Below are 288,358 nucleotides of genomic sequence, written 5' to 3' on the forward strand. Positions count from 1 at the left end.
ACAACTGGTAATGCAGGTTACCGGGCTGATCTGCATGGGTATCTGCAGAAACAATAGTTCACATACATAAATTTTATAATAACAAGGACCCTAAGGAAAATGCAAAAGCTTATGGCCACAGAAAGTGCTGACAGTCATTCCCAGAGTGCCTTCATGTACTGGCAGACCAGCTGGACCCTTCCTCTGTGCTGCTTTGCAAGACCATGCTCCATTCATGTTATTACAAAATTCCACATACGATCAAAGAAACAAAACTTGCCTGTGATACTGCAAGGCAAGCCATGAGAAACTCAATCAAATCCTGTTAGTGCAATTCAGACAAAATTTCTGCTGAAATCTGGATGATAAATGGCTAAGGAAGGGCTATGTGCAAAAAGTAGTAGATTCTTCTGATACACAAATCATAATTTGGATTTTCTTATCGATGTTAATTCATATTCCTTGCAGTAAAGTCAACATCTGAAGCCTTTAGTCAGGTATAAAGACAGAAGTGATAAGAACTGTGCAAATCTTGTTTTCTTTTAAATGGGTTAAAGGTATCATTCACTTCCAGTTATTAAATGTACTTTGCCTGAGTAAAAATTAATATTGCAGGTTGTGGTGCTAACTATTGTATAATAGAAATGACGAGTAACAGTGTGCTTCGTTATTACACTTTTAAATTCAGTAACAAGAAAATTTACCAGCTGTGCTCTTCTGCTGTGGTCCTTACACTGTAATTAATCTATGCATTAGAGATCAGACCAGACCTCTTGCCCTTTAATTTTGAAATCTTGGAGTTCTGTTCAGGTAACTAATACCTCACTGGGCCAGCTACTGAAATTTCATCCATAGGCATACAGGAAGAAAAAAATCCATTTTTGCAGCCTATCCAACAGCACAGGTCTGTGGGGCACAGATTTGACCTCTTTTACTCTTACAGTAGAGAGAATTATTCTTCTGAAAAAGATTAGGTGAATGTTATTGAGCTCTAGAGTTCATGCTTCAGCTAATGACTATTTTTCAGAAAGCCATCTGTGGGAAATTTCAAGACTTTTTCCGTTCCCTGTGTGAGTGTGCTGCCTTATGTATGAAACAACTGCAGCCCAACATAGCATATCAGCGGGGTTTCATGTTATATTCTTATCCGTTCTTACATGGTCAAAGTCCTACAGCCTTTGCTTCAGCAAAACTCCCAAAAATAGCTGTAAAAATTTTTTTAGGATAATGACAGTGAAGCTGGTGAGCTATGGCACTGCACAGCAGACACTGAACTAGAACTTGAACAAAAATCGGAATTCCTTTTCCACCAACCAGTTCTGACACTTTCTTCCCTTTTAAATCAGGTCAAAAAGTTGAAAGGGGAGAACAAGCTCTGAAAACAGATCTGAAAACTCTTTTTTTTTTTTTTTTAATACATAGAAATGAAAGGTTCTGCTATTCCCAAATTGAAAGGTTTTATTTAAACTTAAGGTGACATTGAAGTACAACTGCCCAAGGAGCCATGCCATACATTACAATTGCAATTGCAATGCCTGAGGTCCTCATTCTCCCTTTGAATGAGGTTACTTGGCGGATTATGAGAGCCCTATGTACTAAGATGAGACATAGAGCTCAGTCAAAAAGATTTACACTGTGTTTTAACTTCAAAAAGCTCACACCAAAACATTTCAGTGGATAACTGGTTTGTAGGTTTTTTTGGAGTATAATCAGTTTTGACTACATCATAGAATGGTTTGGGTTGGAAAGGATCTTAAAAATCACCTAGCTCCAGCCCCCCTGCCATGGGCAGGGACACCTTCCACCAGACCAGGTTGCTCAAAGCCCCATCCAGCCTGGCCCTGAGCACTGCCAGGGATGGGGCAGCCACAGCTTCTCTGGGAAACCCATGCCACCCTCACCACCCTCACAGTGAAGAATTCCTTCCTTCTATCTAATAAAAATCTACCCTTTTCAGTTTAAAACTGTTCCCCCTCGTCCTATCACTACCTGCCCTTGTAAAAATTCCCTCTCCAGCTTTCTTACAGACCCTTTTTAAGTACTGGGAGGTTGCTATAAGGTCTCCCTGGAGCTTTGTCTTCCCCAGGCTGAGCAACCCCACCTATCTTCATAGGAGAGGTGCTCCAGCCCTCTGATCATCTTTGTGGCCCTCCTCTGGACTCACTCCAACAGTAAGTCCTTTTAATGTCCTTCTAAGGTCCAGGTCTTTCTCATATTGGGGGCCCCAGAGCTGAACATGGTACTCCCGGTGGAGTCTCATGGCAGCACAGTAGAGGGGAAAAATCACCTCCCTCTAGCTGCTGGTCACACTTCTTTTGATGCGTCCCAGGATTCAGTTGTCTGTCTGGGCTGCAGGCACACATGTACAGGTCATGTTGAGCTTCTCGTCCACCAACATCTCCAAGCCTCTTTCCTCAGAGCTGGTCTCGATACATTCTCCACCCAGACTGTATTGGTGTTTGGGATTCCCGTGACCATGCAGGACCTTGCACTTGGCCTTGTTGGACTTCATGGACTTCATGCACTGGCCCACCTCTCAAGCCTGTCAGGGTCCCTCTGGATGGCATCCCTTCCCTCCAGGGTGTTGACTGCACCACACAGCTTGGTGTTGTGACCATACTTACTGAGCCTGCACTTGATCCCACTGTGCATGTCACTGACAAAGGTGTTGAACAACACTGGTCACAACACTGACTGCTGAGGAAATCCACGCATCACTCATCTCTGCTTGGACAGCGAGCTGTTGACTTCAATTCTTTGAGTGTGACCATCCAGCCAATTCCTTATCCACCAAGTGTTCATTCTATCAAATCCATGTCTCTCCAATTTAGAGACAAGAATGTTGTGTGGGACAATGTCAAAAGTTTTGCACAAGTCCAAGTAGATGATGTCAGTTGCTCTTCCCCCATTTGTCAGTCCTGTAACCCCATCATAGAAGGCCACCAAATTTGTCTGGCATAATTTGCCCTTAGTGAAGCCATGTTGGCTGTCACCAATCACCTCCTTATTTTCTATATGCCTTAGCATAGTTTTGAGAGGATCTGCTCTATGATCTTACTGGGCACAGAGCTGAGATAGACTGGCCTGTAGTTCCCCAGGACTTCCTTTTTTCTCTTTTTACAAATGGGGGGTTACTTTTCCCCTTTTCTAGTCAGTGGGAACTTCACCAGACTGCCATGACTTCTTAAATATGATGGATAAATATGATGGATAGTGGCCTAGCCACTTCATCTGCCAGTTGCCTCAGAACCTGCAGATATATCTCATCAAGATCCATGGACTTGTGCACATTCAGGTTCCTTAGATGGTCTCAAACCATCAGTGGGTGGTTCTTCATTCTCCCAATCCCTGCCTTTGCCTTCTGTGGCTTGGGCAGTGTGGCTGGAGCACTTGTGGGTGAAGGTTGAGGTGAAAAAGTCACTGAGTACCTCAGCCTTCTCCATGTCCTGGGTAACCAGGTCTCCTGTTTCCTTCTGGAGAGGGGCCCACGTTTTTGCTAGTCTTCCTTTTATCACCGATGCACCTATAGAAGCTTTTCTGGTTGCCCTTGATGTCCCTGGCCAGATGTAATTCTATCAGATCTTTAGCTTTCCTAACCTGACCCCTGGCTGCTCGAACAGTTTCTTTGTATTCCTCCTAGGCTACCTGTCCTTGTTTCCACCCTCTGTAGGCTTCATTTTTGTGTTTGAGTCTATCCAGGAGCTCCTTGTTCATCCATGCAGGCCTCCTGATGCTTTTGCCTGACTGTCTCTTTGTTGGTATGCATCACTCCTGAGCTTGAGGGAGGTGATCCTTGAATATTAACCAGCTTTCTTGGGCCCCTGTTCCCTCCAGGGCTTCATCCCGTGGTACTCTTCCAAGTAGATCCCTGAAAAAGCCAAAGTCTGCTCTCCTGAAGTCAAGGGTAGTGATCTTGAGATCCGGTGTATTTAGGATGGTTTGGGTTTGGGTTTGGGTTTTTTTTTTTCAGAAGGAAATTAGGAAAACAGAAGGGTGTAACAAGGAACGGCAGACTTCCTTAGGAAATTATTTTGCTGAAACAGCATTACCTCTAGAAAAATAATGTCAATGGAAAATTCACAATATTCAGAATGACATAGATTTTTTTTATGCTCGTTTTCCACAAAGAAATGAGATACTTATTCATTCCCAAGAGATCTGGAGGGATTTGTTGTTTGTTTTGTTTTTAAAGGAGGATGTATATTCAGTCCCATTGGAATTGAAAGAACGTCTCAGACCTGAATAACGACGCATTCCAAAAGATGTCAAGAGGAAAGCTTTTGCAGAGCCAGCCTCTTCAAGAGCTTGTTACAGCCAGTGCTTTCAACCATTAGCTTTAATAAGAGCTGAATTTATACACAAACATTTAGAAAGCAAATAAATAGATAAGCGGGGGGAGAAGAGAACTTCACAGCATTCGGTATAATACGAGCACAGCATTAGAGAAAACCATGCATCTGCTTTATAGTTGGTTTATATTCTTCTCTTGTGTGTGCATTTTATGCACATAAAAATTAACAACCTTTGACTATTCATTTGTATTTATAACATCTGCAGTACCAATGGGTGCAGTAATAGTGTCTCTGTCCCAGGCTTGCTAAGCATCCTAATTTGGAAAGAAAATGCCAGATAACTCCACAGGGGAATATTCACAACGTCAACATCTCTTGATTCCTAGACATCCTGATGTCACCAATGGAAATCTATAATGAAGGAAAGCCCACTGGCTGTGAAACAGGGTACAAATAGAAATGCCAATCTTTGCTTTTTCTGTTTGAGCCAATCAAGGTATAACTAATTGTAGCCTGAGATTGGAGTGGTCTTTCTGCTCTGGGGTAAAGAACATATTTCAACTATGCAAATGAAAAGAGTCATTGAAGAAGTTAAGCTCAGGGTATTCACGCTACGACTGCTCCCTCAATGGTCCTCATCAGAGCTGACTGGATTCTTCCAGAGACCTGTTGTTCATGAGTACCTGGACAGTATGGACTGTCTGCACCAGTATCTTCTCTGAGAACACCGGAGTTCACCACTGCCTTACAGAAAAAAACCACACCCACACAGCAAAAACCCAAGGCCTCCAGAGAATCACTGGTACAAATCCCTGAATTCAGCTAGTGGGACTATTATTGTGATATTTTTAAATGAGAGAAGAAAAAGATAATTTTCTCCTCTGCTATAAATTGCTGCAGTGAAAATGTTCCAGGTGGTGTGCAGCTGGTTCAGTTCAACTATTTCCATAGCTGTGAGGAAGTTGTTAGTTTTTTTGCTGATAAATTCAAGATTTCTTTTGAAATCTGTGGTGCTGTGGGGGAGCAGGGGAGTATCTCCAGAGGGAAAATGAAAAGTTTCTGATGAGCTGCATCCAGTAACGCAGTGAAACTGCATCTGCTTGGGATTGCCAGCATGTGCTTTTGATGTTAGCCCTTCCTCACCAAGAACAGGCAGAAGTGAGACAGTGGATTATGGTGGAAAGCTGTTCTCAGAGAAGTATTGGTGAGGAAAAGGCCATGTCACAAACTTCAGGTGAACACTGAGTCAGCTGAGCTGGGAAATTCTCTGCCCGGTCTGTGGGGAAAAGTCCCATATACCCCAAAAGTGCATTATACAAACCAGAACATTTGATAAGGTTGCCTGAGAGGGCTGTTGAGGCCAGCCGTGCCTGAGCCCTGCACCTGTACCCAGGCTGTCCGCAGAGCACAGAAGGTCTCAGAGCACTCCTGAGGAAAAGCCAGCCTGAAGGCAGACTTTCACAAACAACAAGGAAATAACCAAGGTGTTCATGTGATGGAGAAATATTAATTTGGGCAGAATTTCCTTCACTTTAGTCCTTGTCAGCCGTGAAAACCCTGCAGGCCTACTTAGCTCTTACAGAAGCCATCCTCCACAACATCAATGGCTCCTTTGCAGATTTTACATTAGAGAAATAAGAACCATATTTCAGCTTGATAATGCTTGCCAAGCAGGGGTTTCTGTTTGTTTATTTGTTTGTTTCAGCAAGATGAATAGCACTCAAAAAAAAAAAAAGTCATAAACTTCATATATTTATTTTGTTCGCGTTCATTGTGCTGTGGGGTGAGTTTACCCTGGCTAACACATGCTCACAGGAAATGAAATAAAAACTGGATGGAGAGGGATATCTCCAACATGAGCAAAGCAATAGAGATGGTTCTTAGCGATCAATACAGGTTGTGTGCAACAGTGGGAAGCAGGGCTCAGTGCTACTGTACTGCTTCTTTTCTTGGTCTGACTTACAGTTAGTAAGTTACAGGAAAAAAATACTAAAGGAAAAAAAGTAAAGGAAAGGCATTTCTTTCAGGAAGAATGGAAATGGCTTTTTCTGTAGAGGTCAAATCTCCCCTATTATTAAAAAGCAAAGAGCAATGGCTACCAAAGAGGCAGAGCCAACAGGTGATGTAAATTGCTAGTGGCTGAAGTCAGAGCTCACACATGTTTTCTGTGGCCGCAGTCACTAGAAGCTGCAGTCTCATCTCACCTGCCAAGTCTCTATTCCCCTCCCTGCAGTTCCTTGAACCAAATTAATATTTTTTTTTTTCCTTTCCTTTTTGCCATGTTAATTTTAAGTTGGAGCAGGGCCACCCACCCGCCTTGGGCCCAGGCTCTGGAAGGGGTGGAGGAGCTGCGGGGCTGGGAATGAGCAGCGAGGGACTGGTGAGAGCAGAAGGCTGCTTTTTGGGCTGGACCCATCTACAAGGGATTGAAGCATTTGCCAAGCACAGCTTTGCTTCCAAATTCTTGTGGGCTTGGACTCTGACTCTTGATTAGCCTGTGTTCCCTTCAGACCTCTCTGGCAGTACAGGGCTCCTTTGCAGAGGCAGAAAGTTACAAAGGGCAGTTCATCCTGTGATGGAGACATAGAAATACATATTTTCCACCCACCCCACCCCCCCACTATTGGAGAATTCAGTTTTTCATTATAATAGTGTTTTCCAGGTAACATTAGTGCAGAGATTTGTGTGCACTGGAGCACTACTTTCTAGCTAGGCCTTAGAGAATACTAAATGTGTTACTTTGCAATAATCTTCAGGAAGCAAAGAACTGTTGCTAAGGTACTACTTCGTATTTTATGATGATCTTAGCAGGTAGCAAAATGTATAAATTGTAGCAAAAAGTATACATTGTATACATATACAATGTATATATTGTATCAAAATGTGTGCAATGTGCACAGTGTGTATACATTGTACCAAAAAATGTATACATTGTATCAAAATGTATACATTGTATACATATATGTCTACATTGTATCAAAATGTGTGCCATGTGCACAGTGTATACATTGCCTCAAAAATGAATACATTGTATACATTGTAGCAAACTGAATACATTGTATTGAAATGTGTGCCAGGTGCATGGTGTATACATTGTATCAAAAAATGAATACATTGTATGTGTTGTAGCAAACTAAATACATTGTATACATACATACACAATGTCTACAATGTATCAAAATGTGTGCCAGGTGCACAATGCATACATTGTATCAATAATGTGTACATTGTATACATTGTATCAAAATGTATACATTGTATTCATCTATACAAGGAGAGCAATTATCAGGAAAAAATCTTCTCTGTGTTACAAAGTACATCTTTGGAGGGTGCTGTTTAAATAACCTGAGAGAAATTCCACGGTCATTTTTCTATTGAAGTAAATGAAACCAGGCTGTACCTGGCGTGATTTGTGTTGCAGAATTGTAGGAGTCCCCTTGAGAAAACCTTTCCCACTCTACAGAAGTATTACACACAATTACATGGCTAACTCTGCTTTTGCATTTACTGCATTTCTGAAACTGGCTGTTCTAGAACTGCAAAGTTACATTAACTAATGAGGAAGTTCAGTCACACGCATGCAGCTATTTCACTGTAATTTTCATCTGTTGCCTTCAAGAAGTTTTCTTAGATTGAAAGGTGCTGTACTCAGGTCACCAGTTCATCCAGACAGCCAGAGTCTGCTTTCAGCCTCAAATCTTTAATGACTGAGCTCTTTTTCCTGGCCCTTTGACATCGACTTTAGCTTCCTGACAACAAATTTGGAAAGACTAAAAGAAGTTACTCTCTTTCAGAGAAGAATCTGACTTTTTACAACCACCTGTCCTTTGCATGCTAAGCCAGGGGTTGGGGGCTGTAGTCAGCAAAGCATAAAAGTACCTGCAGGGCAATCCAGCACCACTAAAATGTGTTTCTTGATTTCAGGGTATTTTGGAAATTACTTGCCATTCATATACAACAGACTATGAAAACCTGATAGCTCTGTATCGCTCTTTCAGATCCCAATAGCCTGACTTCATTTGACTTAATGAATGCTCCAGTAGCCTGGTATGAATAGTAAAAGCAATGACCAAAAGTTCCTGAAGGCAGACTCTAGCCTGTAATTGAAAAGAATTCCTACTAAAAAAGCTTCAGAAATGCATTTTTTGAAAACAAGAACTTCTCCTAGGCTTTCTGATATATACATCCATGCTTTTGAAAATTCATGCTGTCAGATTTTCTCGCTCTGATGCAAAGTTGGTTAACTTTGCCAGAGTGGGGTTGGCAGCTCCAGCAATTTTCTCCATCCAGCAAAGCCAGGAAGTTTGAAAGCCAGGGAATTGTTTCTCCCTAAAGTACGTTTTTGACAATTCACATATGTAGTGTTCAAGACAAGGGCAGAAGCCTGCTGTGCATAGCTGAATATCAGAACTGGGCCTTCCGCTATCATCATGTCCTCGTAAACAGGTTTGGCTCAAGTTTTAGCACTGCTAAACTGGAGGGAAACAAACTCACTTTTTTTATGTCTTGAGAATCTGTACCTGACCCTGTGTCTGGACTGTACCACCCTAAGCTGTACAGTCTAATCTGTTTAGAGCATAAAGAAAAGACATAAAAACTAGAATTCCTTGATGGTAATTCTAATATGGCATATTCGTCTTCATTTGTCTGCAGGCAATAAGTCCAGTAAATGTCTTGAAAAGCAAGGTTTTACCAGTTCTACCACATGCTTCTTACATTTTTGATGACTGTACCATACACATGTGTCAGAAATAACCACAAGGCATGTGAGTACCTCAGGCAATACAAGTTCTCAAGTAGATCTAGAGTAGCTTTTGGAACAGAACCGTGCTTCTAGCTGTGTGCCAGATAGCAAAAATCAGTCTTCCCCTCTCCCAAACAAGGTTTTTAATTACACTGCACTGCAGTAGATTCAGCTGAAATCTTTGAGAAGACAGCTCTCATGCTTCAAATAACAGAGGATCAGCCCAGAGGCTGAAGCCTTATGGGAGCTGATGCCGTGTAGACTGCGATCCTGATTCCATGCAACTTGGAAGAAACTTCTGACATGATTTTTCAAAGCTCTCCTCTGTTCTGGCAGCATGTCAGAAAAGAGAGCTCATTAAATTGAGGGTGCAGTGCTATGCATGTTCTGCAGTGGGGGCTTACTGTAGAGTTAGTTTTTGGTATACAAAGAAAGATTTAAAATAGTCATTAAAAATGTATTGAATCTAATTCCTTTCAGTACTGAATTCCAGAGAAACCACATTTTTCTAGAGGAATGAAAAATAAAAACTCAGCCCAAACAAAAAACAAACCAAACAACAACACCCCACACCCCCACCTCCCCCAAAAAAACCACAACAAACAAATAAAAAAACAACAACAACAACAACAACAAAAAATGAAAAAAACCCCAAAAACTAGGGGCTAGCATGACAGGGTGGGATGTGGCACAGATGGATATATCAGCTCTGAGGGCTGCTCTTGCACTTTCCAGCGCTCCAAGGCTCTCCTATGCCTTACCCACAGCAGACCCAGTAAACTAATCTTTCCTTAACATGGCCCTGGCTGTGTTTTCAGCCCCCACTGCCTGAGAAATGTACCTGCTTTGTCTGCTCTAATTATAATAATAATTTTGACCTAAATTCAAGTGTGGACACAAACTAGGTTCCAACTTCCTTTCCGTCTGCCTTCTAGGCCCCTCTTCACTTTGGTTCTCCTAGAGTTCTGGTAGTTTTTCTGCAGTATCCTTCCTGTTGTTGATTCAGCTTCAGCTTCATTTCTCTAGGACTTTCAGATCCTTCTGCAAGGACAGCTGCCTGATGTTCCTGTTCCACAATTTACCCTTTTTATTGCTTGAGTGTAGCTTGTCCTTATTGCAATCCATTCATTCTATTTATTTTATCTCTTTAAACCCATTTGTCAAGATTTTTTGAATGTTAATCTCTCCCAAAAATTTTGCAGCCCTTCTCAGCTCATCTACAAAATGTCACAGTCCTGTTTTATAGTCCATTATACAGGTCACCAGTGAAACCTTTGAGCAGATCCTGAGATGGTTCACTGCACAGCCCTGATCATCCTTCCTGGCAGCAAAGCAATAGAAATGCTGCCCACAGTTCATTGTACAGCTTGGCTCCCAACCTGTAGGAGGATCTCCTAAGCCATATTCATTAGCTTTTCTTTTAGGGTTGAGAACAGGGAGCTCTGATATCCCAGTTCTTTTTTTTTTTTTTTTTTTTTTCTTTCCCCCCTGATCTTCTGGCCATGATAAAGCCTTTACCTATATCTGTCTCCCCCATTGTCAGAGAAATGTGGATGACGCTGTTTTCTCCTATGCCTCACAGTTGTGCTGCAGAGCTTCATCACCTGAATGTGAGATGCTCTGAAGAGAACTTTGGCAGTAAGTGCTCAAAATTGATATGGCTCCTAGCAGAGAGCATCCATCTACACAGAGGGAAAGAACATGATTCAACTTTCATCTCCTGTGAAAGCCAAACTATTTAATTTGGTTACTTCAGGGAATACCAGCAAGAAAACAAACAATAAAAAAATTCTTAAATCAAGGCAATATTCATCCTCTCTTTACCAGCCACAACTCAGTTCAATTGCTGAGTTTGCAGGAACTCTAAATGCTTTCTTTTGCCTCAAAACACTACTTCTTTATCAATTTTATCTCTCAGAATTTTAAGATACTCCCCCTTGGTGCACTTGCAAACACCTTGCACTGGACTTCCTTGGCCACCCTCTGCCTCTGATTTAGAGCATAATTTCATGAATGACAAGAGATGACCTCTCTCTAGCTTCCTGTGTGGGCTGTTCTCATCTGGCTTGTTCAGTGCAGTTCTGGTCTTTATTGCATAGTGCTTCATCTTTATAGCTGTTTTCAGACATTTATATCACGTTCCTCGTATTCTGGGTATTACTGGCAGAGGGTCCATTGTACAATGCATCAAACATAGACTGGGAAATTACTTTTGGCAATAATTCTGGATTTTTTTTTAATTTTTATTTTTTAAATTCAGCAATCAGGCTGCAGCGCACATGATTTGTACTTGTTGCTTTGCATGGGCTTGGGACTAAAAATGTAGAAAGATAACCATGCTTTTAATAACTGAAATCTGGAATTACTCCCCAGTACTCCAGCCTTAGATGGGTATGACTCAGAACAGGATTGGATGTGTCATATAAAGGTCTGTTACCCCCAAAAATATCTGCTCTATAGATTACAGTTTTCATACACATAAGGAAATGTTCTTTAAGTATAAGTTCTCACCTTCTTGTAAATCAAGAATAAAACCACTGAAATTATACCTGCTCCTTCAGCACAGCCATTACCTGCACAAAAGAACTTGCCATCCTGTTCCTTCCTGCTCCCTTTGCCCCACTGACAATGAAGAGGACATGTTCTACATAACATCGCTCTGAATACCCTGGGGCACTTCAGAACAGTTTCAGTACAGATTGGACACCTTCTTCTCAAACCCAGCTCTTCTCCTCTCCTCTCCTCTCCTCTCCTCTCCTCTCCTCTCCTCTCCTCTCCTCTCCTCTCCTCTCCTCTCCTCTCCTCTCCTCTCCTCTCCTCTCCTCTCCTCTCCTCTCCTCTCCTCTCCTGCAGAAAACCTTACCAGAGCCTTAGGCTGTGAGGTTGGAATAGTAGATGATGTGGCTAAACATTCTGAATAAGGCACAGGTTGTCCCCTGCTTCCCTCCGATGTGAAGTCTACCACACAGTCTTACTAAGGCTTGCTTTAGGCTGAAATACCCTTGATGAAGCCACAGGGAGATGTCCTCATGTTAGTTTGCTCTGGAGTTAATCATCTTTGCTGCTGAAAATTCATGTTTTACTCCTAACTTGAATTTGATTTATATTAACAGCCTTACATTGGTTTTTAATATTGCTTTCTCTGACAGGTTAAGAAAAATATTAGTAACTTGAATATTTTCCTATCATATTAGACTGTAGATCACCTCTTCGTTTTGCATGCAATGAGCAAAGGGATGTACTTGCATCTTTCATTAGAAGGCATTTCTCTGTTCCTCAAAAGTTGTTGTCACTATTCCCTGTATTGTTTTCAAGTTCTCACAGCTTCTTTAACATATGAGCTACTTATATGGCTGTTTGTTTTTGAGAATCATTGTTCGCAACTCAAGCCATATTTCACATTCATTGTCATCACCACCATCCTCATTGTCGATTGAAGACAATATTAATTACTAAGGAGTAGGACATAAATTAAAGTAGTTTGGAGACTTCATGCATCTAGGCTTTATGTACTGCCCAGAAGCATTAGGAGGGACAAGGAGGTCCTTCCATAGGTCTCTGTCATATTCCTGTTCCAACAGGCCGGGCATATAGGAAGACATGAGCCACTGATGCGTTTCCCCCCTACTCTCTGCCCTTTCCCTATGAAGGAAAGAACTTTGGAACCCTGCCCCAGCTGGGAAGGAGATTAGCTGCTATGCCTAGATGGCAGAGAGTCACAAACCACCATCAGGAAAGACCAGTATCCACCTAGATCAGGAAATCACAGACAATAATGCCTGTTTCCCAGGTACTGCACTTTACAAAAGGTGGATTGTATCAGCACAGTTTGGCTTCATACATTATATCACAGAAAGTGAATAAAGGCAATGAATTTAAAATATTCTCCTAAGTGGTGTCTCAGGCTGCTCGCTATTTTTTCCCTGTCTTTCCCCTGCTCCTTCCATTACTTTACCTGCTCTAAATTCTGGTTGCAAAATCTCTGGGAGAGGTGTTTTTTATGTCTCTGTAGAGTCGCTGGCACAATAGATCTGTCTGATCTAAACAAGGCCTTTGAGTGATACTGCAAGGCTCATGAATAGTGATTATTGCTTCCAACCACTAGAGAACTCAGCAGTTTTTTTGGAGAAGTTGACCTACTTAAATTGTATATCCAGGTAGTGCTTGCAACATTTTATTAAATTGCTCTAACAGTCAGAGAGAGAGAAATGTTGAGGATACCCAACTACCCTGCACGTCAAGATGTGTACCAAGAAATGAGATCCTGCAATTACAGCACGGGTTTTGTACTGAGACACATTACTGAGAGCTTGAGACTATCCTTACAGGAGCTGAAGGATCAGATGTGAAGTATTAAGACTGGATCTTGTGCACAAGGCAGTGACTGGTTTGATGGATTAAAGTAGCTGGGAAATTAACTATTCAGAGCATGTCTAGCTGGTCAAACTATGTTAATGTGATCTAGATCTAACACAGACCCACATAGTTTGACAAGGATTTGCCTTCAGCTCAGTATTTCTCTGACCCCCTGTCATTCATTCCAAGGATTTCAGACTCTCAGTTCATCTTCCAGGCCCTGGAAGGAGCTTCTGAGATTTTTGGAAAAATTATACAGTGGTCCAGATCTAGAGTTTTAAAATGCTGATAGGCAGCAAATCTACTTACAGTCTCTCAATCTGCTTTTCTGTTGCTGAATTATATCAGAAGACATGGAAAAAAGGGATAATAGCAATCAATAAGAAGTGAGATGTTAAAGAACTCCCTTTTATGAATGAGTAAATTTTCAGAAAGGTAGAGGTAAAAAATAAGTAAGAAAAAGAATAGTCAAACGCTTGCTTTCCCTCAAAACATAGAATATAGATTAATCATTCTTGTGCATAAGTTATATAAATTCAATGAATAAAGAAAAGAGACAGATGTCATACTGAAAAATAAACCACTAGTATGCTTATCAAAACTGACAATACTCCTACAGAAAAATATTGTTGCCTTACTGCAACAGACATTAGACAACGTTCCATAAGCCAAAATAATTGTCTTGATATTTAATGTCAACAATTTACCACCTCCTATGGAGATGTCAGCAAATATATACCTAATGCAAAACATTTGACATATGAAAACAAAAAGCAAATTTAGGAAAAGAAGTATTTAGCCAGAAAAAATGTAATGGATAAAACACTCTGTTAAAAAAGAGCTGTTGTTGAACCAAATAGTTATATTTGCACTTACAGAATTAGACGCATGGGCTACATCTATGCTAGCAAATAAAATAGGGCAGGAGGACATGGTCATGGGGACAAAGGGGATGACGACCTTAGTATTCCTATCACTACAATCTCTTCCTCTCCCAAACCAGAAGGTCTCATTCACTCCACCTGCTGGGAACAACCCTTGGCTTGGCCTCCTGAGACGTGCCTCAACACTGTTTTGTGAAAGTATGGGTTGGTAGGGCCAAAGATGGGCAAGGGAGCGATGTCCATGTGCAGATGTTCCTGACCTGTTAAACTTAATATTGAAGGCATAAACAAGACCAGATCTGCCCACTGATGTTTGCATTGCTATCTAGTAAAAGCTGTGGGTGCAAAAGACCTACAAGAGTAAAAGTGAAGAGAAGGTCACGTGAGAGCTGTCTCACCAGTCTGCAGAGGTATAACACAGATGTCTACCTCTGTGCTGGTCCTTCAGTGTTCCCTTAGTTGTCAAAGAGGAACAGACATGCTGTGGCTAGGTGGTCAGATAAATAATGGTCTTGATGGCCCCATTTCTCTCTACAAATTATACAGGGACTCCCAACAGCTAGTTCATATATGTATGTGATAGGTAGGTGATATGACTCAGACCCCAAGAGGTCAAAAATTAAAAAATGAGAATGATAGCTTGTTTCCAAAATACAGAAAAATCACAATTATGGAAAATTTTCTCTTTAGAGCTTTAACCTGTAGTAAACATTATTCTGTATTTCACCAAAGCAAGAAACCACACACTATATTAAGCAAACTTGTTCTAAAATAACCTAGTGTTCCAAAGATATTGAGCCCTCTCCCTACCAAAAAGAGAACCACAGCAGGCCATGAATGGTTTGAAAGTAATCTTTTTACAAGGTAATATCCATTTCCTAAGTCATCAGGATAAAAAAACAAGAGTATCTGCATGATAGATACGGAGCACGAGTTTATGTGGGTCATACTTCTGTCCAGGGAGCTTCTGCAGCTAGCTGTAAAGCAAGGTCAGGTCAGGGTCTGGCGGTAACTGGGGCTACTGGTAAAAAATACATGGTACTACATGCTCAGCTGCAGATCTGAGTACATGTTGCTAATAAAAAGGGTAAAAGCAGGCCTACAAGAAATCGGGCTAGATATCTGCAATAATGATTTTGATTCCCTCACTTCTTTAGTGTCCAATTTTTGATTTTACAGGAGTGGGAATTTAAAAGAGTTTTTGCTTATTGGCAAAAACCTGAGAGATGGAACATGGAAAAATCATTGCTTGTTTCTGAAAATCTTACTTCAAAGCTGTAAGTGAAATGCCTTTCTTGTGTATAACAGGACTCCTGTGTTTCCATAATGTGATAAAATGTCAGACTTATCTTTCTATTTACAATAATTTGGCTGTATTAAACATGTGATGATATGTCTGAGCATTTTTTGGTCTCTATTTCTTTACAGAAAAATGGAAAATCGTAATCAACAGCAGGAGATGGAAAATATTAATGTCAGCAAGAGTACAAGCTCAGCAGAAGGTGAATTTTCTACCTGCTATATATGCGGCTAACATATTAATCACAAGGCTAAGTAACCTTTGGCCAGGATCCAAGGATGGAAGATGCATTACTTTAGCCAATAGGAGACCGTCCACCTCCCCTGGCAGTGAATGCTACAAAAAGATGCTGAGGGTGGTTCTAAAAGTATTAAAGGCATAGATTTAACATACAAACATGACCATCTGTGGTGCATACCAAGTCTTAACAGTAAATATTATGGTTTACTTTCAAAAAGTGATTAAAGTCTTTAATTATGTGCAGGGCATCCTTACAAAACAAAAAATAACTGTTGGGAATACAGTGATCTATTTTGCACACAGACAATAAAAGATATGGAAAATTTCCAATAACACTATAGCTTTCAGTGGAGTTTGAATTTGCTTTGACTGCAAACAGTTTAAACACTGGGGCTAGAAGGTGGGGCTCTGCTCCTCTTTTAAAGAAATCAATCAGAATTAATGGAATTGTTCTGGATTTGACCCAGATTCTGTTAAAGCAGGGTCTGGTCCATGAAGTTCATTATGATCAGTTATACAACTTAAAATGAAGCTCCAGGAATATCTCTGCATTTTCTTCTATTTGATTATAAAATTATATGAGATTGAAAAAAGATACAGCTAAGTTTTCATTAGAGACTACAGATTTCAAGGGAAAGGCTGTTTATTTGTATGTTTTAGAGAATCCCATGTTCAACTTCAATCAATTTTAATTTAATTGTAATTGCTTTTTAGATTTCATTAAGCAACAAAGCAATATCAACAGTGGTTTAAAAGCTCTCCAGACTTATCCTTCTACTCAGGTCAATATCCAATTTCCTCCAGAGACAAGGACAGTGGGAGAAAGCCAAACCTGTGTCTCTGCAGCCCTAGAACTTCTCAGCATTTAGCTTCTGATTAAAGTCCCCTGGGTCCACTTTTAGGCCTTGTTTGAAGAAGCTGAAGGATGCAAAGCTACTTATTGCCAGTCAGTGACTTTCCTAAGCTCTTTCTGCTTCTGTGCAGTGAGAAGCTCAGGCAGGCTCTGGCTTCCTTATCAGCAGACTTTCTCCTGTTCAGAAAACCAGACTCTTAGAGGATACACTCTTGAATCGCTCAAGAGGGTGGAGGGAAGATGAGAAGACTTTCCTTCTCAGGTACAGACACTAGTCTCTCCTGTTCTGCTTATTTGTGATGACTGCCACCCAGACCTGGAGGAAGGGAGGGAAGGCGGGATCCTGCCGAGCCCTTGGCCTGTTGCTTCAGCTGAGGATAATTGTTATGCATACCCTGTTAACTGTGGCATCTATCCTAGGAACTGCCTACTGGAGCGTTACAGAAAATTTAGAGACAAACGTTTTAAATATATTGATCAGATTTGGCTCTAAAACTCTTTTGAAATGGATCTGGATGGCAATGTGATGTGAAACCATCTGGATTTTTCTCCTGTTTGGACATAGAGTAGGTGGATGCTTTGGCACTGACAAAATAAGAATGTTATTGGAGGAGTCTCTGTTGACACTTCCACAGTGAAGCTGATGCCAAATCTCATTGGGTGAAATCCTGGCCTTCTTGACATCAACAGGAACTTTGCCATCAACTTCAGGATGGCACACATTTTCCTTCTATCTTGAGTTAGCATAAGGTCAAGCCTCATATCTGGAATAATCTCAGAGGACAGAAGCAGTGAGGAATGGATCATGATACAGCTTTTTACATGATCTTCTGGCACAGAAGCACTATTCTCTAAAAACACATAAGTGTAAAACCTTTACTTGAAAAAAACTTACTGTATCATTTTTCTGCCAAACAGTTCATTGTGTGCACTACCTTGAAAACAATAGAAAATGGCCATAACTGGCTGAAATGTAAATATTTGCATTAAAGTTATTTAAAACATTGGGACTGGTTAGCCAACAAAACAAAAGCAGAAAGGAACAAAATGCCCTTGCTTGGTATGACTGCTGACAGAGTAGTCTCCAAAAAAGCTGAAACCAACAAATGCTACAGTGTGGTCTGCTCCTCCAGTTACATGTTCTATTTACTTTGGCTATAGTCACTTAGCACCAATGAACTTGTGACAGAGAAACAGTCATGACTAATGGATGCTATGGCAGGTGGTATACATTTGAACTTTCCAGACATCAGGCAATAATTGCTCACATAGAGCTGTGGAAAATAGGATTAAAAAAAAATCTGGAAGGTCCAAAGGTTTTATATTAGAAGAGAAACAACAAAAAACACCAAAAAATGAAGATTCATGTAGCTTTCATTCTGGTAATAAAGCTGCAGATGTGGACTCTGAATACATCAACAGCTAATTAGCTACATCACGGCAGTGCAAATCATGTGCTGCAAAGTAATGAATGAGAAATCTCTTGCTGTATCATGGGAGTTATTAAAAGTATATATAGCTTGAGAAAGGAATACGAGATTTGTGTTTCTTAGTGTCTTAGTGTCATTAAGAATGCACCATTAATGCAGGCACAAAAGCAAGGAAAAAAAGACTTTAAAATGTTTAGAGGAGCATATTCTTAGAACATCAAACCTTAGGCAGATTATTTAATTGAAATCTTTACATACCACACTTCATTTTACACAGCACTTTTCATCTTGGAGGATGCAAAGTGCTTTCCACATGAGAGTTGTAGCTTCAACACAAACCCAACAAAAATCCTTGAAAATGTACAGATCTAATCCCAATAAAGCCCACAAACAGAAGCATAAATTAGAGTGCGAGATCCAAAGTGGTGTTCAAAGGACTAACACCTTGTAATGGCAAAGAGTAAACATCAATAGGAGACAAAACAAGTGTAAGTAAAGCATGAAGCCCATGTCAAATCCATGAGTCTAGTGGCTAGAAAGGTGCAACTAATTAAAAATGGGAGATTGATGAGAATCTGGGTGGTTGTCTGCCTCAATTCTAACCAACAGAACAGTGAGCAGTTCCCTGTCTGTCCTCCCTGATAGCCATGATGAAGGAGATGACAGAAGAACTGGTGCTGGAAATAACTCAATATTTACATGCCTTACACCATCAGGTCCTGGTGATTCATCCCTTATTCCCTTCCACAGATGTCATGTATGGAGGAGCTGAGCTGCTGACTGTCACAAAAGGAGCAGCCACTTTTCCAGAGGACTGGAAAGTAGTAGACATTGCATACATTTTAAAACTGATTCTGGAAGTGATCCATGGAACTATGGTTAACATGTTTAGATGTGGGAAACTGGTCAAGCTGATCATGAAGCACAGAAGGCCATAAGCTTTGGACTTGGCCCACAATCCCTCAGTGGCATTGCAAAAGGCGGCAGCAGCAGATCATGGTTTGCAGCTCTTGTTGACCCCAAAATGGTGTCCCAGCACTGGATAAAAGAGGCATAATATAATGAATAACACAGTGCCAGAACTTATATTACTACTGCCTCATGAGGTAAGATGAGAGGGTCAAGGAAATTAATGGGTGAGAAATTCATGTGTGCTACTTTACACACCTTAGAAAAGACTGCCCAGTGAATTTGTTGAGGCCAGGGCTCCTGAGAGGATCCAGAGAGCAAGAACCAGCAAAGCAGTCCAAATCAACACCACTGCAGCATTTGTAAGGTGTGTTGAGTGTCATCCTTCAGGACTGAATCTGATGGCTGCTCCTGAGAGACAAATGTAAATGGGACTTATGGAGGCAGACAGTGCCCATTTGCCTGTTTCAAGGATTTAATGACATCTGCTGCAGGCATCAAATTGTTGCCATCTCAAAGCTAGGGCTGGGGACTGACCAGGGGAGGGCAATGGTCAGTGGATCTGACATGCTGCTTCTGTGTGCCATAAACACTCAGCACAGTCGTGGGATGCTATCTGGCAGCATCTGTACCACACATCACTAAGGTGATGGGGAGTTCAGGAAAAAATGGTGGGTCACCCATTTTCTTGAACAACTATGTGGCATGGTCTGAAAGATCCACAGGGAAGTAGAGTTCAGGATATCAAACCCAGTCAGATGGAGGGCTGCTACAATTTTAGCTGTGCTTTCAAGAAATCCAAGCACACAGAAAGCCAGTTCTAGGCTTATAAGTGAAACTGGCCAGAAATAAACCCAAGTCCAAGTGGCCTGGTATGCTTGTGTCCATGCAGGTACACATTCTTTGATTCACCTCTTATCACCATTTCAGTCCTCCCAGCGACAACATCCTTGTGCCCACGTCAGTCCCAAAATCATGCCTGGGCAAAGTCCGGGAGATTGCAGGCTTGCACAGACCAAAACCATGCCAAAGACCCTGCTTGGGCAACCACATGTCAGCACCTAGGGACATGGCCTGGGCTAGGTCTTTTCACATGTGTAGATGAGGGACTGTGGCCAGGTACAGGGTTAATCTGATAAAACCAGTCAATATTTTTTAGAAACATGCAACCCCAAGGGCCATAGATCAGGGATCATTTAAGCCTACAATAAGGGCATAAATTAGGATCAAGCCCTTGAAAAGCCTATTTGTCTTCACTTGCATCAAAGAAAATTAGTTAAGGAGTAAATATCTATTGCTCAGACACTTACTATTAAGTGCCATGAATCTTACTATGAAGCTTCTCAATCTGACTGTGTGAATCAAAAGCTTGTAAATTCCAGAATTCACTCTAATGCTGATCACTGTGCATTTCTTCCTCAGTTTACCTACCTGCAGCTATAGTTAGGAATGATTCCTCCCTTCTGTAGCATTGAACTGTGATAAAGATGAGTTAGAGCGTGTAGCTAATACAGTTATGCAGAGAAAAGGGATTATTAATCAAGTCCAGTACTTAAACAATGTCTCTCTACTGTGCTTTAACTATAGGAAAGCACATCAAGCAACAAAAAGTAGGAGAGCTGCAGACATGCAATCAGCAACTACCAGCACACATTTGCTCAACATGCCATGGCAACCACTTTATTGTGGCCATCTCTACCCTTAATATGTGCCCTTGTTTTAGAGGTTTACATTGTCACCAGTATTTGATCACCAAGCTTCAGGGTCTGGCCTCTAAATGAAGGCACCCACTCTTTTTAACCTGACCTCTCCCATCCAAGTACTTGTTGGCTCTTCCTAATGAACCCATCCATCTTTGCTTGGTGACAATTCAAACATGTCAGTTTTTTGAATGGGAGGAAAGATCTTTAAAACATTTAGGAGTGATTTCAAAGCACTAGGACGTCTTTGATGAGCTAATAGATACCCAGCTAATTTTACAAAAGAACCAGAGGAAAAGGAAATGTACATATGCAGTCAGTGATGTCTCCAATTTTTTATATTTTTTGAGTAAAAACGGTATTTTACATTCTTATTTTAGTTGGGGAAGTAGAAGAAGTGAATACATCTTGACAGAAAATTATGTAATATTTCTGTTTGGGAGGAGGTAGGAGATGGTCCCTGTGTGCCGTTTGCCACAAGTGGCCTGCAAGCATGAAAAACATGGTAACTGTTGGGAAGAGTGGCAGAGACATTGCATTTTTCAAGTCCTCTGAAAGGTCCAGTTGCTTGGATTTGGGAGGGTGTTCACTCGCGACTATTTGCAGAATGCTGCCACCTGCCCCGTGAGGATCTCAGAAAAGTCTCAGTCAGAAAACAGGAGAAGTGGGCCTGGTGTAAACTGAATAAAATTTTTGGAAAAGCTTCACTGGGGAAAGGCAGAAGAAAGACAGACAGCTGCTGTTTTAGAGTCAATACAGGAAGAACACTGCACATGAAATAATTTGTAAAAGTTTTTTAGCAGCACTGGCTAAAGAGGTTGGATAAACAAGATTCGGTGTTTTGTTTTGAGCATATCAGGCACAACTCTCCAGGGGATTCATCTTTTCCAGAAAAAGGGTAGCCCTCACTATAGTCACCACAGTACGGAGATGTACTTCCACAGGTTGCTTAGACTGCCAGTAAAACTTCTGTGCTGAAAATTTCCTCCCAAGAGACCTCTAATACACTGCGTTACTAAAAAGAGAGGTTTTCCTCTGCAGGATGATGTGTTAATGTACAGAACCTTCCATAAAATTAAAACACAAATCTAAGTACCTCTCTTCATATAAAAGCAATCTGATGGCTCAGAAAAGAAAATTATTTTTCTGTGTCTTAAAGTACTGTAGGACTCTGTAAACCTGACTCATACTTCTGAAGCCATAAAGAATAAAGACAATATTATAATAAATAATTTGCAGGCTAAAAATACTTTTCTATTATCAAGTACTTGCATAGAGGAGTAGCATTAATGGATATATCCTTTTATCAATTCATTATTATTATTGCTGTTGTTGTTTTTATTGCTGTTACTGCTGTATTGCAGTCTATTTTAAACCACAGTCAGGACTGAGGTTTCACTGTAATTTGTATAAGTGATCCATAAAATCTACATAATAGATTACTGTTTTTTACTACATAATAGGTGACTGCAATATGTCAGAGTTTGCATGAAGGGGGAGGCTTTTCACAGTGAATGTTTTCTCCAAGGATTGTGGAAGAGGTCCCAGGAATAAAGTGTGAGCAAGCCTCCTGCTCCCACGGCACAGCTCTGTGGCTGCAAAGGGGCCATGTGGGACAGCTTGTCAGGCAACACTTTCTTCCAAGGTTTTTCAGTCATTAAAAAGGTTGTGTTTATTGTACACTTGTACTAAGGTGGAAAAATAGAAATCTTTGTCTGTCTGAGCACACATCAAGATATGAGTGCCTGGGGTTTCAGCCAGAGCAGGGTCTTCCCAAGGACTTAACTCTGTTTTGTGCTGGCTGTGAAATCCCCTTTCATCAAGATATGTCTTCCAACACGAGCTGCTGCGACACTGTCATGGGAAGAGGTAAGAGGCTGAGCAGTGGCTGGGGGTGGGGGAGGACAGCCCTCCCACTGAGCCATGAAGTGCAGAAAGGGTCCCCTTGCCTTCTAAACTCCTTCTCAGAGAGGAGCCTAGGTGCGGCTAGATCCAATCCTAGTCTCAGACTGGGTCAACGGGTTTAAATCTAAAGGATTATATATATATATGAACAGCCACTCATCAGAGTTAACGTTTGCCTGTCAGAGTCCCGTTCAAGGACTTTCCCTGAAACAGTTTCGCCAAGTTGATAAAAATAGCTGAATTATTAACGTGACAGATATAACAAATTCAAAATCACCATTGATAAATACACTTACTGCAACAATCCAGCTCGAGTTCAGGGTTCAGTGCTTTAGTTAACGATACTTCCCTGGGTAACGTCCAACGTAGCTGGAGTCACAAGTCTTACCAAAGAATCATCCCTGCTTGGAGAGGAGAGAGGTTCAGGTCTGTCAACCCGTCCAGGGTTTGTGTTCCGTCCTCAAAACAGAGTACTCTAAATGCCAGTTTTATACTCATGGTGCGGTGGGACTAAGTCCGTTATTGTGGCCCTTAGAGGTCAGTGGGCCTGACGGTTCAGCACGGGGCAGGGGATTTGGTACCGATGTGCGGGGGTCTTTCTGGCTTTTGCTGAAGCCACACCGGGCTGTGCGGCCCCTGCCTCACCCCAGGAGTCACTGGGCTGGGTGGATTGCTAGACCTCATCCTTTATCTGTGTTGTGAGATCTCGGGTCAAACCCCCAGAGCCACTTGGAGTCAAATACTGCCAGCAGGGACCAGAGGCATTCATTACCACCACCACTGGTGGTTTGTTGTTAAGGAAATAAAGGACGGGATGGGGGGTAGCACACCCCCACAAGCAGCCCCCCGAGTCCTGCTGTCTCACTCTAGGCTGGCACCGACCGGCGTGTGCTGTGGCTCCTGTTTGAAGGTGGTGTGTGAGTTCATTTGGTGTTCATTAAAATGCATTGGAGGAGTGAAAAGGGAGGAATGAGCCTGTCCTTGCTGGTCCCAGTATGGGATCAAGACACAGCCTGGACATCTATGTGAAAGGGAAGAAGCTTCCAGACACTGCAGTGTAGGCATCTACTTCAGTGTTAATTATTCACCCAAAAGCATTACAATAGAGAACTTCTTCCTCAAATCCGTTTCTCTTTGTGAGAGTCAGACCAGAGAGCAAAGCAAAGCTAATCAGACCAAACCAAGCCAAGCCACGGCTCTTACCTTGCTGCCAGACCTTTGATGCCAGTGCACTGAGCATGTTGTGTTCTCTGGTGGGAGGCTACACAACAGTGAAATTCCTTTCGCTCAGGGGTAGGCCAGGGCCATGGCAGTGTTACAGCCCCTCAGTCTCCATGGCAAGCAAAACAAGGAGGGAAAGAAACAACTTGGTTCCAAACCATCATGGCTCTGATGCCAGTATTTCAGATGGGAACATATAGTATAGCCCATTTTATTTCGTGTATCGCTCAGCCTTAGGTCACATAAAAAGCCTTACATCTAGGTCATATAAAAACCCCAAATCCCTGTTAATCCTCATGAACACTTCTCTGAGACAGGTGAATAACATTTATATTCCTAGGTGGAAAAGCTATAGTATGGAAGTTAATCCCTAACCATGCAAACAGAGTGAGGAGAGATTAAAACTGCAGGGACTTTGCCAGCCTACCCATCTCTTTGAAGTCCGGAATCCCTGGGTTACCTACTGCCACAAATCTGAATATCTGCAGTGTTGGTTTAGCTCTTAAGGGTGGCAAATGAATCTCCACTTCCTGTATGATGAGAATCTGTGTCTGTTTTATCTCCAAGCTGGTACAGAGGTCTCAATGGCACTTTCTACAGTTACCTGCTTCACCCAGATTTCCCTCCATTCTGTGTGCATCAAAGGGCTGGCAGAAAAACCTGAGGCAAACTGAAAGGCCCTTGCTAACTTGCCAAGGCTGGAGAGCAGCCTGTCTTGGAGGTGAATCCCACCTGCAGCTGCAGAGCTGCGCACAAAGGCAGAATGTGCCCTGCCATGGCCACGCAGACCTGGTCTCACCTTAGTTTATGGCAGAGAGCATGCAGTCCATCCTCACCAAGCACAAACCCATGCGTGATCATCACAAAAGGAGCTGTTGCTGCTTTCTTGGAAGGAAACAAAAAAAAAAAAAAAAAAAAGGAGAAATGACAAGAATTGTCCATAGGAGTTTTTTAACAACATGTTCCTCAAACAGCTTCAGAAAATTCATGTTGAAGCTGGGGACACAGACATGTTTCCCAACAAATACAGAGAAAATATTTAGACCACAGACCAGTGTCCAGCTGGTATATTGGAAATGTTTGACAGACATCACTGTCATGTTCTTCTTGTTTCATTGTGAAGCCTTGGCAATGCTATCCTTGTCTGAAATACTGCCTGTGTCCTAAAATACAAAACCCGAAGGAATGACAGTCCTTACTCTAGCCATTGTTAGAGCTTTTTTCAGTCCCTTGGACACTACCCCCAGAACAGACACCAAAAACTTTCTTTTTGCAGCTACAACGCCTGCTCTTTTCAAGTCCTCAGCTCACGTCTCTGTTTCCTTCTCCTCACCAGGCCTCTACCAGTATCTTCCATCACTCCTGGTTGCCCAGGCAGTTTCTGACAGTGAAGAAATACCGAGAGATCCAGTCTGACAATGAAACTCTGCTGACCTGGGAGCACTCACTTCAAACAGAGACACAGAAAATATTCAGGAAAATACCTGTGAATCCATTGCTGGCGGTCTGGGTCACATTACAGGCATAGCATTCACTCTTCACAAAGACGGTATGTTGGCTCTGATCCTTACTGGACCCAGAGGCAAAGAAGCACGATCAACAATGATGAAACAGAGTTAATTAAACATATCAGCTGAAGGTTGATCATAAAAACTTGTCTTCACTTGGAGACCAGTCACCAGGAGCCAGAACTCCATGGACCTGTCTCTTACCCTCCCTTTTTCTCCCATATAACATTCAGCAATAAAGTTTTGCTCTGTTTGAAACCTGGCTAGACCAGATGTGGGAAATAGTTGCCAGTGACACCTGAATTGCAGTGAATTCTGAGCAAAAACATGATCCAAGAAAAATCTGGCGGTGGATGGAGGGAAGGGCAAAGAATCCCAATCCTTGTACTTGCTGGCAGCTGAAAAGGCAGCAGACGTCTTCATAAAACAGCTTTCCCCCTCCTGGGTTGACACAGTGCTGTCGGATCCAAAGGGCACAAATGCCGGCTGCACTGGCTGACATGCTTCAGCAGGGAGAAATGTTGCAGCCTGCGTTAGGCAGCATGATTTGCTATCAGAGAATTTCATAGCCTTGGGGTGCAATTAGCAAACGCTCTGGCGCCCGCCGCATTCAATCTTGTTTAGGTACAGTCGATAGGCGGGTACCCCGTGAGAGGCAGAAGGGTGAGAGCATGTGGTGACCATCCTGCCCCACGCGGTGGGAGAGAAGATCAGCATTGGGATGTGGATGTAGTCCTGGGGCCATGGAGCAGGCAGGGGAAGTGGTGGGTCAGGTTTGGCCCAGGTGGCTGCCAAGCCTCACCATCTGCATGCAGTGCTGGGAGAGAGGGGCTGAACAATAAACACATGCAAAAAGGCCAGCCTGAAGGCAAAAGAGGAATGGGAGAGAAGAATGGGGGGCTGGCGACCTTCCAAGGGAAGGGGTTTTAATCTGGGGCTTTTGTTTTATTCAAAGGGCTTTGATCCTCTGGTGGGAAACAGATAAGGGGACTGCAAGGTTTCCCATGGGTGCTATGCATGTGGAGCAGGTTGTCAGCCCATCCGTCCCAGCTTTTGGACTTGGCAGCCTCCATCCCCACCAATGGAGTGCAGAGGCTTTGAAGCGAGAGCTGGTGCTGTGCTTGCCCTGCACTAGGATAATACTGGGTTGTAACCATGTGAGGCTTGTCAAAGTGTCTCTTGTTCTAAGCTGGTGGATACAGCTGATCCACTGCGGTCCTATCAGCTACCTTGGCCTTTTACAGGTCTAAGGAATCCCAGGAAGACATGAAGACAGTGCAGTTTACTATGCTGTAAAACTACAATAAGACTCGTCTTTCTTTACACCCTGTAAGGGGGTCTCAGGATAAAGCTAATTCCACTCTGTCCTGTGTTCAAGTTCCCAGTTCCACTGCACGCAATCCTCATTTAGGCTCATTTAAAAGCACTCAGCAAGTAACATATCAGAATATGTGCCAGATATTTTTTTAATCTGAGAGTCTGGAAAATGTATGCAAAATCAAAACGAAAAAATCAGGTAGTGCAGTTCGCTTGCTTATGAAACCTCAGTAGAATATTTTTCTCTGCAGTCTTCGCAGAGAAAAAACATAGGAACAGCTGATGATCTTTTTTTTAGACTTCCTTTACTGAAAAAATCCTGCACTGATGAGTGATGTTACTAAATATAAAAGCAGATCTCTACAGTGGCCACATTAACAGATTGCTAAGTATTATGAGGCAAAAGTGTCTGTGCAGAGCTGCAAAGAGCAGAAGATAATGAAAACTTTGGAAACCGATAGAGGTGACCAGCAGGACCATGAGTCAGTAGTCACAGTACACAGAGTCAGAGCCAGCACAATCTGGAGGAACAAAAACAAACACTGCAGTATTTTTGGAAGGGGAAGGCTGGCAAGCATAGCTTTACCTGGGCAAGATGAAATGCAGCAGATGGGAAGATCCTGAGGGGGAGAGAAACTCAAAGGTGGGAAATTAAGCCTCAAGTTCTTTGGCAGTCAACCAGGAAGTTGAGAAAACTCAATTGAAACTGTACAACAGCAGCAGCTTTTCCCCACACATGCACGCTCTGAAGTTGTGCCCCGAGCTGATGCAGCAGTGTGCAGGGATACAAGGGACCAGGCTCAATGGACCAGTAGCTGTGTGCTGCTCACAGAACTTGCTGGGGGCTGCGGCAGGCAGCCATCCCTCTCCTCCTTGTCACTGGAAAGCTGCTTTCTATAAGGAAGTCAGAGTATAAAAATGGAGAATCATGGAAAAGACTTTTGCTTTTTCCACAGCTTAAGACCATCCACCCAAGTTGCCAGCAGTTGGGCAGAATGATCCTTGCCCAGCTGCCTGGTTGCTTGCAGGGCAAAGCTGTTGGTTTAGAGGAGCCAGTTTTGTCTTAAGGTTTCTGGAAAGTTTAGAAGTGGGTGAATGGCTATTATTTCTACTGTTGACCATTATCTCAGCTGGCTTCATCAGTAAAGATTAGCTGAGATCTACCCTGAAAGCTGACCTCTGTTAAGAATGGGGAGAGGAGAGTTACAGAACGGGGGAGCCATAAGACTTTAGGGATGAGAAAACATAAGTAAACAAGGAAATTATCAGAGTTAGATTCCAAAAACAGGGATCTAGGAAGGGAAGATGAGCAGAACAGTGTCCATTGCACCCTGGTAGGCATCCAAAGCATCCAAGGAGACAATCAGCTTTGCCCAGCATGGCTTTGCCTAGAGAAATGGCAATGGTAGTGAAAGCAAAAGAGTCTCAAGGATGGAATCCCTGCTCCCCTGCATTCACTTTGCATCAGTTTCCTTCCCTTGCTGTGAGTTGAGGGCAAGGATCCCAGTCAAAATTACTGTGGAGAGCAAATCAAGCAGAGGGTAGAACAAACTGACTGAGGGAAGGAAAGCTATTAACATGCAAATCAGTGTAGATAAGTCAGGGGGCAAGGGGAATCTGAGTTCAGTTCATTTAACAGAGTGGAGATGTGAGGACCAGATCTGACAAGAATTTTAACAGAGAGATAATGCGTATGTGAGTGTAATGTGTGTTTGCTTCAAAATGGCAGGGGACAGTGAAAGAATATATATCCCTGTGGGCTGTAACATTTGCTAAAATGACTTTTTCCAACACCTTTGAGTGCCCACTCCTGCACACACATGCACTCTCCCAGTCCATCCAGCATCACAGTTCACAGCATCAGAAAATCGCCCAGATTTTTTAGGAGGAAGGTTTACTGTAAGTACTTCCAGTTAAGAGCACTTAAGATGCATTTATTTGCCAAGTAGTGTTGACTTCCTGATTTTTATGTGAAAGAGCTTTATTTCAAAGGCAAGCCATAAAAGTAGATTCCTCACTCTCTCTTCTCAGCAGCCCAAGCAATACAGCACTCCAAATCTGTCATAGACTGAGGTGAGGATATTTTTTCTGAAAACCTGTTGTTAAAATATTGGCAGCACAAGGCTGTTTTAACATCACTGATTCCAAACAAAAGGAGACACAGACATGAGAAGATTAAAAGACTAAAAACAGAAGCATATTTTGATTTCCTAGAGAATACAAGATATGCAAGAGTTGTGTTTGCAGAGGATTGGCAGGATGAGGATTTGCTGAACTGGGAGCAGCTGTCATAGCAACCACATCCAGGCAGAGAAATGGTGTCAAGACAGACATCACCTGGAAGGAAATCTTCAGAGGAACATTGTTATAGAAGGAAAACTATGGAAGCTGTTGATTAAGGCATCTTCAAAAACCTGGAGAATGTAGGTGAAGTCCCTACCAGAAGGCAGTGATGCTTCATGGCAAGGACAATGGTTTGAGACAAAGACCTAGCTCATAGGCCTGCTTTTGCCTTGGGCTTGCGCAAGCAGTCCTCAGCAAGACTACATAAATGTCTGCCTCATTTTCCCTGTCGCTCAGATGGGAAGAGCCATCAGTTACCTTTGCAAAGTCCATTGAGAACTGTCAATGTAAAAATGTTGTATATGCTGACATAAGCACCTGGAAAGATGCTCAAGCTTCATTAATGACTTCTGGTTTTCTAGAAGATGCATAAACAGACATATATTCAGCAGGCTCCTTTGCCTCCCTTGCGGGGTGGCTTTTGCATGGTCCCGTAGTGTGGTGATGCTAAGAGCTGCTCAGCAGTGCTTGTGAAGTAGGTTGCCTTGCTGCACGTCCTCTGTTCTCTGCTCAATGGCATAGGACATTTCTAGAGCCCTAGAAGATCTGCTTTCAGCATGAACTGCCTAGGCTAAGTGAGACAGGAGAGCCACGGGCTGGACAGAACTTCCCAGCACCCGTCTGTACCAAATCTACCAAAGTCCCTTGCCCTGGAAGGGAGCAGGAAACAAGCTGAGTCGCTCTGGTGACACATGCTGTAGTGAAGCTTTCCTCATGGCAAGAGAGGCTGGCGTTGTCCTTACCAGGTAGGGGACAGCACCCGCTGGGCATGCCTGGCTACCCTGGGTACAAAGCCACCCCTAAATCAGCCTGCCTTTCTAGCTCCAGCATGCAAGATCTCACATTTGTGCACACTGCCATGGCTGTTGTGGCGGTGTGTAGATCCTGATACCACTGTGAGTTGTAGCAGCCTGTGCTCACTTTCAGTTTGCATGCTCTGGTCTTCTCGCAATGCCAAACAAGAAATACGTATCTGAATGGTGCTTTGTCCAGGCTAGTTATCACTTCTCAGAGAGCACATGCCCAAGGCCGTGAGTCTCTGTTCAGATATTTCTCAGCATTGTTCATTTACTGCCTTTAATTTAGCATAGCTGAGTGTATAAGATATATCCTTATGAGAAATCTGGCTGCTTCCCTTTAAGTTCAGCCCTTTCATATTGAGAACAAAAATGTTGTCATTGTGCTGAACTGTAGGATGCTACGAATAAGTGGGTACTTTGTCACCAGCAGTAACACTGCGGAAGGCAGTCCAATTTTCTTCTTGCCTCCCTCAGGTTGCTCCTCCAATGCTAAAGCTCACCAGCGTGTGCCTTCATCATGTTCAGCTATTTTTAGATGCCCCTTCTCCACAGGCAGTTGATCCACAAATCAAATAAAGCTATGGACTCTCTCAGTGTTATGGAGATTTTTGGAGGTTTAGTGTTGAACTGAGATCAGATGACAGTTGAGAATTCCTTGACTTTTTCTCATTAGGCATGGCTCACAAGATGGAGCCCATGCTGTGCCTGTAATGCAAAGCCTCCTTAAGAAACCTCAAGTTCTGTCAGGTCCCAGGAAAGAAACATCCTCAGACCTAAGAAATAATGATGCAATGGGGCCCATCATCCTAAATCCAGCTCTCTCATTCTGTACAAAAATTGTAGATTTCTACTGGATTCTGGTTTTAATATTGGTAAAGTCAACAGTAACATGTTTAACATGTTTGTGGCAATTTTTTGTTTCCCTTGTACTATTTTTTGATACAGCAGTGTACTAAGAAGTGAAGAGATACAATGGAACATTGACAATGTGGGAAAGTCATTACAATATCCTTCAGCTACCTGAGATGACATATTTTTTCTACAAAACAAATTGCTTATCACAGACTCCATTACTCAGGAGACAGTAAATAGTTTCCACAATGCATGCCACTTAGGCATTAAAAGGATATTCAGGACATTTGTCAGCCTCACTTGATATTTTTGGGGAACTTTTTTAATGCAAGTAAGTCTAACTTTATGGAATATACTGAGCAACACATATGAGTTTCTTTTTCCTTTTTTAACCCATTAAGAAAACATAGGTGCCTGTAGATACTGCTGTGGATTCAGGCAATTGAATTAGTAAGGTTGGTGAGGGGTAAACAGGTGCAAAGCTAGAGGTAAGTAGACTGGAAAAAAATAGTGCTAATTTGGAAAGTGTTACCTCCTTACTTGAAGGATGACCTCTTTTTGCTGTATTGTGAAGATCAACTGGTACACAGGGCAGTTGGGGTGGCAATCAGGGTCCAAGTCTGTTGCCTTAGCGGCTTAGCTGCTGGCACTGTCAGAAATGCTGTCCGAGATGTGCAGAAAAGTTCTCAATCACCTCTTTTTATTTGCTTGTCTCATACGTGCCATGGTTCGATGGCCTACAGTCAGCAGGTGCCAGGTACTTGGCCTCTCTTCAAGCCCATGATGTAAAGGAGAAAAAGATCTGTATTTTACCACTGTTCCTGAGATCTCTCCCCATCCAGTGTCACAGCTGGCTAAAGCATCATCACAAGGTCAGCATGAGGGAGCAATATCTGTGCTAACTAAAACACTGGGCACCTTAAATCCACCTGCCCCAGAAGTGTGTTATGAATTGCTGTGTATCTTGAGCGATGCGTTTAAGGACTGTCAGCGCCTTCACTCTGCATTGCTATGAAAGGAAATAAATGTTCAGATTGACTGAAATGGCTCCAAGCAGCTCAGAACATTTTATAATTGTGTTGAGGCAGCTCTGAATGGTCCTGCTGTCTTAGCGGCAATGAAAAAGGAACAGCATGCTTTGCTGCTAAGTACATTTACTTCTTGACTGTTGAAATCATCTGTCTGAACGAGGCTTAGGCAGTAATGTTTCCTAATTATGAAGGCCAGTGAAGTACCCTGCACTGAGCGCTGCATTCATGGGGGTTTTACCGTGGCTGCCAAAGGAAACTGCATATGAACTAGACTGCTGAGTCTTTTGTGAAAAGCATTTGCCTATTTCAAAAATTCAGTCCTGAAATGTCCATGTATGGGGTAAGAGTATTTATACTAGTGAATACAGTGGCTCCCACCAGGAACATCAATGGCTTGCAGGAGTAGAATTAGGGGAGGAGGGAAGAAGGGAGAAGTGTGAGGCATAATACACATTTAATTAGACCTCTATCTTGCTAACATTGGAAAGCTGGAGACAAAACTAGCTCCATCGCTTGGATCAGAAGTTACTGAACAACTGAGCAGCAACCATCTTCTGGTTATGCAGTGTTGGGAATTTCAATACCAATTATCTTCATGAAAGTATATTATCAATATTACTTTAAAATGAATTTTCAGCTTATCTTATTTGCAGACCCCTAACATTTTTCAGCAGTTTCTATCTAGTCATCTTTTAGATCTCTCTGATGGTTTGGTAGTTGCAAGTTTAGTGTAGCTACACTGCGGCCCACAGGTCACACAAAATCAGCTCCTGAAAAGGTATGCTTCAGTGATCTGACACCATTAGCTAAAATCTCTTTCAGATTCCCCTTGAGAGACAGACTGGCCCAGAAAGCTTCCCTATAATTCACATTCCTTGATGACAGTATGTGGAGGTATAACAACCTATAGACTGAGGAGCTGCCAAACTGCTCACCAATAAATGGTGAAACCAGAGTCACTCTTCAGAGAGAGGTGAATACTACTTCTACACATTGACAACAAATGGAGATTGCTTAATATTTAATTGGAGATCTAAACATTTAATGCGCTTCCTCTTTGAAATGTCACTACACATTTGGTCATGGCTGGTACTGTTGCCCCCAGGACCAGGAAAAAAAAAGAAGTATTAATTATGACTACTCCTACATTAATGTTGTTGAATGATCTGCAAGAGAGTGGGATGTAACAACAACTTTGGAAATGAACACTTAATTTTCTGCAATGTACCTTGACATCTTCCAGTAATGGATTATGCTGAAACAACGTACTCTGATCAGTTAGTGAGAAACAGCTTGAAATCTTCCAGAAGTGACAGCAATACTCTGCAGCTGCAAGTTGTAGCAAAGGGCTGGATAGTGCAATTTGGAGAACAGTAGCAGATATCCCACTTACAACAGGACTTTGAGAAGAGGCAGGCTCTTGGGGTGGCTACAATGCACACAGACTTGCTGAAGTCAACATGCGGGAGCAGGGAGAGACAGTTTCTGTGAAAAGGAGTTCTAACTTTAGGCAGAGAGAGAGGTAGATATAGTAATGCACTCAGTCTTTTTACTCCCTGTGTGCACAATAATTAGATATTAATCCTAGAAATGTAGAAAACATACTGCGTTGACAGCTACTTCAAAACAACTATCTCACACTGCAATTCTTAATATGGCCACTAAGCTCCAGGCAAGAAGTATTTAATCATTTCAAATGTATTGTCCTAATTCTAGAATGTGTTTTAACTGACATTTACTCTATTTCCCTACCAAAAGATGCTACCATTCAGTAAAAGAAAGTCCTTTACTAACCTTTACTCTTGCTGTGAAGTGAAGTTACTTTAGGATAGGATGCAGGGGCCCTACTAATGGACTGGGAAATATTTGTCCTCAGTGCTGTACAAACAAAATTCTTACTGATACTTTCAGAGGTATAATATGGAGGGGATTAACCCAAATGCTTCATATGGAGAGTTCATAGACTCCTAAAATGGTTTGGGTTGGAAAGGATCTTAAAGATCACCTAGTTACAATCCCCCTGCCGTGGGCAGGGTCACCTACCACTAGACCAGGTTGCTCAAAGCCCCATCCAGAAATCCACAATTTCTCTGGGCAACCCATGCCAGTGCCTCACCACCCTCACAGTGAAGAATTTCTTCCTAATATATAATCTAGCAGAGGTAGCGGGCCACAGTGAGTTATAGGTGTGGAGCATCTACCACCACCCTGTAGTCAGGTCCTCAGTAAACCCCCTAGTATATGGCTATGTTTATACTTTCTGTTCTTTGTCGTTTCCATTTGGCAGCAGAAAGAGTCCCTTCAGACCCACCCAGTCTGGTAATATCAGCTAAGAACTGCAGCCTTACATCATATAACAGATTTTACTTTATATCCTTTGAAATGTTCATTATGTTAATTAATCCACTTTTCATTTTCTTCCTCTGGAACAGGCAAGATAAGGAGGCACAGCTGGCTTGCTTCATAAAAAAGGTGCTTTATTATCCAAATCCACCAGTTTGTTTGTCTGCAAAATCAATACAAAATTTTATTTTTTAAAAAGTTTGTGACCTTTGAAGGTGTAAGTCCTAAACAAATACTAACTGCCAATATTACATTCCACATAGATTTTGCATTTGTAGGATCTTGTTTTAGTAAATTCTCAGTTGACAAGGAACATTTATGTAAGTACAAAACCAATAAAGTTATAGGGATTTTTTTGTTTATAAAATGTGTGTGTATGCATGTGCGTGTATTTTTTCCAAAGGAAGAAAAGATGGACAGTTTACTAGAACATAATAGAAAGCCAGATATAGAATAGTTGCAGCATTTTGCCCATTGGATCTGTGCCTGAGTTAAGCCAGTGGACTATTTGCCATTGGCTCCTATAGCTTTTGGATCACGGTGATGGAGTTTGGTCCAAGTCCATTGAAATGACTGGAATCCTTAATAGAAAACAAAGTATTCACACAAACTGCTTTCTTTCCCTTTAGCAGCTACCAGCTTTCAATAGCCCAAGTTTCTGAAAAGCCATCACATCTGGCAGAGGTTTAGGGAACAAGACAAAATTATTGGGCTAAGGGGCAGAGGAATTTGTAGAAAACCACCCACTCAGTAGTCTTGTGTAGGAAGCTGCCATCCATTATTTGATGAAACACTCAGTCCTTTGGAGACAAGCTGGAGCAAAAGTGCTTTGCAGCGTGACTCTGCCTACAAAGTCCAGCAATCTTTGTTTATTAAGTGTGCTTAAATATTCATTCTGCTGGCTGGTGTGAAGAGTCAAAGTTACCTATAGCTCCTGGAGAATGAAAAGAAGATGAAGACTTCCATGTATGCAGAGCAGGGCTGCATGCAGTATTCAAAAGCACATGGAGCATCTTGGCCGCTGCTGTTGCCTTTGCTCTCCAGTCCTGGAGTTAAGGCATAGTGCAGGGGTCTCACACACCAAGGTTGCCACAGGAGCTGTATACAAGCATTTTCCTCTGTCCCAGGTGGGACTGCATCTGAGGGGGACAAGCAGGATGGCAGCACTCTTTGGTTTTAATGTGTTCTCTTGGGAACTCAGGCAGTGGCATCCATGTGTGTCCTATGAGAAAAGTGTCCAGTAAGTTACCTCAGTGGTTATGGACTCACTCCTTGGGCTGCTAAGTCTTGCCACAGACAGGACCTAACAGATCTATAATAAACAGAGATATCTATAAATGATCTAAAACAGATAAACTGCTTTATAAATACTGGTGTGATAATCATGGTTGAGACATGTTTGGAGATGATCATATTTCCAGTGATGCTCAGTATAGTCCACAGGGCCATCTGAGGAGATATTTGAGGGCCACAAGTTACCCATATGTGATGGAGGATGCTTAAAGCAGAGTAACATGTAGTTCATCTGCCTTTAGGCAGCCAGTAAAGCAGGCAACAATGCACTGGGCCCAGGTGATGTAGGTAAGTATAATGAAGTTGTGCCATATGTTCCTTTCAGATTATCATTTTCCTTGTGATGGCTTAATTTAATACGCTCAGCATAACATGGACTATCCCTAACATACAGACATTCTTAGCAGATACTTCTAGAAGACTAAAAGGTCATAAAATTGTCCATGAAAGGAGTCAGAGTCTATCTTTACTCAGCTAAAATATCCATATACATTTCAATGAATGCTTTGTTTCTTGGTGAGGAACGTGAAAAAAGGCCACCCATTTATATTTAATCTAATAACCATCTCTCCTGCCACTAAGAGAATGGAACTTGATGCTACTTCAAAATTTTCCTCGTTTTCTTTGATCCATCATTATTTAAATAATAATAATAATTAAAACAGTTAATACTCGAAAGCATATATTTAAAATCCTGTCTGCTTAAGGAATTACACTAAATGTCACTTCTAAAAAAAGATGTATCTAATTTCACCATTGTCTCTCTGAAAGGTGAAGCATGTAGAGTAGAATTAATGCTTATGTTGATGTACAGATTATCTGTCTTGTCATTCAGTTTTTTTCATAGACTTATTTCAAACCTTAGAACGACAGATAAATTGCAGTTGCAACTGATTTCTGTATTTTCTATCAAGAAGAAGGAAACAAAGGGGTTAACCTCGGGAGCTATCTAACTCTCATTTGAAAACATTTTTGAAGTTTGTTTTCTTTTTTCATAGACATATATTTGTATTTTGGGGAGGGAGCAAAATCTACAGCATATAGTGAAAATCTGAGTCATTTGTTAATATGTAAGTCCTGAAAGTAATGGCTTTTTATTACAGAAAAAGTGTAAAGCCCTCCAGACAGGGTCTTCACATGCTTCATACTTATACAGAAAAGCTTCTCCCTGGCTTAATGCTTGAATGACAGAATTTGCATTTTCCGTCTCAGGAAATACTGTATTAGTGCTCAGGACAAGAGTCTTGGCACTGCATGCTATGCTGCACAGGCAAAGAAAGTCCCAAGATCTTTGGGATTTGGGTGGGAGAATTTCCTACTCAACATGTGTTCTCCTGAAGTCATTCCCAATGACCAAACTTAGGTAAATAAAGCATTGCATCAAATTCTGCCACCTCCACTTGCCTCACTCAAACTTACATGTGAAGTAAATTTACAACTTCCAGAGCTCGATTTTTTCCTACCCTTCATATTTCTAGATCTGTTGATGACTGGCCATGCAAAGCTAAAGTTAAGCACACAAAGGCAACAGGATCCCAACACCTTATTTCCACTGGTAGCCCCATACGACGTCATTTCAATGACTGGGAGCAGTCAGCATGCATTTATCAAGAACAAACAGTGCCTGACCTACCCAGTGGCCTTCCATGGTGAAAGGACAGGATTTGTGATTGAGGGAAGAGCAGTGATTGTCATTTCCAGGGATTTTAGCAAGGCTTTTGACACAGGCTCCCAGAGATATTTTTTTTTGTGCTCGGGATGGGATGTTGTTGTCTGGATGGGTAGGCAATCAGATGAGTAAAAGCCTGGTTGGATCACAAGGATCAGAGGGTCATGGCTCCTGGTCAGACCCTACCTGGATGCCTGTAGTGAGTGGTGTATCACAGGTCTATCCTGGAACCTGTCCTGTTCAACAGCTTTATCAGTGACCTGGAAGAGCTGGAGGAGTGTGCTCTCATCAAGTCTGCAGTTGACACAAGTTGAGGGGACCAGTCAATATACTGAGGGGTAGGGCTGCCATTCAGAAGGACTGAGACAGGCTGGAGGAATGGGACAACAGGAACCGTATGAAGTACAAGGACAAATGCCAAGTCCTGCACCTGTGAAGGAAGAAACCCCTGCAGCAATGTAGGCCAGGGGCTGCCTAGCTGGGGAACAGCTCTGTGGAGTGGACCTGGGGACCTGAGGACTGGAGTGCTTGTCCTGTGCAGGGAGGCCAAGAGTCTGGGTTATTCAGTCTGGTGAAAAGATGGCTTGGGGAGGGGGAATGATAACCCAATAGCAGCCACCCAGTACCTATGGGGAGGCGACTGAAGGTGGAGATGAGCTGTTCTCAGTGCTTCTTAGTGGGAGGGTGAGCAACAGTGGTCATAAGTTGAAAGAAGAGATCAATTATAAGGAAAACTGGTTCCCCATGAGGACAGTCAGACAGTGGGACTGGCTGGCCAGAGACATTGTGTATCTCCACCTTTGGAGGTTTCCAAGAACAGAGGAGAAAAAAACCCTGAGCAACCTGTTGTGGCCTCATGACTGACACTGCCTTGGGCAGGAGGCTGAACTACAGTGCTCCAGAGGTCACTTCCCATGTGAATTATGCTGTGCTCCTAAGGTAACTTCTGACACAAAACAATTTATTTCTATACAGCTCCTGTATTACTTAGGAGTGACAGATGAAACTTGCTGCTCCCAGAGTATTGGTTGGAAGTGGACTGTGACCTCTGATATCTGTGTTGACAGTGAGCTCCAGAATGCAGGGCTGTCTGGAACTTAGGAAGTGTCTAATCACCCAACGAGTGAGATTTGGGAATATATTTCCCAATATAGTTGTTGGGGGGAAAATGCTTCAATAGTTTTAAAATACAGCTTGATAAATCTATGAACAGGATTATGGGATAAAGATTGCCAGCAATGGCAAGGACAGAATTCAGTGACACAGGAGCCTGTGCAAGCTTATGTCTTTTGTTTTGACAAAGGCAAGGCCAAGCTCCTCATCTTCAAGAATAAATAAATGGAAAATTAAACATGGTAAATATTGTAAATATTTCATTGACACTTCATACTCTGAAATTGAAAGCAATCTTTTGTCCAGTTCGAAGTTATTAGTTTGTAGCTGTGAAGCTTGATAACCATGATAATAAATGGTATTTATATTCTAGTGAAAAATGGATATCAGAACCAAAATGCACAAATATGGACAAACCTAATTAAGCTGTGATCAGTTTATTCATATCACAGCAGCTGAAGGCTATATGATAAACAGCTACAAAGCAGGTGCAGCATATATCATTGCCTTATTAAAATTGGCATTTTATTCAAGCCCAAATTAAAAAAAGGAGATTGTATAGAAAATCAGAGAAAGTCAGTCTATTGTATTGCATTGTAACAAAAACCTAATTTTCTTCATGAAGTAATTGCATAGTTCCAGATCACGATAAATCAAGCCTGAACCTGAGCAGAGGAAGATCTAAAAGAAGTCAAAATGTTCTCCGTGATGCATGGTCCAGAATATAAACAGCAGAGGGTCAAATTTAGAATAATAACACTTATATTTTTATAGCCAAGTCATCACTGAAACTTTATATAGCAAACCGCAGTTTCAGTGGAAGGAAAGGCATGCTTCTACAGTAGCACACTGTACAAAACCAGCATTTCTCTAGTGAGATACCTGCCAAAGGTCTTTCTGGAGCCAGGAGAACCACAGCCAAAGTTGTGTTTATATCTCCTTGGGTTTTAATAAAGCAACAATACACAACCCTAACAGGCATATCTGTACTTACTGTGAACAGTATGTATATGGAACACCACTGACCTCCCACAGCAGGTCTGGGTATGGTCCTGAGCACTCACGAGAAGGGACAAGCAGGAGGGAGGAGCTTCATGTCCTGCTGCTGCTGGTGCCACTGGGAGAGCATGCCGGGAGGCAAGCCCCCGCAGCATGGTTGGCGTGCTTCTCAGGCAGAAGCAGCAGTCACATGTGATAGGGCTTTTATGGGCTAATTTAGGAGCGGTAAGGTACAATTTTGTTTTCACTGTACAGCACCATAAAGCAAATAAATAGTGCTTAAGCTATAATGAAACTCGATAGAATTCAGTTCAGTAATATCAGGATTGATCACTCTAAGCTGACATTGCTATTTCCACCTACCTCCAAAAAGCTGCCCAGCATAATGTACAAAGCAACTGCATGATCTCAGAGTTGCAACAGCTGCAAGTGTTACTAACCAGCATGAACCGCAACTAGAACATAGACAGTAATGTAGAAATACACCACAGAAATATCATATTGGGAAAACAAGAGCAGAGAAACAAATTTTAAAGGGAGTAACATATGTTAAGGGCATGATTGAAAACCCCTTACAAGTTCCCATGATTTAAGTTCACATTGTTTTTCTTAAAGAAAATAAGATTGGTTTTGAGTTTTGTATGTACACTGCCAGTGTTTTGCACAGGGAATACTGCCTGGTAGGTATTTGGTCAGTGTCAATGATATTAAGAAAAGAAAGTAAGGGCTTGTTTCAGTTGCCTAAACAGGGATTTGCAGTACTGTGTGAAATGCTGATCCTGCAGCGGCCAGGGCAAAATGGGGAAGGTCTCACTGAAGTCCTGCAGGGACACCCGACTGCATCAGGTAAAAATGTGGGATATGCAAGAATGCCTCCAGTGGCAATAGATGTTTAGCCTCCAGCAATGTAACTGAACCCTAAATGTATGTATTTTACAGGGAAAGAGGATACAGCATGGTTATAAAAGTCATGATTATTTCTGAGGATTTTTCCAATGGGGATCTGGGAAGGAACTTTCTCATCTATTGACATGACCATGCATTGCAAGTATTGATTAAGGAAAAATTTATTTACAGAGATTTTTCAAATACAAACATAAAATAGCACATATTATATATATTTTTTTTACAAAAATGAATATTGAAATAATAAACATGGTACAGCACAATACGACATCAATGAGCTAAACATAACAGAAACAGAAATCTATGTCTGGAAGAAGTTTCCTGTTAGTTGTACATAACCAACAGAGCTCTACAGTACCGTGAGTGGAATTTCCAATGGACAGAAAAACGTCCATTTACTGCACTTCATAAAAGTACTATAGGGAAAGGCTACATATGCCATGTAATTATGTTGCATCTTCGTAATAATGCTGAAAACACAGAGGCTTAATAAAAGTTATATAGGGCTGAATAAGCAGTGGCTAAATGTCTGAGGAAGAAAAATGTGTAGAGAATATACAAAATACTGATAAAGTGGCTTATTGGTCCTTTTATTAAGTTTAATGTATAGATTAAAAAGTGTTGCAACACTGAATTTTAAACCACCAGAGAGAAGTAAAAAAAAAAACCAAAACCAAAAACCAAAGGGAAAAAAAAAAAAAGGAAAAGCAGAAAGAATCGCACCAAAAAAAGTTTCCTCTTTACTCATTTTGTGCCATGGTCAACATCTGTGCATGCGTGTGTGCTTTCGGGAGCGCCGCGCTGAGGGGCTGCCGCGCGCTGCCCCAGCCTCTGGGCACCGCCGGCCCCTCACCAACCTCTCCATTAACTGGCACACGCAGAATTTCACCATTTGCCAAAGAGTAGTTTTCCTTGCTTAAAGTTTTGTGGAGCAGGCTCAGGTGAGAAAACCTGTCCCTTTGGGTGGCTTTGCACTGCTGTTCACCTCCCTGCCCACCTTCGGTCCACCAGCCATCCCACCTCACGCCCACTCCAGAGAGAAAGCACTTAAAAATTTGTCGTTCATCGTCCTTATCCAGAAGACGTCGGGGAGCCCGTGGTGTGTGGCAGCGCCCGTGTCCCGGGCCCGGCTCAGTAGGGGTACTGCTTCTGCTTCTTGCCCGAGAAGCAGGCCAGCCAGGTGCACACCAGCATGGCGGCCGCCGCGCCCCCGCCTGTGCAGTAGTAGGCCCAGCCGATGTGGCAGGTCCCTGCAAGGGAAATAGAGCGACAAGGCACAGTGTTAGCTGGGGGAGGAAGCACTGCCACCATCCTTTCTGCCCATCCAGGAAAAAGCACCTTGCGAGGTTTCTGCCCACTTGCACATCCACCTCAGACAGGGAACACGGGGTGTAATTCAAGCAATTAGAAGAGCCAGGCTTTTAAATGGCTCCCCTCTAAAGTGCTGGATTGCAGCAGACAGCCCTCTGAGCTCATTTGCTTGGCCAGTTGCTGTTTTCCACGCAGAGGGGACGCCACGTGAGGGCCGAAGCTGAGGCTGCCAGCTCCCTGAGCACGCCAAGGTGGGACGGGCGTCCCTCAATCCGCCTGGCCAGGGACTGCCTGCCGCACCGCTCCCCACAGCACCTACAGCTGGAAGAGGATTTTTTCCCACCCTCCTCTTTCTTCTCCTCCCCCAGGCAGCATTTGAGGATCTTTTGATTATTTTTGACTGACATTTTGAGAATTTGCAGGTAACTCACTCCCTACAGAAAGAGCGGAGTGGGTCCAGCTCCAAGTTCACAGGGACAGGGCTCAAAACCCAGCAAGCTTCTGGGCGACACTAACCCAGGATGTGACTGTGGGGAACCTGTTCACATTGCCCTTCTACAGGCATTGATCCTGACCATCCACAAAGCAGCATGGTGTCTGGGGACCTCTTGCCTGGGGGCTGCTGTGGGGATGGAGTCCAGAAATACAGAAATTTCCCTCTCCCCACCCAAGGTCACAGCTCATTGCTGAAAACTTCACTGATCTTTTGTCCAATGTGTTTAACAGTGCCACAATATGGACTTGAATACATTTAATGGCCTCAGTATCTTTATACAGCCAAACTCATCACTAGCAAATGGTGCTGGGGAATGCCATGGTGGACCATGAAGTGGTTGCTCCCCTTCCAGGCACCACTGTGCCTACGGTAGAGGAGGTCAGGAATACAGCAGCTGCAGCAAGGAGGAAGCCTCCTCACAGAGATCTCCAAAAGGAGATGGCTGCTGTTACTCCTCAGGATTGCAGCCTTTCTGAAGAGTAATTTTCACTTGGGCTGCATCATCTTGTTCATTTTGATCTTGAGTGCTTGGAGCTCATTACAATTGAGGTTCTCCCTGTGTTGCCATCTTGGGTGATACCACCCTGCTTTGAGCAGTGAGTGCTCTCGGTAAGGCACAAGCAGCAATACAACACTTCCTTCCCACTCTCTGGAAAAAGCAGGAGAAACCATTCTTCCCTCCAGAGAACAGAAGGTAAAGACAGAGCTGAAACAGGTGGCATGTCCATACTCTGTCCCAATGGCATCCTTGAAGGCCAGGCTTTGGGTTCAGGCAATTATCAACTCAGCTAATCCTGGTTTAAGCACAAGACACAAAAGATGTCTGTACATCTCAATGTGTCCAAAACATTAGCATGCCTCAAGGCAAACAGCACATGCATCAATTGTCCACAGGATATTGTGAGGCCAGCTTTGTGAGGAGACATTAGTGGGAGGCAACACTCCTGCTCCTGGCTACTCTGAAGATCACAGGCTGACACCACAGCAGGAAGCATAGTACTTTTTTCTTTTTTCCTTCATAACCCGCAAAATTTTTTATGTGACCAGAGAACTTGAGGAGCTGTTCCCTTGGCTTGAGCTCATTAGCTTCTCTCCTTAATGTGCTGGAGCAGAAAGAGAGATTCACTTGGTTTTGTAATTTGGTTATGCTCTGTAGATCAACACCATTCTTGGCTTCCTTACAGAAGACCACACAAAGAGTCTGACTTCCTAAAGAGAACACCATCAGAAACCATGGAGACCTGCCAAGTGCCTGGCAACATCATTGATGCCAATCCTTGCCCAATTGCACAGCAGTCCCTGCAGAGACCTGTCTCTGGACCTCCTATTGCTTTGTCTGCGTATACACACTACTTATAGTTTCTGCTGGGAATTTAAAAATCAGATTAAGCATTCACCAGATGTCTAAATCTATTGGATTGTTCTGGAAATGATCATATTTATACCAGGGTGGTGTGTGCTAAAGTATTTCTTATGATAAGATGGACTTCATCTGATAGGTCTTTTTAAATTGCTAAATATTCCTAAAACTACTAGACAATTGTAGTTGCAGCTTGAAAAAGTAAATCTTTCTCATTGTGATGCTTCCAGGTAGAGAAAATAAATGTCAAAATGTTACTTTAAAAAGAGTTTAAAGATTCACCTGGGAGCACTGCCCAAAGCTGTGACCTAAGTGGGATAGAATGAAGTAAATTTGAACTTTTGCATGGTGTGATTTCAAATTTTGTCCTTTGGCAGTGGGAGAGGGGAAGAGTATACGTGATGCATATTAAGAAGAAAGAACTATTAAATCAGTGTCAGAGATGTGCTCAACAGATACAACATCCATATTCAGTCTCGACTGAAGAGAATAACATTTATTTCTCCATGCCATGCTCCATTTACCCTAAGGACCACTGCCCTACTTAATGCTCTGAGGCATGGCAGGCTGCCTCTTCATCTAAAAAATGCAATGCAGTTCACAAGTGTGAGTTGGGTCAAGATGAACAAATGAAAGAAAGGGGGAGTGCAGAAGAACGGATGAAAGAGCTGGGAGCCTGACCTTAGAGCAATAATAACACAGCAATAAACCCGGCCATTATTTCCAGCCTGTGTCAGGAGCAATGGGAGGCCTCAGATAAAATAGCTTGATCTGTACTCAGATGATGCTGAGCAGAACAGCGTTTCAAGCTATTGTGCTGAAGAAGAGCCTGCAGTGGGGAAGGTGTCTGAGAGTATAGGACTTACCTATACTATCCATTATAAGCACAGGTAAGTCCTAGGTCCATATCTAAGTATAGCTATAAGAGCAGAGGTAATCCATCTCAAAGGTACCTTCTGCAATGGATGATTGCCTACACTGCATAGCCATGTGTCAAAATGAAACAATGCTACCCTATTTATAATCCTGTATTGCACAAGGAGAAAAAATGCTTTGGAGTTGAGGTTTCTGCTCTAGTGTTCTCATTTTACTACATCTATGACCTATTTTAATCCACTGCATCCTAAAGAAAGATTGTTGGCTGTCAATAATGAAGTAATGTAGTTCCAGTTTAAATTGTAAAATGACTTCTGCTTCACTTTAAAATTTTAAATTTTATTTATTTATTTTAAATGGAACAGGAAGCTTTACAAAAAGCAGGGTTGATGAATAATTAAATGTAACATCAAATGAAAAGAAATACACCTGTAGAAATGTTATGCCTTAGAGAAGATAGATTTTGCTTTCTAGCTTTAATTTTTTATATTATAACAATGGATACCATAGAAGGACCCTTCTTCATGTTGAAATGCTATTGCACTGACATCAGTGGGACTAGTCATATATTCAGAGGTAAGCAAATGGTTAAGAGCTTTGCAGAACTGGGGCTTAAATTCAACCATTGAGTGGAGCAGTTTGCCTTCATGGAGCCCATCATATTAAAGATTAGAAATGCTGCATTGCAGTTTCCCATTTTTTAACGTCAAAACTCTAAAAGAGCAAGACCACCTAATTAATTGATAGAATTTAAACAATTATTGAAACATCAATTTTCACACACACACACAGACACAAAAGCTGCTGTTTTCCTTAAGGATGCATAGGAATACATATATACAGGTAGAAATGTGCCAGTCCATTGAGGGTGTGGAGATGTGTGCAAGAACGTGTACATATTCTTGCTCATAAGATGGGCCGGATCTGGTTTCATGCCAAAGTAAATTCTCCAGCAGCTGACACTCTTCTAGCTGATAGATATGATATGTATCACAGCAGCTTCCTTTTCTATACAAAAGTGGTGTTGCTTTTAACAAATCAGTCTTTATCTGACAGGTCAGTATGGAGGGAGAAGCTGTGGGTTCAGCATTTTGTTGGTTCTGGATCCTTTTTTTTTTTTTTTTTTTTTTTTGTAAAGTAAAGTATAAATAATCGGCTTTCTTGGTTGCTCAGTGAAGCGAGACCATCCAAGTTGGCTCAGGTAAATTTGTAGCCAGCCATTAAGAACTCTGTTTTCACATTTGTTTTACTGGGATTGGCAGCAAGAGAGTGTCAGGATGAACACGGAAATCATAGAATAACAGACTTTGCAGCTATAGGGATGTACGGCCATTTTCCAATCAAATACAAGAAGGAAAGATGGAAATACTACACTCCTCTCTTTTGTAAAAGGAGTGAAAGAAATTGCGGTCGCCGAGGATGAAGGGCAAACACAAGTTGAGTGAGGAGACTATCAAAAGAAGATTCAGCAGAGGAAAGTTCCATAGAACATAAGACAATATTTGCTAAATTGAAAGAAATCAAAGAATGTGGAAAGGTAGTTCTGAAGTGATCGATGGGCTTATTAAAAAATAGTCCCATGCCTTTTCTTGATTTCTAATGTGATCTTCAAGGCCATGATATGTGTCCCCTAGGTTTCCCTCTCCTCTTCAATATAACAGGCAAATAAAGATTAAGACAAATTTGGGAGTGCGTGAAAACTGGCAACAGAAAATCTGTGAATATTTGATCTACTGTGGAGCTGTGCCAGAATCCAGTTGCCAAAACAGAATTTTACCAGGATCTCTACTCATGATGTCTTATAAATAATTATCACATATAGTTATCAAGGTCCTGGAAATAGCATATGATTTTCATCTAAAATAACCAATAATTGACACTTCTGAAAAAATTTCCAGAATATGGAAGTGTCTTGGATGCAAACCTGTTAATTGCCAGACTTAGTATCTTAAATATTTGTACCGTCTTTGCTGTTAATGTTAAGATTATCCTGGGCTTGCAGCCTGGAGTATTTGGAAAACTCTAACCATTTAACCTTAAACACAGTCTACATTCCAAGATGAAGGAAAAAAGGTTTCAGAACTAGCCGGGCTGAAGAATACAAATTACATACTTTCAAAAATAAAACCTACAGTTCTTACTTGAAAAAAGTTGTGCAGGAAGTCTAATTAGCAGCTTCATATGAGAGTCCAGTACTACAGAGAACGTGAATTCATGTAATCAATCAGGGTGTTGGCAAAGTAGAACAAAGTAAGGAGTGTGATGTTAAGGGATGTACAGGAATTTGGAGAAATGAAAGCCACAAATCAATGTAAAAGATAATAAACTAATTAATAAGAAGGCATAATCATTTTGAAACAAAGCCAAGATAAATGAAATAGCTGATGGGTTTTTGTTTGTTGACACAGTTACAATGAAAAACCGTCATGTGAAATCAGCTACAAAAGCAGGAAAGGAAGTTACAATTTGGAATGCATCCAGAAAGGATTAAAGTAGTTATGCGAAACAAAGAAGGAACACTATACAAGGTGTTCTTGCAGCCAAACAAAGAGCTTGATGTAAAATAATGCATTTAGTAAGCTGGTTTCTTTGCCTGTTGTGTGGATTTCTCTTTGTTAAAAACATATGATTTCTCGTGCATGCACAGATCAAGCTATTTTGGTTACTTATAATTGGTCAAAGAAATGGCATGGATTTTTGGTCTGTAATTCAATGCATAAAATCTCATAAAGTCCAGAAGTGTAAAAAACTGGAAAAAGAAGTGCCAGCTTGAATTTCTTCACTTCTGCTGTATGCAGACACTCACTCATATGACCAAATCTTCCTTTCTTTGGAGGATCACACAATTTTGTTTAATAAAACCTTGAATTTGCTGTAGGTGTGCATTTATCATGGAACAATGAAGGAGAAGAAACACCTTGGGTCAATTACAATGCTCAAATTCTCAAGTGCATATAGCTTATGTCCTGCTAATGAGGAGCAATCCCTGCCTCCTGGAAGAAGTCAGCAGAAAGCTCATCTATTGCGGGAAGTGAAAATAATTTCACCTCTCTTTGGACATTCACAGTACAGAGATTCACACTGGACTAGTCAACCAGACTCCCTCTGGAAAAAACAAGGAGAAAAAGTCACTTATAAAAGTGTGTTGCATTTCATCTTAAGGTAGACATCTAAAGTACAACAGGTGAACCCTGCTCTAGTAGCACCTATTTTTCTCCCTTTAGCTATGAAGGGATTCCAATCAACCAGTTTAGCAGCTTTTTTTTAAGTAAGAAAGAGCACCAGGTACTTGCCCCTAGGTGGTCTGAGTCCCTTTCTGGATGGTCCTGCTTACTTCTATTGACTGCAGAGGGTCCTTGTGTGACCACATTCTAACTTTGGCAACAAAGGTAAGTCCCTTATGTTAGAAAGAATATATGTAGACCTTGATATAGTCACCAAAGGCTTACAAATATTTAAGAATGGAAGTTATCCAGGTAGCACTAAAGAGGAAATGTTTCTTGATGAAACACTTCCTTTACTAGCACATAGGCTGACTCATTCATTTATTTAAGAACTCAGCAGCTGTCGCTCAGGTACACTTGTAAAGACTGTCTCAGCCCCAGTCAAAAAACCTGAACTGGTAGGATCTCTGAGCTGTTTGCAGAGGATCTGCGAACAAGAAAACTCGCTTTTTCAGATAGATTGCTCGTAGAAAAATACAGCTTTGGAGCCTTTGCCTTTAATAGGTTTCTAATAAATTGTCCTACCCTCTAAATCCTTTTCTTGATCGTTTTGGCACTGTATGTCAACACTCAGCCAGATGCTGAAATGATGCCACCTAAGGCAAATCAACTCGTTGACAAAGCTTTTTTTTTTATATTCACTGCTTTCTGTGGGGGTTTTATGTTGTTTTAGCAACTGCACTGTTTGCTTTTAAAGTGCTTTAAAGATTGTTTACTCTAATATTTCTACAGCAAAAGTAATTATCAGGTCAACACTTCTCTTTAAGATGTTTCAAGCCCTCTAAAAGTAGCAAGGGGGTGGCCTAATAATAATGATCTTTGGAAACAAATGTCCCTCAGAAGAGAAGCTTTTGAGAGCTTTTGAGGGCAATCCAGCTGCTTGTTTCATTCAGGATGGGAGCCAGTCTTTTAAGTTGATCTCCAGACAGCTACTTCAGCCTGGAGTGCCCTTTCACAGCAGTTCACAGATGGATGGACTGGCACAGTGGGCAAGCAAAGGTGCGTGTTTGGAGCCAACCACTTTGATGGCTGCTGCAGCTGAGCCCCCAGACCTAGGATGTCTCTCTTCATGACAGGTAGCGATAAAGTGTGATAGCCAGAGAACATGAAACAACTGGAGAGGACCTAGATCTTCCAGAAGAAATAGGGCAGGGGACTGTTCCCAGCCTCATAAGGATGGCATGAACTCAAACAAGCATAATGATGCATTTTGGGCAGGCTGCGGCAGCAGCTGCTGGGTGGGTAAGCAGGGCATGGTGTGCCAATGGCCACACCTGAACTGTGCGAGCCCTTGCTGCCAGACCTGTGATTTTCACTGCCTTTAGTAGCAAAGAAAAGCATGATGAAACTCAAAGATGGGGTCTGAAGGTAGTTCCACACAGCAAACACATAGCCATGTTTGTAGGATGCTTCTTAGCACAAGTGATCAACCAGCAGAATGAAAAAGAAGGTCCTAGGTAAGAAATGTATGACATAAAAAAGTAATTTCTTACAAAAAGGGGTAGGACATAAAAAATTCTGGAGCACTGATCATGTAGGCTGTGTCCTGACTGCCCAAACACACCACATTTCCTAAAGGAAGACAAACATTTATTCCAAGTATTTCAACTTAAAAATCAGAGTTTATCTTAAATTAGTGCCTTCATTCTTTCAGTTAATAAGGTAAGTACATAATACTATTTCATACATCTGGTGGTAGGGAAGTGTCAGCTGGAGGCCAGAAGAATTTTCCTAGGGTACCTACAACGGCATGAGCCATCTACATTTAGATAAATGAATCTTACTCTAGATATCCATTTTGCTGTTCAGGATCTTACGTATGGGTCTTGTACTGCTGTTTCACCAGTGCCCAGCTGAGGTTCAATTTTGTGAGTTAAACGGATCATGCCCTGTCTTTTCTGGGACCTTCTGTGGGATTTAGCTGCCTCTGCACCCAGCACAACAGAAATAAGCATTCAGCAACTGAGCAGTCTCCACATGCACATCTAGGGAAATCAACAGTCTAAAATGAAGATTTTAGACACTCAAGACCAATACTAATGTATTCATTATTATTATTATATTATACATGTATACACTCACATTTCCCTTTAAAAAAGGCATGTACGTTCAAAAGATTTCTTCACACAGTTTTTTCGCAGCATCTATCACAGAATCATAGAATGTGGAAGTTTTTGCAAATGTCTGGTGCAGTCTTTACTTTAATGCATGCTCTCACCTTAACACAAGGTCCCTCACTTTAATGAATTCCTGCTAAACCCCTCATTTTTCAGCTGTTATTCTTGTGTGGTACATTTAGAAATGAAAACAAAATGGTATTAGTGCCTCTAGCTCAGCAAAACTGAACGTGTGCTATATGATATGCTATAAAGATGCTTGCATTTGGGAAATTGCCTGCTTTTTGCAGACCATGGAATTGTGTAGATCTGACTCACTTTCACACGCTTCAGTCAGCTGCTCCGTACTGCTGTGCCATGTCAGTGCTGTACTGAATGGGCCCACAGGCAACTCCAGGGTGTAAATAATGCAGCATAACAATAGCAGCTTGTGCAGCTACAAGAGATTAAGATGACTTTGATCCATCCTCAGACATTTGGTGAAAGTGAAAGGCAGTCCCTTGGAGCACTGCCAGTTTATACTTCCAGTCTCAGGCATTAGCCTGTGGCCAGATTAGACTAAGAACTTTGACTCGGTCACTGAGCAAACAACTGTGCTGGTTTAAAACATAAACATCTCTTTTCTCTTGTTCCCATTTATTTATATTGCTCTATTTCTAGGAGTTACCACCCTAAAAACAGCAGCAAAAGATTGCTCCAGTTCATAGTCTGGTGTTTTGATGGGAACTCTGCTCAGTTTGTGATCTGAGATGGGATGCTGCAATATGGAGCAGGACCACCAAGACCTCCATACAGGTCTTTCTGGCGGCTAGGGAGCTGGGAAACACAAGGAGAGGAACGTGACAGGGACCTCTCATGGCCTTAGCATCCCAACAAGATTTGCCGCAGGTCATTTGTCAAAGCCCTAATCTAGCACTGTGCTTTTTTTCATGATGGCAAAACCAGATTGCTAGAGAAGAGCAGAGAGCAGGCACCTCTACAGGTACACTAGTCTCTGTCTATTTGTGGAAGTTACTTCCCATCCTCATTAGCAAAAGAGCTCAGCTATTGAATGTAACTTAATCAACAAATGGGGTTGTCTTTGGCAGGTTACCTTCAGTCAAACAATGACTTCTCTTTGTAGAGATGGAGTTATACAACCACTTTCATTTGATTACAAAAATAAGCCCAATTAAATATATAAATGTTTAAGTAAACCATTTGGACATTGTTCACTTATTAAAAACCAAATAACTACCCAATTTTCAAAAGAGCAGCAAACTGCTGGGCATTTCACAACGTTGGCTCAGTTTTTTTTGAAAAGAATACCCAAATCCACTTATAAATAAATGAAAGGCATGGTTATTTTTCCTGCAGCCTTTTTAAATATTGCTTTGGAATGTGCACAGAAATGTGTGTGTTTGGTGGGGGCGGATAGAGGAGGTCCCCTCTTCACAATATGGGCTATCTCAGCATTATTTGCAGTGCCTATTAGTCTAATGCCTTTTCAGAAAGCCTGAAGACATGGAGAAGTACTTCTTATCTAGCACACCCACTAAGGATTAGGGTTTTTTATGGGTTCTTAGCATTGCATCTTATTTATTCTATCTAGTTACAGAATCATAGAATCATCTGGGTTGGTAAAGACCTTTAAGATCAAGTCCAACCATAACCCAGGACTGCCAAATCCATCACTAAACCACGTCCCTAAGCACCGCACCTACACATTTTCTAAACACCTCCAGGGATGGTGATTTCACTACCTCCCTGGGCAGCTTGTTCCAATGCTTGACCACCCTTTCAGTGAAGACATTTTTCCTAACACCAAACCTAAACTTCCCCTGGCACAACTTGAGGCTGTTTCCTCTTCTGTTGCTTGTTATCTTGGAGAAGGGACCTACCCCCAGCTTGCTACAACCTCCTTTCAGACAGTTGTACGGAGCGGTAAGGTGCCCCCTTGAATGAGCATGTTATGGCAGGTGCGGGTTTGTCTTGTTTAGGTAAAACAAAAATTTTCATTTAATTGTTAAGTCTGGAATATTTCTGGTTAACATTACATTTCACAGTGCACAATTCAGCTGCTTCTCAAGAGAGTTCTTGCAGTCCCTCCTCTGTACCTGCCTCTTCTCGTCATCCTCCTGTAGTGTAAATATCCGCTCCTAGCTTATCTTTTTTACCTCCAACCTCAACCATTTTTTCCACCTCACCTTTTGAAAGTCCAGAACAAATCTCAGTGCTGAACCTCCACCTTTACTGGCTCTGTGGTCAAACCTTTTGTGCTTTGACACTCCTTTCCTAACCGCATGCATGTCCCCTGTTGCCCAAGCTGCGGCAGTTGCTCTGCCATCCTTGAAGAGGAGGCTGAATGCTGTCTGCTGATCAGCATCCCTTTGAACACTCTGTTCCTTGAGAGTAACCACGTGCTGAATTACGTTCTCAGTGTCATCCTTGCTAGTACCCACAGCAGGAGGAGGTGCAGGACCAGCACTCCCATCACCACCATTTCTCCCATCAGCAAACCAGTGCAGGGCTCAAGGCAGCTCAGCTTTTCTGGTGGCAGATTTTGAATGCAGCGAGTATATACGTGGCTGTGGAGACAACTAATTTCACAGACTCAGGAATGGAAGGCATATCGTTGTGGCTTAATCAAATTAAATATTCAAATGAAAGCAATAATTACTTAAATTTGTCTTGAGACTTAGTGAGATTAAGTCTTTGAAACATCATTTTTGGCCTGTAGGCTATAATGAGTAAGACAGTCTCTAATGATTCAGAAAAGACTAGAGGGTTTGGGTTATCACCAACCAAGAAGTATTTATGAAAGATGATGAGCAGCGTGGTTATTAAACGGCCCTTGGACCATACCTCTTCTTTACAGATGACTTCGCTAACACAGCATCAGTCAGGCACTGACATTAAGTAAAAAGACATCCTAGCCAAGCATTTAAATTCAGTGCTAAAGTATGTGGAAGAGAGATGTTCAGTGGCAGAGCTGCCTGGTGGAAACCACTACAGCAAATTTCAGCTCTCATAATTGGTTAATTAATGTGTTAACATACGATTGCAGCAGATTGGTGACAGCAGCAGTCCCGTCAAGTCTAGGCATGCATAACACATGCCCTGCATGCTCTGGGCCCAGAAAATACAGTAAGAGTACACACCTTCACAGCTAATGTAATATATCTCATGGTCCTTATGTGTACCTGGAAGGAAAGCTGTCAGCTGAAATTTTTCACGTGGGTTTCTTCACTGACTTTAGTGGCAGAGTGATTCAATATATGCAAATATCTGATTCATGAGTCAATGCTGAGATGGTGAAGGTGGTTTTGGAGACTCTGCTCTCTGATTGTGGGCATGACTGCGTTTAAGGTCATAGGCTGTAACTGCCTAAGTGCTGTCTTCAAGGAGCTCAGACTGGCACACCACCTGCCTTTGTGTGATTTGCAGAGAAATGACCTGGAAAGGTAACACTTTTCTGCACTCTGGGAAGAGCAAAGACTGAAGCCTGGGAACAAGCAGGCTGTTGGGAGACACAAGCAGGAATCAGAGAGGCAGAGCTGCTCACATGCTTGGGGTGGAAGAGCCGGCATCAGCGTGAACCAGCGAGGGGCTAGCCAGCCTTTCAAACGGGGGTGCTGCTCGGTGGGCTGGCTAGGAACTGCGTCAGGCTTCTGCACAGGATTGACCATGGGCAGCAATGAACTCAACTGTTCCCTGCAACAGTAACTGCAGTGTTTTGCTGACTCTTTCTACTACACCCTTTGAGACACCTTCCCACAAGCCCAGGAATCTTAGTTCAGCGACATTTTTTTCTGCTAGTTAACTATTTCTGTTCTCATTGCTATCTCTCCTTTGTGCTCGTATCTGTCAATTTTTAGGTGAATAATAAAGTTGCAGGAACTATTTATACTTCACTGAAAAGAAAATTTAGTATCAGTAGCACAGAAGGACATTAGAGTTCAGAATAACAAGGTAAAGCTTCTAGAGCATGTTAAACATCCCTTGGGCAACACTGTTAATGTCTGCTGATAACATCAGTGGCAGTGGTAGAGATGGGTGCTGATACTGGTAATGAGAATTTCTGATCCCATGCCAGATCATATGCACTCCAAAACACCACAGGAATGGTGTAAGGGAGGGTGACCCAGAGCATCTCTCCCAAAGTAATATTTTTTTTACCTTTCAACCTCAATTCATTTGCATATCTTCACAAGACACATCTCTGAGATGGAAGCAAAACTCCTTACTCCTGAAGCCTGACAGAAATACCAGTGTAAAATTAAAAGGTAATGCAGTAGGTTTGTGTTTAACACTAGGAGACCATTTTTGTCCACTGTTCTTTGCACTGACCTTACTGCCAGGCTGCCACAAGCCCTGCACACACAGCTACGGAAAGAATTTCTAACACTCGCCATAATGTTTGGCTCACAGGGTCTGGAAATGGGGAACTGTGTGTGTCCATGTTTGGGAATGGCAGCAGCTTTCAAGTCTTCAGAAGGTCAGAGTGGTCAGTCTCTCCTGCTCCTTCAGGATGATTACAGATCCCCCTCTTCCCCAAGTGATACAGGATCAGAGAATGCTTACAGAGTAGGGTTTCAGCAGCTGCATCAATCCTTGTAGCTAACCAAGGACCTGCATGCACATTCAAATATCAGATCCTGATCACCCACATTGCTTAATCCTTAGGTTGCTGCTGGGCCCTTGTTTTCTAGAGCCCTCTCTAGAGGCGGCTCACCCCATAACGGGTGCGAGCCCAGCTGGGCCGTGTCCTTGGCTCAGTGCAGTTACCAACAGTAGGACCAGTGGCTTGTCTGGCAGAAGGCTGACACAGGGAGCAAGTGTTATTTATCAGCTTCCCAGGGATGCAAGTAACCAAACCCGTACTCTTTAGACTTGGATTAGAAGGCCATAAACATGCCAGACTTCAAAGACCGCTAATTCCACTGACTGTGAATTACCCTGACCTGTGCTGTGACATGACAGTAGACTCAGCCTACCCTGTCAATTGTCCAGGAGTGTTAGCTCCCGTATTGCAAGGCTACTACATCTGATGTCTTAAATATATACGTACATACATGCCTTCATTTTCTTTTATAATGTTCTTCTTGAAAATATTTCCAACAAATCTATCTGAAATCCCCTGCCTTAGCACCATACCAGAACAATGCAATTTGAATACCCTACCACGCTGGGTTTCTTCTCTATGCCTGTGCTCTTGTCTTTGTTTGCTTTTGTGGACAACACATACAAGAGTCTAATGTGGCTGAGATACTCTGATGATGACTCACCCAATTCAAACTGGTTGGAAAGGTTACCACAGGTTTGTCTGACTTCTTCACTGTCCCAGCCAAGAGGATAGAGGGCACAACCAGAGCCGATCAACAGACCTATGGAGAGAAAAGAAAACTGAGGTTTCTACAAGCAATTGCCATTAGCTTAAACACAGGATGCCACCAAGGAATCAAAGTGTCAAATTGTTGTTTGGGAATCTCCAAGGAAAAAAAAAATTCTCCTAAAAACAGTAGAAAATCTTTCGGACTTCTACTCCTGCATTCTGCTACACTGTTTTACAGCTGATCTGTGGGCTGCAGGCAGCCTTGGTGGTTCAGCACCAGAAGCCATCCTCAGCCTCTGAAGCTTCTGTGTGAGAGCTTTTACACTCCCCTTCTACTCTGCAGAACCTGTACATGTACTACTCGGAAAACTCAACGTAGGGTTAAATAGAAGCTCTGCTAGTCACAACATTTACAAGCTGATTGCTTCTGATTAATTAAAAGAACAATCAATCAGGGTCTGTCAAGGTTCTAGCAGGAAAATTAAGCTGACAGTTGTGCTAATCCGTTGTAATTTTCCTTTGTTTTTCACCCTTTCAAAAGCCAGGGAAGCATGGTTTCATGTCACCTGATCAATTCACACCACAGGTACACACTCCACAAATTTTTCTCAAATTATTTCAGCTAAAACAACTGAGTTCTTGAGCCATTTACCTATTATCATGCTTGGCTTAACGTTCACAACATGCTTTGCTTTCTCCAGCCCTCATGCTGCCCTGAACAGATGTGTTTTGGCTAAGCCTTTTCCTTCACAAGATCTTGCTGGGACTCACCCAATGGGCTATGATTATTTTGCAGAAGTGGCATTTTTTATCATATTGCATTCTCAGCTGTCACTGCAGCAGCTGCCAAAAATTGGGTGTAGCTGGCAAAGCTTCTTACACAGACAGCCTAGCAAGAACATTTCAATGTATGGTACAGCATTTAAATGTTACCTCCTTTGTGTCAGATCTTATTTGTAAGATTGGAAATAAATCACTAGGTAGATAATAGGCTGGGTATGCCTGGCACTTTGCAGACTGTAAAGGCAAGCAAGTGCCCAAAAAGTTTGCAGTGTGGGTTTGTAGTTGTCCCTTTTAGCTGTTAGGTAGAGCACAGGACTGAGACAAGGTCTGAAGCCTTATAACTTTCACTGGCTGACTTTGGACAAGTCCCTTGGCCTCACACCATCTTGCTTTTCTTATCTTGACAGTGAGAATAAGGACAATGTGCTCCCTGCAAAGCAATTCTGCTGGCATACTCCTAGTGCAGAAAAGCCCTGGGTGTGGTGTCAGAGGCACGGTGGACACCACACCAGTCTACCAGGAGTCCCTGAGAGTGATTCTGGCTTAGGGCTTGGAGCTAGCTATGGATTTCTGCTGTCTCCATCCTCAAGATGTCTAAGGTTCTCATATTTTTTATGGTCCTGTAAGATACAGAAATCACTTCAAAATGTTCTTGCCTCCTCAAAGACATGCTTGAACAAGGCACTGAAGTCCAGAAGTGGTATCTCATCCTTCGCTCTTAGCATCTTAGCTGTTAGCAGTGCAGCTCAGAAACTCTTTTGCTGCTTCCCCAAGCACACCTTCCCCTGTTTAGGGTCAGTATTAGCTCCTTAGACCTTCCTCCACAAAGTTCAAATTTGGTTTTGCTGCTCAAGTTTAGTTCTTCCTTTCCTTGTTGAGCAGTCATTGCCTGCTCCTCTCTCCATATCTATACTGGAAAAGAAATCCCTGAGGCAGCCCCCTCTCAGATGGTGGTTCACCCAACAGCTGTAAAGGGAGAAAAGCAATTAAGGATACATGAATGCTAGGTATTTTCAGAACTTTTCCTGACCTGAATATGGTTGCTTCTAATGTCCTTGCTAATAGCTTTCACAGTATCATCTGTTTTTTTTCCCCCAGGGCCTCAGAGCCTACAGCAGCTGATAGAAACCATGTAAATGAGAGTCGCTTCAAATTAAATTCTCAGAAAGGATGTTCCTCAGACAAGAGAACTTCGGCCAAAACTCGGTCTACAGCTTAAGACTGAAAAAACCCGACGGATTCTCACTAAGGATTGTTAAAGCAAGAAGGGTATTTTGCTACAATGCATACAGCTGATGTGCTAAGAATAGGCAGGACCCAACGGGGCAAGGAGGAACATCACCACTGATAATGAGAATGGCTGAGGAAGGGAGGAAGAGCACCTAGATGCCAGAGATAGTTGCACAGACTGGTGGACCATGGCAGCCCTCGCCAGCCTTGCTGTGGTTCTGACCCCTTCCCACACTGCCCATGATGCCGGCGACGTGCCTAGTGCCAGCCCAGGCAGACCACAGCTCAGAAGCTGCTCTGGCCAAAAGTGAACTACCCTGGCTCTGCTGGTTTCAATAAACACGTGTCCTTGAACAGACTCTCTGGGAGACCTCCCAAATACCCAGAGGGCTCTGTTGCAAGGAGCACAGAGATGTATGCAGGGGGTAAGAGGGAAGGCAGGCTTGCAGCTGCCTGCATTGGACCAGATGAAACAGCAGCTAGACCTTCTTCACAAATAGGTCCTGGGAAAGCCTCCTGCCCAATTCTTCCAGGAGAACACAACAGCAGCACTGCAGGCAAGTGAAAGGACTATTAGCATAACAATGCTGCCCCTCCAAACCCAGAAAAAGCTCTTAGCACTTGCCAATTACTCTCCTCAGGTGGCAAGAGTGTCTAGCGCCCATGGCATTCACAGAGGACTCTCTGTTCAGCCCTGTTTAGGTTTTGTTGCAGTAACAGGTTGTTGTTCGGGGTTTTTCCCACGAATATTGCTCACAGCACTTTCCACTGCCACCCTCCAAACACAGCTCATCCTATTCCAAAGTGTACCTGTTTGCTCTTTCTGCCTCTGATGCTACACTGCATAGAGTGACTGCAAGCCTTGGCAATTTATTCCCTTCCCTAGCCAGACCTCTACACCCCCACATCACACCCTCTTTCCTACTTCTGTACGTCCATCTCTGTAAGTACAAAGCTCAGTTTCAGTGAAAAATATTCTGGGTTCAATCAAAAATTCATTAGCAATGCGATATACTGTCATGTTAAATTGCTCTAAAGGAGCAGATGCCTCACTCGTATGTGGGTACTTGCCCTTAAAGCCAGTCCACATTGTCTAATGACCAGATCTCAGCATCCACCGCTGGGCCCCACCATTAGCTGTGCCCCTAGAAATAAATAAATCAAATAAGGGAAAATTAGTGTGCTATGACAGAACCTCCCTGCCCCAGCAACAGCTGGCTCTCCATTTGGGTATGGGCTTTAGCAGTGCTGAGTTTCATTTGTGGCGTACCAGCCATCAAGCACTGCAGCTTCTTTTCTGCTCGCACCCCGCACTGGCTGTTATGATGAGATAAATGGGAAACCGCCACCTAACACCAGTGCTGCCGCATGGCCCCGGCACATGAGCAGCAGCATGTTTATGTGTGAAGGACAAGGTATAAAGCCATCAGCAAACTCACAAGCTTCATTTAGCAAACATAAAACCTGCCAGAGACCAAAGGTGCTGCCAGGAGCACATTACTGTCTGGCGAAAAGGCCTATGCCTATAAATACCAATTTTGTCACAGGTACCAACTGGCCAAAAGCCTTTAAGCTGTTGTTTTGACATCTCCTTTGATATCACTGGTTTTCAGCTGGTTTTGATTCACCTTCAAATGTTTCCCTGTAGTGGTGCGTATGCAACAGTTGTGAATGCAGGTCTATTGACAACACAGTTGTGTTCCCCAGTACTTCTTGCAAACAAGGTGCAGGCCAAACTCAGGGATCTACCTTCAGTGTAAGACTTCCACAAAGACTTAGAGCCTGCTAGTCAGTAAGACAAAATTTCACAAGTTTTGCTTTATGTCCTGAGGTATATATCTATGTGTGAGTGTGTGTGTGCAATGTCCTATTGCTTTCAGAGGATTCTGCATGACTTCAGCAGGGCCGATACTGGCTTGGTCTACATGGGCAGTGAAGCTGGAAACTGGCATTTCAGCTCCCTTATTTTATGCACTAAAAGTGTGGAGTGTCTCAAAGCCCATGGTGTTAACAGGACTTGGATAAATGTCCCTCAGCCCCTTCCTTCCTTTCTAATCAAACCACCACTGTTTGTAAGCAACTAAATGTGTAGATCAGACCTCACAAAAGCAAAAAGACTGCATACTATTACTGGTAATAATTCATACATGCACACAGCCAGTTTGTTTAATCACAGAGAATGTAGATCCTGCTGACCAGCTGCAACCTCCATTTAAAGATCTATGTTAAATACAAGGGCTGCAAACCCCACAGAAATCCTTAAGCTAATTTTGCAGCTTCAGTAGACAGCAGTTACTGGTTTAGCTCAAGTCACATCCTGGTCTGCCCTACAGTTACTGTATTTAGACAGCTATGCTACCCAGGACACCACACCCATCTTTACAGCTGCTTTAAATGCTTAGGATGCCTATAACATTTCTTCAGAAAGTAGAAAAAAACCTAACCACCAACAACCCACAGTGCTGCAATTACCATTCTGTCATCTTCCATTATCCACTAAAGTCGTTAAGAGAAATAGAAAGGGGAAGGAAATGTGCAGGTCTGTAAACAGCACCTTCACAAAAGGGGCTGCAGCTTCGAGGTGCGGGTGAGCCAGACAGTGGGATGGGGCTAGCCACCGGTGGAGGTGCTGGTGGCACTTGGCTGCTGTTTTAGATGACATGCCATGCACCCATGGAGGTGCTGGCAGTGGAGGTGTCAGAGACCAGCTCTTCTGGAGCAGTTCTGCATTCAGGAGTGAAACAGGGTCCTTGCCTTGATCCATGAAACATTGCTATTGCAGGTGCTGTGGCTGGCTCAATGTGCTACTGAGGCATGTGGGAGAGAGCCACAGGGCTGATTTAATGCAGCCAGCTTCAGCAGTGCAAAGCTGGAATTACGTGCCTAGCTTCAATATTTAACAGGGTCTTATTTAGCCCATAGGCTCTTTGTGTAGTCCTTGCAGAGAGATGAATACCTTCAAAAAGTGAGTTAAAACACCGATATGTGCTAAGTGAGGAGCTGTCCAGACCTACAGGTTGCAAAACTACAAACCAGGGGGTCAGAGGGTGGACGCCTTAACAGTAAACTACCTAGAGTGATCCTTGTCCATCCCAGACTGCCTTCCCTGTTACTTTTGCTGTGGGTATAATGTGGAGTCATATTTTATACCACTTAGCACCTGAAGGATGATCTTGTCTGTCTGGAGTGGAACTTGCGATTGAAAATAATTGCATGTAACAGGTTCTGCATACGGTGGATGTGGCAGGGAAGGAGCAGTAATTACATTAGTGGCTTGGCACAGATATAGGTTTCATCTTTGAAGTGATAAAGAAATGATTTGTGGCATGCAGTGATCAGCTTACTCCAAGAGGTAAAATATTAACCACTATTAATATCTCCAAGAATAGCTCAGATGCAGGCAGGTCTCAAACAATAAATACAGAAGGATTAATAAACCAAGAGGCATTAACCAGATTTTGCCGTGGGCAAAAAGACTGCACTCAGAGAGACCAAGACCTATCAGCAAAAGTCAACGCACAAAAAAGGAAGCTGCTGTGGCTTCAATGGGATCCTCTACCCAAAGATCTGACATGCCTTAAATAACCCATGTAGACATCACACCATACATTCCTTGTTTGTAACTGTCCTGACAGTTTATAGCTAGCAAGTCCTGTTTTACAGACTCAGCTCTTCCTCTCACTTGTTGAGGTCACAGCATGCCACTGATTACTATATGGATCTTTCTTGTTTTGTCATCAGCCCATTTGACCATTCCATCCTCAAAAGCCTGTTAAATAAAGCCAAACTTTCACCAGTGTCCTTCCTTCTCTCTTGCACAGGGTAAACCTAAGCACATGGTTCAGGTAAATCTGATGGAGAAAAGCACCAGTCTGATCAATGAAGAGAGGTAGTGATGGCAGTAAATAAGGCACTTAGCTTTGGATTCAGTCTCAGAGTCTTGCTGCTGGAAAATGCATTTTCAAGTGGGAGCTAAACTCCTGGTGTCTTTCCTTGATTACAGGCTTATTAAGAGGTTTCTACATGGGCACTGGAAATTGTATTCCTTTTTTCCATATCCTCAGCTCCAGTCACAGCTATGCCCTATAGATGCAGTGAAAGGGACTGCCCGGGCACCATAAAGGGCCTCCTTAGCCAGCAGGTAGCGGGGGTCTGCACTGCTGTAGCAGAGGGGCCTGGGAAGCCTTTCCAGGAGCCCAGTGTCATTGCAAAAACCCAATCTCTATTTCCACCTAGAAAGATAAAAGGAATGGGTCAGGCCTGATGTACGTACTGCAGAGAGAAAATAAATCCAGAACCAAAAGCTGCCTTTTTTACAGTCACTTTTTAGTGAGAAAGGTCTTCTTCAAATTATCTCCCTCCCTTCTTTCCCCTCATCTTCTACTTTTTCCCCTTTCGTTTTCAGACCTCACTAAAAAGAAACCTTGCCTTTTTTTTTTTTTTTTTTTTGCTAGGCATTTCTAATGAATACTGCTCATCTGACAGATATTCAGGCCATCTGGAGAAGCTGACAGACAATAATTTGGAAGTCATCCCTTTCAAGACCATTTTAATGACGATTTTTCCTTTCACGTTTTTTCTCTATTAGCCTGTCTGAATCTTCAAGGATGATAGAAAGTTTTCACTTTCCCATCTGTCACTTGAAGGTACAGTAATCTCTACAAGCAAAACAAAACTGATTTTTAGATGCAGCATGGATTTTGACTCTCCAGTTCCTGTGACTTAAAACACTCGCATTGCTGTAATGGTTTTAAAGCATTTACCTGCTATAAAAGTGAGCCTGTGAAAGTAAAAGTGAGCTGGCACATGAAGTTGTCTGCTGCTTTCAGATGTACCTTAGCCATCAGACAATGGGGTCAAAGAAGAATTGGTTAAAAACCATGATGTGAAATGCTTCATCAGACACAGCTTCTGAAGCCCCTGGTCAAGAAGCTCTCCAGAAGCTGCAATCAAGTAGCAATGGCAGAGTGACAGAAGTGGGACAGAGCAGGTTCAGACAAACCCCAGAGCCTGGGCAAAACCAGGCTTAAGCGTGAGACCAAATTGTGGGCAACAGTTCTCTCTTGTAGTCATTGAGCATGAGGCATTTGACTGTTACTTACTGAACCTGAACTGAAAGTGCATAGTTTGAGAGAGGGTACCATTGCCTACAATGAATGAATGCAGTAAGGGACTCCCTTGTCCCAGTGTCCAAGCAGAGGTCCCCAGGGACACACAGGTAGAAATTACACTTACGCTGTGCCAAATTTCCTCCCACTCCTCCTCACAAGGGTCACAGCATGGGAGACAGCAAGTCAGTTCAGAGCTTCACTCAAGGTCAGGGTGTTTCTGCCACAGATTTTGCTGTAGCGGGACATTAGAGGGACTCTAGGCACAAAGCAAAATGAAACATAACAACAACAAACAGAGAGAAGAAAAGGCTACAACCTTCAGCTTTGCAGATCCTGCCTCCGATAACACCGTTTCATCTTGAGCAGGATAGAAATAGTACTCACAGGTTCTCAGCCAAAGGCAAAACCCCACCACCCTTTCCCTTCTGGTTCTGATCTCCAGGTTTTAATTTAATGCATTTGGCTTTGCTTAGCTCCCTTCCTTCTGACTGTCAAGCCCCACCCCTCGAATGAGACTTTTTCTGTTATTTCGGGTTGCTCCACACCATGAGCACTCACTCCCTGGCAGCTGCTGGCTCTGAACCTCAGCAAACAGCCACAGTCAAGAGCTGCCACCTGCCTGCTGCCGCTTCCCAGAGCTCTCGGAAAGCAGGGCCAGAGGCAAAGGAAGCCTAAAAAAGGCACGATGAACGCCTGCCAACATCCAGCACAGCAAAGTGCTGTGTTATGGGAGAGTCACAGCCCTCGTTTTCTCCCTGACTGTGGGCATGGGGCAGTGGAGGGTGCAGATAGGACTTTTCTGACAGATGAAGCATCACTTCACTTTGATTTTCATTTGATCAAAGGTGGTGTGCTCATTACTACAGACATGCTCCACGCTCAGAGGGGGAAATCTCCCCACCCAGAGATGCTACATTGCTACCCAAAAGCTAATGGCTTTGTCTGCTCTATTTGGCCCCGGGCGTTTTTAAAGCGATGCTGAAGGCTTCATAAAATGGAGCTGGGGGCTGGGAGAAACCCCAAAGAAACAGTGAAGTAAGAAGAGTGGAAAAATTAAACACAGAGCTGCTACTAAATGGTAGTGAATTAACAAGAGCTATTTGGTAAAAGGACAAGTGACAGGGCTGTGGCAGCTGCTGCCATGGAAAGGAAAGATCCAGCACCAATTTCAAAGCCCTGCAGAATAGGTGCTGGTGCAGGGGGTTCCAGAATGCTGCAGCTCCCAACAGTTCTAACCCCCCAAAAAATCAGCCCTGGAAGTACTTCTACTAACTAGATTTTATAAAGCAGCAGTAAATAGGCTCCACTCTGCACAGGTTGGTACTAGATACTAAGAAATCCAAAAGTTTAATCCTAATTTACGTTTGTAGTGGTAGAGTGTGTAGCTGCATATTTAATTGAAAACTCCATTATTACCATTTTTATACATCACCATTCACATGCAGGGAGCTTTAGAGAGATCCAAGGAAACAGGTACCTGCCTGTGCAATTTTTATCTTATTGGTTATGGTTAATTGAGGCTAAGGCTGGTCACAGAGTCAAGGTGGAAGGTACCTGCAGGACATACCAATTGATTAAAGACTGAATATTCACTGAAGCAGAGACTCCGGGCTGATTCCCTTACCACCAGATCACACAGTCCCTCTTACATTTTCATTCTCTCAGCCAATGATACACGTATTTGGTACCAAGTAGAACATCCTTCAGACAGAAGCTCCACAGTTCCCATAGGATGAGAGATCAAGGTTCAAATCAGGAAAAAAAAAAAGGGGGTGGGTGTGGGGGGATAGACAGCTTTCACCACAGCTATTTCTCCCAACCATGAGTGTTGGGTGCAGATGATTCAATATGAGAGATTCCAGCATCACGAGGTTTTCTCCTTTGGGCTTCCTGCAATATGTACTGGTGATGTGCCCCTGGATGAGGTAAGTGGCGGAGGATCAAGGCTGTGAATCCTCCAGTATTTAGACAGAAGGCACAACACTAAGTAGTCTGGATAAGCCCAACTTGCTTGCTTTTGTTTGTCTAAGGGGATACTTGGGAGGCACAAAAGTAATTATTGTAGATGTGATTCAGCGTTGGTCCTGCTTTAAGCAGAAGGTTGAACTATATGACCTCTTGACACCCCTTCCAACATGAATCACTCTAGGAATCTGTTTTTCCATCGTTCAGGCACCTCAGCTTAAGGCAGCTGGGGCTCAAGTCATGTGTGTGTACATAGGACTACTTGCATTTCAGCCATGTAGCCCGCCTGGAGACCAGCTCCTGCTCCAGAACAGCATGGGTCTTCCTTTCTAGGTGCCTCGGATGGCACAGAGCATATGAAAATTATGGAGACACCTCTGCAGTGGCAAATGAATTGAGATCCTCGTCAATCATTGGAGTCAAGAAGGTATTTTTCTCATCCTAAAGAATACACAAACATTGGTCTATGACTGGGACACATCTCAGTTCACCTAACTTGTAAGACAGCAAAGACATTTGTGTGGGACTGACAGACATGACATAGGGCCAAACAGGGAAAGCCAGATGCTCCTGGATCAGCAGCTGGAGGTGGGATAGCCAAGGGCATCTCGAATGGCACTAGACACTTGTAGGTCAATGACTGAATTGTGCTCCACTGTCAGTACCGGCTTAGAGTGGGATTTAGCCACCCAAATATTAGTCATATTAGGCATATTAGTCACCTTCTGTCAGTTTAAGTGCTGTTCAGTACCTTGCTTGGCCTCCATCTCCCTCTGCAGAGCAGTGCAAGATTCCTCTAAGCCCCCTGTCACACCTACCAGCCCACGCAGAGGTCTTGCAGACCCCAGAGTATCTCTTACAGTGCAAAGCTTCTAGATTTAGCCTAACGAATTTCACCCTAGATATCTCTTGATCTTAATAGGAACTTAGAAACCTAGCTCAAGGGAAAATACCTGTATTGTAAACACCTTTAAAAAAGTGTATGAACCCATAATTGAATCCGACCCAAAGTTAACAACACTTTATTTTATCCTTTATTTTCTATACTTCTGCCCTCATTCTGTCCTTAAGATGCAAATGTCTCGATTCCTGTCATGAATTTTGCCTTCCTTTATGGAAATAACCTCAATGTTAGGGAAGCAGAGAAGATTAAAGGAAAAATTGTCTTGCTTCTGAGTTCTGAGTGTAAACCTGTATGTTCCGCCTTGAAAGGAAGTTATTTCTATGGAAACACGTTGCTGCTTCAGAATGGTCTTGGTCTGCCTCAATTGCTGCCACAGAGCCAGACCACTCAGGTCCAGCTCTGGTGAGTCTCTGTGTCATTCCTATCAGTGTGTCACACAACGAAATGATTGACACCACTTGTTCTGAAAAGGATGTGATATGGTCCAGTTAAAGGCAGAGTGAATCTGCAGAGTGGAACTGAAATGCTTGAAGAACTCCAGAAAACACCCTGGAGTTTGACTGTCAGCTCATTTTTGTTTGGCAAGCCATGATCACTGCTTGTATGTTATAAGCTTTATAGGGGGAAAAAAACCAAAACCTACCAACAACCTGAGTGTTACCACATGCCATCAGACTTCTTTATGTGACAACCCATCTGTGTGCTCACCCCATCGTTTTGTGGCTCAGAATCAAACGCTTGACAGTTCAAAGAGTCTAGAGCAGCATATGGCATATGACATAGTGTATTTAAATAGAAATCACTCTATTAGAAACACAAGGGTGCCTACTGTAATTAATAAGAGGTAGTTTAATAACTAGCTTCCCAAAATACGTAATACTCCATGTAGTCATAGTAGATAAGGCATACTCCTTTGCATTAATATGCATTTCAATAGCAACTGGAGACCGGACTACACTAGCCAGAGCCTTTGTAGAAGCCGCATGCTTGAAGGATTTCCCATTATGTGAACTGATCTCATGAAGGACCGTGAGGAGGGAATGAAGGAAATATACCCTGTGTCGGTGAAGATGCCTAAGCAGAAAAATGGGTAAATGGTCAGGCACTGCCAGATCTTTTCAGTACCAACTGGGCAGACTAAGGTCATTATAAGCATTAAGGAAAAGTGTGCAGACACCCAACTCCTGAGCACGACTCCACTGATTTTGCCTTTAGGGTGTCCCAGCCTTTGCAAACATTCATACACAGATTAAACACCAAAGAATTGCTTTTCCATGTCTATTGGTTCCCTGATCTGTGAAAAAGAATAGTTTGTAGATGCTGGATAAAGCAACAAATATGTCCAACCAATTCCTTCACCTTGGTAGCATATCCCCAAAGTAACAAGGGGAAGCGGAACTGATGCAAAGCATACATCCACTGGGGCAATACTGCATACCATGCTTTTGCCCTTTTTTTTTTTTTTTTTTTTTTTTTTTTTTTAATGTTTAGCTTATTTCAGTTGAGCTGTCCAAGGATTAATGGAAAACCAACCACTGCACATCTCAGTAAACTACAGCCATACTCAAGACTTCAAAGTAGCATTTTCAGCACACGGTCTGCAGACCCTCTGGCAAAACAGGGAGCACACTGAAGCGAGTTCATACATGCTGTTAGGCAATCCATACCTGGAAAAAAGATTGAACAGGTCCACATTTCTACTGAAGAGTTTGTAAGACCCCTCAAAGCAAATGAGTTTGGAGACCACTTTTCTAGATAGGAAATATAGTAAGATAAACTGCTACAATGCTGTAAAAGACAGTGACAGACAGTAAACACAGCTGAGAATTACTTTCCCCTTTATATTATCTTCACTGGTGCCTCACAGGTTTAACCCTTCCTCTTGCTCTGCAGAAATGCACACACCAGCTTAGCTGATACACAGGCCTGCAGCCATCAAACAAATTTCTCCCCGTACAGTGTAGGGTGCTCAGATGGATAAGTCATAGACAGCAAAGTGTTGTGAAATACATGGAAACTGGTGAGGGAGAGGTCAGTTTAATTTATTGTTTGCTGCTGTAGCTGCAGCACTTTTTAGCAGCTTTTAAAATACCCTTTGCATCCACAAGGCTTCTTGCAGAGCATACAGCTAAGCACATGAATCAATCTATGTATGAACAAGGGTATACACAGTGCAGTTTTCCTTTGTGCTGAACTGCGGTGCAAAATCAAAAGAAATGAAGTCAAATCCAAGCAATAATGGACTCCATGTGAAATCAATTGTGCATACAGCTTCCTCAATTAAACTAAAACCAAATATTGCCCCATTCCCAGCTACTTTGTTTTCAATAAGAGAGATTATAAGGTTCAGCACAGCTCCAGTGAGAACTTCATGAGATTCAAAATACTGTTTCCATACTGTCAGACTGTGTTTTATTTTACATGATGTTTACATGCTCTAAAGTTTGCTTCATGTAAGATACCCAAAATAAGGATATTTTTAATATTTTAAAAACAAATGAAAAATATGGAATTTTCTGTGCTTTCTATCCGAAGGCATTCAAACTCAATAACTGATCCAATATGCAGAAGAAAAAAACACTATCAAGTCAATTTCCCTCAAATAGGTCCCATTTTTCAGGTTGCCACAAAATGTGTTAAATCATAATTTTGGATAGGAGCTGCAGTTTGATACAAATATATTGCACATCTGCAGCTCAGAAAAAATTGGCACTGCTGCTTTATCCTCTCCAGAGAGAATCCATATGGACAACCTTACCAACATCTCAAACGCGCTTCTCTTTCTGGTAACAAAGATCAGAGCGTGAGAGAGAACTGAGTAGAAGGGTATGCTTCTCCCACAATGAACTCATGAGTCCACCTTTAAACTCATTTTGAAATCCTCTTCTCATCACCCACCTATCCCAAGGCAATAGAGTAATGCCTCAGCACTGTCCAGCTCTTTATGTTGAGAGTCTTTTGCTTCCCATCTTCCTCTTGTATCATTTAGTAAATTCTTTTATGCAGACAGCATACTTAAAACAAGAAAATCTTAGAAACTTGGGTTGGAAAGAACATCAAGAAGTCACCTAATCCATCCTTCAGCTGTGCATCCTTCATCCTTCATCCTTAAAGTCAGGATGAACTCTCTTGGAACTTGCACATTCCAAAAGAAATATTTGTTTACTCTGTTCTTAAAAAGCCTCTTACAATGGAGATCCCAGCACCTTCTAAGACAGTCTATTCATGTGGCTCTGTGTCTGCAAGAGAAGCTTTTCATGTTGTTTAACCTACATCTTCCTTGTGGTAATTCAAGTTCAATCCTTAAACCATGGACTTTGCTAAGCCCCTACCAGGGCTCTGAGAGAGAAGTTTATTTTCTTCTCCCTTTGCAGCACCCTCCTCCCCAGCAGATTAAGCAGTCAGTCCCAATTTATCCAGTTTTTCCTGCTAAAACTGGCCATTCCATACGGCCTTCTCTACCCAGAGGATTTCCCTTCAAACCTCAAAAAGCAATGCCAGAATACTATCAGTGCCTCTGAATAAAGAATCAAACTTGTTGCTTTCAACCGAGGAAAACCAAAAGGAGACTTAAATCAAGACCTTGAAGGTGTGGCAATGCTAACAAAAAAAAAAAAAAAAAAAAAAAAAAAAAGAAGTTAAAATGAATTGTATGATTCTTGGAGCTCATTGCTGTTCTCTCCTCCAAAAAACTTTTCAGAAGTGATGCTTTATGAGCAGCAGAAGACTCTTCAAGTACATCTTTGCTATAAAGACTGTCCTTGATAAAAGCGTATCAGCGCCTTTGATGCCACCCCCAGCACTTAATACTTCTGCTCCAGTTTACAAGCTCATTGCCTTGATGGATTAATACTCAGTGACTAGATCAGGGGTCCTCAAACTACGGCCCGCGGGCTGGATACGGCCCCCCAGGGTCCTCAGTCCGGCCCCCGGTAATTACAGACCCCCCTGCCCCCCCCCCCCCCCCCCCCCCCCGCCGGGGGTTGGGGGGGGAAACCAAGCAGCCGCAGATGACTGCCTGCCACTGCATCCGCGCGCCGGCCCCCTGGTTAAAAAGTGTGAAGACCCCTGGAATGCATTCTCATTCAGACCTAGGAGTAGTAAGAGCTTAGGTGCAATAGTAGCATGGGCTGGGTCTCCTACAAGGACTGCGAGAGGATGTAAGAAAAAAATGGAAATAAACAGGGGTAAATGAACAAGCCATGAGATGAATGTTAGATGGCTGCAGAAACAACTAACAACGGCATTTACACAATTTATAAACTCTTCAGAGAGGAAAAGTCCCTTACTTTCAGCTAACTAACCATACACTAACCATAATTTGCATTCTTCACTAAGAACCAGCTGACTCCTGTGACGCATCCAGCTCCTCAGTGGTCACTTTTCCCACAGATGCTTGCTTGAACCCCCTCAACTTACACTTCAGATATGAAATGAGTGACCTGTGTTTGTTGTGATGCAAATAAAACCACCTGCAAGTGTTCCTGGGCCAAAGCTGTTTGACGGTGTTACGCGTTCAGCGAACAGCTGAAGGCTGGAGCTGGGGTGAGGTCCCTGGTGTGCCAGCTGGCTCCAGCTACTTACAGAGGCCGCAGTCCCTCCGCTGCTCTTTGTTGGCTCCCCATTTCTACAGTTTTCACACAACTCTGTTCATACAAAATGCTGTTTTACTGATATATTCCAAAACACGAGGTCACTTTATGGCTTGGACAGGGGCTGGTGGGACTATGGCACAGTAAGGGCTATGGGATAGATTTCTAGACTTGCAAAAGTGCTACATTTAACATAGAAAAGCACATGCGACCTTGCAGGCCCAGTCTTGTAACCTTACCCATTCAAGTAGATCTAATGGGGGACAACTGGCCTGTGAGAAATCAATCAGTTTTGCCACTGACTTCAACGAAGCCAGCGCTTTAGCCACAGTCTTTAGCTCGGTATTTTCTACAGGTAATTTCCACTGCTGGAAATTGTTCAAAACCAAGTATACTGTACCATGAAAGAAACTCTGTCCTTCCTTAGCTTTCTATTTAAAACTAGAATAATACCCAGTAACTACTTTAAAGGAAGGGATATTCCCTCCCTCCTGGATCTGACAAGACTTTTCCTTGTCTGACCTACGTACTCCAGGGGCACCTCCACTGCAGCGCAAATCACACCCAGAAACCTCAGAAGAGCCCTATAACTAAGTCAGAAACCTGGAGATGCTTTGCGTCCTGGCTTTTCTGAAATGTAAATGTTCATTTTAAAATTATACTATCACAGCTCCAGGACCAGCTGTTCATCCTTTTTTCCTTTGTAATTTACTGCCACTGAATCCTTGTTCTGAATTATCAGAACAATAATTAGATTCGGGAAAGGGTGGGGGCAGGCATTCATATCCCCCTGAGAAGAAGAGATAAAAGCCTCATTTCTGAAAGCTGATGTGCCAATGGTGGATAGTGGGGAATTGGGATTCTTTCTTAACTGCATGGGAGAGTTCAGTAAAGTTTATTAATAAAACAATTTAGATAAACTCCATTTATGCATTATTTGTACAAGTATCTTGGCAACTGCTTATTTAGCATCTTGAACATATCAGGAATTTTAAGCAGGAGGACTGAAATCTTGCCTCAAACTGTAAAAGCTTTGACAGAAGTGGGTCTGGGAAGTAATGAGGGTTTTTTCTTTTTTTGCTTGTCCTTATTTTTCTTCCTCCAACTAAAAACAATTTTCTAATATCCTTGCCATAACTACTATAATGAAGCATAATTTATTTGATCCTTACACAGCCCCCTTAGGATTACTTCTTGCAGATAGCCAATTATAAACTCTTACATACTTTATAGCCCTCATTATGTGTGACAGAGGCACACTAATAAATAATGCAAAACCCCTTTTATACCCAGTCTACCTTGTGAGAATACAGGGGTCTGGTATGGAGGGGGAAAGCACATTGGAATGCATTCTTATTTCCAAATGGACTGAAAAACTTTCTAGCTTCAGCGTGCTTCCTCGGGACACTTCCTTTTTTCCCCAGACTGGACTCCCATGGCTTGATTCATTACTAGATAAAAATCAAGTTCAAATAGAAGTGGACCATGACACACAAACTGTCACCACCCTGTCACTTCCTCATGACATCCTGTCAGCGGCAGACAAGAAAGGAGGTCTGGAAGCAGAACGGCCAGGTTGAATACAAATGAATTGATATTCAGTTGTAGGCTTTTCACGGTAATGAAGCAGAAAGGGCCAAGGCCCAAAGAGCACATTTCACCCTGCCCGTCCTGCCTTCCTGGTGCAACTTGCAGACACAGTTTCTGCTAAGGTCAAGGCTCTGGAGGAAAGCAAAGCAGCTCTGACTGTCCCTCAGCTGGTAGGATTCAAAGAGCAGAGCGAGCAACTCAGGAAAGACATGGGGTTGAATATACACATATAAGGTCCTGGTGGTCTGCTTTATTTTTGTCTTTAATTGACATGCTGCTGCTTTTTGAAGCAAAAAACCTGCAAGTATCACGACAGAGGAATGTTACCAAGATCACTACAGAGACCTGGGGAGTCATGAAGGCTGCAGCCGACTCCTGTCTCCACCAGGAAAATCTGTGCAACCATGAAGTTACTTATACTGTCCCTTGAAGCCTTCTTTTCCCCACATGAAGAAGGGGGGATAATAGTTCCAAAAAGCACAGCCATTTCTTGCCTCTGTGTGGTGCTTGGAGACCTTGAGGGCAGAAGGTAAGAGGGGGGAAGGTGTTCACACAAGGTTTGAACTATTGCAACCTGGAACAAAAGTAAAACAAACTGGGTGAATCGTGCAGTTTTATCAGCAGACTTAAGCCGGACTCATTCAGCTCTTTTCTCCTAGCCTTTATTTAAACAGGGAAGGGAAACAATTTAAAAAATCCAACCAACAAGCAAATAAACAAGCCCAACTCTTCCAAGGGCAGAGCCCACCACAGCCCTTGCTCCAGGAGGAGCTGGCACAGCTACTTACACAGCCTGTGATATGATCTGCAGAAGCCTGAATGTACAACTCTTGGCACCAAAACTAAGCATTATTCACTAAAAGACACATCTCTCCAACTCGTTCCTAGTTGGCTACAGCTAATTACACAGTCTGAGATTCTAGCAGGCCTCCAGGTCTACAGCATCTTCCAATATCCCCATGTGGCTTAACACAGATATGGAACAACTGCATAGAAGAAGGTAGAAGAAAGAGTGTCTGTATAACACAAATACCTTAGATATGGTTAAGTCAAAGTCCTGCCACTGAGTCCTGCTAGATTATGCAATTAAATCATCATCCCTTCATAGCTGGCTGAGGGGTTGGCAATGAATAAAAGGAACAGAGACATTGGCCTTTGTGTGCAGCTACAAAGAAATTATCTGCCATTTTAGCTACAGGGTTTGACTAATGTACACTGAAGCACTCACGTTCAATTAGCCATTTAACCCAGCAGATCAAGCTGTGATCTGAAGAGGCTGAGATACAGGTAAGTGTTCCTCTTGCAGAAGCCATGGGGACTAGCCAGAGGATACAATAAACAGGTATAACCCAGCAGGCTGAACAGTCCTACATTTCCAGGAATGAACAAAATCCATAGTGTCTTTTCCATTTTGTACATTACTCCACTTACGATAATCTCAGCAGCTACCCATCTCAATTGGGAACAACGTGTCCCTGCGAAACAATGCAGAAGTGTCAGTCAAAGATATGATATTCTACCTCATGGTTTATGAATACATCTTTTATTTGCTTTTAAATAAGTGAAATAAGCGTAAATTAAATGAGATGGTTTGGGCAGTTTGCAGGAAGCAACAACAACAAAACTTGGTAGTGTAAACATCTGATATTTTTGTTAAAATGCCCCTGTAAATCAGTTTTTACATAAAAACTAATCACGACAAGATTTTGGTGGCTACAGTATGGGAAATCTGCCCCTGGAAACCACGATATCAGTAACTTCAATAAGGTCAGCAACAGGAACCAGAATAAGGCTATCTTCTCGTCTGGCTGTCACCAAGTGGTGGTTTGAACAGCTTCCTTCTCCCTGCCTGCACCCTTCTACTCAAGCTCTCCCACCATCACTTCTTCCTCAACTGCCCCAGCAGGATATTGCCACAAGCATTCATGTGGCTTCCTGGGAACTGATACAGTAGAAATTAAGTATTTTTTTCTTCCTGAGGACAAGGGGCAACACAGAGTCATGAATGAGAGGTTGGCAAGTGATAGTTACACCAGCTTAAGCTATAAAAAAAAAAGAAATAAAAAAATTGTGGCACTGTACCCTGCAGCAAATCACTGTGTTCCAGGTCTTTGAGTCTAACAGATCGAGCAGAGCTGCACAAATTGGAGATGGAAAAGGACAATTTGCATCTAGCCCCCCTCCATGAGGGGCATTTCACTCCCTGAGGTAGTCTGTTGTGCTTTGCTCCCTGAAGCACATTGCTTTAAACTGTACTGAACACTATGGTGTGTCCAGTCCAATTTCAAAGGTCTCCAAGCAACATAGGTTTAGGGCTTTCCTGGGGCAGCTGTTCCACAGCCAAATGGATCGCTCTGGTCTGGCTTCAGGGAAGCAGTTAAATGGAGGCTTATATCTGTGTCTCACCAGGAAAAAACATCTGTACTTAAGAGCTCTCCTAGAACAAAATTTTGCATATACATACACGAAGACATCACCTTCCAATGCCACATGACAGTCTTCCACCCCATCACATTAACCTTTCATTCCCATTAAGGTGACAAAGTCTCAGCTTGCCTCCATGCAAACACCAACACCAACTGTGAGGACTAGCAGCACCAAACACCACCGATGGCATCCCCAGGCACGGCAGCCTCCTCTGGAGCACAACTTGTCACTGCCTTTGGGAAACGTTCTGTGCCACTTGCCATGGCCACGTAGAGAGCTGAGCAATGGGACCTCTCTTTCCCTCGGATTGACTTCCAGGTGCTCCAGCTCACCACAGGCAGCGTGTGATCAGCTGCACTAGCAGGCAAAGGCGGCAATACGAGGGGCATCCCACAGGACCGATCCCCCTCAAGGCAGCCTGCTCTTAGGCTGGTTAATGGGCCACAAAATACATCACAGCTGAGCAGACCTAATGCTGTGCCATCTCTGAAAGGGGCAGTCAGATGCTCTACACATTCCCAGCTACGTCTTCTTACCCCCCCCTTGCCCCTTCCCTTGTGCAATTTCAGGCTGATGTGAGCCAGTTCATGGAGCTACACTGCCAAAAAAAATATTTTTTTATAGGGTTATTATTCTGCTGGCGTTAATTCTCTGAAATGCATACTGATGCGTAACATAAGTGCCATGCCAAGGGCAGAGGGCCACCTCCTCCCAAGGAGCCAGTAAATCATCTTGGGCAATTTATCACGCTGTAGTCCAGGTCAGTTTGCTTTGAGCTCTCCATGCAACAACCCAAACAGGTCAGGAGTGTAGTCTAGATACATCAAGGGAACAAGGGGCATCCAAACAGTGGTCTGGCACCTGACCAAGTCCCAGAGAGGTGGGCACAGTTGAGGGGACCTGCAGTGCTGCCCATGGCTGAGAACAGGTGTGGAGCACTGCAGTAAGTGGGGCTGAGGAAAAAGCCTTGGAGACAGCTGCACAGAAATGAGACAAAGAGGGAACTCAGCACTGCAAATGTGACATTGAGGGATATTCAGAGACATAGGAAATAGGAGCAGGATGAAAACTGAAAGCTGAAGGAGCACAAACTTTCAAGGAGATGGGAATAGCTTCTATATTAAAGGCAGTTAAAAGGCCAAGAAGGAAAAGATTGCGATAGGAGCCATAAACTTAGATTACTTGCATCAATAAGGGAGAATAAACTGTTGTGTAATACGAAGGGGCCCTGCAGTCAAAAGGCAATTGGTGTTGGAAAGAGGTTTCTTAAGAGATAATCCCTTCTCAGTTCCCTGATATACAGCCTTGCTACTGTACTTCTCGCGTTCGTTCGTTACAATGATCTGCCTAAATACCTAATAAGCATCGTTCCGTCTGTCATTGGAAAAGGAGTTCATGACTGCAATAAAAAGCTTGGATGCAATTCAGCAATCCAAAATGCCACAGCTCTAATTTATTCATTCATTTAGTTTTCAGTGGTGCAATGACACTGGCCACAACAGTATTACATGAGGCTGGTTTAAGTATCCCAGAGAGCTCAGGGAGCGGAAAATTCAATTCCCATTGCCATGGTGAGCGATGTATACCACTGAAGAAAGCTTAGCTCCCGGGGTGAGAAGGGTGGTCTCCCTGCAATATTCCTTTTGAGCACAGGCACTGTACTCACAAAGAGTATTATCAAAACTCAGAACTCATTACACCATCCGGGGGTGAAGATCCCTCCACACCTCATCTGGGTGGAAGCTCCTCCCAGCAAGTGGCAGTACTGAAAATATGCTGCTGGCAATCATCAAGCAGATTTACTGTATCACGCATTTAAAAAGTCCTCTGCAAAGCTGTGAAAGCGCAACATTTTCTAATTCCTTATGAGTTGTCACAAGACAAGCCTTCTGAGGACTCCCTGTCACTACCGGGCCACTCACCTGCCACTAATTCAGCTGGTTTGGGATATTTCCCAAAGGAAGAATGGTGCAGGAACATAAACAACTTACTTTATTGACTCTTCACAACATAAAAAGGAGTTGGGTGGACAGTTTGTGACATAAAGCCCCTGCGGTGGGTATAGCTCCTCTCTCCTCTGTGCAACAATGGTAAAAGGTGTTTTTCACACCCACCTTCCAGTGCTCGCCATGACGTGGTGCCTCAAAGCAGGGGTGCATGGAGCACCACACAACGCCGGTACTCACTGCATGCGCAGAGCCTGTGGTGCGATGAATTATGAGGCACCTGCCTTGCACCCAGCTTTATATAGCTCGACAGGCCTATGACCACAAGTCAAGACCATGTTATTCATGTAATTGTAAAAATAACAGAGGCTTGCAAATGTTTACATGTTCAGTTATATATATGAGCCTTCCCCAGTGAGTACCTCTGTCTCTTTTTGCTTTTCTCTGTCAGTCAAAATGCCTCTTGAATGCAGAAGGTGAATGCTTCAAATGAATGATGAAGATGAATGTCAGTAAAATTCTCTCCTGCCAGCAGGGTCCATGAAAAGTGAGGACAGAGAAATTTGGATTTGTGTTCTCTTCTGAAGGGTTCTCTGAGCTGGAATTGCCTTGGTTTGCAGCTTGCCATTTTTAAGAAGTGGTTTTGCTTTGATGAATACTACGCAATGATTTTTTTTTTCCTCCAGCATTTGAAATCAGGGACAACCCTTGGTCTGTTATCACTACCTAAAGCAGATCCCCCAGCCAGACCTCTTTCCTCAGACAGATTTTACAGGCAGAGCCATAATACTGATGCTTTTTGATGCGAGTGGAAAGAGAGAAAGGTGGCATGATATTTTTCTAAAATACCAGTTTGACTCAGAAGGTAGAAGTGAGCTGCCTGCAGGAACAATCTGCCTCATACCAACAGGAGAGACAACGAGAAAAGATCAAGGTAAGTCAAAGTGGTTTGCATTTGTGGCAGGTGAAGTGTGGCTGAAGGTGGCCATGGGGCTGCAGCAGCTCAGTTGATATGGGGCAGCTAAAGCCCTATGTATTTAATGGTCAATGTGATTCTTGCGTTTCATGGGTACTTCCAGCGAGTCCATTCTGCAGCCTCTAGGGTCACTACAAAGGGGCTGACTACATGCAGATACTGTGGAAGACAAGAGCAATTTCTATGTACCCCTTGTACCTACTCAGTTTTCACTCATCCTCCCCAGCTATTAAAGGGGAGATGGGAAACTGGATGATCTATATAACATCATTTTTCAGATGAAATTTCAGTCCTTGCATGGGGTGGAGGGGTGTTATCGGGCACTGGTGGCTGCTGCTCATGCAATGTTTGAGACATCTGCTTAGCAGAGAGTCATGAAAAACTCCCATTTTGCCCGCAGTAGAAGTAAAAGAAAAACATCACAAGTTTTCTTGCCTTAAGCTGTCATTTTTATTTTAATAAGACTAGTTTTTCCTGATTTTCAGTGAAAGAAGATCTTAGCTGACACATTTCAAGTTAGCCAATGCAACTGATTTAATACAGATGGAAGAAGCTATAGATGAAGAGTAGAAAAAATAAGACATTAATATACAGTAAATCCTATTTCAGCTCCTAGGAAGAATATTGCTTTTTCCAGGGAGGAAATGAAATGCTTATGTCTGAAAAAAAAAATATCCAAAGACTTTATTTGTGGGTCTCCTTCCTCACCTCACCAGTGAAAAAAGAGTTAAAGCTGCTGCTTGGCATCAACTTTATAGTCAAGGAGATTATCATGATCCTCTTATGGATGTGGAGCACAGCAGCACCTTTCGTAAAAGGCAGCAGTCTGCAGGCAGTGCCAGGGATGGGACAGGCTTGGTGGGCAGCCCTGCTCTCTGCCTTGTAAAACTGTGGGTAACCGTTTGGCAGACAGAGCTCATTTAGGTCAAATCACTGCATCAAAGCCAGGCAAGAAAAAACAGTGCAGATGACAGGCAATAGTCGTGTGACCAATTTTAGGGGACGCTGCAGTGTATGCGGGGGTTGGGTTAGATTTTTGCCTAAACTCTTGAGAGAAATTATTTATTGGCGTTATTTTGCCAAATATTTTAATGCAATATTTATTACTGCATTAAACAATAAGCCTAAGTTCTTTTTAATGGAAGACGTTTGCTTGGTCTCAGGCAGAACACCCAAAACAGCCAGGTCCCGCTTGTCCTCCCCAAGAAGTTCATTAGTGAATTAATTGCTCCCGACAGCTCACTCTCTCTTTCTTCCCTGCCCTCCCCCTTTCCCATCTTGGACTTCCAGCAGGGAACTGAGCCTTTGTTATCACTCAGGCCATTGATGACGCCCCTCCAGCAGCCTCATGTGCCCCCATGGACCACGCTCCAGTCCAGCAGTGGATGAAAACAGCCCCCCTCCAACCCACCAGCAGGATCAGGACCCAGCGCTGGCCTGTGTTTGTGTCTGGATATGTTTCAGGGCTCTTCAGCACAGAAACAGGCTGGGCATTTGCAGCCATTGAGATGGCATCATCAAAGGATGTAAAGAATTGCTAGGAGGAAGAATGGGTTTAATGGATGTTCCTTCATTTATAGTCTTTCTCTCCATTGCATGCAGCCCAGTCTAGGTGATAACACTGGCAACAAAAATGTGGTCAGTAGAAGCAGCCTGGATAACACTGAAGCATCTCCTTAATGGAGTTTATTTTTTCCCTCTGATCTTCCTAAGGACATTAAAAAATTGCATTGGATGCTAATTTCTCTTTCTAGATGTGAAAAATGCTGTGAGGGGTACCTGCTATGCAACCCAATTACACTGCTAATGCATCTGTGAAGTGTAATTTATAGGCACATTTTCAGATACAAGTCAGAAGGATCAAAATATAGTTTTTTAAAGCTGTAAGGGGAACATACTGTGGGGCCAGTTTTTATGCTGTGGTAGCTTCAAGGGTTCGGGAGCAATGAGCTGGACTAGAAGGATGGCAAAGCTTTTTTCAAATTTCAATGTACTTTGGATCACGCTTGCATTAAGAAAGAGATCACAATGGTTCTCATCAATGGTTGTGGAAACCAGATGCCACTGTTTGGTTATTGAGGTTTTATTTCCAGGAAGTGTGTAAATCCTCTATTTTATCAATGCATCTCCTTTTTATAATATGAGTGACAGATGGAGTAAGTGGAGATTGCATAATAAAATGAGCAGAAGATTGAATTTGTTCGCACACTGATGATTATCTCGTGCTTTGAATAACAGACATCTGCATGCCTCTCATTAAAGCAGAAGCCTTTGAGCTACCATGTCACAGCTGTGAGTTTTCCTAAGTTTTCCAAATAAAACAACTGGTTTCACCACCAAAACCTCAGTGTTGTGGTATCTCAATAAAACTAAAGAGCCTTGACTTTTCAGGACTCACTGGCTCCTTTGCATTAACATCAAAGTTCCATAAAGGCAAAACCCACTGTGGGATTTATAGTATGTAAACAGTCAGATTAATCCAGAGCTCAGTGAGAGATTAACACAGAAGAGCAGAAAGGTGCAAAGCAGTTTAATTAGATCATTATATTCCACAATGACCAGCACAGGGATTATGAAGTTTCAGCTTTATTACAGTCTTGGACTATGCTTATTTTGGTAGAGAGCTGATATTCCCATGTAATATCAAGTTCACTGAGTAATAATAATAACTATTATTACATGGCCCAGATCCAGTTTGATCACCTTATGCAGGGAAGCACCCGTGTTTTATACTTCCAGCACTCAAAAGCACTGAGTAAAAATAATATAGCTAAAGTAAAAGCTAGTGTTTTGAGACAGTAGAGAGAGAGAAACACACCTGAACATCACAAGAGCCATCGAGTCCTAAATCAGATCTGCTTACGCTGGATCTGGGCTTAAGTTATCATTATCTATGAAGTCCAGCTGGGGCTGTGAGCAGTGGCTGATAGGCAATGAGCTTAATCTTACTTTCTCCATCTCTTGAGGGCTGTAGGCAGTTGGGGCTGGTCAGTCTGTCAGGCTAGCCTGCAAGCTAGGTGGGCGTCCTGGGCAATTTTGAGAAGCAAGCTGTTTGTCAGAATAGCCTTAACCAAATGTATCAGAAGTCAAAAAAAACCAGATGTAGTTTGAGAATGGGTGATGTGGTCAAAAGCCAAAAGGATGGCAGAAATAGGAATGCTTGTAAACTGGGAAATGTGACTTTTGTGAGCTGAATAGCAATAAGATGTGAGATAACTGGCATGTGCTACAAGGACATGGAGTGATGGACAGGAGAGTTCCTATGGGAACTTGCAGTGGATACATAGGAACAAGGGATGAACACCAAGTGTCTATTCAGAAGATTAATGAAGAGTCAAGAAAGCAAAAGGCAAATATGGCTTTCTTTCACAGAGGAATAAATAAAATGCACTTGTCCCATGGGAGTATTCACAGGCTTAATTATACTGCCTAATAAACCCCACGTCAGGATGCAGGGGCACTGCATGGTGGGTACCTGCACTGCCCACCACTCTGAAGCTTTAAACCTTTCCACCTGGGTCATGTTGCTTCCCCTGAGCACCAACTCTGCAGTCCTGAGGGGAACCATCTACACAGAAGGCTGACCAACTTCTTACGAACCCGTTGGTTCAGTACTTTTAACTGATCATAGAGAACCTTTATGCCTAACTGACTGCTCCTTAACTCCATCAAAATGGAGCAAAATATTTCTAATGCATGTAAAATTCAGGCCCTGAGCTTCTTCAAAGACCCCAACAGCTTAGTTGCTATGAATCACCCTGTTATGAATCACTATGAAATTTGTAAGGCTGCTTTTTGTTTATCTAAGAACAATCAAAACCTTCATCACAGGATTCTCTTTGTGCAAGATCAGTTGGTGTATTGATCAGTTGCATATTGTGATAGGAAAACCATTTCTGAGAACGCTTTTTTCTTGTACTAGAGTATTAATTGCATTTGTACAATACAGAAACGCATCGTTTTCTACATGGTTTTGTTTCCAGCCCCATTATCAGGCAGAAAAATTACTTGTCATTCACAAATGTCAGTTCTGAAAAATAATTCTAAGGCACAATAAATCATACAACAAAAATGCTCTAAGAAAGCACCTTACTGCTTCATTCATGCCCTGGAGCTTGCTGATCATTACATATAAAACACATGCTTATTCTAATAAAGCGCATTAAGATTTTATGGCACAGTGTCTTGGAATCACTCAGAAACAACCCAGAAATGTCATTAGTAAGTGACTGTACAATATGAAATATAGCTCTTGCCCAGTATATTATTTCATACTCTGAAAAATTTGATCTACTCAAATCATAATTATTTTTGTTTGCATCTGAACATTAGCCCTGCTCCATCTGTGGGTGAGGACTAACCTGGCTCCAAGTTCATTCCCCTTGGAGAGCAGAGCGCAAGCTAGCACGTTAGGAAAACAAAGAGCCAGTCTCTGTTTTGTGTTAAGCTGAAAACATCTGGTAAAATAGTTCTTGTTATATTTGGTGCACCCTGAACAACTGCTTCGAGATAGCAGGGCAAGCACCAGTATTTCAGAGGAAAAAGGGTAATAACGTGTTATTTTCTCACTTGGCAAAGAAGATGCTAAATAAATCATGCGAATTATTCAGTGCTGAGGGACACATTTTATTTTCTATTTCTGCTCTCTGCTCAGTTTGACATGACTTTAGTACATGCAGAGGTGAGAAAAAAAAGGCCTCTCTTAAACTCTGAAGTACGGCTTCCTGGGTATTGATTATAATCTGTTTTTTCTAAGTGAATGGGCAGAATCTGGGGCAGCTGGAGCGACTGCGAGGAACGACAACACAAGGTTAGATCAACACCCCCATCATTCTGAAGCTTCCTCGACAGCTGGGCAGGTCTTCCCCATTTTCGTTCTCTTCCTTCCTGCATCTTTCTGAATGGTGTGCTGAGATGAACACTTGGGTTGGCAAATGTCTCTGCATCCTTATGTCCAGAAGTCCCAGCAAGGAGGATGCTCACCAGTGCTACACATACGTGCAGCCAAATCCCGCTGAAGAGACTGCGTGCAGTGTGAGCAGCCTTCCCCTGGATATTTATGACTCCCTGCTCGGAGCTCAGGTCTGACAAAAGTTATGATACCTGGAAGTACTCTATCAGAACAGCAATAAACATTCACTAATGCAACAGAGTGCCCAACTTTCACGAAGCCTTTCTTCACAGGCACTTTAAACAGTGGATTACAGTCCCCTTGATGTAGCATAAATCCTGGGTGGCACGCTGGATGCCATGAATCAAATGAAACACTCCAAGGGTGCCACCAGACAGCAGCTGGCTCCTGAAGGCAAGGAGAGAGGAGCGCAGGAGGAACACACCTTCCCTGCCTCGCTGTGCTTATTCAGCAGGAGAGCTAAGAGGCCATTGAGCTAATCAGCATCGTAAAAACATGATTTCCGTGTCTTTAATATGTGACAGTAATCGTTGCTACTTTGCCCTGCTAATTTGTCTTAGCTGTCTTCTTCAGTCTTCCACACTGTGAGAGATGTTACATCAGTGCTCAGCATCTCAGGTAAATCAAACTTGCCAGGCACCTGCCTTTTGTCCTGGGACACCTGTCCATCACCAGTCAAACAAACCCAGTGGCTCCATTCACATCTGGCTGCAGATCCATACTTTGACCACTGGATTGCAAGGACCTTCCAGCTTTCCCCTCCCCTGTGTATGACTTTTGCTGTGTCCTGACTCTATGCTGGGATGAGGACAGGTATGAGCATCCCCTGGCTTAACGCAGGGGCACAAGCTGGGAGGGTTAGCTGTGGGACCAGAACCCTACAGTGCCTTGGAAACACTGGGGGTCTGCTCACCAGAGGGGCTAATCCCAAAGAACTGGGGGGCACTGGGAGAGAAAGGGGAGATTTTTATCCTTTCACCGGCCTTTATAATTTTCTAAAATTTTCCCAAACACGTTCATAAATGCATACAAGCTTGCCTTTGGGGAAGGGGAAGGACTCAGTCCCCTTCTCAAAGGTAAGAATTTAGACTTATATGCAGTATGCACTTTGAAATGGATGGTTTTTTGAATGACAAAGTTAGATCAGATGTAAACTTGGACCAAGGATTGTAGCTTCAGCTGAGAAACACATGCTTTTCAGATGTTCTCACTACACCTGATTTGACTAGCTGGACACTGCTTCTCTGGCAATGATTGCAAAGCCAAGTTTTGTAATAGACGAATGGGAATAACTCTGTATTACACAAATACAAATCAACCAAGTTTAAACAGATGTAATCAATAGATCAAGTATAAACAGATGTAATAATTATAATAGATTGCATTTTGAGGAAGACTGCTTCTCTTTGTAAGACATCGGTTACAGTATCAGACAGATTAGTATTTCTTCCTTGAAATCTAATTGACAACAAATTAAATAATGGCTCAAAATAAAGCTAAATGTTACAGAATTATAGAATCATAGAATGGTTTGGGTTGGAAGGGACCTAAAGGTCATCTAGTTCAACCCCTCCTGCAATGAACATCTTCAACTAGATCAGGTTGCTTAGAACCCCGTCCAACCTGACTTTGCACTGACATTGGATGTTTTCAGGCACAGGGCATCTATAGCTTCTCTGAGCAACCTGTTCCAGTGTCTCACCATTGTCATCAAAGAATTTCTTCCCTATATCTAGTCTGAATCTGCCCTCTTTTAGATTAAAACCATTACCCCTTGTCCTATCACTACAGGCCCTACCAAAAAGTCTGTTCCCATCTTTCTTATAAAACCCCTTTAAGTATTGAAAGGCTGCAATAAAGTCTCCCCAGAGCCTTCTCTTCTCCAGGCTGAACAACCACAAATCTCTCAGCTTTTCCCCACAGAAGAGGTGTTCCATCCCTCTGATCATTTTTGTGGCCCTCCTCCAGACTTGTTCCAACAGGTCCATGTCTTCCCTGTACTGAGGACTCCAGAGCTGAACACAGTACTGCAGGTGGGGTCTCACTTCAACCTGATGGCCACACTCTGATGCAGCCCAGGGCATAGTTGGCTTTCTGGGCTGCAAGTGTACATTGCTGGTTTGTGTTCAGATTTTCATCCAGCAGTACTCCCAAGTCCCTCTCAGCAGGGCTGCTCTCAATCCCTTCTTCTCGCAGCCTGTACTGATACTGGGGGTTGCCCCAACCCATGTGCAGGACCTTGCACTTGGCCTTGTTGGACCTCATGAAGTTCACATGGGCCCATGACTTGAGCTTGTCTAGAACCCTCTGGATGGCACCCTTTCCCTCTGCAAACTTGCTGAGGGTGCCTTCAATCCCACTGTCTATGTCACTGAGGAAGATATTAAACAGTACTGGTCCCAGTACAGACCCCTGAGGGACACTACTTGTCACCAGTCTCCAACTGGACACTGAGCCGTTTACCCTCTGGAGGCAACCATCCAACAATTTCTCATGTACTGAACAGTCCACCCATCAAATCCTATCTCCCCAATTTGGAGAGACGGATATTGTGGGGGACTGTGTCTGAGGCCTTACCAAAGTCCAGACAGATGACATCCATAGCTCTTCCCTTGATCGCTGATGTAGTCACTTCATCATAGATGGTCACTAGATTGGTCAGGTAGGACTTGCCCTTGGTGAAGCCACACTGACTGTCTTGAATCACCTCCTGGTCCTCCACGTGCCTTAATACAGCTATGAGGAGGATCTGTTCCATGAGCTTCCCAGGTACAGGGGTGAGGCTGACAGGTCGGCAGTTCCCAGGGTCCTCCCTTCTACCCTTTTTACAAATGGGTGCAGCATTTCCCTTTTTCCACTCATTGGGGACTTCACCTGACTGCCATGACTTTTCACATATCATGCACAGTAGCTTGGCAACTGCATCAGCCAATTCCCTCAGGACTCTGGGATGCATCTTGTCAGGTCCCACAGACTTATGTATGTTCAGGTTCTTCAGGTGATCACAAACCTCATCTTCTCTACAGTGAGAGGGACTTTGCTCCTCTGGTCCCCTAGGCCCGACCTCCAGTCCATCCACTTGAGAGGTGTGGGAAGAGAGGTTGCCAGTGAAGACTGAGGCAAAAAAGTTCTTGAGTACCTCAGCCGCCTTCTCATCTGTTGTTACCAGTTTGCCAGTTGTGTCCATCAGCAGGGTACACTTACTTTGACCTTCCTTTTCTGCCTGACATACCTGTAGAAGCCATTATTACTATTATTCTTTGCATCCCTTGTCAAGTTCAGTTCCAGCTGTGCCTTGGCTTTCCCAACCCCATCCCTACACAACTGGGCAGCATCTCCATACTCTTCCCAGGTACCTCTCTGCTTCCTCTGCCTGTGCATTTCCTGCTCACATTGTTTCCCTGTAAATGATGAGCTTGAAAATTTGAGACAACGGAAGAGCCATATACCATATACTTCTGGTGTGAAACCAGAAAACTTGTTTAGTTAATGTGGATATTTGTAATGCATTGTTTTGTATTTCAGAGGTATCTAGCCTTCCCTCTACATGATGTTACAAAGTCATATAAAAACCCAAGTGTATTATAAACTAAAAAAAAAAAAGAAAGATTCTAAAGAAAAATGTAAACGGATGAAATTATTCAAAGACTCGGAAGGAAATAAGTAATCTAAACAGCTGTAGTATCACAAATGCAAAAAATAATTTCAGACATAAGAGAAACATGGTCCACAGTGATAGCTATATAGCTGTGTAGGTAGGAGGATACAGAGGTATGGAATTCATATAATTTCCTTTCCACTTGGAAAGATGCAGTCAACTTCTGTCATATTTCTTTCTTTAGAATAATGGAAGTGAAAATCCAAAAAACATGTCTCTAAGGAAAAGTAGTACTTAAGTATTATCATCTTAGGTGAAAAGTAAATAAGGAAAAGGTGGAAAGAAGTGATGGGAAAGGACAGAAAAGATGCTAGAAGAGCAAACTACGTTTAGTTCAACAATATCAGAAGATTCATATTGCTCTGGAAATAAGAAATCTGTCATCCATTTCTTCTGTGGTGATGGTACTCTTGTTGCCACAATAACCTTGGAGCAACCAAGATGTGAAACTAAGTTGTAGGTGGTAGAATAAAATAGACTGAATGAAATGGTTTTATATTGGAATCTATCATTTGTCAAAGAATAAACTTCCCCCCCCCCCCCTTCATTTAAAAACGTTTCTTAAACTGAAGATGGAACCACTGCCCTAAAATGAGGGTGAAAGGACTTCCTCTGCAAGGTCATGCCCCATGGTAAATTTGTAGGATGTATGAACTCCTGCATTTCATAACAAAAGTTTAAATTTTCCTTTCCAGGGATAAGTGTCCCATCACTCTGATTAGGGACTCTTACCAGACTGATTCCTCTCTTTTCAGCATGGTTTGATCTTTCTGATCTACAGTGTAAAACTCTCATACCACCACCCAATGCTCACAACTCAGCCACCTTTCATATAACCCATGGTCTTTTTGTTTTTGCAAAATCTTGAAAAATCCTTATCATTCAAAGTATGAGAATTATTTTGAATTCTCAGAAATGAAAATGAGAAAACCACGTTGCAAAATAGGAAGCTTTTTTCCTTAAACGCTTCCGCACAGCAACACATAAGACTAAGTCCCGAGACTAAAGTCAATTTAAACATCTTTTACATTTTTTATCAGACATTTCTTTCTGGGCTTTTTAAAGAAGATGTTGCTTAATGTGCCTAGTTTTTCCTTCCAAGCTGACACAGGGGCTAATGTGCTAAAAGTCTGTGGATTCCTCACTATTAGGTAGAAAAGGCTCATTTTTCTCTTTATTGAATTAGCTACATAAAAGACAGAAGATCTTTTACACTTAACAATCTATAGTGAAATGCAGTGATATAGTTGCAGTTTTATAGAGCATCCTTCACTAAATGAAATCCTAACAAATGAAAGTTCAACACTTAGAAATACTCATCTGCTCAAACTGTCATGTAAAATCTTTTGCCTTTAACTTCTGTTATATCAAAGTTTCCACTTATATCTAGAGCTACAAAGTCAGATTGATTGCCAGTGTTGGAAATGGACAAGTCCTTTTTAAAAGCTTTTCCTTTAAAATCATTTTATGCAGTCTTCAAAGCAATAACATCAGATATTGACAGCCCCAGAGGCTTTATTTTAAGGACCACATAGAAAAAAGGAAATACTTTAATATTAAAAAGACTTTTATATAACCCCCCTAGTCAGAGAGTCGGGGGAGAATCTCTACTAAACCTTTTCAGAGTATGTGAGCCAGCTTTTGCTACAGATCTTGGAGTGTCTCAGGCTGGGTATCAAATTGTATTAGCTACCCTTCCATTGCTCTATCCACGAGAAGAGAAGCTGAAGGTGTTACTACTGATGGCATATGGACTGTGACAGCATCAGTATAGGACGGTGTATCTTGGAAAGTGCAGCAGTCAATATGCAAAATACAAATTGATTACATTTCTTTGCAGCTTTAATAGCTGTTGCCTGCCAGACTGAAGCTGTTCAGACTTGGTTACACATTCCTGATAGCGCTTGGATGATGTAGTAGGACTTACTTTCAATATACATTACCTATCTTCTGTCAAATCTTTCTTAACCTGTCTGTGAAGCTATTCACACAGCTTCACTTCCAGTAGCCACAAGCCTTTGTGAGGAAGTACACTACCTTGTTGCAGGCTAAATTCCAACAAGAAATATTTCTCCATGACAAAACATTTATGTAGTACCCAATGCAATGTCAACAACTGAGAACAATGAAAGTTTCCCAGAATGCTCCCTAGACCTCTCACACATCTGATGACTCACTGTTGGGTAAGGCTTTCTTTTTTGTTTGTTTGTTTGTTTGTGTATTGCAAATGTTCAAGGCCCTCAGACCCTGAATCTGAAGTAAGCTTTAACTCAGCCACAGTGGGACCTGTAATGTGTTGGGAGTTGCTTCGACATTCAAATATTTTCAGGGAAAAGCTAGTGAACTAGTAAGAATCAAAGCAAAAAGTAATTTCCATCATTATGATTGGCCTGAAAAAATTAAAAGGAAGGTTAAGGTGGTTTCCCAACCAAATTCTACCAATCCTTAGTTTTTAGTACATACACGTTTCTAAGATACCCTCAGCAAGCTTTCTGGCTGATGCCAATAGATGTTATTATGTACAAGCAAGAACGCAGTATGAGATATAAGGATATTGCCCTTAACACTTTTTCCTCCAAAAGCCGAAGTAGAGTTCATCATGTTGTTAAGAAAACAACTGTCAGAAGTAGTGGATTTCAACTCATGCTCACTGATCTCAGTCTGTGTCCTTACCTGACACAGATATCCATCTGCTGTAACATGCAGAGACCCCTTCAGAATCCACATTGAGGTGCCCCCTCACATGCTGAGCAATTACATGGAAACTAGCTCACTGCTGGTTTGTAGCCCCCTAATCTCATACTAGGTATCTCAAAGACACAGCAATTGAAAAAGTCATCACGGGTCCACTTTACTGCAATGCTCCAGTACTTCCATCCTGCAGTTCCTGACTGAAGCCACCCATGCACAGATTTATTTCTCCTGTCCTTATTTATTGTTGCTTCACCTTGCCTGAAAAATGGCCACTTCCCTTCTTTGAAAGGTGCCTAGTGTCTTCTAATAAAATCTAATGGAAGTTCTTATCAACTGCTGTAATATATTTGGCATCTCTACAAAGCAGCACACCTTGCTGGACCACAAGAGGAAACTACAAACCTATAAATCTCCCTGTCTTCTTGCCACTCTGCTCTCCAAGAATGCATCTCAGAGGGGCAGCAAAGGCAAGAAGCTTGCCAAGGGCTGGACCAGTGTTGGGAGGTAGGGCAAGGAACAGGGAAAACCCACTGTGTGACCTCAGGGGACTTCTTGTCAGAGCTGTCATACAAGCAACCCCCAATTTCAAGAGCACACTCGAGAGACAAATGTGAATGCTTAGTTATGTTCCTTAAGCAAGCCACGTGCTACACGTTTGCTTTGAATTGGAAGAGAAAAATAGGCTACTAGCCATCTGACACTTTCCAACCGATACAGCAATCCATCACCTGGATCTTTCCTTGATTCTTTCTATTTTAATTCTGCTGCAAAATCTGAAAGAAAAGTTCCAGTGTATTTCTGACAATCCAGCTGCATCAAAAAGGCACCCAGTTCTATCACCTGACCATCAGGCACTTCAAAACTAAGCTTCTTTCTATTTTCTTCTCCTTTCCAAGGTTTTATTTGTGCCACAGAATGACAGAAAACACCTCCAAATCAGACACGGCAAATAAATTTGGTGAAATGCTCAGATAAAAGTTCTCTAGCAGGTTCACAGGTTACTGCTGAAGGAAGAAAGAAAGCACCTCCTCTCCTCCAGTGATTAACAGATGTATAGTGCATGTGCTGGGAGCAGATGTCACAAAAATGGCAGGAGCTGTGGCCAGGGTGAGTAAAATGCTTTGTCGTGGATGTTCCCAAAAAAGAGGGAAAATACGGTTCACAGTTACCTCACAGGCAACTTGCAGACTGTCCCAGCCTCTTAAACTTTGTTCCAGATGCAAACGGTACTCTAAACAATCATACTCAAAAAAGAAGGACTTGAAATATAATAAGCTTCTATGAACATCCTTAAACTTAGGATCAACATTTATGATACTTGAAATACAACAGATGGATCCAGATAATTAGCATAGTATCTGCATATACGTGTAGATAAAAGAATACTCTTAATGAGCAAGTGGGGAGCCTATATTTTCCTAATACTCTGAATACTCTTTAGGCCACAGCTCTATCTTTGCACCAAATATAAAATTTCTACTGGCATCACAAGGAGCAGCGCAGGTGGAGGATGCCTTAATACCTTAAAAATGAAGGAGGCTTTTAGACGTCCTTCCTCCCCACCCCCACAATTTCTATAAATCAAAATGTGAAAGGAAGAGCAAGAACAACTTTAGGAAAGAGCTAACCTTACTTCAAACACTGTTAGACTGTCTAGACTTAACTTTTTAAAATCTCCACTAATTACATGGAGCCTGGCAGAGCTCCTGCTATGAACCTGACATACTCTGGCTTCTATCTATTGTAGCCAGTAGTTTTCAGAAAAGACAAAGCATTTTTGCTTGTATGTCATGATGGATACTTCAGGTACAAGAAATACCAATGACAAGATCCTCTTCTTTCAGAGATCAAAATTAAACTTATCAAAAAAAGGAAGAGAAGTCAAGAGATTATATGGGCTTATAAAAAATGTATAAAGGAGAACTTATCCTTGATTTTTGAGCATTCAACCTTTTGCGTTTCAAACCAAGCAGAGTTTGGGCTCCAATATTACCAGCATTTGTATTCTGACTAAAATGAGTGTATAGTTCATTGACTTTCATTTACCCTGCCTTGAACTATTCAAGCAACTGAATGAAAATTCATACATCAATAAACAACAATCCAGTGGAGAGGTAAGGAAATAGTTATAAAGTTGTCTAACTCTTATTCAGGTAGGAAGAATACCCACCTGAAATGATGTTTTAGGTCACTGTTGCTGAACTACCTCCCCATGAGCGCTGTGAAACAAGTAAGTGAGGAGACATGGGAGGAGACAAGAGCTGTGGACTGGTGAGCAACTTCATGGGTGAAAGATGTGAAGGAAACACTCCCAGTAGCTGGGAAAAGATTTGGGAAGAAACAAGTGGAACCAATTAAGAAATGAGACCTATCACTCTTGTAAATCCTTTTAAGTGTTGGGGTTTTTTCTGTATTGGCCCTTTATACAGCAAAAAACCACTCTGAACACTTTTCATATTTTAACTTGGAAAACTGACCAGTCTTTTTAATTGAAGTTTTAGAAAAAAATAATTTATACCTGCAATGGTGAATTTTATAATTTCTGACAAACTTCAGAAAGAAAGTCAGATGTAAAGTTCAGATTTGAATAATGCAAGTACTGAGCAGCAGGGGCAAGCAGTTACAGACATAATGTGTCGAAGACGAATAAAGTCAGAAAGATGTGTCTGCAACTTCAGCACAGCAATTCTTCTGCCATTTCTTTAATTTGAAGAAAATTAAAGTAGGCACTGTATGCCAGCAAGATGAACTGCAACAGATCTATGGCTAGAACCTATAAAAAATTTTTTTCCCTTCTTACTTTCTTGTTCTTTCTCTCTTTCTCTTTCTTCCTCTCTTTTCTTCCTCTCTTTCTCTTTCTCTTTCTCTTTCTTTCTCTTTCTCTTTGTTTTTCTCTCTCCCTTTTTCTTTTTCTTCCTTTCTCTCTTTCTTCCTTTATTCCTTCCTTTCTCTCTTTCTTTCTTGCTCTTTCTTTTTTCTCTTTCTTTTTATTTCTTTCTTTTCTTTCTTTCTTCCTTCCTTTTCTTTCTTTTCGTTCCTCTCTCCCCCGCTTATTGTCTTTCTTTTTCTCCTGCCTCCCTCCCTCCTCCTCTCCTGTTCTCTGTCTCTCTCTGTCTCTCCCCCCCGTTTTTCTCAAAAATCCCTTCTGCTAAGGAGCAACTGAACAAAAGAAACTACCATGCCAGAACTATATCAATAACAAGTTTGATAGTTTTTGTTATTGATTCAGCAGAATTTGAATCTATTAAAAATCTGTGAGTTTCAGTGCATTCAAATTTTATAGGATTAAAAACTCTGAAAACCCTGTAAGAGCCTGAATGACCAAAATGGGGTGACTGGTGCAGAGAGGGGGTCTGTGTGGAGTGCTTTGCCCGGACAGGAGCTCTGCACCGTGCTGCACAACTCGGCACCCCCAGCATCTCACAGCACACAACAATATTTATGCTATTGCCTTTCTCTTCATAGTGTTGCGCCCAAGAAATAGCACCTGAAGTAATACTTTGCAGAGTCTGAGTGCCTTTCTTATCAGGGTCATAATGAACCAGCACCTCCCAGCACAACACAAGTGCCTATGTCTATGCCACTGAACCAAGGCCGTTCCCCCAGGCCTACTGCCTTTAAAAAGTGGGTTTGAATGAAGTTATAGTGGGCCAGTACCAAAGAGTGGAAAGGACAAAACTATTCAGTGTTCTTCTACACACATGGATGCTGTTAATGGTACAAACCCTATTTCAAAGTGACTTGCAGCTAGTGAAAAGATCACATTTGCCATTTCACCCTCTGCTCTAAATTCCTATGAGCTTTTTTTATCTTTTCACAAACAAGAGAAAAAAAAATGTGATGAAAACCAATGTAAAGAAAATAAAGAGAAAATGTCCCTTTTCAGAAAAAATAGCAGAGATCAAGCTGCTGCAAAAAAACATCTGCTGCTGGGTTTCATGTTGATATTTCTTCCCACGGGAAAAGTTAAACTCTTTCTGCCAGGGCTCGGTGAGACACAAATAACTGTTAGAGGAAAGCAGAGTTCACTGTGTTATTTCATTTGGCAGTCAGAGTGGTGTTACCCTCCCCAGTGACAGTGAGACACCTGGACGGAGGTTTGCAGCAGCAGAACAACCTGAGCTGAGCCAGGCTGCAGCTGCATGAGTGTGTTCTTAGGGTTCCGGAGGGGGGGATTTGGTGGTAATTCCTCAGGATTGGGTTACAGCCTCTGCAGCTTCACTCACCTCTGGGGATCTCGGATCAATAAACATCCATGGCATAAGCGGAGGGCTGACCCTCCTGGCTGATTTCACTGGCAGGCTTGCCAGGGGAGGTAAATAAACATTACAAACCCTTCTAAGGTGGCTTATTCTGCTGGCGGATATTCAAGTAGGACTCCAGAGCAGACACCTTAAGCCCATGGCACAAGTTGCTGTCCCACAGCTGCCTTGGGTGCTCTAAGCCTTGAGACCTCATTTTTGACCCCAGATATCCCCATTCTCTTGAGCACGGACAGGATATAACACAGAAGGCAGAATAACATCTTGTGGAATTCCCAGCTGATGGCTGCCTGCTTGAACTAGGTCTCCCTGTGACTCTGCACAGCTTGAGGCTTCCCAGTCTACTGCCATGCAAAAGTGAGCTGATTATTTGGGGGCAGTTTCAGCAGAGTCCAGTCCCAGCAATGCCAAATGCCACTGAGGATATTCGGATCCTCACGAGGGACACTGACACCTTCAGACATTGTCAATTTCATTAAAGAAGTGACATAATTAACCAGGCTCAAAATCACCTATACTTAAAGTTCTTCTAGACCTTCCCTTCGCTTCGCTGACAACTCTCTGCCCTCATAGTGACTAAATGACACTACAGCAGTCACACAAAATCTCCATCATTCATGAAAAATCTAACGGAAAAAAGTTTGCCATTAAAACAGGAAAGATATTAGAATCACCTGCTATTTCATCTACAACACAGATGAACTGCATTTATGAAGGAGCTCTCAAATGAGACACAGTACGGAGTTTCCATTCTTCATTCAATTTTCCAGCTGGTCCAAGTCAAGTTCAAAAGGCACATATGACTTGTCAAAAGGGATCAGACATGAAGGCAATCAGTAATCCAGGCAAGGCTGAGAACCAGCTCCTGGAGAATCAGAGTATTTTACTCAGTAACGCAGAACTGGCTAGTGAAATATTGATGTGAGATTCATGAAAAAGAGGAGTTGCTACATGAAATACTCATAATAAAGATTTTCCAGGCTATAAAGAGTATTGTCCAGAATATTTAGCATGTATAAACCCCCAAAAGACAGAGATGCTGACAATGATATTGTAACGAGTACAGATTTTTAGCGTTCCCTTGCTGACTGATGTATTTTCCTTTCAGCATTCAGTTTCAACACAGGCTGGAGAGTCATTAAATGTCAGAAGAGATCCTGTTTTGGAAATGAAGATGTCTGTGTGGGCGTAAGATTAAATGTTCCCCCATCTTTCACATGACTCAATGTCTGAAAGACCCAAATGCAATATTTTAGTTGAAATGCTGCTTAATCCAAGCCTAGCCATAACTTTAACCATTCATAAAGACCTGCAAAAGGGCAAAGTATGCTGTCATTATACTGAATTAGAAGATTTTACATCCCTTCTGCTCAGTGCTTGGTTCTCTTGGCTGTGTTGTCAAGATTAAGCAAAACAGCACAGACAGTAGGATTCTATAATATCCTTGACATGGCTGCTACAACCTCCAGTTATTATTGGAAAGCTATTTGTCTGAAGCTACAATCTGTTTAGCAAATGACAAAACCATGAAGTTGGGAGAGAGGAGAGCAGGAGGGAGTTTTCAACAGAGAGCATGAATTGTGGTTAGGGGGTGCAACTTGTATATTCAAAATTTGAAGTACTCTGTGGGATTAAATGTGGGCACCGGTCCACAAGACTTTGCATCCAGTTTTAGCGTGACTTGTATCAGAGCAAAAACTGCAACAGCCACATGATATAAAGTACTGAACAGGTAAAAATTCACTACAGCTATTCAAACTTGATAAAAATTTAGAAAGCATTACTTTTTCCTTGATGACTTTGTCTTAGAGGACCTAAAGCACTCTAATTCCAGGCTGGACCACATGTCATCTGTCACCCAACAGCCAGAACAAAATTCAGCATGCACCTTGGCACGTTCAATAGGAATATGCCGTGGCATAGTGCCTGTCCTGGATCCCCCTGGAACAGCCAGGTGATTTTGCAGTGCAAAGATCCAGAATTAATGAACATGGAACGATGGCCTGATTTCTGTCCAGATAACTAATAGGGGACAAGCAGAGCTGTTTCTGCAGAGCACATCGGGAAACGCATGCTGCAGGAGGCATCACTAGCAAAATGAGGAGGGCTTAATGCACTTCAGCTGAATCTATCCCTGGCATTAAGTGCTCAGCCTCTGAAATTCAGCCTTCTGTAAGAAGATCCCCACCAGCAGTGAGGCAGCATAATCACTGGTTACTTTTGAAATTATTTGCCATGGGTTATGCCCTCTGGATTTCAGAAAAAAAAACACCTGTGACTGTGATTTGTGGTGAGCTTCCTTCACCAAAACCATTGCAGGCCATGAAGATTAAAACAGCATGCCTTGGAAACTCATCCGTTCACACTCAAGGTATTTGATGGATAGAGTGTATACTTGTGACGACAGCATGGTACTGAGTCACATCCACCAAAGCTTCAGCAGCTACTAATACTTGGAGCAGTGGACAAGGGACTACAGAGGTGGGGTGAGACTTTCCCCAGGCTGGAGGAAAGCCATGAAGATGGCATCCCAAACCCCTGACGTTCACAGCTCTACATGAACCGCTGCAGGGATTTGAGGCAATGTTGTTGTCCCAAAGAGAGACCCAGGGAGCTGCCACCACCAGCCTGTAGACTCACAGACTGTCCTGGTGGGTGCAGGCACTTGGCAGCTCTGGGGCTGAGCTGCACTCCTCTTTCCATGCTGGAGATGTGGACTTGTGCTTCAGACCTTCCTCGGGGCTGAACTCAGCCTGCTGTGGGAAGGCGGCGGAGAGAAGGCGCTCAGTCCCACAGACTGTGAAGCTCAGAAGTCATCAGGCAGATGCATTATGGAAACAATTACAATGTCCTTTCTCCAGGGAACAAGGCTCTCAGATATTTTATTACCTTTCTTCTAGCAAACCCCATGGTATTTTATTTTCTGTTACACAGTGTACACATTATCTGCATGAATCATTAGTGCTAAACAACGTTACAAAATGAGAAAGTAGATGACAGTGTTGTTTAACAGCATTAAGCTATAAAATGAAGCCTGCTTGTCAAGTGAGTAAAACATCAGAGCTGAAACTGAAACAGTTCAGCAATGAAAACGCAGAGAGAAACAATTATTGACTAGTCCCCTATATTATTTCTAGGAGGGTTATGTCATAATTAGCTCCTGAATGGAAAACAAAACCAGCATTGGCTTGTAAAAAAAAAAAAGGCAGATAAAGCCAAAAATATGGTGGGTTTTTTTTTTTTTTTTTGGTATTTATCAATGAAACAAAAATCCCGACCGGATTAATTTCTGTGTCAGCACTTTAATCAACAGCAAAGGCCATTAAAAGCTCATTTTTGTCACATGCGCACCAAGGCAGTGCCAATAGCTCATCAGTTCATGCATCCACCCAGGGCATCTCAGCAGCAGATTTCGTTCCCTCCTGGCCTCCCCTGTCTCACGTCAGGGTCAGCCCAGCCGAGTCCCTGGGCTTGGACTTGCCCCACTTTGCACGGAAGAAATAACTGTTCAGTGAGACAAAGACTGAAAGAGCCAGAAGTCTGCTTTGGAAAGGGAACTCCTATTTTTCCAGCCTAGTGCAATGACTATTTAAGTACTTTATACTTTAAAAAAACAGCTTGCATGAGTAGGACTGAAACCAGCCCCCCGAGGAGCAGTTTAACTCCCCCAGGGGACAGGGGCTTGCACCCCCTCCGGCAGTGAGGGCAGCACCCAGCTAGAGCTCTCAGGTCCCTTCCAAGACCTCCTGCTCCTTACCATCCCCCTTGGTGACCCTCATCCTGAAAACATCTTCAGCAATCGCAGGGCAAGCTCCCAAATACTTTCAGGATGACTACAAGCCATGATTTTCAACACAGCAACTACTCGGCGAAGGGGACAGGGTAGGAGGAACGCTGCTGGGTGGAGAGGCTTGCACAGACCAGAGCGAGTGCTGTACAAGCCTGGTTTTGTCGTCGTCTGGTTCACTGGCCGCTGGGCTTTCATTAATCACAGGAAACACCGTCCTCGGCTAATTTGGAAAAGTCAATCTGTTACGAGCTTTCACTTGCTAGAAACGCTCCTGGGTGAAGAGACCAGCATGGCTACAGTGAGTTTTAAAAACAGGCTTTTAGCAGTAACCTGTGTCGTCAGGTGTCAGGCAGCAGAGGAGTCCCCTGCTAATGAAGTTTACAAGTAAATACTCTCCCCGCACTGCCCTCACTGTAATATCTATCTATCTATATCACCATTATTGTTTTTCTGACAATTTCTGTAGCCATCCAAAAAGAGAATTTAAAAGTCCTGCTGTTCCTCTGAGAGCCCTTTGAAGCCTGTTAAATCTTACTCAGCTATGTATACCTTGGAGAAAATAAACTGCTATGTCATGATTAATCACCTCAGATCCAGACATACTTGTGAGGTGGAGATGCACGGAGAATGACTTGAGAATGTCGGAGGCTATTAGAGCAAATTGAAAATGAAAAATGAAAGCCCCTGTGCACTAACTAGAAGTGGGAGGAAGAAATAACTAAAAACTAGGATTAAGAAAAAAACAGAACCACAACCCAAACAGAACCTCTTCCTACTACTTGCAAAATGATGTCAGTGGACATCCCATTGCTCTTAGGGAGAGGGTGAAAATGAAAACACATGACAGCGATTAGTCACATGGAGGAAGACACTTGGATATTACAGTGATGAACACTGTGTTGGAAAAGGAAGGGAAGGGAAGATGGTCTGTACGGGAAAGCCAAGCTTCTATGCAAGAAAGGAAAGGAGAAAATAATATGACAAAATTCTAGTACATAAAATGAAGAGGGAATAATAGCTATAAAGATTAGATTCCTCTCCTTTAAAAAAGAAATAATCTTCGTTTAATTGTGCCTTGCTTTTAAATATCCTGGGTCCAAACCACTATCATCCTAATTAACTTTGAAATTGCATTTTCCAAGCAAAAAAACACTGTTATAACAGCTGCTTCTGGGAAATTTATGTGCCTGGAATGGTGTAAACCTGCTATGCAGTTCCAGTGGCAGTGATCTAGCAGGAAAGCCACTGTGGAGGGAGACCAGATGGTAAGACAGAAATAGGAAGTTTCTGCAGGTTTCTGTTTGGTTGTGGTTTGGTTGGTTTTGGTTTTGGTTTTTTTTGTTTGTTTTTTTTTTAATAAAGAACAACTAGGAGGAAAGCAGAGAAAGCTAGGAAAAGGCAAAGTGTGGAGCAAAAAAAGAAAAGCAAATGAGAGCAAAGACTGGTAGAGAATGATAGGGTATGCAACTTGAAATCAACATAAGACAACCGCTCCTGATCTGCACACAATTAAAACATTCCCTACAGATAACATGGACATCAAAGACATGCTCTGCTTTTTGCAGTTTACATGGGCTTGTTAACACAGGCTTCCTCATTCAATGACTTTCTCTGTTTGATTCTTCAGATGACATCCTATGACATTAGTATCAGTTATCTGAAATGAGAAAACACTGAATCCTACTTTTTACTTCTAAGGTTCCTCTCACTCTGCTTTCCTTGCTAGGCAGTTTTTGCACACAAGTTTTACTTTACTCCCGCAAGGACTGCTGCTGCCAAGTGATTTAAAGGGTTTCCTATATGTCCAAGACCTGACTGTATCACCCCACACACACTAGCAGTGCTGTGGTGTTTCCCCAGAAGAAGATGCAGTCCGTGTCAGACCAAAAAGCCAAGAAGGAGTTCAAAAATCCAATGCAAACCTCCTCTGGGGTGCCACAGCCTTATCTTCTCCAATCTTGCTGGTTTATCTCTTCTTTAGGAACAGATTGCCACAGCCTCTTGTTTTTATAGTGACTTTTACGACAGCGTCCAGCAGCCCCGAGGAATCCCGACTCCAACCCAAGCCATGCTGCCACTGCTCCCAGCACAGATCACAGCAGCGCGGATCACTGGTGGCCGCTGACCACGCGGTGTCTGGCACAGCACCAGCACCATTTGTCTTGTTTTGTTAACTTCACAAAGGGCCTGGGTGCCTCTCAGCACAGTCACATCAGAAAATAAGATCAAATTAAAAGGCTCAGGAATGGTGCCAAAGTGATATTTGAACTATTCTGAATACCTGCAATCAGCTTAAATATTGTAACAGAGCAAGCTGCATCCTAATCTCCATCCCCTCTCCCACTTCATTTATTTTACATTAAGCAATAAATTCCTTAAGTTACTACTGAAATCCTTTCTCTGAGTACCACAGCTAATTAATCCCTCTGCAAATGGGTAGTGTTGCTCCAGAGGAACTGCAAATATGGTGCTTGTCAGTTCATTTGATAGTGCTCGATACATGTGGCAAAGCCTCAACTTCATGATCAAAGTCGCATCAACACTTATCCAAATTAAAGACCTCTTAGAGCTACAGGGGAAATATGTCCAAGGCTATAAGCAAGCATATGAAAATTACTCTGATTTTATTGATTGTCTGAGCCGGCACTCAGTCCCACGTCTTGCACAGATACGCTGCCATTGCACATCACAAAGATGTGCCTTCTTTGGTTTCACCTTCCCCTCAACAACAGCCTTCTTGGCAGTAAACAGAGGATGTAAAACCTAAATTCTATCACACAGTGAATGTACATCAGGAAAAAGGCACTGTCCCCACTGGCCAACATGTCACAACTTTCAAGAAGTCCCAGGAACAACAGCATTTTGAGGCCAAGAATTATTAAATGATTAAAACTCAACCAGACACAGTGTGCAGCAGCAGCAGCCTCTGTGGAAAATTCACGAAGGTTATCCTTTGAAAATGCTAATCAAAAGAAAAATGATTCGCTTTGGTACCAGCCACTCTTTAAAATAACAAAGACTGTGCTCATTTGGATTGCAAGACTATTTGTGTAAAGACAGGAAGAACATCGGTTTAGCATAATGATGAGGTCATGTTGTCAGAAGCCAGCCCAGGCGAAAACGTACCCAGGGGCCACCGGTTTAAGGCAACAGAAAGAATCACCCTGCTGGACTGCAGGGATTATTTTTTTTACTCTGCAAACAGCACGCTTCACTCTGCATTAGTGAAAAAACAAGGTACAGAGTGCTTTTTCAGCATTCAACAGCATATGGGCTTTGGCATTGCCAAATGTCCATGTTCTTCTCTAAAGCCCAATGAATAACAGGTATTGATAGGCATTACAAGAAGCACATGTGCATTGTTTCAACCAAATGCTGGTTTTGAGATCTAGGACTATAGCTGAGAACACATCCCAAAACAGAGAAGATGCTATCTTTGTTTTCTAGTAGTTCATCAAGAAATCCCCAGCTTTCTCCACGCCTGTCATTCTTAAAGCTGCTACCAATGACTGGAAAAGAAAGAACACCCTACTCAGAGACCAGAGCTTGACCAGTATTTGGAAATTACTTTTAATACAGAGCTGCTGTAGAGAGCATGTATTGGTAATTTCTTAGGACGCGCACAGGCACAAGACAGCTAAAGCCTGAGTTCACGGGCTGTCCAAGGAGACAAAGGACATTTAAGTGCAAAACTATTAAAGTACGTTACTGTACAAAGAAGTATTGCTGGGTGACTGCGCTCATCAGAAATGCATCTCTGCAGAGATGAAAAAGCATCAACTCAAGCTGTGGGCTGCCCGCGGAGGCTGTGGGATCTCCATTCTTGGAGGTATTCAAAACTCAGCTGGACAAAGACTGAAGAACCTGTGGGATCTGCTTTGGGTAGAGCCTTGGGCTAGAGACCTCCAGAGGCCCCTTACCGTCCATGCGAGCCTGTGACTCTTAAGCCAGCTTGGAGCACAGGCAGAACTGGCTGTGGGCACCTGTACTTGTGCAGATACATCTGTTTAACAGAGGAAAAGATATAGACAAGAAGATGCCATTTCAAACAGGAAAACACTCACCGCTTAACTTAGTTCTGAGTCCACATGAGCAAGGTAGGTATTAGCTGCACTTCACAATGCAGGGAACTGAGCCACGGAGGGCCGGACTAATGTACCCAAACCCACACAGCAAATCAATGCAGAGTCCTGGGTCTCAGGGCATTTCAGTTGCTGACCTTGCCCTTAATCCTTTATTCCATGCTGTATCTCAGAAGAATCAGGGATTATCAGAATATGCCAGTTAAACAGAAAACGGTTCATATTTTGACCTCATTCAAAAGAGCTCTTTGAAGTGATTAATTTGTTTGTGCATTGTAACTTCATTTACACACAGTTCAGAGGTGGAGCATTGTCCTTTTTTATGGAAGCAATTAGAGCCTGTGCTTTTTTCTAGTTAAGTGACCCCCGCCTCCTCCTAAGGGCTTGGAAACCAGAATTAAGATGATTCTAGGGGGAAAAAAAATCTGCAATAGTAATTCATACTAGTTGGCCCCCGATGAGGTACTGAATTCAGATGATGAAGTGAATTCCTCTATCAAAGGGTCTTATTCAACTGAGGTGTGGGAATACCCTCCTGCGATAAAAGCACATATTAGTCAAGAAATAGCTTTCAAGGATGGCTGCTGCCAACCAGCATAAATCAAGGACTGCAATTGATTAACTAATTTAAACACTAAAGACAGCTTTGGTTGCTATGGCAATAAAAGAAAGGTCAAAACCCTGATGACCTTGGAGGCTCATGATTCTCTGGAGATTTCAGAAACTAAAGTCTGGAAATGTATTAAAAGATATAATGCTAGCCAGCTTGCCTTGTAATGGCTTGGCTGTTTTGTCAGCTGGAAGACAGACTTCGCAGCGTGTTTCACACTAGTCTCCAGTGTGCAGCTAGCTCTGACTATCCGATACCTTTTCAGCATCAAAAATCAGCTGGGACATCTGAAAGCCTCAAACATTTCCTTTGAGCTCCATTGTTGGCCTGTTACTCTCAAATATCAGTTCCCTTTCTCATTGAGCACTTTATTAGCAAGTTCTTATGGCTAAGTTAGCTTCCTGGGTAGCCGCTCCTAAATTCATTGTACTTTTCATCCTTCATACTCCTTAGAGATTTGATTCAGCCTTTTGATGCATAAAAAACGACTTTAGAAAGTGGCAGAAAAGCAGCGCCTGAAGGTCCCAGGAGAAACCAACACAGCCCACAGAGCTCAGTGGAGCCCCATCGATTTGCAGTACCTGAGGATGTGGCTGGTGATACTTATGAAATATCTGGTCATATGTTCAACCCAACTGCTGTTTGATCTTCACTGTCTTCAGCAGAACTTCATTACCTGCTTTTACCCACCCGACCCTGAGAGCAGCAGGGAATTTCAAAACTCTGCTTGTAACAGGCCCAGATTCAACTGTCGCATTTTATTAACGGGCATCTGTGAGAGGCAAACAAAAACAAGATGACTGTGCCACCACAACAGCCTTACTGTGTAAAGCATTTGCCAAATATGCCTCAAATTTCAATAATGACATAGGCCAGCCTATTAGCCTTTTGCGGAAAACATGCTCTTCATTTCAAGACATACAAAATAGTCATATGTCTTGTGTTTGAGTACAAACACTGATTTCCTTTGTAATGTGGTAGGCAGTTTTTCTAAAACCAGGACTACTTCTGTGCAGAAGGGATTCACTGCTTCAAAATAAATGCTGTTTTCAAGCAAAAAGCCTCAGAACATCAAGATTATCTGTTATTCCCCATTGCATTTGTAAAGATTCAGATTACATTCTAATCTTACTTTCTAGAAAATATCTAAGCAACCTTTCCTCAGCTTTTAATTAAGATGTTTATCTATAATTGGCATTACATTAGTATTGCACTGTACGTTAACCAGGGTAGCATCCACACTTGTTCTGCTTAAACCCACAGCCACCAAAATTACAATTGCAGCCACAAGCTAGCAAAAACCCTGAAATACATGCAATCTTGAGCACTTCATTTGTCTTTAGATTAGCTGCTTAAGTTTATTTGTCTGTTTACTGGGTTTAAAATATTTAAAATCTGATCAATAAATTGGAGTTGTGTGCTTCTGACACATCAGGGGATTTTACAGACTTCATGAAGAGCACAGAACAAATCATTTTTCCCTGGGCATCACAGCGGAAAGCAGGACGACAAGGCATCAGTCAGCTTATTAGCTTAAGGAAGGCCATAAGATTCATGGCCTGAGGACAATGCTCAAAGTTTTATGTTACAATGACACTCCAGACAGTGCCTGATTCACCTTCAGCATGGCAGGCATAGGGCACGAGAGCATCAGTTCAGTTACAGCGGTCCCTTACTCTGTTGAAAGGAAAGCATCCAGTTGGCTGGCTTTACTTTTTCCTAACAAAAGACCAGTCTGGGTCAGCTCCATAGGACATCAGGCTCATTTGAATATTAAATATTTTAATTGCCACATATCTCTATCCTCTCTTTTTTCTGCCCTGAAACCATGAAAGCTTTTGTGACAGCTGCATGCTGCTTATTTATGTGAGAACAGATTATGGCCCACTTGGGAATGTCAGTCTTGATGCACAGAGCTCCCTCTGCATTGCTCCAGCAAGAGCAGAGGGACTCATCCTTTCCCTATAAAACTAGAGGGTACTGGGAAGGGGTTCAGCTGTAAACTTTACAGCTATCAACATATCAACAGCTTGTGACCTTACTGCGTAGTACTCATATGCTATAAACCTCCACCTTCATCCACAGGAGAGCTGCTGTTACTGAAGGCATGAAGTTTTCTCTGATATCCACCTCTTCTCCCTCCTGGAGAAGAGGGTTTGAGCAGGAACAGTAGACACTGACCCTGGTCCATCTCTGCACAGCACATCCACCCAAACCCAGCCTCACTTCGCTGCTGAGCTGTGGCCATAACCAGACTTTTCACCATGAAAGCTGAAATTTTCACAAGGAGAAGTGCCAGACGGAAAACTCCCAGGGAGCTGGGTCCCTAAATTTCCTATCCTCTTCCAAGGTCTGAGCCCCAGTTCCTTCCCCCCGTAACACTTCACAAATTCCAGCTAAAAAAAAATCCAAACACCCAACAACCACAAAGTAGTCACTGAGTCTTTTTTACAACGGTTTGAAATCTTGGCTTTTGCTTCTCATTGAAAGGAAGACCAAGCAGAGACAGGGGAATCGGTTTCAGGCGGGGGGAGCCACTGCTTTCCCCATGTGCGTGCCCCCCCAAGTGCCCGGTGGTGCCTGTCCCACCTGGGGCTGTCTCGAATGCCTTTGGCCCTTCTAGCTGAAGTCTTCCTCAGGCTGCAGCACCGGGTCATGGTGCACTATCTCATTCTCATGAGTGACTGTATCTGCAATGGGGGGGCAATTCAGTGATAGAAAACATACACAAGGCAGCAGTGACCTGTGTCTCCCTAGCATTCTCTCTCCCCTGCTTTTCCCCTCTATCCAATTTCATACTCTTACCTTTACTCTCCTTCCCTCCTAGAAGCAGGTGATGTTCCCACCGCCACATGCTACCATCCCATCATGGAAATAATTACCCCTCCTCTCTTCCCACCCACTCCCAGCTACGTGGCACTTGCCCAAGGTTTACAATGGAGGAATGTTAATAGGAAAACCCGACTGAACCAGGCAGACATTTAGCAAATTTTCTGCTCTGTACTGCTAGCAGGGCTGAATGTGGAGCCGCTGTAGTGTGGGCTCTTGGCTGGGGCTCATCAGTCACTGGGCAGCCTAAACGCAGCATCTTCTACCTCCTTGCCCAGGCACACCGTGGCAGGGAGCAATCGCTGCTGCCCAGCCGCTGCTTGCAGGTGCACTTGGGGGGGGACGCACATGGGGTCCCGGGCACCTGGGACTCTTCTACCAGCCCGCTATTGTGCACTCTGCATCTTGCAGCTGTGAAAGTACTAGAATCAGTTTAAATGTGTGGGTTTACAAAGTAAAGGGTCAGTTTTAAAATATATTTTTGTCACTATAACTGTTAACCTGCTAAACTCTGAGTTTCATAGAGAGCCTTTGGTTTTCATATAATTCGTTTTACTTTATTTCAGACTCCAGAGGCCTTCCCTCAACCAAAGTTTGCACCCAGTTCAATGAACGGATCACTGGAGGACTGAAGCCCACCTGCAAACCCAGCTGGCCCAGTATCTCTTCTGTGGTGGCCTCACTAAGGATGGGCATTCAAAGCCACCACATCTGGGTGGGTCTATAAGAAATGGAGAAAAAAATCCAGCCCACATCTCACGTACCTTTCTCTGACTCATCTCTATGAAGCTGGGATGGGATGAGAGCCATCCCTCTGTCACCCTACCCCTTTCCTATAGCGTCTCAGTGGTGTCCCTGCCTATGGCAGAAGGTCTGGAACTAGATGATCTTTAAGATCCCTTCCAACCCAAACCGTTCTGTGATTCAAAGCTTGGGCCGAACAAGATGCTTTACATAGAGACCAAGAGGGAACCCTGGAGAACAGCCGTGAGTCACTTCTTACAGTGAACTGGGAGACAAGAAAAATGTGATAATGGGGGAGGACGAGACCAGGTTGTACCTTTGGCCTGGGCATCAACTTTAAGGGAGTAACGGGTTTTTTTCTAAACATTTTATTTTTTGCAGCTTTCTTCATCTCTGATGTTTTTGGGTTTTTATGGAATTTGTATGGAATAGTTAAAAATACTGTTTATTACCATGGACCACCTGATCACTTTTATTTGGCAAACACTGCCTTCTCAAGAAGTCAAGTGTTTGAAAGAGCCTCTGGTTTGATGAAGGAAATACCAGTGCCACAAACATGCTTTTGTCTAGCGCATTGCCTCAGTCCCACTAGCAAAACTGGCTCATGCACATTATCCTGCACTCCGTAGTTCCTTGACATGATTCAGTAACCCTAAGCCAGGGCAACATGTTATAATCCATTACTAGCCCTTTTCTCATCACTGCCAAATTGTTATAATTTATCACTCACCCCAGGCAGTCCAAGTTTATTCTGTTTGATATGCAGACTGACATTCACAGTCCTGGGATGTTTGATGGTTTTTGCCTGAGTTTCCCATTTTCAGCATATGTTTGGGCTATATATTCAGCTGACAAATACAGTAATAATATTAAGATACAACTCATCTTCTGCAGTTTGGGCACAGGCCAGTTTATACAGCAGAATCTGATGTGCCTAAGCCTTGATTGATGCTCACCATATAAATTCCCCTAGTAATTAACCTGGACTAATAACTCCCAACCATGCTTAGGAGACCACCCTCTTGCCCTCCCCAGCTACAGACTCATCATTTAAAGTCAAATGCCTTACTGGCTGTTCCTGGCAGGCTGGGCAGGAATGAAAGTATAAACACTTCTGAGAGTGAGAGAGAAGATGCTGAGGAAAGAAATCACACATCACTGGGTTCCCAGTTGCTATTTTATTTTTGGAAGGGCGCTTTGTCTTGTTCATTTTGCTGATGTGAATTAGGCAAGTGGATGTGGGATGCAGAGGGTGAGCTGATGATGATGGGGATGGAGTGACAGAGACAAAGCAATTCTGGAAATCTCTGGACCGATGTTCAATTTGCCTCCAGCAGTCTAGCAGGCTTGATTCTCCGTTCTACTAGGAATTTCATCCTGCTCTGACAAACTAAAGTGAGCTTAGCTCACCAGCAACACACTGAATTTTCATATACAGCAAAATCCAGGAAGAAAGAAAAATCCCAAAGGTATTTAAAACCAGGAGAAATGACCCTCCTGCTGCCTACACAGGACTCCCCTCCCTTTCTCCATCTCTCCCTTTTGCTGTGCCTCCTCAAGGAGCAGACACAAGGAGCAGACAGAATAAAGGCTGTCACGCTTGTGGTCCTCAGGATAAGGAGAGTATCAAGGGCATAATTGGAGTGTGCTGCTCTCCTGTTACTTGTTTCCCAAAGCCTGTAGAAAGATAAGCATAAATTACAGCAGCTCTGAAGTAGCTATCTTCATATCAGGAGCTGGCAGGCCTTGCAATACACCCTGGAAAACACTGGACCCAAGAATTCCCCACGGTAGCTTATGCTATCTTTACCTTTCCATGTCTTTTCCTAGCACAGAAACAGACAATTAAGCCCAGCGCACTTAGCTCATCAGTGCACGGCTGTGTTTTGTGATTGGGAGGAAAAAAAGAATAAAGAAAAATCATGCTTTAAAAAGCACTCAAAATATACTTTAAAAGAGTAAGGACAGGATTTTGCTCCTTTCTGCACATCAGTCTCCCAGGCTGTAGCAACAGTAGCGTGTACACATATGGTTAAACTAGCAAGCAGCAACGTGCATGTGGAAGAACAAGAAAATCTTTCAAAAAGTTTCAAGATGACCCTCCTATAGATGTTCTTTGAAACAGATGCAGAGGGACAGAAACTCTTCCTGAACTTGAAGACCACAATTATGGATTTAGTGGGTCAGATCAAAGATCTTTCTAGTTCCCTATCTGGCCATCTGAGGAAGAACAGAGCAAGCATGTGCAGACAAAGACACTTCCCCAGATCATTCCTTCAGGCTTGCAGACTCTGCAGCTCAAGGAAATTCCCAGCCAGAGGCAATGTCCTTATACTCAACAGCCCTTGGGGAACTTTTCTGCCATGAATTACTCTTATAAAAGAGGCAGTTCAGCATTTTCAGCAATTACTATGGACGTTGCTCACTACCTGTGTGAAGAGACACCTCCTTTTGTTTTTTTCTCACTCGCTGCCTGCTAATACACTTTGATGGTCTTTAGTTTTTAATAATGAATAGGGGAGTCTGCTATTCACTTTTCCTTATAACTCACTATTTTCTAAGTCTTTCATATAACATTTCCAGTAATTTCTTTTCCTGGCTGAATAGCCTTACCAACTTAGCTTTTACGTAGAAGGCATTCTGTACCTTTTAGCGAAAGTTACAATTTTTATTAAACTCTATATTTTCCCCTCCTTCTATTACACCTTTATAGGGAGGGCAGGAAGGGAAAGACAGCCAGTATTAAATACAATATCCACAACCTGTGGAAACCACAGTGCAAGTGAAGGTCTGGTACACCCTGGAGTCTTTCTCCTAGACAAAATCTGGACAGGCCCACCCCAGTTCCTGCATCATAACCATGCTCCCAGGACCTCAACAGTCAATGGTTCTTAATGAAAAAGAATATACCCAGCTCTTGAAGAGGTTTAATCCATCTCCCTCTTGGCTCCAAAAACTTTCTGGTACCCTTTCCCCACAAACCTTTGGATCTTCCACTGGTTGCGGTCTCCTCAGCAAAGCTCTGAATGGACCCCCAGGAAGCCTTGAAGCCTTAATACTTCTCTAGACTCCATGTCACAGTTCAGTACCTGCTGGGTTACCTCTGGGGTGCAGTCGAGCTGTCCCTTCTCCAGCCACCAACCGCCCAGCCCATGTCCTCTCCATACGTGTCTACCACCAGGTACATTTGCACCGCTTAAGGGGTGAGCAGCACGGAACAGAAAGAAGGAGCCGTGTCTTTTGATTTCGAGGTCTATTTATCCGTGAGCATGAAAAGGAAGCCAGAGCTCCTCATAAACATAGATTAAAAGTGAAAAGGGAAGATCACCCCCAAAGAGTGATTCTTGTCTCTCTGCACCAGAACAGTAACACTGCAGCTGTCACGAGCACATCGCTTCTCATAAATGTCACCTGGGGAAGCTGCTGGAGCGTGCCCACCGCAGAAGCAGCCCAGACCGTCTGAGCAGAGGAGACAAACATACCTGGCACTGCCGTGTCTATGAGCTGATCCACAGGACCTGTCCCCTCTCATTTTGCAAACACTTAAAAAATAATTATATTGTATTATACCAATATTGAATTTCAGGATGTTTCATAACCAAGCAATAACACGATAGCTTCCATAAAATCTTTCTTGTCTCTGCCTGAAAAATCTACTCAGCTACAAAGAGATTCTCATTGCTGCCCACACATTCCCCCTCTTGCCTTCGTTCCACACAGGTGGAATCACTGAGGCAATCTTCCTTACGAATGTGTGAATGTCTGCAGAAGCTGTTCCACAGCATTATGGAGAATCAGGGATTAATGAAAACAGAAAGTACAATAAAACAGTATAGACATATGAAAAGGGAATATTGATTATGCAGCTGAGGTTAAAATATTTTAAACCTATGTTCTTTCCATGCTTGGGATTGCTCATCACCTAATCCTGAAGAAAGCTTTTTCTGAATATCTTAGTTCAACTTTCTTTTTGCTGTTTGCAATCAGTTTACGCTTGTGTTTGCCTTAGTGCTGGCATTCAACAACAGGGATAAAAGCCAGTCAGAGAATTATTAGTTATCGCTGTGGCTACATAAAGAGATTTGGAGGCCTTGGGTTGGGTTTGTTAGGGTTTTTACATTTAATTGTGTTCACCTTGAGAAGGAGAGTTACACAACCGCACCGCTTCCGTGCAGATGGGTTTTCTTACTTGTGAGCAGGAACTAGCGCTTTTGGGGGCTGCATTTGCATAAAGCCTAATTAATGAAAGCAAAATCATTTGATCAGAAAACTGACACTCTAATGAAAGCAAATCCGGGTGTTGTAAGTGATGTGGATTTTACCTTGATAAATCACACACCTCCTTTCTCATTGATTTAGCACTGTAATAAAAGACAATGGGCTGCTTTTTTTTTTTTTTTTTCTTCTCCCCATGGGTTGTAATGATTTACAACTGCTTTTTTATTTCCTTTCACACAGTGCCCTGGAGCTGCCTCCAACCTTTTCCCCATAAGCACTAAGAATTCAGATCCTTTGTTCCTGGGGAATAAATGTAACATTCATCGTCCAGTGGTGCGCTAACTTGCAGGAGGCCATTCGGACACGAGGCAGCCACTGCCTTCCCTCCTCCCTTTGAAGGCAGGTTTCCTTGCTTGTGTCACCGGCAGTTTGTACTGTCCTCGATGAGACTGGGAATAAAATTACCTGTGCCTCAAAAAGACTGCTCTCTCCTCTTCCACAGAGAAACCAGGAAAGCTGGGAAGTGCCCTGGGAGCACTAATAAGTTGCTGCCCTGTTATCAATTAATTTGCAGGAGCAGGGAACCCATAGTGGATGGGCACAGGCACCTAGAATCTGGAAGCCCTCTTCTCTGCAGCAGCTGAGGGAAAGGCAGCATGGTCTCCAGGGGCATCTTTGGGGATGTGAGCCTAAAAATGACCTCCTGCTGCCGTGGATTCGCAGTGGCATGGCTGGTAAGGGAACACGGACCATACCCACCAATGTCTTTGGAGCCTGAATTCTGGAGGAGTTCCAGCTGAAAGTCAGGTGGCAAGTTCCAACCCAAACACCTAAAGACAATAGTGAAGCTCTTCTAACTCCTTTTTGCGTGAATCTGCCCATGCCTCACTTTTAAGAAGTCTCCATGGAATCTCTTTAGGCCCTAAACAAAGCAAAGCCTCCATCAAGGCATCTTACCAGACAGGGCAGTCCTTCATCCCATCTCTCCAACCTGTCATTGAAGTCAACAAACCTACCACCATTAGAAGCAAAAGTGTTAATAACATCATGCATTTAAATCCATATTTGACACCCAAATGAAGAGACTCAACTTTGCAGTAGGGGCAAGAATCAGAGGAGGTTAAGCAGATTCCACAGCTCTAAATCCCAAATGGATTTGATGTGGGGTTTGAGGCACTGCCAAATTTTGGATAAAAGGTGCCTGAGTCCCCACAACCCCTGCAGATGAAATATTCTCACTGGAAAATAAAATAGATCCAATGGAAAAGAGCAAAGATAGCATGTGTCTACTTACACAGTGAAAAGACCTTGCCCCTCGCTATATTTAAAGCCTGATACACCATTTCAGTAGTAAATAATAACTGTAAAATCTCAAAAGCATACTGCTCAAGATAGGAAAACCCTACACTTCTACAGGAGGGAAAACCATATTCAGCTCCCAAATGACTGAATATGGAATTGTTCCGTAACATTGAATTTGCATGTGGAAAACAACTTAATCTCCTGAACAAAAGACAAGGCTACGGGAAAGCAACTCATCCCTGTGCTGTTACTAATGATAAATGTGTGTGCTTTCAGCCTTGGCAACACAATGCACTCTTCCCCAGATGAGTAATATGTTCAAACAACCAGCCTCGGAGACAGGAAATGGGACGATTTATTTCATCTTTATTTAATGGTCAGCGAACACCACATTTTAATTAAAGCAGGTCCCATCTTCCATGGCATGCCCAAGGATTTTAATCATACGGGCCTTCCATGGATACACTGTAAAGCAAGAGGGAAATTTCTGAGAAAGTTCATTACTAAAAACAACCTTTTACAAAAGAATTAAAATGTATGTGCATGGGCTGAGACTACAGCTTGGACCACACGCTCTTGCAAGGGAGTAAGAAGCTCCCCCACTCCTTATTTACCTCCTGTGGCTTATGTAGGCGCAGAATAAAAGATATCCCCTCTCTTTATGGGGCTGGTAGACAGCCAAGAATGGGAACAGATGAAGCCTTCAAGCTTACTGGTCAGTAACATAAGATGCTTTACTGCAAGTTCAGGGCAGTAGCAAATTGCTTCCCATGCACACAAGTAGAACACTTGCTCTTTCTGGGGGATGCTGCTGGAAGGCATGGGCACATGCTCACACCACCACAGATTACGTCCATACCAAGGTTAGCAAAGAGAAGAGAGCTGCAAGGTCATGAATCCTCCTCAGCACTGTCTTTTGGAGTCTATGTCCCCCTTGCAAGTTGTTCCTTTATTTCATTGCATGGCCACTAAAAAAGTAAAGTCATTCAAGGATAATTTAAGCTATTTCCCCTTTTTTTCCAGGCACTAGAACGAAAAATAGGAGTGGACTATCAGTCACCCTTCTGCTCCCCATCACTCACTAGAAGACAGATGGAATGAGACCTCCTGTGCACTGCTCCAGACTTGGTGAGAAAAGCTGGGAGAGGAGCTCCGTCTGTGTGGTCTTTGCATGTATACACCGACAAGAGATCTTCACCCACTTTGTTCACTGAAGTCAGCTGTAGCTGTCTGAAGCTGAAGGTGCAAAGCAATTCAGGTGCCCAAACACACACATCCAGTACTCTCAGACATCTTTCCAGAGTCAAGATAGCTGCACAGGCCTGGCAGCTGTGACACAGGACTTACCCTCCCTCGTGTCAGCCAGGTGCCAAGAACACCCTAAAGCACACGATGGGTAGGCACCCATGTTTTGGCACCTGAATGGCTTTCTTTAAGTTAGTGGCTTGGCTTGCGTGTATGGTCAACAGATAGAGAAAGGCACTTCTGAAATGTGATTCATCCCAGGCAGTGAGATACGTATCTTAAACATCAGTTCACAGCTTTGACACTGGCAGCACACAACATTCCCATCTCCCCTCTTTTCTCCACAGACTTCATTGCTCCTCACAGATGTTGTCCCAGCTTTCTGAGAGGATATTCTGTGAATCAGATGACAGAACTAGCCCAGCTGAAAAACAACGGATGGGAAAAATAGAAACATAAAGGTTGTTCTGTATGGTTGTTTCCCCCTGCCCTCAGATTAGGTTAATGCATTTCAATGTATAGCCACATGAAAAGCAATATTGACCCATCAAAAGGGGAAACATGGGAGCAGGAATGAGGAGCCAGAGCAGGAACTGATTTAAAGCAGCGCTGCTGCCAAGAGAAATATTCAAGGAACCACAGCTTTAGGGTAGATGTTTGACCTCCAGGGAGCTGAAGTCGCCTGAGACAAAACTTGTCCCTCTTGCCCAGGGTCCCTTGTTCATCAGGACACTTTGGCCCATACAACCATTGCTTTGCCACTCACAGTGAGTGCTTTCCTCTTAAAGAAAAGGACAAGTACAAAGCACAGCTTTTCCCGTGGCAGCCATGGGAGCTGAGGCTTTCCAAGCCATTTGGATGGTTGTTGTGGACAGGTGCGTTTCTAGTGTCATTTGTCATCTGAGGACTGAACTGTAGCACTTGGATTATGTTGCTATTTACCAATGAAAACAGGAGCTTCTCCTCAGTGATTCCTCAGAAATCCCAATTCCTTCAGCTCCAAAGAGGCTGATGCAGTCTGACCATGTCAGCTTGGAGTCTACCTACTTTGCTTCCTAGCAGCCTGCAATTCTCTTCCCACTCCATAAGAAGTCACTGAAAATGTGCATAAGCAGGGTGTCCGGGATCTAATGTTTTATCATAAATTAACAAAATTACATCAGTAGGTACTGACAGGCTTGGAACATTTTTAAGAACACTTCATTAGTCTTTGATAAAATGCAAATTATTTTGTTAACCTGCTGTACCACAGTCCACAGTGCTTATGGGTTGTTTTCCTACACAGGCTAATGATGGGAGAAGAAAATTAGATTTCTCACACTACCATTTCTCATAGAAAGTTTACACATTGCAAAACTATAGGCACAATATTACCATCACCGGAACAGATGAAACCTTGATTCCATTTATATAAACAGGAGCACTGGCAGTAACTTCAGCAGAAAAAAAGGTGATAGGAAAAATCCACTAAACTACTCTTTTCTACAGAATTTGCTGATTCATCATTTTTAAATGGTTCATATAGGCAAAGCTTCAGAAAGGTCCAAGGAACTCTGCACGGGAGTCTGCAACTGGGGTTTTTTTTGGTCACCGACTCCTCTGCCATGGGAACAGTCATGTGATAAGGACCCTCTGGGCTTCCAGCAGCAATAGTAAAAATACACGGAGAGTAGTTAAACATATTCTTTTGTTAGTTATGAGTGGCTGAAGGCAGAACGCCTTGCCTGAAAAGATCCAGGTTTTGAGAAAGCACAAAAGACTGGTATTAAAAAAAACCACAACAGTTACTTGATTATTATTATTTTTTTCCAATGGAAACCAGATATTTTCTGAGGTTGGTTGGTTTTTATACTGCTATGTATTAAGACAAACTACAACCCTTCCAGAGCTGGTGCAAAACAACTGGTTCTTCAAAATCCCACAGAAACTAAAAAGCTACCTTGAGTATATCTCCTCTGATTTCCTATTTATTGCAGGTTTTCAGTTTTACTCAGATACCAATGCAGCATAACAACAGACTGTCTGCAGGAAATAGATACAGTGATATTTACAGCAGAAAAGAACACAGTAGAAAAGTTCAAATCTCCTTTAAAGAGCAAATACAGGATGTTAGCACTGGTCCATGTCCAATTACAGAGAAAGTGGACCTCATCACAGTAATGATCATTTTCATTTCATTCTTTTACACAACACTCAACAGAAAAAAACATTGTGTTTGATATCACAAACACACTTCTCAGTCCAGCGGAGTAGATGACTACATTTCTGATGTCTCCAACTCCCCGAGCCAGTCAGATATAATCTGGAAGCTATGTAGTCCTATTAGTCAGGCACAGCGTTGGACTAATTATGTACAGAGACATGACAGTTTCGCAGTTTCCAAGTACAGATGGAGAATCTTCAGTTGGCTCAAGGCTGTGCCTGCTGACCCTTCTGCACATTGGTAAGATACGTAGAAAAAGTGGAAAGTGTTGCAACATATGTATATGATAGCAGAGAGGAATATGAGTTTGAATGGCTCCACATTGTACATAATCTTAACAGCAAGTATCTCACCTGGCAAGGGGTCTGCATTTTTTAGTGAAATGCTCATGGGAACAACATACTGGACCTATTTTCCAGGAGTCTGAAGAACAGGCCAGCAGTTTTATATTTGTCTTGATGCTTTTAAACCAGTAAAGCCTCCTCCTTCCTGTTCTTCCTCCAGCCACACAGTGATTTTCTCATTTCCTGAAAGCCAGCTGAATTCAAGTTTTTATTACGTTTACTGGGTTGCAGCAGTCTGATTTCTACAGAAGAGACTGACTTTTCCCACACACGCAGAAAGGCTGACTACACACACATGTGTGCTATGGTGGGTACACACTAAGAGAGGACTCATCTTACCTCCACGTGGATGCCCTCATCTGACCTGCTCACTTAGTCTTCCTTTTAGTCAGCTGAGAGAGAAGTTTCTGCACCAAAGCAAGACAAGTGAAATTGGCCAAATGAATCACAGCCCACAAGTGCCCGCTTCTTCCCCTTGAGTATAAAGGCTGTCTAGACAACTATTTCAGACACAATCACTATTCTGTGAGCGTTCGAAGCTGGGATCATAAGTCTCAACCCTAATATTTTAGCCCTATATTGTTGTAACTTACTTACACTTTTTCTAGAGACATTGGTTATCAGTTTGACTCCACCTCATAGATATATGACACATTCCACCTCTGGTATTAGATATACTGAGCGTAAGAAAGGAAATTTGTGCGTGGGTTTATGTCATTAGACAGCAACACATGGGTCAAATTCTAATACGTCTCTGGTTTGTCAGGAATGCGAGAGAAATTGTGGTTGATGTCTCTACAGATAGAGAAGGGAAGGGTACCTCTTCTTGAATTCCTCCTTTACTGTGACTCATCACATTTGCAGCCTCTCTAAGGAGGTTCAGCTTTTTGGAAATATCCTGCAGATCAGCAAGTCATAAAGGTGGTGTGGAGAAGTTAGGCTCCAGGCCCTGTTCTCTCCCAGACAGTGATGTAGGGATACAGTTCATCCCTAAAGACCTAACGAAAGGCAGGTTATGTGGAAGGTAGGTTAGCTACCTTCTGGCCTTCCTCATTCAAGAAGTATGTAAAACATCTGGGCATCTGAGGATACAGAGGAATTTATGGGTTTTTTGGTGCCACCTGGAAACGGTGCCATTCATGCAAATTAGAAGGAGCTTTCAAAGCAATCCTTTCAAAGTTGTCAAAGCTTGGAAACTCTTCCTTTTGAAATAACTTTTGAAACAATCTTTAGAAAGTGCCATCCAGACTTTAATTTCTGAATCACATGGTATCTCTGTTTGCAACAGCATCTACTACAGTGCTTTCTTAAGTGCTATCAATAAATAATGGATGACTCACCCAATGCCTTAATTCTTTTTAAATAAGTGAAAGGCTCTGAGCATACCAAATTACCACATCATTTAAGATGTCCTAATGGAGTCCCCACTTAAATCAGTTAGAGACAGGAAATCAGGGAAGTTCAGTGATCAGCTGAGGTTTGCAAGCATAACATTAACATCAAAAAAACGGGCCCAGGAGTGAAATGATTTAACCATACTATGAAAGGCTTTCCCTGAGCCCTCTGAGGCTATACCAGCCAACCCTTCACAAGTGCTGCATTCTGGGCCTCAAGCAGCACGGAGAGGTAGCAGCTTACAGTAATGCTCACCTTGCCAAACTTTGGACATCTGAAAGTTAGCCATTTAGTCTGAACTACTCATCAAGTCTCCCCCTACAATCAGTAAAGTGAAATAGGTGCCTGGAGTGAACAAAATTGCTCCAAGCTATATAAAGGTTCCTCAGCAAGATGCTGACTGCAGCAGCAAAAATGTTTTATAAAATTTCCATTCTCTACCACCTTCAGTCAAGGTTTCACACTCTCATGGTTCAGTTTAGCAGTTCTTAGTTGTGCCATTACAGCTGTTTATGGGACCAGGCTTTCAAGCCTACCACTGAGCTGGCACGCATAAAAAGAGGCTTTGTGGGGGACAGTCCCTAATCACGGAATCACAGTATTATCGGGACTGGAAGAGGCCTCTTCAGATCATTTAGATCAAACTCTCTGCTCAGTCAGGGTCAGCTTGACCAAGTTGCCCAGGACCGTGTCCCATCAGATTTTGAATATCTGGACACCATCTTGGGCAACCTGCTTTAAAGCATGACATAACCTTACCTCTTGCCCAGTGACTCTGTAGTGTCTGCTATCATGAGTCGTTTTGCATCCATGGAAATATGCACTAGTACCAAGTGGTCTGGCCCACCCTCCTCCACACCTTCTTCCCTCACCACCACTGCTATCATTCTGGTAGGTGCAACAGCAGTCAAGGACACAAGTAGCTAAAAAAAAAATCATTGTGCTTGGTAGTCCCCATTTTCTGTTCAATTATTTCTCTGACAAGTTCATCATGCAAGTAGAGGAGCATCGTGCTGACACAGAGAGAGGATGGAAACACATGGCTGTGCATGTAAGGGAGGACCAGACCATCCTGTCAGAGAGAAGAAGGGAAAATGATCCAGACCTTCACCTTTTAGTGTTAATAAGCCATTAAATCAGCTCAGCTGCCTGTCCTGGACTTCCATAAGTCTCTTGTGACGTTAAAAATAAGCTAAATCTATTCAGTTCTCCTCTTCTAGCATGGTTCCAGCAACAGCTGTACCAGCGCATCCAAAGGGAGGGAAACTGGATATTTAGGAGTGGAAGCTACTTAAGCCAGATTTGCCATTGAAGTTGGCATCTCAGCAAATGAAACCTTTAAACACACCTTTTTTTTATGAAATTAATTACCCTTTGGAGGTACTTCTTGCCCTCTTCAGTGACTAAAGACATAGCGCAGATAACTAACTTCGATTAGACAGCTGGCGTGCAGACAGATGAGGGCAGCTGAGATGAATCCTCCCTCTGTAGCTGTACCTTGCTGGTAAGAAAGCTTGGCCTTCAAATACTACTGCATTTCACACATTTCACATGGAGAGCTGAAACATCCTATCCCTTAGTAACCACCAAAGGCCAATTTTAAACTTGCAAAAGCTTACCACCAAATTTAAATTTGCAAAAGCTTTTGACCAGGCCCCTCACTCCAGACTGTTATGAAAATGAGTAGTCATGGGTTGGGAGGTAACATTTTGTCATGCATCGGAAAGTGGCTAAAAGAACCTGAGATCAAAGATTGTCACCTTGCTTTTACTGTGGCAAAAGATTAACAGCAGGATGCCCACAAATTCCACACTAGAGCTTTTGGTTATTGAATTTAGTAGTGACACAAAGGCAAGAGCAATCGTTAGCACTGACAAAATTATTTATGCTTAACATTTCAGCAGCAACCAAGGTATGGGAAGGAAAAGCACAAGGCATTTTTTATCACATGTATGTTCCCAACTGACACAGTTTTGAAAGTGATCTTCCCATTAGCACCAATATGGAGCATCCAGAACTGTTTTCAGATGCACTGGCCATTACTGGTGAGAGAATATCGGATTAAATTCACGCACAGCATCAGAACAGAAAACTGTTTGCTCTTGCGTAAGTTGAAGTGAGCCACTAAACAAAGACATAAGACTGGCATGGGGAAGATACCACGAAACACCCCACAGGCTCTCATTCTAGTATTTATTATTTCATGGAGTATTGTTAAATTAAGCAACATTGTGAAGTCTCCTGTGAAAGCCAGACTGCTTTGCCTTCTGCTGGTTTGCCATCTAATCTAGATGGTTGTCATCCAAGTCTTCCACTACAGCTAGCATCTTCTTTCCTTTTAGTGTCATAAGGTTTATCTGCTCTGGGGGAAATAATTAAGTGTGGCATGTGGTGGTGTCCACAGGCTAGTCTCTAAAGCTCATAGTATACCTGGGACCCCAGGAATGCAATTTTTCGAGATGAAATAGCCTATCACAAGGAAAAATTCACATGCAGTTCCTGAAGCTTCAGAACCATCACAATCTAGCAATGGCCGGTCTATTGCTGAAAAAATGGCAAAGTAATAATATAGAGAATGTTTTCCCCCCTTAATGTGCTTGGCACCCCTAAAGCATTCCTTTCAGAGGCAAAGACAAAAGCTGCAGAGTTGCCTATAGGTTATAATTAATCCCACATCATACTGAACCACAGGTGTAACAAAGTTGTCCCAGAACCCAGAACACAAAATTGCCAGGCTTTTTAAAATACAGTCTGCAGGTGGCTATATGAAACCTTTGCACTAAAATGATAGGGCTTTGCCATCTGAAATGCATAAGCCTATACAAAATCTAACTACCTGCTGTAAATTGAAGCACTATAAAAATAAAATCGAACAATTACCTTTTGTGGGCAGTGTAGATAGAGCTATATATCAGCTTTAACATGACTCCAAAGCAGAAAAAGCCCCAACAAATGCAGCTGAAAAGACTCCAGTCAATGCCGTATTTAAACTTTGGGCTGGGGGTCCAGATGGGGTTCAGGAGACAGAATTATCAGAGGGATCATGGCAGTGGCAGGAGTCAGGGAAAGCCATTGTGCCACCACATCTGTTCAAAAGCTTGAAATGACTGGAGGAGTTCAAAATGAAAAAACCCACACACACACCCCCTCAAAAAAACCCCAAGAAAAAAACACACACACATACACACACACACACAAAAAAAAAACCACCAGAGAAGGCACAAATGATGATGAGACCCAATTTTGCTGCCAGATACATGCACAAGACTCCTACAGATTTCAGTGTTCTGGGTGAAGGGAAATGCAAGCGTTCATGCTTACAATACCTCTTCTTCCTTGCACTCCTTCCTTTGATATCTTTCCTTAAGCAAAACTAGAACTGCACAAAATCATCCTTCCCTGGAACAATGGCAGGACTTTACACCTAGTTCTCTATTGCTAGCGAGCTCTCCACTAATTCAGAAGGTGCCTCAGTTTGTTCTTTATCTTGGTTTGTAAATTATACTGATAATCCTGCTTAGGCAGGGACAGTTGCGGTAGGGAGTGGTGGAGTTTAGGGGGACAGCGTTTCTGCCTTTGAGCTCTGGGAGATTCTCTGTGGGAGTAAGAGAGAGTAAGAGTATTTTGTCCCTGCAGGGGCACATATCTTCCAAGGCAATGGTATTAGGTGCAATCTTGTCCAGTCTTGCAACAGAGAGAGATGTTTAGGGCACATCTAACAGACAGGAAGGCATACCCCTGAGCTCCACTACTTGTGTTATGAGCTGAGCAGGCTACTATCTGCTCTGATCTGGAAGACCTTACAGCCACGTTACTGAAGTAACGTGCTTCAGCTCTATCTTCTTGCAGGCCTTTGAGTTAATGTGCTGCATGAAAGAAGGCATGTTAAACTCAAACACAACCTGGCACTAGAGCAGCTCTACAGATCCTGAAGCCATGCTGCTATTCTGCATCTGGCCAAACCAGAGTGAAGGCACGAGACCTCGCCTCAGCCTGCTCTCACTGAAAATGTTCTTCCTATCCACTGAAATCCAATGAGACAATTAACCCAAGGAAGGCTTACTTGTAGGAGTAAAGCTTGGCAGAAACAGGCCTTGTGAAGATGAGACGGCAGCATCTCTATCGCATGCTGGTGTGGAATAATTCCCACCTTGGCCCTGACAGTCTACCTCCAGCTGGGAAAGCCCCTGATCCCCGAGGTACTTTGTCTAAGAGAACCACCACAAAATAAACAAAAGCTACCACCCATAGTCAGCTGCAGGCAACTTCAGCTTCTGCCCACATATTTCCATGCCAAAGCATGCAATAGACTCTATTGTTATATCTCTTGGCCAAAGACAATCAAAGAGGGGGAAAATAAAATCAGTGTGTGCATGTTATCACTTATCATCACATACACCCCTCACAGCATCTAAAATTCCTGTCCCTCCTTAGGCTTTTGGCTGTTCAGGATTGGGCTGATCTGGAAACGTGTTTTCCCATCCTCAAAAAATCCTGGGATTTCAAAAATACTTCCTGTTCTCCTTTAGAATTATCTCAGTATTGTTTCCTGAAAAATCATGAAATGCCAACACCAAACCCCTAAACACTCTTTCCCTAGAGTAGTGCCATAGTTGCTGGAACTGGGACAAGTAGGCAGCAGACTGGTCAGTTAGAGCTTCTGTCTTGGTTAGAAGGTTGCAACTGATGTCCTAAAATCAACTGCTTCAGACCAGAGACCTGAGGCAGAGCTTCTCACATCTGATTCTGACAAAATGGTTGTGTGTTTCCTCAGAAAGCCCCCAGCCACTTCTGCTTGCTATGCCTCTCATGTCATGATGGAGGCAGGCAAATGAATTTACATCTGGTTTATGAACAAATCAGCCAAGATGCAAGATTCAAGGTTTAACTTCTCTACTGTCATCTTGGAAGACAATGATAAGGAGTCTTCTCAGCTAGAAAGATGTTAAACATGACTTTATGACCCTTTTAGAGACAATTGCTGATGGTGAGCATTGTATGACAGTGACCTCCAGCTGACCTGCCATCAAGCACAGTTTGACTAGGTCTCCACAACTGCAGAAGCTCTGTTGAAGGCCATTTTAGCGAGCCCAGATCTGGGATTTGTCTTCTAACATGGCCAATGCAAACTGTGCTATCCTTGAAGGGCTTCACCCTGAGTCTGGGGTTAGACAACCTAAAACAATGTCGTTTAAGCCAATGGGCAGCTCCTCTCCTCCACCTCCAGTGACTTGTATCTGCCACACGAAGAGCAAATACAGGGAATCCAACGACCTGTATTTTTTTCCCTCCTCCCTTGTTCTTTCAGACAGACCAGCTCCCTGTCTCAGTTCGCTATGCAGCTTCACGAACACCAGCACCAGTACCAAGAGCTGTGGATGGGGACTGCTCGGTGCCAGTGAAGAAGACTTAAGTGAAACAGTTTGAGCTGAAGAGCATTTAGTGCAAGAAGGGGAGGTTGAAGCCTGATTGATAGGAGAAACTTTCTACGGCCTGTATTTTGAACTGTTTTTGAGGCATTTAGAGATACAGAACTGGCTGTTTCTGAGTAGCAAGGTAGACTCTACAATACAGAAGACTCTGGCATTGTGTTTGGCTTTGGGAGTTAGCTTGGAGATTTTTGTTAGTACAATCCCCCAAAAGCCACTAAATCTAGTAAATGGTGGTAGAGTCTATGACCCGCCCCTCCAAAAATGGGGCACTTAATAAAGGTTGTCTGAGGTGCTATCTTGCTTGTTATGGGTTTAGGTAGCAATTCAGAGACCTATAATAAATACATTCCAGTGATTGCACCCTATCACAGTTTCCTTTGAAGATACTTTTACAAGAATTAGTAGGTTTCAATATTATCACAACTATTTAAGATTGCGTTTAAATGCCTCAAGGTCAGGTCTGAACTTTTTCTCCCATGTAGGAATGTAAGACCTCAATCACACCCCAGTGAGAGAATGCACTTTTTTCCCCCTACTTAAAAAATCCATAATGCCATTAAAAATGAATACGTTGTTGTTAAATAAATGTATGAAGCTCAGATTAAAAGTGTTTGTATTTCCTCCCCTCTGTCAATTATTAATATTGCCCATAATAGAAAGATTAATACCTACACAGTGGGGGATAAACATCCAGAAAACAATACAAGCTTTCTCTTTGGAAAGAGAATTATTTGCTCAGGTTTCACACCCAACAGGAAGCAATTCTGAAGCAAGGAGCTTGCTTTTGCATCAGTCAGCACCCGACTGAGCAGAACGAGTTGCTGCTCAAAGTCTGGTCACAGACAACTGGCAAGGGCACAGCCCATCAGTGGATAAAACCCATGTGTTTGCATCCACAGAGTCAATATGGGAGGAGAAATGTATTTCTGAGGACAAGAACTGAAGTCAGAAGCTAAGCAATTAACATTGCTTTCATGCCCCTCTGTAATTAATGCAGATCAAAGAAGACCTGAAACCATCGATTTCACCAGAAACAGGAGACAGCAAAGTAAGCACCAGTGCTAGCAGCTCCGCAGCAGGAACAAAAAGCAGCTATTACAGACACAGGCACAGGGCTGTAGCACTAACACAAAGCACGCAGAAAAAAACCTTTGACACGAAAGAACAGAATTTTAACACTCTGAGGTCTGTCAGCATATGGACAGTATATTAGAAAAGCTGTTGTTGTACAAACAAAGCTAGCAAGTAGGGTTTATGCTGATACAACTTGTATTTGTTATTCAAGGATGTGATGAGGGAGAAAACAATATGAGATGCTCATTCTATGGGCAAAGACATTAAATACAAAACAGATATAGTCACAGAGAGGAGGAGGGAGAAAAGGAAAATGTGCCATAGTGGTTTTGATTGCATGTTTACAAGCTGATTTTCTTTATTTGCATGCCTCAGCTGCATTGGTAGCAGTATTTTGTTTCTGCAAAGAGTGTTACACTTAAATTGAGAAGTGATGAGTTTCGTGCTTGGCACCACCAGGTGAATGTTTTTTAAAGCTCCATTTGTTTGCCCATAAGAAACAAACAAATACAGGATGCTTTGGAATTAAGAAACATAAAACTCAGAAATTACCTGGAAAACAAGGCAGAAGACACTGTGCACAATACAACTAATAAGTGAGAAAGACTAACTCAAAATTGTGAAAGCAACATGCAACGGCCATACTTCCTTGATGATGAGAACAAGAAGAAGCAAATACTTGTCCACTGAATTACTCGATTTCCACAATTGTGGTTGTTTGAAAAGCGGTGCCTGTGTGAGCTACACTCACAGGTGATGTTAAGGGTAGTAAAAGTGCCACAACTACAAATCAGCAAATCAGTATACTATGTGTGAAGCACAGCACAGGAGGGAATTATAGAGCAGGAAAAATTCACAGCAGGAGATAAAGGACAATAAAACAGAAACTGCTTTTGCCTATATCTTATGTTCTTCTGTTGATACCATTTCCTGGTGTCACTTTATCTTTCTGTCCTTTTTTGATCTGCAAGGTGAAATCTTCATCTGCTCCATGATATTTTTCCACCAACCACAGAATCATAAAACATCAGGTTAGAAGGGATCAAAGGCACATTCTGTGGCAAGATTAAATTTATTTTATAATTTATGCTAATTCCAGAAACTTTGGATTGGCCAGTAACTTCTGGCCTGAACTTTGATTCCAACCTTTTACATATTGCAGGTCCAGTATACGCTTTTTTGTTTAAATAAAAATAAATGTAATGGATATCAGTCCTTACTGGGATCATTCCACTTCAAGGTTCGTTATTAGCGTCAACTATTATGGAGCTGCATTAACTGCTGCACACTTCATGTTGGACCAAGCAGTAGGCTTTCTTGGATTGTACTGTTTCCTGAAGATCAGCCCGTTGGCTGCACAGCAGGAGACTACTAATAGGGGCTATACTCAGTAACTAATATGTTGTTTGGCACATCTATGGACTTCCATGTAGAATAAATAAACATGATAGCAGTAAATGATAAATCAGTCAGATTAATCTTGTGCTTTCCTTGAGCACCTTGCCACAGATAATACAAATACGATGAAATAAAAAGATGTTCAAAGGCTTTAAAATAATTTTCATTTATTGGGCTTTACAAAGGGCCATGATCTTTTACAAACTGAACCTTTTATATTTAGTCAACAATAATGGTTTCCTTTTGATCAGTTTGCCTACAAATGAACTCAGAGCCACTGATTGGCTTTAGCGGTAAAGCTCCTGAAACTTCTATTGAATGCCACGAGTGAATGTTTGCATGTATCTGATCAAAATTCACCATGAAATATTTCTGATAAATGTTTATTAAAAGCTGGAGCGTGGTAAATTGCTAAATGTGCTAGCTTAAAGCAGTTTAAGCAGAATATGGCTTCTTGTCACAGTGATATATTCGAGCAGCTATTCCAAATGAAGAGACCTGTACAATCAGAGAGCTTCAGAATCAGCGAACAACAGTTGTGTCACATCACCTCTGTGCTCCTCTCTGCTGTCTGGGCTAAAGACAAATGCACAGCATCCAGTGTGCGCCTGCCTGTGCCAATGGCTGGCACTTTAACTATCAAGGGCTCAGCCACTATTTTTCCCATTAAACTACATTTCTCTTTTACTCCGAACAATGCCACCTACTTTTATGAAAAGTTTGAAAGAGGCTTCGTCAGATAAAGGATAGTGAAAGTGCAGCTGGTTCATTCTTGTCTCCTGAGAAGGCTAGCAAAAGAGGCAATTTTAAGGCTGCTGTAAAGAGTCAATTTAACCTGGCTTAAATCCAGACTTCTCAGAAGAGGTCTTCTGGCACTCCCCCGGCTCTGCATTCCAACTGTGTCAAAGTTCTAGCTCTAGTGTTCATATAGCTGCATGGTGGGGGCTCACCTCATCAAGTCAGATAATATTCTTCTTTTTTAATTCTTTTTTTTTCTGGCCAAGTTAGCTTCCAGCTGCATCACTTACCTAGTATGTATAGCAATGCAAGTCTATGGAAGCTTATGCTGCTCAAGGGACATGGCAAGAATGAGCCACCTGAGGCAGAGGAGAATGTTGGCCCACCACTCTCGGAGGCAGCACTGTCATCTCTAGCGTGACAGAATCTGTATAACCAAAGCTTAATGTTCAAAAGGCAAAATCCCATAATGAATGTAGCATTCTCAGTGATGTACTTTCCCAATTTAAGGAGGCAATCAGCTATTTCGAAAGAAAATATCTACCTTTTAGGTAAGGTTCTGTATGATATGATCATATGTGGTAAGAGAAGACTAAACTCAGACCCAGGAGTTTCATTTCAGATTAATGACCTTATTATTACCTATTAATAATATAACATTACTGACTTCAGGACTGGTGTTCAATTCTAGTAATGACTGTACCACCTCCTGAAGACCAAATATAAATGCAACTCACTAAACAAAAGAGGGGTACAGACTGAGCTGAAGTTCTGGGCCACTGTTTGTCCCCACTGCTGAAGTTAATGCACCTCCCAGCTCTATTTTACCCAGCCCCAACTGGCTTTCTCCAAAATAAACCTACTCTAGAAGTTCTACATATCACAGATGCAACCACTCAACACCACTTAGCCTGGGGCCCGCAGATTTAGCAGACAGAGCCAGAAAATAACTGTCTGAAGAAACAACGGTCGGGGGTCCCCGTTAGCCAAAAGTGGAGCCAATGGGTGCATGGAGCCTCTCTGACATCCTGGGAGCCCTATGGGGCTATGGGGTACCACAAAGTGTGGGGTTTGGACCAAAACTGGAAACTAGGAACTCAAAGCAGGTCAGGAAACAAATAGCCTATAAATCTTTGAGGATCAACAGGCTTGTCCACAAGGAAGATTTAAAGGAGAAAGGAATTAAGAAGTATGAGAGAGAACAGAAGGGGTGAAAGTGTCAAGAAGCAAAAACTGAAGAGGCAGGAAGAAAGGGTGCAAGATACAGGAATGAGAAAAAAAAAAGGCTAAGGAAAAATAAAAAAAGAAGGATTTGGGCCAAAAATGTTTGTCAAGAACTCTAAGGAGAAGCAAGACTTGACAGTAGTTTGTAAGAGCTTAATGCAGCGATGTGACAGGGTGGATCTGAGAGCAGCAATAAGATCCTGAAGAGGGTGAGCATCTGTCAGAGTCAGTCTCTGTCCAATTTCACGCTCCAGAGAGAGTGGGGAAGCTCAGGCCACCTCATTTTCCACCCAACCAAGTCAGGCTGACACCCTGTGGCATGAAACTTTCCATGTTGTAGGCATATATTCCTTGAGCTTGTCACCCCATAATGAACAAGGACCACAGCTAGTCATCTGCTTATTCAAGGGAGTGCTGGGATCCTGACAGCCTGTTAAGCAAGCAGCAAAGCTAGGGAGGAGTGGAAAAGGTGTGGAAAGAAATGTGAGAGATCTCACAGATAATGTGGAGCGGAGGCAGCAATGTAATTATAACCCTAGTTTTATTTTCACTTGACGGCACAAAAAAGGAAGGTGAGGAGAAGCTTTTAAATGAAACATGACATTCCCTTATTAGAGTCTGATTTAAACTTCAGCAGTCTTGCTGCTTTGTATACGTTCCAGTGCTCCCACACCATGGTAGCCAAACAGTAGAGGTTTAATAAAATAAAATAAATTTAAATGGTAATTTCCTGAACAATGAGAGCTTGTTTTCTGAGCAAACAGCCCTTTTGGTGTTGATATCAAAGATGACAGAGCTAGCCATGTTGTAAATATGAGGAGGAGAGATATGGTCTCATTTATAGACTTAAAAGTCCTGTTACGCGTCTTTGTTTCCTGAGCAAACAAATCTTTTGTGGGGACTGCGTGGAAACATCTCATTATCCAGTTATGTGTGGGTTGCCTTCATTGGAAATGAATGCATTGCTGCCTGTTTGTCAAAAGCATCATTGTCCAGCATAGTACACTGTGGCCCCACCAAGGCACTGGTATCCATCACTGCAGTCTGATCTAAGCAGCTTCCACTCATGTCAAAGTGACGCACAGTCAGCAGTCCTTGCCACTTCTTGGGGTGACCTTAGGTGGAAAATCTGTGGCATCTCTGGCCTGTGAACCTGGGAGTCATAGGGTTTGTTTGGGTCCAGAGACAGCAGTAAATAATCCCTTTCAGTCATTCACAGTAATCTCTCTTATGCACCATGAAGGACAGACATCCCAAGCAGAGCATTTATATTAAATAGGACATATGGCAGGTGGTCTTAAATTTTGGGAAAAAACTAGAAAATAACTGAACAACCCTCAGAAACATTATTAATAACGCTTTCAGAGGAGGAAGTGTGGGTTTCTCTATTTCATCGGCCTGCCACTGCAGCAATGGATTGCCATAATAGGATTCAAAGCTCCTCCCGAGATTGTATCTGCCCTCAAGGGTAAATAAAGTCAGAGCTGGAACTTTCTGACACAGCTTTGTCACTGGCTTATTAATATTGGCAGGAACCAACTGGAGAATGGGCGACACCAGCAGCATAGCAATTTTAAGGAAACATTTCCTACAATGAAAGTAGCAGCAAGAGCAGCCAACAATTGCACAAATGCTGTTGGGAGGCTTTTCCTCACTTACTATTCTATGGAGCCCACTTTTCTTGATAATGCACAGTGGGAGGCTGCTTTGTTGTTGCTGAGTTCAATGGAAAATGCACAGTTGCCATATAATTTGATATTATATGCATTTAGGGTCTGATCCAAAGCCAACTCACATCAATGGCACAACTGCTACTATAACTAGTAAGGACTGTGGTTTGGGCTCTCCCGGAGAGGTGTTCCCAAGCATAAAGCCTTACAGAAGATTATCAACTAATTAACAACAGCACTGGAGGGACGCTGTTTGGAAGGCAACATTAAAATTACTCACTTTAAAAACTGAGGTTCGGTTCAGGTTTGCAAGTCGGTCTCTACCTAAGAGTGCTATAAGCATGCTTTAATCCTTATAATCCCTTCCAGCTCACACACATTTCTAAGGATGCTATTCTGGTCTCTCCTCAGGGAGATTTTTGGGCCATCTCCCAAAATTGCAATGTAGTAAGTGCACTGCTTTGAAAAAACTCACCGAGGTCATGAGTTTATGCTTAGGTATTTTTAAAAGCTGTGTTATTCAGTGCTGCAGTAAAAAAAGCCTGATGGTTGCCAAACTGAGAACATAGCTCAAGGTTTATAAGGGTTACCTGGGGTGTGGATTAAAGAACAAGCTATTATAGGTCCCAAGCCACCTCTCCCGCTGCAGCTGGCTCTGCATATGCTCTTCTCTCCATGGTGATGCCTTGAGGTGCATCAAAGTATCTTGGTCCTCAGGGAACAAAACAAGGTACCATCAGATACAGAAGCAAACATAGGTTTGCCAGTCTGGGACTGGGAGCAGCTTTTCTTTCTGGCTGACTAGCCAGGGAGATGAGAAAGCAGGATGATACTGTTGTAGAAGTGACTCTGCCAGTGCCCCCGGTCCCTACTCAGAAAAGCTTGATCTTTCAAAGCTATCAGCCCTTTCAGATAAGCAGTTCTCTTCACAACTGCATGACAAAATGTATGCTCTGAGAGGCAAAAGTTAATTCATCCCCGCACCATCTAAAAGCTCATCAAAGCTGTTTCACTAGTAGGTCCCCTTCACTTCTTAGTTAAGGAAGAAGCAAGTCCCTTCATCCAGTGGGGTTAGATCACAACGTCTTCCACCAGCCATCAACTTGGAATAAACAAGCCCTTTTCAGAGCAAATGCTTTGAAAATCAGGAAGGTAAGGAATTCAGTACTCTGAGATATGGCAGCTTTTGTACTACCACCCTAATAAGAAAATGATTTAGTAGAGAGACACAGATGCATCCTTTGAATTCCGATACACTCTTCAGGCAACTCAGGTCATGCAGAAGGCCAGCTTGAAGCCTAAATGCAATAAAGACCTTGAATGGTTCTTACCTGATGTCCGTCTGGGTCTTGGCCATGTGTCTGGAATCAAATGCTAGGTGTGTGTATGTGGGACTGTGAGGATATACACATTTTGTGCTGGTCTGAATGCTGAAATGCTTCCAGTGAGGAACCCTTTCTGAATGCCTAAATATCAACATGTAGCACAGTTGCCTTTGAAAGAAACCAAAGATCGCCCAGAAGATTTCTTTACTAAAGCAGACATCATCAGTGCATAACGGGGGTCATGAAAAGGGTTTCATTTTGTGGCCTTTGTCACAAAACCCTCTGTGCGAAGTTCATAAAGGGGTTGTGCAAGAAGATTGAACCAGTCATGTAGCACTGGTCTTCCTTGAAAAGTGCAACTCAGGCTCCATCAAGCTTCTCCACAAGCTCCAGCATCTCATTCTAGCACTGTACCTGCAAGATTTGGAGGACACAAAGACAGAGGCCTTTCCCAGAAAACTTTGCAGGGAAGTTTGCAAATATACTAATGGCAGAGCTGCAGAGGCACAAGATCTGTTGCAACCTCTCCTGCAGATTCAGATGCCCAGCAGCGCTTCAAGCTGCATCCTCCTGAACTGCTGCACCCTTTTTTTAAAAGACCAGGAGGTTTCTGCTTCCCCAGAGACACAGAGGAAGGAGCTATATGCTCTGCACTGAACGATCTAATGTATTTTGGGGACAAAGCAGCTATTAATCACTTTCATTGATAAATAGTAGCTTTATTAATAGAAAAACTGCCAGCAGTGCCAATTATTCATACACATAAGTATGCATATTCTATACAAAGAATGAAAACCAGACTTCCACCTTCTATCAGAACTGTAATTGGTAGAGTAACTTCTGAACTGTGGGCTTCGGTTTTAATAGTTTTAAAATATTGTGTTATATCACTCTCAGTCCCTAATTTATCTTTGCCAGGCAGGAAGGCAGGCTCACAGCCATCTGAATGCTGTGATTAACAAGGCTGCTGATTATCTGTGTATTAACATCAGATCTGTGATAGCTTCCCAGTGCCACGGTGCGTACAGAAGTGGAGTAAAAAAATTAGCTAATCATAGGTTATTAAGGTCAAATTCAATAATAGATGGATTGCATATCTGATGGCAAGAGCAAGCTCTTTCCCCACATCGGCCGTGCACATAAATTGCAGCAGTTGGTGTGATTCAGCAGTTTAAACCTTTTTGTTACTACGCTCCAGGGCTCTGCCCCAGGCTCCTTCACTACCTGGCAGGGTCAGTGGGTTGGAGGGGGTGGCAGGGATGCATCTGGGTCCTGGCAAGCAGCTGTCCTGCCCCAGCAAGGCCTCTGCACTCTGGGTCCTTTCCCCTCCTGTGCCATGCTGAGGAACCAATACTGCCAATGAATGCTACAGGGATGTTAATAGGTTCCGTTGGTGCCAGCATCATCACACCAGGCAGCTGCTTGTGGTATCGGAGGGCTGGATTTAATGATCCAGGTCCCTTTTTGCCCTTGTATAAAAGATGACTGGCATTTAGGTACAGAAGACACTCAAGAGCAAAGCCATCTTCTCCACGAGCACTGAATGATGTCACTGACTGAGAAGCCCATCTTGCCTGGTTAAACCCTTGATTCCAAAATACATTCACAAATTTAAGAAGTTTCACAATGCAGAGGTTCCTGAGGAACTAATTAAAAGCTCTTCTTTGTTCACCATACATATTTTTCCATTAAAGTCACACCAAGTTTTCCCTGTGTTAACTTAAATGCCCCAAAAGCCCAAAATCTGTGGAGGCTTAATTACAGTTTCACGCTGCCAATTCCCTTTGGTGCACTTTCTTGTAAGTCGCACTTAACATATGTTATCAGCAAACTTAAGGCCCTGCAGCAACAACAACAACAACAACAACAACAACAAGGATCCTGAACAGCTATTCCACATATCTAGGAGCCTCCAGGAAAGGAACACAAAACATTTCCAGCCAGCTTTCATACCATCCAAATGATGTAATTTATTTACAAGCCGCCCTGCATTCCTTTGCTCCTGCCGCAGATACCAGGCAGCATCAGCCCACGAGCAACATGCTTCATGCAAGGACTCCACCTCACCAGCACGAAGTTACGCATCCCTCGGTTATACATCTGCCATGTTATGAGCCACGTGACTTGTAAATGTTTCTCACCTTTGGATAAAACAATGCACAAAGCTACAGCATGTTGAGACAGAGTTTTCCTACAGGCAACTCTGCCTCCTCAGCACAGACAGGGCAGCTCAGGTGCTCTTTCATAGACTGAAGCATCTGTAATACCCCTACACCCATTGGTACCAGAGATCTCATACAAGCTGACACATCAGGTCCCTGTGTGTTTTCAGCAAAGTCACCTGACCTTCTTAAAACTTAGTAAACCAAGTCACAAAATGGTCTGAAAGAAGGTCCTTAACAAAAAATAGACATGATTTCCAAATTAACCCAAACAGGCATTCCTGCATAACTTAGTATTTCCACAGAAGACACAGAATAACATAGCTGTGTGGAAAAACATCTAGACTAAACAGAGGACACCTTTTTGAGCTGTCAGCTCCTTTAGAAGAGACCTGAAAGATCAGTTTGGTGCTAGACCACCCTTCTTCATTTTTGTTATCAAGTTGAAGAGGAGAAAAAACGTGGTGGTTACACAGAAAATCAATTGAAAAGTACCTTTGTAGCAGCTGGAGGTGGATACTGACCAGCTGGAGCACTAGTCTTATCCCATATGACCACACTGAGAGCCTAACAACTTTTTTTGACTAATGTTAACAAGAATACCTGTCTTAAGCTTTATACAGCACCCATCATGGGGCTATCAAAGCAGTATAGCTCAAGGGAAGTGAGTAATTCTGAAGTCTCAACGTGCAGTAAGAAGGAAGTTTCCTTCCTAGAAAGTTAATTTCAGAAATCCTACAGTGAGGTTAACGGGATTAGTTTTCCAGTTGCCACTGACTTTGCAAGAATAATACCACATGAAGACTGGAGGGAGAGAAGGAGGGGGGAAAGAGAACTGTGACTCTTCAAAATGCTGGTTAATTGCACAAAATCTGCCACTGCTTAAGATCTGACTTGCTGACAGGGAGAAAAATATATCAAAGCACAAGAGGAAATACATCAAAATATCAAAATTCAGCTGAATAAATCTCAAGGGATGACAGAGGATCCATCGCTTAGAACTCATACAGAAGGATTTCTCATCCTGCTTGCATTAAGCAGTCTTGTCTTTTTTTTTTTGTCTTTTTTTTTTTTTTTTTTTTGGCACAGTTGAGTCCTATTCCAACAAAGTGTGAACAGGTATTTTCAAGCATTTTCAGAAATTATTCTGTAGAGATCAGGAGCTGGGACTTGAAGATAACATTCGGTGCAGGTAAAATATCCATGAAAATAAGGTTAGGGAGTTGCACATCCAGGGGGGATGGGAGATGTCTGATTGCCTATCCTTGAAGATGCACTACATTATCCATGGTAAATACTACTCTGAAGGCAGATAAACCTCAACGGTACAGAAGCAGCTGCTTTGAAAATGTGAATGTGTCATGTTGTTTCATTTTCTGATGTGAGGGCTGATCCCCTCACTTGAATCCCTCGCCCTAGGCTAAGGTGAGGCACCAGTCTCATGGAAACTTCCTTCAAAGACCAAGGGAAAGACAGGGTGCACAGTTTTCCCTAGGGAACTGCCTTTGTGGAACACTAGCTAGGAGATTTCCATAGGCCCAAGTGACACTTCCAATAGCCTGGATCAGCTCAATTTCTCCATGCACATTTACAGTTCAACCTACTCATTAGCAATCAGCAGAAATCAATACTCTACACTGGCAACTGACATCCTCTATCTAAAGGACAAACTGTCATTGCCATGGAGGCTCAGTGGCATCTGAGGTGACAGCACCAAAGAAGCCGAAGGCATAAAGAAAAACTTCATTTACAACTGCTGCCAAAAAGCTTCTTCTTAAATAAAAGCAGGGGAGTGCTGGGCTTGGGCTTGCTGCAAAAGGGCATTTTTTATCTGCCTCCCACCCCACCTACACCAAACCCAGGTAAAAATTTGCGTGAAAGCCATCTTGCCCTCAGGAGGAAGCAATACGGAAAAAGCCAGCAAAGAAGAGTAATTTCTGGCCCAGTGGTTTATCAGAGGGGCTGGTTTACACCTCAACAGCCTCACTTGGTTCCTGGGGTGCAGCAAACCCTGTGTCCCTTAGAGCCTCCCTATCTGTACATCACTCTGGGGGCTTCTGCATATTTTCTATCTATGCGGTCTTCCTTCTCCTTCTAAATCTCTCTGCTGGAGAACACCTGGGGAGGATAGTTTGTCACTGTCACCTTAGGCTTCCAGTAATGACAGTCCAGGCAACAAGTCAGAGACGTGGCAGAGCATTCAGATATACACTCAAAGACCCAGAGTGAGACACCCGGTGCAATTAATAAAAAATGATGGAACAAGCATAGGCCATTTGGTTCATCAAAGTTCACTTAGCTTTTCTATTTAACGCTCTATTTCCTCCAAGAAGTCAGCTTATGATTTACTGAATAACACCAGTGTTTCTACCTCAACGGCTTTAGCTCTGAAACCCAACTGAAAATATGTTTTACTCTGTTTGCACATGTGTAGATACCTAGTTTTGTGGTGAGGACACCCAGTACGCACGACCTCTCCTTCCATTCTCTACCTATCCCTGTCCTAGTTGGGGGCTGTCACCAATATAGGTAATACAGATTCTTACACCACCCTTGCCACCCTCTGGCCCCACACTACATCCCACCCCAGAAATCCTTTGGCACTGGACTAAAGGAGAGGAATGCACAGGTGCGTTCCCTGCTCAGCCTCCTCATTACTGCTGAAACTTGGCATGCAGTGTCCCACCCACTTGGAAGAAGTGTCCTGAGGTTACTCCTGAACTTAAATGCCATGATCTGGAAATAAGAAGAAAAAAAAGTTTTCACAATTTTCCATCTAAAATTAATTTCCCCAGTTCCCTATTCCTACTTTCCTCTGTCAAATCACAAAAAGCTTCTTGACTTGCAACTGCCCATTCATATTAGGTTGTGCATACAGCATCCCCACGCCTCCCACAATATTCCAGGGAAATCCGCCTGCTTAAGATCTGCCCTGTTTCCTCCTGGTCCACTGCAGCAGCCAACAGCTTTTAACAAGGAGTTCTTTGTTTGATCAAGCACTATGATGGGTATTACCTGAACTTTAAAAACGGATGTTTTAAAATTCCCCATGGGCTTTGTAACAGGGTTTCTCCCAAGGCCTCTCAGCGTTCTTCCCCCTTGCCCTAACGGACACAAGCTTCTGCAGCTGTCCCCAGAAGAAGGACTAAATTCAGTTTTCCTCACACCTTCAGAAGACTGGCTGCAACAGCTGAAAATGAGGAAATCCAAGGAAATCAGAGCAGGTGTCACATCCCGCTTCTCTGCTCCCTGACCATAGCCCATAAGATGAGAACAATGCTCCCACACTGAAGAGCCTGCTGCTGTCTGTGCTCAAGTATCTTAGCAGTTTCTCAGGTTTTCATTTATTTCCTGGAAACAGATTTCTCAAATGTTCAGTCCTTCTAGTAAATCAGGCAACTGCTATTTCAAAGGCATTCTTTGTGAGCTGTTCTCATTAGCTTCATTTATTTCATGTTTTTTACCTTCCATTTTCTTTATATTTTCACATTAAATTCCATTTGCTGTGCAGTGACCCAGTTTCGCAGTACATCTGACAACCCTTTGATTTTTTTTCTTTTCTGCCTGCTCTGCACTTACAGGTAAGAGCAAATGTAAGAAGTCTGCAGCTGCTTTCTTTGTGTGGGTCATTTAGACAGATTAGAAACACTGAAGGAAGCACTAACTCTTCTTCTGGCTTCAATCAATACTTCCACCGAGTTTGACCCAAGTCCTCTCTATTTTTAAGCAGCCCTTTGGAATGTGATACAGCTAGTGCCTGATCCCTTCAGGTTGAATAGCAATGTGGCAAGTGGCACTTCAGTGCGTTGCTGCAGAACCCAAACAGCATATCATGCCAAGTCCCGTCATTACCCAGCCTTCTACTTTACGTATGTGTATATGTGCTTGTTACGACAGAGGCACTAGAAGGAAGAATAAAGCTAACAAACAGAAGGGAGAGGACGTGTCAACTTAACTGTGCCTTCCCTGACTGCAACAATTGAACAGCTTCCAGCAAAAATATTTAGTTACATTCATTGTGTGCAGGCTGCAGTGCCTTACCGTCTCCACACATTTGGTAAAATCACCCCAGTAAGTGGATGCCTCTGCATATTTATTCATTTCAGCTGAAATGTTCAGGAGTCTCAAGCATTATTGATGACCCTGCAAAAAAGCCACCTCCTCCGTTTCCTTTCCACTGCCTGGGGAAAGGTAGGAGCCTTGGAGGCAGCAGCGGTAGCATATGACCCAGTGATCCCCCTCGAACCACCCCCATAGCAGGGAACGACCAGAGGCTCAGCCATCTTAGGGCAAAGCTGCAGCTAGTCCAAGGTGGTTGACACTGGAAACAGATGGAGACACACGCAGGTGCCTTGACTTCGGTGGACCTCGTAACCTCCCCAGTCTGCTTCGTTTGATACGTGAGACCCAGCTTGGAGGTCTCTGCACTTGCCCACCACATGGCTGTGGTTTTGTCACCCCCTGGGGCTGCCCCAGCCAGATGGCTGTCCACCATGGATGCCACGTTGCCAGCCTAAGCCCTCTCCGTGTTCAGCTCTGCATGCTGCATGTCTACATAGCATGAGCGCAGATGACCCAGGAGACCAGTTGCATTGGGTGTCCCTCCTCTTCCTCCCCCTTGCTTTCCCTGGGAGCAAAGCCATGTTCTTAGGAGTGCTTTGCATTCTCCCCCACCTCCATATGCTTCCAAAACCTCCCACAAGCCGTCCTTCTCTTCAGGTCTCTTTTGATCCACCGTGTGTCTGGAGCATCTCCTCCTGTGCTTTGCAGATCAGCATTCCCCCAGATGGGGATTCTACACCCAGGATAACCACACACCGCAGCAAAGGACAGCTCTGCCTTTCTGAGCATTTCCTCCAGGGCTTTCATTCCACTGCTTTCAAGATCTCTCATCTCCTAAAAACCCTGGGTTTTTTTTTGCTCATAGCTCTATACTCTCACCACTTTTAATGTAAGCGTGAGTCAAATTCTGTTCTCTGTCACTCCCATCTCTAGATCCAGAGCCACAGAAGAGATCAACAAAGTTACACTGGATTTACACTGGGATAACAAAAGCAAAAAATTGGCCCTTTGTCTTTACATTTTAACTTCTTTGCATCCTATTTTTTATTTGTGGCAGTGTTATTGTTAGATTTACTTTGATGTGCCTGTTTGAAAATCATTAATCTACAGCATGCTCTAGGAAAGCTCTTTATATTTGTTCTCTACTTGGAATATAAAATTACTTTGCTTTACAAAGTATAATATTCTAAATTTATTACATTACTGTTATCTGAGGAATCTCCAGCTATTCATGCATATTCCCCCTTTGTTTCAGGCCCTTCAAAGTTAGTACAGCTAATTCTACATTTTCTTCTCTTGGCATCAGTTGCACGCTATACTAAATGCTGTTAAATTACAGCTACTCACTGCTTTTCCTGGAAACTTGCTGGTTGGCAATGTAAGATTAAATCTGGATATTATATGCAAGATTTTTTTAACAGCTTAGGTTTAAGATGCAGATACTATATGAACCTTCAGTGTGACGGTGTCCTTAAAAGCATTAAAAAAATTACATTAAGCTAAATGATGTCACTTCTAATCAGAAATTTTATCCCTTCCTTTCTTGATTAGTGCAGCCTGTGCAGATTTACTAAATAACTCTGCTAGCCCCAACGTCTTCACCTCATGGCATCTTGAGTCAGCGTTTCTGGCAGCAAGCGCAACTGTCAAGTGAAATTCATAACATAAATTAGCATTCAGCACTGGGACTGAGGAGGTCATTAGCAAAGGTTTCCAAATGACCTGTGGTAATCGCACCTCCTGACCAGGTCTGCTTTAGGAAAAATCTTACTTATTCCTGGAGGGAAGCAGGAAGAGCTTCCTGGTGTTCAGCTGGACGGCTGGACAGGAGCAATGGCACAGCCATGCTGCACTGAGCAGGGTGGTGTTCACACCAGCATGTCCTGCTGGGGGCTACACGTGCATCTCTCCATGCCCGGTGGTCCCTGCAACAGCAAACCAGGCAGTCCTGGAGGCAGCGAGCTGCTCTTGATGGAGGGCACCTCTCACCCCTGCAGCCTTCAGAGGAGCAGGGCTGATGCATCTCACCCAGGGAGCTGTGGCCTCCAGGCACACTTACCCTGTCACTAGGTGCCCGGAGAAACAGGTGCTAGGTAAGATCAGACCCGGTGTGGCAGAGCAAGCAAGAGAGAAGCTAAATGGGATTTCTCCCAGGACAGACTAAGGCAGGTCAGGGCTCCCTGTGCCACATCTGCGTCCCACCAAGCTGCTGACTGTGGTGGTCAGCGGTGGTGTCAGGTGCTGGGGGAGTTTCTCCCGTGGTGATCTAAAAAAAAAAATATTCTCTGTCCTGGCAGTAGTTTCTCTGTGGTGCCTCCACTGAAGAGCCAGCCTAGGAGCCATGAGTCCCCAAAGGCAGCGGCAGCAGCGGTGGCAAGGAGGGATGGGCTTGCCAGCTTGTGCACCCCACTGCTGCCGTGAGCACGGGAGCTCCTCTCGCCAGGGTGGGGATAAATGCAGATGTAATTTCAGAGGCTTCACCCATGGCTCTCGTTTGAAGCCCATGCCAGCCGCGGGGGTGGAAGCCGTGCAGGAGACAAGCAGTAATTAAGGCTGGATTTTGGAGCACAGGGATTCCTCCTCCTCTTCCTCTCACCCTCCCCTCCAGCCTAAGCCCTGGGACCATGTTCAGAGATAAAAGGGCAGCAGGTTCTCTTCCCTGAGTTTATTAAACAAAGCAGAAACGTGGTAGGACAAGACTGGTGGCATTGACGAGCTGCCAGGTCGCATAGGCTGGCTTCAGGACTCCTGCACGTGCTGTCCATCTGTGCTCCGTGAGGAGGACCACATTTCTCACAGGTGTGTGCCATGGACCCAGAGCCTCTCTCCCACCCAAGAGACATCAGAAGTACTTGGCACACAAGGGCAGGCAAGAGGCTGCATACCATCTCGCATTACCTGCCCCTCTACAGTCAGGACGTGGGACCCAAAAGGTTTTCAGAGACCTAATTAATTTAATGAATTGTATGCAACAACGCAAAATGCGTCTGTGCCTTCATATGACTACGATAATTTCAGGCAGATGGCAAGATAGGAATTAGCACTTCTTGTAGCACCCAGCCAGGACAGATGCAATACATAATGAGGGTCAGGCAGCAATGCACAGTGTAATTCCCTTTGCTCTTCCAGCAAACACAGAAATGCTAAGTCACTGTGTCACTACAGATTTTGTTGCTGGAAACATGATGAGTGTCAATTGTCAAGGTAAATTAGTAATGCTGCATAAGCAGAACCTGGAGGTAGAAAGGGAGCTGTGAAAGAGGCAGCTTCAGCAGCACAACACTTCTTAAAGCAATTTCTCTAAACGCTTTCTTCTCCTGTATATGTACTGCTGTTTGTGAGGGGTCCACAAAGTCACTAACTCCCTCCAAAACAGTTGTTTGTTTTGAATTACTGATAGGAAATATATTAATTTAATTAAAAATTGTTATGATAGCAGTGATTCATGAAGCATCCGACTACAGAAGAATAATGCACCTACCTGGCTACCTGTCTCATTGGTCCATTTCCTTGTGAATTACAGTGAATCATGAAATGGTAAAATACCACAGCAAAGCAATGGAAAGTCACTCTGTACTTACCTGTCCAAGAATTATATTCTGGAAGAAAAAAAGTTAGGCATAATTTGTCAGCAGGTATAAAAACAGATCTTGAGGCATTACCTGAACTTGGGAAAATGTTTAATTGGCTGCCTGGAGCTCTCCAGTTTTTTCATTTTTCTAAATGAATTGTAGTATATTCATTATACAATAGGCGGCTACAAGTATGTAAGTGTTTCTGTGCATTCATTCAGTGCTTCATTCACAAACTGAAAAACAAAGCCGACCAGGTGTAATGAAGAAACCCTGTTTAGGTGGTTGAGTTTTTCCTTTGTTCTGCTTTTTCACTGGCAGCATTTGAAACCCAAATTTGCATCAGTGAAAATCTTCCTCAGGAAAGCTAACTCACACTTTGGGGTTCTGCTGCCATGCCAAATAATTCAAGCTGCTTAAATGGATTTGCAAGGTGGATGCTCAAATGCAGATTAAAATGTGAATTCACTTCCCAGAAAATCATCTAATTTATAAACGAGGAAACTTCAGACCTTGAGGTAGCCAAAGCGACTTGGCTTTTAAAGGAGATTACTTACAAAAGACTCTGGCTACCAATCTGCCGGAGACTGGCTGCACGACTCTTAAAACCCCAGAACAAAAGATCAAAGACTGCCTCAGTCAAGCAAAATATTCCACTGCTGGGTAAATAACTTCTGCTCTGCAAATAGCGTTTTCCCAAATGCCATATCATGATTCAGATCTTCCAACAGGTGCAAACACAGGCTGGGAAAGTGGGAGAAAACACGTCCCGTGACCGTACCTACTTGTGAGAATGAATTGGTAACCTGAGTGCACTCAGCACCTTTGAAAACAGGGATACAGGGGCCATAACACTGGTGAGAGTACAGGCATAACCCTAGCGCAAGGCGGTGCTAGTTAATGGCAGCACTTCTAAGGCAGGAGCCTTCAAGATGGAGCTTTCAGCTGTCCAGCCACCATCTAGCCCCAAAGGGGCAGCTCAGCAGACCTGTCCCCCAACCATGCCCCTAAAAAACTCCATGTTCTCACTGAGTCCCACACTGCTACATACAAGGTCATCTTCTCAGATGGAGGGGACAGGCAAGGAGGGGCAAGGCAAGCAAATGCTTACCCAAGAGACCTCTCCAGTGGGCCTGGCTGCTGGCGGGGACAACCTTGCCCTCTGAGAGGAGAAACAAGGACCCAAAGGTCTCACTATCTGCAAAGGCTGTCACAAAGGTTTTTTACTTTCCTGCATCACCCCACGAGCATACAGACCTCAGGAGCCAGATTCCCACCACGCTGTCTGCACTGTGGTCAATTTTTGCTGTGTAAAAGGAGTGCCAGGATGGCTTAAAATGTGAGTGAGGTTGTAAGTATCCCAGCAAGGCGTGAGGGAGACTACAACATCTGACCACTCATCTGCTTCCATCTCTATCAAGTGCCAGCTATAATTATGAGGACAGGTAATAAATAGACAGGAGTAATAAGAGAGGAAGGCAAATATCTTGAAACCTGAACATGAAACCACAGCAGCTTCATCCTTAAGAGGCCCAGGTGGTCCAGTAAAAGAAAGCCACATCCAAGAGGCTCTGAATCTGACTCTTGTGACACATGCCATCAGCTTAGCATGAAGCAGCAGTGCTTGATATGGAAAATAATCATTTTCCTAGCAATCGCCACGAAATCACAGTGGAAGAGAACTGAAGAATTTCAACGGAAGACCATTAACTGGAGAACTAAATCATAAACCCTGCAGTGTTGACACAGTCTTCTTGCAACCCCTGAAAAGCATATTTTGCATTCCAGGTCACTCAAGGCATGTCCTGGGTAGTGGCTAAGAGCACTCAGCATGCCATTAGAAGCCTGACTTTGAAACAGCAAGCTCGGATACTCACTGGAGAACTAACACGTCTCCAGAAGAACGAGCGCAATGGAGCCTTTCTGCACTGCCCTGCTTTTTGCCTCCTGTCCACTAGTGCTCACAGCAGTGGTGGAGGAAAAAAAAAAAAGAGGACAAAGAAATTAGTGAAATAAATGGCAGTCAGCCCTGTATCATTGAAACACTATATAATCCTCACATCTAACCACAAAACTATGAAATGTGGCTCAGAGAAAAGCCATTTGGCCCACTGCACCTACTGGGTTTTTTCTTGGTCTCTACCTTTAAAGAGAAAAGAGAGCAAGAATATTTCAAAGCAGCATGGCTTATAGTTCAGCGTACGAGAATGGGTTAAATCATAGTGTATAATAGTGCAGTGGTTGCACATTTTATAATGATTTTTCATGTTTTTCTACTGTCATTGCAATACCTTCCCTAGGGAAATAATTTCATCACCTCTGTGATGGTGGGATGAATGACCCCTACCTAGGAAGCCATATTTATTCATGTTAGGTGACCGCATCCATAAAATGAAAGTCATCTTTTGCCAGGATTCTTGCATGTAACGCTTTTATTCCATCTTATTACTTATATAATTTTCTCTGTCACTATTTTTGTAAATTAATTTGTATTTCACCTTTAATTTTATTGGAGGTTTTTGTATAAATCTGTCTAATTTTCAGGCTGCATCTTCTATATCTCTGTGGATACCAAATTTTTACCTTTATGGTAAATAACCTGAGGCCGTTATAGGCCAAAATTTTTTTTTTCAGTTACTCCTATACAAATCCAAAATAATCCACCAATAAGCACAATGTAGCCTCTAGACTGGGCATGTCTGAAAATGCTTTGGTGTGGAATGGTTTTCTTAGATGCAGTGTAGAAGTAACTACCTTGCCCAGAAGGTTAAATTCATTTCTCGTACACCTAGCCAGCAAAACGTTTTGCCTAAAAAGAACTTTGTAGACTCCCCTATGTTGGGAGGAAAGTGTGTAGCATCACAGGGCAATTATCTCCTCTCTCCTATCATGGAGAATCCCATTTCTTCTCGTTGGCTGTCAAGGGAGTCTATACCAGTCACCTTAAGCAAGATACGTACTTTTATATGTGCAATACATCGCACCAGTAAAGAGACCCTGTGGAGAGTTTAGTACAGAGTAGTGAGAGCACTGTAAATTTGTGCCTGAGCCTTATCTCACCTGGGCAGACAAAAGCTTTTATTATAACCGCTGTTCCACCAGTAAGTCTTGCCTATAAGTATTAGTCACACAGGACAGAAGAATCAATTTTTATGATGATGACAAACTAAAGCACAAAATTGAGCATTTATGTGCAGGTTGCCCTTGGGCCATTTGATAATTCACAAATTAGTCCTGACCCTCCTGGATCTAGCTTTAAATATTTCACTTCAAATGTTTCTACTCTTTAAAGTACCCTTTAACATAGCTGGAATTTGATCTGCCTTCCACTAGAAAATTATTTAACGTAGCCTCTGAGTACAGAAAAATAGATATTTTCAAGAACAATTTCTTTTAGTTCCTGTGTTCAGGGGAGAAAGATTGGTCTTACTTAGTTTCATGTTGTAGGACCAGGTTTCTTCACTTCTATTCAGACTGAGTAGTCTTTTATTTTCCAAGTAGTTTCATTAAAAACAAAGATTGTTTGTCTTTACTCTGGTTTAAACAGAAGCACACCGAATAATCTGGATTATTTTGTTTTCACATACAGCTGTTCCTTCTAACAGCATAATCTCGTTCTTCCCATTGTACTAAACCACTTAGGCCCGTTTATGTTATACTGACATTCAAGATCTATCATCTTAAGTGTTATGCTCTTTGCTAGAAACAAGATCTGCCACCCTGACTTAGTTTTAGGATGTTCTGAGTAGATCATGGGCAGGTAGCAGCTCCTCACAGTTTCACAATTTCACAAGAAATAGACATATATAGGACATTTGTCTTTATTTTAGTGGGATGTGATCTCACTTCTTTCCCTTTCCTCCACAAAGTTGGGCAGGTGCAAAGATATTTTTAATGCATCTTTGGGAAGAAAAGATTATCAAGGATTATTTTGTTTGAATTTTTCATTAAAACCTTTGTTTTCAAGGCTACAGGCATTTAGGATACGCCTGAAAGCTTCTTCTTGTTTGTTCTGGTTAGGTATGATAATTTTGAACCTTTGGTTCATGAGTTCATCCCCTAATCAGGGCTACAGCACATGTCAATCTGTTCACTTTGAATGAAAAGCTTTTCCAGACTGAAAACTCAATTTACACCTGCTAGTAACATTAAGATAAGCAGTCCCTCAAGGAGTCCCAGTCTTTATCTGATACACTGTTCTTTGCAGGCTCTGGCAGAAATTAAATGGAGTTTCATGTACACACATTTGGGACATGTGTACCCTATTGAACAGGACCTTTCATTTGCACATCAGATTAAGCTTTCCAGCAGCTCAGTTGAGCCCCTTTGCTGGATACCATCCCTTTTACAAGAGTCTATGATAATGGCTTGCCTATGTATCGTAAAGACAAAATATTACGGCACCAAAGGAGGTGGCTATCAATCCATTGCCTATCACCCTGTGTAATTAGTTCCCTATAACAAAATGACACTTTTTATATCTTTTTTGACAAATGATTTATCCCCTAGGAAAGCTTCATTACATGTCCTTCATAGGCCCCATCATAATGCTGAGATCAATTACTTATGTTAGTAGCACCTAGGAATTTGAGATAGGGTGCCGTGCAAAGCAAGAACATGCATGCTTGCACAATATGCACATGCTGCTGTAATAATTTACTGGTGTATGCCTCCTACTATTTTCTTTCTCTCCAGCTTTTTAACCTGATCCAGTCCTTCTTCTGCCTTCATGCTACAAAGATGCATGTTGGTAACTCTGAACAAGGCTTTGTGCAGACTTTTTCTGGAATCAAATGTAGGCAAGTCCATATGCAAGCAAGATTCCTAGTTCTAGGAAATAATTAAGAACATTAAAACAAGTATCTGAAACTAATCATTGACACTGAAGTCATTAAACCAAATTAAACATGTAGGCAGGAGCTGCCCTTTAGACTGGAAATGGCCACCTTTCCACATAAAGTATAACTAGCTGTGAAGGCTAGGCTATCTACCACCAACACACCAAGGGAACCAAGAGTCCAGAGAACTTTACATTTAGAAAGGTTTTAAAGGACTAAATAGGCGGTTTCCACTCAGAACCCCCCCCCCCCCCGCCCCGTGGGAAGCTGGACTAATGAAACCTTTGCAGTGTTGTTGCAGCTCACCTCCTAAACATATTACCAGAAACATCCAGAAACTGTAATACAAAACATCAGTATTTTCCTGGGGATTTCTGAATAATCTCCCTGCACTGAACTGAGACTGATGTCGCTCATAGCATGGTGCAAAATGGTTCAAATTATCTTTAAAAAGGGTATTTCCATTCCCTAAAATAGCCTTCCAGTTTTAGAATAATTTTTGTAGAACCCTATGAGACAGCCTAGGAGAGCGTTAACTTCATCCCTATGGAAAATCACATACATCTCCATAAGGAGGCAAAGTCAAATGCTGTGTGGAAACTGAGCTTGGCTCTACATTACTATAGTGAGTATTCCTGACAGTGTGTGGGGGTCAATGTCCTTTTTGATAGAGGAACTGATTGCTCTAGGACTGGATAATTTGCATTCACTTGGCCATGGGAAATCTTAGGCTCGCTCTCTAGGTGATTTGTCATCTGGAGCTCAGGATGTGCACTGTAGATCATGACAGCTATTGGTGGAAGAATTTCTGAGTAATAGAAGGAACACAACAGGTTTCCTTGGTAATCAGGAAAAGACAGAAGTAGTAAAGGATTGAACCACAGCAGAAGCAACAACGAAAATTAAATTCTTATTCAAAATGGGCAAGGACTTCACTAGATCATTGTCAGTTTATTATATATGCTAGATCAAGCTTTATGACAACTGCAGTGGGGATCGGTAACAATCATACCTCAGAGAATTTCAATGTTTCTCTTCTGGTTTTACTTAGATGCTGTGGTTCATTTCTAAAAACAACAGAATAGTATTTTCTTGCTAGAAGAGAAGATTGTGCATCCACAACACCATCCTGAAGCTGGTAAAGTACATACAGGATCTATGAAATATCCCAGTACAGTTAACACGCTGCCTCTTCAGGGTATGGGACATGACAAGTACTCCCCAAAATCAAATGATCACACAGTCTTCCATGACCTGTCAAAGCTCCTGAGAAGCGATGCCATTGTCATGACACCCAGCTAAGGAAAAGGAAGCTGAGGCATAGAGCTGTGAAAAATTTGATCGGGAACATCCAGGAGATGATTAGAAAAGCAAGAAATCTTGATTTCCAGGCAATCCTTTCTCCAACTCTTAGGTTTGTATCCCAAGCACCTGACCATAGAGGACAGGGAAAAGGAAGGCAAGGCAAGGCAAGGCGAGGAAGCCTACAGCAGTTTTTTGAAGATCTCACTTGAGCCTGTTTTTCTCCTGCTGAGCTCATATCTAATTCAGTGAGAGCATCCAAAACATGCCCAAAGTGTTAATATTAACTAAATGGGTTAGCCTATGCTGACAGAAATTAGTTGCTCTTCCTCTGTGCAAGAACTAAAGGTTATATTCAGACTGCCTGTAACAAACTTCAGATTTCCCTCCTTTCAGCTTACCCATCCAAAATCTGGGACTGCACTTAATCACAGCTTCAGTCAGATGCCTAAACACAAGCACCTGGTGCCATCTGAGATACCTTAGGGTATCTCAGATGTCTGCACAGGCCTGGCATGTATGACATAAGATCTATGGGAAACCCTTGCAATTCTGGGGTGGTAGCTGGAGGCCAGTTAAGATCCCTTTGGGCATGTCAAATTATGCTAAACACCTGTGTTAAGGCAAATGAGTGGAGCTTTTTAGGCTGGAGCTAGAAAGAATTACCTGTAGATACTGGTTCAGTACATTTTAGATGAGAATTTCCCATTGCAGGTGGCCTGTTTCTCATCACTGACTGAAAAGGACACCTATGGCAACCACATGCAAAAGTTCAGCCTTATAGATACCTAAATCTGGAAGGGATGAGCCTGGACCATAGCCCCCAGTACTCTGTTGCTTGATCCCTTCTGCACTTCTCAGCTCCCCTGCCAATTGCATGGAAAATCCTGCCATCGGGATTTGGAAGAACCTTATATCCACTCTGCAGAAGTATAAATAATTATGCAAGGCAGGGGGGAAATCAGGCCTGTTTTCTCCCCGCCTCAGAGAGACAATAGAAAGACACTGTGAAGAGTAAAATAGTTGAGTCAGATTAAATTTACCATGTCTGCAAAATTTTCTATTAAAAGGTTACCTTTGATATAATGCTTCAGCCTGCAGACTTTTGCTTCCCAGTCATTAAATTCTGTTGTAATAAACTTTTGCAATATGCATCATTATAGGAAACTTAAATAGGCTTAGCTCTTGAGTGGGACTCACAGAGAGCGTTGAATAGAGAGAAGAAATGCAAGGTGTCTGGCTTCTTGAATATTTAAGAAAAGGTTCTTCTTTATTAAATAATGCATATAAGGAGAGGGATTTGGAATTCTAAATTTTCAAGGTCAGGGTGGAAGGAGGTCTGTCTGGAGAGCCACAAAGTCCTGATCTCAGCTCCTGCCTCTGTCTCTGCTTTTGCCATGTGGCCTTGTGCAAATCAGAGGACTACCCAGCCACTGAGCCCTTTAGTTCCAGCTGTGATTGAGCCCCTGGGGCAAATGGGTTGTTAATACTCACCCCTCTCAAAGAAGAGTCACAGTAATTGCTCTTTTTATTCTTTACAGTATTGTTCTCATATCTGTGAGGAAAAGCTTAGAAAATATAAATGGCTTAGCTTTATAGCAAAACGGTTGCTGGTAGTTTAAAAGTAAAGTTCAGGGTCACTTTTCTGCTTATAATGAGCATTGCCATGCAGAATGGGCAGCTGCAGAGAGCCCAACTGGGAGACAGGGAGGATCAGTCTCTTTGTTATTACAATGGTTTATGGAGACATTTAGCCACAGGTATATTCTCCCTCCTATTCTGCTGGTAATTCATTTGTTTAAAGTGTAATATAATTGTCCACAGAGATCCTGCTACACTCCTTTCTAAAGCTCTAAGCATGTTGGTTATCTAACAGACCTTCAGTCACACATGGGTGAAATGAAAATTCTTTTCCTACAGAAGAGTTACAGTACATTTGTTTATGAAGAAGGAGGGATTTATATCCTATTTTGTTCTTTGTGTACTCTTGGAACATCAGCTATCAGCCTTAGGATGGCCAGGGAGCATACATCAGCTAATGTTGCATTTCATGGCCTGGTATAAACACAGAAAGATAGCTGTTCCTCACCATGTATTATGTGGAGTTAGACAGGGGTTGAAATTTGTCCATGCTCTTAAAATAACAGATTCTTCATCCTGTCTATACAAGCAATGGAGCAGAGGCACTGCACCACCTCCAAAGTCTTCTGAGAGGCAGAAGGAGAATAGAAAAAAACCCCTGATACACTCCATTTCCAATTATTATTCTGCTTCCTCCCCACTAGCCTACAGAGGGTTGCCTTAAAAAGCAATGCCTTGCACTCATCAAGCATTAGATTCCTCAGGATTTTCTCTGTTCCTGTTGCTCAACAGGAGATTTCAGCTGTTCATGGGTCTGTGGGTTCACATCTGGCTTAGCTGTTTGGGCCCCTCTGCACCTCTGGGAGACCTGATTCCTTTCCTTCATTAAATGAGCACAGAATGATCCCTGGAGTGGGGAGAGGCAAACAAAACAGGCCGAAACATTGGCTAGTGATTTGCATTGCAGTGTCATTTGCAATCAACAAGAGACTCCAGTGCCCTCCATTTAAGACACTGGCTTTCTTCCCACTAGACTCAATAATACACTTAATTCTTACAACATCCTGACACTTCATTTTATTTCTGGCAGTGCTTATTCTAAAGGTCAAAGGCCTCTCTGGCATTCTCAAGTGGCAATACTATTTTATTTGATTATTTTTAACTGCAGAAGGCACACCTCTCATCTGTCCTGAGGTGTTTTTCCAGACTCAAAAGAACTACAGTCCACAGGGCACCCTCTGTTAATGAGTGCCAACAGGGATTCCCCAAACTAGTCCTTCAGAAAAAGCACTAGTAAACGAACAGACCTGCTGGTTGAGAAACTCAGGCTCTGACTCAGGCACAGGAGTGACTAGCAGAGCAAAGGGTCCCACAAGTTCCCATCCAGGAGGCAAAAATATATAATTTTTTAGTGTGAGTGATATTTATTTGGTTTGGCCCTGATTAAGGGAAACAAAACCAAGAACAAATGTCCATTAAGGACTGCACTCTGGCTTTGCAACTTCAATATAAATTCAAAACACTGCCTGTCAACAGACGGGGAAGGAGACTCATTGAAAGGTGGCATATGCTCTGTCCTTAGATGCACGTGAAGTGCTGCCACTGAAGTCAACAGAGGCCGGAACCCGGCCTCATAAATCTTGGCAGGTCCTAAAGTGACATATAATTTAATGTGAAAGGAAGACCCCATTTTCCCTTTAGCTTTAGAAAAGGAATAAGGGCTGGTGACCATTGCAGGTCCTCTTGCCCAGAATGGTAAGATCCAGAAGATTTTGTTCCATGCTTATCATTGCCTATACTTATTGCAGACCTCAATTTTGATGTCTTCTGACACTGACTCACCTGAGAAGGGTAATAACCATTCAAAGAGTATGTACATTGTAAGAAGAAAAGATAGGCCAGTGAAAACCCCATTTTACTCGGATAGGCAAATATAAAAGCTTTGGCTTAGTATGATGTGCCATTTCTTGCAGCAGTCCCGCCACTGCAGCTAGCAGAACATTACCAAGAAGAATTCTCTAAAAACTTAGGCTGGAGATTAAACACCCTCAATGCAATGTAAAATACAGGGGCCCCTATACGGGCAGGTAAGGATCTCCCTAAGTCATTTTATGCCTCCATGTCCTCATTGTTTAGCAGCTTTTCCCAGAACGTTTGCTTCAGAATGGAGTATGTTGGATATTTATCCATTTGGAGGTGCTGTCCCAGGCAAAGGAAAGCAGAAGCACTTTTTTTAAACACATGGGGGAAAACAGTTTGTCCGTTTGTCCTCCTCAGCCACGTTTGCAAACTCGTTCAGTGTTTACTTTTGGCAAGGGAGGAAGGGAAGACTGTTTGCAAGCCTCTGTTGTAGCGCATTTGCCTTCCTTGCTGTTGGGAGGTGCAGACTTTGTTCTGACTGTGGGCTGGGCAGCACGGTGCAGGTTTGAAGAATGCCTTTCTTCTTGGCCGAATTCATTGTTTGGAAGCTGGCGGCTGCTGCTGCTGCTGTTATAATTGCTGAGTTTATTGCTGCCCGAAGCAAATGAATGAGTAGGAGGAAAAGTAGGAGGAACAGAAAGTGCCATTAATCTACTCTTTGCTGAGTTTGTGGGAAAAAAAAGACAAGTGTAATTCCTGTAGGCACTCAATATGGTGATGAGCGCAGCAAAAGCAGTTGGATATTACATACTAGCATGTTAGTAGGATGAAGAAGGCAAAGGAGGTCTCATTCTTAACAGCCCAGGAAGCCTCTCACCAGGCTGTTCTGTACTGAGGGTCTCACTCAGGGTTGCACTGACTCCACGTCACCTTGCAGATACTGTGGCAGCACCCAGGCCCACACTTACTCCATCATCAAGTCAGGATGTGGCCCTGCCTCCCTCCAAAGTTAGAGCTCCATTCTGCAAAGCACAGAGGCTCAGGTCTAAAATATGTATATTAAATAAAAGCAGAAGTATGTAGGTATTGCCTTATCTGTAATCGTCTTTGCTCCTAGACACATTTGCTCAGGAAGTATGAGGTACCTTATGAACTCAAATTATTTTGTTAGAAATGACTATCAGTATTCTGTACAAGAAGGAAAATGCAAAATGTAGAAATCTATCTTTTACTGTATAGGCCACTGAAAATTATATTTCAAATGAAGCAAAATTCATAAAAATAGGAACTCATTTTAAGATCAAAATAGTTTATGGATGTGTTTTTTAATAAGCCACTGATAGCCTTCCTGCTGCACCGGCCATTTCTCAACATAGTTCTGCTATAGTAGAGAACATTGAAGGATACCCGAAAAGCAACGTATGCAAGAGAAAACAAGATTTTTTATTAAACTAACTGATATAGGTGGGGATACAGGCAGGCTTTTGAGTATCCCAGCTTTTCTTCAAGTCATTCCCAGAGAGAAGCAAAGTGGTTAGCCCAGTAGTGGAAACACCACATGATAAAAAGTTGATTCATTTGAGAGTGAAAATCTGCACTGATTAATGTGGAAGGAAGCCCACAAGTCCACTGTAAAGTCACCCAGGGACGGGAATGACAAAAGACAAGGCGGGGGAGCAGGGGTCACGCCAGGGGTAATATTTTTGCTTCAAGGGAAGCAAATGATAGGTAGAACTCCCTATTCCAGCAGGTTTCAGAGTCCTATCTCTGTGTAACTTGTAATTACATGATTTATTAAGGAGTTTTTCCTTGTTTAAATTGACAGAAGGAGATAAGCCAGGTCATTGAAACTCCACAGCCACTTCATGCTCCAGGAGCATATCAGGAGTTGTGGCACAGGAGTCCAGGCAGAGAGGAAGGAGAGCTGTTTGTTTATGTTGTTGCTGATCAAATCTGCTGCTGGGATCACCATTTAAAATTTCAAGTGTATTTAAAGTGGAATTGACTCAACCAAAACATCCAGCAAATCCCCAGAGATACAGATGCAGAACAACAGTGGCAAACTTCCAGCCTGCCATAGCAAGCGTTCCAAATCCTCTGGAAATAAATGACTTCAAGGCTTTAAAAGGATAAGAAAGGACAGCCAAGCCAGACAGATCTCAGAGCCTATTTCTGAGGGCCCCAGACATGCATAACTTCAGCTGATTTCCAATCATGCCATCTTTCCAGGACAGGCATTAAGAGGCTGCTGCCTTTGTGCAGGGAATGAAAACGATTGCTGCCTTCTACCCCAGCACTGTTGTTTATGTAAGGATGTATGAGTGGACGTTTTGGGTCAAACAAAGGATCTACCTACCCCGGTTCCAGTCTCCAGCAGTGGCCATAAGCCCACATCCAGTGAAAAATAAGAAACGGGTGAACATTTATAATATTTCCCCTGCATACTATCTCAGCCTCTGACTATTTGCAGCTGAGCAGATTTCCTAAGCCTCATGTGCTTCACCTGTTTAATTGTCCTCTGTAAATCTCTCTTCCAAGAACTTGCCCAGTCTCTCCCTGAACTTTTGCATTCATAACATCCTTTAGCAGGGAGTCCCACAGGTTCATTGCCTGTTACACAGAGAACCGCTTTCTTCTGTTACTTTTGAACCTGTCTCCCAAGAGCTCCATCTGATGGACGTTCATCCTTGCTCAGAATGAAACAGAGAATGTTTACCCCTTATCCACCCTTTTCATATCCCAGATTTTGTAGTTCTTTAGCACAGCCCACCTATGTTAACTCCTCCAGGCTGAAAAGTCCTAATCTAACAGCTTCTCTCCTATTCCTTGGCCCCAAGTCAGGCAAAGCCAATTATTTTTTTCCCCTGGCATCTGCCAGACAGGTACAGATGCTACAGGTGAGCTTAAAGATGGAAAGAGGACTCAACATTGGGCTACTGCAAGGGAGAGGTGATCAAACGCAGCCCCATGCTCAGAGAAGCCCTGCTAGATGACACCCACACCAGCCACAACCCAGCTCTTGGTGATCCCCAGTCACAAAACACACGTCTCCTGCCTCGCGGTGGAGGCAAAGGCTGTATGGCTGCAGTATGGCCCAGTGAGGTGCTTCTCCATGTGGCTGAAAATCTTTCAGCAACTGGGCACAAGGCAGAAGTAACCTCTAGGGGAGCTGGGAGTGCTCTGGGATGCTGTTGAGATGCCAAATGGTGGGATGAGCTCTTGTCCCAAGGACTGCACAGTCTGAAGTGACAAACATGATGGGTTGTAGCTTACAACTGAGTGAATGATGTTGGCTATGTTTCACCTATATCACATACACATGATGTATATGAGATAATTGTATGACATGAGTCATATAGATATATATATCAAATATTTCACAGCTACATTTTGCATTCCAGATCTATTCTAAATACCTCTGCCTTAGCATAATAATCTGTGTTTGTCTCATCCTATGTTTTCTTTTCATAATTCCCAAGAAAATTAAACAGAAAAGTCTTCTCATTGAACAAATCAACTGTTCACATTTAAAAAGAAGGCAAGCATCTTCTATAATACAAGTTGCCAGAATCATTCTGTCTGTCATTTGTGAAATGACTGCACTTTCATTAGACAAGACAAATTATCTGGAGCCCCAGGAAAAATTAATTTCATGGGGATGCAAAAGATTGAAGACCTATTGGTAGAGTACAATATATGCTTGGCAGATGTCCCCTGCCTAAGGCATGAAATGGCCTGACTATCATCTCGTCTATGGTTCAAAAGTAATTGTACACAGTGCACACGGAGCAACACACACTCATGGAGCCAACACCTAGTGATGATGGATATCACTACCGATACAACTCACTTCTAAAAACTTCAAGGGCCAGAAAAAGTATTGTAAATTTTAAAAGGTACTATGAATTCATTAACTGCAAAGAACACACACAGTTGCATTCAAGGAGTGGAGCTGTGACAGTAATTGCTGAATTGAGTATTTTTAAAAAGCCCTTTTGTTCTTATTGGCATCAAAGCTATTGTTGAAATGTGCTGTACTGTCAGCAACGTGAATATTAGGGGTTTAGATCCATGCATGCGAAAGATCAAAAGCAGTGATGAAGGATTCTGTAATTATTAGTAATTGCTTCCCAAGTGACCACTTTTTTATAAAGATTCTTTATAACAAAGTGTTCACTAAAGACTATGGGTTGAACTCGGATTTTCATAGCAAGAACATGAGCCTGTGGAAATTATTTCACACATTATCATCATAGCTGGAAACTACCACTAATAAGAAATACAAATGCTATATAAAATCTGGATATCATTACTATGATTATTACTTGTAATTTTAATGTAGATTGTAATGTTACTTTTTCAATTAGAAGAATTTAAAGACTCAACACAAAAAAAGAAGCCAGTTAAACTAGTTTCATGTTGAACAGTCTTTATTTCTCTAATTCTGTGTTCAGAATTGCTTCATTCAAGTCAAATATAAATGGTGCATCAGCTGTGAACAACCCTTGACTTGTAAAAGGTACTTCCTAGGCTTAAGTCTCCATCCACTTAAAAGAATGTAAATCCTTACACAGACATGTAACTACAAGCACAGATACCAAGAAAATTACAACAAAGCCAAAAAAGGGTGTAAAAGCCAAGTTATACCCTCTTCTCACACACCAGCACCCATCTCATTGCCAAATGAGATCAAATGTGTATCTTTAGAGCCTTACTTCATATTCAATCCTAAGTTTTGCCTTGGAGGTGCTCTTGCTTATTCCAGGACTAAATATGTCCTGAAAAATGAAAACCATGGCACCGTTAAAAATAACTTATATGTGACAATAATAGTCCATAATGTCTCATTGGAAAACATTCAAAATATTTATGAAATTGTGGTGTTCTGCTGCCCAGATGTAGCATGGCGTGGCTTTCTCCTATCCTTTGCTGAGGATGGAGATCACCTGCAAGTACATGACCTATGCAGCCGAATCTCAGTCAAGGCAAGCACCAGGAGGGAAGAAGCTCCACCATGAGCTTCTAACTCCTGTGTATCTCCTAGCTGGCCTTTTTGGAGTGCACAACTGCAGCTGTACGGCTCCAGGACTTCTTCCTTCCTATGCATCAAAGCCCAAATGCAAAGGGACAACAGACCCTAGACTATGCAAGACACTGACATGGGAAAAAAAGAAGTTTGGGCTTGCGGGGGAGATGCCACAGCTTTGCAGGAGTGGTCCCTACTTCTCCTCTAGATCTTATTCTAGAAAAAAACATGTACTTAATTTTAAGTGCCTGAAATGTCCTGTTAAAATCACTGCTAGGATTAATTACACTCTTATGCTCCTCAGGGAAAAAACCTACAGTGTCTGTCTGCAAAGTGCCTGTTTGGATGCTGTACAAATTAATAAAGTATAATAACAGTGGTGCCTGCATGAAAAGCCAGTCCTTACGAATTGATCTCGTTCTACTGAAACCAATAGGACAACTTTGAGCCTTCCATTATGTGCAAAAAGCAATATTCAGTATGTGGTTTGTTTATGACCTCTGAAGAAAAACACACAGAGAACCCCTTCAAGATATCCCTTAATGTGGCCCATTCTTATTTCAGTTAAGCAGATTTGTTCAATATGCTAAAACACCCTACCAAAGTCATCACGTGGCACTGCTATTTCTTATATTAAAATCTGTTATCCCTTATAATATAGCCTCCTTTACCATGCCAAATGGCTTAATTCCCTTGCAGTTTCCTTTCTGTCACGGTTCAGTCTCCCATCTCACTCATAAGACACATTGATACCATAATATCTATATCTGCTCCAGGATAAATACTAATTTATCACACAGGGAAAGTCTGAGTTCTGCCCTGACATACACAATGCTGTAACAGGAGACTTTAAACAGTCAGTCCAATAGCTTCATTACTCTCCAACAACTCCCTCAATATCATCTCTCAAAATAAAGCCAATTTTTCTTCACTTTCATCAGCGTGAATGAGGAGTAACACCACTGAACTTGATGCTTCCTTTCCAGTAAGGAAGAGTCAGGGCTGCTGTCTCCTATTCATGAGGTAAGTGGGGAAACAAATCATGTCACTTTTTTATTTATGTTTCATCTAATTATTCAAGGCACAGATCGCATTCATCCTCCTTAATGATTGCATGTATTCTGCACCTCCTCATCGCAGCTTACCCATTCTTCAGTATGGATTTTGATACCTGCTTAATGTACCGTGACCTGTGCCACATTTTTCCTTGCAAGATGCATATTCTGTGCCAGGGGGTGAGGAAAGGGGGAAACCCCAAAGAAGAAGCACCGAGAAAGCCCACCGGGATGACATCTTAGAGGATGAGACACACAGAGGCCCATTCTCCTTTCAATGCAGGGGAGATTTACACACACATTTCCCATTACAATTAAGGGTAGTTAGGCGTATAATTTGTCCCATACACTGAGAGGAAAATAAACTTGAGAGAGGAGAAATAGAGGGTATTCAAGAGGAAAATATTTAATATGTAAAGCTTGTGGCTGCCAGTTGGTATTGAATGTGGCAGGCATAATAATGGTAACAATAGGAAAAGACACCCACATATCTGAGTTGGGGTTATTGTAATATGGCATGTGTACAGAGAACAAAATCATCAAGGAAACCACTAAATAACATTTTGAGGAGACAGCAAAAAAGTACTCAAAACTAAAGAGAAAATAAAAAGGAGATCAAAAGCAGGATTTGGAACAAGCGAGCAAAGACAGCAAAGAAATCAGGCATGTTTTCACCTAAGGAAACAGCAGCTATCCGTGAGAGGACTGGGGAGGGGGCAGAAACAGAAGGGATGCCAGCAGCATGAGGCAGAAGGCACAAAGGTACTTCCATCCATCAGAAAACAAAAGCACACACATTCAGAAGAGACTGAAATAAATTAGTTTATGGGATGATAAGTGACTCAGACTGTTCGATACAGGAGTGTTTAGGTAATGAGATTATGGACCAGACATAATCACAGAGGCTCAAGCTTACAAATCAGCATCAAAGGGGGACTCTCAAGTGGTGGATCCTAGTGATTCAGATACTCTGCTGGCTCAGACAGTATGAAACATAGCCAGAGGTGCTGGGATAGCACTGATACTGCAAACAGACAGACATCATACGTGAAATCATATGTCATGGCGTAGCACCTTCCACTTCTTCCTGGTGCCAAACTCACTGGGCATTTACTGCTCATTGTTCTTTTATATACCAACAGCAATAGAGATAAGCAATACAGATATAGCAATACAGGTAATACGCAACTGCAGCTGTGGTAGGAGTTAGCCCAACAGAAGTATCATTGACTTAACTTACACAAATAATGCATTTTAAAATGGTTCTAAGACTTGAGAAGTAACTGTCAGTGGGGAATCACCTACCACAAGTGGGGCGTCTTTCAGGCAAGTCCCTGACATTCATGCAGGAGCACCAAATAGGAGCACCAAATACTGGAGCACAGACAAATTACAAGCCTCTGCCATCTAGGACAACTATTTTAGGGTATAATTAACAACTCTAATTGATGAGCTGCTCTTTCCTTTGACTGTAGAGAGAGATAGGAGGTGAGCAGTTTAAGGCAGCTATCCTGCCTGCAGGTGGAAAAATCCCACCCGGAGAGACTTGGCCAGGATCACAAAGGAAATCTCTGGTCTGAGCCATGGTGTCAGGCATCTCCACAGCTGCCTTGTTCTGCCTCTGAACTGTTACAAGCCTCTTTCACATGAATGGGGTTACATGAATTTTAAGCAGGAACATCACCCATTGTATGCAAAACAGACAGAACATACATCAGGAATAATTATTCTAGCACAAAATGGACACCCCATTTAAAATACTGATAAATCTTGGTTCTATAGAAGAAACATTACTGAGTCTAAAGCCCCTAACTGAGGAAAAGCAAAGTAAATCCAGGGTTTGGGAAGTATAAATTATGAGGAAACACTGATCAGATGTTGCTTCTATAAATAATAATAGCTCATTAATTCTCACTTTGCTAATCCACACATTTAAAGAACTCACCAGCCCCTTTACCCCCAAGGGGACTCATCCCACTTCTCAGCACAGCTTTAATTTATGTTAGTAGCAAGATCTCACATTTCTAGGAATTCATTACTTTTAATTCATTACTTTTAAAAAACCTATTACAGTATGTTTATTGGCAGACTAGAAGATATTATCATAAATAATTGAAACTCAACCACAGTTGTTCAAGGCACTAACAAACTACTTTGGCAAGGCATCACACTTGAGTCTTTTTTTCAAGCACATCCTTTCCATTCATGGCACAATTTCATGCCTATGGAGTGAGTCCCACAAAAGGTCTACTTAACCCAGAATATGAAGCTTACATGCTGCACAGTGCCCTGAGTGGTCTACTGTGCAGACACAAGTTTCACATTTAATTGCCAAGCTTAATAAGTAAACAAAGGATGCTGTCGATATCCACGCAAGAAAATGCAGTCTCCCATCACTGAAACATACAGACGTGGGGTCATCCAGAAAAGATCTTGAAACCAAAGTAAGAAAATTAGTAATGCGAGCCTTGATGTTATGTAAGGCACAACCTGTAGTGTCAACATTAGCATTCATCAGGCAGAGCACTCTTATGCAGGGATGATCTGAAGTGTGAAATGCAGCCAGATAATCAATCAGGGAAACAGGCCTTCCACACGGGACGGCAGGCAACTACTTTCTTCCAGAGTTGTCCTATGGGAGGTACTCAGTGCAGTGGAGCATAACAGATGATAAAGGATTACACTGTGGTGTCATTGAACTGATTCTAAAAAAGATTGTGAGGTTTTCATGCCCTACAAAGCCAGCTTGAAGGAAGAGAACCACGTGAATATGTGGAACGGGCATACTCATAGATCATCCCCTAGTCTTACAAGAGACTGACTGCTACTACATCAGGTTGTTCAGAGGGGGCAGGATTAATCTCACCAAACTTTAGCCACCTAATAGTGAAGCATTTTACATGAGGTAATTGTGCTGGCTCTCTCCACACCAGCCAGAGAGAAGCACCTCCAGCAGACTATGAATTTTCTCTTAATATAGGTGGGACCTAACACAGGTGGGATCAGGCTCCTACTGGAGGTACCTGTCTCCCTTCACTGGATATACAGAACCTCGGCAGCTAGCTGAAACCGCACACCTGAAGAACTGAGGGCTGCCAAAATTAAAAACAGGAGCAACAGACCTGTGCAAGTTTATGACAAGGACTAACAAGGTGAGACAGATGACTGCAAACTCAGTCTTATAAAAGGAAGGAAAACAACTCAAGATTTCTTAAAAACAAGTGCAGTGAAAGTTAAGTCTGATTTCAGATTGCTGCCTGTATAAATACATGAGAGCAACTTAGAGCAGAGAAGGAAAACAGCTATTTAAGCTAAGGGTAAACACTGGCCCAAGGGCAAGTAAGTACTAACAATACACAAATTCATCCTGGAGATGAGAAGTCTTCTAACCATCAAAGGACTGAGGGTCCAGAACAGCCTTTCAGAGTAGTGAGATCTCCTGTTTTAGAATGTCACTGCTTGCAGAGAAGCTGCTCTGCTGTGTTTATGGCACACTTTAGGATGTTACCAGGAAGCATTTAAAGCTGCTTGTGTAACCATTGTCGAAGTACAGGATACATAAATATCAGATAACTATTCTGAACCAAGAAGTGACACACTCCAATGTGAGAGACCGTGCACGTGTCAAAAACAACTCCACATTTAATTCTAAGTGTTAGGATAATTTAGCATGGAGGTTTAAAACTGGCCTTTTTTTGTTTGGCTGCCAAGTTTCAACCCCAGCTTCCCTGCATGTCAGGATCCAACTCTGCATTGTTATCACTGTCACCGAGATCATGAGTTTCCCCTCGTGCCCCACTGGTTCCATAGAAAAAGCAAGTGATCGTGGGCATCGGTTTCACAATGGGCAGCCATGCGGTAGAAGCTAACTTCAGCAGCCCATTGCAAATTAGAGAGGGGAGGAGAAGGCTAAAATAGAGCACGCTGAACTCCGGCTATAATTTTGGTATTGTGGGTTTGATATTTATGTTCTTCTGAAAATTACATAGTGACCTGGCACTGTCAGACATCAGACTGGACTTTAAAGAAGCAAATATACAGCAGACAAAAGGGAGAGATATGCAGAGAAATAACATTGCAACATGCTTTAATGGAGAGATTTGAAATCCATTGGGTCTCTGGCAAGGGGTCTGATGTTTGCACACACTCGGAGAGCAGTGGTCCTAACTGGTGGTGCTTAGTAACATACACTGCGTGGGTCCAGTTCACTCTGGGATACCAATGCAATTCTTTGTAGTGTGGTAAGATTTCTGGAGCCTCTGACACCTTCAGCTCCATTATTTGGAAACCAAAAACTTCTAGAGGATCAAAGTCCCTGGGAACACAGACACCTCTGCCATTCTCCCTTTTGTAAATAAAACATATTCAATACTGCAATCCTCAGTAAACTTGTTCTTTGTGGGTTTTACAGCCACAAAGAGAGATAGTTGCATTTGGAGGACCATGTCTGAAGTTTAAAATGCAACATAATGAATGCAAGGTAGATTAAGTAGAGAAGCTACTAACATGACATGATGGATTGGTTTTGGTGTAGTATGTAAGGAGGATGCTAACAGCATCATAAAGCAACCAACCATAATAACAAAAACACTTCAGCTGACACGGCTCTGAAAAACGCCTTTTTTATGAGTGTACACTTTGCAGAGAAAAAGCCTCAAATTTTCACAACCTGGTTGCAGGCATTAAGTAACAATCAGCTCTCAGAGAACAGTGCTGTGATGTATTATGGCATTAGGTCTTGCTGAGGAAGACAGACTGTACCACGATTACATGCAAAATTAAACCTGAAAAACTGCATTAGAAATATCTGTGATTTTGAATTTCAGATCTATTTTCTTCCCTCCAGAAGTACTGTTTAAATGTTAGATTCAGGAATCCCACTGACAAGCACTCCTGAGTACAAGCTTCATACCATCCTGGAAAGAAACAATAAAATTGCTTCACTTGTGCTCATTAAATATACAGTACATAAACTCTGGCTTTGGAAATCTCATCAGCAGGAGGCTTCTTTCTTTCTTTCTTCTTTTTTTTCCCCACCCCTTGAGGATTACCAAAATCTCTGCATTATCCACTGAATAATGACAATGTTCTGCAGCCTTGAGCTGTGACTAAGGATTTGGTCAAGATGCTACCAAGTAGGTAATCTAGAGACTGCCATTGCAAAAATGCATTATAATAAAAGTTATTTTATTACTGAATACTGAACAATTAAGTACCTAACCTTGTTTATTACATGTACTTCTCACTTGCAGTGTGTACTCAGAGAAGTGTGGCTGCGAGAGACAACCTGCTGGTTTTTGTAATGGTACTGGTATGCTCATAAAAAAAGAAAGCCCTCACAGGTCCAGCAAGGCTCTGTTAAAATGTCTTGCTCTATAATTCCAGTCTGCTTCTCAGACTGTTCTAGCTGCCTCACATGAAAATGTTCACTTTCCACATTGATCATCACCTGCACTTGTATCTACTGTTACTCTTAAATATTAGTCCTTTTAGGACTCCACCGATATTCCCATTAAGTTCAGTGGCAGGGTCAGGCCTTAAGGCTGCAAGTGCATGAACCCTTTTTTGGTGATGTATACAGCTCCTGGCTTCCTCCTCCCCGTATCTGCGACTGCTCATTCCCACTCCCACAGCATCCTTTCAATTGTGCCAGCACAAACATTTGTGTAGCCATGCTGGGAATCAGACAGGGGAATTGATCCAGCTAAAAATAACTCTTCCTGCCCACCCATCCCCAAGTTAATTTTCAGGCAGAGCAGCTCCTGATGTGGCAGGGTGGTGGAGAGCTGGTGGGCAGCAGCATCACAAGGTGGGGATGGAAGAGTGGGACACCTTCCTGGCACCCCAGCATCTGGTTACCCAGCTGGCTTAAGTTGATTGCAACGGAAGGTATGAGTTTCCAAGACTGCCACTTTGTGAGAATACTAACATGGTTCTCAAGCCTGATCTCCAGGGGTTCTTTTGTGCCCCGCTCCAGGGCAAACACAGGTATGAACCACACTCACAGAACACAGACAAACATCACAACTGGCAAAAGTCCTCAGGCATCTCAAATGCATTCACAGGACAAAGCTACATACAGCACCAAGTCTCAAGTCTTATCAAGGGAGCAGTGGGGCTCAGCAGAAAGTTACCATGTGACATGAGACCTTCCTGTAGACTTCCTGGACTGTGGACCTTGCTATGTAGTACAATGCCCCATCATGATGCGGTGACACCTATGGTTTCTCTCCCTTGACAGGAACACAGGCATCCTCATGCAGCCACTCCTTGCTAGACTGAATTCTTACGCTTGCTATTTATTGCACTGGTCGTTCAAGCAATAAATGGCTTGAATGAAAAAACCAGAACATGAGGAGAACTACTAGAAGCCCATAATCATTTTCTGAAGCATTACAACATATACTAGGAAACAAAGGCATGGCCTGAGGTGCTTGAGTCTTGAAGAAGACAGAACATAATGAAGCATATACTACAATCTAGAGCACACAGGTACAAAAAAGCAGGTGACTGCTGTTCAGCGCAAGGAAAGGGATAGAAATTATGTCAAAGAGAAGCTGCCTTTAACCACGCTGGGAAAGACTGAGGAGAAACAGCAGAAGTAGTGCAGCCAGTGGATGCAGGACAGAGGAAGCAGAACAAATGTGGAAAACGAGCAAGGCAACAGTGACCAGCATTGTAAGTATCGGAAAAATGTTCCAGCGATGGTGGGAGGTGAAGGTTTGTTGAGCAGATGTGTTGCCAACACTTCCAGACTAAATGTCTCCCACGAGATTGGTGGAACAGAGTTCAAGTACCAAATGGTCTCTCATCCTGTCCTATGATCCCGAGAGCTAATAGAGCAGAAATAGAAACCTGAAGAGACAGTTGAGGAAATACCTCAGAATCAGTCTCGGGCAGTAAAGAAAAAACTGAGCTCCTCAGATAAGTCTGCAGCATGCCAGGGATACTACAGGCACTTTGGTAACAGAGCACACTTTCTCCATTACAATTCTTGGGGCTCATTCTTACTGTCAATTGCCAAAAAAGATGGCCAAAAAAGTTGTTCAAAGATGGCCAAAAATCTATTAACATGTTCTGAATCTTTTGTCTGTAGGAGGAGGATGTTACAGTGCTGTGAGGTGGTCCACTGGCTCAAGAAGAGGAGAGGTAGGTGTCTGGGTAAAAAAAGTTGTCTGCAGTGTAGAAGTGTGAAACAAACTTGATAGCAGGAGGAGCAAGACAAAAAACCTCAGCATAAGTGCTTCAACGGGATAGGGATCATTCACAGAACAATGCTTTGCCTCACACAGAAAAGAGTATCAAAATGTCATTTCAGGAACCCTTTCACTACTTGTACACTTCCTCGGTTTCATCTAATTGTTCAGACTACTCCTCCTGGAATTATTACTCCTCATGACCAAAATTAAGCTTTTCACTCAGGGAGATGGGTAATTAAGCCCCTGAGCAAGTCTGGAATATAAAATTACCCTGAGTGAAAACAAGTTCTTTTCTCTCAAAACATGGACTGAAGCGATCAGCATCGGACATTTGCTTGTCTCTTCCCTGCAGACCCAAAGAGCTGGCTGGACAACACGGCCACTGCAATCGCTCATCAGCATATCCAGGGTTCATTTACTTTTCAACGGTTCCCTTCATCTCCCTTCCTCTTAGCTTGCTTCTCTGAAGACACGAGAAGCACAAAGCCGTGTTTCTGCATGCATTCCTCATAGCCATGGATTTGTCATTTCAGGATATTTTAGCAAGGCTGGAAAACGGCTTGTGTTGCAGCCTGACCAGTCCACCCTGCACCTGTGGGAGGATCACAAGGGGACAGTGCTGATGGGTTGGCTGTCAGGAGCTCAAATCCCATGTCCTACAGGTGGGTCTTTCACTTACTTATGACCCTGTTGCACTCAACCACTGTGCCAGCCTTGGCCACACCACAGCACCCATCCACAGTTCCTAACCCAATGGTCTCCTCATCCCGACTCCTCAGTCAAACAAGTGGATTTCTCAGTAAACTTTTAGCAACAGGATAAACGCAAGAGTCATAGAGGAGCCAGGTGAAGCCATGTGAGCCCAGGAAGATGTAAGAGCCAGCACAGAGCCCCCTCAAAAGCAACCCACAAGAGCAGCAAAAAACCTGCCAACCTGCAAAATAACTGCCAGAGGAGTGCACCCATTCACCAAGCAGCTTGCACAAGGTCCTTGGGCAGTGGGCAGTGGGTATGGTGCCTGCAAACCTGGGCTGAAATACTGTTATTACCAGGATAAGTGAGGCAACACCGGTTTGTCAATAAAAGCACCAGAAGAACATGACCAAGAAGAAAGGAGTTTTAAGATTCAAAAAAATATTATGATTTCTTATAAATTATAAAAAACCCCAAGTTTTGAATGCAACTTTTGCTGTCTTTCCCTGTAGGATCTGCCTTTTTTATTTCCCAGTGGGTAACTGAGTGGTATGATGAGGATTAAGGCACAGCAGATTCAAGTCATATTAGAAAATTAGAAACCACTGAGAAATAAGGCTGGTTCATCACTGTTTTAAGCTAAGTTCAAGGAGGTTTCCCAATGTTTTGATCAAAATGAACAGATTCTAGCCTACTATTAAATTAATGAAAGTGTTTTCTCCTGTAAATGACAAACTACACACACTTCTGGAAATGGTTAGTGGCTCAAAGTCATAACACTGATTTAAAGTACACTGCTCACAGAAAAAAGGTGTAGTAATAAAAAGAAAAGGAAAGGCGAACTGTTACTTTTGTGGACAAACAGTACTGATATTTTTAGTGATAAAACTGTCAATAAACTCTTAATTTAGTATTTTGCTTCCACTGAGCTTAGAAACTCTGTAGATCCAAGTCATGTCCATGAAGAGTTAGGATACACACAAGTCTCAGGAAAAAAAAACCCACACGGGTCAAAATCCTTTCATTATAAAGGGAATTGGGGTTGTGCCTGTGCATCCCAGAAAGCAGGCAGGTGCATATCTGGATTTCAGTAACATGAGGAGTGAACCTGGAGAAATCCCACAGGAGTCAATGGCTTTGTCCCAGCAGTAAACGTGTATAAGAGTATAATTTTAGCTGACAGGCATACACAGACTCCACTCACTCCACCACTGTTTACGGCATCAAAAAAGGATGCATTAAATACAGTTGCATGATATGAAATACCTTTATTCTGTAAAGAACCCTGCCTTAGAGAGGAAGTTGAAAGCACTCTTGAATTTTAAGCAGCAATAACTTCAGTAGGAGGTTCTCTCTGGCAACAGTTGAAAAGGCTGAAGAAGACATTCACACAAAAATGCATCAAATCCCAGAAACTTGACAAGACTGGGTTATGAAGCTGAACAGGATTGTTTAAAGCAGCTGGCAACTCTATAATTTATTTCACCTGCCCTTTTCATACTGCCAGAGAGAGCCTGCCACGCATGTGAGAACCAAACCACATCACTGGATGCCTGATAGCACACCAATCCCCATGAATAGCAACAAAAAAAGCCTATTCCATTTAATTGCCAGGTGTCAAGCAAACTCATTACAGTGCATGGAAGGCACTCTGTGCAACCGATCAACCTGAAGAGACTTATCTTTGTGGCTGCTGTCGCTACAGTCATAATTAAATAAAAGCAGATGGAGGAGGCACTGAATAATTATGATTGCAAGATAAATAAAATGCTAGGTAAGTAATTTCAGAAGTATAATTTAAGCATCTTACATAAATAAAAAGTATCAGCATCTCCTGTGATACGTTTTCACACTGAGATAGTTCAGAAAATTAAAATAATCAAGAAAACAATACAGTGAAGTATTAAACTAAAAATACCAAATATACGTGACGCACATAATAGGCAACAGGTACAAAGCCATTCTGACTCACTCTTCCCACATGCAAATGCAAATTCTCCCTGTGTCCTCTGTTAACTGCATGTGCCAATTAATCTTGCATTCACATTATCACAAAACTCTGTGTTTGGCTCTTTTTCTTATTTCACAGCACATAAAGGAGCTGCCCCAGCTCTTCACAGGCACAGCTCCAGAGAGACACCATCAATCACTGGGACATGCCAGAGGGTCACTTTAGCTGTACTAGATCTTGGCTCAGCTGTACAGGCTTTCCTGCAAGTTTTGCAGTGAGGCTTATCAACGTCTTGGTTCTTCTTCAGGTATCAGACATAGACCCCAAGTCATCATGCCACACAGTACATTGAGGTCCCGCTCCTACAAAAGGTAAAATTTCCATCGACACCCAAGCACTGCTGTTCCCCACCAGGTACCCCAGGTGCAGACACCAAGCCACAGCAATCAATTGTGCCACCATGCCTCACACAAGAAGTTCTTGGGTGGTACAGGGGCTGTCAGCCTGGCTGTGGGCACCTGCGCTTTTCTGCTGCCCCCCAAAATGCTGTGAGGAAGAAAGTTTGTTTCTCTTTGCACTGGCAGGGAGACATGGTGGCGTATTTCAATGAGATTGTTCACCCTTGGCTGAGGTACCTAGCTGAGCATCCCTTCTGAAATCAGAAAATAGGAGAGAAAGAAAAACTCTGATTCCTGCAGCTTGAAGGTTAAAATGCAGGAAAATGGGGGGGATCTTTTGTGCAATGCTTTGTACCTATGTTCCCCTAACACAGGTATATCTCAGGAGCAGGTAGGAACATGTAGGGTCTGAAGTAGGTACAGTGCCACCCCAAAAAGCATGTTCACTCGTCTTAAATGTTTTCTTCCTTGTGAATATGTTGTTGTCTAGCCTACTGCAAAGTACTGTTTGTTCAGTGTCGTGTAATCTGCAGAGCTATTAATTGCTTGTGTGAAAGATCCAGTTAGAAAGTGCGGCAAAACACTCTAATAAGTCTTTCGAAAGAATAATAATCCACATTTCATTAATCTTCTAAATACACATTTGCGCAACAGATTAAAAGTGCAGAAATTATGTATTTTACGTATACAAAAGATGACCACATAATGGCTTCATAAGATCTTTGATCTAAAATCCCCTTTCTGATCTGCATGGCAGAGCTATTCCTTGTTTGTTTGTTTGTTTGTTTGCTTTTCTGGCCAGAAACATACAGGATTATTGCTCTTTGTACACAGAGACAACAAAATGTCCGTACCAAAACTAAACACAACAAAGCAGCTCTAACCTAAAAATCTATGAATGGAAAATTTTACTATTTTTACAATGGTCTTTCAGTGAGTTTCCGCCTGTTACCCAAGACCATACAAGGTGTCATGAACCTTTGTGAGGGGTTCACCAAAGGCAACTAAACACAGCAAGCTTAACCATGCCTTTCAGCAGTCTAGGGAGTCAACCAGTCAGGAAAGGCTGAAAAACACTCATCTAAACAAGCATATATAATCTTTGTACATAAAAGAAGCTATGACCTCTTTTGAACCATGGGATACCACTTATTATTACAAGAAGAGCTTCACAAAGAAAAGAAAATTAGCTGTGCCAGTTAGGACACACCGCCTGCACAACTAGACTGAAAAAAGCCATTTAATTATGGCAGCAAGAAGCTCAACAGGGTAAATTGCCTTGAGAAAAAGTGTGTGTTAGCTTGCGACCAACACTGTTTGCACAGCCACCACCAGCTCAGACTGCACACAATATAAATTTCTGCCTGCCTCAAAAATGCCAGGCAGATAATCCTGTAGTCGTAACTTTGCGTAAGGAAGAGGCACACTACCATACCCATATATTTTAGTAGTGTTTCTGTATGACAGATGGTTCAGTGGCTGCTCATGAACCTAAGACTTACAAGGCCTCTACTCAAAGCTTTTTTAAATGTAAGTTTTATATATATGCAACCTTCAATAAGTTTCTAGCCTCCTATCTGTAAAACGGACATAATATTCCTTGCATGCGTGCTAAGAGACACTTTGAAGACAGAGATTTTATGGAAAGGTACTTCTATAACTTAGGATATTGAATTCTGTCAATCAACTTTGCCACATCAAATTGTGTAACCAAATAGTGAAGGGGGTTGGGGTGGGGATTATGCTGTTTTAAGCTCCCTCAAATTTTCCTTTTTTGTGCTCCTGTTTTGCCCTCATTATCTATTTCAAAGACTGATTAGCTTTGTTAAAAGACGCACCTGCCTTCTCGGTTTTACTTATGCGTATTTGGAGACAGGCTGAAATGAAAAATCTGATTTTAACTTGTGAATTCACATTTAAACCTGTTGAGACCGTAGGCATGTGCTGACATTTGCTTTCCATTCTCATTTATGTACTGTTCAAAACACTGAAAACCATGTTACCTCTCCCTTTGGTTTACAGAAGTCCCACTCTATTTTCAAAATAAAGTTGTATTCTCTATAAGAAAGAAAGAAAGAAAAGAAAGAAAGAAAGAAAAGAAAGAAAAGAAAGAAAGAAAGAAAGAAAGAAAGAAAGAAAGAAAGAAAGAAAGAAAGAAAGAAAGAAAGAAAGAAAGAAAGAAAGAAAGAAAGAAAGAAAGAAAGAAAGAAAGAAAGAAAGAAAGAAAGAAAGAAAGAAAGAAAGAAAGAAAGAAAGAAAGAAAGAAAGAAAGGATGAATAAATAAATAAAATTTTATATATAATTTTAAAATTCATATAATTATATATAATTTATATTTAATATTATGTATTAATTTGAAACATCATATAAATAAAATAATAATTATAATAAAGCAGCACCTCCCACCATCTCTTTGCAAGACAGAAGATTCTCCATTGTCCTTGTATCTTTAGAGTTTAAGAAAAATCTCCAATATTTTAAAGAGAATCTGAGTAGTCTGGATTAAAATGGGAGCAACCACTACCATGGTGACTAAGGAATGCTTGCTGGACATGGCATGAAGTACTTCAAAGAGCATCCTGGGAGGAAAAGAGAAAAATGTGAAAAGGAATCAAAGAGCTTTCATGAGAGAGACACGAATGGTTTCCAGATGTAAGATCAAATCCAGGTGACTGTGTCAATGGATCGGTACGTAGGCCACCATGTACCAAATTCAGAGGTAAAAGGAAGTAGTGGGGGCTGTTATACTCTTGCAAAAGTCTAAATTAAGACAACTTTCACAACAAGTAAGCTGGAAAATATAAAAAGTTAGGGGAAAGAATCTAATACAGTCCAACCCCTCTTTCAACCCAAATTCTTCCCCTGCTATGTCTTCTCTAGCTGCCTTGGCTTCAGAGTTTGGAGTGGCAGTGGATTCTCTGATTTATTTACTTTTGCCCTATTCACTGCATGGTTTCTTCCAGGCTGAAAATAATGTAAAAGATTTGCAGTTTCAAAACTGATTCAACAACTAGTTTATGCTCCCTTTCCGCCTAATAACGCTGGCCAGCTCCAGCACACCCGGCAGGGGTACACGGCCCTTCTGTTGGGAAACAGAGACCCACAGGCACACAGTCCATCTTCTCTTTCTACAGATACTAGGTGTTACTAAAACAAAACTACTGCTTACCCCTCATTCAGGGTTTTATTTTACAGAACAAATAAAAAGCATGATGTCTTAAAAGGCATAGTATTTGATCTGATGCTTCTCAAACTGGATCCTAACAGCTTTCATTGAGGCTGAATTAACAGTCTTTTGAAATGTGTAAAGACTCTCATTGACCTATTTAAAACAAAGATAAACAGAAAAACCCAAAAAACCTCTCGATGACAAATTCATTCTGCTTTCTTATTTTTACTACAAAGACAGACAGCCATACAGCCTAAAATCCAACCAAGTATAAATTTTGACTATTATCATGAGGGCCATTGAAATGAAACATTTGCTTGCTGAGCTTCATTGACTGAAAAACATCTTGGCTGGGTACATTTAAAAATGCTGCTTATCTGAACTGTTTCAAGAGATTAGTTTGCATATTTAATATGTTAATGTTTCACAAGTAAGAAGATTTGCAAGTGACTTATTACAGGACATAAAACTCAGCAGAGCCCTGAGTCATTTAAGCTGGTACCTTAGTCAGTAAATGCCAGCTACACCATTGCACACCACCTCGGAGACCATCCATGGCAGTAAACCAGTTCTGCAGATCTTCTTCCAAAATCCAGGTTAGATTCTGTCTTGCAGCAGGCTATTTCTCAGTGGTTTATATTTTCACTGACACTAGCATGTCAGTAAAACCACATATCTTTTGAGCTCTGATTAATTTTGCCTTGACACTACTGAAATGCCAAGTATAAACTTTAACTCAGGTTCAGAAATGTTAATCAGTTGTGAAATATCCATAGATTGCACATATATCAGGGCCCATAAATACTCAGAGACGCCTGTCAGGATCCACATGGCATTATCAGTCTTGTTTCTTTCTAGCTGAAGGCCCACCAAGTCTGGTATTCATCAGTATTGATAATGAAATATATCATCTTGGGGAAAAAAAGGCCGTAGTCTTGTATTACTGTCTTCTAAGATACAAAATATGAAAATATACCTCTTCTAGGGTTTACATTTACATGGATTCTCAAATAATCTTTTGATCATTTACTCTTTCAGATCTGCCACTGGCCACATTGGTAAAATGTTTCTGTAAATATTGATGTCTAAAATAACCCTGTCTATCAGATATCTGCATAATTAGATCACAATCACAATATGATTTTTCAGTTTAAACCTTTACCATTACACTAGGTATAAAATGTATAGGAATCTCCAGACTTCAGGTTATAAACTAAACATTATGTGAAAGAGGAAGAAACTTTCCCCAGAGCCATTTTATCGCTGAACAGTATGCTACTTTAGGTCTCCTACTTAAAATGGAGCATTTGGTGCTGCAAATACCGAGTGAAGATCCTGAACTCCATGCCTTCATACTACGACAAAGAATATTCTGTATTCTTATGTTCAGCTTAGTAGGAAAAAAAAGCTCACAGAAACTAACAGAAACTATTAGTTATGCCTTCATCCATAAACCAATGTACTCAGCCAACCTGGAAAAAACAAGCAAGATTTCAGTCTGTAGCCAGAGGTCCGTGCACTGAAACTGTGCTCTGGAAAGATGTTTTCTATCCCCAGAAGAAAGGGTGAGGCCACCTTTTCCAGCCAGATCCAAGCTAAGGCTGATTTCAGCAGCACCGTGCCAATTTGCACGGGCTGCGTACCTGGCTCGCTGTCTGGAAGTGGCACCTGGAGCACCAGCCCTCACAGCAGCCACTGCCCTCCCGAGACACGAGGGATGTTTGGGACACTGCTAGCAGACAGTCTGGCTTCCTTGGCACAGCTAAGCCTCCTCCTTCCCAGTAAACGCAAGCCAGTGCCCGACATGTAAACTGCAGTCAGCCTACCCACCAAAAAGATGTTGGTATGTGTATGCATAGGGCTGACCAGCCCCATCCCAGCAAACATTCCCACAGGAAGCCTTCAAGAAAGAGGGGCTTCTTGAGGAAAATCCTCAGCAGGTCTTCTCCCAGCAGGAGATACAGAGCACAAAGGTCCCTCCTGTCAAGGAGGTAGGGAGCTGCCCATAACCCCCAGCTTTCCTGAGGTGTTTAGAGGAAAACCTGAGGTGTTTTAGGAAGTGCAGACTCTTGTTAATTTTGAAACATTTTGTCTACAAAGGAACTATGGAGACCTTAGGGCAAAGGAAAGCAAGATGCTCCATTAGTTAAAATTAAAGGACTTCAACTAATACCTTCTAAAGGGAACAAGGAAAAGTTTCATCAATCAGAAATCTCATTCTGAAAATGATTTATGGTCCCCCAAGCTTGGCTGCCCTTGGCTTGCAGTGAGGCCCAGGTCTGACACTCTCTTACCTCTGAACACAGAGCTCACTTTTAAGAACTCTTAAGCTTCACTCTGAATTAATTTTTAATTAGGTACTTTTAAAAATTTTACTGAGGAACCGTAACACATTATTATTGGATGTTCAGTTTGGCAGACTGAAAAAGGGCCAGCACTTCAGAAGGGCTGCCACTCTGCAAATAAAGACCTTTTAGAGTGCACCTCAAAACCACTTACACTTACACCAAACTACTTATACTTCTATAAATCTGCCCAGCATCTGCCTTAGACACAGACTTGAGAAAATGCTGCTCAGCACTGGGGAGGGGGGTAGCAGTGATGTCAACAAGAGATGCCAGGTCCATGCTGGGGTGCTCACGTTCCCTTACCCCACCCACCTATCAGGCGCTGAGTATCTGATACTAAAAAGAAAACAACCATATTCCTGCACTCATATACACACATTTTCCTAACAAACCAGCTTCTTCATCTGTTTTTGAAAAGAAAACTCACACAGACTTGCTAAGCAGCCCATGTTGCAGAAGGCTTGTCTCACAAACGCAAATTGTCAATCCAGCAGCAGTCCACTAGCTCTGCATTTAAAATAAAGCTGTGGTTAGCCTGAAGGAAATAAAATTTGCCTCTTACAGCAAGCACTTTAACTGCATTTTTGACAGTCGTCAGTGATAACTCCAGAGAAGGAAGGGAAGCAGCTCCTTTTTCTTATCATATGTGAAAAACTTGCAAGCTGACCTGGCTTCACATATATTAGTTTTCTACACAGATTTGCAACAGTGTCTGAATTGTCTTCCCCAAACTACTCTGCCAAATTATTATGGTACAAGCACTTCTCAAAAAAAGCACAATTGCTTGAAATTACACTAGAGTCAAATGTTGATAAAAAGGTGTCACAGAGGGAATGAAAACTAACTGCTGTGAAATTTAATGAAACCCACTGTGTGCCAAGGGCACAGGCAGCCAAATTGAATTTAAAAAGGTGCCAAGCAGGGAAGCTTGTAATCAGACTAGCCACTATGTTAGATGAGATAAGCAGAATGACTTTTCTCTATCATGAGATAAAAACAGACTGCAATTCTTATGCATGAGATGAAAAGTTACAGTATTTATCCTCCCAGCTTCCTGTGTTCTTAGCACCGGATCTCCGGCTTAGTGGCCTGAAATGGAATTTGCCATCTCCAGTGTAAGGCTTGTCCCAGCCCTCTCAGGTCACCAAGCTCTTTCCTGACACAGTTTTTACTGCAAATTGTTATGGAAAAGAGGAACAAACTAAACAGAGTTGTGAATAGCTCAGCATAAACAGTCTTCAGCCATGGTGTTCCCTTCCACAGCCTGGGGAATGAGCTGGAGTCAATGAAGAATAGGAAATAGAAGATAACACTAACGCAGGAAAAGGACTCTGTTTAACAGATAGCTCAGTGCTCACAAGGGGAACGGTTTCCAAAGCATCACTCCGCTGCAGCCTGTTAAGAAACCATTCTACTCCTTAATTATTATAATAGGATTATTTTGAAACAGTGTTAAGAAAAGCCTGATCTCACAAACAGAACTGTGCTTGCATTCATTTATGGGAGTAATCCCTCAAACTCCAGTTGAGGGCAAGGGACAAAAAAGCTGTGCAGCCTATCTCTGTCAGAAACAGCTTCAACTACATTCATTAGTTCAGTGGCTTGGGGAGTTACAAGTAGTTTGGGGGACAGATGAGAAGGGCACACCAGTATTTGGCTTGGCCCCAGGCCACACAGAGAGGCTCCGGATCTGCACCTTTGCCTCACTGATGGGTTTCATCATCACACGCTGCTCAAACCAGCAGCCTGGCCAGATTCTGCTCTCACTGGACTGCCAGTAACCCTGGAACACTTTCCAGAGAGCAAGCTTCTAGTTGGAGAGATTTCCACTACTGAACAAAGCCCTCCAAAGCCAGCCATTGGGTTTCTTACAAAATGAGTTCTCGTAAAAATGCCCTGTCTTTTATAACAACCTCTTGCAGGTTCTTGGCAGAATATGCCTGTAATGGTTTGGGGGTTTGTCTTGGCTGTAAAGAGCTTTACCCCACTATTTAGTGCAGTTTGTCATGTTTTTACTGCTGTGCTGGTAAAAGGACTTGAAAACTAACAGAATTCCTTCAAATCTAAAACATGCTACGGAAGAGAAGTCTTAAGTTTTCTATTTTCCTGCATGTAACTCACAGAACACCTGAAAGACCCTCTGCAAGTCAGCAGCACCAGAGGCACAGCAAATGGAGCTTTACAAGGGGGTGAAGCTCCTCTCCCCTGGCAGCCACCCCCGTCTCCCTCGGCCTGCTCCCCCCCCCCCCCCCCCCCCCCCCATCACAGCACCCTGCCCTCCTTGGCCGGCTTTGCCTGCTGTAACCCTGGTCTCTGACTGCTCCCACCTCTGCTCATACCTTTCTGAGGATCCAGTTGAAGTAAAAGAGCTTTTAGAGGGATGCAGGTTCTCTGAAAAGGGAACTCTGCCCATAAAAGTAATACATTTGTTATCTGTTACTAAGCCTCTACATTTAGAGGTCTCCTCTTACTCCTCTACAAAGTGCACAAGAAATTAGTCAAGTTCAGCTCTTATCATATTAAAAATGCAGTAAACTCCCTCAGTTTCCTGGTCTGACTTGGTTTCAGCTAGAACTTCTTCCGAGTAGCAGCTGGCGCTGTTTCTTCCCCCAGCACGATGGATTTCTAGAATTTCCTACATCACAACCACTGTAACAGAAGTAACACAGTACTGCTGAGGATGTTTGTACAAATTTACCAGGCAGATGTCCTAATCTCCAAACAGCATTTAAAGCTTGTACCCATGCAGCAGCACCTGGGCTGGGTCACAGCAAAGTTTGACACTAAGTACAAAGAAGCTTCCTTTCACACAGACACTCACAAAGGTCCATCAACTTCACACTACCCCGGTTTCTATAGATTCCCAAAGCTAAGCACTTTTTAGTATGTCCTGGCAACCCTTCCCAGTAACTGGCATTCAGCTGTATTGTATTTGACTTGAACTGCTTGTGATGCTCTGAATATCAAATTCATTCTCATTTAAAAAAAAAAAAAATATTAAAAAAGTATTCAGAAATAGGTTTTCAGCTAGTTGCAGATTCAGTCAAAAGCCTGAACTTGTGAGGAAGTCAGGCAGCGCACTCATCGCAGCTGTAAGGCTATTTCTTACACTCCACTATGTTAGCAGGTTTCATATCCTTTCAAGGGTGCTTGCTGTATTTCAGAAGCAGCTTTTGTTATTCCAGATCGATCATTCATGGCTTTATCTCAAATCCTTTCTCCTCAATGCAAGGGGGAAACTCCATATCCCTTCACATTTATTAGAAAACCATTCTTCTCAAATCAACAATACCACTTTATATTATAAAGGTATCTTTATCGGGAGACAATGCAAAACAACTGAACTGTCAGATTGCAAAGGAAAGGGTCCAATCTTTACATTACTACAGAAATGATACAGCGTTTATCAGAACTCTTCATTTTCTGCTTCATTCTCTCTGGACCCTTTTGGATCATGCTACAAGATAAAAATAATCATAATTTCAAATAGGTCATTTTTTATGCTTTCTTTCATTAACGTTTTCTTTACATTCCTACAAACTACTGCCAAGCTTAAAAGTCTGTTAGCCCAGTAAAGAATTGTACCTGCAAATCAATTCAAAATGGTCAGTCCTCATGAAAGACTGGGGTTTATCAGGCTTATGCAGGAAAACATGGACTCAGCTTACGGTACAGCAACCCTCCCAACAAAGAGTTTTGTTCTAAGGCGCTAGTCCTGCTGCAATTAATATTCCATACTTGGGGAATTAGGTAGGAACTGGCATCCCGTGAAGGACTCTGCACTGCTACACAGCGGCAATGTCCTCCAAATCCCACTAGCTGCAATGAGTAACAACGGCACTGAGCTCCAGACCCTGCCCTCCCCCGGGTCCCACAGAAGAATATTGCTGTTGATTTCAGCAGGTCAGGCTCTAAGGAAAAGCCAGTCCGGGGGGATGAAAAGTCTCTGTTCTCAGGTGTACCTGTGACATCAGGGAACTGGCAGTGGAACAAACAATGCAAATGAGATCTAATCAAGTCAAGTGAATCAGCCTTACCACCAGCACTGTCAGGGTGCATTGACCCAACACAGCTACTAGAAGGGATCTGTCAAACGCAGTATTGCCCCTCTGACCTGTGATGTCTTGTGGTGGCAGAGTAAACCTAAGACCAAGGAGAGGATGTCCTCCTTGGTCCTTTGTGACTTACGGCCATCTCCACCATCCCCACATGACCTGAACGTCACTTAGGACCTTGCACTCGGGCAATGTAAAACGCTTAACATCGCTGAAGTCAACAAAGGTATTCCATGGAGCCAAAGGAAATCCTTGAGCAGGGAGCCAGCCAACATGATGTCTACCGCAAGGCATGCAGCTGCGGGTGGGGTTTTGGTTGCACAAATACATCCCGTGTTTCTTAATTACACAGTGCTCCTTCCTAACTGCTCACTGCATGGAAACAAAACTGGTTGCCCTCAAGTTCTACACCTGACTTCACTGAAATTATGATAGAGGTTGAAAACTGACTTACTTTTTCAGTTTATACTAAACTAAACTAAACTTTTAACTTTATAAAGCCATAGTCAAAGAGCTTAGAAGGTAAAACCGTGTATTGGAGAAGTAAAAGGATGTAAGCAAGGAAAGGAAAATGCAGATTGAATACAGTGAAAAAAATCCAAGTGGAATGCCTAGTAAGCTGAGTTTCCTGAGAGAAATGAGAGGAAAAAAACCGTATTACACAGACATATAACACCAGACTGGACAAAATCCTGGAAAATACACCATTGGGAACAATCCTGTACTGTCTGTAGGACATATGACCTCATCCACACTGGAAAATACTGAAACATTTTGATGCCTAAATGAAGGCAATATTCAAATATCTCATGGAGCTCAGGAAGCAACACAAGCCATATCTTTCAATGCAGAAGCAAAATTGATAATCCTAACCCAGATTCTGTTCTAATCAACACAAATGCAAAGGATCTGAGGTGAAGCAACTCTGAATTTACTTTGACTCTACACCAGCAAAATAGATTATTTGCTCCCCTGCCTCATGTTTTCAGAAGTTTCATTAGGTTATGCAAGCAAAGCTTTTTGAAATCAAAAGCATCACGGAGGAGCTGAGCATCATTGTTCCTTTCTAATAAAAGAGGGGGGAAAAAAGCAAAAGTCTGAACTTCATTCTACAGATAAATAAAAGGGCACTCCGGGACTTCTTCAGATCAAAAATTCTGTTCTTAATGCAAAATTCTGCTTAAACCCAACACAGCTGCAGCAGTATTCAAAACATCACTTTTGTATTCAACATCAATAGGAAAACAAAGAGAAGAGATTCTTCCCAATATTTTAGCAGCATCTTTTATTTTTTCTAATACATCAGTGTTTCCATTTCAAATGTGCTTCCAAAGCACCTAAAATCTAACTTGCAGAATTTGCTCCAGGCTGAAACTCTTCATGCTCTCTGGGTTTTTTTCCTGTGTTTAGCCAGAATTTATATTAGAAGTAAATATAATTAAAAAAAAAAAAACAAAAACCCAAATATGAATGTGTGTTTCGAAGCACAATTCAGTATAAACAAGCTAACTCACTGGGGTAACTCTTCAAGAAGAAACTTAGCCTTGGAACCACACCCATTTTAGCCTAATGTCACAATCAAATAATCTTACCTCTAGGATAGAAATACTGATGTCATTTGTACCAAGTGTCACTAACTTCAAAGGACACACAAAAATTTGGAGCCCATACGGGCCCTGATGCTTTTTTAGTAAGATTTTGGAATCTTACTAAACCTAAAGAGCCAAGCTATCTGAAGAGGTTGGGAACACAAAGTAAAAAACAGAGACAACCAAGTATGACAACTACTCTCCACATCTTTTGTCTTCTTCAAGTTGCATCTCCACTGTTCCAACAGCATTACAACACCCTGCTTGCTCTGTACTGCTCACAGCCTTGCTGGCAGGGATGGCCTACTCATGCATTTCATGATCAGTAATATTTATTACTGATTCTTCCTTGCTAACTTGCTTCGTTAAAATGGTTGGCATTAGCTTAAACAGCAAATCTTTGCTAACTCAGGTCTCCTTCAGCGGGACTCCTTAGGGAACAATCACACAAGAAACTGTGCTGTTCGGTCTGTGAGGGCAGCAGCCTTTAGCAAGACTACAGTGGGAACTTCTGTGAGCAAGGTGAAGGCAACCACGGGCAACAGGATTGTCTCTTAAGAATATACAGAATCTAAGTCTGCACCTTTTCTTTACCTATTTCAGGTAAGTACCTGCTAACTTCGATTCCCCTCCAGTCACACTCAGCAGACCATGCACAAAGGAAAGATTCAAGCAATACAGGCTACTTCTGATTAAGACTTGGAATTTATGTCATTTATACGCTGAGAGCAACAGAGGACATATATCAGTTCAGCTTCACTCCTGAATTTGTCTTATATTTTAACGCCTGTCTGAATACAGCACAGAGAGAGAGAGAGAGAGGGCTAATCTTCAATAAAACATATGCTACAAAATCCATTAAGATAGCATCACTGTCTAAGTTCCCTTGTTCTGAACATCTTCCCAAACAATAACTCTGCCTTACTCCTCTGGACTCCAAACCTAAATCAAATAATTTGACTCTGTGCTGTACCACAGTATGTGAAGGTACCTTGTGGTGCTGGGAAACAGATACTGACAACAGGCACTAGCAGCCACAGGTTGCAGTTTAGAAAGTCAAAGTCAAGCCAAAAAGCGATGAAGATGCAAAACTATACTCTGCACTTAATCTTTTGATGAATGCCTATAGAAAACAGGAGATGTAACTGGTGTGAAATATAGCAGCTATGAAGCAGCTTCTATACAGGTTGTTCTGGTAAAGAAAATACAACATAGCACATCTGAAATGGATTAAAAGCAATCTAACGGTTGGATCTTAAAAAAGTTCCTCAAGAAAACGCAATTTTTCAATGATATATTCTTGGTGCTACATTTTTAATATTTGCATTAATGATCTGGAAGAATAGTCAGGGTAATTCACCACTGAAACAACTTATGAAGATTCTGCTTTTCTCAAAGTTAATTAAATTCAGACTAGAAGTTTTTTTTCTCAGAGATATACTCTTTTTCACCCCAAAATTATACGAAGGCTATCCTACATCCCATGCCACAGCAGCCCTCAGACTAAATAGGCGAAGTGTTTTCTGCTGACCTTATTACTGCTGAATCTACGAGCCTATGCCATGACATGCAACCACTCACTAGCAACATTTAACAGTGCTGTCTTCCTCGTTTGCTCTTCTGTGCATCCTGGTGAGGCATCTGTTCCTTTCACATGCCCCTCTTGCAGTGTCTTTACACTGGATTACTACCCAGCCTGCAGCTTGTCTTTGCCTGGGATGAGGATTGCCCTGTCACATGTCTACATGAGCACAGCAAAGTCACTGAAGCTTTGCATCTGACAAGAGGAAACAGAGAGGAAGATGTGGCAAAACAGCCCTGAGCAGCTAACTTGCAGGTGAAGAAGAGGGCTTGGTGTTGGACAGAAGCAGATGCCCTTCCCTAGCCTCTCCCAAAAAGTTAGCCTTTTGAGAAGTATTTTTAGGCTAAAGAGGATGAAAGAACTAAAAGGCCATTTTCGCATGGTTTTATACCTGGGCTTTTTGCAGGTACAAATTTCAGGAAGAGGCAGGAAGAATATGTACAGATGGGGGAAATGGATGAGATAGGTTTGGGAGAAGTGCAAAAGAGTCTGGGGTGGCCATTTCCTTCCAGGAAGTCTCTCGACCATCTCAGATCTTCCCTGTCCCAGCAATGCTCTTCTCAGTTATGTTTTCTCCCTACAGGCAGAAAATGATCCTGACCTTAAGTCTTCCAGGCAGAAAGCAGAGAGTCTTACTTCAGCTGTCAGACAAAATAATGGTTACTGGTCACTGCCTGCGGTTCTTTTCCTCCAGCTCCACACAAACCTTCCCCAGGAGTTTCTAGTCCCTGTAGTCAACTGAAACTACCCTCACCAAAGCCCCTAATGACTTTTTCTTAGCAAGTCTCAGAACTGAGACTGCCTTCGTTCTCCTTGACCCCCAGGTTGTCTTTGACTGTCAGCCACATTTTCTGAAACATGTCTTCAGTGACTCTATATACATTTTAGACCTTGATCATCTCACCTGCAAAGTCAGATCGAGCCATTAATATATTAACAACTTGCAGATCTCCTTTGGATCTGTCTCTTTAAAATCTCCAGCCCAAAGTATCAAAGGCTTTCTCTAAGATTTCAACACAGACAACACAGAGCCATCAACCCATACTCAGTGCTCTCCTGATCTTGATGGAGTAATCCTTATTATTCTGCCTGCACCCAGCAAACACTTGCCCTGAGCACCCTATGGGTGATGGAAACTATTATGGCCACTATTGGCATAGGACACTTGGAGAAGGATTCTCCAGCAATTTCATGTTGTGCTGAGACCCTTTTCCAGAATGCCACTTTTTTTTTTTTTTTTGAGACAAAATCAGAAGTTGTTAGGTTCTGTGTCCCCTTTTTCCTGAATAACCAAATGCTCCTTTCATCACCCCCTACTTCAAGAGGTCCCTAGACTTCCTAACCAGCAATTCAAGGACCATAGTTTCAGGAATTTCAGCACTTCTGTGAGACACAAGAGAAGTAAGATAGAGCAATGAGGAGAGGAAGAGAAGGCGCTGCTGAAAACTTTTCTTATTTACTGAAGGGAGTAGCAAATCTTCTGCTTTACTTGAGTACAATCAATGAGCAACCAGTACTTAAGATGATAGTACAGACCACATGGCTTGTACTATCATCTTAAGTACAGATTGCTCATTTCTAACATGCCACAGTGTCAGGTTCAGAAAAGTGTCTAAGTCAGTAGGTTGTTTTCATGCTTTGTTCCCTTGGACTCATACCCCTCTGAGCTTGGCTTAGCTGTTCTTTACAACCAAAGGGAGTTCTGAGCTAGTGCAGATTTCATCTGTAATTCCTGCGTGCTGACCATTCATAGGAAAAGCTTCACCTTGCCAGCATAACGCTCTTTAAATTGCACCCTTGCAATACTCATGTCTTTTGATCCACTGCCTCTCATAAAACTAGCTAACCTTTAAGTTCATTATGTTCCTAAAATTATTGCTATGTTCTTAAAATCATTGCTCTGCATTCAGAGAGTAAAACTATCCACCAGATTAGTATTTCATATCTCAGCTACCTACCTGCAAATTTCTAGGCTCCCCATTTAAGTGGAATTGACTTGCTACCGCACAGTGAAAAGAAGATCAATAATTACAGATTCCAATTTTCCATAGATTTGTTAAACTTCGCTTCCTGCTATCATACCCTCAATAGTTATGGTCAAAGATACATCCTTGCAATCTGTTCTAGCTACATTATATAAGCCTCAGTCTTCCAAACATTCAAAGGAAACCAGCTGGAAACACTGCACTTACTGTTATCAGTAAAGACTGTATCCATCTACATAACTGTGCCCTCAAGAGGTTACAGACAGCATAACTTTCACCTCAGTTGTCAGTTCTTCAAAGCAATCCAACAGAAATGACTGTGAAGCATGTTCTGAAACACCAGAACAGCAGTCTGCCGGTCATGGACTGCAGACTGCTGACAACCACTGCAGAAAGTGCTGGCCTTGGAGCATTGGCTACTTCTTGTCACCCACCACCAAAATGGCTTTGAAAAATCTAAAAATAGCATTGTTTTTCACATAAGCAATTACTGTAACGGCTACAGAGCTGCCATGTGATCATGCATGGGAAAGGAAGCAGTTCCCATAATCACAAACGGGAAGAAAAGTCTATGATGCAATCTTCCTACTAAGAACAGAAACTCGGCATGTATCATCCCAGCATCATCTTAAGATACATGTATGCTCTGTAGCCAGGATCATCCAAAATAGTAAACACAGCCTGAGTACATAAGATCAACCAATATCTAAAGAGCCCTTCTGACTCTGCATGGATCTGCAGTTTCTTGCAGGTTCTGCCATTCAAATTTTATGAGAAGAGCAGATTTATGGTATAAGCACTTATGAATAATTCACTCCCATTAGTTGCCACATACAACTTGGGGAAATCCCAGCTGTAAAACCTTGGCACCGTTTAGCTAGTGCAAGCTGCACGACTTTTATATACAGGTGTTATTCCACTGACCTACTTGGAGTTAGTTACTCCTCCTTTGCACTGCTAGAAAAGGATCAGGCTGCTTACCACCTCTGGTAAGCAAACCTCTCTGCCACCTCTTCACAGCAGTAAAAATGCTTATAATGTTGGAGTAAGTTAGTTTTAGCAACCTTAGTGCTTTGGCTCACCACAGCTTCAAGGGCTTGTACATCTCACCCACCCTTGGGCCTCCCGTAATATTCTGTTGTCAATTGGCTTAGCTCCTCATCAAGTCTGTGTTTTTAAGTCATGTTGAAAAAATTGCTTGGACTCTAAGTTAATGGAACACCACTAAAGCCATAAACTAGCTATACAGAGTACGTCTTTAAGCTGGTTTCTAAGTTCAAGAGAAATAATTCCAACACTCATCCTCCACCACCGGAGCAGGAACCACAACAGGGCATCAGTGCAGGCAACTCAGATGAAAAGAAACAGAAAGTGAAACCACCTAGCCATCTCCTTGCCCTAACACTGAGGATGAATTAATAGCATCACTCAGTGGGCTCCTTATTTCCTCAGGCTTTTTCTTCACATAAAGATAGGAGGGTGGTTTTTTTTCCCAATCAAAAAAAGAAATATTTGTGAGGGTTTCATTTGGTTAGATCTCCAAGTGGAGGCCAATTAAAATGACAATCACTGTACTGCCACTGAGCCGTATTCAAAGCACACATTGCGGTATATAACTAAACCTGCCACTGTAGTACAGGGAACAAAGAGCTGACATTGCCGGTTAGCAAAGAAGGCGAACAGCTCGTGGCTATCTTGACATAAAACAACCTAATAATTATAGTGCCTAAGTTAGACATTTGAATAAATGTAGTCATGTCATTTAAACAATGAAGCTGTACTGATTTATTGCAGCTAAGGATCTGATTAAGGATGTAAGGATCCGATCTTTACCCTAATATGACCCTTCAGCTCATCCCAATTATTGGCTTTCACAACCTGGCCTCTCCCTCATGTCTCCAATGTTGGGTTTTAAGCAGGTTAAGAAATGACGGGTTCTCATTTCCTTCATTTCTTACACACTTCCAGCAGTGCTGAGTGAAATGAGAGACAACCATAAAAGCCACTAGAGGGGAAAATTAGACATGCTGTGTAACTAATTTCTGAACTGTAAGCAAAGTTGTTGGCAGTTCTCGTTACATATCACCAGTTCACCTTTCTTTGAATTGTCATCTACCAAGGACAAGCACTACCTGCTCACACCCTTCCAGGTGGGGTGGGGTGCTGCCTGGTCAGCTGGGACAAGCTCCAGAGGTAGCCATGGTATGGTCTGGAGAGAACTCTCCCCTCCTTGCAGAGGAGCCATCATCCTACTTCCGAGAAGGGTACACACCTTCAGCCCACTCCAGTCATGGGGGAGCGGGGCTCCAGTCGCCCACCCACTACTGGAGAGGCTGTATTTGCTGGAGCGGCTGTAAGCAGACACAGGCACAGCCGGCCCCGCTCCGTGGGCAGGCAGGGGAGCACGGCTGCAAGAAAGGGGCCAAACACAAATTGAAACCAGATGAGCCAAGCCAGCAGTTGGAAAGAGGGGGGTGGTTAAAGCACAAGCCCGTGATGACTCTAAGTGAAAATAGCCAGACCAAGCCAGCTCGCAGAGTGTCACCAAACCGAAAATCCCCTCCACCGCCTGGCTGCCCAGCCGGCATTGTACTATGGAGCAGGCTTCAAGAAGCAGCAGCTCCCAGCAGTTAACTCTCCAGCAGCTGCTGCACTTTCAAATTGTCAGCCAGATTAAACACAGGAATGCCTGTGCATTGCAAAGCTGAGGGAAGGGTGAAGTGACAGGGTCAGCTTGCTCTGAAGTACAGAAACTACTCAAAGAGTTGGAGGTAGGGCGCCCTGTGGCCAAGGGGGAGCTACGCTGGCATCACCATCGTGGAAGCTTGCCACAGGGCCCTTTCCTTCTTCCCTTGGCCGTCTACCCTGCACTGGACAGTAGTGGGGTTTTTGTCTTGTGCTTCCTTAGGGCTGCAGACTCGGCATGTAGCTGGACTGCCCTTGCGGGACAGGTTTCTGTTCGGAGGGGAGAAAGGCAGGAGTCCCGCTGCTGCCTGCTACTCTGGGGCATGAGCTGGGGTGCCTGGCTGGGACCAGATGCTGCAGGGCACCTGAAACACCGGTGCCTGTGCTGCCCCAGCACCCAAAGCTCGGGAAAACACATCCCCTTGTGAGAGTGAGTGCATGAGGGTGGGGGAGAGCTTGTACCAGGCAAAAGCGAGTGCCACTGAGCCACATGTCACTGATGACAAGAGAGTGATGACTTACTGGGAAAACTGCCCTATAAAAAACACACTTGAGGATCCTGTTTATTGTCTCATACCCTTAAAATACTCCACAATTACAAATACTCCATACAATTACCAGCTAAAAAAAGAATGGAGGTAATTCTCCCACACACTGTCTAGCCCATGAACTCAACAAACATGCGGCAGCATCAGCAGGTAGCATGGGGTCAGACAGCCCAGTGGGGCCTCCTGGCAGATGCTGGGCTACCTCCACCAGGAACAAACAATCCCCACTTCAAACCTGGGCCACAGACTTTTTACCAGATCCACGCAGCCACAGAGAGCAGAGGTGGAGGGAGCTCTGCCAGTGATGGGGGTAGGAAGGAGAAAGAAGAGAGTGTTATGTGTTGTTCCCACATAACAGCCTCTCCTCTGCAAAATCATGATGCTCCACGAGGCTCTGCAGCCTCCATGCTTCTCCAGGTACCTCCATCCCAGCGATCTCTGCTGGAAACTACAGCACCACAAACTGCTGCAAAGATGCTGGACCACAGAAGTCAACTTGCCACACAACTCTCAAAAGTTGCACAATGACCAGACAGGTACTTAAGCACCAGAGAGCGACCACAGGCAGCTGTAGCTCTGGGCCATGTTCAGCCATTCAGACAACCAGTTCAACCATCAAGGGACCCCAGTGTGTCTCCCTCACTAGCAGGAAGTTTGATTCACCCCCTCCTCATCCCAAAGCACCAGAAGAATCTCCACACATGTAAACCATTAGCCTGGACACCCCCATCCCCTCCCCGCATAAGCACTTACCCCCCAGGAACTGGATGCCTCCTGCCACCCTTCCCACGGTCCTGGAGATGAGCTCAGACACGCAGCAGCCCATGAGTGCCGTCAGGGCCACCAAGAGAAGCAGCCCACAGCCAAGGCCCGTCACCACCGTGCAGATCCTCCACTCGGCGCTCGGGATGGCCTGGAAGGAGGCATAGCGGCCACACTGCTCCACCATCACAGTCGTCTGGCGGCTCTCGTCCCGCACCGGGTAGGAACACCTCCGGAAAGTGCCGAAGGAAACCGACTTCTCCAGCTGAGACCCCAAGAGCCAGTAGGGCATGAAGAAGCCCACGCAGGAGGTGGCAGCGCAGAGGAAGGAGAGGAAGGCCCAGACGATGCCGGCACAGGTGAGGCTGGATGCCATTTTTGTATCTGCTCCAAGGCCCCTCGCGATGGAGAGACAGAAAAGCAGCTGTGTGTTTCAGAGGTTTATGTATAATTCAGAGTCTCTCAGCCTTGACAAATCCCTGCGCTGGGAGAAGCTTGGATCCTAACAGCCGGGTGGATGTTTCCTCCCATCATGAAGTCAAAGGTCCTTAATTAAATAGCAATACACAAAAAAAAAGGGAGAAAAATACAAGTTCAGTAATACCGACACTAGAAAAAAATGTTTGTCTGCCAGAGTGTTTTCCCTTCCTACAGGACTTTTCATTAAGACATCTAACTTTTCTGTTCCATCCTTGCAAGCAGCCACTAGAATCGCTGTCAGCGATACCAGCTGCCGGGGGCGGTGGTGGGAGGCAGCCCGGCCGGCACAGCCAGGAATGCTCTGCAGCCACCTTCAGGGGCTCCCCATGTACTTGCCTACTCACTTTTCTGTACCGTACATCTTAATCTTTCCCGTACCGACAGAGAAAAAAAGGTGAGGTCTCATTTACCCTTAGCTAGTCAGGCCGTCCTCCTGCAATGCCTGGGGAAGGTACTTCACATTATACATGGCCCCACAGCTTCAGCGCAAAACCACCTGCAGTGCCAAAGCCTATTCAAGATCAGACCCTTGTGGCAGAAGTAAACCTCATTAACACCCCCGAGAGAAGTATTATGAGCTGACATTTTTTCCAGCACTCCTTTAAGTTGTTGGCATCCCTGTGCAAAAGGAGCCTTTTATCACCTGATGTCCAAAAGTACCAGGAGCCCCAAATCCAGATGGGCACCTGCTAGGTGAAGGTATTGCCACATCTTTTGGATTCACTCCCACACAATCTCAAGCAGCATATGATTAAAACACGGGGGTGTCTCATAATATTCCTGCTTGCACTCAGCCCAGTTCCTTGTCTTCTTTGCCTCTTTCCAGCTCAAACCCAGGAGGCTTAATCACACTGCATCCTTCTCCGACAGCTCCCAGCCTCTAAGCTCACAACCAGTGTGACCAAGTGCATTTGACTGTCATAGAAACCTACAAGCTGCTTCCCTGAGACTGGGGGTGTATTTCTGGTTAAATCCTGGCTGGATCACTACTCCAACTGCCTTTGTAAATTTATGATCATTTCTCACAGTTGCTGCCAAACTAATTCCGATAGCTATTTACAGCTTTTTTTTTTTTCTAAACGTGATCAGATGCCAATCAGTGAATTCAATTCACGTACAAGCAATAAAATTAATACTCCTTCAGCACAAGGAGGGAATGCAGAGAAAGAGCCTGTAAGTGAAATTAAGCATGTGCACCACAAGAAAGTTTTGTTTACTTTTAAAATGCTAAGAAAACTCTTCTATAATGTTAAAAAAAGGCCTATGCTGCTACTCAAGAAGTATACACCTATCTACTTGTAGCCTAGCTGCACAAATAAATGCCTTTCAACCTGCAAAACACCAAACCCCTGGGAATAAAAACTTGGCAGATGGGCACAGGGTGCCTCCGTCCCTCCAGAGGCACCTTCTGGAGAAGAATCTGCCCTTGTCTTGGCGTGGCACCAACTGTCTAAGGCAAAGTGGGTCACTTGGGGAAGACCTTTCCCTGAATCGGGGGAGGAGGTACGGCTGGAAATAGGGGACAACATGGAAGCTTCCAGGGGCAGGACCCTGCAAACCCGCCGGCTCCAGCGGGGCAGCTGCTTTGCCTCCCCGGGGGCTGCCAGCCCACAGCCGGGGCTTCTCTCCGAGGAGGCGGACTCGCCCCTCCGGCCTCGAAACCCCGCTCCCCCCCCTCCGGGGGTAGGAGGGGGCGGCGGAGAGATCCGGCTTCCCCCGAGGGAAGGCGGCGGCCGGGAAGCAAAACTCGCCGGGGTGATGCGAGGGGAAGGTGCGGGGCGCCGCGCCCGCGGGGCCGGGGGGTGGGGGGGGGCCGGGACCGGGAGGGGCGGGCTGGGATGCAGGGGCTCCGGGAGGGCCAGGCTGGGAGGGGAGGGGGTCCTGGAGGGGCAGGCTGGGAGGGGAGGGGGTCCTGGAGAGAAAAGGGTGTGCGGCCGGGGAAGGGCTGGAAAGGCAGAGATGCAGGGAGGGCAGGGGACCCGGGGGCAGGGAGGACGGAGAGCAGGGAAAACAGTGGGGGGCGGAAAGGGAGAGCGGTCCAAGGTGGCAGGGAGATCCGGGAAGGACGGGGGCCCGGGAGGGGTAGGATGCGGGAAGGCAAAGGTATGGGAGGGCTGGGGATCAGGCAGGGGAAGGGAGCCTGGAGGGTCCGGTGGAACGGGCGAGGGATGCGGCCGGGCAGGGTGTCGGACCGGGAATGGGGATCCGAGAGGGGAAAGGGGTCGGTGGGTGCAGTGGATGTGGCCGTGCAGGGTGGGTAGGGGTCGGGCAGGGGAAGGACGCTCTGAGGGCTCGGGGATACGGAGTCGTGCAGGGGATGCAGCGTACCGGGATCGCGGCAGGGCAGGGGTCCGGGAGAGGAAGGGGGCGCCGGAGGTCCGGCAGGGCAGGGGATGCAGCAGCCCAGGGAGTGCGGGAGGGCGGGGGCCCGGGAAGAGGCGGGAGGACAGGGGGTCCGGGGGTGCCGGGATGGGGCCGGTCAAGGTGCCGGGGAGGCGAAGGGCTACTTACTGACAGGCCGGGCGCGGGGGCTGCCCGCCGCGGCTGCCGGGAGCACATGGGCGCTGAGCCGGGGCGCGGGGCTGGCGGGTGGCGGCCGCCCCAAGCGACTCTCCCCGCGGTCCCGGCGCGGAGGCGACGCGAGCGCTCCGAGGCGGGCGGGACCGGGACCGGGACCCTCCCCAGCCCGGCCCGTCCTTCCCTCCCTTCCTCCGCACGTTCCTCTCTCCCCCTGTTTGATTACTCGGGAGGCAGCGCACTCCGCCGCCTCTCCTCCCCCTTCCCCCGCCGCCGCCTCCCCGGGCGGGACCCGCCGCGGACGGCGCAGTTGCGGGGCCGCGGACGGGGCCAGGGGCAAGGGGCCGGGCGGCGGCGGCGCCGGTGGGGGGGAGCGGGGGGGGGGGGGGGGGGGGGGCGCGGCGGTGCCTCCCCGAGCCCTCCTGGGGGAGGGGGGGTGGGATGTCCCGCTCCCAGAGCCCTCCTGGAGCTGGGGCGGTGGGTGCTGGCTCCCCGAGCCCGACGGCGGCTGGGGCGGTGGGTCTCGGTTCCCGGGGGCCAGAGCGGTGGGGCCGGAGCGGTGGGGCCGGGGGCGGCGGGGAGCGCTGCGGTGCCGCCGGGCTCCGCTCTGCCCGCCGCGGCTGCCGCCGGGGAGCGAGGGGCGGTGGAGCCGGGGACGGAGGGGAGGAAAGGAGGAAAAAGCTGGCGGGGAAGGCGCGTTAGAAGGGAAGGGAGAAGGCCGGAACCCTTACATGGGGAAAATATGGGCTACCTCCCGATGGTGTGCGAGAGATAGGAGTGTGTGTGTATGTGTGCGTGTGTGTGTGTGTGCCTGCATGCGAGCTGCTGATCCAGCATTTTGATCGCAACAGTTCGGGAGCTGGTCTACAGCGAGAGCAAATGTGACCAGAGTACCAAGCAGCTCATCCCTCCTGGGTTAGGTCAAGCGGAGAGGCGTGAGCTCCGGTCCTTTCCCAGGGTGTCTTCAGTGGGAAAGTTCTGGGGAGGGGTTGCTTTCTGGGGCTGAGGAGGGATGGTGCACACAGAGCCTCTGGGAGAAAGACAGATTTCCTATTCTGCTTTTTCCTCTCTGCCCTACAGCTTGAATAAATTCCTTCAGACAGGAGACAATTTTATGCCAGGTTTAAATTATGTCAGCACCAGACATGCAAAACCTCTTTGGTAATGTTTCTTTTACAGTCCTGGAACATGACATGAGATTTAAGTACTGATCATTAATATTATTAATGCTAAATGGAAGTGAGGTTTATTGCACTCAGTCTGTGTTTACACCATTTAATAGTAACAACAGTCATGTTCAGAATTAAATTACAAAGCCACTTTATTGGTGGGGGTTTTTTTTTAAATAAGCCTTTTCATGTTTTCCCCATAATGCCAAGTCTTAAAATCGGAACAGTGCCGAAAATGTGTATTTTCTCAAGGGATAAAAAAATGGATTGGAAAGTATCTAGCAAGATCGAGTTTTCCATCCTAACATTTCAAGTGTATTCTTTGAGGAAAAGTGCTTCAAATCAAAGTAGGTTAAATACAGGCTGGGTGCTAAAATGTATGCAATAATGTGCTTCACAAGGAAGACACACCCCCCAACACATGCGTGCCCCCCGACTACCTCTAGGCTACAACCACCTAGTATGCATCTATATTAGCAAGTAATGTGGATCGATCTGATCCAACCAGTTGGTGCTGAGGACCTGAATGATGGTCACGCTTTCCCATGTTTTTTTTTTTTTCAAATGCAATCCAGCCTGGGTCTATGGACTGAGGGCCCCGTCAGCACTCAGGACACGTCAGATGCACTCCTGGCGCCTGTCTTCTGCTTTGGTGCCATCTGCATCTACTTTGTGCAGTCCCCACTGCTGGGTAAACCAGAATGTGGTAAATGAGGATGATCTGGAGATTCACTCCAAAAGCATGCCCCTGATCCACACCAAAACATGGATGTGGATGTGCCCATGGGGTGGCTGACAGAAGGGGAGCTGAGCTGCTGTGACTTTCCCAAGGCTGAGAGCTGGAGCCTGCTCTGCAGCATACCATTCTCGCACCCTCCCCTCAAATCAGCCTCCTGCCTGGTGCCAAGCCTCCACTCTGGAGAGTGCACCAGCTCTGAGGTCTCCACTTCTGCAAGGAGCTATGCACTTCTTGATGAGTGTAGGCTCTTCATTTACTGTTCTCATGCCTTTACTTGGCTCAGTCAGGTGTTTTACCTCCTGCTGTTCATTTTATCAATACCTGAAATGACAGGGATACTAAGCTAACTACTAACTAACCACTAAGCTAACGTTGTGATGTTTGAACTGCACTCTTGGTGTAAAAACAAGAACTGAGTACTGTTACTAAATCTGCAATTGTTTAAAGACCCAGTCTGACTTTCTTTCCTTAGCCAAGGGCCTCAGTTGTAATGAAACTGTGATAAATGTGTCTAAATTAGGCAAGCGGTGGGATTAGGCATGGGTAGAAATTGCTTGGCAATAAAATGACTGTGGAAAAACTTCTGTTTCACACATGTAAACAGTTTCTCAGTTAAAACTGGCTTTGTAAACCTAGGGAGAAGCAAACAAGTATGGATTTTTTCATGCAATTTATCTCTTCTATGGTATATGCCAAGGTCCCCAAGTCAGTGTTTGCTTTGCTAATGGTATCTCTACAGCAGTTCATTTACTTCCCTTATATGGCCTTTACATTCACTCCCTGAGCTGCTGCCATTCTGCATTCCCTCAAGGAAACTGTATGCTGAATTCTGCATCTCTCCTGAAGCATCTTATCTTGCCAACTGTCTCTGAATGCCCCCACAGGCTGGCTGCATGACTTAGTCACTTGTAGGGAAATAAGCTTTATTTCACAGTCCATTTTCTGAGAGAAAAGGAGTTTTGTTTTGCTTAGAAAAAAATTAAACACATTGTATGTCTAAGTAAACATCCAAATTCTTACTCCATTTTTTTCCTAATGTTTATAGCTCGGCATGCTTCAACTGTATCAACTTTTGCTGCCCCTCTCAGGGAACAGCGTGCGTACAAGTATTTTTACTGGGAAAGTTAGCCTAAATATTTCAAGTCACATCTAACCTGTCTGAAAGAAAAAAGGAGTTATTACTTGGTGCTTCAGGATCTGCAGTCTCTCTTGTAACCACAAAAGCAGAGAGACCTCCACAGAGAAGAGCCATAACAAAAGTCCTGGTCTCCAGGGTCTTGTCTATACTGAAATAGCAGCTGGTTTTAAAATTGGTTCTGGTGTTTTGAAATTTAAGAGAATCCACTTTTGAGAAGGCTTCAGAGACAGGTGAGGGAACCTGAGCCACAAATTCCACACTGTTGGAACCACTGGAAATCAGACTGGATCAAACACCCATGAATACTCTGTCAGAAAACCACCCTAGCAGGGAGACAGGAAAATATACCTATAGATTTTACCATTTCTTTTCTTTCCGATCCATTGACTAAGCTGCTGTTACAGCTGGGGCCCTACAGACTCGGTGGAGCTAATCAGCACAGCAGAATAAAGAGAGAAAACACTGTCACTGTACCTAAATCAATCCCGACCCGACTAATATACACATCATAGGCTTGGTCACAGACTTTCATTACAGCATATCCTGTAAGACAATCCACTGTCATATAAAATGCCATAGGGGAATACATATGTTCCCAAACCCCGAGGAAAATGAAGCAGCTACTGAACCTCCATCTCATTCTTCAGCCTTTGACAAGAAAAAGAAACAAGTATTTTTATCTTGCAGGCCACCATCTGGTTTTCTCTTGTGTGGTCCACAGGAGAGTGATCACACTGACATGGTTCCGAGCATCTTACAAAACTGGATCTTCAGGTCATGTCTGTACTCGATTTTAAATGAAAAAGGTGTTGGCACAACAATAGACTTGAGGCTACATACAGGGAGCAACAGAAAGTCAACCCAATTATTCAAATACAGTCACTGAAAACCAAACAGACAAGTACTGTTAAGGAAATCATCCGATAATTAATATATTTGCCTGAAATGATGTCAAATCTGCAGCAGCTGGAAAAAAACAACCAACTAAACAGGCAGAAAAAGAGAAGCCCGAGTCTAACACCTGCAAATTTCTCAGAGGAAGGTAAGAAAACAAATTCAAGTAAGAAAAAAATTCAAGTCACTAGATCCTAATACATCCGTAAGGTGTCTCTTCCAAGTCAAACACATTGCATGTTTTCTACTGTGGGTAGCTACTTAGCTCTAAACAAAAGACCCTCTCTCCACTTCCATTCCAATACTATATTAAGTACTTCTTTTTATGGTGGTTCCTTTGGTGGTAAACTTTATAAATCCCATTACTGATATTTCATAAACAGAGCATTTTCTGAAGGATAGTTGTCTTACTGGACGTAATACTGTCGCTACTAACGACAGTCTTCTAATCTCCAAATGTACATATAAATAACATGTCAATGTAAAACAAAAAAAGGAACCATCATTTACTATTTGCCATAAACATTCCTTGTGTTGTTTCATCTTTATGAAGTTACTACTCATCATCTATTGTATAAAAGCCACCAGGTGCTCTGCCTTTTGCAAGACTAAAATAGTAGCTACAGCAAATCAAGCTACTGATTATCTCTTTTGTGTCCTGTTGCTGACAAGCCTGGTGGCTGTGGGAGAGGCCGGGGAGGCTTATTCTGCACCAGCCCCACATCTGAAGGGAAGAATGCCTGTTCTGCCCTCGCAAACACTGCCAAGGTGACAGAGCTCTGGGATGACAGGTCCCAGACCCGTCCTCCTTCAACAGGGAATTGGCTTAACCCTGCATGAACCCTAGAAAAAAACATGTAGATGATTCCAATCCTAAATTTCCACTGTTCCCAAGTGAACTTGGAAAAATCAGGGATGTCTGGATGATGAATGAGCAATTTCCCAGGAAGGAATGCTCATCTACTGGTAGCTTATTTGCTGTGCCTATAGACCCAAAAAAATAATTTAATCATGGCATCTTATTTACCAGGGGATATCTGTTTGTCTTCCCTAGACACAGTTGAAGAAAGATGCTGGGAACATATAAAGAGCAGGTCTTGCCATGGTGTTTTAGAATCATAGACTCATTTAGTTTGGAAAAGACCTTTAAGATCATCAAGTCCAACCATTAACCCAAGACTGCCAAGTCTATCACTAAACTACATCCCTAAGCACCACATCTACACATTTTATAAACACCTCTGGGGATGGCGATTCCACCACCTACCTGGGCAGCCTGTTCCAACACTTAACCACCCTCTCAGTGAAGACATTTTTCCTAATGTCCAATCTAAACCTCCCTGGCACAACTTGAGGATGTTTCCTCGCACCCTGTCGCTTGTTATCTGGGAGAAAAGACCGACCCCCACCTGCCTACACCCTCCTTTCAGGCAGCTGTATAGAGCAGTAAGGTCTCCCCCCTGAGCTTCCTTTTCTCCAGACTGAACAGCCCCAGTTCCCTCAGCCGCTCCTCACCAGACTTGTGCTCCAGACCCTTCACCAGCTCCGTTGCCCGTCTCTGGACACGCTCCAGCACCTCAGTGTCTTTGTTGTGGTGAGGTGCACAAACCTGGCACGGTATTCGAGTTAAGGCCTCAATAACTTCCCTAACCCTGCTGGCCACACTATTCTTGATACAAGCCAGGATGCCATTGGCCACCTGGGCACACTGCTGGCTTATGTCCAGCGGCTGTCGACCAGCACCCCCAGGCCCTTTTCCACCAGGCAGCTTCCAGCCGCTCTGCCTCAGGCCTGTAGCATCGCCTGAGGTTGCTGTGACCCCAGCGCAGCAGCTCGCACTCTGTGGCGTGCCTGCTGAGAGAAATGAGATCGTTTAACAGCACATGCAGCAGTGCGAAGGTTTTTATTTTTAATTTAAAGCCTCAATTAGGGATCGCGTTTCAGCTGCGAGTCACAATCTGAAAGCAGGGCCAGAAGCGCGCTGGTCCGCGGGCGAGCAGCGCGGCGGCGGCGGGAGCGGAGCGCTGCGCTGCTCCACAGTGACACTCGCTGGGCGGCCGGGCCGGGGAGCGGCACGGGGCAGCGGCGGGAAGCGGGGTCAGAGCGGGAAGGGAGCCGGGGCAGCGGCGGGAAGCGGGGTCAGAGCGGGAAGGGAGCCGGGGCAGCGGCGGGAAGCGGGGTCAGAGCGGGAAGGGAGCCGGGGCAGCGGCGGGAAGCGGGGTCAGAGCGGGAAGGGAGCCGGGGCAGCGGCGGGAAGCGGGGTCAGAGCGGGAAGGGAGCCGGGGCAGCGGCGGGAAGCGGGGTCAGAGCGGGAAGGGGGCCGGGCCGGGCCAGGCCGCCAGCGCGGGCGGCTCCGCGCCGCTCGGGCCCCGTGGCAATGGCGCGGGGTTTGCCCCTGCCCATCCCCCACCCCCCCGCGTTTGATGCGGGCTGCAGGCGGGGCAGGGCGTGTGTGTGTGAAAAGTGGGGGCAGAGCGCAGGGCTTGTTCCAGCTCTCCGCAAACGGAGAGGTTCGTACCGCCCTGGGGCCGCTGCCTTGAGGTCCCAGAGGTGCCTTTGCAGAACGTGCGACGGTGACTTGTGTGGCACCGTTTGTGTCAGCTGTGTGCGCCTGCGAAGGGGGTGCGAGCAGCGGCGCGTTCCTCCCCCTACCCAGCCTTCTGCCGCGCAGCTGGAGCTGAGCTGCCTCCCCCCCTGAGCCCCGGCAATCGTTTGCATCTAGGTCACCGTATCAGACGTATTCCCAAGGATGAGGCTAATGATTTCGGGTTTTTTTAGAAAGGAAAGCTGAACATCCTTTTGTTGGGGACAAACGCAAATTAATTTGCAACTCGAAGCTCGCTTCCTCACCATCACACCCCGAGGTTTGTACAGATCTCAGGTGCTCCGTGAAGACAGAACCTCTGAAATCTCACACGGATTCATTCATGGAAAAATTGTAAAGCCACCTGTTGTCAGCTGAAACCCAAACAGTACCCACTTTCTGGTATATCAGCGCCTGAAACATGTTCTCAGTGAGGGAAGAGCCTAGCTAATTTTTTTCAAACTCTCTAAAAGGCTTGTTAATAGGAAATCCAGTACATAGATAGCATTCATATACCTACATAGGCATGTGTTTATGTATTCTACATATATACCTATACCTCCACGTATTAAAAATACTGCACAGGGAGTACCTGAGACCCAGACTGGACCATAGAGCCCAGACTACCTGCCCTGCACTGTGCATGGGGAGCAATAGGCACCTATTGAATCATGTCCTGGACGCGTCTTGTGCTCACAGGGAAGCTGCAGCAGGCTGAAGAGAGATGCATCTTGGCCTGTGCGTCTCTGTTAATCTTTTGCTTCGGCCCGTGTTATCCTTCCAAATTACAAGTTGTTCTTCCGATGTCATTCAAAGGCATCGTTTCCTGTTTCCACCCAAAGCTGCCTGCTCTGGGAAGAGCTCTCAACTGCATGCGAGAGGGTTCTCTCTATATTATGTTTGGCAAAATAACCTAGTCATAGATTGTGCTTCTGCAATGTAACTACATATTTCAATATTCCTTTTCCCGATTAAAAAGCTAATTAGCAAGGTCGTTACAGTTGCCACTTATAAGGGGGAAGATAGTAATTCCATTAATGTGCTCACAGGAACTTCATTTATATTACCTCTTAACCTTTACAAGGATATGATCATTTCAATAATTAATTGCTTTTTGCCATTTAATTTGCAGTTTACCATTTTCAAGGGAAATTACCCATTAAACCAAGGCTTTTTTTTTTTTTTTTTAAATCGTTCACTCAAATAAGCTCTCCTTAGAGAAGCTAGATATTTGCTAAGCCACTTTCACATTTGAGAAGAGAGGACTCTGTCAGCGCTGCATATTAAAGAATGGCCCATCGCTCAGGCCTTTAACCATCTGGAGGAAAATGAGGCTGAATGGGGCTGAGGCAGTGATGAGGAGGGAATCAATTCTTATTCTCTTCCTCCACATTCAGAGAGGCAGTGTGTCCTTACTCTGTGATTGACATGGTGTGAGTTGTCTTTCCTCGTTCTTCACAACTATCTCGTTTCTTCAGCTGAAGTTAATTTATGCTGCAATACTCATCCATGAGTGCTTCTGTTAACTTCAGTGACTGAAAAAAGAAAGGAACTTTGGCTCAACCTTTTAAAACATAGAAACTCTATCCATGAATCACCAAGCACTTAAGCACATCTTCAAGTCAGCGCCTGACACTTTGGAGAACAGAGCTGAACACACTTATTCCTGCTCACACCTAAGCCTCTCATAAAACAACTATTCATTTCAATGAATCAGACACAAGCTAGCATCCCTGTGGTAGTGTGCTGGCATAATATCTCTGCTACTGATAATAGAAATTGTGTCCAAATCCCATCATGCTAAAAGAAAATTGGATTAATACTGGTATCTGAGAAGGTGAGTAATGCATCCCAAGTAGGCATATCTCTGATAGAGTGAAACACACACCTCTGAGAGATGGATTTGCATGGGAAGATGGAGAGGAGGTGACAAAATAAGTAGAGAAAGGAGAAGAGGAAACAGAAGAAGCAGGTATGAACTAGACTGGACCATTGATTTATGGATGAAAATCTAAAAGTTTTTCTGATTCAGGTGCAAAAATTAAACTAGCCCTTGGGCAGTTCTACCTTTGCAACTGGTAAGCCCATGATATGTCACCCAAAATGATATATGACTGGATGATATGTCACATGCCTACAGGCACCAAGTGGATCATTTTACTGTGAAAATAAGACATTTTATTTATTTAATTGTAAAATCAAGCATCCTGTGTTTTTTACATCCTTCCTCATGAGTATAAGGAGAGTCTGGGGTTACACCAGGATTCAAATGCAGTATTTTATTTCCACAGCACTGAAGCTGGGGCGTACTCTATTATTTTCAGAGAAGTCAAAAGCCACAGTCAGACCAATAGCGTTAAAAAAAATAAGTATATAGTCATATCCACACTTAATATTCAGAGCTCCCTATATCAGCAGTGGATCAGCAATCACACCACTGGTGAAGCAGCAAAATAATCTGCTTTTTGACCAGTGAAAAGAAAGCTTAGCTCTATGCCAGCATGAGCATTTCTTGCCATAAGCCTTCCACAGTGAGGCACAAACATTGCTTGAAGACAATCTGCTGATTTCTGCTGGTTAGCAGTGCAACCTGCAATCAGGTTAAGGCACCTGATGCTTCTCTTTAAAAGTTTTATTGTGCCTATATTATTAGGACTCTAAACTTTATCACATAAAAGGCTATGTATGGGATAGAAGTAGACAGAAGCCACTAATCATCAAAATTAAAGTTAAAATATCCTTTCAAAACCTCCAGACTGGCAGTTCACTCAACAAGACATTCGCTTTTTGTAAGGCAGGTGCTCTGCATGCACAACAATGTTTAAGGTGTCATTGTTCAAGGGAAGTTGGCAGTGAGGGGTGGTGTATACACAGGCTGATGATATTCTGAAGAGAGCTCTACCTGCATGGACAAGAAAGTCCTTGCTAGTTTGCATGCAAAAGGAAGCTTGGGGCCTATTCTGGGGAACTTGATAGTCTCTTGTAATTAATACTGTAATTGGAGGTTGCTGGAAATGCTCCTTGAGCTCCTGCCAGGGAATGTAAGTGTTTCACAAAGCTGTTGATGCTGTGCTGTACACCAGCTGAGCCAACCTAGTCGGCTGTAGTAGATGCCAACACAGAACCCCTGCACTGGCAAAACTCTCATCTGGGCAGCAAAATGCACAACACCTTTTCCTTTCAATGTCATCACAGAGCGATATCAGTACTATCCAGCCATCTGACAGCTGCATCACCCAGGGTGGCAAGGCTGAGCTGTCCTCCCTCTGCATTTAAAAGCAGACAGTCCATCACTGTGCTCCCACCTGCAGTCTTGCAGCCACCCAGTGGACCTGGGACAGGCTAGGTCACTAACAGCCTGCTGTACTTGGCAGAGCTGCCCAGACTCATTCCAGCCTCACTATTTCAGATTGCAAATGGATAAATATGTACCAGAGATACCAAAGTTTCCTTTTAGTTTCCTGGTTCTTGCTTCCTATGACCCTTGCCTTCCCTTGGGGACGTAATTATTGGCTTCCAGTGCATCAGTCACAGGGATGCCAGTCCTGTAATAATGCCATAAAGGCAGAAATGACCACCAGAAAGGGACGGCAGGTAATTTTAGTGAGAAACTGTAGGCTTTAACGTATTTCATCTGGAGGTGAGCGGGTCTTTGCAGAAAAATTGTTTGCAACTCATCTGCAGTGACTGCGACCAGTGTCAGCCATTAAGTAATAAGTTATTTTTATCCACTGCAGCTCTCCAGCATCTCCGAGGGTGATGGCATCTTGCCAAGGCTTTTGAAGGGCTGCATGAGCTGACACACAACGATGAATAGTTGAGGCAAGCCCGGAGGACAATTTTGAGTCAACTTTACAGAGGGAATCAAACCCAAGTATACCAGGTACCTCCACACTGGAGCTGCTGAGAAGTTGTTTTGCTTCCCTCCTGACAGATGTCAGAGAATGTGACTTCTGGAATTTTGGAAACTTTTACTTTTCCTGATGTAGCAATAAAGTTCCATTAAATTCACCCAAACCGAACTGTTATGAGCACTAGGGAAGCCTGTTTATGACACTCATACCTGTAACATTAGGTTTATGTTGTAATGCTGCTATGAACATCGCCATGATTGGCAATATTTTTGTGTTACTTGCACTAGCAGTATCCCTAAGGTGCAGTTTCACAAGACGATGGCTTTTGTGGTGAAACTGCCCCCTTTTGCCCCCATGCCACACCACTGCTTGTCCCCTCAAGAGTTCCTTGTGCCCTCATGGTTCCAGATTCACTTTTACCTGACAAAATTGTTAGCCGCCATTTAAAAGGGAAGTCCTGTCCCCCAAGTCTCCCTGGCCATATGCTCTTGTCCCTCCTGTGCCAATACAAATATTTGTGCAGGATTTGCTGGGTTAGCAAGGTGAGAAATTTATCTTCTACATTATGCAGCTACATCCCAAGGAACAGATACCAGATCCTGTATAGCAGTTACTAACGTGAAAGACTGTACCCTGGATAGTGACTATGGTAAAGAAATTGGCTGGAGCTGAGAGGAGCCAGTCATAGTACCCTGCCTGTGTGGCAGAAGTGTGTGTGTGGGTAGCTGCAAAAAGGGCAAGAGGGCAAAAGTTAAACAACAGGAGTTTAAAAGGAGCTTTGGAAAAGACAAATAGGCTTCAAAACAGAGACCAGCCAGTCAATGCAATAGAGAAAATGAAATGGAAAATGCTGCAAAAATGCATTTCATTATACCTTTTATTTCTATGACTATATTTATGCAACTCTTGTCCTGCCAAGTAGATTAATACTATCTTGGAATCTTGTATGAACCCTGAATGGCAGCAATATGTGCTACATTTATCACATGTCTTCAGCAACTTGAACTGTAAACACAACGTGGCCATAGTGGCTGGATTCTGGGAATAGCAAGAATTGCCTAAGCTTTGCAGGCATTTCAGTGAAGAATAGTTGTGTTTCATCACCAGCTGTGGGGCCTTATGGCAGTGGTCTGGATTTCCATTAAGCGGTCACAATGAATAGCCTGTTCACAGGAAACTCGCTGTAAAAGTCAAGGGAAGAAAAAACTAATAAGAGATTTGACTGAGATCCATAAGACAGAGACATTTGACTCACAGGTCTGGATTAAAATACAGCAGTTGGAGAAGCTGTTGAAAAAGGCAACCCTGTAAAGTTTGCAGAAGTTGTAGTCTTTGTTAAAACTCATGATGCTGATGTACTTAGTCAAAAGGCATTTTTCCTGATGCCATCATTCCAATGATTTATTAGACCTAGCTTTGGCTTCTCATAATCCATGTCATCATCTTCTCATGATCCCATAGATAGCCTTGTGTTGATCAGTTGATGTGAAGGCACTGCCTAGTAATTTAGGTATCATTCTCTAGATTTTCTTTGCTAGAGACTGATCTCAGCTGAGATCAGGACACAGTGAAGGGTACTGTTTCTTTGCCTGATGGTGAATAGTTGTAATTTTTGTTCATTTTTTGGGGTTACTTTTACTTCATCTGTAAAACAGAACACATTCCAGAGACTTTGACAGCAGGACATAGGTAGTCATTGCTGGAAGAGAAAAGAATAGCAAGTCTGGCATACACTGTTAGCATTATATCATGTGTTGCTCATGTCCTGCACATATTTTTGGCAAAAATATTTTTCTTCCTTGGTATATTGTTATTATAATGATAAGGATAATCTATATTACAGATCTCATTGGCATAATAATGAGCATATGCAAAGAAAGATAAGCTTTATACCTCAGCCAGAGACATAGTGTCACTAAGGTGATGCAGTTAGTCAGCCACAAGAAAATATTAGTTCTCCTGGTTCCACCATCTAATCCATTTGTTTCTTTTTTTCTGGGTGAAATTTGGGCCCTCACTGAAGTGAGTGACAGTGCCATGATCAATGCTATTGACCTTGTCGAGGATGTGGCCACGTAGTTGAGATGAACTCTTCCTTTGAGAAGTCTCACATTTTGTAGAGTCCTAGAGCCAAATATATTTAGACCAAACCATATTGGTTTTGCTGATACAATACTTCCCTTGAAAACAATGGTTGGGGTTTTTTTAGCAGGGGCTGAACAGGAAGATTTCATGGGTTTGGTAAGCATTAAACTGCACACTGTACTGCTAGCGTTATCTTTTCGGTGAGTTATAACAAACAGAAGTTTTACAGCTCCTCAACCAGGTGGCTGATTCAGCATCACATATATTATAGCCACTACTGCTGACTGGGAGGCAGGACAATAAATCCTCAAGTGAGATAGCATGAGCTAACTGAAAACTTCAGAACTATACATTCTTCTGGACCTTCAAGGGACACAGACAGATTTCACTACATGACTACAGGTTGCTGTCAGGGTGACCTTTGGCCAAATCACTCACATTCATACCTCAATTTGCAGAATGAGATCAACACTGTCTGAGCTTTTGAAAAATTGTTAGCTGAAGGAATGGGCTGATTTGGTCTGGTGAAAATTATCTACAATATTAACCTCTTGGAAAATAAAGCATAAAAAAATCCAGCTCTAATTGACTTAAAGACAGAACATTTTCCGTGCTTCTGCCTATCAGCTGGATTTTCTAGGCCAACTACAGTACAAAATTACATCAAAATGCTGGAGAAAACTGATGAATTTGATGGCAGAGAACTAGTGAAGAATGTAAGGCAGTGATGGGTTTCTTTTAGGGTATGTTGTGTGCAGTAAAGAGTCTGGCAGAGCCGAGTTCCTCATCTTCTATAGTGGCTGCAGCATAAAGGGCTGTACCTTCACAGGGGTGGCATAACTGAGCAGCAAGTCACTGCAGCCAGCTTCCTGCACATGCTCTTCATCACTGCATTTGAAAGCATCAGGGCCTGTAAACTGTATGTAATAGTAGCATTGTGAATTTATTTTTATCTATTACACTGTAAGAAAATAAAACTAATTATGGGCATTTTTTATATGACCTTCTACCGCCCTGACTTCATAATCCGCCCTGTTCCTATGTTCTCTGTGTATCATACTGAGGCAAGCTCTGCACTAGTCTATCCTTCCTTCCTTCCTTCCTTCCTTCCTTCTTTCCTCTTCCTCCCTCAACCTTTTCTATTATTCTTTTAATGTACTTTGCATTTTCTTCTTTCTTTATCATAAAACTCCTTTCTCACCCACATTTGCCTATGAGAACACCCACAGCAAGGGCTATTCCTCTTTCTCTGTATTTAAGAAAATATTTCCTTTATGCCCTGCTCTGTCACTCCTCTTTTGCTACAGGGTATGGAAATAGCAGCTCCAGTTACATCTTTGACCCCAGTCAACTTATTAATTCACTGGAGTTTTATTCTTACTTAGCCTTTTGAGGAGCAGATTCGGGTGACTACCATGAACCTTTTTGTCTTTGCTTTTACAAAGTACATGTACCTTCAAGGATTTGAAAGTACAATGGCGTTATTAGCTCAGGCTACACAGACAGCGGGTGGCATTCCACAGACCACACTCCTTGTTCTTCAGGCTACACTGTGGTCCTGTCTGTAGTGCACCAAATTAGTGTTTTGTGAACACTTTCACCAGCTGCATTGTGATAACTATTGTTTTGCTGTCTAGTCCTGGGGAAAACAAAAACAAAACCCAACATAATAGGGAATCGAGATAAGAAAGTCAACAGAAAACACCACATACCAGACATCTTTTGCTGACACCTGTAGTTTTGCTGTTGTATCTAGCTTTGGTAAGGGAACTTATGCTTGAGTAAATTACACACACTACACAAACTGTCTTCTATTGATCACAGAAACTGATATCTGAAATCAAAGCCCCTTCTGGCAGTTACAGATCACAAACTCCCAACTGTTTTATCCCACATTGTACATCCAGTTGACTTAATAGGGCAATGTTTGCTGGTGGACAAACTGGTAAGAATGTCATGTCAAACCCACTTTCGTGACACATGCAAGCCACAGCACATCAAGTGAGTTTTGGATGGTGACCTCATTGCACTATCACATTTGCATTTTTGTTGAAAATAAATCTGTTCTGAGGGAAAATCTAGCCTGCCAATGTTATCCATATCGGAAAAAGAGAGGATTTTTGGGTTTTTTGGTAGCTGCATCTAATATTCCTACAAGAAGAAAAAAAGACAAGCCCTGGTGTCCTCATTCAAATACTCCTTTCAGTTGTGGGAGGTTAAAAAGTACTCCCTCAATTATTCCCTCTCATTTTCGTGGGAGAACAGATGCACAGATAAACACATGCTGTTTCAAAACCCTATCAGTCCCTGCCAGCCCAATGTGTTATGTTAGCTAGAAGCATTCTGGCTCGTGAAACACAATCTTGAAAAAATGAGGACACCCATCAAGGAGCATCTGAAAGCAGAACTGGATGCTTCAAAAGAAAACACATGTACCAACTGACAGAGGGAAATCTTTGTGGCTCCTCGTGTGTTTGTGGTATAACTGGCTGGATCAGGCTTGGCAACCGGCTTGGCTCATCTGGCGCTTGTGGCTCAGACATTCACGTCTTTCTGACTTCACAGTGTGCCTTTACTCTCAGCTCACCCAGGAAGTTAACAGCATCTGAAATGTTGTTCAAACTGCTAACGACATCCAATTTACAGTTGGGAGGGGATCTTTCTAATAGTAGGGTTTTCTTAACATGCTTCAATACTAATTGCTCACACCTGTGATGTCTCTTCTGGCATGGAGAAGGGAGGGCCTGCCTCTGGGGAGCTTAGTCAGAAGTGAAGAACATAGAGGGGGAGGTAACATCAGTGCAATAGGGTGGAGGAACAGAAACGACGAAGGGAAACAAGGTGGCTGAAAATACTTGAAAACCTGCTTTCTGACTAGCCAAGAGTAGAAACAAGGCGCTGGCTACACAGGCTGTTCAGAAAGGCTGGCCTCATATGTAGGGGATCCCTGTGAGGAAGCAAACAAAAGACAAAAAGGAAGTAGAAAACTATCCATTCACTGTCCCCATCATGTTAAGATTTCAGGAGGGGGGCTGTGATCACGTATTTTTTTTTCCTTGAGATAAATGACTCAAATTAAAAGAAAAAAACCCAAGCAAATGTGAACAGTGCGCAGCAGGCGGGCGGCTGCTGGCTGCTCCCCTCAGGCAGGACCCACAGGGCCACTGGGGCCCGGAAGGCAGCCCAGTGCTCCCTCCAGTCTTTGCTTTTTGATCCACACACCATCAGACCAACGGAAACAGGCTGTAAATTGCCTGTGCAATGCTTATTTTGACACGCTTTTACTGTGGATGCTATTAGCTTATACAGCAAAGAGTCCACTTATTTTTCCATGTTGTTACAGCTCAGAACTAAACCGTTTATTTCATGAGATGAATACAGCCATCCGACCTCAGGAAGTGAGTCCTCTTTCTTCTCATCACCCCCAAATCTTTTATTTATTCCCCTGAATCAGTGACCAAACGTCCCGCTCTCTCAACCAGCTGCCGCGGGCCCGCGGGCCGGGCCGGAACCAAAGCCTCGGGAGTGCGTTTCCGCCGGAGCCGGTCCGCCGCCGCGGCCATTGGTGAAGGCGGCCGGGGAGGGCCGCAGCTATGGCTGACACCGCCGCGCCGCCGCCCGCTGTCCCCGCTCCGGGGCTCCCGGCTGCCCCCGGCAGCAACCCGCTGTCCCGCAAGCTCAACAAGATCCTGGAGACTCGCCTGGACAACGATAAGGTGGGGAGGGCGGCGGCTGAGGGGCCGAGGCGAGGCCCGGGGCCTGCCCGGTGGGGGGCACGCTGCGGGGGACCGGCCGGATGAGCTGTCAGGGGTTGCCAGCCCCGATAGGCTCCGGGATTGGGAAGCGAGCCCTGTCATACCCTCAGTTCCGCTGCGGAGTCGCAGGCTGACGTTTGCAGCCTTAATTAAAAATAAAATTCGGTTTTGCTTCGCTTGAGACATGCCACGCTCCTGTTCGATCCCTTCAAGTCGCCGGGAGGTTTGTATTGCTTAGCTTGAGGGCACCCAGCTTTTTCTGATTTCAGTGTTTTCTAGCAGTGGATAGCTCCTGTTTTAACCGAATGTAAGCTGATTGATTAAAGCTATTCTAAAATAGTAGACGAAGTTGTGTGTTATATGAGAAAAAGAAAGACTCAGCAAGTATTTTGGTTATTTATCAACTCATCTGGACTGTATTTGGGTAGTTTTTCTTCTGAAACCATGTAGTCATGTTGGGGTTTTGGTGGATTGGGTTTTTTTGTTTGTTTGTTTGTTTTTAATAAGACCATGAGCTTGGGATGGTTACATGCTGTGTAACTTGCTTCTTAGTAACTTTATGGGAAGTTAAAGTGTTTTTCATTTTCTAGGAAATGCTGGAAGCACTGAAGGCTCTGTCAACCTTTTTTGTCGAAAATAGTTTGCGCACCCGAAGAAACTTGCGTGGAGACATTGAACGACGAAGCTTAGCCATAAATGAAGAATTTGTCCACATATTCAAGCAAGTTAAAGAGGTAGCACTTTTACAGTGTGACTAGCAATCTTGCAAGTGTACTGCTATGTAATTTAAAGTTTAAAAAAAGAAAAAAGGATTAAGAGTGTTTTTGACTTTCCAGGACAAATATACTTTTACAGTAATGGTTTTGTTTGTTTCTTTTGGTGCAAATTCTGCACAGAGAGAGTTGATGTTTCAAACAGATAAAAATGCCAAGTGAATGTTGATCTGTAGAGGTGCATTCAGGTCATTGGTTAACAAGGAACCAAGAGCAACTATGTGCTTTGCAACTTGGGCATGTCATTTTGGTGGGATGAATCTGGGCCTAGGCATGGCATTTCTGATTTAAAACACAGTTACTGTTATTTGAACTTACTTAGGAGCTTGAGAGTATAAACGAAGATGTGCAAGCGATGAGCAGCTGCTGTGAAGATATGTCTAGTCGTTTGAAGGTAATGAATAAACAGATGTGCTTTGTATGTGTTTCTTTTTGAGGTGCGACTGCTTTCTTGTAGAAGGATAAATAATTTTTTTGGAGGATTAACTGCAGTATTGAGATGTTTCCATAGTATGCATATGATGTTACTTTGGGATATTGATTTATTTCTCCCTACTTATTTAGAAAATGTACTGAGAGAGTAATTTTAATGTCTTCCAAATTGCAATTTATAATGCAGCAATATGCATATTTTGAGAATAGCACTGTGATATCCATTTATATGTGAGTGGAGAGAAAATACTTTATTAGGTTGGATGTGTGTGAGATTAAAGGGTTAATTACGTTTCTGTATTTCTGTTCAAAATTTGTGTGTCTTTCCCATTGAATAGATCTGTTATGTGTTCATGTAAATACCTCAAGTATAGTCATAAAGTATTTTGTAATCCAAAGAGGCAGACAAATCCAGTGTGCCATCTTCTTTCGGCAGGTTTTGTTTCATGACATTGTCTCAGAATACTGGTATGCAACAAAACCAATTTTGAATCTGCAATATTTTACAGGGGAAAAAAAAGTTGTGTTTTATAGTGCGTTACTAAGTCTGGTTTGGTTTTAATGTACAAGTTCAATATTCAACACAGTGATGAGTTTTTAAAAGATTTATGGATTCTGACGTGTAGACGTTTTGCCAAAACAAATCTGTTCTGAATACAACACATAAGGTACATTGTGCGAATCCTTCACTAAAAGATCTTGTGCAAACAGTTGCTTTTCCCACTCCTAATGTGTGTGTGGGGACATTAGATGTCCTACTTGGATGAATAGGTTTTGTTGTCATTATATGTAATCCCCATAAGAATGCTTGTAGTTTGATAAACTTGTTCCAAGCGGTGTGAGTACAGTGTAGCCCACTGTGGTGCTTAAATTTCAATTTTGGAAGGGAATGCGTAATGCACCTTGCACGTCTCGGATCTCTTTGAATGCTGTTGATGTGGATGAATTCCCTAGTGCAGTTCAGGAACTGTTTGATTAAACTCTTAGATGTGTAAATGAGTCAAGTGTCCATGCAGATTTTTGCTCTTTTTTTTTTTTTGTCATTAGATCATAAAGTGTAGCTATCATCTGTGATCCCCCTGCCAGAGTAGAGCCACCCTGCAGTGATTTCTTTTTCTGTTAAAAGTCAGTAGGCAGTTTTGTTCTGGGCCCTACAGGAGGTTTCCTCTAGAGCCCTGTGGAACTCATAACTTGTTTCAATTTAATCTATGTTTTCTTTGTCTGTATGTAAGTTATTAAGCCCATGAACTAGCACTTAGTTGTCAAATACTCTGATATTTTATGTGCAATATCTGAAGACTTGCAAGCATCTGCTTAAACTTACCTGTTAAAAAGACTTGCAAGCATGTGCTCAAGCTGAATAAGAAGACCCATAAAGATTCTTGCCTTTTTTGTTTTGTAAGTATGTAATACCATCCAATCCAAGTAGCCAGATACTGTCAGATCTGATTTCAGGACAGTGACTTCATAAATGCAAGGACTGAAAGGGAAAGAAGGAGGCAAGTGCTGGAATGGAATAATGCAGGGTTGAAGGATAATTAAAGTTTTAATTGGTATACTGAGGTGGGGAGGAAGAGAGAAATATTTCTATTCGACATCTGCAAGAAACATCAAATATCAACTCTCATTTTTCTGGCATGTTTAATTTTTTTCTGCCAGTTACTTTGTTTTGGTTAGATGTAAGCTCTTACATTACGTACATACAATAATTACAGTAACTGGCATGTATTTTAATGCATATCAATGAAAACTATCTTCCTGGTGTATCTAGCTGTATCCAGAAAAAGTGCTTTTCCTTCCTTTCTGCTGTCCTGCTATTAAAATTCTTCTTGGCAATTCTTCTGTCTAAAAAGTAATAGAAAAGATGCAAATTTCTTCTTCTGTGGGTTTTTTTGTTTGTTTATGAAAATCTGCAACTGTGAATGGTGGAGGAAAAAAGTCTGGAATTAGTAGATTTTGATCCTGTTCAAGTCTAGTCTTTCGTTGTAATAGTCTTTTGGGTTTTTTTTATTAGGCTGAAGCACTGAAAATCAGTATCATTAAAAAAAAGGTTAAAATATAAATACATGTTAAAAAACCTAAATATTATTTATATAAGATATAAAAAGCTTAAAGATATCTTAATTTATTTTGGAACTAGTAAATGCTCAGTAAATTCTGATGAGTTTTTATTAAATTTGTGTGCTAATCCATAATGATTTCCTTTAGAAAATTCAGCAACTGGCACCTCAGTGGTGCTCGCTGTCTGTATTCATAGAATCATAGAATGATTTGGGTTGGAAGGGACCCGAAAGATCAACTAGTTCTAAGCCCCCTGCCATGGAACAGTCATATATTAATGGAACAGCTCAGGCTCCCTCTGATGACTGAAGTTGTACTTGAGTGATTGCAGTCCTACTTTCACCTTTCAAAGCATTCCTGTCCCTTGACTGCTTTTCCATTGTAACTAGTGTAGTGTGGCAGATGAAAAGGCTGAAATGGATCGGTGTACGTATGTAATTGCGTTAGACCTCAGGTTTCAAGACTGGCATCTTCATTTTGGCAAATGCTGTAATTTAGACCTATTACAGTCTTGAAATCATTCATGCAGATTATCTTTATAGCTGTTTCTACCTCTTTACTTTCAGTATTATGCCATACTGAATGCATTTTGATTTCAGGGTTTTGTTCTCGTTAAATCTTACTTTTCTGCCTAAATGGTCACTGGTGGTATCCAGTGGGAAACCAACAATTCCGGATGTCTTTTATCTTCTTGCTGAGTGATAAGTGTCAGATCTCCTTTAATTTCAGTCACAGCAATCCCTTTAGTCATGCACCTGCTGTCAGTACCAGAATGGTTTCTGCATGGATTCCCTTGCATTGTCATCACTGAACATTCAGGGCTGTGATTAACTTTGTGAGTGCATTGCTTTTAGCATCACGGAATCATTTAGGTTGGAAAAGACCTTTAGGATCATATAGTCCAACTGTAAACCCAGGACTGCCAAGTCCACCACTAAACCATGTCCCTAAGCACTTCATCTACACGTCTTGTAAATATCTCCAGGGATGAGCCACTTGCCTGCACAGACTGTCCCAGTGCTTGATTACCCTTTTAGTGAAGACATTTTTCATAATTTTTTTGATACTTACAGCCCTGTAAGCTTCTCTGTAGAGCTAAACTTGCATAGACCAGCAGAGTTATATTCATGTTGTCTAAAATGTCTGGATGGACACTGGTACTGGACAGTTCAGTCTGAAGGAACTTGTTTCCTTTTTCATTTTCATCAACAGCAAACAAGGTACAGTCAATGGACAAACAAAATAATCAGAACTATTTTGCATATTTATAATAATGTTATGGCATTAAATATAAATTAAAAATCAACAGTGTGTGAATGTAAATGTGTATAAAGATGAAAATATATATGGATGAGCATATTTATCGTGCCTGAAAATGGAGTTAATGAATACTTATTTCGAGAAGTCCTTTTGTTTCAAAGAGTGCACTCTTTGAACTGCTTATAGTCAGAAAGCTTCAAAAGTATTATTTTAAAGATTGTGTAATACATTTGATGTATTTGTGTTTTTCACATGCTTAATGATTCTAATTGTGTTTTAGGCAGCAAAGGAACAAACCCAGGACTTGATAGTAAAAACCACAAAACTCCAGGCAGAAAAGTAGGTATACCACTGTTTATTTCTTGAAGACATGACAGTACTGGTGGAATTTTCTTCTAGGTCTGATTCTGCCACTCTTATTTTTGAATAATGACTTTGGGGTTTTTTGTATTTGTACTTTGTTTTTAACACTATCTTTATTTGTAGCTCAGTTGGAATAAAAATACTGAACTCATAGTTTTATTACTAGAGGATGCAGAAAGATAAAAACATGTGTTAGTGCTTGTTGCAATAAAAAATGTCCCTTTAGGGAAGAGAATCAGTTACAGTGTTAGAGTGTGCTGAATATGGATGTGCTTTACCTAATGTCAGTTGATAGTGTAAGTTGTTTTGGTTTGTAACAGACACTGGCTTACTCAGTGTCTCATCAGTTTCGCAGGCCTCTTGTTGTTAATGCTTCATATCCAGTGGAAGTCACTCCGTTGTTCCGGGACTGTATGTAGTAACAAAGTTGGATTATAACCTACTCTGCCATATTTAAAGCTAGCTGCGAAATACATAAGTACTTGTTTAATGAGCCTGACACAGACCACTTTTTCCCTTGGTTCTCCAGCCTCTGGTGGAAGAAAAGATTTGTATTTTGCTGTTTTCAGTATTTTTATTCATGGGAAGAGGATAACAGCCTACGACAGATTCAAGTAATCTTTATTATTTTTATGGCTGGGGTATCTGGTTTTACAGCTTTAGACTTTGTCAGTGTAGAAGAATGAATCTCCTTGCTTTATGATCTTTCTTCTGAAAATTATATGCAGTTCACTTGGAGATTAGAAATAATTATTTCCAGTGATAAGTTTCTAGTAGAAATTATGGCTTGTATATCTCTGGGTGTGCTTTCAAATTTAGTAGGTTCATGTTGTAGACTTCAGTAGGAAGTGGATTATGTCCTGTGAGAGTCTGAATGTGAAGTTAAGAGTGTAATCTGTACATATATTAAATGCTGAGTGTGGAATAACTGCATAAACTACAACGCTGGTTGATAAAAAATGAAGGGTTTGGTGAAGTTACAGTTTTAAGTAAGTGAGCTGAACCCAAGTCTTAGAAATTTTTTTCTTTTAAATATGAGTATGTGAGGTAGTAGGACAGAGAAGTGGTCATATATTTTTGTAGTCTCAAGAAAAGTAAAGCTGCTGTGATTCGTAGTTTTGAAGCAGAATGGAACATGCTAAGACCAGTCCCAAGTGTTGTATGTCTAATTGGCCTTAAATTCCGTTAAAAGAGATTATGCACACTGTACATTAATACTTCTACAATATAGTCCTTACTGACACAATAGTTTACTTAGAAGACTTTCTGCTAATTCCTTTGAGAGACAGAACATCCCCCTTGTATGAGGAGGAAGAAAGGTTTAAGAAGTAGCCTATCCTTTTAAGGTCTGCGTGACTTCAGAAGCACGTACATAGGAAAAAGTTTTCTTTTGAAAGGTTTTTTTTTAAGTATGCCATGAAGTAACCGCTAGCAGAAGCCAAATAATACTTGTGATTTTACAATAAGGTTATGGAAGACTTGTAGTGTCATTTATTAACAAAGTTAACTTTTTTTCTGGCTAAACTTACAAAAAAAATTAAGCAAAAGCAGCAATTGGAAGGCTGTTCCATTCACTGGGGAAATTTTAGTCACCTTTTCTTTTAACTCATTAAATGACTGTTCTGATTCATCGCTTTGGTTTTCATTGGACACATGGAAGAGGCATTTGCTACCTAATGTTAGGGGTTTTTTGAAAAGCTGAAATCTTGCCTGCAGTCAGACAAAATAAAGGTCTTAAATTGCTGATTCCGTCAACTTAAGTAGCATTTCTTAGCCAACAAAGGAGTAAATGGTGAAACTGGGAGGGCATGGCTTCTCTGTCTTCTGAGGGTTGTCTTAAAATGAATGCTGTCTGATCAAAATGCAGAGATGAAAGCTGGACCAATTCAAAAAGGTTATAATTCAAACAATGACTTTAAAGCAAGAACATTCAGTCTAGAGCAAGACAGTAATTGCTGAGCATAATCAATTTTGTAGCGTTCTTCCTATAAAAAATGTCCCTTTTCTTATTATGAAACACAGAAGTTGTCTTCAGATTTCATCGGTCCTAAGTTTTATTTCTGCTCTCTGCTGTCCTCCCAGCTGTTTATTTAATGATAGGCTTTTCCCAAGAAAACATGTTGGGTAGAAGCTACTTGAAGTTTAGGATAATGGGAATTTGTATTCGAATAGCACCAGTATAGTAGAGTGTTCTGTGTAATTTTTTAATTTAACATAAAAATATTTTTAAAAAAACAAATTGTTCTATGTACCAGAGTGTGTGTGAGTTAAGTTCTTAAATCAGTGCTGAGTAATGTATGTTTTTGAACATTACCCTGAAAAATAAGATTAGTTATGTTCTTCCTTTTCACATTAGTCATGTTCTTTTTCACAGTGATAGTTATTGAACATTTGGAAATAGCACAGATAATACATTCGGTCATTTTGCTGAACTAATTGTTTATACTGTCCTTGAAGAAAGGTATTTTGACTCTGCCTTTCTCATTAAGTACTACATTAAGTGCTCGTCTACTTTCACTTTTTTTTAGCCTTTTTAAAAAACAATTTCAGAAATCATTCTGATTTGTAGTAAATGGTTTGCTGTGATAGCTATTGGTCAAAAAAAAAGTCTTCTATTGTGATTAGTGTTTAACTGACTTTCTTCAACTGACCATGTTTTTGTATGAGGAAAATGTTATGATTTTGATTCAGTGTTCTAAAACTGAAGAGAGACAGTAAACTTTCAGGTGTATTTCATCCATTTATGGTATTTAGACTTTAAATTAGGTATTTAGACTTTAAAAAATATTTAATTTCTGTATTTGAAAATTTAGGGTAAATGGGCTGCTGTCTTCACTCAGTATGATGAAGATGGGAAGCTACTTAGGCGAATAATTGGATTTATATTTCACAGCTTTTTATTTACTTCCCTTCATGTTCTCAGAATATATGTTAGTTCTGACTTTGGTCGAAGATGTGCTTTTTTATAATAGTCTTAAGGCCATTTTCAGTAAATGACAGGTGTAACCTTTGGCTTGGGTAAACCTTCTTCATGCCTGGTCAGTTCTCATGGAAAGTAAATTTTGTCAAAATGTGTTATAATTAGTATGAAGTTTAAAGCAAACTGCAATTAAAAGAACAGAATGTTCACTCCAGAAGCAGAGAAAGAAAAGTCAATAGCCAAAGTCTTTTTGATTGGAATTGTAACTTTATTCCACTAGCTATACAAAGCAAATAAAGGAAAGATTGAAATAGTAAGTGAACTGTTTTCTTAGATTGCAAAGGTAAATATCTCTTCAGAAATTTTCCTCTATGTGGCATTTGAACCTGTGTAGTGGCTTTTGGTTTTCTTTCTGTCTTTCTTTCTTCTTTTTTTATAAATCAAAACCTGCATGATAGCAGTGAAGAATGGTTTCCTGAAGATGCAGAGTGGTCATGGGAACTTGAGTTTGAGGATGAATGTTTTAAGTAAGGGTGCTTGTTCATGCTTTCATCCTTGAATGTATTCTTTCTCTTCTGCAGTACTTGCAAAGGAATGGCTGTCTTAGTAGTTCTGTATAGGTACTAGGTTTCTTATACTAAGTAGTTTTTGCACTCTATTATCACCCATGTAATTAGATGTAGTTCACGACTGTTTTTAATTTCCAAAGCTTCTTACCGGAACTCTTTGTTGGTCATCCTAGTTTCTCAGTTTCGTGGTTTGAAGGTGTAGTTGTCCACCTGCAGGTAATCCTGATGAGCTATTTGGGACTTCCTGTGTTGGTAGAATGTGCGATTTAAGATTTTTAGTTAAATAGTTGGAGTAGGAAATAAGACGTTTGTCTCGGATTTAATTTAAAACTTCCGCATTCTTGAGTTGTTGCTTTGCAGCATTGTTTTTCTTGTAACTTAGTTTTTGAACTTAAGACCTGATTTGGCATAAATGCTAAATAGAGTATGTTACTTAGATAACAAATTAAAAAAATAATCTTCCATTAATACAATTGCATTTTTATGTTTGTGATCATGTCAGAGTTGGTGCATTTCTTGGGTCAATTAAGTTGCTTGTTTGGCATTTACTTTTTCTGTAAAGACTAGTTAAAATTTCTGTACATTAGAAGCAGAACAGTTTTCCTTCATATTGTTTAAATTATGGAGTCTGCTTAATGTAGAAACTAGGTGGTTTTTTTCCTTTTCTCTCTTTAAAATTGAGACTTATCACAACTTAGTAAAGCCATATAGTGTGAAATAATGTAGTCCAAGCCATTCAAGCTATCTTGTCATAAGGTTAATTTATTGCTGTTCAGCAATACAGAGTCTTGAATAGAATACTTGTTTTAATGTATTTCACAGCAAACATTGGTAATAAAGAAAAATTGAGGTAGTTAATTTACTGAAGTGGATTTTTAACAATTCACAGAAATTGTGTGTGTTCACTAGATTTCTATACGTTTACTTGAGTATGCTAATATTGCTTTCAGGTTGCGTTAGGCTTTTTATGTATAGTCATGAGTTTGTTTTCAAATAACATGTGCATTTTAAAAGATGTGGGTTTGTTTATTGCCATTGCTAATAGGCTGGCAGAAAAAGGATCTTGCTCCTTGAAGTGAGATTTTAATAAAAGCTTCTGTGGTTGTCAGTTCTCTTGTGGCTGAGTTTAGTTCTTTTTTTCCTTTGAGTGAAGCTAAAAACCCACTTGCAACACTAAGCTGCTTCACTTTGCATTGGGAACAAGTGTTCTGGAGTTCAGTAGTTGCCGAACCAGAGAAATAACAGTTCAGTTCCAAAATACTGTATGCAGAATGCCAGAAGCCTGGCTTCATAGTAGTTTTACCAGCCAATTCATGGTAAGGTATTGTGCAAGACTGTATTTGAGGTTAGCCACAAACGACAGTCGTGGATCTTAACGGTTGAAGAAAGAGAGCACTACGTTCAGCTCTGGGCCCCCCATCATTAGAAGGACATGGACCTTAGAAGGACATTAGGAGGGCTTACTGTTGCAGTGAGTGCAGAGGAGGGCCATGAAGATGATCAGAGGCCTGGAGCACCTCTCCTTTGAAGAAAGGCTGAGAGAGCTGGGGTTGTTCAGCCTGCAGAAGAGAAGGCTCCAGGAAGACCTCGGTGCTGCCTTCCAGTAACTAAAGGGGGCCTAAAAGAAAGCTGGAGAGGTTTTTTTTACAAGGGCATGTAGTGGCAGGACATAGGGAAATGGATTTAAACTGAAAAGGGTAGATTTAAATTAGATATTAGGAAGAATTTCTTCACTGTGAAGGTGGTGAGGCACTGGCACAGGTTGCCCAGAGCAGCTGTGGATGCCCCATCCCTGGCGGTGCTCAAGGCCAGGCTGGATGGGGCTTTGAGGAGCCTTATATAGCGGAAGGTGTCCCTGCCCATGGCAGGGGGGGTGGAACTAATGGTCTTTAAGGTCCCAAACCATTCTATGATCAATTCTCACAAAATTCAAGTGATTCTGTAAGTGTAGGTATATGATCAGGGAGATTACAGAAAGTAAGTTTGCAGAAATAGAAGATTGGTGAGAGTCAGAATTAGTTTTTTGGAAGCAAAGACGACCATACTCTAAAAACTGTATAAAAGAAGGAGAGTGGAAGTGGCTTGGATGGATATTTTTTGAGTCAGGCTCAAGTTTCAGAGCTCTCATTGAGATTATGTTCTCGAACACCTTTACACGTTATCTTGTTTCATAAGCTTCTATTGTGTTCTTAAGCAGAGCAACATGTATGTTTTGATGTCAAGAGTCCTGATTAGTTATGTTGATTCTGGAAAAAAAGTTTCTGTATCACTAAGATTGTTTAACTTCTTAAAAATGCAATTAAATGTGATTCCCAAACATATCTTGGAATGCAGCAGTGTGTATATTAATTTAATTGAATTACATTCAGACTTGCTTTTTATTTAAATTCAACAGGTTTTTGGAGTTACTGTCACCTCTGTGCTCAATACAAGGTCAAAAGTCTTAGGAAAAGTGTTTCTTAGTGAACATCTGCTTCAGTAGTGCTGCACTACAGATCTCTCATGCTTGTCTCTTGGTGATGCTTTTTTTCCTTTTTTTAAAATAAATATCTTGCCATAATTAGTATGGAAATGATGCAGGAAGTTCAGCAGTATTTGTAGCAGGTTAGAGAGGTTTGCTTTCATCAGCCTACACTGAGAAAAGTGGTGATCTGGTGGTTTGCACTGATGAGATGTATTTCGTGTCTTGACCTTTTGAAACTTGTAATTACATTTATTCCTTTGAATATGCTTCGTGAGAAAAAGGAGAGGTTGCCTAAACTGAATTATAATTCAGTGTGGGGGAGGGTGAAGGCTTGAAATTCTGAGGCTGATTTTCCTTCCTGATTTGTGCCAATAAAAGCAAAAAGTATAGCTAACAGGGTGTAACACAGGAATCAAAACAGCTAGAGTAGATCTGAAGAAAAAAAAAAAATCTAATTTGTCACATTCTAACCATGACCAGCAGAGACAGCGCAAAGGCTTATATCCTGCCAACTTTTATACCTGGCTACCATGTACTCTGTTGAGGCATGAAGTACTCTTGGTCAATATGAAATGAAGCATGGTCTTTCAGGTTGAGAAGCATTCATCAGAAATGCAGAATCAGTTACATGATACCATTCCTGACTGACATTTGTCTAATCTGCTCTTAGAAGAAAAGCCCAGGAACAGAGAGCCCATGGTCTTCTGTGAAAATTTGTTACGGTTCTTTATTGTTTTCCCACTATCTGATTTAGTTCTCCTTTTGCTATTGCTTAAGCTGATTTGTTCTGATCTTATTCCAGGTGGATGTAGAGAACAGTATGTTACTGTCATGCCTTTGGCAATGTTTTTGAATTTGATGGCAAAGTCAAAGCTAGAGTAAGCAGGCCCCTTTCAAATATGTTTATATCCGATTGTATGAAAGGTATGCTGAAAATATTAGTCTGTTTGGTTTGACACTATGAACTAGCTCACTTCCACAAGAGGGAAAAGAATCTATAAACTGGAAATACGCTCCTTTTTAATTATACTCTCTTCACAAGTTAGATACTGTAGCTTGACCATTAACACGGATTTACCGAGGAGGTATATATATCACATGATTATTGTGAAGTTTTGCATGTGAAAATTGCTTATCCAGGCTGTTCTGTAGATAGATACCAATGAAGTTTATAGGAAGCCTGATCAGTATGTAAGTAGAACATTACTGAATTCTATTAATTTATTTACAGCATATAAGCTTTTTTATTCTTGTGTTTAGTAATCAGTTTAACAAGATTTGAATAATTTCCTTGCAGTTAGTGTCCTCTGTTGCTTGACTTTTGATTTAGCTTTTTTGATTTTTACTTATTTATTTTTAGAGCAGAATGTTTTATATGGCTTATAGAATGTATTATAGGGCTGCAGCATTGCAGGCTAGCTGTCTTTAGACAGGGATTACAGATGGGAGAAACCTTCTGAGTTCAATTTGACTGTCCTGCTGCTATCATTTGCCTGATGACTTTCATAAACTTATCAACTGTTCAAAAAACAACTAGTGAACTATTTTTGCAATTTGTATGTGTTTCTGTTCTTGGAACACTTACTTCAAAAGCTTGTTCTTTCCGGTAAAAGCCTTTCCCTAATTTCCAACCTAATTCTTGGATATAAATTGGCTGTTTTTCTCATCTGTCCTTTATCTTAAGAGCTTCCTTCATCTCCTCTCATAAATTAGATTCTCCATTCCCAATGATCATCCTGCTAGCTCTGGTCTAATGGGAGTCCATTGTTCTTGAACACAGATGATCAGGATTGTGATCTGTTTTACAGATAAGGTCTCACTAAAGCCTTCTGTAATATTACTACTATTTTTCCTGTGTCCTAGGAACGCTAGACAATTTACAACGATTTTCTGTGTTTTCCTATTTTTTAATTAAGGAGAAAATTGCCTAATTATATTCTAAGATGGAACTGGTCACTGAATACCTTCTCACAGTATTTCAGTTCTCCTTTAATGAAACGATGTGTTTGACAGGCAAAATGTAGAATAATAACATTTGTTCTCAGCATTTACAAATGCATTTTCGCACCTGGTACTTATTCCTAAGAATGGTTTCCTAACACTTACTTGTGTGTGGATGTTCTTGTTATATAGTCTTATATATTTGCCTTCCACAAAAACCATCACAGAAAAGTAGTTTTTCCAGCTGTGACTGAAAAGCATTTATACATGTCTGTTAAAGATGGTTGTTATTCCTTTATGAATTAGAAATACTCCATCTTTCTCAGGGTTTAAAAACGTGTTGACTACTCAGTACCACAAATTGAAAGTAATTTCAGAACGTGCTGCTATGACTTGTCCTAGTTAAAGGAAGCTAGCAGATTTTTATGCTGTATTAGGTGGCAAGATAAAATTAAACTTTGGAAAAGCCTGTTTATCCTCCACCTCATTTTTTGAGCTGTCTAGGTGATAATCCTAGCAAACAGTATGCATTTGTATTTGGTTCAAGGCAAAAGTGCATGAAGTGCATAGTTTTCCCAGCCTTTTGAGTTCTCTTGCAAAAGAATTCTGTCTCCCTGGTAACGACTAAAACTGGGGAAATTGCTCTTTGTTGGAGTCCCATTTCCCCGCCCTTGCTCCGAAGTCTACCAGCCCTTGGCACTTCCCCCTTTGCATCAGCGCAGTGTTCCCATGATCTGTTAGTTTTTTTCCTTTATGCAAGGATAACTCAGTAGAAGAAAAAAAACCCCAGCACTTTGGGATAACAGCACGGTGTGGCCTTTCCTCTGCCGTACAGCATTTTCTTAGAACACAATTTAGATATCACTATGTTTATAGAAAGGTGAATGGGTCTTGAAATGTCCAAGGGTCTGCACAGATACTGACTGCTGTGGGTTATCTGTTAGATGGCCTTACTCTAGCTGTTGTTGTTACCTGCATCGTAGTTTGCATAGCACTTATCGCAATGAAATAACTATAGAAAAATTAAGTGATATTTTAATCTATTTCCTTGCTTTAAGAAGATTGATTAAATTCTGGTTAAATATCTGTTAGCTTATGTCTGAGGAAATACATACATATATATATATTTTAAATTAAATACCTATGCGAATGTATTGGTCTCATCAATACTGTATACTGCCAGGTAGAAGTCAAGGGTATGTAGCGCTTACATGTTTTGTTCCTGATCCATCATCCAGGATATAGGATCTCTTTCTGATGCAGATTGATAACCAAGGCAACTTTCATAGCCAGCATGAACAGAGGTGGTTAACGTGGGTTTTGAAACAGAGTAGCTTGTTGAAATCCCACGTCCTTTGTAAAGGGCCCAAAAGATGTAGCTTTATCAAAATTCAGATGCATGCTTTTAGGTTTAGGATAGATGTTTTTCACCAGTTCTGTCTGAATCATTGCTTTGAGAAAGATAGATGAAACATGGCTGCCACCTTGAGGTTGTTATCTTGGTTTACATTGTGAAACTTTTAACTTGCCAGCATGCTAGAGTTTAATATATTGAGACTGTTTTTATAAAAAGTTAATTATTTGGGAGTGTGCAGAGTGGGTCAGTGGGCAGTTATGGCAGGTGTCAGCCAAAGACACAGCCAGGGATGGAAATGGCTTTAAAGCACGATATTTGATTGAACCCCGTTTGTAGCAGCAAAAAGGAACGGAGGGAGGACTGTGCACAGTGAGGACTTGCAGGTGGAGAGAGACAAACTAGTGAGATCTTCTGCCATTCTTTGTTTTTATAACTCCAGGAATGAAGGGGGCACAGAATGCTGTTTGTACAGTTCCTGGCTCTGGTCTTTGTTCTTTGGGAGTCTACAACCCTAACTCCAACAAATCTACAAAGCAAACTGAAGAAAACTGTTACTCCGATTATACTGCGCTTCTTAAGATCAGACTTCCCCCTGCCCCAGTATACATTCAAAAAAACCTGAGGAACAGGAGATAATAAATGGAAATCTTCTGTAAGAGTACTTAAAAGTTGATCCATTCAGGAGATACACAGGTTCAAAGAACAGAAAAAATTCTCAACATCCCATCTGCTCCTGTGTTTGTGGGAGTTCTTGTTTCAGTTGAAACCAAAGTCTTGGTTTTGCTTTCTCTAGCCTCTTTCCTACATTCCTTCTCTTCCCTAAAGGTACGGATAATCCATTGTAAGTATTTTCAGCTTGGTGGTTTTATATTAAATTGAGATTCCCATCACAAGAGAAGAGACTCAGAGAAACTATTAAATTAATTCACTAAATTACATTGTCTGTTGTTTCAAGCAAATCCAGTGATGGTGATGTTGCTGCATTAGACTTCTTCTGTACGATGGTGTGAAACAGGAATGTCCTGTTGAAAGCACCATCATTAAGTGAAATTTTAAGTGTCCTTACCTGGTTTTGGTTTGAGTAGCTATGTCATATGCCCCTAGGTTTTTGCAGGGGGTTGAGAGGGGAGGGTCCTGATTTTTTTTATTGTTACTGTTACTTCTTGTAACTGACTATTGAAACGACCCCTTTTTATACCCAGAAGAGTTCTGAAGTGTAGTTTTCATGAGCGGTTTCATAGCAGCAGTGAGCTAACTAGTCATTGCCCCCTTGCCACTGGCAGCTCACAGTGCTGGCACACCGCTTAGTAGTACAGGGGATCTGCCTATACAGAACGTAGTACCTCACAGTCCCTTAGTGCAAGCCTGTAGTAAACTGAATTAGAGAATACATATAACCTCCGCCCCCCCCCCCCCCCCCCCCCCCAAATAAATAAAGTAAAAGCTGCTGGGTTTTCCCTGCCAGATTTGTTCCCTGATCTAATTCATTACATGACACTATATAAACAACAGTTCTGGTACAGCGGAAGGGGCAGCACAGGGCAGGGGTGGCTGAGGCAACCTAAGCAGCATGGTTCAGGCATTGTTGCAATGATGGAACATAGTGCTGCAGAGCAGAGCTGATCCATCTGTCATCTGTGTTGTGAGAATGACACAGTTATCATCAAAAAATCTCTCACAAGCCTAGTATTTAATTAAAAATACTCTTTTGTTAGTGTCCTCCTGTCTTGTTAATTCTTGTATGTTTTGTAGGCAGCTTCTCTTGGTATTTTGTCCTCCATCTCCAGCTGAAGTTACACCATGGCTTCCTCTCTTCAGATTTTATCACCTAATCATCCTGCTGAAAATGTACTGAATGTGTTCGAAATGGTATTCTTCTATTCTCCTTCCACTGTGTCGAGGGTTACGACACTTTCTGTGTCAGAAAAGCATTATCAGTGGAAAACAGTGCCAGGTCTGTTTAGGTTTGAAGATGGTCTTGCATGGCCTCGCCCCAATATGAAAGATCTAAAGTTATTAAAAAAGAAGATGGAGCAACTTCAGTCCCTTCAGAGCCATCACCTCACACGTCTCCCCTTTCTGCCCTCAGAGCCTTTTGGTACTTTCCATTCTCTCCTACCTCTTTCTCCCCATGACCCATTCCTTCTTCTAGAAGACTGACTCTACCTCCTTGCCAAACCATTGTGACACTTGTCAATCTCTTTCCTCTCTTCCAAATGCCTTTCTTTTCTTCCTGTACCTGCATTTTCTTGTTTCCAAGCTGTGTATGCACTCTTGAGCCCCCTCTTTTTAGACTTCTTCCCTATTCTTCCTCACTTACAGTGAACTACTACCAGATTGCTTGGAAAGTACTGTAATTTTTCTTGGATGCATCTGCTATCATTGCCTGTTTAGTTGGCTGAAATCATCCTCCGTCATTCTTGTTCCTTCTCTGAGAAACATTCAGCTTCATGGAGACCCTGAATTTGTAATTGTAGAATTTACTTATAGAAAATTAAACAGATTGATTTTAAGCATGGCAAAACTGTCGATGTAAAGGCAAAATAGCCATATCTGCATGGGACCTTGGGGAAACCTGACTTATAAATTAAGGATGTGATATTAAAGCATATGAGTTTTGGTTTTCCTTTTTCTTTAGGTGTTTTCTGTGTAATGTAAAGTACTGGGTTGCTTTCCTGTTTGATTTGCATAAATTTTACTCTTAAAACACTGTTGGATTTTATGTTTCCCTCCTTCTCACTGCACAGTGTCCTAGAGCACTGACAATTGCAAAACATTTAATCTTATCCCTAAAAGAATTTGTGGAACTGCAGAATGGGAAAGTTGTACGTTTCTACAGAAGGGAAGCCAGTTTTCTTCAGCAGAGTGAAGTCCAGACAATACTTGGATAGTAGAGAAGGGGTAAATTAAATGAAAGCTTTTCAAGCTTTGATCTTGCAAGAAAATGTAATTATTGCAGTCAGTATTAGAAGTGTACTTGTCTGTCTTGCCACTCTATAATAATAGTGTATTTACCTTGCAATAATTAAATTGGAAGCTGAAACGGTTGTAAAGTAATTGAGCCTTATTCTTCTACAAATAACTAATTAGGTCTTCTCAGTATCCTGAAAAAGTAGTCTTTATTTCCTGGAATGCTGTGTGCTCGAACCACAGTTTCAGCAATTTTTCTGTTGCTACAGGAATTCCAGTCCCTTCCTGTGGAATACAACTATGTTAATTTGGGTCCTGTGGTTGTAAGGTGTGTGACAAAATGTGTGCGAAAAGATGCTGCCCACAAGATGGCGTTTGCACCTTACGTCCCCGCTGCGTTTGTTTCAGGGAGGGCAATCAACAAGAGAGTGAGCCCTTACATTTCGATTGCTTGTGAGACTAGTAAGTTTGTATCCCAACTATATTGTTAAAAAGAAAACCTGTTCTGCAGAAAAGTAGATTAGTAAGAAAAATGGTCATTTTCGTATTTTGGGTGCTACAGCTCTTTGTGTCTCTTGGAAAACGTGAACTGAAACCCCGTCCTTTCCTTGGTGAATTTGAAAGAAATAACTGCAAGCACTGCAACTGTACAAGCACAAAGTATCTGGATTAGATAACTTGTGATGCAAACACTAAAGGAATATATTTTTTAAAGAACCTACTAGTTTTCAAATTACTAACTTACCTTTGTATTATCTTTACTCATTAATCTGTGTAAGCTTAATGGAAAATGGTATGTGAGGATGCAACTCAAGTGTTTGATGGCAAGAATGTACTACTGGAATTTAATAACACCAATTTCTAATGCTGATTATATTTCCAAAAGTATGAATATGTAAAATAAGTCTGAAATAAGTATAAAAAGGTAATGTCCTCTTCACTCTGTTTTATTACAGTCAGAGACTAGAAATGAAAGCACAAGTTGCAGATGCGTTCATAGCAAAATTCCAACTGACACCAGATGAAATAAACCTGCTCCGAGGCACGAAAGATGAGCCAATTACTGAGGTAGCTCAATGAACATTAAAAGCTTTGCCCTGAACCAAAATGTAGAAGCGTCCTAGCTGAATTGTACACGAGATCTTATTATCAGTTTGTAATTTAATTTCTTATGGAGGAATGTACCTTTTAACATCATGGTGAATTTCTGATGTGTTTGAAATGTGTTATGAAAGATTTAAGTAACAAGAAAGAAAATCAACATTAAATTCTAGTTTGTGTAATGAGTGTTAAGGGCAAATGAGCTATCGTGTGGTTCTACACTTCAGAAAGCCTTTATGAAGTCTGAGTATTCAGTGAAGACGTTTTAAAATGTAATCACACTCAAACAAAGCAAATGAGGGATTTTCAGTGCTTCACTAATACGTAGTACTACCCATGTGCATGTGCATTTTGCATATGTGTGCATACAGGTATTCAGTGACTTGATCTAAGCTGAGTCTTTCCCTCATTATTTGGTTGACGAAGATATTGGGTGCTGATTCGCTTTTAGGCACCTTCCAAAACTAGTTTTTGAGTATGTTTATGGCTTGAATAAGAAGGCACATTGTTCTGCAGTTAAAGCAAACTGAGTAATGAGAGAATTGTGTATACTTAATAGATTTTTTTATTGTTGTAGTTGCATAGAATCTTCACCTAAATGTAGACTACCTGAGGCATACTATCTCGTTTCCACAGGCATCCAGTTTGCAGTTAAAGCATTATAAAAGATGTGGAACAGAGAACCATAAACAGTGCTAATGAGAGCATAAATGGAATGTGTTAAACGATTGTGCACTTGAGTAATTGCTGTATGCTTTTGTACTGACTATTACCATGAAAGAACATTCAGGTTTCAAAAACGCACATGTTGCAGGGACTGTGCCATTTGTTCAGTGCTTGGTTTGCAGCCGAATGAGGATTAGTCCTTTTGATACTTTGATCTGTATAAAAAATGTGCAGAAGTAACTGAGATATAATCTTAGCTGGGCTACTGAAATGGCAGATTTCAGTAAAATCACATGTATGCTTTTCTCCTATGATAGAATCAACCGGCATGCTTAAAACATTTTTAGTCTTCTAAATTAGGCTTCTGTTTTGGCAATTTTTTAATGTTCTGTTGTGGTTTTTTTTCCGTGAAGGAAGAGTGATTTGGGTTTTTATAAACATGATCTTCAACACAGTTGATGCCAGGCAGTAGGACAGTGTCCTGCTTCGCTTAGAAAATGTATATTTTTTGTGACTTGAGCCAGAACGAAATTCTACTTTCCCGAGGCACACTGTTCCAGTCACAAAAGACAGAACAAACAGTTATATCTGAATTAGCTAGTCTCCTCCACGATATTTTAAAAATGAGAGATGTGTTTGAAATTGTTAGTGGATTTCCATTTGCTCTCTGAAAGAGTGACAAAATAACCTTTTTGGCCATAAGTCCAGGCCTTCTAGGTTTTTTTATTTTTTTCACTGCTGCCGCTGAGTTATTCAGTGGGGAAAGATTGTCCTGGAAAACCTTGGTCTAGTCTCTTGCAAATGTTTGATTTTTCTTAGAAATTGTTACCCCCTTATATGAAAACAGAAACTATCAACTTGTAGTCATTGTACTTTATAACGTTTCACTTTGCTCTTTACTTGCCAATGTCAATGGGTAGAAATGGGTAGAAGATGATGGAATGCATAGTAATAATGTCAAAATCTCCCCAAAGTGTTAACTAATAAATGTAAACCACATATATGCTACATAAAAAACAGGTTAAGAGCACGTTTGCTGCTATTAATTAATTTTTTTTTTAATGGGAGAAAGTGGTTGTGATGCAATGGGAAAGAAAAAAATCCTAAGACTCTTACAGTGGAACGAAAGGTGAGAAGTAGCAGAGGGGCCTTGTGTTTTAAAAGCGGCACATGGAACACAGACCTGCGAGGAACATAAATATGGAATTGAGATAGGGAGTACAGAGTGCTAAGAGATTTGAATGAGAAGCAACTGTTTCTAAAAAGTGCTTTTTTTCTCTTTCTTTTTTTTTTTTTCTTTTTTAAATATACTCTAGGCTTTTTTCAAAGCTTTGGGAAGAGTAAAGCAAATTCACGATGATGTCAAGATTCTACTCCGGACAAATCAGCAAAGGGCAGGGTGAGTGCTACTTAAATGAGTGCAGGATAACCGTTTCCTAGTTAAAAGCAGAAGTTACAGCAAGGTGTCATTCTTTACTTCATATCACTACCCAGAGTATTTAACAAAGAACCCAAAGAATAGTAATAAATTTTTAAATTTTCATCATTTTAATAATTATGTGTTTGATTTGTACATGCCTTTGCTAGTACTACCTAAAGTAGTATTTGCAAATAAAATCTTTTTGTCTTATAGCTTGGAAATTATGGAACAGATGGCTTTACTGCAAGAGACATCTTATGAACGACTTTACAGATGGACTCAAAGTAGGACTAAGAATGTTTTTATGTTTATGAGTATTATTATGATGATTCCTTTAATTTCTTGATGTGAATTGAACTCAGCAAAAACCTTTTCCAAGATCTGTTAACAGAGCTTTGAGTTTCCTTCTTAGTGAAGGCTTTGTTGTGAACCAAATATTTAATTGGAGATTCTCACTTTTTTTTGGGTCAATCTCATCTCTGTAAAAGTGTATTATTTATTTGTATCTTTGGATGGTTTTCTACAGAGAACTACTACCAATTGGTAGTCTAAGCAAATTAAGTGTATTGCATTTCATATTCTTGCAGGTTACAGGGAAGTTGTTTTTGACAATTTGGTAGTAAGATCTAGCTGGAGGAGTGGCTTGTTACCTTTCAAAATTAAAAATACCCACTTTATTTTATCAGGATGCTCTTTTGCATTACGCGATTACTTGCATTGGCAATTACTTTTTTGCTTGTGTACTCTGGATCCAAGCATCAGTGTTTGATGTAACATATTGATAGTGTAAAACATAATTTTTTTTATGACTTCTCTCTTTTCGTAAGTCATTGACAGGAGGATTTGTGAAAAGAGGCTGGTGCAATGCAATATTATATTAGTTAGCTGTTATTCTGTGCATGCTGAAAGCTCAAATTATGGTTATGGTTTCACCCTAATGAAAAATCATAATTTTTATGCGGATGTTTGATTTAGTTTATGTGATTTTCCACAGTCTTGCATGGAATATACAAGATTATATAGTTAATGTGATTAAAGTAAAAAAAAACCCAAAACCAAACACCTACACACCAAAAAAACAAAACAAACCCACAGCTTGCTTAAATACTTGCTCTCTTTTTTCTTAATAATTTACCTGCAATGCAGTAAACAGTTATAAAGGAGCCTGACAGAATTCTGATGGTTGAATGGTTTAACATTTGTACATGGGTGCAAACAGATACTAAGCTTCCTTTAATTTTTATTATTGTTGAGTTTTGTGATGGACATCCCTTTTACAGTGAAGTACTGCTTATGGGGGAGTTCAATTTCATTAACACAATCTAGGTCAGGTAGCATATTCTGAAGGCTTCAGTTCAAAAACCTTTGAGTTATAAAAAGCTTGTTATAAAAGGTATTACACTGTAAAGAATGCACTTTTATCTGTGTTGGTATTTTATAGATGAATGCAGGACTTTGACACAAGAGTCATGTGACATTTCTCCAGTTCTTGCTCAAGCCATGGAAGCCTTACAAGATAGACCTGTCCTGTATAAGTAAGTAATCTTCACGATTATTGCTAACAGAAATAAGTATTTCCAGCCTATAAAATTTAAATATGGGCATAAATTACAGTGCTAGGGATGGTGGAAATTTATTTCTGTGTAAGATATTTAAAAAATAAAAAATCCTATTTCAACTTCTTTAAATTTCAGAAGTCTTTTTGACATAATTATGGTACAGTAAATGTCATTGGACTTTTTACAACTTAGTGGTTTTTAATTAAAGTAAAATGTCAGATTGTTCTTATTTTAATCTATATGAATTGTCAATTGCTGCTGCTCTCATTGTAAGGTGTTTCTGAAGAACAAAATGCTGTCCAAAGTATGTGATTGTCTAAAATTCCCAAAGTGAAAAATTGATAAAGGCTAATTAGGTCTTATTGAAGTGCTTTTGGTAGTAAGAATGTCTTCCATTATGAGTTATACAGTAATCTATTAAAAACAGTCTGCTAAATGTGGGCCATTAAAGCGTAGGGGTATTTACATATTAAAAATATACTACTGTTCGGTTCTTGTTCAGAATTTGCTGAAGCAACTTCTTAATGTAAACGGAGTGGTACTTAGTAGAGACAACTTAACCACGAGGTGGCACTGTAAGAACTGGTTTTATTGGGGTGACCATACATGAAGAGGTATTTATTATGCTGCTTTGCTTTTTAAGTTTTTTTTTAAAAATGCATTCATCACACTTTACAACTATTGCAAATTACTTTTAGCCACAGGCACCCAAGACAGCAGAGTACTAGGCGGTCTTCAAAAGGCTAGCCTTACCTTTAAGGGTGTCAAATGTGTGAAGCTGTAAATCTCCGTGGAGCTCTTCACAGGGAAAATGCATAGTGCAAGTGGACAAAAATTCTGTCAGTATGAGAGAAGAGTGCGCATCTCAACATGCTCAGTGAGTTCTGCTAGTCAATGTGAGGGAGAGGTGGTGTCGCTTGACCACTCCAGCTATGGCATGTAGTGTGTTGCAGTACGTTGGGCCACAGCTGGGGATTGCAGAATCCTTTCTTGCATCCTCTCCTCCAGGCCTTCTTTGACAGCTGCAAAGGATCAGTAACAATTATGTTCACAACATTTTATAGGATTCTTTATAGATACAGTTTATATTTTCTGTAATAAATATTTTGTTAAAGTATGTTACTTTCAAACTTCATGAAGCCATTGTTTTGCTTTCTTAATATTTATGGGATGGACACACACACACACACACAGAGACTTCCCCCCCCCCCCTCCCCCCATCTTTTGTATATCCACAGCTGGCCAGTTTAAAATGGATTTGCAAAAGAGGCTTTATCTTATTTCTGACACCTCTCTCACAGTCAGCAGAACTAGCATTACCAAAGGGAGAACTTTATAGGTAGAACTTTCCTTCTGCCAAAAAGGCAAAGTAACCGTTGCTGTAGAAGATGCAGCTGTATGTCTCTCATCATAGATTATCGTGATTAACTACTTGCTACAACAGTATTGTCAAAATTGCAGTACTGATGCTTTCCACCTTAGATCTTAAGATGTAGTTTAGTCCCTTCCAAAAATTTTTGTATACCTTTAGTATGTAACAAACTGCTGAGTTTAAAATGTAAAAAACATGTCAGAGGAGAATGTTGGGTTTATGCATATAAGCACTGCTGTATGAACGAAACACTTTTCCTCTGAATCACTGCCCTTGCATCTGATAAAAATTATGATTTGGTTGGGTGAAAGCGAGTAAGATGGAGAAGGGCAGTTTAGAAACAAAGCTACACATTCTTGTTTTCTTACATTGACTTAAGTCTTGTGAACTTAAAAGTGGCAGAAAGATTACACTGTGGATGGACTTCTGGGAACTGCAGTCAGTAGGGATCTGAAATAAACATTTCAGTTTGGTTTTCACTTCCTGGTTCTAACAGAAGAATTGAAAACTGTTGCGTAGAAAATACATGGAGTCATAGCTCAGAGCAGTCTTCCTCTTCCATCATCACTCAGAGCTTTTTCTCCACCTCCTTCCTGTCCCCCCAGTGATCATTACTTTGTTGTGTTTTTAAAAAATTGAACCTGGCTTGAAAAGAATCCAACTATTGGTTTGTTCCCTTAACATGAATAATATGTAAGAACAGTAGTAAACACTGTGTTTCTAGTGTAAATAATAGTTATTACTAAATTTTTTTAGGTGCAGGATTTTATAATAGTTATACCCTGTTCTACTGAGAGCAAAAGGAAAATTAGTAGTTTTATTTTTCTTTTAAAAAAGAAAATCATCATTATTAAATGCTGTTTTCAAAACTAGTAAGATCACAAGGTCTGTTTTACTGCTGCATTTTAAATGTTCTATTATATAGCTGTTAACTGGAGGGGAAGAAAAAAAGCTTAGCTGGTTTCTACAAACACTTGGAGATTTTTCACTGCAGTACTGCTACTCCTGGCCTGTGGGTAGTCAGCAGATCACAGATCTCTTCCACTTTTAATTGCATAATTTTTTTGTAAATAGTAATTTATTAAAGACTGTTTTTCATTAGACTTTTTAGTATAGCAGATAATTATTGTCTGAGTTAACAAATACAGTGTATGAAGAAAAACATTTAAACAGAAACTTTCGGGCTCTTCAGCGTGGTTTTTTGCCCTCTCTCAAATAGTAATGTAGATTGAAAAGAGCAAAACTGAACGTTCCCATGGACTTCTTATAGCATTATAGAAATCTAATTGAACTTAACATGGAACATACTTGAAACAGTTTGGTTTGTGTTTTTTTTTTCTTCACACCTGTTAATCATGAATGCAGTACTCATTTTACTTCAGTCAGTGAGTAATGTGTTTTATTATTAATATTTTTATATCTGTTCAGCTGCTTGGTGTCATTGGTAAGTGACACCATTCTTACTCTTTGGCATTTCTTCAGTTGTATTAGAAAAATAAACTGTCACTTATTTTCTTTTTCTCCTTTGTAATTTATGTGTTTTGTTCAAAATGTTAAATTCATTTTTTCAAAAAACAGAGGTGTTGCATGGCTTGCAAAAATCCTGTTTTTAAGCAGATGTAGCAGGGATGTTAGCAGTGTTCATTTCCCATCTTTCACCTGCTATCGTGCTTTAGCCCCAGCAGGAAGGTAAACTGCTTCAAAAGTGAGCCACGAGTGTTCTTGGTACCTCCTTTACTACCGGCAAGCCATTTGAGATTATGCACTCTGGGCTGTAATTGTCCATCCATTAAATATCTAAGACTCATTTGATTAAAACCACTGAACAACTACCAGATGAAAATAACTCTTTGCTACTAATAATGTGGTAACCTAGAAGGAGGAGAAAGCCTTGTGTTGCAGTGCAGTAAGTTGCTGCTTCTGTCAGTCGGCTTGACCACATGTGAACAGGAGTCCTAAACCTGTCTATACAGGCTTATATATACAAAAATAGAAAAGCTGCTTTTTCATTTACTTACTTGTGTGGGGTAAGAAAAATGGAATGGGAGGACCAAGGAAAAGCTATCTTTAGTATCTGTTTAGAGGAGTCAAGAAAATCAGATGGTTTTGAATGCTTCATAGTAGAAGTATTGACACAAGATTTCTAGAGCTATAAAAATGGTTGTGTTAACTGAGCTAAAAGTTGAGCTAATAAGCTGCGATGAGGTGAACTGTTTGTTTTACCCATTTTCATGTTTCATTAACAGGTACACGCTGGATGAGTTTGGAACAGCTAGGAGGAGCGCTGTAGTCCGTGGCTTTATAGATGCTCTTACTCGAGGAGGTCTGGGAGGTACTCCCCGCCCTATTGAAATGCACTCCCATGATCCTCTGAGGTACAGTACAAGCAAGAATGTATATCAAGTAATCCTTTTTTTGCCTGTTGGCACTTTAAATGCCTGACACCATAAACCAGTGATTTACAGAAAAATTTCTGTCTTTATTTAGGTATGTAGGAGACATGCTGGCCTGGTTGCATCAAGCTACAGCTTCTGAAAAAGAACACTTAGAAGCTATGTTAAAGCTTGTAACTGTTCAAGGTACTACTAGATTTTAAAATACAAATTGGAAAATGATAGGAACTAAGTCTGTGATAAGTCAGAAAGTGTGATTTATTTCTTAGGCTGGGCTTCAGTTATGAGAGTCTGAGCTTAGATTTTCCTAGAAATAAGTTCAGAATACCTGGTGGTTACATTTTGCCAAAAGAAAGCCCTTAACAAAGAAGAGTATTTCAACATGCACTCTTTTCATTTTACTGTGCTTATAATAGATTTACACAGAAATTACAAAGGGACATATTTAGACTGTGGTTGACAGTTCAAAAATTATCTGTAATGTATATGAATACATACCTTTCTGAAAACATTATCATAGGGTTGCTTATTGATATTTTGAGGATTCCTGTTATGCCTTGCTTGCTTGTTTAGTAATTTTTAAAAACATAATTCCTCCTTTCTATAATTCTCTTCCTTCTATGGTACAAGTAAAATGGAATTTTCTTTGGTCATGTATCATAAGTTTATGGAGGTCAAAGTAGGCCACTCATAGACGTGTGAAGCTTTTTAATATCAAAGCTGTCCTTCATTAACAGGACTACAAATGCTCAAGCTTATTCTTCAGCCCCTTTTCTCCGTTTTAAGTACCTTTATCCTGTAGAAGCTGTAGTATGATTGACCTCCATAGCTTCAGCCAAAGACTTGTTTAATAAATTAAGCATGTCTACTGAGTTATAACAAACTTGAACTTACATTGGATCTTCATCTGGTGAGCTCTTCAGACTGTATGTCCTGAGTCCTGTGCTGGGATTTAAAGTGAATATGCATTCTCATTTTCCTTACTGCTGGAAGTATTAATTGACTTTCCTAATAGTTTATGAGCAAGGAGGCTGTTTAGGAGCTGTTGTAAATCAAACTGAAGGAATGCTGGTTTGTAACTACAGTTAAAGCACACGATAGAAGTAAATTTAGTATTATTTACTGACAGTATCTCAGGGAGGCAGGAAAGCAGGCCTCATGATGGTTTTATGGTATAGAAGAAGGAATGGCAGTTCTTTGTAGATGACTGATGGTTCTGCTGTAACTGGAGAGTTCTTCAGGAAAAGCTGGTCTCATGGAGGACGTTACTATAACGACTGGGCTACTGCTGCTGTCCAGACTTGTATTTGGCTCTGAAATTCTCCCACTTCTTCATGCAGTGCTTTATTTAACTATTAAATCCCTTGGCCTTCTGACAGGATGTCCGGCTGATGTACTATGACCACATAATTAAATATATTTAGAGCATTTCAGCTATAGATCAGAGTAAAATACTTGAGAATATGGAAATTATAAATGTTTTGGGGAAATTAAAGAAAAAATCCCCAGGCCAAAACTTTTTTCCCAAGAGACAAGTATCAACAAGAGATGGAATATTTCTGTCTGAAGCAAATCGTGTGTTTTGTTAAGCTCTCCAGGAGTAGGTTTGTCATCACAGTTTGCAAGAAATGTAAAGAGGGATTCATAGCTTCGTATTGGGAACAACAGTACCTGGGAGGTGCATCTTTGGGAAAATTTTTTGATGATAAGGGTGGTTATATGCCAAGGTCAATAAGACAAAACAGTACTTAATGGGATACCACCAGTTTAACAAGAACCGTTTATGGGAAGTTGAACCTTATGAAGTACCTTGGGATTATAGGCTTTATATAAATACAGATCCTGAGTTGGTAGTGGCTAATCAGTGAGAACAGTGTCTGTGGTACTGGGAGATTCAAGTTAAATTCCCTGTGCTATCATACACACTTCAGGTGCCTGATTGTGCTGGCTACAGCGGAGATTGAGTTAATTTCACTTAGCAATTTAGAGTTGTCATCTTGTTTATTTGACAGATATTTGCATCTCCAGAGGGCAGATCTTCCCAACAGAAGTTAGGTCTAATGTAGGCATTTCTGCAGACTTTCATCACAGCTGTTTGGATTTTTTTCCTGTTCCCTATAGAGGGAGCGCAAGCAACTACTACAGATAAAGACCACCTAAGTGAGGGTCTAAAGTTAGGTCAGTCAAGTGGTTTAACTTTAATTTCAACTTGAGTAGCTTTCTGCAGAGGGAACTGGTTTTGTTATAATTGAGGTGTCTCTGTTCTGAGTTCAGATTTCTGTTTAAATTCTCCTATAAGCTCAGTGTAATTTCAGGATTCTGGAGAACATGGTAAATCACAGCTACACAAAAAAGTCCCATCTCTTCTTAAAAAAAAGAACCCACAAAAAACCGCACAGGTATAGCTATAGGTGATGTAGAGGTGAATTTGGTCTCAGTAGAAGAAAAATCACGTGAATGCTAAGTTTTTGGAGAAATGTTCCTATCCCGGTTTTTACTTTAAAGAGAACAAACTATGTAGTCCATAATTAAGTATGTAAGAATAGCTTTTAGAACATTTTAAAATTTTAAGATTGTAAATCTTAACTGTTTAAAATTAACCTGACCAAAAATGTTATTAAAATTTTAAGCACCAAACACATTCAGAAAAGTTTAACTGTTTTGCATTGTGCTGGGCAAGCATTAAGCATCTGGTTCTCCTCTTTGGAGCGTAGGTATTCTGCTAACAGGAGCCTTCCAGTCTTACAGAGGGCTTCCACTTGAAAGAAAGAATTGCAGGCATTCTTTTTAAGAGATGCAGTAGAAACCTATTTTTCATGGAGTTACAGGAACCCAGCTGGAAAGCAGAAGCCAAATGAACTCCAGGAAGGATCTCTCCCTTAGAGAAGGGTACACAGAGAAAAATGATATGTGGTGTAGCAGGCAGCCAGAAGTACATTTTCAATAATAAACTGTTCTTTAAAAGTGATGCTGGGTCTCTGAGGTTTATTCCACATTTTTTTTATGTCAGTGTGACATACTAATACTTGCAACTGTTATATAAGCCATTGTGCTGGAACATTTCTTTTTCATGTTTGCTGAATCTAAAATATTCTAATTGGACATGAAAATATATTTGAAGGCACAAGCATGTGATATATCAAGATTGTAATTCCATGTCCTTTGATATTTGAACTTGTATATTTTTTCAGCTAAACTTTCATACCCAGCAACTTGTTAAATCAGTCTGATCTAGATACACTATTGCAAATATGTGCTAGGTGCTTGTTATATTGATGAACAGTAAAAGTGTGACTGTTCCTCCTAAAAAATCTCTAAGTTGTTAGGGTGTATCTGGGAGCTAGCTTTTACATAACAGACGATGATACATCTTGTGGTTTGTAATCTTGCTTTCTTCCTTGATATCAATACTCAAACATAAAAAGATGGTTTTATTACCTTACCGATTTAGTATGCTGAAATTCTTACAGCCACCACACTGAATTCAGTTGTTTCTGCTTATGTGCCTTTTCACGTATCTTGGTGTAAAGAGACATTGGCACAGATCTCTGATCTTTTGTAATTTTTACTCTCAGAGGTAATCTATTTTAGTCTGAAATAAGATCTGCAAAATATAGCTTCAGGTCACCTGATTTCTATCACATGTCACAGTCAGTTTGTTTACTGTTCATTGCATGGGTCCCATCTGAAGATGAACTCCTGTTGACAAGTTTTAAATTAGAATTAAAGTATTGCTTTCTCCATAAATCTATTCTGAGTTGTTACTGAAGTGAGAGCTTGAAGATCTGTTGCTTTCAGTTTGATTGATTTATGACAGTACTGGTTGCCATGCAACAATTCATTTGTGTTCCATGGTAAGATAGGGCAATATTCTCTTTTGTATATAATTCTGTAAAAGATGAGTTTCAATTGCTGCTGGGGCGGAAGCATTTGGTAATGCTGCAGCGCTCAGCAGCGTGGAGGTACTTACATGATTTAATTCGTAACAATGCCATGAACACATCGGTACCAAACACTGACAGACCCATGTATTTATGGTTCAGTCCTTTTGAAATGGTACGTACTGTTGCTCCTTGAGCATCTCACTGGCCTCCCCCCCCCCCCCCCCCCCCCATTTAACTTCATGAAGTGCTAATATTGAGCCTTACTGTGACAGCTTCTTGCTAGATCATTTATTCTTCCCATTGCTCCTTCTTCCTCAAATCCCCAGGCACTATGCTGCACTAGGAGCAATTGCATAGCATAAGGTAATGACTCTCCCGGACTCCTGTTTTGTCATGCAGCTATTTTTTAATGGCTAGATTTGAAGTTCAGTGGAGGTGTAAACTAGTCTTGTGGAGAAAAGAACACGCAGTTCATAATGCTTTTTATGGAGGAGTAGCTTCTACATTTGTTTGTTTTATAGTCTTGAAGAAAAGAGAATTACATTTGCATAATCTTAGCATGTGTTTGCATTAACTGTAGGTGTGGAAGAAAATATTCAAGAAGTAGTTGGGCACATCACAGAAGGTGTCTGCAGGCCTCTGAAGGTGAAGTATTTTGTTTTCCTTAGCATTCTAAGTGTAAAAATTGTTCTGTCATGTCCCCATCTCTACAATGTATTTTCATTGCCCTTGGTTAAGAGTTAGATTCATTCAACTATGAGCTGTCATAAACCCCTTCAAAATTAAGGATTCCATAGTTCACAGATACCTGGCTTAAATAGTCATACAGTGAGAGATACTAGGATACTAAATCTGTATCTTCATTTTGGTTTACTTTTCCTACGTTCAGGAGCGCTTATGTACAAAAATTGAGCTGTGGGATAAGTATAAAGGTATGGCAGTGGTGGGTCAAATGAAAAATCAATTAAATTTACTGCCCTGTTTTTCATATTGACCATTAACATATGCTTAGGCAACAGTACAGGTTATGCAGTTGTGCCATGTTACTTCTGTAGAAGTTTCCTTGCCTGTTTATGGGCATACTGAGGACTTACTGAGCCATAGCTACTGTCTTTGTATTTAATAGACTTCAGTAGATTTTTCTTGCCTGAATACGTCAAGTTGTTATAAAAGGTTGATGTTCACAACATATCCTGCGGGAGGGAAGGGCACAGTTTAACTGTATGCTGTGTAAAAAGCCAACTCCTTTTGTTTTTCTTTTGTTAAATAACTCCAGCTCTTGTATAGAAAGAGACTGTGGAAAATAGTTGCCTACTTACCATGTTTAAGCTACCCTGCTTTGCTCTATTTCTGTTGCATCCCTCCATGGTTGTCCTTTTTCAAGCTACAGCCTTAGTCAGTTTAGGGACCCGTTTGATAGAAGTCATTAATAATGATACATCAAGTGGTTGGCTGTGTTTATTTATTGGATGTGCTTCACTTAAGCACAAAATAAAATAATCAAGGTGATGAAGCTGATACCAATAATTGCCTGACCATGCAGTGTATAAATCAGTGTTTGTAAAGTTAAATCTACTGTACTAGATATTATTATAATAAATTTCTCTTAGGATGCTGTAACTATAACAACTGTGTCCAGTTACCAAATGTTTAGTCTCCAATGTTAACAGGTAGATTTTGAATACTACATGTAAGTTCCTGGTAAGAGAGGGAGAAGGTCTGAAGAGAGGTAAAAATCAAGAAAGTGTCATTTAGAATATCACAGAAAGGTTGAGATTGGCAGTGACCTCTGGAGGTCATCTTGTCCAAACTCCCTGCTCACGCCAGGCCACCTAGAGCTTCTTGCCCAGGACAATGTCCAGATGGCTTTTTGAGTATCTCCAAGGATGGAGACTCCACAGCCTCTCTGGGAAACCTGTGCCAGTGCTCGGTCACCCTCACAGTAAAAGTGTTTTCCTGATGGTCAGTCAGAACTTCCTGTGTTTCAGTTTGTACCTGTTGCCATATAATTATGATCATCCTTCATAGTCTTTGGTTTTTTTGACTTGTTGAAAAACACCTGTCTTATTAGACAATTATCATAGCTGTTTTTGTTTGGTTTTTTTAAGATATTTTCCAAGCTTTCTGTGTTCTTGCATGCTTTAATTCTGTTAATACTGAATACTGATGTTTGGGTTCAGTATTTCTCTGCATTCCAGCAAAGTAATTTGGGATAGAATCAAACCTTTGTGTTAATCAGTGTTTTGGTCTTGATTTGAGTACTTGTACAGTTTGGTACAGAATACCTTCCATTTTGATTGCCAGACTCTTTACACTTGTGTGCTTCTGCTATCTGTAGATACAGCTCCAGAAGTATTGTCGGTAGTTAGTTACTGTGCTAATAAAAATGAAAAAACCTAAAAGAACAATAAAAGACTTTCCATTGTATTCTGTATTTTAACAGAATGCAACTTACGGTAATTCACTGCCAGACTAGACTTCCCAATGTAAAATATGCAGTATTTTGTTTGTTTGTTTATTGTTTTCCCTGGGGAAATCTTCCATAGCAAAAAAAAATAGGCAGAAACCCCCCCCCCCAAAACCCCCAAGCAGAAAAGCTTTCATACAGTGCAGTTAGATAATTGCAAGCCATCGTGTTGAGAGGAACAACAAAAGCAGACTCCGTTTGGAGGACTATTTTTTTCTACAACATATTGTTCTTTCTGATGATCACCCACAATAAGAAAAATAACTGCATTAATTTTGGGGAAGACACTCTTTGTTGTAGTTTGTGGCACTACAGTATACTGCTTTTGTAGTGGATTTCTGGTGATGTTTGAAAACCTGTCACTTGGAGTTAAGTTGATCCTGAAGTTTGAAATAGCCTTGATAAAAGCCTAATCACAGAATTTCCACGAGCACTTTTACATACTTACAGAATCATGTAGAATTTTCTTACTGGTTTATGCTGTTCTACGTGAATGAACAATATGATAACAGTTTCCTTACCTCTGAGGAAGGATTATGCTTACATGCAGTATAAATCGTCTACATTTCTTACTGATAGTTGGTTTGAGTTTTAGGCATCCAAGTGAAACTTGAGTACTCACTGCGGTAGATCTCACCACAGGCCTCTCATTTCAGGTGGAAGTAGGAGGACCCTAAAAAATATTTAGATTAAGGTCCTTATCTTTTCTATAGTACTTAAGATGAGGTCAAAATTAACCGTATGTTTTTGATGCCTTATATAGACGACAGGACATGTAGGATTAAGAAATGGTGTGAGCTGTAAGTCCAGGACTTCCCTGAGCAGGTTAGATTGAGTTACTTGCAAATTTTGCTTCTCCTGTACAGTGAAGACTTCAGTATGGGAAGCAGCAATGCTTCTTTTCCTGCTTTGTGTTTTTAATTTTAATTGTTGTTTCCTAACCCTGGCATCTTTTGGTCTTTTTTTATTTCTCTCTACTTCTGCCTATTCTGTCTTTCACAGTTTTTTTTCTTCAGTCATTGCTATTTTATTATTTTTTTTAGCAATATTTTGGTCTTTTTATTTTTCCCCAGCCTGCCATATTCTGTTTTGCTGTACACCTAGACTATACTCTGTATCCATGACTAAATGATCTTTTATTTAATATTGGAGACAGGTAATTATATAAAGCTTTGTATATACGTATGCATTGTAGAGCAGAGTTCACCTGAATGTTGAAATTAACCTTGCACATTGAACATTGTGAATAAGAGTCAAAAGTTATTCTTGGTTTTTGGGCTCTGACTTAGATGCAAAGGCAGAGAGGATTGAGGAAGCGTAATCTTGGTAAATTCTCCCTGCAGCTGGCTCTGACAAGAGGACACTGCTGCACATCATGTTCCATTGAACAGCAGACAAATAACTTGGGAGAGCGACTGTTGCTCTGTGTGTAGCCCTTTCATGCGCAGGCATGTGGGAGAACAGTGCAGTGATAAGCACTGTCAGTCACTGCTTCATAAGTGCCCAAAGATTGACCCTGGGGCAGCGTTTTATGAATGGATTGAGACTGTGTTCACCATGGAGACAAGACATCAACTGTCCAACTATAAAGACAAGCCAGCACTGTTCTGGCCTGTGTAGCCATATCTCCTGGTTGAGATAAACAGTCAACGTAACTGATCATTAGTCAGAAATATATCTAATTAAATATGAGTAGGAGGTATATAATCTCTTCTTGAAGTGAAGAAGAAGTTAATCCAGGTAAGACTTTGTCTTTTAGGTAAAATATCTAATACTTTGGATGTTCTGAATTGCTGCATGATGCTAATGATCAACTGTTGAGGCATAGGGATTTTGCAGCTTTGCAGCTGTTCTTGCTATTCAGTGCTGAGGAGAATTCCAGTATGTACTGGTATTAATCCATGAAATGATCTCATCATTTTGAAATTTTCACTAACCAATTGCAACAAAAATCTATATGGAAACATGATTTTTATAATTTTTAAATTATTTTTTTTTTAGCTAGAATACATATACCCGCTTGTTTTCTACCCAGAGGCTTGGCAACCAAGAAGCTCTGGTTCTAGCAGAATGTTGTAGTTAACTGGACATTCTCTTTTTACATTTATTTCTGGTTAAATTTATTTTTCCAAAATCAGATATTTATTGCATATAAAATCATAGAAGTTGGCTTTTAAAATGTATGACCTGAAGGATGCTTGTATTTCTTTATTCTGCAGGTTAGAATTGAGCAGGTGATTGTTGCTGAGCCAGGAGCAGTTTTGCTGTACAAGATTTCTAATCTTCTCAAGTTCTACCACCATACAATCAGGTATGCAAAATTACGAAGTATATTAAATATGTCTTTTTTAAATTGTATATATAAAGATTAATACAGTAAAAAGAGTATTTTTGTGGCTTGGTTTTGGTTCTGTAGTACGAAATCATGGAGGAATGTGCATGACGCCAAGTAGATGACATTTATGTGTTGTCATTCCTCAATTCATATCAAATCTGCTTTGGAATATAGCATCAGTTTGCCACAGGAACTTTCTTTGTTGTTCTGTGTAGATAATAGTATACAAAAAAATGTACACAAAACATTCAAGATGACAGTCAAGTCCCCTTTGAGAAAAAGTTAGAATTAATTACCTCTAGAACTTCAGTTTTTCTTTTCTTCCTTAAATAACTGTGTTTTAATACTATTTTTTCTAAATATGCACTCACATTTTTCTACTGGGAGAATGCATTTCTTGTTCCATATCTAGCTGTTGAGGGTGCACCGATTATCTTCCCATCTTCCAGATGCCACCAGGAACATAGAAACTGGAGAAAAACCAGAACTGCTTGATTTTATACTTTGTGCCATTTGCAGTAGTTCATTTTGGTTAGAAACAGCCCTGGGCTGAACTGCTGCAAATTTGAATCACTGATACTATTCCTTGAGCATCTTTTCTGTCTGAAAAGACATGTAGATGTTGGGCAGACTGGAATAAGTGGTTCTTGGGCACCTCCCACTATATTTGAAATCCTCAGTTGTGATGGCACTACAGATCAACAGTAAAACACATATAAGACTTATTCCAAAGTTTATTGTAAAAAACCCGCACAGCCTGAAAGATTTTTTGCCACCCTTTTTATGTCTCCAAAGTTAGTGTTCCTCAGTGGTTATATAACTTGGTGTAATTGAAAATGTGATGTTAAAATGGAAGGTCTTTGACAGTCTTATGTTTTGCTTTCTGTCTTGTTTATGATACATTGTTTAATGACCACTGAAGTAACTTCTGCTAGCTGAATAATTTCCCCTGTAAGGGAAGTGAAACTTTGACTAATGAAGAGAAAGTGCAGTCTGAGAAATGATCTATTAAATGCAACAAGATTTAATCTGAAAATCAGGCTACAAGTTTGAATTAGTCTTATTATGATGCAGGGAATTTTCACTGCCATTTTTGGGGCTTAAAAGCACTTTTAGTTTAGACAGAAGGTGTAACTGTGAGAAGAACATTGTCGTGTAGCATCATTTAAGGCTTACGCTGTGTTCATGCTAAGTGTAATAGCTTGACACTTGAAATGGCAAGGCATGAATTCTTACATTTTTGGAGATGTCTAACTTCGCAATGAAGAAAGAAGAGAGATGATGCTATCCCTAAAGGACAGTATGATGGAATAGTTAGCAACCCTTTTTGTTTATGTAATCTGTTTTCTGTAACAAGTAGGTTTACAGAATAACAAACAAAAATCCAATAAATTTTAGAATTATACTAAAAAGTTTGTGTAAAGCTTTAGATAAGCCTGTACTTAATAGCTGCTAATGCTTGTTCTCACTGTCACTTATGAGTGAATCTCTTAGCCAATATGGAGAACTGTTCCATGCAATTATTTGTTGTAAATTTTCAACTTTGAAAATAATTGTATTTGAAATAGTCTAAAGTATCTGACCCTGTCATGCCCTGCCTCCCCTTCAGATTATTTCATTAATCTTAATTTTGATTTCAGTGGTATTGTGGGAAACAGTGCAGCCACACTGTTGACAACAATTGAAGAAATGCATTTGTTGAGCAAGAAGATATTCTTTAATAGCCTGAGTCTTCATGCAAGTAAACTAATGGATAAGGTTTGTTTCAAAATCAGCTTTCATGTTTCCAAACACACTTTCATTTCCCTTTTGTTGAGTAAGATTATATGATGAATAACTGTTTTATATGTCAGGTTTTCCTAAAAATTAAGTTTTCTAGTTGCTATATTTTTGATACGGAACCACTTAAAAACTTCCTGTTTAGATTTTAATGCTTTTAATAGTTTTATTTTTCTGGAAATATGGCTAAAATACTGTTCCTAGCAGTATTTGTTTACAGGGCAGTTCACACATATTTAAAATCTATGAGAAGCAACAAAATTAGGAAATTTCCCTAAGTGCAATTGAGCAAAGTCAGCTTATTGAACTAGATAATTTCTGTTAATGCATCATGAGATCAACAGGTAATTACTCATGTGCAAAATTCCTTTCTTGGAAATTATGAAATATATTCCAAGATGGTAACCTAAGCAAAAACAAAACTTGGGCTTTTCTGTCTTTTATAAAAATATTTTTTATACTATTGTATTTTTATACTATATATAAAAAATACTATATACTATTTTTTATACTATTTATACTATATGCCACATGAAGATTGCTGCTGTTAAAAGCAGTACATACATTTGTTATACCAAACAACTGTACCTAACACAGTATCAGTTTTCCTCTCCTGCTGATTGCTTTGAATTGTGTTTCAATGAACTTCCCATTGTTCAGTAGCAAGTACATTCTGATTTCTCCATGCTTTATTTGTATCATGTTGCTTTTGGTAGATCTGCCCTTTAAATATCACCTTCCTAAAATCCAAGTCAAAGAAAATCATTAGGCTACACATCCCTACACATCTGATCTTCATCCAGCATCCTTGTCTGAGATTTGCTGAGTTGACTAGACCCTAAAGCCGAGAAGAGATGCCTTTCTTTATTCCCAGTTACTGCACAACCCCAGAGTTCAACAAAGCTCTCACATTACTGGTTTTTTTTCAGTTAAAAAAAAAAGTTTGAAAGTGGAAAACAAGCAATGAGGTTTTGTAAATATATTTTAAATTATTTATAGTTAACCTACAAGAAAAATAATTTAAAAAAATACATAGATTTACCGATACTTTCTTGTGCAAAGACTTTGCTGACCATTCGGTGGGATTTTCTGAGTTTGGTTGGTGTTGCTCTGTGGTCTCAAAGTAGTTTTCTTATTTTGCACGGCTTGCATCTGGTCCCAATTTCCTGTATTTCTGCAAGGGCTGAGGAATGACTTTCTCAAAGGAGCAGTTTTTCTCCTCTTCTTCCCTTCTGTATATCCCAGTGACTCCTTTCAGTGACTTCATTCATTCATTCATTCATCAGGTTACTCCTTAGTTGCTACCAACCACAGTCCATACTGCCAAGTCCACTTAGTACATTGTTGTCGTGGAGTTTGTCTACTTGAATGTGGTGTCATTGGAATAGTAGTTCCTCTGCTACTAATGCTTCTTCAAGGATCAGTTACAGCTTGAGTTCATGAAATGGTACAATGGACAAAGACAATATGAATTTAGCAAAAAATAAAATAAAAAAATAAAGCTTATCTCTTGCTATGGGCATACGTTAGCTGTATATGAATTCCTCAGAACATTTTGTTTCGTAATACATAAGCTAGAATAAAATGTCTGTGTACCTCTTCCTTTTATGAAGAGAAATTGGTGATGGACCTTAGTGAAGGTATGTGACTGCACTTTACTTACAAAGTATATGCAAACAGAGTAGTGCTTAAAGAAAGAGGTTTTCTTGGCTTGAAACTGTAAGCCAGCTCTTCATTAATTTCTGTTGTATTTAGCTCTTCATATTTATCGTGCTGGGTCTTACATCTGTACTCAAGCAGGATCCAGCACAAGTTTTCTACTCGTGTAACTCAAAAATTTTGTAGTTTTGTTTGGGGTGATACTCTGATTTTCTGTTTGGAGATGCACAACACTTAGAAGGAGAAGGAGCAGTGACAAAGGAATTACAATCTCCCAGTTCATGGTGTGTGTTCTTCATATTGTCACTCTGGGAAGGTTGTGTAATCCTCATTGCCCTCTTAGTTCCCTTTCCCTCAGCCCCCAGCCTGGATGTAACTGGCTGTAGATGCTGCCATTGTTTTATGAAGGAGTCAAATTTGATTTTACTGACGTTAAACAAAGGTGGTGATTGCAGTGCCACCTTCAGTGGTGGTTTATTACAAATAATGAACGGCATACCAAGCCTACCATTTAATGCAAAAAGAGTGTAATATTGCTCTTTCTCATAAACATACTTTATAAATTAGATCTGAAGTACTGACAATTTTACATTGTGTATGTGCCCTATGAAGATCTTTCCTCAGGATATAATTGAGGTCAAAAGCTTAAAGAGACTCAGAAGAGGATTAGATACACGAGTAACAAAGGCCTCCATAATTATTTATTAATCTCTGTGCTTCAGGAGTCAACAACATGCAGTTGAGAAAGAGTCTTACTGTACTGAGTGTAGTTCTTGTAACTGAGAGTTTTGGACAGTCCTTTGAAGCACCTTATATTATTACCCTTTATGAGTGGACTACTGAATTGATAGAATGCTATCTTACCTCCTCATGACTGAAATTAGTTTTACTTCACAAAAAATAGAAAATTAATAGGCTGAATTACGTTTGGAGAAACATTACTTTCCATGATATAAAGACCCTATTTTAGCATAAATTTAATTATCTTCTTACCTAGTTTACTGTGTGTTAATATACAGATAACCAGCTTTTATGCCTTTTCATATGTCTTCGTTATTTTAGTACTGAATGTCACAATGCTTTTACATTTTGAGGATTCTCAAGTTTGTTCTTTGCCATAATTTCTATTAACATATGTTCAGACCAAAATTGTGTGTATGTATTAACAAGATTCTCTTCACATCCCAACCTTTTTACCAGCTTTTTGCTGTGTATGGCTGCAACTGCTTCCAGATTTTTTTTTAATTTCCAGAGAAGATTAAAGCACTGGAAAGCAGACCCTTTGTGCTTACATATGCGATTGCAGCTTCATTGCTGCTCCTGTATGTGCAGAGAGAATACTCACATGTAAAATTAGTAAATTACTTTTCACTTGGACAGTCTGGAAATCATGGTTCCTTATCTCCACTTATATTTTGCATTTTAAGGCATTGATAAACCTGTTTCAAAGAATATCAGCTGCCCATTACTTTGATTAAAGTGTGATTCTTAAGGCAATTTAAGTAACTTTGGAAATAGATTAAAATACAAATAAGGTGTTCTTAAATAAAAAATACTTATCTTTCTGTAAGCTTAAGTGCCTCTCTTGTGTAGAACACTGGAAAGTAGTAAATATCGCCTGTGTGAGTTACACTGAGATACACTCAGTATCATCAGTTGTTGCTGATAATACAAAAATCGTAAGCAAGAAGTTCTGAATGGAAATCAGTTTGACAATTTTTATTTAATTTAAAGAGAATGTAAATGCTTTCTTAACTGCTGTCTGTAGCTACAAAATTCCAGAAGATTTAGTCATAATTACTGGTGAATTTGTAACTTTACATGGGTTTCTTTAGCCCTGTGCAAATTTTCTTGTGCTGTAGTGTGGGGACTACTGCCTAGAAACAGTGGTGTGTTACTGTGTCTTGCTGTGGTATGTTTTCTTAATATCTGCAGTCTTACCTAGTAGTTGGTAGACCAGAATTGTGTTTAAGCAAGCCTTTTCTCTTAATTATAGCTAGTTGAGAACTTTTTTTTAGACAAAGCAAGTTTTGTTAAATATGCTAACTCCTCGAGATCCTTTCCTTTGGATGTAGACAATTGGCAGGATGGTAATTTGACTCTGATGTCCTCATCACCACTGACAATTTAATTCCCTAGGTTATTGATTATGCAGAATTGAGCATTGCCTTCACACTGCCTGGGATTTAATTTCTGAAGCACAGTGGGAAACTGAGACTTCAGGCTGTTCTTTCTAGGACAAGAAAATAGCTTCCCCATCACATCAGTTTTTGAGAAGAGTCCCGTATTACATAAGGAGTGTCACAAGCACAGAGCTGTATGGAAGCTTAAAGGTAGTCTTAGATCAGGATTCTTCCTCTTGGTTGTCAAACCATCAGTGTAAATGGTACAGGGAAATCCCTAGTTATTTCACAGTACTTACTGGTTTGCTCAGAAGCACTTCCCTGTGAACGTTTTTTTCATTACATCAAAATCTCAAGCATCCTGGTCGTAATCTGAAAAGAAGGCAGTCAGCTCTTCAGTCTTCTTTATGGTGTTCTCGTTCAGACTTCTTAGGTAGCTCTTTATGATCTGAAATCAATGTAACAGAAATACTCTGCACACTGCCTGAATGTAAGGCCGTTGGTATCAAAGGAAGGCAGTGCACAAGGAAGTCTCTTTGGCTCCATGCTCCTTGAAACCTGTTGTGAAGCTTGGTAACAGAATCATTGCAAAGGCATTTTGTTTCCAGGATTTAAAGTGCTATTCACAGCTTTGAGATTCTCAGGTCATTCTAGAGCTCGATGCTAACATTATGTAGAAACTGTGCATCACCACCCTTCTGTGTCACTGAAGGTTCAGTGCCACTATCTCTCCTTTGTGCTGTTTGCTCTTACCCTTCAGAGGCAGTTGGGCAGTCTTGCTAGTGCTTTCTAGCACTGGTAGCAATTGGTTGGTTCGGTTCTTCTTTGTTCGGCCGGAACATTTTCTGGCTAGTGTTAGTGTCCCTGTGCTGGAAAAGTGTGTTTGTACTTGTTTCTTTTTAGCTTTCTTGAACCCAGCCATGGGTGTACCAGCTATGTGAATAGAGCAGATTAGAATTGTAAATTCAATCCTTACATATCCTTTCATATGTTTCCTTTGACCCTGCAATAATAAATCAAATGTTTAGGCGTTTGGGATTCTGCTTGTGTTATTCACTGTCTGGATCTAATTTAGAACATCCTGGTACAGATTACCGTTTTACAGATGATGATAAATCCAGGAGAAAATGCTAAATGAAAATAATTATCAGAACAACAGAAACTGTTCCAGTGAAACTGGAAGCAAAGTTCAAAGTGCCTAATGCACTGGAGTGGAATGGACTGCTCTTTCAGCTCTGAATTTCTCTGAAGGAGAATTGTCATTTAAAATCGTGAGTCCACTGGTGAGACATTTTAACAAGCCTGTTAGACTAACCTATGCCAGCATGTTTTATTGGTCCAGCTAATACATTAGGAGACTTGGAATTTTCAAGCACATTTGTCCTTACTTGTACATTTGTCCATTTGGCCTCAGTAGTAATCCATAACAATTATTTAAGGAAAGAATAATTGCAAACATTTAATTAAATGGAATGAGAGTTATAATAAGAGTAGTAAAGAGAGATTATGCCAAACTAACATGTCATCTGCTGTCTGAGCTGTTAAAAGACTATTAGTAGTGTACCCCAAATCAAGTTTTGGGATTGTTATTCCTTAATGCTGTTCTTTTTAGAGTAGATGTATGGAAATTAAATGCTGTGATTGCATTATCTGTGAAGTTTGCTAGTGGGAGAGGTATTGAAACATTCCATGCAAATAACTGTGAAATTTTCTTTCATAATTTGATCCCTGTCAGAGTGAAACCCATTAGATTTTTGGGAAGCCAAATAAGGGGCAGATTAAATGAGTCTGGCTGGTAGTTGTGATCCGAGTGCTGTTGTGGTTTTCAGTGGATCCACGTGAACAAAGCAAAGCTAGCAAGAATTTTTCTGTTGTCTTTTCTGCCTAGACCAACTTGATAGCTGAGAAGCATGCTATTAGGCCTTCTACTTTGGTGATCTCTGTAGGATCCTAGTAGGGCTCAGAAAAGCTTAGGACAGCTGCTCTGAAGCTTCTCTGGTAGACGTGCACTCAAGTTTCTTAGGCTGCTGCTGCTTAACTGTAGTGAATATTGTTTCAGCTTGTAGATTGAACTTCTTTAGTTGATGCAAATCTGTTGTAACTGACAGGATGAAACATCTGGTTAACTTTGTACAAGGTTCCACATCTGTAGTGCTTTGTCTCTACCCTCTGCTGCCAGTGAGGTTTTTAAAAGACTGTATGAAAAGCTGATTAGGCCCATAAAAAAGCCGCCGACCTTTTGTTTGTTACTCTAAGCAGTGCTTTCTCTGAGGAGTTCTGTGTTTTAAATTGCCATCTTTTTTTATTTAATACTAGTATCACAGCATTGCAGAATGGATGAGTTCAGCAGGAACCTCTAGAGATCATCTAGTCCAACCATCTTGCGCAAAGAGTGCCAGCTAGAGCAGGTTGCCCAGGACTGGTTCGAGTTGAGTGTTTACTGTGTCTAAGGATGGAGGCTCCACAACCTCACTGTGCAGCTGTCTCCAGTGTCTGACCAACCTCACAGTTAAAAACTCTTTTCCTGTCTCTCAGTCTTTGCCTATTGCTTTATCACTGGACACCACTGAGAAGAGCATCACCCACTTCTTTATCCCTCCCATAAGCTATTTATACACATTGATAACATCCTTCCAAGCCTTCTTTTCTGCAGGCTGAACACAGCCTTTCCCTCTGTAGGAGATACTCCAGTCCTTTAATGAACTTTGTGGCCCTTTGCTTGACTCGCTTTAGTATGCCCATGTCTTTCTGTACTGTTAACTTTCTGATGTTCAAGTAGGAAAGTATATAAATAGTTTTGATTGCTTGCCTGTACAGTATTTTCAGTATTTGCTCGTGCATGTATGAACTTCTAACAAAGCTGCTCTCCTTAATATCTGCTCCAGTCGTTAATAGAATTAACTGTATTTTATAGGAACAAGAATTGCACTTTTTTTTCCCATTTAACCTTCTTTGTAAGTGGGAAAGGGAAACAATTAATATATATGCTCTCTTTTCTTGGTTAGTGATACTGCCTTTTCTTTTTCGTATATTTTCCTTTGCTGTTTGTTAAATCCTTCAAGAAATCTCTTGAGCTACTTGCTCTTATAGACAGAGAAGCCTGCTCTGTATTGTATATTTGGAGGAAGGTGACTGGCTTAGTTAACTGTTCCCCGCTGATGGATATGCAGAACTTCAAATGAAGATACAACCTTTTATACTAAACCTTATGTACAGCTCCTAGTATGCATTGTAATTTTAGGAGAATTTGTTTCAGTTTTGTATATCGGATTTTAAAAATTGGGAATTTCTCCTTGTTTTCTTTGAAAGTCTGAACAGCTGGTTGGCCTTATTTCTGCATGACTGAACTGCTGGTTATAACTGATTAGACACTCAATACTGTGTTATAGTATGTTTTAATGCTATTGAACTATGTTGCAGAACTTGTCTGATAATTTTTTAGTTAGCTGCTGTCTGGCTTGCAACTAAAGCATGTACTTCAAAAGTAGAATTCAGCATGCATTTCAAATCTATTTTCTGGAAATAGGATCAATTATAATAATCTCTTGGTGCATGTAAAACAATTCAGGTCTATTTTTTTTTTTTTTTTTAAGAACAGCAATTTAGCTTTCACAAATTGAAGTTGGTAACGTTCCTCTATGATATGTCTGTTTTAAACTTTTCCTTTTCAATTCTGAAAAAAACCCAATCTATCTTTGTGTGTGAAAAATGAGAATTTTCAAAATTAATGTAGCGCTGCTTTAATTTTCCTTCCACCTGATAATTCTGCCTGTGTTGCAGTAGTCAGGAATTAAACTAACCTCAATAGAATCTAATGATCTAAACCTTTTTTCCTTGTTCCTTGCTCCCATCTAGAAGACAGTTGACTTTAAAAGAACAGATTAAATGAAAGACGAAGCTAATTTAGAAGCTTGTGAGCATCAGCTACTTCAGGAAACAAAAATTCTGTGCAAAGAAGCCTGAAATTAGTGCCATGATCTATGTGTGTGTTGGAAGTGAAAACTCCATCAAACTCTAGTCTCAAATTAATGCCAAAATACCCCTGAACATGGTCCAGTTCAGGTCTGGGAACAGTGTGTTCAGGGCACAATCAATACCCCCAATAATAACAGGAAGAAACAAGAAGAAAGTCACTCAGTGCTGTAAATTGCAGTAAACTTTACTGCTAATCAGCACTGAATAAGTGCTTCGTTTTGAATTACTGTTACTTCATTGCTAGAATATTTTTTTTATGCTTTCAAGACTGCATATGTTGAACAACAAGTGTTCTCTGAACCTATTAGATTTAGTTTTTCATTAGTTCCTTGAATTTAGTGTACTGTCTCTTTGAAAGTGAGAATAGAGGAACACTGAATTCAGAAGGATGAAAAAAAGTTTCTATTTGATCTGTCTTGGTAGCAGTGTGGGGACATGTACCGTACCTCAAATGTTTTAAAACACACAAAGAGTGAAAGCTAGGCCTGGCTTTAAAAGAGAGAGTTGTTTCTTCTTTCTGTGGTGGTGTGTTCCTTAGGTACAGATTATTTCCAGAAGGCTCTGCAGCAGTCCATTCTGAAAATGCCTCTTATGTTCTCCTACTTGGTTTCTTTGGCCATCAGCCTCTGCCCCTTTGATATTTTTTTTATTTCCTTCCTTGAAGCTCACACATCCACGTTATTATGGTAGTAATCAGTACTTTTCATTTGGGAAGCAGTGAAACATGTTACCTCAAGTTATGGCAGCAGAGGTTTACATTGGATATTAGGAAAAATTTCTTCACTGAGAGGGTGGTCAAGCATTGGAACAGGCTGCCCAGGGAGGTGGTGGAATAACCATCCCTGGAGGCGTTTAAAAAAACGCACATAGATGTGGTGCTTAGGGACATGGTTTAGTGACGGACTTGGCAGTGCTGGGTTAGTGGTTGGACTCTGATCTTAAACGTCTTTTCCAACCTAAACAATTCTGTGATTCTAAGTTGCCTGTGCATTGTGGGTCCATCCAAAGCTGCCTTCTTTCCTTGTTGAACTGGAGTCTTAAAGAGTGTTGCAGAAGTGCATGCTGCCTTGCTCTGCTGTGCCCAGACACTCCGAGTGAGACACACAGGCCAGTCCTGGCAGTTCTCCCTCCATCCTTCTGGAAGGAGACTGTGTCTGGAAGCGTTAGCTTATTCTGTTACTGGGGTTCTCCTTACTCCTACATGATCCAGCCAGGTCTGTGTTTGCCCTTAGATAGACCAGAGACAGGAAGGTGGGAAGAGGATTGTTGGCAGAAGGAAACGAGGTCAGCAGCCTGGGTTGTAGTAAGGGTCTGGAGGCAGTAGGAAACTCGTTTGAGGCACCACTGAACACAAGAAGATGCAACTACATTTGAAATGGAGTCTGAGGAACATGGTTTAGGAAGAAGAGGTGTGCTAGGTTTTATATTATATAAACATTTTATGAAGCACTTAATGAGTATTTGCCTGTTACAAAGAAGGGCTAAAGTATGTGAGCCTGTGTGAAAAATAGCATAGAATTTCCATCCATTTCAGGTGCTCCAACTTTTCGTAATTTGACTCAGTGTGTTTTTTCCTCATGATTTAAAAAATTTTCTTCTTTCTGTGTTTCAAACATCTGCGACTACTACTTCTGATCTTTGAGGTAGGGCTGTATTGCGTTTCTTTCGGTATCGTGGCAATTCATGTAGGTGTGCTTGAGTAGGCTTGCGCACTGTTCACTTGTGTAGTGGTAACTTAAGGTACAAACTTGCTAGTGATTAAGACAGCTCTCATACTCAGCATGATAGGGGCTGTGCAGCCTTTCAGTAGCTGCTGCGGTATGGCCCTAATATCCCTACTATCCCAGAGCTCTGCCTGCTCTAGATTCTGGAGTGTTCATAGGAGGTCTTGCTCAAAGCAAACACTGGTGTCAACAATGTGGCTATTCTTTGGCACCAAATCTACCAAATGTTGGGGTTTGGTTTTGTTTTGGTTGTGGGTTTTTTTTACTACCAAAAATGGTAGTGTTTGGGTTTCTCTAGATCATAAAATAGGCTTAGTCTGAATGAAAGGAGAAACTCAGTTTTGCTTGTTTGTCACTGAGTGGGATGGTTATGCTGAAATTTGCAGGCAATGACTGTCTGAAACATGCTAGATTTGTCCAGTGTCAAACTAAAGTTCTACTCTGCATGGTTACAAGTAATTTTATTACTAGCTGGTTGCATTTGTGGTAACAGATTGGATGGTGTTTGCTGTAAACGAAATTAAAAAAAACCCACACAAACAGATGATTTTGTTCTTCAGGTTGAACTCCCACCTCCTGATCTTGGCCCAAGCTCTGCACTAAATCAGACACTGAACTTGCTACGGGAGGTTCTGGCATCTCACGACTCGTCTGTTGTTCCACTGGATGCCCGTCAAGCTGACTTTGTGCAGGTATGAGAATGTTTGACAGCTCTGAAGAGGAGCAGGGGAAAAAAAATTCTGTGTAAATTAGTCTTGGTACACAAAAGATGGATGAAACATTAATCTTTTTGTCTGGTCCCATTTTGGAGCTTTCTACCAAACCCAAGTTTGTAATGTGAATAAGAGGGTGACTAACAAAGTGGATAATTACAGTGCAGTATGGACTGCTACTCTTAACGCAGTGTCTAAATTCTGTTATCCAATTACTACTCCATTAAGTAAATACACCCTCAAGATTGCACAATTACCAATTATCTAATCTGGGTTACTCTTCCTTCTGCTAGGTTGGAATCTGTTCTCAGGTTTTTATACTTTTCCCATCACTATGGTAGCTGATCACCTGCTGACAAATGCAGTAGGAAACTGCTTTCACAGCTGGAAACTCTCAGTTCTCTTTATTCTGCTTTGGGGAATAAAGTACATGATAAGAGAAACAATGAGCTTAGATGCCTTGTGTGACATGATTTCCTCCCTCCCCTCCCTCTTTTCTGTGTATTTGCTATTTTAGGTTCTGTCTTGTGTGCTAGACCCATTGTTACAGATGTGTACTATGTCTGCCAGTAATTTGGGCACAGCTGATATGGCAACCTTCATGGTAAATTCACTTTATATGATGAGGACTACTTTGGCTCTCTTTGAATTCACTGACAAACGTCTAGAAATGTTACAGTTTCAGGTAAGCTTTCACAGCCCCAAAAGAAAACAAACTTATTACTGATTTTTCCAGACTGTAAGTTGTGATGTGAACATATTTATCTTGGATAATGTTGGCTTTGGGTCAATTCTAAACCAGGGAAAGGGGCTAAGAGGGCTTCTTATCAGAGACCATAAGCAAATAGCAGGTATCAGAGCTTATTGTACCCAGCATCTTTCATTTTAAACAAGCAAAAAAATGATTAGAAGATTTGGTTTGGTTTGGTTTAGCTGCAGACAAACCCATATCAGTAAACATTTTCATTATCCTAATAATTCTAATATTTATCTGCAAATTGTTTTGAGAAGAAGCAAATAAGCTGACAGCTCAGTCAAATAGCTGTCTGTGGTCTATCCTATAGTTAACACTAGATAATTATCTAGTTAACACTAGAATATGATACAGCTGAAGTTACTAGTTCCGTCCTTCTTTCTGCCTTTCTGTTATCATTTGATTGGTTTTACCTTATGTGCCAGGATAGCCATTCATATGTGGTACCAGTTTGAAACGGAAATGCAAGTTTATAAACTATTGACTTGGGAAGACCTAGGCACTGCCCATTTATAGTTTTGCTACATAAACATCTCTGCAATGTATCTCGGGAGAGCTTTTGGAGCTGGGGGGCTTGGAAAAAAGTCACAACTTCTTATTTGAAGGCATCAGTAAAGATTGGCTGTGAGCCATTTTTTTTTGTTTTCTGCTCCTAATTAGAATTTCTAGCACCTTTTAGCTCTGAAACAAACAAAGAGACAACCCCACCAAACTGTCTGGGGCATTTCTAATTTCCGTTATCAGTTTCTTTTTCACAGTAAATGTGAAATTGATTTATTCTTCAAATAAGCAGTAGAGCTGAAGGTTACGGGTTTAACGCTATTTATTTTCTTCAGACGTTTTACCAAATACAAGAACAGACTGGAAAAAAAATATGAATCTGTAATATTATACATAAGTAGATTATTTAAGTGGAGTTAGAATGGCATATTTACTAAGAGAAACATTTTTTCATAGAAAAAAAGAACTCTCTAAGACAGTTAATATTTCCAAATTGAAATCTTAAGATTTCCCTCATTTAAAAAGAAAAGTGTGTTATTCTAAACAATTTTGGGAAGTAAAAAGGTGGACTCTTAGAAGATACGGAAATCTTACATTTTACTAGAGTTTGATATTTTAAAAAGTTTTACTTTTCTTTAGGATTGGAAGAAAAATAAATGAAATGTGGGGTAGTTACCTGTAAAAATGAAGTAATAATGCATATACCCAAATATCTTTCGAAGACTGCTCAAACTAAAAAATGATTGCTGCTGCTATGACTTGATTTATTGATTAGGTTGCCCTGCAAAGTGAAGATTATACTAAGAATAAAAAATATGTTTATGACTTTCTTTATATGAAGATAATTAAAGTAAAATTGATAGCTGTAATGTCATTGTCTATTGTTCTTTCAATTAACTTTATTTTCCTTGTGAAAGACTGTCTCTCTCTTTATTGTAAAGCTGCTGTACTATTGCAATATTTTCAATAAGAATTGGATGATTTTTATCACATAATTTCAAAGAACTATAGTAAAATAAAATAAAACAGCAATTTTTAAGGTTAGAGCTTTGGTATTTTTGATTTTTGGTGCTGTTGGATCTACAAATACATAAAAAATAGATTCTGTTAGTCAGACATGAAAGAATTATCTATATTCTTGTTATTGGCTCCTTGTAATATGGAAGATGTAAATGGATAAAATAATTATGCTGTATGTATTTGCGTTTTTTCTTTGTTGATCGCTGTCCTTCTTATTTGTATTTTTCCTTCATATTTGTGTTTCTAGACCTTTTAACCCCAGAGTTTGTTCTATTTAATGTTCTCACGCACATTTTATAAATACCTTATCCTTAAAATTTCAGATTGAAGCTCATTTAGACACGCTGATAAATGAACAAGCTTCCTATGTGTTAACAAGAGCTGGTTTAAGTTACATATATAACTCCGTGCAGCAACACAAACCAGAACAGGTAAGCCTATATAATGTACATGTTTAGGAGGTAGTGCATACTTGCCAACCAGAAGAATTTTGACACTAATGTTTTTGCAAATTAAGCTGCCTCTGAAAGCGAACTCTCAGTAATATCTGTTGATTTTTCACGTGGGACCACAACTGTTAGGCAAAGGCACCTGGCAACTACACATTTCCCCTACACTGTATGTTCAGCAAGCCTAGCAGGTTTAGTGTGCAACGATCTTTCTGTGCTGCTTATCTGTGTACCATCAACAGGCTCTGTACACCACAGACATCCTGTATACTCTCAGAATAACTGTGTAGGTAGCTTAATATGCCTTAGAAAGTGTCAGAGTCAAGCTGGCTTTAAAACACAAGTACTGAGAAAACACTTCATGACACCTAGAATGTATTGGAGCCATTGTGCGTGTAGAGTTTGGATTTCTTCCGTTACATGCTATAGCACCGCACATGGTGTAGAGAGATGCCCCGCATGCGTAAGATAATTACTGCTTTTCTCTTCTGTGAAAAATTGGCTGATTAGTTGTAATTTGAAATAATTTCTTCTTTTATCCATATTCATTGCTTTAGCTATTCTAGCACCAACCAGTGAGATTCTAAAAGTAAAAACTTGAGATTTCTTAGTGAGATGAAAACTGGAACTCAGAGCTCGTGCTCTTCCTTTCTTGTGAACCACAGCTGTTACGTGATAGGTGTTAGTACAGCCCTTCTTCCCTTCAGCTGTGCCTGTGTCCTTTTGTGATCTTGAAAAAGAACAGTGTTTTCTGGAGAAAGCAGAACTCTGTTGGAGAGCTTTATGTTGTTTCTTCAGCCAATAATTTTGCATAAAGTGCCCAAACTCAACAGATTTTTATGTATAAATATGAATAAATAAATGTATAAATATTCTGATTAATAACTGAACTTGGGTTTCCTATTCATGAGCCTATCTCCTGTTCTGAAACCAATTTCAAATCGACCAGAGCAGATTATTAATGTAATGTAGCAATTTTCATTTTAATCTGTCCAGCTGCCTGGCTGCAGAGGTGACATTGTCACAGGATTTGCTAGGGTGTTAGGCAGCATGTAATGCCATACCAGCACAGAAGATTCAGCGGGAAGCAGTCTTGAATTCTGCACCATCCCAGGACAGATTAACGGAGGGAAGTTGTTCTCTGTATTTCTGGAACACTAAGGGGATGTGGCCAGTCTGCAGTTCAGTTTTTATCCTGGTCCTTGTGGAAGGCATTTGCGGGGGCTGTGATTATTTAATGGTGAAGAAGAAAGAAAAGGACTTGAAAGGACGTTAGGAGCTCAGTATTCTGAGTTTAATTTAAGAGAGCGGAAGAATACAAATGAGCTATTACAGCATTTCAATATTGATATGGTTATTCAGTTTCCAAATGTTTAAGATCCTGTAGCAGGACCGAATAACAATTTAGTACTGAACTGACAGTAAAATCTATTATTTCATATCTTTCTCCATATGCTAGTTTGACCTTTCCTCCTCTTCTTCCCCCCCTCCCCCTGCCCCCGGCTACTGATTCTTAGGGTCCTCTTTCAAATTTGCCAAGTATGGATTCCGTGGCCCTGAAGGTTGCAATGGTAAGCATTTTACTATTTCATATGATGGTGGTGATGCTGTGACATGGGAAAGAATACTATTAATTATGTGACGTATTAGATACTCACCTAAGCAGTCATACTCTTTAAGAACAGCTAAATTACATGTCTGGGAGTACTTTCTTCATTTGTAGTAATTTGACCACTTGAAGTAATAAATGCATAAATTATTTATGAACAGGTAGTAATAGAATATTAGTTTCCAGCCTTGAGAAACAGAAATTTACTTACAAGAATGCTGTCCCATGAGTCATCTTAAATTGCTAAAAGCAAATACTTAGCTCTAATTAGTTTTAATCACCAGAGTTTCTTTTTTGCCTGTATGCTTTGAAATATAGGTTCTGCTATCATTTATAATTTCAGTCCTAAGGCTTTGATTTTATGCAAATAGTTCAGCTAAACTCAGAAGTTAGGCGCTGGGCATATGCCACAGTTATATTTTTTTTTCTAAAGTTGAAAGCTACGATATATTTTAAAACAAATTATCAGCTGATATTTTTGCTTAGAATGTGTGAAGGCTATTTTGCATAGAGATGGCAATATCACAGTTCAGTAGGCAATAATGTATGATCTGTCACTTTTCTTGCTTAGCCAAGTTTAACTTTATTCTGAAGGTTTTAATTGTAAATAAGGCCAACTCATCCAGCAGTACATATATACTTCTGTGACAAAAAGGTGGTTTAAAAAATTGTATGTGGAATCCATGATAATTGTGTCAATGTAGCCTGTTTTCCTCTGTTCAAGTTTTAAACCAGTGATTCCCAGGCTGGTTGGATGAGCAGTGTCCTGTCACAAAGCACTCTGTAGTTTACTTAGATCAGTATGCATTCTTATCAGTATTTATAAATTTTGCATTTAAAATATCTTCTATTTCTCATGGTCTTGTAGACCAATGAGGAATTTAAAGATTGCAGCTTGGGGACCATCTCTTTAAACTATGTATATATGTAACTGTTATCTATAGTGGTACATAATAATTTTATTTGAATAGTTAGAGAGGAACCAGCGGGTTTATTTTATTCATTACTTTGTTTAATGTCTGCTTGTGTCAACACACTTTAACCAGAATGGGACTCAGTATGCTGAAATCAAACCCACATAGAGCCCATCTATCAGCCCAGTCTGTTGGCTTCCTAAGTTTTAAACCATGTGGACGGAGTTCTTGCAGGCAGATTCATGCCTCCCAACTTAACATGAAAGTTTTCCAGGTCCCAGCCTTTCAAGTTGTTCATGTGTGCTTGCAAACGCTCTTCGAGTGAAGTCCATCCCTCTCCCTGAGCTAAAGCTCTCTTGCTTTCCAAAAGAGAGCAGGTAACGTCAGAAAGTTAATTTGAGAGAATTGTAACTTGGTCATTTGTGTCCACTTTTTGCATGTTTAAATGATAGATGGAAGTGGATTTTAGGGTTTACCAGCTTGAGAAGATTCATCCAGTGTTCAGGGAGGTTGCCATCGTTAGATAAAGTTGCTTAGGGCCTTGCCTGAGTAATTCCAAGGATGGAGATACAGCTTTTCTGTGTAACCTGTTTAGTGTTTGATGACACTCCTGTTGAGAATTTTTCCTGTTACTACCTAATCAGAATGTTCCTTAGTTTAATACGCATCCAGTATTCGTCATGTGTTCACCTGTGAGAAGACCTGGCTCCATCTTCTCTATAGCCACCCATTTGATCATAGAATTCATAGAATGGTTTGGGTTGGAAGGGACCTTTATAAATAATCTAGTCTGATCCCCCCCTACCAAGGGCAGGGACACCTTCTGCTAGACCAAAGCCGCATCCAGCCTGGCCTTGAAGACTTCCAGGGATGGGGCATCCACAGCTTCTTTGAGAACAGCCGAAGACAGCAGTAACGTTCTTTTGTAGTGTTTTCCTCTCCAAACTACTAGAATCAAAGCACCACATTTTTTCCCCGCTCTATTGGGGAGAAGAAGTGGGCTTAGAAGCAGTTTGAGGAGCCGGAACTAGGTCCCTTGGTCTTGTTTTTGCCAACATTAAGTGCTCATTAGGTCATTAACCAGTGACTTCCTGCCAAAGAGTAAAACTAAATATGTAAAAAGGAACATGCAACATGGCTAACTTGGACAGGCTAGATATCTGTCTGGAGGCTGTCGTATTCCCTCTGCACGGAGTAGGCTGGGTCTGATCTTCAGTGGCACATGCATACCTCCACCAGCTGCATAGGAAACTTAGACGGATAATTAGGGAAGCTGGATTCTCACTCTTTGACCCTCCGCCCATACTCCTCAGGTCAGAAGCTTAAAATTTTGGTGACAGAGGTGCTGAAGTTAGATGTTTGTTTTGGATTAAGTTCTACCTTAAACATTTGGCGATTATGTTAGGCTCTATTTTAAATATATATTAAAAAGTTATAAAATAAGAAGTTTCCATTTTAATGTAATCAATTTTCAGAGATCTGTGCGTTTACCTGTTTTCATATAACAGCAAGTTCTTAGCATGTTGATCTCATACTCTCTCCCCCACTCCCTTTCACCCCCAGGCTCAGTTTGATCGCTATTTGTCTGCTCCAGATAGTCTCCTAATGTCTCAGCTGAATTTCCTTCTGAGTGCCACTGTGAAGTAAGTACCTTAACTTTGAATTTCTATTATGCCTGCATAATGATCAGAAAGATGAATTTGATTAGGTTTTAGTGGATCATGATGAGAATTCAAGTTATCAGCTGTGATCGTATCTGCATTGCCCTTCAGGTCACAATTCAGTTTTGTTCTCACTCTCTTTAACAAGCAGTGAGGAATTTGTAATTCTGTAACTTTCTGAAGTGGTTGCTCTTGATTTATCGGACACCATCAAAATCAATTACATTCACCTATTTTGAACATGTTTCGCTATGTCGGCAGTATATTGTCAACTTAGTTGTAAATTGTTTTAGAGCGATTTTGTAAGCATTCGAAAGACAGATGAAATATGTTATTCTCCACTCAGGATTTCTTTTATCCCCACTGTTCTGTCAGGTCTAGAATTTTCAACTTAGTTGTCTTCTGCTGTAGAGTATTGGCATACTGTCTCATAGAATAGTGTGCTGAGATCACTTGACTTTTCACCTAATAGGCTTTTTTTTTTTAGTAATTTCTTCTTTGAAATATGGAAGAAGAACTTTTGTTATTTTTCTGTTCTCTTGTTTTCTGAATATAACTGAACCCTAAGGCTAAGGAAAGTGCCACGAATATCTTCCTAATTAAACGTGCACCATATGAAGGTATTTTGTAGTACTTAAACTCAGTGTTATTCATATCTATCTATCTATCTATCTATCTATCTATATATAAACTCAAAATTATATGCTGGGCCAATCAAAAATTTTTCTTGACATTATTTTTCCCAGGTTACAGAATATACCAGATATTGAGACTAGCACATGACATTTTTTTGTAATGCAACAATATTTGGAGTCTCGTTATTCCAACAGGTACTCGTTACTAGTACTTGTCCTTAGCAGGATAGTATTACGGTATCTTGCAATTAAAAAATTACATATGTCAAGGGAGAAATATATATTGTTGGGTATTTGTTAGAGCAGAATAGAGTAGTTCAGTTGGAAGGGACCTACAACAATCAGCTGTTTCAACTGCCAGGTTTTCCTGCTGTATTGCTCAGGATCTTCTCATCCAGAGACTTCCAGTTTCATGCCGTATACCTGGTGCGTGGCTTGTCATGGAGGATGTTGGCGCTTTTCAGCAGTTCGTTGGGTGTCTCTGCTGGGGTTACTGTTCCCACCACAGCTCAGCAGAGCTGACCTTGTGTGAAAGCTGTTCTGCTCCAGTACAGATCAAACAGGGTAGTTTGAACAGTAATGTCAGTAAAGCATGGCAACTTCTGCTTCTAGGTGTCAAGCTATTAAACTTGTATTTTAGCACTTGGAATTTTTTGTAGTGTGGGTCTATTTAAAAATCATAATAACAATACATGTATTTTGAAAGCCTCATTTTTCACTGCTAACACAGAAGCAATTTTTCAGAGGTAGACTTTATGCTACCATAAAGACTCAGACACAGTGAAATGACTCTGGCTCGATCATTTCTTCTGTCAGATGAACCAGGATAAACTGGTCATGTATGCACTGTTAGCCTTATCCCACTGATAAGCTTTTAAAGCCTCTATTAGCACAGTTTAAGCCAAATTCATGTTATCTTGCAACACCGGCCAGCTGAGAGGTGAGAGTGCCTGTGTGAGGATGATAGCTGTAGCTGCTACAGCTCAGCGAACGTACAGGAGTTTATTAACCTGGTATAACTCAATGCTATAGGTAAGGTTCTACTCAGAAGTTAAAACTAAATAAATAATCTGTTAGCCCATTAACCTTCAAACGTGTAGCTGTAAATAGAAGCAATCCTCTTGAAGATACCCATTTACAGACATTCGATAGTCAATATTTTCTGTAGTAAATACACCTTCAAAATTCAAAAGTTTCTCAAAATTGAAGCAAAAGATTTAACCAGTACTATAATTTTAATCTCTAGCTATAGTAGTTGAAATTTTTAAGTTAGTTTTGCAGGCATTTGATGTCAGTTTTGAAGACGTCTTCCTTGAAATCACAAAATTGTCACCCACTGCACCAGTGGTGGATCCAAGAGTTCTTTGGTTCTCAAAATCAGACCATGTGCTTTTGATAAGGGGCCAGCATACTATATACTCAATGGCAATATAATGTAAGCTTTACAACCATGAAGAACTTTCCTTACAGCATTAGCCAGCGTGTGCTCTTGTCTTTCAAATTCCTTGCTCATTTAAAAAGTTTGAAGCTATTTATTTGTGTGGTTGTTGGTCTTGAGAAGCTCTTCTCATTTGTGTGCTTGAATTATTATTTTTAGAAAGTGCTGCCATTTGTGTTGGTGATAAAGTGTATCATGTTGTTATGGCAACTGAAATCCTAATGTACTAATTAATGACACTGACGTTATTTGATGGAGACTCATTTGATGCTGTTCAGTACTCTGGAATATTTTAACGAACTTTTTCTTTTAATTTAACATGATTTAGTGCAATACAGTTTTATATGAATTCTGTGTGCAATATGTTCTTAAAAGATTCTCATGTTGCAGTAGCTTAGTGATCCAAGACTGTGATCAGAGACAGTTGTTTTACCTGAACAGCTTGAATATATTTCCCTTCTAATAGTGTTTCTATATTTGCTGTTAAAAGGCCGGTCTTTTTTTCGGGTATTCTAATAACCTGGTGATATTGACAGTTCATCCCATATATTGAAAAAAATGATACTGTGCATCAGAATAAAATAAAGATTTATCTCTTAATCTTCTTTCTTACAGCTTCTGTTTCTTAATTTTTCCTGAAAAGATGAAGTTTTATGCACTTAGTCTTTGAGATTTCTTTAACTTTTCAGTTCCCAGTGGTTGGTGAATTTAGCTCTGATTTTAGTGGATGCAGTTCGGGTGTCTTTGTTCCTTTGCTGTGTATTACAACAGAGCTGAATGTGGATTCATGGTTACCTTGGTTTCCTCAGCTTCTTCTGGTGTTCCACTTGCATGGGTTTGGCTGTAAAATAGTTGTAACTACTGTTTCTGATAGATAAAAATGCCTCCACAACTGTAAACGCATCACCATGGTGATTAAACCGATTCAATGGGCAACATAAAGTAAAAATACTAATTTGTCTTAAAAAATATTAAACTTTCCAGTTAAATTTAGCATCCAGTCTCTGTGCACTGTTACTCATTTAGATCCAGAAAAGTAACAGGACATGGACTTCATAGCATGGTTGGTAAAAAGCTGTAGGAAGTTTAAAATCTCTGACCACTTTCACTTTCAACTCTTTCTTTTTGACTGATTATGGAATCAGGTGCTGTCAGAATAAAGCAAATACAGTATATTTGCTTGTAGATTAAAAAAAAAAAAAGTATTTTTACCAAGGACAGTGAGAAGCTGCAGGAGGTAGAAAGTAGATCACTAAGATTATCAGTCTTTTAAAAGATGCAGGGGAATGCAATCTAATGTATGCAAATTAAATCCTTCTACTAATTTATTCATACTTGCAGAAATAAAGAAGCTAAATTCTTGGTTTTCAAAATCATATATGTGAGTTTATCTACATACAATACAAAGAGATAGAAAAGCCTTCTTTTGATTTGAAACTTTAAGCTGTTTTCACAATTTAAATAAAAGGGCTTTTTAATGTAACTTACACTGATTTTTAATGTGTATTTTTAGCATGTATCTTTAATTCCTTGCATGTAGTACAATTATGTTCCCTACAATTTACAGATTGTGGTTTTGTTTTGTTTTTTAGAGAGCAGATAATAAAACAGTCAACAGAACTGGTCTGCAGAGCTTACAGTGAGTTGTATGCAGCTGTGATGGATCCTTCAAATGAATATAAGGATCCAGAAACCATATTACACAGATCTCCTCATCAAGTTCAGGCACTCCTTTCTTAGTCTTGCTTCCCCAAGATTTACCAGGATCTGTAATTCTGTATTTGTTATTTGCATCAAGTTACTTTTCTGTTTTGAATTTTAATGTCTAACTGTATAGTTAAAATATGTAGGCGTGTTGTTTTCTTAATCTGCTTGGCAGAAGTCTAGTCTTTCCTGTGTCTTTCAATATCTTCTATAGGCCAGAAAATAGAATATAGATTAAAAATTATTTTAATGCATTTCACTAATGGAAATGGACCTTGAACAATGTGCAGTCTCTTTGAAAAAGGAGAAAGAAGCTTTTTTCCTTGCTGTACATAATCCTTTCAACTAGAGGTTGAATCAGTGTCTCTTTAAGACCCCACCAATATTTTTATTTGCTTTTCCCTGTTCTTTCACCCTTTTTTTTCAGCCTATCATCAGTAAATGCTGGTAACTGTAATTTTACTGCAACTGGTACACTTAGAAGGTCTCAAGTGTATCACTTTTACAGTTCATAAATCATTTCAGAATGTTTGATGCTGTTTTTCAAATCCTGTTGATTAAATCTTTGAGGCAAAAGTTGTGTGCTTTTTTGGAATCCATTATCATTGTTGCTAGTTCTGGTATTTTCTGTAAGAAAAAGAAATATTTGAACTACATGCATGTACATAACCCAAAACTTAATGCTTTATGTTATTTGTATAATGTGTTTTATTGGAAGGATTTCGGTTTAGTGCAATCATTCTGTAAAAATCCTTGTATCAGTTGAAACTTGCTGATCTCTTAAGGCTGGGACCAATAACAATGTAGGTTAGGAAAATGGTTTGCACAGCGGTATGGCCATTCCTCCATCACATGTACATGTTTTTTGTTTTGCTTAAGTGCAGGAAAAGTCCATCTGCTCTAGTACAAGCATTTATTCAGTTAATAATCCACAAAGAGATTTTCGTAGTTTACGTGTCTGCAGTGGTGCTTCTAAGAATTACAGTTAAGTTCACCTGTGGCAGCCACAGGTTGTCCTGGGAATTCTGTGGGAGAGCCAGGGTGTGTAGTTGTTGTAGGCTGATGTGTAGAAAGCCATGAGTGAAGGTTTAATTTCTTCTTCAGTGCAAAGCTGAAGCTGGTCTGTGTAGAAACACTAATTATATAGAGAGTTTAGGGGACCTTTGCTTCCAGTAAAAGAAGAAAATAGGTAAGTAGGACACTTGTTTTCTGTTGTGCCTTATGATAATTTTCTGCAAATTCCTTAAGCATGCTCTTTATTTTAAGAAAGCCTTTGTTAAAGAGAAACCTTCAGGAAAAAAAAAGTTAGTAAAAGCAGTTTGGGGCGTTTGGGGGTTAGGTTTTTTGTTTGTTTGTTTTTAAATGATAATTTAAGCTAACTGCTTCTTTGGAAGCATTTCACCTTCCCCCCACCTCCCCACCCCGTTTTGTTGCTGTATGGGTGGCACAGAGTTATTAGAGTTGCCTGAGCTTACACTCATATTGGATGTGGTTTATTTATATACATAAAGGGGGAGATGAGCAATCATTCATGTTGAATAACTTTACATATTTTTATCAGTAATAATATTTTCCATATAAAATACGTACTTGGTGGCAGCCAAGTCTGCAGTTCAGTGTATACTTGCAAGAGAGCAAGAAACAAGAGAAGAGCAGCAGCAATACATTTTAGTCTCTCAGAAAACTCATTGCACAAGATACATCCAGTGCACTCAGAAAGCAGCTTCCTTGGTAATAACGCAATAAAGCAATAGCTCCTTTTCCAATGGGCATAATTTGTTGGTGTAATAGAAAAAGATTTGAAAGTGTCCCTGGAGTTTTTGGATCAGGCATAAATTGTTCTGTAAATGTGAATGTTAGATGTGTTCTGTTTAAAAACTCCCGACCTGTAAGACAAAAAATTCTAGAAGCTTTGAAAAGCACTAATGAAAAATCATGCTCTTCTACTAGATGAGGCACTTTAAGGTACTCAGATTTTGGATCACTATAGTATACATTCAGAAGGCTGTTCATTGTTGTTTAATAATGCTAATATTGCTTAATATGCCTATAATTATTATCTAATATATGAAAATTACATCAGTTGTGTAAGGAGTATAAATTAGCTCGTTATTAGACTAACATACTCATAAGAGTAAACTTTTTCCTGAAATTACAGTCAACCTCAGTCTCCAATAATTAGTCAGTAGTTTGCATGAGGATTAGTAAGAAGTTGCTTCCCATCTTTGAGTCCATGTGTAGAGACTTACTCATGATTTTATCTTCTCTTAATAAAAATGCAGAAGCTATAAAAGTTGTAACTTACAAAAAATAAAGTCAGTCACTAATTTTGTCTGTGCAATTAAAGCAAATGACAAAGGGTCACAAATGAGAAAGATCGTCAATAAAAAGCATTCGATTTACTGACTTCTGACTTCCATGTTGTTATTTCCTCTTGCTTGCCTTCCTGAGAGGAGGAAGGGAAAGGTGATATAGATTTTGACCTGCCTTTTCTAGCCTGGCATTTCTGTCTCTCTTATTTTACAAATTCCCAGGATTTCCAAACCAGGAGCCCTGAAGCTGCAGTCCTCTAATTGCTTATGGATGACCCGTAAGCGTTGCATCGTTGTAAGTGGAATCGTTCTGGGTGTCAATACTAGCTCCATATTCAGAGCAGTTCCTGCAGCTCTGACTTGCACCACAGTGCTTGCGGAGATGCTCACCTGGCTGGGCCGAGTTAGTCAGCACTTCTGCTGTTGGTCCTTCACCTCTTTCTGTGGAGGGGCATGCCTTCAAAGAGTGAGTCTGTCACTCTGCTGGGCAGCAGTATGCTTGGGGAAACTGAGTAGAGAGAGGTGTTTGAATACTGCCTATAGCAGGCAGTGGCCTTGGCATTTGACGTTCTGGCAACCCAGCTGCGAGAACAGATGTGTAAAAGGCCTCTTTGTGCATCATTTCTGATGCAAAGAGCACTTTTGTGGGAAGTGGAGAGCTGCGTTCTGGGCCGAAGGAGTCTGGAATCAACGTCTTCCCCCTTGCTGAGAGCAGCCAAACCCTGGGCTGTTGTGTCATTTGGGATGGGGTAGTTCAGTTTCTTCTCTTGTGCATTTAGTGAGGGGCTCTCCTGAGGACTCCAAGGTCTAGTCATCCTCCACTTGTCACGCAGGGACCTTATCTTTGACCTCCAATCAGGAGTCCCTAAAACAGAATCAGGATCCCAGGACTTTATCACCCACAGAATATCCAGCAAACAGCAAGATACAGAGTTGACTTTGGGCTGGAGCCAAGATGGTTCATCTGCGCTGGTGGCAGTGCCTCTGTGTTCAATCCTATGTGTACAGTTTTCTCCTTCTCTCTTTATAAATATGCAAACCACTATGGAAATAAAATATAAACATTGTTTTAATTACAGCAAGTACGCAGCAGCCCAGCCACAGTGATTTTTTTGTTTTCTATTACAGGAAAAGCGATGCTTAAGGAGTTTTGGAAAAGTGATAATACATTTGTTTTGGAGCTCATCAGAGTGCTCCTCCCTATTCTCTGAGATTTATGACTCTAGCCCTGCATTTTGTCGGTTAATAGGCTCAGCTGTAATTATTTTTATTAAAGTTTCTGAAATATGTGTTGCAGGAAAATACTTTCAGAACCACTAAACTTCACCACTCACTTAAAAAGCTATCTGTTCTTTCATCTCTTTGCTTGCCTTGCTGAGTCACTTTGCAAGCAACCCAGGAGGCGGGAAGCATATAAAATTTTAAAAATTAAACACAGGGGTTAGACATATTTCTATGAGTAAAACACACCTTGCAAAGCATCACAGACATGGGTGTGGGTTTGTTTGAAATTGGCTGCCACCTACTGCTGAGGGAAAATGCAGAAAAAGATGATCTGCTTATGATGAGGGCACCCATCCTGAGTAGCAATACTGAGGTTAGATGCCATAAATGGTTATATTTGAACAGTTTGGAGAATTTTCAAAATGCAGATCAGAAGAAACTGGCGGTGGAAGTAACAGGCATGTCATATAACTGAACCTCACATACTGGGTTTACTTGTTAACGGTTTCTAGAACCTCTACATCTTTTCCCCACCGCTCTTAAGCACTTTGCAAACTAAACTTCAAGACAATCCTGCCACTGCTACACCAATTCTAACACTTGGGCAAGTTGGAGAAAAACTAGATGCTTTGAGTCACCCAGTAACCTCACTACATTATTGAACTTCACATGAACTAGGGCATTCGTTCTCCGCCCAGCTCTCCAGCCTGTCCAGGTCTCCCTGAATGGCAGCGCAGCCTTCTGGTGCATCAGCCACTCCTCCCAGGTTTGTATTATCAGTAAAACTTGCTGAGGGGACACTCTGTCCCTTCATCCAGGGCATTGATGGGTAAGTTGAACAGGCCTGGACCCAGCACTGACCCCTGGGGAGCACCGCTGGCTACAGGCCTCCTGCTGGACTCTGCGCCTCTGATCACAGCCCCCGGAGCTCTGCATTCAGCCAGCCCTCAGCCCACCTTGCTGTCCGCTCACCTAACCCACACTGCCTGAGCTTACCTACAAGGATATGTGAGACAGTGTCAAAATCCTTGCTGAGGTCATGGTGGGCAACATCTGCTCCTCTACCCAGCCATTCTGTTGTTGAAGGCTGCCAGGTTGGTCAGGCATCATTTCCCCGTGGTGAAATGCTCTAAAGGTGGGTGAACCTGTTGTCACTCAAAGTTCTTCTTCCAATACCCCAGCTATCTACATCCTTGAATAAAGAGCAATTTTATGTAGAACTTGTGTAGGGCTGAAGTAAAGCCAAGGCACTGCTTCTGTCTTGGTGTTTGACCAAGTATCCATCCCCTCAAAGGTGATGTGGGTAAATCTTCAGCAATCTGCACAATCCTCTGGTGCAAAGCTGTGGAAAGGTAAAGTGCAAAGGAGTACTTTACACCTGAAAATGTACACTTATGTACATTAATGCACATACCTTATGTGCATTAGGGCTTAAATGAGGGTACGACTCCCTTACGCTACAGTTGTCACACAGGCTTCGCATACGATGGGAAGATGAACCACAAAGGCTTCTCTTTTAACAACAACAAAAAAAAAGTTGTTGTTTTGACTACCTGGCTTTAGCAGTAAGGAAACCTTGATCGAGCAAGATGTGGCTGAAAGGTGTTTGATAGATTACTGCAGAGCAGCTGACAAAAAAAGAGAAAGACTGTTGCATGTTTCATACTCAGACAATGAAGCTTTCATTTGCTGCCGAGTTCACAGATTGTCAAATTGCAGGAAAATGCCTGGCAGACTGTATCATTGACTATATTTAGGGAGAAAAAAAATTCAGAACACACTATTTATAGAAGCCACACAAATAAGCACAGAGTTCTTATCAGCCAAAGATAACACTAGTCGTGATCTATCAAAGTAATCTTTATCTTATGGAAAATGGATAATAGGGTGTAATTTAATCCTTTGTGAATGTAATGTATATTTCAAAGGGTTCTTCTTTTGTCAATAAAACCATTTGTTGTACTTGTTAAACTAATTATAGTCTTGTTGCTGTTGCTTAGGACAGGAGAAAAGATGCCTGTTAATGAAAAAGGGGAGGAGAAGATGGGTTTGAAAGTTTTTGAAATATTTTGTACTCCTTGCAAGCCAGTTTTTCTGACCAAATCAGGTTTCACCTCTTTTGCTGCATGCTTGCGTTAACCAGGTTTGTGCAGATGATACACGTTCCTTTTTCAATTCCAAAATGGATTACCCCAAAAATTCATCTCATCTCGGGGTATTTCACCTGCTACAGGCACTGGGGGCTCCTCTGACTTCCCTGGGTACCAATGCTGGCAGGAGCCACCGTGCCTGCTGGCCCCACAGCTGATTACCACCAGGGAGAGTGACAGGGAGGGTGACATTCCTGGATGCTTCTCCCTGCTCTTTGCATTTTTTCCACCATGTGCAAATACATTCCAGGAGTCACAGAGAAAGTGAAAAGGGAAGAAAACAGAGCTGCCTGGGTGCGTCCTGCAGCAGCCCCTGGCCGGCCAGGCGCCCTTGGCTGGGCCAGGGAAGGTTGTGCAAGGCAGAGCATGGGGCTGGAGGCTGCCCCGGTGGCAGCACCAGGCTGCAGAGGCAGGACATGAGCTCATTTTCTGGATCTGCAGTTGACTTTGGAAGATCCGAGTCAGAAGTGCTTAAGAGTCAGAAGAGGACACAGATTTTATTATCTTTTTGTGCGTGTGTGTGTGTGTTTTCAGTGTCCTTGTTTGTAGCCTAGCAGCCTTGTGAATTTTTAATAGGAATTTATGAATGATTTTCAAATGACTCTTAAAAGGCTCTTTAAGGTCCTTCTCCCTTAGAAATGGCTCAGAAAATGCCTCTCAGAAGGACCAAGTTACAGGGAAATCCTCAAAGGAATGCCTTGTCCCTATTGTCTGTATCAATTCTGCGTGGCTATCCCAGTTCCTTGGTTCTCCTTGTACCCTCCATTGTAGAAACTGTTCAAATACAGCATCTCTGATGCTGAATTACTGTGTCCAGCAGTTTCACAGGTCCTCAGATCTCCTGGCCACAGAGGCGAGAAGGCGGCTTTGTCATGCTTTCAGTCCTGTGGCACCACTGGAGCGATCATGGAACAGATCTGCTCTCTCCAGCCCTTCCACACCTTCCTCCAAGGACACCTGCCTCCTTCAGGAGGAAAGACTTGTCCCTGTTCACAAAGGACAGTGCTTCTGCTGCCTCGGTTACCACTGCCCTGGGTGCAGCTCGCAGCTTGGGGCAGGGCTGCCTGGCTCCTGCTTAGCTGAGAAGAAAGAGCCGGTGAATGACCAGACAAGCTACTTGGTTTGTGCAGGTGAAACACAGCCTTCACTTCAGCGAAGGCTAAGTCAGAGATCTGAACGGCATTCTGTCAGGTGGCCCTACTGCCCCAATACCTCAGTACTATGGGGACAACAGATACGTATCCCAGTGAGGATCCATCCCCACCGGCAGCTCAGAGAGAAAAACTCGTGGCTGGGGTCTGGTGCTCCAGTCCACAAGAGCAGCACGGAGTGCTTGTCTTCTACAGCACCCTGCCAGTGCTGGGAGGAGGAGCCGGTGTGCCCCAGGGACCTCCAGGACAGCGACCCGAGCACATGCCAGGAGAAGGTCAGCTTGCTGGCACTTTGACTTGAAAAGGGCTCTGAATCTGAGGATTTGTAGCAATGTTGTCCTCTCTTCAGTTTTAGTAATAATTTATACTTGAACATATTATTGCACTGTTTGGTTTGTTTATAAAATACAGCAATTCCTTCAGATCCCCTTCCCCAGGCCCTCTTGGCAGCACACAGGAATATCACAGCAGTGACAAAAATGTGTCAGCTTTCTGCTTAAATGGGATCAGTTTAGAGAGCCCTTTGGTTTTTATTTTTTATATCCAGACTGATGAAAGGACTGAACATTTCCAACTGTATTTATCCTGGGCTCCATCAAAAGAAGCATGACCAGGAGGTCGAGGGAGGTGATGCTGTCCCTCTACTGCGCTCTTGTGAGACCCCACCTGCAGCACTGTGTTCAGCTCTGGAGCCCCCAGCGTAAGAAGGACTTACTGTTGGAGTGAGTGCAGAGAAGGGCCACAAAGATGATCAGAGAGATGGAACAGTACTCCTGTGAAGGCAGGCTGAGAGTCGGGGTTGTTCATCCTGCAAAAGAGAAGGCTCTGGGGAGACCTTATAGCAGCCTTCCAGTGCCTAAAGGGGGCCTACAGGAAAGCTGGAGAGGGGCTTTTTACAAGGGCATCCAGGGAAGGGACAAGGGGGGATGGATTTAAACTGAAAAGGATAGATTTAGATTAGATATAAGGAAGAAATTCTTCACTGTGAGGGCGGTGAGGCACTGGCACAAGCTGCCCAGAGAAGCTGTGGCTGCCCCATCCCTGGCAGTGTTCGAGGTCAGGCTGGATGGGGCTTTGAGCAACCTGGTGTGGTGCAAGGTGTCCCTGCCCATGGCAAGGGGGGTGGAAATAGACGATCTTTAAGGTCCCTTCCAACCCAAACCATTCTATGATTCTGTGATTCTGAGAACTGTTTCACAAAGAGTGTAAGAATTAGACTGCTGCATGAGGAGTACTACCAGTTAGTCCTTGTTCTTCTAATGAGATGAGATGGCAAGCTGTTTTCTGAACACCTGCTTTAGTTATGCAGCCCAAGTATGGTAACGCCTGAACATAAAGCTGAGGCTCAACATCACGCAGAGCACTTACAGAGTGGATCCTGGCGTCTTACTAAGTCAACAGAGAGAGTTGGGTGGCTCCTGGAGGCCTCTAAAGGGTGACATTGTGGTTCCTTGAAATGGCAAATCTGCTTTTCAGGTGCCAATGTCATCAGAGCCACTGTGGCTGCACAATGAGAAATACCTTGTACCACCTCCTGCTGCCATTCCAAATTTTGTTCAGGACAAATCAGAGGGGTTATTTTGCCACAGCAGAATTTGGAGTGGATCAGGTTGTTCTCACACCTCCAGAGGTTTTCAGCCATGTATTATATGTGTTTTCCTCACCTAGATGCAACACTCCTTGGAAAAGGACCTGTGCTGTGCATTTTCCACATCTTTCTAAGGCAGGGGTCCTCACACTTTTTAACCAGGGGGCCGGCGCGCGGATGCAGTGGCAGGCAGTCATCTGCGGCTGCTTGGTTTCCCCCCCCCAACCCCCAGCGGTGGGGGCTGGGGGGTCTGTAAATACCGGGGGCCGGACTGGGGACCCTGGGGGGCCGTATCCAGCCCACGGGCCGCAGTTTGAGGACCCCTGATATAAGGCATTGTATTCCCAGGGTTTTCTGGTGTAGCCTAGAAAGTCCTAGTGAGTACTGAACTGAGACCACAGAGACAAAGCCAAGCTGTCTGGAGGTGAGATCACGGTGAGTACAACGAGAGCAGCGGCTGCGCCAGGCACGGGGTGGTCGCCGCCTGAATCCCCCACTGCTGCTGTGTGGTCCGGGAGGTCAAGGTGACTGCAGCAACATACAGGCCTGGAATGCAGGCTCGCTGCTGCCATGGCATGTTGCCTTTTCCTCTGATTCCCCTTTTCCTTACAAAGATCACATGCTGCTGAAGCAAGTGGCCATAGACAAGTTGGCGGTCATCACTTCCCGCCTGGGGAAGCACAGAGAGGGAGGCCATCTCCGCACGTGCAAGTGCCAAATCTGCTCCAGTGGAGTGGAGGAGAGCAGCAAACTTACTTTTTAACTTTCATTCTTATCTGAACACTGAATAATGTGGCTTTTAGTCCAGGGAATTTATATGGACTGAGAAAACTGCGGCAAGGTGAGATGCAGTAGTTTTTGCCAGTATTTTTTCTGTCCTGCAGAACCCACGTTGTCTTTCGTAAACAGGTGAGGAGGTGTCTGCGGTTGCGAACATGGTCTTCCTTTTTCTTCTTGGAAATCCATTCTCAATTAGTCCGGAACATTGGATAAACTGGTGCTAATGAAATAAAAGGGTTTATTAGGTTACACAATGGTATGCAGTAGCTTAGGGGACAAAATCAAATATTTACTGAGGCTAACTTTAGGAGAGAAAACAGCCAGGGAGATCACAAGTGAAACAGCTGAAAATCAAAATCTCATCTATCAGGCAGATTTATAAGTTAAATAGGGGGATAAATAACATGAGAGTGATATGTGCAGAATACAAGGGTGTTATGTGGAGAGCAACTCATTTTTTGCTTGACTTCCCATTGCAGATTTTTGCAGTTATAACTTTCCCTCCAACCACCCGCCACGTGGCTGAACTCTGACATCGACTCTGCAAAGTTCTTCAGCGTATGATTAAGACCGAGTGACTTCATGAGAATGTTAACTTTAAGTCCAACAAGTGCCTGAGACCCAAAGACAGCTCTTGAGGGCGTAGCTCCTGCTGATGTCAGTGGCACAGGACTGGGTGTCCCGAGTGATGTTTTTCTGATCAGGTAGAGAAAACTGCTTCAGAAGAGACGAACTGTGCTGTAAGAGTGCTTCTCTCTCCCCCTAGACAACACAGTGGGGACCACTTTGGAGACAGCCATCTGCATCGGCCCTGTCGGAGTCCCAGGTCCTGCTTTGTTCTCCCAGTTAAGTAAGGAAAAAGCAGAATCAGAGAAAAGCAAATTGAGCAAGCTTGGCTCCACGTGGAGCCACCTGAAAACTGAGTTTGCTTGGGTTGGCATAGATTTAAGTAACTAAAGATCCCAGCATGGCCTGAAATGCCCTTAAATGCCACAGCTGAAACAGAAACAAAATAATTAAATGGGCACTTAACCAGCCAGATATATGCAGATATATGCCTGCATTTTCCTGGACAGAAAGCATAGGCTGTGACCTCTCCAAGATCTTTTTGAGCACCATCTTTCCTGGCACGTCCAGGATGTCATGGGACCTGAACTCTGCAAGTCCCAGCCGTGAAGCCCCACTTGGAGCAGCCTGCTGCTCAGCACTCCTCCTTCAACACGTGCCCCATAAGAAGCTCCGGTGCTTACGCTGACTGCAGCTGTAGCAACATGAGCACGTACAGCAAAAACTAAGGCTGGGACCCTCTAATTACTGCTGTCACCTCCATCTGAAAAGCTTGACAGCTAGTGCAAATCCTGAAGTCCTGAGTAGAGATTGCTAAACATGGATTTAGTAGGTACCATTTCTCCCATTCCCTGAAGTTGTGTGTTCTCACCGTGTGAGTACATGTTGCTGGGAAATCAGAATGGACCAGCACCAGCATTTCTGAGATTGATTGTACTGATTTTCTGGATGCAGAAATGCAGTGGGTTTGAAATGTGGCGTTTGTGTCCCAAGAAGCAGGTTTTTAACTTCCTAAGTATACTTACTCTGGATACATTTTCTGGAGTCACAATGATGTTCTTGGTCTAGAAACGTTGCTAAAAGTGTTTCCTAAGTGGAAACTAGAGTCAGCTCAGAGCTCTGTTACCGGTGACTCTGACTTGGGTGGTGTGGCAGAGGGAGAAGGGTGGCAGTGCCTGCTTTTTTTAATGTTTTATTACTCCAATAAGTTCCCGATGCGGTAGAAACTTCTGCATGCATTTCAGCGTGTAAGCCTATTGCATGTATGTATTTCAAATTAAGCAGGGGATTTCAAATGAAGGGGGGCATCTGCATACATATGATACATACATCTGATACATATACATCTCATGAACTCCACTACACAGTGTGTAAGGCTGCAGTTCACTTGAAGTTCTGTCTCTCAGCAGAGGTGCAGTTTTGGAATAACCTCTAAGAGTGTCCTGTCACATCTGAGTTATTTCTGGCTGCAACTGAAGATGGAAAAATAACATTCTTCTGGTCAAGGACTGAATCTAACACATGTACTTAGAAGAAAACTCCCAATCCAGCTCTCTCTATGGAGAAGACCACTAACAAATGGAGTTTTTAACAAACTAATAGGAAAAAAAAATAATTCTTTCTGCATTGAAGTGTGTTAAAAATATGAGCAAAATTTTAGACATGTATATTAGCCAGTATTTACCCTTCTAAAGAATCTCTCATTAACCTCAGTTAACACTAATCTATTCATTGCATTATTTTTTTCCCCCTCCTGAACGGAGAGAGAAAAATTTCATAATAAAGTGTATTAACTTGGGTATTGATGCTGATCAATTTTAAACAAATGAGCACAGAGCATGGAAATCCTCACTTATGGTTCTTTTCCATATATCTACTTTCCAAAACATACTTTGTAATGGTCCACCTTATTTAAAGCATAATATTCACTAAATGTCCTGATTTCTTCTAACAAAATGGAAATACATAGAATGCTATGAATTTGTCCATATTTTTTATATGATCCATATTTTTATATGATGCTAATTCTTTATAGTTTCAAGATATAATATATAGAACACTTGCAGCTTTAGACTCTCCTATATACACTCTGTTATATAGTAGTCAAGCTGTTAAATAAGTTGCCTGTAACTGATTCCTTATGAAAATTCTTAACTGCAGCCATGATTAAAAACAAAAACAGGTTTTGGTCCAGAAACATGAAGGGGAAAAAAAGCAGGAGAAACCAACGTGTGCAATGCATACATGGGTGTATCAGAGCAAGAGTTAGCTTAAATACTTTAATCAGAAGGTCAAAAGCAAATTGGTTTGGCAGTTTACATTATATTGCCTGGAGATCCTGGCTCCTGACAACAGGAAACCCTAAAATCATGAGTCTGTGAAGAAGAGATTCAGTAGGGTCAGAGGAAACGTGAGGCACAGGAGCAAAGAAAGATATGTGGTCTGCAGAAAGATGTGACGTGGCAAATGCTCACCAGAGGCAAGAGATGACTTGAGGCAGAAGTTAAGATACAAGTGGCACAGCAAATATTACAGGAAGCTGCTCCGGACCCTTATGGCAGAGTGAAAGGACAGAGGAAGGGCTGGGAAGCACAGATAAAAGAGGCAGTTGCAGCCCGGGCGATGGGGACGGGGATGTGCTGAGGCTGCCAGGACGCGGGGTGGCAGGGAAGGGTGTTTCTGCAGATAGTGGGAGACTGTTGCTTCCATGATCTGGGGGGGCAGCGGCAAGATCAGAGGCTGCTCACTCAGAAATGAAGCAGAGAGGAGAAATTAACAGGGAGCTAGTGATCATTCCTGAGCGAAGGATCATGTCGTGCATTAAAAATAAACCCTGGCATGCAAGAATAAAGGCTTTTCAGGTTTCAGGTAATGACATTTCAGACAGGCCCATCTCTATCAGGAGTCAGAAACATCAATACAATGTATTACAGGAGTTTACATGCCAGGCACAAACAAACAAAAAACCCCCTTCATTTAGAAAACAGTGGGGTCACGTTCACCTTTGCATAAGCCTCAGAGCCATGCAGCTTGCGTGATCCTCAGCCCTGCTGCAATGCAATGGGTTGTATGATGCAGGTGACAGGGAGAGATGGGGTCTGTACCTGTCCCCTGCCCCTCTGCAGAAGGAGGAGAGCCTCAGGGGATGCTTGGGAGAGGCATTAGGGCTGCACGGTGCCAGAGGGACCCTTTCTGCTTTAGGCACCAGCACCTGAAGTTAGTGAGTTCTGTGGGAAGAGAAAGGGAGGTGAGAGAAGCAAATAGACTAAATGCCATGCCTGAGCCCCAGCATCCCCAATGCCGTTGTTTGCTAATGATGTGGAGCAGTTTGCTTGGAGCAGGGGGATAAGCAAAGGAGAGGTTTGCAGACCCTGTGGTGGAGAGGTTTGTGGTTAAAGCCCAAAAATGGCAAAGCAGGAAACCTGGGGTTCTTTCCTGGCTGTCACCACTAGTGGGGAAGTCACTTAATCTCTGTGCTTCAGTTCCCCCGATCTGGGTGTCATGAATAGCTTGACCGGAGTCAAGAACAGCCACCCGCCTGGTGGGGTGACAGGAGGCTGAACACATGCGTGTGTGGGGACAGGGCCTCTTCACGGTGTTTTCCCATCCGAAACGATGGCACTGAATAAGCAGATATTATACCATCCTGGTGTTGCCGGTCTAATCTGAATCTTTCCGCTCTGTTTGCACCCTTATCTGGCCGCAGCCTGCAGAAGGACAGCAGGGAGGAGGCTCTGCTCAGCCCTCCTCGTGCATCCCCTAGCATCCGCTTGCAGCAGCAGATTAAATCTGCTTATCTGTCCTTCTTACTCTGCCTCTCCAGCACTGCTGTAGATGGATGTGACATCACCGCCCTCATCTGAAATGCCACTTAGCAAAGACAGTGATGTAGGAAGGCTGTAAGGATAGTTGTATACTTAAATTCCAGGTCAGGTCCTAAAGCCAGCGAAAACGACCAAGCATCGAATTGTACAGAAGATAGTTCAGGTCTAAAACCTGAGTTTGTGCCTTTTGTAGGTGACAACTCCAGTGGTAAAAATACATGTAGGGGTAGAGCTTTGGCCCTACCTAAACAGCTACCTGAAGCAATTGCAGCTTTAAGGCTTTGCTTATTTTTTTGCTGATGTTTGTGTTTATTGAAAGGGATTATTTCTTCTTTTTTCACCTAGCTAGATGAAAGCTTTCACTGAGAGCTGTGCCTAATGTTTAAAGAATTGTTTCTTGTACGTTAGAAGAAGAGTTGTCTTTCTGCAGCCCCACGTACTGCAGGTCCACCCTACAAAGACATTGTTAAGCTGGCAGTGGTGAGTACATAAGGGGCATATTACACAGATATTTACCCTCACCTTTGTTGTCCTCATAAAACCTTAAGATCTTTTATCTAAGGACTGAAGATTTGTTCTACATTAAAATACTCTTTTCCTCTTTTCTTATCTTTTTCTGGCCTTATTTTTGCTATATCAGAATTACCTGACTTTATCTTGTCAGTTTGGCTCCCTTCACTGCTGATGCAGTCTCCCTCTCAAACCTCACTTCCCTTGTCAAGCTCCCTTGCCTTTGTGCTCTTTTCCAGGGCACTCATCTTCTATCACAAACTGGTGATCATATCTTTTAGCCTTTTCCCGTAGTGGTTGATTTTAATCCTTAGTCCTAGTCACTTGTAACTCATTAGATAGCTTTCATAAAATCACAGACATTTGCACTGGGGTTTTACTCTGTGCTAATCTGAATTCAAGCAGCTCCGCTGTTTGTTGTTACTACTTTCAACCAGTTACTTTTCACTGTGAAAAGTCAGATTCAGGGTGGATTTTCCTCTGAGTTCTTTACTTTGCAGACCATTAAGCTGTATTCTCTATAGAAGGGGATTTATTTTTTTTAACTGTATCCTTCGGGTTGTTTTTTTTTTTTTGTTATAACAGCCATGAACCCTAGGACAGAAGGTTTTGAATTATTTTCCTTCTCTTCCTGCACCCAGCAGTTGCTCAGGCCCTTTCTCCTGTTTTCCATCTCCTGGGTCCTTGCCCATAGGAGTTGCCTGTGATTTCTTTACCGCACCACACCGAGTACTACAGTTTTTCCTTCTCTAAGGCCTCAATATCAGATCTCTAATTACACAAAGCATCATGTTCTTCCTGTGCTGACTAGCTTCTAATTTCATTTTTCAGTGTCTCTCCTATTTCTTGTTTACCATTGGTTTTACCTATAGATATTTTAGAATATTGATGATCTCCTCAGCCTACCTGTACTGGTTGCATTCTCCATCTTTTTGGTGCTTTTGTTGTTGTTGTTGTTGTTTTGCTTTCTTTGTTTTGTTTAATATATATACTACATGTCATACTGGTGGAAATAGCCATGCTGTAAAACCTTGATGCACCACACATCTTGAGTATTGTGTGCAGCTCTGGTCTCTGCATCTGAAGAAGGCTATAGTAGAATTTAAAAAAGTTATAGAGAATGGCAATTAAAATGATGATGAGAATGGAGCAAACTCCTTATGAAGAGAGACTGAAAAGGGTGGATTTCTTCAATTTGAAGAAGAGGAGGCTGAGGATGGATATGACAGAGGTTTACAAAGCATGAATGCAACAGTAAGGGGAATGCAAAGCTATTCTTCACCTGATCCCTCAATAGCAGAAGTCTGGGCACCCTATGAAATATGAATGAATTTATAACAGATACTAGCAAGAAAAAATTTACATGGTAAATAGAGAACTTTGGGAACTTGTCGCCACCAGAGGTTGTGGAGACAGGCAGTACCATCAGGTGTGAAAGGTCTGGAGAAAAACCTCATGACCAACAAGTCTGTAAACAGATACTAGAGAAAAGAAGCCAGAACGTACCCTCTAACATCACTGATCTTACAACTGCTGTGTGGGGCACTATGAGGACAATGGACCTTGGGTGGCACCACGGTTTGTGTGCTCCGCTCAGAGAGCCAGGACAGATTGACACTGATCTTGCCCAGGGAGGAATTCCCCATGCTCTCCTGTCTTATTGCTAGTGATCATTAAACACCAGGACTCACACTGTTCAGAGAGAAGAAAGGAGAGAAGGAGTATGACCCTTTGGGGTGGATGAGTGCTCAGAGGACAGCAGTGTTAATGGGAGTCAGCAAAATTTTGAAGGGCTCAGGTGAGACTGTGGCACTGGGATGCTCAGCTGCAGAAGGCAAAGGGAAGATGTGATGGTCAGAGAGTGGAATCTCACTGCAGCAGCTGCTGAGAGCAGAACGACTCCTTCCACACCAAGCTGTCTTGTTAGATAGAATTTTCAAAAGAGGAACAACTGATGTATCATTTTTTCTGGTTAGAACTTACTGTGGGTTGCCATGATAATGGAAATTATCCAGAAAGGAAAGAGATACGGTATTCCTAAAAACTGTTAACAAATAGAGTTGCTGTGTTAAAGGAAAAATTTGTTGTACAAGGAAAGGATAATTTGTGACTGACACCAGTTCCTGGTTTACCCAGCCTTCCTGTATGGTCTGAGGATGGCTGCTCACCTCTTTTGATCTCTGCCCATTGAGTGCCGACAATACAAAACTGGGGAGGGCGACTGATACACCAGAGGGCTGTGCTGTTGTCCAGAGGACTGGAGAAATCGCTTGGCAGGAACCTCATCAAGTTAAAAAAAGAGATGCAAAGTCCTACTCCAGTATGAGCCTGGGGCTGACCATCTAGAAAGCAGCTTGGCAGAAAAGGTCCTGGGAGTCCTGGTGCACAAACAACGGCACCAAGTTGAACATGAGCCAGCAAGTGCCCTTGCTGCAAAGGCGGCGAGTGGTACCCGGGCCTGCATTGGGAAGAGTTTTGCTAGCAGTACAAGGGGAGTGATCCTTCTTTCTGCTCAGCACTGGTGAGGTCACACCTGGAGTGCTGGGTCCAGGTGCGGGCTCTCCAGTACCAGAGAGACATTGACAGGCTGGAGTGAGCCCAGAGAAGGGCCACGGAGATAAGGAAGGGAGCAGCTGACGTGCATGGGAAGGATGAATCTGTGATTCTGTTAAATACTATGTTTCCCCTGGTCTTTAGCCTTGTCTGCTCAAACTGTGAGCAGCTGCAGCCAGAGACCATCTCTTTGCATCTAGTACCTAAGAAACATGATCTTAATTGAGCATATAATACTATTTTAAAAGCACTTACTCCTTTGAATGGATGTGCTGTAGTGTAAGAGAATGGGAATCAAGTAAATACATCCAATGACATTAGAAGGTAGGGAAACCATAACTGTTCCCTATTGACCCAGTTCAGCAGGCAGCTGCGTTTGGTCCTGACAAGTGAAAATAGCAGCAAAATGTTCCTGTTTATATTGGTGCTTCTTTAACCATAAAGTTCACATTGTGTGTAATTAAGCTGTGGAAATCAGAAACACAGAGATGGCCTGACCCAGTATCTCAGCAAGCTTTAAAGCACCATTGGGCATGTATGAAGTGAACAGGAGTATCAGAAGCTCATCGTGGTCAATACATGTTGTGCAAGACTTGTTATGCTTTGGGTTTAGGCAATCTCCATCCCATAATGGGGCTAGGGAACATGTGTGAAGGTGGACTCCGTACCATTCCCCATCGTGAAATCTTGACACCTTCTGCTTGGCCCTTCTCCAGACCACTGTGAGCAGGAAAGGAGCCGTCTCAGCTTTAGGTCTGGTTCAGGAGGCTGGATTTGCGATTTCTGCTTATTCGTAACACAGAGAACATTAAAACATGCAAGAATATAACTGGTAGCCAAAGAACAGTCTCTTTAAAAACAAAGATTTTTTTGTGAAAACCTCTTTCTATTATCAGCATTTCTGCATGATTCATGTTTACCTTTTGCTAGGGAATGATTTTACAATCAGTTTCAGCTAGTTCATTTTCCAGAAACCCAAACTGAAACTCAAAAATAAAATTAACTTCTAAAAAAACCTCCAAAATTTGCACAAAGTAGGAAAAAAAGGAGGGAAAGGTTTGCCTTGAACCCTGATAAAGAGGTGAAGTGTAATACTGCCCTGCTCCCTATTTACCCAGTTCAACAGGCAGCTGCGTTTGGTCCTGCCAAGTAAAAATAGCAGCAAAATGTTCCTGTTTATATTGGTGCTTATTTAAATCTGTTTTGGCGGCTGTTTGCTTAGCTCTAATTTATCAAGAAGGAGACACTGGGAAAGAGTGGTTCCAGCTGAAATCCTTGAGGCAGGGATCTTTGCTGGCACCAGCGGTGCCAAACAAAGTTGTCGAAACAAGCGGGCAAGGCTCAGCCAGGACGGAGCATTGCTGAACACCGCACGCTGAACTGGGAAGGAATGGGGAGGTTAAAGTCTGGACACAAACCAGAAGCTGTAAAAACAGGACACTTGACTCCTGCTTTACTGCAGACGCTTGTGTTAGCATCTTTCTTTCCTACAGAAACCTCCTATTTGCCTGTGTTACTGAAAACCCACCCAGAGCCAGACTGGTCCCAGCAACTAGTCCCTTCGCCACTTGCCCCCTCTGTAGCTCTTCTATGCTCTAAAGCTGCTGGTGTCTTTTTAAATGCAGTTCCAGCCCTCATGCAGGCAGGAAAATAAAACTCCAACAAACAAACAAAAACCAGCTCAAATCCTTGTTGCTTACTACTTGAGCTGCCAGAACATCTCAGTACTGGAGAAACTGGATACCTTTCACTTCAGCAATGGGTTGGGGGGGGGGGGGGGGGGGGGGGGAGGGCGGGACTTTTATCACCTCCTCACATCATGACTGAGGCTGAAAAAAAGAAAAGGAGTAGAAATGCTTCAAGTTGGATGAATCCTCTGGAGGTGCTGCAATTTGTCAATTAGATCAAGGTTTTCTGAAACTTTTGAAGTATCTTCAGATTAAAGGCTTGGAAACTGATGTCGCTCTCTGCTGCTGGTCCACACAGGACTGTAAAATATAGCCTGAAATTAATTGTGGTTGAAAACAGAGAAAGAAATGTCTACCCCAGGATGTCATTGCCCTTTAACCTGCAGTTTATAGGAGCCAGGACTGCATATATTTGTTGTGGTAAAGTGGCCAGCTAACCTTTGCACTTTCAGCCAGCCTGTTTTGTTTCTGGGCTGTTGATTCTTGCTTGGCACAGTCAGTTATAGTTGTGCATAGTACTGTGATTGCTACCTGCATAACCTCTGTGATTTCAGATTATCTGAAGAACACCATGCTATTGAGATACTGCTCAAAAATGCAAATATGCCTTGTGGGAATGCCCAGAAAAGACAGTTTCCCATCTGACTTTTATTTTTGCAAAGGAAGATAAACATTAAACAGTGGAAAGAACAGAAACATGGTGGGGGTTGTGAGCAGGAGGCAACAGGAGAAGATAGAAAAGTTCTCCAGATGAAGGTTTTTGCAAAACAGCAAATATGCTTGCCTTGAAAGTCACCGACGTTGTTTTCACATGAAGATAGCTTTCACACAGGGTCCTCGGGCTTAATGTAATCTTACAAGGTATTTTTAGAGCAAGGTGGCTATTGCTGCTATCAGTGTCTATCCTCAATTATCCATTACTGTGCCAATTGCTTAACTTTTCAATCTCTTGCTCTGGCCTACAGTCACAGTGAGGATTTCTGAGCCTGTGTGCATGAGCAGGAGACTTCCCCTGACAAAAGCAGCGGAGGAACAGTGCAGCCTGTAGAGGAAAAGAAAGTCTGTGAGTTCAAAGAAAGGTTTAGGCAACACTAATACATACAAACCCAGAGATGAAAGACAACATTTGAAGGCCCTTTAGAAGGTATAACTATGAAAAGGTGAACAGTTCCCTTCTTCTCTGCTCTTTTTGTATGATTCAGACAATGTGAACTTTCGCAAGGAGATATTTTAGCTATATTTCATGTACTTAAGTCCGTTACCATCTCCAGATGGTTGACAGCTGTGGGCGTGAAGGGCTGTGGTACTTCACCTAAAAGCTACTCTGCAGAGCCCTTCGGTGCACCGTTAGGCTATGGAAAATAAAAAGATCTCAGACCTGAGAGAACTCTGCAACTCTGAGTGTGACAATTCTGCACTTGGAAATAATTTCCAGACAAAGCAATGATGTTCATTTACTAGGGTCCAGAAGAGATCTGGTAGGCATAACAATGTTGTTGGTGGAGCTAAGCCCTTACTGAAAGTGAAGAGAGGGGAGGAGGCAGCGTGGAACGTGAACCCAAAGCAGGCCCTTGGAAAGCCAGGCTGAAGAGCAGTCTTGAACATAACTCCTGAAGGCATTGCAGCTGTAAAAGATGTCACCAAACTCACAGAAAATTGATAGCTGAAAATACCTTATCCCTTACACTGCATGAGTCATCCTAGTTACAACCAGTACCTCAGGAGCAGTGTGTAGATTCGGGGTGTAATTGCCCTAAGATGTACCCTATAGTCAAGGAAGTTCTCTTCCTTGAAGAAACTCCAAAATCCATCCCAATCTCCTTCTGGAGGTGTGTCTGGCTTTCCTGGACTGTGCACCTACAGTTGTGAATCAGCTACCTCATTAAGTAGGACAAATTGGCTTGGAGGCTGTTCTGCAAGAGGGCAGAAGACAGCAGTGATGGAGCAGGAGATACAGCTCCACAGAGGGATAAGTCAAAGCAAGAAAGGATACTAAGACAGGGAAATGAGGAGATGTGTCTGCAGCAAGGGCATGCCTTCTGCTGATACCATGTTTCTCAGCAGATCTCTCCAGTATTCTTTCCAAGATTTATATAGTCCTCCCCAGCAATGTATCCAAGTGTCTTCCAGAGGACGCTGGTGACAGGAATGCCATCTGCCACAACAGGCTTGGTGGGTTTCATCCATAAACCCAAAGAGAGTTCATTTCAGCTGCCCAGCATATACACTACAATAATGTACAAGCTGGTGCCTCGCCTCCTTGGTGGGTAGGGAGCTGGTGTCTAGGTCTAGCGTTATGCACCAGAGAGAGCCTTCAGAGAGCAATCCAGTTTTGCCAGACATTGTACAGGGTGCTGGGAACATCTAGCTGATGGAAACGTGGGGTTTGCATGAGTCCTGCCATGGAGTGCGCTTTCTTTCCTTTTTGTTCACCTCCTGATGTCAGGAATATTGATGCATTTTCTGCATGACAGCCCAGCTCTTTCAGACTAGAAAAGATGACTGATCTTCCCTCTGAGGCTCTGGAGAACTGCTGCCAAGAAAAAGTAGAGGAGAGATGTGTCTGGTGTGATCCTTGAAGACAAGGATAGCTTACCTTTACTTGCCAAGGAAATTGGGGCATCACATTCCCTCTTTAATCTCAGAGCTTTGTGATATCCTTCTTGACTCCTGTAATATTTTAAAATGGTTGAGGGGTGTTGGGGATAGCTTAAAATGGATACGTTTTTATACTCTTCCCTAAGCATCACTACATCAGAAACAGAGTCTCTGGGCTGCGTAGACCTGTCAATTCTTGTCTTCTTAACATGCTTGTATTTATTTCTATGCCAATATTTTCCACTAGATGAAAGAGCTTTTTGGTATTTTTCTCTAACATATTCACAGGCAACAAACATATCTCCTGTTTTTGACTTGCAAGACTAAGGAAGCTGACAGCTTTCCCTGTCCACTCATCGAAGAGGTCTCCTTTCCTTTGAGCCCCACACTGTGAGAACTCCACTTGGAGAAGCAGAGGGATTCCCATGAGTACACTGATGTGCATAGACAACTACCAGGCATGAAACATTTCTGAAAAGCCGTGTGTTTTAAGGCATCCTATAATCAGCATTTTTTATTCTTCCTTCTTAATGTATTGAGGTTACCTAATAAAATGGATAGCTGCTCTAATAATACTATTCCCAATTTTAAAATGAAATTTTAAGAAATAGGGATTCTATAAAATATTTTAAACATTTTTAAAATCTAAACATTTTCAGTAAAAGCATTTCTATAAAATATACAACCTTATGTTACAAGTCAAAACAACACTGGAAGTTTTGAGGATGCTTTAAATTAAGCTGATTTAAACATGTGTTGTTTAATATCTCTCAGCAATATTTACCTCACTTCATACAGATTTCAGGTTGCTTTTGGTAGTTTATATATAGTAGCTGACTCCTTAACACATCTGCGAATCTGATTAATTTACTTCTAGTTGTTTATGGCAAGTTAATACGTTTCTATAACTAGCAATGACGGTAAACCTCTCTCAAAGCATGCCAGTTACAGATGCAAGCATTATAAAGACTAAATAGTGTGTATCATCATATAAATTTGTCCTTTGAGATAATGTAAAATGAGGCACAGTCAGTTAAAGATATTAATCGTGTATGTTTAAAGTCCCTGACAATGAAACTATTTTATGAAATAGCTTTTAAGGCAGTTATAAGAGTGATTCTGTCTCCATTAACACCCACACACACGTTTCATAAGCCTCCATTACACTTTGATAATTTTAGAACTGGGTAGCTTTGTTATGAAGCCGAGAAAGCAACAAACTCTGTGTTCCTCCCATGCTGCCTGCAAAATGGGGGAGATGATCTCTAAAAGCCGGTGTCCCTTAAACAAGGGAGCCATGGACAGCAGAGCTTGCGTCTGGGTGATGTCTCTGTGTCACTTGAGGGGCTGTCATAATTTTGCAAGGGGCAATCACCGCTGGGACCCCGTGTGCCCATTTTGCAAACACTTAACGGCACCCAAGCAATCTGCTGATGACAGAGATGCAACTGGCTGCAAAACTGCATGTCAGAAGCTGCATCATGTCAGGTGTATCTATGTACATACATATAGCTATATGCATGCATAGTCACATCTGCTTTAGGCATAGAGCTTTGTCGACACTGAGAACCAAAGTGATGATCTGAGGCTGTGGGGAAAGGCAGAGTTCCTTTAGAGGGCATGCTGCAGCTACAGTAGACACTGCAAGTGCTTTCCCTCCTTTCTCAGCGTTGCTTACTCTTGCAAGGCTGCTCTGCTGCCACCACTGCTCCCCCCTGTTTATGGCTCTGGAGCCGGGCTGCTGTAGGTACCACGTAGGTGATTGCCCACCTCACAGTGGAGCTCAAGCAGAAGCTGTATCTTCAGACTGCTCTCCATTCCTCTTTCTCTCCCTCCCTCTCCCCCGTCTCTCCTTTCCCCCTTCTCCTTCGCTCTTACAGCTCATTAGCTCAGCCAGCATGCTGTATTTTAATACACTGATTTCAAGCTCAGTCTCAGCAGGTTCTCATAGGGGCTGATGAGCAGTTGCTGATCTGCACAGACACATTTTTCTGTTATTATCTTTAAGGGATTACTGCTGGTTGATTGACAGGAGGGTAAACTAAGAGCCAACAAATCCTCCCTTACCTTCTCTTTTCCCCCCACCCACCCACTTTTGGGCAGTAAGAGGGAGATAGCTGCTGCCACTCAACAAGGATAAGGCACCAGTATGGGTAATGAGAACGTGTACAGTTATACAAGACAAGAAGCTTAGCCAAACCAGCACTCAGGCTTCAGGGGGAAGCCTAGCTTGTAGCTCATGGGCATTCAGAAGAAACATCCTCAGTGGGCTGCAGAGTTGTCTGCTCTGTGGTTTCATTCACTTGTAGCTGAAGCAAGTGCCATTGCAGCAGGCAGCAAGCTGGTGGTGCCACTGGAGCAGCACAGCTGTGAGGAAGTGACCCATGGGTGTCTGTGCCCCGCAGGCTCTGTCAGACCGCCAGGTACCCCTCTGCTCCCTTCCTGGCCGTCGTGAGAAGGGTCATCCTGAGAAACTATCATGCATGTTTTTTGTTGCAGCACTCTCCAAACCAGCCAGCTGCAACAAGGCCTTTTTACCATCTCATACCAACATACTCTTCATGCCAGTCCCTCTGCTGCCTTCTCCTAGTCTTTCCTCTTCCAGGGCATGTGTTCTCTCTTTTCTCTCTCTTCTCTCTGCTTCTTCCTTCTCTCTCTTCCTTGGCTGCTCCCTCTTCATTGGGTGCCCAACCACTTAACAGAACCAGCCACAGCTGCACCTCATCTACATCGGCCAAAACACTGCCCCTGTATATTATCAATGCTAATTAACCTAGCTTCATTCTACAGTTTTTCATTTTGACAAAATTATTTCTTCTCGATGCCTGCATCCATCTCAGGGTTGCCAGTGGGAAAAGCGAGCAGGATAACCTCTCCAGAGTAATGCCACCCAGCTGTGCCAGAGCTGCTGGGCAAACAGAACCTTTGGGGTTTTTTCAGTTCATGATTCAGGTGCTTCTGAAGCCCTGTGCTGACCCCAGATTGATATTTGTCTCCACAGCAGGATGAGATCCCAGTGCCATGAGACGCTCCAGCATAACCACAGCACTGAGGAGCAGTCATGTCTCTAGGGCACCAGCTGGCAGAAAGCCCATCCCCAGTCAGAGCAAAAGTGTTACTGGGTGCTGCTCTTTCTGATGGTTTTTGTGCTGGTGTCAGCCAAATCTGTTGAGGTAGGGATCAGGTGTGGAAACTTGGCAGAGCAAATAAATTAACGTCCTGTCCCTGTTGTGGAAAGCCTCCCCGTGCTGCTTTCACAGCCTGTGGACAAAATGGGTATTTCTGGGTCCCCACCGGGCTAGGGGAGGAGCAGAGGGTGGCCACCTCTGAAGGAAACACAGCAGTGCCAGCGGCTGCCTTTGAGCAGAGGAAGCCTGTGTCATGGTGGCTCGTGCTCTTCCCTCTTGTACATAATTATTTAGATTATTCATTTCCTAATGTTTGCTTTAGAGTAACAGATAGTTGCACCACATGATATTTACTTGCATTTTGCCTTGGTGCCAAGTTCTATTATCATGTATTCTCTGTGTTGAAATGTAGTAGGGGACACCACCTGCTTGCTAAAGCTTTCTCTCTCGGTGCACAAGACAGATAAAAGACAGATTGTTTTCTGCAGTTCTACACACGGGAGGATGAGCACGATGTAAGGTTGCACTTCAGCAACTCTTCAGTACATCTGCTTCACAGCAGCACGTGCTGGAAGTGATTTGCTAAATCAGGACCTTCAGATGGGGCCAAAGCCCTTCAGGAAAAAGGCCCCTGTGCCAAATATTAGATGGGGGCTGGCTGAGTTCAAACTTTGTCTTAATTATAGTAAGATATTTTATTTATTAATGCATTCTTTCAAGTCACATATATATAACTCTTCTACAAGTAATCTGTATCAAGAAAATATTTTTCAAAGCTCCCAAGATGCAAGGGGACAATAAGAGGAAACAATTTTTTTTTTTCCATTTAATGGCAAAACCAAAAAGGACAGGGACACCACTTCTCTGGAAAGTCACGTTGGCTCTGCTGCTTCTCTGAGGCTCTTCTAGGAAATAGGATTGGGCTCCTTTGGTTCCCTTTGAAGAGGACAATGTCACTGAATTTCAAGCCATTCATTTGCAGAGACCAAAGACAAATATTTTCCTGAACTTTGACTACCTGAATCAGGAAAAAAAAATGTTTATAAACAGACATTGATGTTATTGATGACATACTTGGCTGAAATCACAAAGGCTTATCAGTATTCAGGGGCTTCTGAAGTAGGGTTTGTAAATGTCTACTATGTGTGTAAGTGAGCAATTTCCTGTAAATCAATGTACCTTACTTTAGACTTCAGCTTAATAGCAAACCTACCCTCCAAAACAAATGACACAATCATTGCTTTATCTCTACATGAACACTGCCCCATACCATTTTGATATTTTCTCTTTTTTTTGTGTTTGCAGAAAATTTGTACTCATCATAAGCTTCAATTATGGTAAATTAATGCTATAAACCTGGAATACCTGAATGTATAATCAGCAAACAAAGGCTGATTTCTTGGATGTTTTTATTAAGAGGATGTACCTTAATAAATAGATAGCAACCAATGCTAGAGATGGAAACAGCATGGTAAAGTGGGGACTTGCTTTTTATGGTCTTAAAAGTGCCTATTCTGATCATTTAAGAGACCAGAAAAGTCAAATGGAGCAAACACACTGATTCAGAAAACAAGCAAAGAAAATAGCCCCATTCCTTCTGAGCCTTCAGACCACAGAAGGAAGATGGGTAGAGTTTCTGCATTCCATATTTCTGGTACGATCAATATTTTCATGGCTGGTGCCCCCCCCAGCTGATGTAAACAGACAGTATCCTGAAGTTACCGGAGCCCCGTCAATTTATGGGACTGCAGGGTACCCTTGCCTGTTTTTCAGAGCAGCCATTTGGAAAGTACGCCATTCAGCCAAGCAGCAGAAGTGAAGTAACAGATTGAAGTAGCTCTCACACCACTGATAAGTCTGGTCCAAAGCTCTGTCTTGCACTTTATTTCCAAGCCAGTACCAGGGTCTAACAGACACAACTTGTTCTACAGAACTTCTGGAGTAGACCTTCCACGTTTGTCATTTCCTAGCCACAAAGCTGGCAAAAGGCAGTCTGTCTGTCTCTTGCCCGGCTCAGAGGGTGCCCAACTGAATTGCCATAAAGTGGGAGCCTCCAAAGCCGTGGCTCAGCATGAGCTTTCCCTTTCATACAGAACCTGAAGAAAGCAAACAGCCTGGCCTGGCTCCCCCGTGGGCATCAGTGTGCCACAGCATCCCTGGGGAGGCTGACCCTTGGGCCCTGCTCGCTGTCACGTGCGCCAGGTGACATAGGTAAATATGTGATGCTGTGCTCTTTGGACGGATGCTGTTTGCGAACCTTTGGAAGAGATCGAGGCTCTTGTTTCACAACTGAAGGGGTGGAAAACTAAGGCATTTGGGAGTCAGCCCTGCCTGAGTACACACATTTCTATTGCTAAATGGGACATCCAAATTGCTAAGTCTCCATGTATCCATTTCCATCAGTAGTATAAGGTTACACAGAAATAAAAGAAAAAACCCCCACCAACCAACAAACTGGGCTTAAGGTTTCTTTGAGACCTATGAGTTTTGAATTACCTCCTCAAATTCCGAAGGGTTGCCCAGAGAGAGGGAGGAAATAGGACCATCTCGTGCCTCTAAGGCACTAACCAGGGACAGTAAAAACTAAACCAGACCTCCCTGAGCAGTGATGTGTATGAAACCTATTTGCCTGCACCACTTACCTGTGTGGATTCTCTGATGTCCAGATGATAATGCGTTTATCAGCCATTGCCTCCCTTCATGACAATTCTCACTCAAAAGTGAAGAATTAAACCACTGGGTTCGCACATTATGGAGACAGGATAGGCACACACGTGCCCGCAAACTTCCTGAGATTATGTATTAACCTTAAGAAACGAGGCTAATTTATTTCCTAGAGCAGGACGTGGTACAGCAGCTATTCCTAGCTCTGCAAATGTATAAAATTAGAAGTGCTTACTGAAAAACCTAGTAGCATGTATGCCATTAGCTGGGAGGAATCCCTGTTATGCATCTTCGCACATGCAAAAGACAAAGGATTTGCCTGCTCATGTGTCCGATGACACAGAGCACAGTTACCCACCTCATGATGTCATTGAGATCAAAGGCAAAATCCCCCTGCTCTTCAGGAATCGCATTGCCCTGCCATGCTGGTGCTGCACTGGGAGAGCTGGGCACACACCACCATGCTTCAGATTTTGGTCTCCATCAAATATCTCTTTTTGTGCCATTAACCCAACCCAATGAAAAGTTGTTTCAGTGAAAACCAGGGGACTTTCACCAGCAGCTGTGGCTGGGATGAGGAGTTCACTGTGCTATAAGGTGCCCATAGTCTGTGAAAGATGCTTCCACCATCATTGATCAGCAACTTTGGCCATGATTTTGCACGGGTCTACTGAACTTTGCCATCTGCAGGAGATGGCTGCAGTGTGCTGTTCAGGCACAGGGATGCAGGTAGACCTAAACATCCCAGGGCACTGCTCCTCCTGCCTGCACACTGCCAGCTGGGCACCACTGGTTGAGCAGTCTTGGGGCCTGGAAAAGTCTAATGTCCTGGCAGCAAAGCGTGCTCGAAGCTCAGAAGGCTGCTCATGGCCTGCAGCTCTCCTTTGTGAAGGCCCAGTGAGCGGCTGAGGTTGGGCATGAGGTGTGTTGAAAGACTTAGGAATTCATTCCCTCACTGCAAGCTTGGTGAGGAGGATTTTCTCTGTAATATCTGAACCCTGCTTTATAATAAGAAACTAATTACCTTAGATGAAATCTCAGTGCAACTAGTGAACTAGACGCAACGTATAATCATCCCTCATATCGACAGGATAGCAAGTAATTGGCTACTTCCCTGCAATCTTCACCTCAGCTCACCTTGGTACACAATCAGTTCACTGCTCTGCCTCAAACTTCCCTTCTGCACCAAGTAAATAAGGGCGCAGTCTTTTCATTAATTTTTAAGAGGTTTTGGAGCAAGCCCTGCACACAATGGAATTATGGCTGCAGTGTGCTGGTGCTGCTTGCCATCTCCTCTGAAGCTCTCATTCACAGACCTCATCACACACCAGTCCATATGCCAGGAGCCAGAAATGCACTTATTAGCTCCTTGTAAATATACCTGTGGTGTCATTAGAGCAGGGCAACAGATTGCTGTGGACCGGTATTCACTGAAAAAGCCAATGCTCTTCTCAGATGAAGGCCACTGCGCCTGACCCTGTAAAGCAACCTAAGGTCATGTCAAACAATTTAACTCAATCACTTCTTAGGAGTGTTTCAGCAACGCTGCTTGGGACCGTTTGGTGAAGCCGAGCAATTACTGCATTTCTGATAGTTACAAGAAGGTGGTGTTCCCTTTTCTGCTCATACTCCAGGGTGCTTTGGGGTTTTCCTGGTTTGCTACCTCTGTCTGCCTGGAAAATTTAAACCTGCCTTAGCTGTTTCCTTGAGCAGTGTGCCAGTCATCAACTGGGGACTACTTTCCATGGCTGATCCTGGCATCTGTTCCTGGAGTAATTTACGCCATATATAATATTTCAGTAATCACTGAAGCAGAACCTCGTCCCCAGCCACCAGTTTACTGTTCCTATAGCTTTTCTGTCCTCTTCTCTTAGTTAATACTTTAATATTGAATAATTACTCTTTATTGAGAAATATTTAAGGAGGAGAGGCATGCTTCTGAGGGTTTTTGCAAGAGACATGACTGAGGTGAATTTAAAAGAGAGAAGAACTTGATTTGAATCCAGACATAAATCAGACTGAGGATTTGACCTGCATCTCATCTCTCAGATGAACAGCCCAGCCACAGGTTTATAGAATTGAAGAACAACATTATTGCACTATAGGCAGCCAACCCCTTGGAGGGTATTTCTTAATTTCTTAGGTTACAACATCTGTGGGATCTGGCAAAGGTAGTGTTGAGACTACTCTCAGATCCCAAGCCCTAGAAGAGCAGAGACCCTCTCTGTAAATGAGAGCATCCTGTCATGCCTTACTACAGCTGCCATGGACATTAGGGACATAGAGATGTTCCCTGACAACACTGGTGGTTTTTCTGTACTCTTCCTAGGTGTAAAATTAAGAGGAACTCCTTTTCCTCTTTTTTTCCAGCTGATTGTGGAGCTTTCTCGATCTCTCCTTGCCACTGTTAGTCTCCGCATTAACTTTTCCACCATCTAGGAAAGATGACTGGCACACTGCTCAAGGAAACAAATCCATGCTAGGATTTGTGCTTACTTGGGTCTCTCATTCAAGACACAGTAGTAAGTCAAGCATCTTACTGCATCTTCACTTGTAAACATGCTGAAAGGTGCATGGGATCACATCTCTGGAATCAGCTGAGGATCTCGTGGCCCTGTGCGACACAAAAAGAATAGGAAAAAGCAACACCTCTCATATCTGGGTTAGTAATTCACATGGGAGGAGCACAAAGAGAGTTTCTCACGACAATAGCTGGTCTGCAGGTAGGTTGTATCCCTGAGGGACATTTGTGTAGTACTTGAGCACGCATGGAAATGAGGACTGAAAACCAGGTGCACTCTTCCCTTGAGGTGTGCCTCGGCCATGTGCTTGGAGCCACCCTCACCTGTTCTCTGACCCCCTAAGTGTCAGGAAAGTGGGACAGCTTTAACTGAGAAGAGCACATCACTGAGCAAAAGGTAGTCAAGGTGATTGGAGTACTGCAGGAGGAGATACGCTTTCAGCTCGTGTCAGACAGGGAATAGAAAAAATCTGCCCATCCTTTGATCTGTGAGGAGATCAGTCTGAGGTTACTTGTCAGCTCCTCACTACCAAGATGGGGAGGAGAGGAGCTTGTAGATCCCAGCTTGGTTTTGTTTGACTCGTTGCTTAACACTGTCAAAATATGGCCAGTCCAGAGCTACCCAGAGCCAGAGAGCCTGCTCTCTCTGTGAAGTGGGATTTTGCATTTTAACTTTGTTCACGGGAATGGATTAACTGGTCATTTTTTTTTTTTTAAGTGCTGTTCCATAGTATCTCTGTGTCCCAACTGTAAAAAATAAGATAGTTCCCAGCTTTTGGGACTGTTTGGAAAAGAATGACATTTCTTGTGAGGAGGTTGGAGTCAGCACTACAAAGTGTGCATTAGTGTACATACACGTGTCTCGGTGAGTGCCTGGGATACAGATGTTAATAGATGCCATGGATACAATAAAGCAGAAGAGTTGTTCCCTGGTGCAGTGATATTTCTTTCTGTTTATTCATATTACACCTATTATAACACTATCAGCATGAAGAGGGTTATAATAATGAGGGCAGCAGAGATAAGATCATGTGCCTGCGCAGGCTGCTGGTACCTCGCACACAGCTTGATCGTATTCAAAGACTTAGATGTACTTAAAGCCTGTCCCGATACTTTATCGCTTTAAGCCTGTTATGACTTTAATGCTTCAAAAACACACCCTGGACCAATCAGCCTGACAAACTAGAAAGAGAGGAATG

General features: G+C 42.0%; 2 protein-coding genes across 3 annotated transcripts; one reads left to right on the forward strand and one right to left on the reverse strand.

The window, feature by feature from the left end:
* Positions 1 to 40,123: 40,123 nt before the first annotated feature.
* On the reverse strand, positions 40,124 to 185,044 carry LHFPL6 (LHFPL tetraspan subfamily member 6). Its single transcript, XM_055703218.1, has 4 exons — positions 184,773 to 185,044; positions 181,773 to 182,328; positions 54,639 to 54,737; positions 40,124 to 41,237 (listed from the first exon to the last, which is right to left on the reverse strand). The coding sequence occupies exons 2-4, from the start codon at positions 182,155 to 182,157 to the stop codon at positions 41,119 to 41,121; spliced, it is 603 nt and encodes a 200-aa protein (XP_055559193.1). The 5' UTR covers positions 182,158 to 182,328; positions 184,773 to 185,044; the 3' UTR covers positions 40,124 to 41,118.
* A 15,738-nt stretch (positions 185,045 to 200,782) lies between these two features.
* COG6 (component of oligomeric golgi complex 6) lies at positions 200,783 to 260,307 on the forward strand. 2 transcript variants are annotated; one of them, XM_055702219.1, is made up of 19 exons: positions 200,783 to 200,957; positions 201,587 to 201,730; positions 202,092 to 202,163; positions 205,803 to 205,861; positions 219,003 to 219,114; positions 221,130 to 221,212; positions 221,447 to 221,517; positions 222,675 to 222,768; positions 226,411 to 226,539; positions 226,652 to 226,743; positions 231,022 to 231,086; positions 235,128 to 235,219; positions 236,884 to 237,001; positions 247,064 to 247,195; positions 247,734 to 247,901; positions 249,815 to 249,922; positions 251,458 to 251,511; positions 254,027 to 254,106; positions 257,790 to 260,307. In XM_055702219.1, the coding sequence occupies exons 1-19, from the start codon at positions 200,835 to 200,837 to the stop codon at positions 257,935 to 257,937; spliced, it is 1,944 nt and encodes a 647-aa protein (XP_055558194.1). In that variant the 5' UTR covers positions 200,783 to 200,834; the 3' UTR covers positions 257,938 to 260,307. The 2 variants fall into 2 exon arrangements, with proteins under 2 accessions (XP_055558194.1, XP_014141565.1); XM_014286090.3 differs by lacking the exon at positions 200,783 to 200,957 and adding an exon at positions 201,055 to 201,219.
* The last annotated feature ends 28,051 nt before the right edge of the window (positions 260,308 to 288,358 follow it).

Source organism: Falco cherrug, chromosome 2 (genome assembly GCF_023634085.1).
Source record: "Falco cherrug isolate bFalChe1 chromosome 2, bFalChe1.pri, whole genome shotgun sequence".
Taxonomy (NCBI): domain Eukaryota; kingdom Metazoa; phylum Chordata; class Aves; order Falconiformes; family Falconidae; genus Falco; species Falco cherrug.

What these genes read in the sequence shown, in the direction of transcription:
- COG6 (XM_055702219.1), top strand. Translation starts at nt 200,835, where the DNA reads ATGGCTGACACCGCCGCGCCGCCGCCCGCTGTCCCCGCTCCGGGGCTC. An exon ending in GATAGACCTGTCCTGTATAA is followed by an intron (nt 222,769 to 226,410) that starts GTAAGTAATCTT and finishes TTTCATTAACAG; the next exon opens with GTACACGCTGGATGAGTTTG. An exon ending in CTTCTGAGTGCCACTGTGAA is followed by an intron (nt 254,107 to 257,789) that starts GTAAGTACCTTA and finishes TTTGTTTTTTAG; the next exon opens with AGAGCAGATAATAAAACAGT.
- LHFPL6 (XM_055703218.1), bottom strand. Translation starts at nt 182,157, where the DNA reads ATGGCATCCAGCCTCACCTGTGCCGGCATCGTCTGGGCCTTCCTCTCC. An exon ending in AGGCATCCAGTTCCTGGGGG is followed by an intron (nt 54,738 to 181,772) that starts GTAAGTGCTTAT and finishes TTCTCTCCATAG; the next exon opens with GTCTGTTGATCGGCTCTGGT. An exon ending in TTCCAACCAGTTTGAATTGG is followed by an intron (nt 41,238 to 54,638) that starts GTGAGTCATCAT and finishes TTTCCCTTGCAG; the next exon opens with GGACCTGCCACATCGGCTGG.